The 288,358-nt window shown below is 38.5% G+C and overlaps 3 protein-coding genes across 3 annotated transcripts; all 3 read right to left on the bottom strand.

The window, feature by feature from the left end:
• Positions 1 to 40,149: 40,149 nt before the first annotated feature.
• On the bottom strand, positions 40,150 to 41,725 carry LOC149251469 (flavonol synthase/flavanone 3-hydroxylase-like). The gene is made up of 3 exons (XM_089456533.1): positions 41,185 to 41,725; positions 40,765 to 41,092; positions 40,150 to 40,642 (listed from the first exon to the last, which is right to left on the bottom strand). Exons 1-3 carry the CDS (start codon positions 41,655 to 41,657, stop codon positions 40,421 to 40,423), a joined length of 1,023 nt encoding a protein of 340 aa, XP_089312659.1. The 5' UTR covers positions 41,658 to 41,725; the 3' UTR covers positions 40,150 to 40,420.
• Positions 41,726 to 106,334: 64,609 nt separating this feature from the next.
• On the bottom strand, positions 106,335 to 107,519 carry LOC149251468 (uncharacterized). Its single transcript, XM_089453897.1, has one exon. The coding sequence runs from the start codon at positions 107,517 to 107,519 to the stop codon at positions 106,335 to 106,337; it is 1,185 nt and encodes a 394-aa protein (XP_089310023.1).
• Positions 107,520 to 145,940: 38,421 nt separating this feature from the next.
• LOC149251467 (dnaJ protein ERDJ7-like) lies at positions 145,941 to 286,876 on the bottom strand. The gene is made up of 7 exons (XM_089453896.1): positions 286,757 to 286,876; positions 281,958 to 282,008; positions 281,720 to 281,800; positions 230,387 to 230,499; positions 154,335 to 154,455; positions 146,778 to 146,904; positions 145,941 to 146,607 (listed from the first exon to the last, which is right to left on the bottom strand). The coding sequence occupies exons 1-7, from the start codon at positions 286,874 to 286,876 to the stop codon at positions 146,501 to 146,503; spliced, it is 720 nt and encodes a 239-aa protein (XP_089310022.1). The 3' UTR covers positions 145,941 to 146,500.
• Between the last annotated feature and the right edge of the window lie 1,482 nt (positions 286,877 to 288,358).

Below are 288,358 nucleotides of genomic sequence, written 5' to 3'. Positions count from 1 at the left end.
ATCGAGATAAGCAAGAATAATGATAAGAGCACTCTCTAAACTAGACACACTTTTCTAATCTAAAACACACCAGCTGTAAAGAAACTAATCTAACAAAAAATCTCCAAACAGAATTTAAGCATAATATCTCTTCAGATAAATTCCATTTCTGGGTTTACCCAAAGAGACACCGTCAAAATCTATCAATTCATAAGCCCCTTTTGCTAGCTTTTCTTAACAATGTAAGGACCATGCCACATAGGTACAAATTTTCCAGCCCCTAGCTTATCGTTCGCTTGATCATATATTAAAACTAGGTCTCCCTCTGAAAAATTACGAGATGTAACACTTCTTTCATACTGAGATTTCACTCGTTTCGCATGAGTATCGTTTGCTATTGTAGCAGTACGTCGATTCTCATCTAGCTGAGCTAAGTACAAAAAACATTTCTTTACTTCAGAAGTAGTTGGGAGTAATTCTATGGCTAATTGTAATGGCGGAATTTTTCATTCAATAGGTAACACTGCTTCCAAACCGTAAACCAAATGAAAAGGAGTGAAACCAGTTGATGCTTTTACTGAGGTCCGATATGCCTAAAGTGCTAAAAATAGCATGGTATGCTAATTCGACTTATGAATACCAATGATTCGTTTGATCATAGTGACTAAAACTTTACTGATTGCCTCAACTAGACCATTAGCCTGCGGGTAATATGGAGTAGAACTATCGTGGCACAGGCCAAGTTGATCTGTCAGTTCAATCATCATGATGTTTCAAAAGTGACTTCCATGATCAGTAATAATAGCTTGAGGAACTCCAAATCTAGCAATTATATGATTGAATACGAAAGTTGCAGCAATCTTGCCGTCTGCCGAAAATGTAGGCATCACCTCGACCCACTTAGTAAAATAATATACTGCTAGGATAATATACGCATGCCCCCCAGCCGAGTGAGGATTACATGTAATAAAGTCAATACCCCACTTTGCGAAAGGATCGACAGCAATTATAGGGTGAAGATTAGTTTCGGTTGAACAGGAATCAGAAAATGACTGTATACCCTGATATGCAATTTCAAAGGGACTCAAAGGCATCGTGCCATCAAATGAATCCACCTCAGAATCGGAAGGTACGATCCAAGGATCATCAAAAGTAATAGTATTTGATGAAATCATATGAATAGTTGCAATAGAAGGCGATACGTTAGGAGGAGGGAAGGAAAAAGTTCCTAGTAAACCAGAATCTTTAATCAAATGTATGCCAACATCCTTGTAAGGGATAGTCGTTTTACCGATGTGCTGGATACTATCTGTAGAGGCTAGGTCTTATGAAAAGTAAGTTAATTGGTCTATTGTAATGATCTTTCCATTATGAGGAAACTTGATAAGCCGAAAAACCGATGAAACAATAGCAGTCATAGCATAAGACCAACTACAACCCAAGAGAAGGTTGTAATCTAGAGGGGCATCAACCACTTCCACATCTAGATTTACGATTTTTCCTTCAACCCCTATAGGTAAATCCTACAAAATACCAAAAGGATGGAACCCTCGGCCATCAAAAGCCTTTAGAATTTTCGGAGACTGATTGAGTGTGAGAGAACCAAGCGATTTCCAACACTGGATCGACATAATACACATAGAAGCCCCTTCATCAATCACAGTCTGAAAGCAAGGTCTATTTTTGACTAAAACTGGAATCTGGAAAGCCATTTGATGAGGTAGGCGGGGTGTACTATTCTCTAAATCGAAGATTATTAGGTTCGAATCCTGAATATCGATAGCTCCTATAGGGGACAATAGTAATTTATGTTGTGTTGGGCACAATTGCAGCACTTCCAAAGCCACCATTGCTGAAGGGGAAATAGCTAAGTCTTCAACAATGTTGTAATTCTGAGCAGCTCTCGCATGTGGATTGAACGTTGATTTATGAAGTACACCTTTAGCAGGCGGTTTGATTACTAAGTCAGGGTTGGGTTTCTTGATCTGTAGTGGACCGGAACCAGGAGGAGGTGTAGTTGATGTGTTTGAATTAGAAGATTCTACTTCTTTACCACCAACAGGATTTTTACTACCAAAATCTTGCGATCGCGTCGCAATATTGACATGAGACATCATCATAATGGGTTATTCTGAGGCATTGGAGGAAGAACCAATCATCTTACTTTCTTGAGTAGGAAAAGGATCCTTCAAGACAATAGGCGTTTGAGAACCTTTAACGAATTTCGAAACCTCTACTCGATGTGGGAAGTCTTTGGTAAAATGATCCTCGTCGCAAATGAAACAAGGATAACGAGGTTTCCGTTTTTCGTCAGTAGATTCATTTTTATCCGTTTTATCTTTTGAATTTTGTTTGTTTTTCTTCTTCCCCTTCTTTTTACTACCGGATTTTGATTTGGTCGTGGATGATTCTACGACATGGATGTCGGTAGAAATTTCAGTGGAAGATTCTCCTATCAGGGAATCAAGTAAAGTTATTATAGGAGAAGAATTATTTGAAGATTTCTTCTTGCTTTTAGTACTAACTGAACCAATCATACCGTCAGCGGCATGAGACCCTGAAGGAGCTGTAGTTATTTGACCGTGTTTTGGAAGATCAGGGATTTTTTCATGTAAAGTACCTGACTGCGTATAGACGAGGTCAAGGTACTGAGCCTAAGAAATGACTTGCTCTTCAGTAACAACTCCTCCCTTAGCTACATCTTCAGTGATTTTGGGTAACAATGATTTAATGAACCATTCCGCTAAAATTTGATCCGGAATGAAAACTTTCACTAAATGCCTTCTACGTCGCCATTCATGAATATGATCAGAAATATATGTGGACGTGGATTGTTTCAATGAAGTTAACAGTTCCGTGCTATTTTCGTATCTGACAGGCAACTGAAAATGAGTTAAGAAAGCAATGGCTAACTAATTGAAATTATTAAAAGAGGCTCGTGGTAACTCAATGTACCATTTGGTGGCAAGACCAATGAGAGTTCGTTGAAAAAGACGCAATCGAATTGAATGATCAATGATTGAATTAGATGCACACCAAAGGTGATAAGTCATAATGTGATTTGACGGATCCTCTCTTGACTTACCCTCGAATTTCAGGATATCACTAGGTAACTTACTAGGCATTGGCAGCCAATACAGAAGATAGTAAATCGGATCATTCGTAAGGCGCGACAAATCAAGTAAATCCAAAGTTACAATAAATGGTAACTGACAGTTAGGATCGCGAAAACCTTGAGTAATGAGACCAGTTCCAGGAGGAGGATATCTAGGATAACCTGGAATCGGATTTCAATTATGAATGTTATAACCTCCTAGAAAACCAGGATTAACCAGACCAAACTGGGGTTGTTGAGGCTGTTGATAAGTATAGCCAGGATACGGTTGATACTGATAAACTGGGTTTTGTACAGTAGGCCCAAATTGATACTGTCCCTGGTACGGTTGATATGTGAATTGTGGTTGACTTGTGGCAATTGTAGCAATCGTACTTGTACCAGCTTGTCCTACAAGCATCTGGACCGAAGTCTGAACCGTAGGTCCTGACTGTGGCACAGAGACTTGAGGAATTTGCACTGATGCAGGGGTAGTAGAAACCGGAGATGCAGATACTCCAGAAACAGGTGTTGTAGGTTGAACAAAAGTTGCAGTAGTTACAGCAATTTGAGGCAGAGTACGAGGTGAGCTAGGCCTAGGCTGCTGAACTGTACCAGATGCAGGGATTTGAACAGTAGGTTGGACAGGTTGCTGGGTTGGACCAGAAACCAAAGGCTGTCTAGATTGATTAAGTAACTGCACATTAGGTTGCAAAGTCTGTTGAGTTTGAGACGGATCCCACACCATGTTCATTCTGGAGTATGGACCCATAAAAGGTTGTGCATATGGAGGACCATAACCTGGTTGAACGTAGGGCTGATAATTAAGTGGTACATTTCCAGCTCCTTGAAAAAATGATTGACCAGAAGGCAGTTGGAAACCTTGAGTTGGGTACTGACCTTGAGGTTGATAACCCTGAGGCACGTACTGAAACTGGGGTTGACCTTGAGGTATGTACTGAAATTGGGGTTGACCTTGAGGTATGTACTGAGTCTGGGGTTGACCTTGGGGTATGTACTGTCCTGAAGGTTGAAAACCTTGAGGTAGACCTCCAGGCGGTAACTGACTACCTTGGGGTTGCCCCCTAGGCAGTAACTAACTACCTTGGGGTTGCCCCCCAGGCGGTAACTGACTACCTTGGGGTTGCCCCCCAGGCGGTAACTGACTACCTTGAGGTTGCCCCCCAGGCGGTAACTAACTACCTTGAGGTTGAGGATTTGGAATACTACCAGACATCATAAGGATTTGTTCTGCATTCAACGTTTGAGTTCCATTACTACCAAATGATAACACTTGTTCAATCGATCGAGGAGTTGCTCCTGAAAAAGTACCAGAGAGTGACTGGTACCCCGAAGGAATAGAAGGACCACCAGATAAAAATGTTTCCGGTGATTGGGAAAACATAGATGACTGTCTTGACATGATCAATGAAGGATAATAACCTATTGGTGTAGGATGAAAATGAATTCGAGGTGGTAAAAAACTAAGACCTGGGTTTTCTAAAAAAATTGTCAATGATACATACTAAGCGTCACTCCTAAAAGGACTGTAGAATATTGATTCACGCTCCCTAAGATTTAAAGTCTGTTGGTTTTCGGGAAGAGTTACATCTTCATCTGGATTAACAAGTTCTTCAATAGAAATGAGGTTGAAAGGAAGATTTTGAGTAATAATATTTCTTACCCTAGGTGAACCGGGATCATTAGAAGTTGGAGTAGCAAATCCTGAAGTTGGAGTAACAACAGGTTCAGTGTTAGGCTCAGAAATTTCAGGTTCTTCAACTAATTCACTGGAAGGAGAAATACTACCAGTAACTTCGGAAAATGAAATCGGCTCTTGAAAATACTCTGTTGTTTGTATTTGATAATCAGGATGAACAACTAAAGATGATTCTCTGGCTTCTGGTGATCCAACTCTACTATCACTAGGTGATACAAGAGCTCGTAGCCCTTCAAGTTGGCTTGGTGTATACTCAGGAGGTTTCCCCTGAAGTCTACGAGATTGTCTCGGTAATTCGGCCACGATTAAATATTAATTAATCACACGCAAAAAAAAAAAAAATTCAATAAAAACACCTAAAGTCTCTAAAGAAACAAACAGCTAAATCACACGCCTAAAAAATCTAAGAGTTCAAACCACGCACAAACAGTAACTTCCCGTACTAAAAATACTAGTTGGTGATGAAATCCAACTTAGTAGAAGTTTAATACAGAAAGGGCAGTTGGAACAGTTACCCCGACAACCTGCTTAATGAAATAGAGTTGCACAAGTTTCTTCACAAAACCATCTCGAGTGAAGAGAACCCCCCGGAGAGTCCAAGTGAGTCTAATCGACGTCTGCTCCAAGTACAGTGAGACCCTTCCTTCACCGTCACCTTAGGAAGTAATCTTAAGTTTATGGACACTAAGGTTACCAACAGCAACAAATACAACTGGGGGAACAGTCTACGATCCGATCTACGCGCAAAGGCAGAGTAAAAAAGCTCAATCCCCTTGAAGGCTCCTCGACATGGTCAATTCGAGGTTTACTGTTTATAATACGCGCAAATCTTCTATCTTTCCCAATGAAACAGAATTGATTGTCTCAAAGGTTCGGACATGATCTCGTGATTGACTCCTTTAAGAGAAGCTTCCCAGAATGTATCAATTACAATTGGATTTATTTCCTATCACAAGATGTATCTACTTGTTTGTTTTAACTATCTTGGAGAGTTAATTACTCCCTACTCCAAGATACTAGCTTAAGCTATATTGGTGATAAGAGCGCTAGAAATAGAAAAGATTACTAGATCAATTTTAATTAAGCATTGCTTTTATGGGTTGTTCTTTAAGTCGATAGGTATGGAAATGAAACTTTGATGGTGTGAAGACTCGACTCCAAACACACTAAAAAAATACACCTAAAATGATAAGCAATTCGTTTTCTTTTAATGAAATTCTAGCTAAAAGAAAGAGTTCGAGAACGCAATTCTTTAAGAAACAATTCTTTCTTTCAACATGGAAATGGAAAGAAAATCTTTTTGTCTTTTTCAATAAGAGCTCATAATGAGACTAATAATTAATGCTCACAATAAATTCCTTTCCCTTTTCAAAACTCGAAACTACAAAAAGCAATGTTGCTTCAAAAGAGATCTACAAGTTCTAGAAAAACACTCAAACTACAAAAACTAATTTTGAGATCTAAAAACTTTAAAAATCTAGTTAAATAAAAGCTTCAATTCTTTTTTGAGGATGTCTTGCTTAGTTGTTCAGTAAACTAAGGATTCATTTGCACAGAATAACAAATCAATAAAAAAACATCCAGATATGTTTTATTTTGTAAAAATGAAATTTAGAACTTATAACAAAGTTTGTTCAAAGATTTGCAAAGAGAAAACTAAATCTATTTCTCACAAAGGATAAATTTCACAACCAAGTCAGACTCATCAAGAAGACGAAAAGACACCAGGGTGATCTAAGGTTTCTCAAGCTTCTGATCTTTGAGTCACTACAGAGACAAAGTGAAAACCACTCCAAGCATGCAAAACTTCTAGAAAATCATCCAAAACAAAAATACTATTGGAACTCACTCACAAGAGATTTTTGACAGGAAAAATACAGATCTGGGTAGACACTAAAAATCCTAAATGAAACCTAAACTTAACTAGAAGAAGATATTTTAGGTTTTTCAAAAAAAATTACAGGGTCTGCAGGCTCTAGAAGCAACAAGTGCGGTTCCGCTCTGTTTACTAAAGGAAAAGTGCGGAGATGCCCGCACTGTCTATAAAGAGAAAGTGCGGTCCCCAGAAAACTTAAAAAAAAAAAACAAAAATATTTCCAGATTTTAAAAACTACCCAAGCCAGTATACATCAATCAAAAACCAGAAAAGAAAACAATTTTCTCAAGTCAAAACAAAACCAAAAACCAAATACCATTCCCCAGTGGAGTCGCCAATTTGTTGGCCGGATAAATCGATCTTGCGGACAAGGCTGATCTCCCTAGTATCAGAAGATAGTCTAGCAACAAACGGATAAACAAACCTATCTTTCTCTAGACATATGCGATTTATAAATAAATACTATAAAGGTGTTAAGATCCTACCTTAGATCCAATGCTTGTTCGGAGTAGTCATCCCCTGGTTGTTCGAAAGAATTACCTTTGAGGACCTACAATCACAAACAAGCAAACATTAAATAGCACCTGCATAGCAAATATTATAAATCATGTCTATTATGGTGATCAAGGAATCCATAAAATAAACCATGAATTAACAGCTTATTGAGAAAAACAAATTTACTTGTATTAACTTTCAATAGTAGAAGAACCTTACAACCTTTTCAACATTGATGTTGAACAAGCTCTTCCTAGGGTCCAAAATAGGAATTTCCTTTATTTGACAAGCCTTGCACTCTTCCAAATGAGATCTTAGAGGTGTGTAATCTCTCCTCATAAAAACTCAACTAAAGAAGACTATGTTCCAGTAGCATTTCACCTCAAAAATATTCAGCTTCTAACCTCCAAAGTAACCAGCCCAATGCCTCTTTTTATAGTGCAGAGGAGGAGGTTACAGGTCCACCCATGAAGGGATAGAATCCTCCTTCAAAGGGATAAGCTCCTCACATCAAGGGGTTAGCTCCTTAAGGTATGGGGTGCATGAACCTGAAAAGAGCGAACTTTCCATCTCAAGATTCCTTCCAGAAGCTTCTAGAAATGACTGAAAGTGAGTTTTTCAGAGTATACTCGCGCCTTTTTAACTTTTACAGGGGTCCACACCTTTAACAGAGAGACAATGCGGTTAGGTGCGCAGGATACATGACCATTAGGTGCGGGACCGCAGGTAATACAAAGAGAAAGTGCGGAACCAAATTTTTAAAGACTTTTGAGAGCTTTTCTCTTATTTTCCAGACTTGATATGAGGAACTGATGTTTTAGACTTGCAAAGGAGGAAAGTATGAGTGGTAATGAACTCACACAGATAGCAGAATGTCAAGGTGACAATTTTTAGTGCAACAAGGATGTTTACAAGTCCAAGTATATTGGAATTCCATGCTCATAATAAACTAGATCAGTAACATTCAAAATGGTAGGAATATTACTCTAATTCTTATATTATAAGAAGTGAGTTGACTGAAAAGTTCTTTAATTTCTTCTCCTGCTCTCACATATATGGGGAAAGGAAACACGAAGCAAATCACCTCTCCAAATAAGGATTGTTAATGGAAGAGGGACCTTGGGAGGTTCTAGAACAATGGGAAGGCGTTTTTACCAATAGGAATTGAAAGGATTTAACACTTTGCAATAGCTAAAGTATGTTTTATGAATAGTTTTGTTTATGTTCCTAGTTTCTTAAACAACATTTTTTTTGCAAGAAGGACCTTTAGCTTTTTGTCCTACATCTATAATATTAGTGATAAAAGTATACTCTTTTGTTTTACTATTTTAAGAAGGCCACAAGAATCTAACTGCCTATTTATTCGAATTTACCCATAATGTGCATATGCAGAATGCAATTTTATAATTTTCTATAAATGAATAAAATTATGGTTTTTTTCCTTTGGAAATAATAATAATAATAACATCACACAAAGTGCGGGTAATTTTGGTCATCACCCCCCACTTTGTGTTCCATCGATTTTGTTTTGTTGTTTACTTCTTACTTTTTATTTTATTTTACCTCCTTTTTTTCTTCCTTTTTTACTCTTTTAATATAATTTCTTTATTTATTCGAATGGGGTGTCAAAAGAGTAAAGGGGGAGGGAGGGTGGTATAGCCACTATCACCTCAATAAATAGCATGGAGGCATGTGGCTTCCATCCTTCGCACTGAGTTATCAATGTTGTGTTGCATGGTACATATCCTTAAGTGTTGTAATGATTGCAAGTGTAGTTTGATCACCTTCCACATTAGAAAAATTTTAGGTAAAAAGGAATTCAACACGAAAAAGTACTAGAAAAATCAAATTGAAAAGAACCAATAGGATTCAAGATGACAATGTCATCTCCAAGGATAAATATTTTTGGAGGGAAAAGAAGAAAACTATTTTGTACTTGTTTTTCTTACGTATCGCATTATATGGTTTAACCAAATTTCAAGTGTGGGTACTCATTGGATGTGGAATTGGATTTTGCATCTCATGATTTCCCACTCTACATATTTTGAGTAGACCCTCAACAATAAAATTGAAAATACATTAAAAAAATATGTTTCTTAAAAGAAACATATTTTATTAGGTGTTTTCATTTTTTCTTGGTGTGGATCCACTCGAAAATATGTAGAGAGGGTACTTATTGGATGTGAAATCTAATTCTACATGCAATGAGTTCCCACACTTCAAATTTGATTAAATCTATAAGGAGATAAGTGGAAAATAGAATAAAAAATGTAGTTTCCTTTCTTTTCCTTTAGAAATTAATGACTTGTATTTTATATTTTTTGCTATTATTTTATTGTTTTTCCTTAGGAGGCTCATTTTAGACCTGAAAATATCCCCAATGTGTGTGAATACCGAACTAAGAGGTTGGGGAGAGAATTTGGGAATCGTATCAAGGATTTTCCATGCTATTTCATGATTACCATGGCCGTTAGGAATAGAAACTTCCATGCAATTAAATGGAATGCAACAAATTATCAACCTCTCCTTACTATTGTTCAGTGGTTAGTTTCTACTTCTACTCATGGATTTTTTGAAAGTGTCAAGCTTGGTTAAAACACATACTGAGAGAAGGACTAGCCCCCATGGCCATGATCCATTCCCTCAGTCCTCGTTTTCTTTCAACGCATACCTACTAGACAATCTATGGGTGGTAATAACTCTATCAGTTAGTTTCTATTTAGTTGCATGGATTTTTCTTTGTGCAGTTTTCCATACTCATGAAAATCAACTCATTAAGGTGGAAGAACCATTTTTTAGATTTTGTATTTTCAGTGGTATGGTATCTTATTTTTAGTGACTAAAAATTTCTCTCATTATGTTTGGGGGGTATCATTTTCTTTTGTTTTGATTAGTGATCAATTGGTTTGTCGGGAAGAATTTTTTCACTTCTCTATCATAAATACATCCACTGAAACTAAAGAAATTATTTTTTTAAAAATCTAAAACACGACCTTAAATATGAGCACTAAGGTGCATACACATATACTATTCATATGTTTATATGGTGTTAATATCATTTATTCCTCCAAGAGAAAATTATAACATAACCAAGGGGATAAACTTGTAATAAGATCTTAAAACGCATATTCAAATAACCACGAGCTTGCTTACACTAGTTTGATGATTTTGAGAATCAACATCTATTTTGACATTTTTCTCTATGATTTATGGTTTCGAGAGTTCAAAAATGAATAATCAATTTTTGTTATTTTTATTATGTCATGGTGGAACTATTTTCTCTATGATTTATGGTTTCGAGAGTTCAAAAATGAATAATCAATTTTTGTTATTTTTATTATGTCATGGTGGAACTACTCATCATGTGATGATTATGTTAGCATTTTTTCTTAGGTATGCATGTGTATATTCAATTTTATTTATTTTTTATTATAAATATACTATCTTATAATTAAGAACAAAATTCAAACTTTATTTTAATTGTTTTACCACCAATACGAATTCCCTTGGGAATATGTTGAGATTTAAGTAATCAAATGGTTTCAATTGCTACACATGAGCTAAATCAAACACGTGGAATGTGTTTCCTTAATGTTAATAAGTTGGAGTATTAATATATCATTCCTTAAGGTGATGTAGAGGAACCATTCATGTAGGTGGTGTAGGGAACCACATTGGAAACATTTAATGGTGAGCGTATAAACCTTAAATTGAGGAGGAATGACATATCAAGGGATGGGAGTTTATCTTTTAAAGATAACATGTACCATGATTACAAATGCAAATGGAGGGAGAAATAGGAGGTTTTTGAAGAATTCAATGAGATTCCAAACATCCTACAGCTTAACTAAAAAAAATCATCAACCCAAAAGACTAAATGTGTGTGGAATTCAAGTTGGGGGTGTGTAAGACCCTAATGAGACAGATAGAGAAACTCTAAAATGAGAGGCAAGGCATCTAACCACAACAACCCTTGTCACTCCAACTATCGAAAAGGGTGTATAGTTGAGTCAATTTGCAAGGAGAAATGTCATAAAAAAGATTGGAACATTAGAATATAATGCAAGAAAGAGGGATTGGGAATATCAATCTATGACCCATATTAGTTAAGGCTAATGTACATATATATGTGTCATAGTAATATCCCTTATGAAAAAGGAGCTAAAATATAAAAAGGCATGTCAAATGAGTATTTCAAAACCTACAAGGTAGACATTTAGTTGCACAATGTTCAAAAATATTGAATGAATAGCATATCTCAAGTGCTAGTAAGTGAAATTTAATTTGAAGAAGCCTACATTTGTTGTTGTTTATAAATGAACTAATGTTGATTCAAATTTTATCCCAATAAATCCTACTAGCCAAGGGAAATACCTAGTGTCAATGGGTATCATATACAATTATTGGCATCTAGAAATAAAGTTGAATGGACAATAAATTTGAAATTATAGAGTGTGGGCTCAATGTAGAAGACATGATGATAAAGACAACAATTAACACTTTCACAAAAAAATTATGGGTCTTGTTTACACAACAACCATAGAAAGAGCAAGAGGTTTGTGCATATTATAATGGGAATCCAATGATCTAAAAAACCTAACTAAAAATAAGCATCAACCCAAAATAATGGAGGTGTGTAGAAGTTAGGAAGCAGGTCTATTAGACCCAAACTAACTCCAAGATTGTGAGTTATAAGCCATTTCTTTCTAGATTAGTTTCCATTACCAAATTTAAGAGAAAATAACTTCCAAACTTGTATCCTTCAAGATGGTTTCTTCAACATTGACTTGATATTTTTATAGTGAAATTTCCATCCATAAGATTTTGTGTAACAATATGAAATATTGGGAGATTAATGCTAGAATATAAGTTTTCCCATTATTATTTACTTGTTTATTTCAATGTATTTGCATTGAATGACATCATCACTAGGTGAAAATGTACATAACTAATGGTGCATGCATTACACATAATTTAAGAAATAAATTTCCATATCCTTTAATCCATAAAATTTTAATTTACTTCAAATACATCAATATTATTGATATTGAAATATAACATAAATATTTCCATGATTTAAAAAAGGGAATATATAATAATGAAGGACAACTTAAACTAAGCTATATATTTTCTATATTTTCCTAATTTTATGGATGGAACTAGGAGGTAGGTATTATATATTTTTTCTTATTGGGATCATTCACTAAATGGTGGATTCAAACATTTGGATTATGTTGTTGCTGCTACAACACCCTCCACAATGTTGGCTATGTTTGAATTTTGGAGCCTACCTTCCATCATGTGAAGTGTCGCTTTTAGTCGTAAAGTGTCATTTTATGTTTTCACACATGTTTCAAGTGTCCATGTCCCTTCCTAATTGTTGTCGGATCACTAAGAATAGTTATAGCGCATATTTGAGTCACAACGCTTTCTATTCACAAAATGACACTTGTCTGTCACAACTACTCATGTTTTGCCTATTGCACTTGGAGAATGTTTTTGAAATGGAGTTTTGATGATTATTTATTAGTTTTGGGTCTTGTTTGAGTTGTATTGTTGAGTTGAGATGTATAAAACTTGATCTTGCTCCTAATCCATTATGTTTTTCCATGTTTCACCCTTCCATACTTAGTCATTTTAATGGCCTTGTAACTCCTACTCTAGGGTAGGAAGAGTATACTGCATACTTCTAGAGCCTAGTAGTGACCCTCCTTATCATTTGGAACTGTGCTCTGCACCATTCTGAAGCTCCTCTCTCTCTCTCCCCCCCTCTCTCTCTCTCTCTCCTGTGCACTAAGTAATTCTAATCAGCAAGACCCATTTCCTTACTACTTACTCTTCCTCCCTGTGCCAGTTCTACCTTTGCCTCCCAATGTAGTGCACTTTTCACTTTTAGTGGGTAGTGAGGCCCCTCCTTATGGCCCTAGTTTGCCTCCCTAATGCATGGAACATCCCTAGTGAACATTCCTTGCATCCTTGACTCATGGAATTGTGTCATGCACTCACCTTACCCCTCCTCTTCCAAAGTTGTGCATGGCACAATCTCAGTCAACAGTACTTGCCTCCCCATCTCCTGTAAGTGTGCTCTATGCCCAGAAGACCTTTTCTCTCTCCCTTTCACATTGTTGATCCACTGTTGGTATATTGCATGAAGCTTAATAGATTAAGATATTTTAAGGCTAATGTTTCCTTACCATGAGAGATCTATACCTGCAAGTGTTCTCAGTAAGCATGGAAAAGATGTGTGATGACATCTATCAAGGAAAGTTGTCGAAGGAGGAATTTTGAAGACAAAGGCACCATATTGTGATAGTTTAAGGAATGACAAGATGTGATGATCAAAGTGACTCATGAAGACTCCATAATATTTAGAGACGCTTTGGAGGGTAGAAGGGAAACTACAATGCAATATTTGTTACAAGTATTGAAGACATAGTGGTAGCGTTGTCACTTCACAAAGAGCTTCATGTTACAAGTCACTAGGTTCCAATTCATCAATGTCAATGTATTGTCTTGTTGTCATCACATGATGATGTGGAAAATGATGATGTCATTTTGGAAAATATTGTAAATGTAAAGATGTGGAAGTCCAAGAGTCACATGTGGACAAAAGAGTCATTAGGAAAATTCTAAAAGTCTTGTGTAATTCCAAAGTTCATATTAGAAGTCCAAGAGTCATGAGGGTAGTTCAAGATTTATAGGGAGATGAAAGGCCATCCCTATTGTTATAAAAGAGGCCTAATTAATCAAGAAAATGAATTTTCACCTTTGCTTCTCCAACTAGGAATTAGAGAGAAAGATTGTTCTTTTGGGGAGAAAGTAGTGGCTTAATGCTCCACAATTGGAGCTAGTGGTGTCTCATTGTAACCATGTATCTTGGAATTTTTTCTTAATAATATGAAGCTTGTTGAGCCAACACACTTTCACGCATGTATCATGAATATTGTAAGACTATTCTTTATATGTTTTCATTATGTGTTTATGGTTTCATGTACTAAAGAAATTGAACTATTTCATTGGCTTTGGTACTTATCTTGTTGAATGTATGTTGTAATTTCTTTAATGATTGTTATGTCTATGTGAACTATTTCACTAGATGGTCAACGATTCTTTCATATGTATGTGTGTGTGTATTTATTACAATAGTACTACTACTTTTATTCTAGAGACTCACATTCTCTTCCCTCCCAGCGAAAGAAACTTGATACATTTTTCAATTGAACATTTCACAAAGCTATCTTACTTTCTCATTAATAAAAAGTACATGCGTGTTTCTCTCTTGTGCTAACTATTGCAGCCAAGGAAAATCTTTAAGATAATGGAATTCGGGCCATATTTTGGATGGGGCTCCTACACCTAACGATGTGGGGTCTAATTGGGACTTAAGATCGGTGAGACCCCATGTGTGTTGGTGGTTTCAAGCACCGCAACATTCTAGCACTAGAAGGAGGGAAACCCGAAAATTCACCATATTATAACAAAGAACCTTCAGTGGAAGGTGGTAACAGTATGAGTTCAACACCAACTCACATTCCTGAGATAGAAAATCCCTCTCACCTAAGTCTAGAACGTACTTTTAGATTCACTCACAATCAACTTTAGACAATTTGGCCTATTACTCGTCAATTTGCAAGATCTCTTGGCTAAGTGCTTCCCGTCACTATTTTGATGGTGCTAGATACCACCAACATACATGGGATCTCCGTGATATGAGGTCCCAATTAGACCACATAACATTTGGTGTAGAAGTCCCATCCGTAAATATGGCCCGACTATCATTTACTTAGATATTTTCCTTGGATTAAGTTATTAGCATGAGAGAGTAGCACGCATGTGATTTTGAATGAGAAGGAGAGTATGCCTTGTGAAATGTTAAATTGTATATGTATCAACGTTCTTTCACTACAAAAGAGAGAAAGAGAGCCTCTAAAAGAAAAGTAACAATACTAATATAGTGGAGACGCACGCACATAAAAAAAGAAAGAATTGTTAAGCATCAAGCGAAGCAGTGCACATAGATGCAATGATTGTTAAATCATCGCAACACATTTCAAACAGGTTTAGCACCAAAGTCATCGAAATAGTTCAATTACTTTAGTACATATGAAATCCAACATAAATCGCAAACATTAGAATAATATTCTTAAAACATCCACGATTCACGCATGAAAATATTTTTGTTGAAAGGCTTTGAGTATTAAGAAAACGTTCAAAGATACATGAGTACAATCAACATCACTGACTCCAATAGTGGATCATTAGAGCCACTACTTGCTCCCCAAAAGTAATATCTCTATCTCTCTAATGCCTCATGGGAGAAGCCAAGGTTAAAATTCCTTTCCTTGAGTAATGAGGCCCCTTTCATAACTTGAGGCATGAATTTTCATATCCTCGTGACTCTTGTCTTTCTGACTTCTAATGACTTTTGGAATTATATAACTCTTGAACTTCCAAGTGACTTTTGGAATTACATATGATTCTTAGAATTACATGTCTTTTAGACTTCTTGACATGACTCTTTTGTCCATACATGACTCTTGACCTATACTTTTTTTCCTTTACAATAATTACATCATTACATCATGATTTCCACATCATCATGTGGTGAGGATGTGACAAGTCTCTATTATTGATGACTTCGAATCATGGTGACTGATGACATGGCGTTTCTTCGATAGGTGACAAGGCTACCACTTGTGTCTTCGATTGTAACACCCTCATCTCACATCTACCCATGTAACTGGTAAATCTGGGTAAATATGTGACGAGAGGCCACTATAATGGGATTCAACCTCCTAGGCGACCTTAAGGAAGTGGAATCGATGGAAACCCATAACACAAACCTTCTATACCTACTACAAGACTCCCAAAAGCATTCCCAGTCATCCCAATGACCAATCCCTTGGTCCCACTAAATGTTTAGACCATTAAACCCCTAGATGCTCCCTTGATATGGACAAGGGTGCATTTAGGAGGCTCCAGTTGCTCCCACAACAAGGCATGGGTGTGTCTGGGGATTTTTCTCCTTAGTCCTTTGCCTATGACTCTGGGATTTGTGCCACTTTTTCAGGCCCAAAGCCCAGGTCACTGCCCAAAACTCAATGACACCTCTAGAAATGAATTTACCCAATATAACATTGGCAAAAACATTGACAAGGACTAGATTGGACCCCTACTAGCCATGACATACATTTCATCAAACATATCACAAATATGAAATCTACAGTTCTTAACAATAGAACTAAGCATAGGGGTCTCATACTTATCTGATAATCACTAAGAATCATTGTTCCCTTATATCATTAGCTGCATTATCATCTATTAGGTCATAGATACATTGTTTATTCATTTACAAATTAAAACATGAGGAGAGCCATACATCATCACTGTCATAATATATGCTAATAACCAGCATAATAACAACATAAATATAAAGGATACATCAACCATAGAATCCACTTATAAACCAATACATTTACACATAAGGAGAGAACCTATTATTAATGAATGCAAAATCCAACCCGGTATGGGACTACAACGTTCCACCTGACCATAGAGTGGCTGAACCAAATCTTTATTTTAGCCAGTAACCCCCGTGTCATATTCCAAGCATGAATGTGGGACTCAAACCAAAAGAAACAACCAGGGAATCCTTAGGCTAAACCACCTCACCCTCATCAATAGAAACCATCTTTTACAGTAATCCACACCGAATCACGAGGCCAAAATAATAAACTTGTAATAACAGGGCTTACCATGATCTCCACCAGATCACTAGGAAAAAATAAGCATGGATTCCACCATATTTCTCAACCTACACTGTGAGAAATATTATTGTCTCCTAGTCTCTAGGCTTTACCACAATCTACACCAAATCACTAGGCCATAACCAAGACACTAGTCTCTGGGCTTTACTACAATCCACATCAGATCACTAGGCCCTAACAGAGACTCCACCCTTCAGGCTTTCCCGTATATCCCATCTAGGGATTAATAGGCATGATTGAGAGCACCCACCTCTAGGCTTTACGTATATCCCGCCATTCACCAGTCAAGGATTCCTAGGCCCACTGAGGCAACACAAAATCTGACTTTACCGCAACCCATAGTCTGGTTCAGGGGTTACTAGGTGTTATCGGGAAATCTAGTGTCTATTCAGAGCTGCTAGTCCCACTAAGACGGGTGGCTATCTTAGAAACAAACAGATTAAAGTCACTTGTTTTTCCTTTTATGAGAGAGAGATGAGAAAGAAGCAGAGAGTACCAACCTCAATCTTCCGCTTGGCTCCTTGCTTGTTTCCTTTCCCCTTTGACAGAATCTCGCCACTGCTTCCTTACTTGTCCAGCTTCAACGAGCACCTGTAGATTCACAGCAGCATAATACCATCAAAGCATAGAGATCTTTCACTATAAACAATATAGGATCAGAAATATATTGACCATATAAATGCATATAACAACACAAAATTCAGATATACACAAGAATATGGAAGAAAACTCAAATGGTTTTATTAGTAAAAGTCATAGAAGAGAGGATTACAACCACTTGGTCTGACCCAGCACCATCCTCCCAGCTTGAAAGCCCTCTGTTGGCATTATGTTTCTGGTGTGGCTATATGTTACAGATGTTGTACTTGATGGCAACTCCCGTGGCAAGGCTCTCAATTTGTTGAAAATTAAGAAGTACGTAGGAAATCAGTTTAGAAGGTGCGTACCTGCAGGTACACCATGCAGGGACCGCGTCCAGATACGCAGGCCAGCCGTCCAGGAGGTGCGTTCCCCCAGTGCACACATTTCAAGGCAGAGAAATTCACATGTGGGCTTTCTTATGTTTTACTCTTGGTATTTAGCCGACGGTATTGGGTTATTATGGTGTCGGCTCGTGGTATTGATCCATGTTTTAAGGAAGAGCTTTCCTATATAAAGCAAAGGAGATCACTTGGCTAAGCATCTTTTGCAATTGAATATCTTTAGATCTGAAATATTGGGTTATGGTCTTAAAAGCTTGATCTATATGAAAAGGAAGTTGAAGGCGAATCTGTGAAGGGTGATCTCTCGAGCACATGATCAGATCTGAGCAACTGTGCCACTCTGGTGGACTGGCTATTCGACCCTAATCAAAAGGCCGCAGGTGTTTAACAGAAGAGCTGCGTGGGTACGCAGTGCAGAAACAGGAGATCTGCGTCGGTACGCAGAGCAGAAGCAGGAGACCTGCGCCGGTACGCAGAGCAGAAACATGAGACCTGCGTGGGTACGTAGAGCAGAAGAAGGAGAGTTGCGTGGGTACGCAGAGCGACTAAGGTTTAGGTGCGTCTGCATAGTAAAAGTATGCGGCGCGATAGTATTTTTGGGTGCGTACCTGCAGTAACAGTACGCGGCGCGATAATGTATCTGGGTGCGTCCCTGCAGTAATAATACGCAGTGCGGTTGAAGGAACAGTGCGTGGGCACGCAGTGCGGCAGAAGGATCTCTGCGGGTATACGCAGGGAAGCAGAAGGTGAACTGCGTAGCGACGCAGGCCACAGAAGGGAAAACTGCGTATCTGTTCTGTTGATTGAATTTTTCTGTTGATAAGGTGTTCTGGGTTAGTTCTGTTATTGCTGATCTGATAACTGTAGTGGACTGTAACTTTTATGTACTTGATGATCATTTGATGCTTTATGAAAAGAAGTAGGGGGTTGTAGCTCCCTTCCAGGAGAGACTGGAAAACGAGAGAGAGAGAGAGTTGTAGCTCTCTGCAGGTTGCAGCCTGCGTACTGGTAAAGGACTGCACCAGTACAAAACCATTGTAAAAGAAGTTTCTAATTTGAAAGAAGATAGAGACATATTGCAACAGGTGGTTTTCACCCACATTGGGTTTCCACCTTACATCTTGTGTTCTTTGGTGTGACTATCTGTTTTTCTTTGTTCATGCTCATTATTTTATGGTACTGACATGCAAAAATAATTCAAAGAACAAATAAGGAAGATTTATTAAAAGATTAAGATAATACTGATTCACCCCCCCTCTCAGTATTATTTTCAACAATTGGTATCAGAGCAGGTCCTTCAAAGAAGCTTGATCGCTTGAAGGTAGATCGTTCATCATGAGCAACTACGAGAGAGAAGCATCAATCAGGCCACCGGTTTTTGATGGGACAAACTTCAATTATTGGAAGGTAAGAGTTACTGCGTATCTTCAATCTCTTGGTACAGAAGTTTGGGACATCGTAGAGACAGGCTATGCTTTTCCTTCAGCTACTCCTACAGATGCAGTCGAGAAAAAGAAGTATGAAACAAATGCGAAAGCAGTCAGTACTCTATTAGGATGTATATCTCAATCAGAATTCATGAAGGTAATGCACTATAAATCCGCAAAAGAGATATGGGACAAAATTGTCACGAGCTATGAAGGAGACGAACAGGTAAAACGTGCTAAACTTCAAACTCTCAGAATTCAGTATGAGACTCTCAAAATGTATAATGATGAAAGTGTGGCTAACTATTTTCTTCGGGTAGATGAGGTTGTTAATTGTATGAAAAATTTGGGTGAAGAAATAAAAGAGGCTATTGTGGTTGAAAACGTCCTAAGATCATTGTCCCCCAAGTTTGAATCTAAAGTATCTGCAATAGAAGAAAAGGAAAATCTACGAATTCTTACTATGTCTCAGGTACATGGAATTCTAACTGCTTATGAAATGAGAAAGGGAGGTCCATCAGACAGAAGAGAAGCTGCTTTCAAGGCATCAGGCAAAGGAAATTATTATGAAGCAAACCACGTCCCAGAAGAAGAGGAAGAAGAATCAAATTTTGTCAGAAATCTTCAAAGGGGTTCTGGAAGGTTCAGAGGTAAGTTACCTTTTAAATGCTTTGCTTGTGGAAGAGTAGGTCATTATGCTGCAAAATGTCCTTATAAGGATAAAGGAAAGGAACCTGCTAGATGGAACAAGAAACAGAACGCAAATAAGAAAAGCTACTACACTCATGAAGATAGTGATGGTCTATCAAACAGTGATGAAGATGAACAAGGTAATGAATATAAGTTGTTAATGGCATTTGAAGATGATGATTATATGGATGCTATAGATGTGGATAAACTTTATGATGAAATTACTAGACTCAAGAGATGTATAGAAGAAAAGAACATGATCATTGATACTCTACAATTTCAAATTGATGAAAAGGAAAAACATCTTGAAAAATTAGAAGGTGAAATTGTTGGTCTTAGAAAAGAGATTGAGAAAACAAAAGCTATTAATCTCAAGTTTGTCAAAGGATCTGAAACTTTGGATGAGATTATCAATGTGCAGCGGTCTCCACTAAACAAGACAGGTCTGGGCTATAATGGAGAAACTTCTCAAGCATCCACCTCAAAAAGTTATCTTGATGCAGCAAGAAGAAATGAGCAAAATGAAGATCATCAGGTAAAGCAGGGACGAATTACAAACAGAAACTATCAGGGGCAATCCATCTTAAGGGTGAACAAAAGCTACAACCAGCCACAGGTAAAATCTTCTCAATTTGGTTCAAGAATAGATGAAAATAGAAATTACAATCAGTTGGCTGGTAGATTCGATAACTGCAGAAGTTTCTTCAATGGACAATGCTTTTCTTGCCATAACTTTGGTCACAAAGCAGCTCAATGTGTTGCATATAAAATGATCATGACTAGGGAAGCTCAAAAACAAAGAAGTATGACATGAATTACAAAAAGGACCTATAACAACTTTTCGGTTCTTGAAAATGAAGTTGAATGCTCTATTTGCAATAACTTTGGTCATGAAGACTCTGAATGCAGGAGCAGGTTACAGCAGAAAAAGGAACAAGCCTCAAGCACCAAAACATGGAGAATAAAGGAACCACAAACAAAAAGATGTGGGATAGCATTTTATGCAGAGGGACAGGAAAATCTATGGTACATTGACAGTGGATGTTCGAAGCATATGACAGGTGATAAAGAAAAACTTGAGTCTTATTCTGCTCTAGAAAAGGGAAAGAAAGTCTCTTTTGGAAATGATACTCATGCAACTATAAAAGGAAAAGGCATTGCTCAGTTAAAAGAAAAGGTCAAGGCTGGAAATGTTTTGTATGTTGATGGATTGAAGCATAATCTTCTAAGTGTCAGCCAGATGTGTGATCAAAGAACCGAGGTTATATTCAGATCAAATGGATGTCTTGTTCGTGATCTTGATACAGGTAAAACAGTGATCAAAGTCAAAAGAACTCCAAATAATCTGTACATATTTGAAGAAGGAAAACAACAATGCTATCTGAGCAAGGATGATGAGCACTGGTTATGGCATCGGAGGTTGGGGCATCTAAGATTTTCACAAATAAGGAAAGCATGCAAATATCAGGCAGTTCGCGATCTTCCAGATATCAAAATTCCTGACAACACCATATGCAAATCATGTCAGTTTGGAAAACAAACCAGAACTAACTTTCCAGAGAAGGAAGGATCAGCTAGCATGCCTCTTGAGCTAGTACATACAGATACATGCGGTCCATTCAGGAAAAGAACACCTAGAGGAGAAGAATACTTGATATTATTCATTGACGATTTCTCCAGGTTTGTTTGGTTAGGACTTATGAAGCACAAAGATGAAGCATTCGAAAAATTCAAATCCTTCAAAGCCTTGGTGGAAAATGAATCAGGTCACAAAATTAAGTGCCTCAGATCCGACAGAGGTGGGGAGTTTACCTCAAATGAATTTTTCGATTTCTGTGAAGAACATGGGATAAGAAGAGAATTCTCTACAGCTAGAACTCCTCAGCAAAATGGAGTTGTGGAAAGAATGAACAGAACAGTCCAACAAATGGCTCGTGCTATGCTTGATGAATCAGGAACTCCCGCAACTTTCTGGGGTGAAGCTGCACATGCTGCGGTTGTTATTCTCAACAAAACAAATGTCCGGGTGAACAGCACTCAAACTCCTCATGAGCTCTGGAGTGGTAAGACTCCTTCGGTAAAGCACTTCAAAATCTTTGGGAGAAAATGTTATATCAAGAATACTGATGAGCAGCTTGGCAAACTTGAACCTAGAGCAGATGAAGGCATTCTTCTTGGTTACTCTCCACATAGCAAAGCATACAAATGCTACAATAAAAGACTTGGCAGAATTGTTGACAGCATTGATGTAGTGGTTGATGAGAAGGGATACATTCCTAGGCAAGTACATCATGAAGACATCGAAGAAGATGAAGGCTACCCTCAAAAACAGAATGATGAAGAAGAAGAACCTCAAGAAGAACCAGAGGAGCAGACAAGAATAGAAGAGAAAACCCCATCCAGATATGTTCAGAAGAATCATCCAGAATCTCAGATTGTGGGGCAGAAAGAAGCAGGTGTACAAACAAGAAGAACAGTTGCAGAAGCCTCAAGCTATTTGGCATTACTCTCCTCCACTGAACCACAAAATGTGAAAGAGGCATGCAAAGATGAATGTTGGGTGAAAGCAATGGATGAAGAACTTGAGCAAATCGAAAAGAACAACACTTGGGAGCTAGTTCCTAGACCAAAGGATAAGAATGTTATCGGAACAAAATGGGTCTTCAAAAACAAATTGAATGAAAATGGAGAAGTAATTAGAAACAAGGCCAGACTTGTTTGTAAAGGGTATGCGCAACAAGAAGGAATAGACTTTGAAGAAACCTTTGCTCCTGTTGCAAGACTTGAGGCCATCCGAATGTTCCTTTCTCTCTCAAGTTTTCAAAACTTCAAAGTATTTCAAATGGACGTGAAATCAGCCTTTCTGAATGGAGACTTGGAAGAAGAAGTGTACATTGAACAACCAGATGGGTTCATTCTTGGAAATGATCCAAATCTTGTATGCAGATTGAAAAAGGCTCTCTATGGTCTCAAACAAGCTCCAAGGGCTTGGTACTACCGTTTGGACAAATATCTTCATCAACAAGGTTTTTCAAAAGGATCGGCAGATAGCAATCTTTATATAAAAGTTGAAAATGACAAATTGCTAATACTTGTTGTGTATGTAGATGACATCATTTTTGGGAGCAATGAAGAAGCTATGAGTCAAAACTTTGCCTTGGTCATGCAGAAAGAATTTGAAATGTCCTTGCTAGGAGAACTGACATATTTCCTTGGTTTGCAAATCCAACAAAAAGAAGGAGGAATCTTTTTATCTCAAACCAAGTATCTCAAACAGATTTTGAAGAAATATGGTATGGAAGATGCAAAACCAGTATGTACACCCATGGTCACAGGATGTAGCCTCAGTGCAAATGATGAATCTGCAGCAGTACATCAACCAACCTACAGATCTATGATTGGAATTTTACTTTATTTGACAGGGACCCGACCGGACATCATGCATGCAGTTGGAATAGTTGGAAGATTTCAGGCAAATCCGAAGGAGACTCATCTTCAGGCAGTGAAGAGAATTTTCAAATATCTTCAAGGGACTCAAAATTATGGCTTATGGTATCCTAGAGATACAGATCTTACACTTCATGCTTATACAGATGCAGATTGGGCCGGAAGCGTGGATGACAGGAAAAGCACAAGTGGTGGTGCGTTCTTTATGGGTTCCAGACTGGTATCTTGGTTCAGCAAGAAACAGAGTTCAATTGCCTTGTCTACAGCTGAAGCGGAATATGTTGCTGCTGCATCTTGTTGCACCCAACTCCTTTGGATGATGCAGACTTTGCAGGATTTTCAAATCACTTATACACCACCAATCCCCATCTTATGTGATAACACAAGTGCAATCAGCATCTCAAAGAATCCTGTTATGCATTCAAAAACCAAGCACATACCAATCAAGTACCATTTTCTCCGGGAACAAGTACTTGAACAGAAGGTCAAGCTGGAGTATGTTCCTTCTAAGGAACAAGTTGCTGATATTCTCACCAAACCATTGCCCAGGGACACTTTTGAATACCTCAGACAAAAATTGGGGGTTGTTGATGCATCATCTTATTGTTGAACCTTTTCTGATTGATGGTACAGGTTCAGGGGGAGCATATAATGCATTATGGAGGATGGTCAGAAGGAGATCTTGGAAATAGCTGCAATATGTCTCTATCTCTTTCATGGTGGATTATGGTTCTTTGTTGCAGATCTGGTTCATTTTCAGGGGGAGCATGATCTTAGGGGGAGCATACCCCTTTGCCCTTGATGTCAAAGGGGGAGAATGAAGCTGAAGTTTGTGAGGTTGCCATCAAGTCCAAAGGGGGAGATTGTTGGCATTATGTTTCTGGTGTGGCTATATGTTACAGATGTTGTACTTGATGGCAACTCCCGTGGCAAGGCTCTCAATTTGTTGAAAATTAAGAAGTACGCAGGAAATCAGTTCAGAAGGTGCGTACCCGCAGGTACACCATGCAGGGACCGCGTCCAGATACGCAGGCCAGCCGTTCAGGAGGTGCGTCCCCCCAGTGCACACATTTCAAGGCAGAGAAATTCACATGTGGGCTTTCTTATGTTTTACTCTTGGTATTTAGCCGACGGTATTGGGTTATTATGGTGTCGGCTCGTGGTATTGATCCATGTTTTAAGGAAGAGCTTTCCTATATAAAGCAAAGGAGATCACTTGGCTAAGCATCTTTTGCAATTGAATATCTTTAGATCTGAAATATTGGGTTATGGTCTTAAAAGCTTGATCTATATGAAAAGGAAGTTGAAGGCGAATCTGTGAAGGGTGATCTCTCGAGCGCATGATCAGATCTGAGCAACTGTGCCACTCTGGTGGACTGGCTATTCGACCCTAATCAGAAGGCCGCAGGTGTTTAACAGAAGAGCTGCGTGGGTACGCAGTGCAGAAACAGGAGATCTGCGTCGGTACGCAGAGCAGAAGCAGGAGACCTGCGCCGGTACGCAGAGCAGAAACAGGAGACCTGCGTGGGTACGCAGAGCAGAAGAAGGAGAGCTGCGTGGGTACGCAGAGCGACTAAGGTTCAGGTGCGTCCGCATAGTAAAAGTACGCGGCGCGATAGTATTTTTGGGTGCGTACCTGCAGTAACAGTACGCGGCGCGATAATGTATCTGGGTGCGTCCCTGCAGTAATAATACGCAGTGCGGTTGAAGGAACAGTGCGTGGGCACGCAGTGCGGCAGAAGGATCTCTGCGGGTATACGCAGGGAAGCAGAAGGTGAACTGCGTAGCGACGCAGGCCACAGAAGGGAAAACTGCGAATCTGTTCTGTTGATTGAATTTTTCTGTTGATAAGGTGTTCTGGGTTAGTTCTGTTATTGCTGATATGATAACTGTAGTGGACTGTAACCTTTATGTACTTGATGATCATTTGATGCTTTATGAAAAGAAGTAGGGGGTTGTAGCTCCCTTCCAGGAGAGACTGGAAAACGAGAGAGAGAGAGAGTTGTAGCTCTCTGCAGGTTGCAGCCTGCGTACTGGTAAAGGACTGCACCAGTACAAAACCATTGTAAAAGAAGTTTCTAATTTGAAAGAAGATAGAGACATATTGCAGCAGGTGGTTTTCACCCACATTGGGTTTCCACCTTACATCTTGTGTTCTTTGGTGTGACTATCTGTTTTTCTTTGTTCATGCTCATTATTTTATGGTACTGACATGCAAAAATAATTCAAAGAACAAATAAGGAAGATTTATTAAAAGATTAAGATAATACTGATTCACCCCCCCTCTCAGTATTATTTTCAACACCCTCTTCACCTCGCACAAAGCAAGATCACCCAACAATGTCTTCAAAGAGAAACCAGCAGCACCTCTTTGCAAATTACCAAATTCCAACCTTTGGATCTCTTGGATGAGGGATCCATTTATAGATATTTGCAGGGGGGTGAGTCAGCTTCTGGGATTTTGATTAGTGTCATCTCTCTGATAGTTCCTGGTTCCACATGGATATTTTAGATCTCTTACTCATCCTTGGGCGAACTCAGAGAGGCAAGTGTCAAATGAGCAGTTTCTAGAAGATTCTCTGGGTTTCCACCTAGCAAACTGCTTGTGCCATTTGTCTGCTCTCGCTCATCGCACCCTATAGAAGGGCTTTCCAGTATGCATCACACTTTTTTCATGTGGCAGGTGAGATGCATCGCACCTTTAGCACTGGGCAGTCTGTATGGTCTTGCTTTGACCAGTTCTGAGTAGCTTTTCATGGAGAACTTCTGGGAGATGATGTAATCCACTAACCTTGCTCCTTTAGGGTATGAAACAACACTTTTAGGGACTTAGAATCCCTTGGTTTATGGACATATCTGATTGGGGTTGCAGTGCCCAAATATGTCTATAACACTAGGCCATGTTTTTTTTGTTCAAGGATCCATCTCACTCAGCTTTGAATCCATCCAAAAATCCATCTTAACCAAAACATGAGAACCCCATCACATCATGGCTATCTGGAAATGGCAAGGTTAGGCTGAAAAACACTATCACACAAGGAAAAACCCATGCCATGACATCAAATAACCACACACAATACCATGCATGCCAAATGTAACAAGGAAATCATAGATGCAAATCGATACCTACAAAGAATACTGTTGTAGATGCTTGATCCTTCTCTTCCTTTATTGCTCCTTCCTTCCTCTTGCCTTCTTTTCTTTTCTTAATCCAATGCCAAAGTGCTCCAAGAAAACTCTAAGTTTCCAAGGGTGAGAGGGAGAGAGAATAATGAGAGAGCTTCAAAACAAAACTAAAAAAAGGTTACACTAACCAAGCCTGAGAAAAAGCCTGCCAACTAATCCTCATAAGCCTTTTTAACAATGAGGCCTCTATTTTCTTCAATTTCCATTATTTTTCTTCATTTTCCTCCCTACATGCAACTCGTGACCTTTCACCTCCCTTTCCTCCTAATTTCCATTATTTTCATAAACAAATGTGCTAAAAATGCCATTTTCCTTTCCAAAGCCTTTTCCATTGCCTTTGCCAATTTCCTTAGCCATAATAAATTGAATGAACACTCACTAGGATGTTCTACCCAAAAATCAGCATGGAATACATGTCCCATGACCTTGGTCTTATATTTTTTTACATGGATTTTTAACCAGGGTTGTTACAAAACCCTCCCCTTTAGGGGAACACCATCCTCGATGTTCAATGACACCTATAAACTAGAAAACCGATGAAAGCAAAACATGCTACCTATGGAGCTTTATAACCCAGCTCGTTGCAGTATTTATAATGACCACTGCTGAAACATGGCAATCATATCATTTGTTAGAGATTTATAACACAACACATTACGGTATTTACAATATCAATCACATATACTTAATCATGTTTTCTTCAACCAACAAATAACCATACTATCTATGGAGCTTTATAAACCAAATCAATACATTATTTACAATAATATACACATTTCTCAACCAAAAAATAAAAGGGTATGATGCTTGTATCAATCAACAAGGGAATCCAGAGGCTCACACATCCACCCTCAAAAGTAGTACTAGGATTCACTTCCTTCCCAGGAAGACCAGAATCCACTATCAAAGTCAAATCTGCATCCAATGTCCAGCACTACAATCCTGGGTCACTTGTCCTCTCAGTGAATAATTACTGGCTCATTGTTCTAGGGCGCACTCCCAATGTGTGTCTGATTCCATTTGGCAATGCTAATGACCAAAAAAAATCCATCCCTAACCTTCCCTTCTTTGCTACACAGTCCCTCAGGAAATATAGTCATCCCTTCCATGCAGTCACTCACCATCCAAGTTCCCTGACATCCCCTATCCTGGGCAATCCATCCCTTAGCAAGGCTTACTCACATCAGGAGGTAAACCAACCAAGGATATACCTACCTAAAATCCATCATACTGGTCATAGCATGCTGATGGAAATCAATGTACACTATTGGTTACCAATGTCCCACAATGGCTCTATTGCTGAAGTTCTTTACCAACATACTGCTACTTGTTCGAATTCCTTTTACTGCTGCTGCTAATTCTTGCAGTCGGTTTCAACTACCCAACCCGGGCATTTCCCATGATTTCCTGTACCAAGGACATAACTTGGATCGGTTTTCACACCCGAAAAACACCCAGTGCCTTCTCCTCAACGATGTGCACATACACATAGTGTGCATCACACACATACAACCACACATGACATACAACACCATGAAATACATGCACCAAAACCTGACATACAACACATACACCTACACCCAGTGTACCACACAACACAAAACACATGCGTACACAAAGTGTAACACAACGAATACACATGTCATGATACCACGACTACGCAATGCACATACATAGTATCGTATGCCTGCAACACAACATGTATGATATGCACACAATACCACATGTACACCAATACCATATGTACAACATGTATACAACACCACCTGCACAACATGTGAACAACATGTACATAACATCACATGTACACGACACCACCTGCACAATGTGTGCACAATTCCATATGTACACCGCACCACCTATACAATGTGTACACAATACCACATGTACAGTAATGCACACAACACCATATGTGCATAGCATTGCATATACAACATGTACATAGCATCATATGTACACAACACATCATATCCAACATGCGCACAACACCATATGCACACAACACTGCATATCCAACATGTACATAGAACCATCTATACCCATCATTGCATATGTAATATACACACAACACCATATATACAATAGGAATACAACATCATATGTACATATACAACATTACACATCACCATAGGTACAATCATTGAATATACAACATGCACAACAATAACACTACACATACAAAACCATACTGCCTCTACCAAGCAACCTTGCTTCCAGTGGTTTATCCATGTTTTTCCCAACATGCCATAGACCACACTACTTTCAGTTTTTTGATGTATCCCTCGGTATAGCCTGTCCATAACATAGAAAAAATATAATCACATAATATCAACTCATAACCACATGATACCGACCTTGTATATTTTTCATGACTACTCTTCCCACTTGATTCCTCATAAACAAGGAACCTCTTCATTCCATTCACCTGCATAAGCAATTATTCCTCCACAAGAATGATCCCTGGTGACCCTGTCAGACAATGAAATACATACATACATGTATACATATAAAAATCAACACAAAACAATTATGATCCCTAATGACCCTGTCAGATAACAATGCACATACATAAATATATATATATATATATATATATATACATTAGCATAACACAATCATGATCACAACATAATTACTATATATCATAAGGTAAAGGTTAAGAGAACTTTCTTTATTCATGCACAACCAAAATATTGAGAACACTAGTTCCCAACATAGCCAAGGCATCTGAAACCTCAAATCCATTTAATTTATCCTTTTTGTTACCTTTATCATGTTTTCCTATCACCGTCCATTTACCTCAATGGACCCAACCAATCCAACTAGTTGTCATACGCTTGCCTTCATATGCCCTTATACGTGCACTAAGCTTCATCCAGGACTTACATCACCTGTTTGGTACCACACAACTCTCCCCGAACTCCATTAACTTTCCTCTTTCCCAAACCAATTTGCAAGACTCAAAACATAAAAGGAAAGACAAGAAACAAACAAGAATAAAACCATGAAAATCAATAATAATACCACACCAAAAACAAGGTGGTATGGACATATACTAGATATTAAACAAATCCGCAATCAAGCACGACAAATCACAAAATAGCAAAAGCACAAGACTATCAATAGACACAATGATTCCATCCCCATGGGTTTCCAATGCTTCCAATTGAAAGTTCAACCCAAGCCTTCTTTAATATTTCATGACAATCTCTTTTGCCATGAAATCCCCTGCATCATACTGCCATAAACACATAACTATCAGTGCATAAGTAGACATAACAACATACTAGTTACCTTACCTTGTCATACTAATGCCAAGCAAGTACCCTGCAATTGCTCACACATGTCAACCACATGTTCCAAATATCAAGACAATCATATCTATCAATTTGAAATCAACCTTTACCAAGGCTAACAATCATGTCATAATCCATAGTCAACTCATAGTCATTACACATAATTATACAACTATCACCTATTTACACTCAAGTACATATCAACTCTCTCAACACATATGTGTGAGTAAAACCATCTTAAAACAAGATTATTTCTTGATGCAATCTTATAGACACATACTCATATCATGTGATTAATCAAACATTCAACAACAGATAGACAACATAATAGACACCAAACACTCAAATACCAAATAGATGACATAATCAAACATTCAAGCATAAATTAGATGACATAATCAAGCTTATACCTTAATGTATCCTAGGGGAGGCTATCTTGTCTGAACAATCAATCTAGTTAGCATGATACAACTTCACAACACATCAGCTCAAACACAAATAAGATCATGATATCCATAATAGTAACTAAATAACATGTTCACAACATAAGCTCATAAAAAAAATTTGTTCATGCATAAAAATCACATATGTACGATCAATCTAGATTAGTACAATACAATGCCAGAAATAAGTCAACTCATACCTAAATGTAATAACCCTAACCATTTTCATAGGCCAATCGAGATTAGTATGATACATATAACATCAAGATCATAATTATAATAACCCTAATCATTAAGCATATAAAAACAACGAGTTATATATCATGCTCATCAACAACATATATCCTAATCATCAAGCTAACTATCAGATAGCAACAACAAGTTAACCTATAACAACTCATCAACAACATATAACATAATCATCAAGTTATCTAACATAAAACAACAATAGAAATGCATACAACCACAAGTTACTATCATTCATGAGTATCCAACACATCGACACATGTGCATATGACTACATTAATCAACTAGAATCTATCATGTATTTAACCATAACATTAATAGAATGAAAGGCACACGCATAACCATAATGAATATAACAATCCTTAACCTACACACCTGCATGCCCATCATACAAACTTGTATGACGAAATGCTCTTGCCTCAAAGTCTAATGTTGCAACTTCACTTTGATGGTCTGCATCTCCTAGTTTATCTCAACCAACTCATTAGAATCATAACATACCAATAACATCATGATGACCTGAAATTCCTACAATGACCTCATGCATGACAACCATGCCCGTAATAATGCATGCATAGCAACATATAGGCACTGACATGCATAACAAATGCATATACAACCATACACTTATGATGACCCATCCCACAACAACACCATCAACCTTCACATGGCAACATCACTATAACCATGATTAACACCATGCAAATGCAACAAGCACATGGACTAAAAGAATAAGGAACACATATGCAACTGACATGAATGCATGAACAACACACCACCCATCCAGTCCGATGGGTGAACCATGCTCTAAGACCACTCTGTGTTATTTGATATCACCCAAAGAGGAATTAACCCACCTCTAATACCACTATGTGGTATCAGATATGACCCAAAGAGAGCACAACCCACTCTTATACCACTCTGTAACACCCTCATCCCACATCTACCCAAGTAACCAACCAACCAGGGTAAATATGTGACAAGAGGCCACTATAATGGAATTCAACCTCCTAGGTGACCTTAAGGAAGTGGAATCGATGGAAACCCACAAAACATGCCTTCTATATCTGCTACATGGCTCCCATAAGCCTTCCTAGTCATCCCCATGACCATTCCTTGGGTCCCACTAAATTTTTAGACCATTAAACTCCTGGATGCTCCCTTGATATGGATAAGGGTGTGTTTGGGAGGCTCCAGTCACTCCCACAGTAAGGCATGGGTGCGTCTAGGGACTTTTATCCTCAGTCTTGTGCCCACAACTACGAGATTTGTGCCACTTTTTCAAGCCCAGAGCCCAAGTCATTGCCTAGAACTCAATGAAACCTTCAAAAATGAATTTACACAACAAAACAATGATACATTTGCAAAAATACTGACAAGGACTAGACTGGACCCCTACTAGCCATGACAAGCATTTCGTCAAACATATCACAAATATGAAATCTACATGTCTTAACAACAGAACTGAGCATAGGGGTCTCCTACTCAACTAAGAATCGCTAAGGAGCAATTTTCCCTTATATCATTATCTGCATTATCATCTATTAGGTCATAGATACATTGTTCATTCATTTACGAATCAAAACATGAGGAGAGCTTTACATCATCACTTTCATAATACATACTTATAACCAGCATAATAACAACAGAAATATCAAGGATACATCAGTGATAGAACCCACTTTTAAACTAGTACATTCACACATAATATACCATGGAGAGAACCTCTTATTAATGAATGCAAAATCCAACCCAGTATGGGAAAACCATGTTCCACCCGACCATAGATTAGCTGACCCAAATCTTTGTTTCATCCAATCACCCCCATGCGATATTCCAAGCATGAATGTGGGACTCAAACCAAAAGAACGAACAAGGGCATCCAGAGGCTAAATCACCTCAAATTCATCAATAGAAACCGGGCTTTACCGCAATCCACACCGGATCACTAGGCCAAAACAAGCATGGATGCCATCAAATTTATCCACCTACAGAGTGAGGAATTTTCCTATCTCCTAGTCTCTAGAATTTACAGCAATCCACACCAGATCACTAGGCCATAACCGAGACACGAGTCTATGGGCTTTACTGCAATCCACACCGAATCACTAGACCCTAACCAAGACTCCACCCTCCAGGATTTACCATAGGTCCCATACCGAGATTACTATGCCTGATGGAGAGCACCCATCTCTAGGATTTACCGTATATCCCACCATTCACGAGTAGAGGATTCCTAGACCTATCGAGGAAACAAAAAATCTGGCTTTACCGCAACCCACATTCTAGTTCAAGGGTTACTAGGCCATGTGTTATTTTATTCATAGATCCACCTCACTCATCTTCGAATCCATCTGAAAATCCAGTTTAACCAAAACATGATAACCCCATCACACAATGGCTATCTAGAAATGGCAAGGCTAGGCTGAAAAACATTGTCACACCTAGCAAGACCCATGCCATGACAACAAAGAACCACATGCAATACCGTGCATGCCAAATCTAGCATGGAAATCACACATGCAAATGGATACCTACAAATAATATTGTTTTAGTTGCTTGATCCTGCTCTCCCTTGCTTGCTCCTTCCTTCCTCTTACCTTCTTTGCCTTTATTGATCCAATGCCAAAGTGCTCCAAGAAAACTCTAAGTTTTCAAGAGTGAGAGAGAGAGAAAAATGAGAGAGCTCCAAAACTGAACTGACAAAAAGTTACACTAACCAAAAGCCTGTCAATTGATCCTCATAATCCTTTTTATCAATGAGGCCTCTATTTTCTTCAATTTCCATTATTTTCCTTCATTTTCCTCCTCACATGCAACCTGTGACCTTTCACCTCCCTTTGCTCCTAATTTCCATTATTTTCGTAAATAAATGTGCCAAAAATGTCATTTTCCTTTCCAAAGCCTTTGCCATTTCCTTTGCCAATTTCCCTGGCCGTAATAAACCGAATGAACACCCACTAGGATGTTTTGCCCAACATTCAGCTTGGAATATGTGTCTCGTGACCTTGATCTTATTTTTTTTACATGGATTTTTAACCAAGGTTGTTACATCGATCTTGCATGCAACTCTCATGTTGTTGAAATATTCACCCTCGAAAGGGTATTTGATCTCATGGAGTATTTTGGGTCCCCTCAATCATCAGGGTTTCAATGTGTTCTTCATTCTTGAATTCTTCCTTTGATTACCCTCTTTTCCCGATCTCTTCATGCATCATTGCCATGCTATTCCTGGAATACCTACAACTGCAATCACTCATGGAAAGAAAACATTGGCCTGAAAATTCTCCTATCTTAACATGTTTCAGGCAAAATTTATGTTCATGAATTAAAAATGTGCTCGAAAAGGACAAGGAAACTTCTAGACATAAGGGCACACTATGAAAGGTTAAAGGGATGAAGGTTCGACTCTTCGGGGTGCACTCATGTTCTCAATAGGAGAGAGAAATTTCAAGAGAGGGCACTCGGCACGGGTCTGAGGGATGAAGGGAGAGTAGTTGGGCTTCCCAAGTGCATTGTGCACTCAAGGGAGACAACAAGGGCATAGCGCGCACTATCAAATGATGAAGCGATGAAGCTTCGGGGCTTCATGGTGCGCTCATGCTCTCAACAAAGCCAAGGAGGGCTCAGGGTGCAATGCTAAATGTTCAAGAGGCTTGGATTAGTGCTTTCCAAGTGCGCCATGTACTCAAGAGGGTCAAGGAGGGCGCAAGGTGCAGTGTTGAAGGCTGAAGGGGTTAGGCTTCAATCTTCCTAAGTGCATCATGCACTAAACAAGGAGGGAGACTTTCTTTGAGGGCACAATTTGGAATAAGGAAGGGTAATGATGCTTGGGAGTGCACTATGTGCTCTTGGAAGGCGCAGGGTGCACTTACGAACAATGAAAGGGGTCCCAATCAAGGCTTAAGAGTGCACCATGCGCTCCTAGCCTTAATGGGTTAACTTGTGCAACCAAGTGTGACACATACCAACTAATCAATAAGACTTAGAAATGCTTTAAAAATGAAAAATACATATCAAAACACCAGTTTACAAACACTCCTCAAGTACATGATAATGCATTTGTCGACACGTTTCGAACCAACAAGTGTGGTTCATTGTCAGGACAAGTTGAAGAATCAAATCATGGCTACATATTAAATAGGGAGAGCAAATCATCCAACGGCTAGGTTTGACTAAAAAATGGCTATATTAGATCAGACTGGATAAACGACTAAGATTGACCAAGAAATGGCTAAATTTGACTATTCAAATTGTTTAATTATAGAATATTATTATGATAAAACAAATATTATTTTAATACCTATCATATGTTATTTAAGTGAAAAGTTAACCATATTTGAGTTAACAATACTACTAGGGAATATTTATAATAAAATTGATTGAAATGTTAACATATAATAATATATCTAGGGAAAATAACTGTTAGTAATCGAAATGATTTAATAATAATTATTATTATAATAATGTTATAGTATTAATCTTATTATTAATGTCTTGTGTAACTAATTAATATAAATTTAAATTAGTTAGTTACACAAGACATTAACTACTTTGCAGGGTTTCTAGTTTCGAGTGGACCGGAATGGCGTTAGTCGGACAGTCGAGTTGCAGCAAGGCCGACTCGACAGGCCTGACAATGTTTCGGTTGGGAAATTGTGCCGTGTTGCAAACCGACGGAACACAGGTTGCGATGGAGATTTGGACACAGGCGACCCAGTCACCCGAGGCTGCTACAACAGACCATCGGGCAGGCCAACACCCTGTGTCACTTCTAAATAGAGTGCGAGTGGAAACATTGCATTCAGGGTTGAACAATGGGCGCAACAAGGCACCGAAGTGTTGGGTAGTTCAGGCAGACTACGGGAATGAGTGTCGAGAGTGCAGCAAGGCCGAAATAGTGAACGGTGGGCACAGTAGTGCCAGTATAGTTCTGCAGTTTGGGTGAACATGTACAGTGGCACGACTTGGAGGTTTTGCAGGCATGATTTTGTAAAATAAAGGTGTGCAGGCCAAGGCTTGTTGGCTGCACCAAATTGTATTGTTTTATGTACAATTGAATTACATAAATTATATTTATACTGATATTGGGCAGACTCTAATTTATGGGAGTTGCCCCTCCCACATGATGATGTGTTGATTTTTCGTTGTGCATTTATATTGATGGTTATGATTAATTGAAGAGTTTATTTTCGTTGTGATATAACACTTGAAGTAAATAATTGGCTAAGTGTTTGGTTAGGCGTAGTCCGTACATTTGAGTATTGGTGAAAAGAAAAAGTGTAGCAGTGTCACACCCGCCTATGTGTGGTTGAAATACTACCACCGAGATAGGGGCATGAGAGTTGGTATCAGAGCTTGATTGAGGGTGAGTCGAGCTTGATTGAATATTTGGTATCAAAGGCCCACTTTCTGGTAGGGCTTTGATTGAAGTCGAAAAAGATTGACAGGGAAAAGTTGCAGGGTCAAAGTTGAAGGGATTAGTGTATGGTTTTGACAAGATCACAAGCAAAACTTATGGCAAACAACATAGAAGAACCTCAGATAACAGGTGAATCTAGGAGGGATTTTAGGACAGTTTTTATGAACAGGTTATTGAACCATATGGAGGAATTTGCTTCAAAGGTAGCTTCATTGGAAGCTGAGAATGTTAAAAAGCGAGATAAGTTTACAACATTGGAAGAAGCATATGATAACCTCAAGTCCCGATACGATTATACTGGATGGAAGTTTATACAGACAGAGAAGGAAGTCAAAGACATTGGGTCTGGAAGAGATCAAGGTTTGGGTGAAATCTCAAAGTTGCAGAAAGCTCTTGATGATGCTCAGAATGAAATAATTGTTTTGAAGAAAGCAGTTGGGCAAAGGGCCGATTGGAGGGACTGTTCATGTGAAAGTCAAGGAACCTTATTCTTATGATGGGATGAGGAGTGCCAAAGCACTTGGAAATTTCTTATGGGATATGGAGCAATACTTGGAGTGCTTGGGGATTCCTAATGATGAGGCCAAGGTCAAAGTAGTTTCTCAATTCCTTACTAAGGATGCTAAGATGTGGTGGAGACGGAAGTTGGATCAGATTTCCAATGGTGATGTTGATGACATCTCTACTTGGGATGATATGAAGAAGGCTTTGCAGACTCATTTTAGCCCACAAGATGAGACTTGGGATGTAAGGATGAAGATTAAATACATTAAGCAAACAGGGAGTCTACAAGCATATCAACGAGAATTCTCGAGTGCGATCTTGGAACTACCTGACATGGCGGAGAAAGACAAGGTATTCAACTTCATTATAGGATTGAAACCTTGGGCACACAATGAGGTGAAGAGGAAAAAGATAAAAACTCTAGAAGAAGCATTTGCTGCAGTTGATCGACTGGTAGAACATTATGATGAAGGGACCGAAGAGAGAAAAACGAAGTCTAATAAACTAAAGGAGAAAACTACAAAGGAGGAGCATTCGAGATCGAATGACAAGTCGAAGACGAATAAACCTATGAAATGTTGGTTTTGAGGAGAGAACCAAATGGTGAATACTTGTCCTTCTAGAACAATGGTGGCTGCAACAACACAAACCGATAGAAAGAAGAAAAAAGAGGAAACAACAGTTGGGGTGATGCAGATTTTGGGAGCTGTAGTGGCCACGGAGGTTGTCCCATGACGGGATCCTGAGAGGAACAAATTGGAGTATGTTATTATGAAGGTTGGGCAAGGCACTTTACTCACTATGGTGGACAGTGGTGTGACCAATAACTTCATCAGGGAGGAAGCTACGAGAAAAGTTGGATTGAAGTTCTCACCAATCCAAGCTCGTCTTAAAGTAGTGAACTCTCCACCAGATAAATCCATCGGTATGACAAAAATGTGGATGTGAACATTGTTGAGTGGACTGGAAAGATCGAATTAACGATTGTGCGGATGGATGACTATGAAGCAGTATTGGGTATGGAATTTTTGAAGTAGCACGAGGCTATGATGGTGCCACATATGAAGAAGTTGTATATTTACGACGGATGAGATGATGAACCTTTTGGGGTACCAACTGTGGCAGTTATGACAACTGGATGTAAATTAAAAACGATGAATGTGGAGGACAACAAGCGAGATGAAGAACTCTATGGGAGGTTGTCTACTGCAGAGTCAAAACTCATGGAGCAGTCACAGGTTATTAGAGCCTTGTCTGATAGTATCCTCGATTTAACAAACAGGCTAGAGGCGGTGGAAGGAAACATGGATGCTAAACCAGAGACCCGGGAGGAGAGTCTGGAAGCGTACATGTAGAGATTGGAAGAGGAGTACAATCATGATAGATGGGTTGAGCTATTGGAGAAGGAGGATGGAGAGCCATCAACTTTCCCATCCCCTCCCTGTTTCTAGGCTGATATGGGGATGAGGCTCATTGTCTTTTGCTCATGGTAGTGAGTCATCTTTATGATTTCTGAGCAGGCACATGGAGCGAGATGGACACGATTGACATTAGGATGTGAAGGTAGTCATGATGATGTGAGGATCATGCGTTCCTGTGGAGCCGATGTTACGATTGGATTAGTTATCCAACTAATCACCATCACAAGGGGATCTAGCACATGATTTTCTTGCAGAGTTTGACGTGATTTGAGCATGGAGCAAGTCATGGGTGGAGTTATCTGGGTACCCACATATATGGTTATCTCTTAATGATGGAGGTTGTTGAGATGGTGTTGTCGAGGGCGAAAACATTTTCAGAGTGGTGGAGGATGTTAGGGCCTCGAGTTGGTGAGAGCCCGCGTTCGGTTAAAGGTGACTCAGAGGTGGACTTTTGGTTGTGTAACGAGTCATGCGACGAGATGTGCGATGGGAGTGTGCGACGGGCGGGCGAGTTGGGTGACCCGAGTTAGGCATCCGGGCAAGCGATGGAGTGTGCAAAACCGAACTATGGAGATCGGGAAAGTGGGTGGCTAGGTCGACCCGAGTGGTAGTGATAGACATGCAACGGGGCAATGATATATAATTATACAAGTTGAGCCGACAGACATATATGGGCAAGCCGACATGTACATGGAGGATGCGCTGACCATGAAAGGTAGCGACCCTTGGTGTTACCCCAAGGTAACACACATATATATTAGAGGAGAATGAGGGTCATTCATCCATCATCGAACTTGACAAGAATACATAGAGTGAAAACAAAACAGTGAAGGCAAGAGCCGAAGGCGACAGGGAGAACTATAGGAAAACGAAGTCTGAAGTTTGTTGAACGGATTTGCAGGGTTTACGGTTTCGGGTGGATCGAAAGGTGTTGGTCGAACAGTCGAGTTGCGACAAGGCCGAGTCGACATACATGACGACGTTTCGGTTGGGAAGTTATGCAGTGTTGCAAACCGGCAGAACATGAGTTGCGACGAAGTGTTGGGCGCAGGCAACCCAGTGACCCTAGGTCGCTACAGTAGGCCAACACACCGTGTCACTTCTAAATAGAGCGTGGGTGGCAACATTGTGTTCACGGTTGAACGGTGGGCGTGGCAAGGCGCCGAAGTGTTGGGTAGTGCGGGCAGACTGCGGGAAGGAGTGCCTAGAGTGCAACAAGGCCGAAACGGTGAACAGTGGGCACAATAGTGCCAGTGTAGTTCTACAGTTTGGGTGAACGTGTACGGTGGCACAACTTGGAGGTTTTGTAGCCACATTTTTGTAAAATAAAGGTGTGCAAGCCAAGGCTTGTTGGCTGCACCAAATTGTATTGTTTTATGTACAATTGAATTACATAAATTATTTTTACATTGATATTGGGCAGACTCTAATTTATGGGCAACTCCCACATGATGATGTGTTGATTTTCTGTTGTGCATTTATAATGATAGTTATGATTAATTAAAGAGTTTATTTCTGCTGCGATATAACACTTAAAGTAAATAATTGACTAAATTTTGGTTAAACATAGTCCTTACATTTAAATATTGGTAAAAAGAAAAAGTGTAGCGGTACTACACCGGCCTATGTGTGATTGAAAGACTACCACGAAAATAAAGACATGACACCATGTATAATTTAATTAATTTTAACTTGTAAAATCATTAATTTCCATTTAACTCGTCCAACTTCCGTCCTAACATTGAAAAAAAAAAAAACAATATAGTAATCTTTGCTAATCTTGCTCACAAAATTTAGGTTGCTCTCTTTACATTCGCATATTTGTTTTGTTCCGCGTTACCATTTCACACAAATATTACCACTCAACCGTGGGATATTGGAACCAATGACAAAAATTTTAGCAGTCATATATTAACTTTAAAAAAAAAAAGGAATATAAACAATTCATGAGGTACACAACGGTTGGTTTGAGGGAAGTTTATGTCTAACAAAAAAACGAAAATAATGAAAATAGACACTACTATTTCAAGGGGTGTACATGGTCAACCAAATATTAACTTATAAAAAGGAATATAAACAATTCATGAAGTACACAATTGTTGGTTTGAGGGAGCTTTATGTTTAACAGAAAAAATTAAAATAGAAGCCACTATTTCAAGGGGTGTACATGGTCAACCAAATTTGCCAAAAGTCCAGTAATAACATTCCACAAACACTCTAACCTAACACCTTCACAGCTAACTATGCAGAAATCATATAACAAAGTGATTGCTTCTATTATATCCACAGTAGCAGTCGACTACTAACACTTACAAAGCGAAGAAGCGAGAAACCACATCACAAATTGATTACGTTTATTACATCTGCACTAACACGGGCACGTTGAAGTATATTATAAAGACACCAAGTTCCCATAACAAGATTTTAAGATGTTTTCTGGTTTGCCTTCGTTTTCTTGCGTTGCCTGAATTCTCTGTACGTCATCGCATCGAACAGTGGGGGATGGTTTTCATCGATCGACTGTTGGAGTGGGCCCACCACCAAATCAAGGGGAGGGTTGCAGAAGACGGGCCATGACATCCTCACTTTATCTTGGCTCACCAACGTCCTGTGCAATACGCTCTTGTACCTACCGTTGCTCAAAGTCTGCCAAAAAAATACACACTGCTTTAATACAATTATTTCTAGTAATATAAATTTTAACGTATCAATTTTTAAAAAATTAATTCTTTATCTATTATTAGAAATTAGTTTAAACAAACAGTTACCTGTAGTTGGTCGCCAATGTGTATGATAAGCGTGTCAGGAACGTGCTTGGCAGTCACCCACTCGTTGTTCCTCAATATCTGGAGCCCCGGCACATCGTTGGGCTTCAGCACTGTTAGAGCAGACATGTCCGTATGAGGCAGCAGTCCCAGCGCCATATCTGGTTGAGGGCACGCTGGGTAATAGTTGATCTTCAATTCCAGTTCCAAATTCTCACTTCCCAGAGCCTTTCTCACTGTGGAATCTTCCAACCCAAGATTTAGTGAAATGGCTGACAGCAGCTTATCTACCACGCCCAACACTTGCCTTCCATATTCCTCAGTTACCTCTCTGCACATCAAAATGCAATATATATATAGAGAGTCTAGAGAGAGAGATCATAAACAGAAATGTAGAATAAATTAGTACGTAGGGCGTTATACCTATAAAAGGGAGGGTGCTTGGGCCAGTTGTTGAAATCTGTGAGAGATGGAGGCCACACCATATGAAAATAGAAATCAGACCAACCCTGCCTCCCATCGCTCGTGCATTTCAGCTTCGTGCCATACCCCTCAAATCGGTCATCCGTAACGCCGTCAAGATTGGCATACGGCTCCTTTTCCTCCAGCGGGAGATCGAAGAATTCTCTGCCAGCAGCCTGCAAGCGTTGGACCAATTCGTCGGGTATTCCATGGTTTACCACCTGGAAAATCCCCCACTCCTCGCTCGCCCTTCCAATTTCTGCCACCGTTTTCTCACGAAGTTCATCGACTTGTAAAGAAGACAAGTCTATGAGTGGTATCTCGAATTCTTTAAATGTTTCGCGAGCAGGTCTCTCGTAAACAGGCCGAACGAAGTCGGAAGGAATCGATTGGAAACCACTTTGAGCGACGGCCTGTACTCTGATGGAAGTCATGATTTCACTCTCCAGTAAACAATGAGGCAATCACCACACTGCGCATGGTACTGGGCAAACCTCGAATAAGTAGACCGACGATGCGAATAACCTCACGAGTCGGGTCGGGTTGTGTGGTGAAATATTTAATTTAATATCTAGTTAGTTTTATATAATTATATATTGGAGTTAATATTTAATGTGATGTCTAGTTACTTCTATATAATTATATGTATTCTTACACATGTATATGTATTCTTACATGGAAACTTTTTACATATGTATATGTATTCTTAAGTAGAAGGTCGACCCTCATGCTATTTAAGCGGGGTATTCGGCAAGGTAACCACTATAAATATTTTTTCATTTCAATATCTTGTTAATAGATTCGTTAAGCGAAGGGACAACAAGGTGGGTGCAGAAATCGAGAAACTGCTGCTTATATCAACCACCAACAAGATATTAAAAAAAAAATCAATTTTGTTTTATAATGTTAACCTTATCGATGAACGTTAAATATTTAGTGAAAACACAGCTTAATTGATGGTCAATGGTTTTTCGAACACGTGATACCTGCCATCGGCATGATAATAAAAGAAATTGTTAACACTAAAATATATCTGTCGATTTGGATGTAGATAACGTCACATGGACTTGAAAAAATAATCAATTTTTTTTATAATGTTAACCTTATCGGTGAACGTTAAATATTTAGTGAAAACACAGCGTAATTGATGGTCAATGGTTTTTCGAACACGTGATACCTGCCATCGGCAGGATAATAAAAAATTGTTAACATTAAATTATATCTGTCGATTTGGATGAAAATAACGTCACATGGATTTAAAAAAAAAAATCATTTTTTTTTTACAATGTTAACCTTATCGATTAAAAATATTTAGTCAAAACATAGCTTAATTGATGCTCAATGGTTTTTTGAACACGTTATACCTGCCATCGGCAGGATAATAAAAAAATTGTTAACACTAAAATATATCTCTCGATTTGGATGAAGATAACGTCACATGGACTTTCGCAGTATGAATTATATTATAGAACCTGAACATATCTATGCTTAACGTTATTATGATTTTTGTACTTATTAGGAGGAAACTCTTATTTCCACCTCTATAGCATTATAAATGTCTTCTGACATGTGAGGGAAATAGCGCTGGCCCTCTGAGTGATAGCACGTGAACAAATGAATGGAGCGTGGTGAGTGACAGCTCGTGAACAAATGAATGTAGCGTGGAGAGAGAGGGCGAGCGCTATTTCCCTCGCATGTCAGAGGGCATTTATAATGCTATAGAGGTGGAAATAAGAGTTTCTGTGTTATTAGGATGATTATATATCCTTCACTGTGTCATTGTTGCAACGCATCATAATTACTTGTGGCTCATCCTTTGAAGCTAGTGAAGTAGACACATTACGATGGCTAAACGTTCAATATTAAAGATAGCAAAGAGTATTATAAATTTAGAGTAATTTCAGTGAGTCTTATTTTGGGTAAAGTTGAATTTAGTGTGTGGTTGTATATTCAGTCATTTTAGGCTACTCAGAAAAAGTTTAAATAATTCACATCGGGTTCATTGTAATTATCAAGTTTTGTGTTATCAATTAAAAAGTCGGCAGCTCGTGTTATTGTGTGTGAATTATTTGTGTTATTTTGTGTCTTAGCTGCTCTGCCTTTCCAACAAATTGGTATCAGAACTGAGAAAGGATCACAAGGTATGTGGAGCCTACAAAGCCAGTGATAAAAATAAAAAAAAATGAACTGGAAAAAAACCAACAATTTTTTTTTTCTAAATTGCGTCACAAAATCGTCGCACGAGTTAAATGTGCACAAGAAGAGTTCGTAGTGCAAAAAAAAGTGACAATTTAATCACAAAAATTGCGCAATTTTACTCTGTCGGTTTTTCCCCCTGAGGTATTAAAAATGCCTCGCACTTGAGCATTAATTCAAGAGGAGCATTAATTCAAGTGGTTCGAAGGCAAACCCAGGTGGGTTTGAGTACTTTAATATTGAAACTGACATGGTGGAAAAGATTTGTTGATGACACCAACTTAAAATGGACCCATGGCAAGGCTGAGCTGTGAAGGTTTTTTAATCATCTTACCTCTATAAGAAAATGGTAAAATTCTTTTTCTAGATGTCCTAATTGGTAGAAAAGAGGATGGTACTTTGGGACACCAGGTCTTTAGGAAGAAAACTCATACGGAAAGATATCTACATGCTGACTCATACCATCATCCATCGTAAAAATTTGGTGTCTTAAACACTCTTGTTGTTAGGTCTCTCAAAATTTCTGACTCTGATCACTTTAATGAAGAAATTAAACACTTAACCTCTATTTTCAAAGATATAGGATACAAGGAGTTTAATATTAAGAAATCTATAAAAAGAGCACAAGAAAAGGTCCTCTCTAGGGGTCCCCAAGAAAACATGAAAAAAAATTGTGGGAAAGTGTACCTCCCATTCATTCAAGGGGTTACAGATAAAATCGCTAAAATTTTAAGAAAGAAGGACATAAACACTCAATTTACAACATGTGGAACAATTAGATAGAAAATGAGGTCAGTTAAGGATAACATAGATCACCAACAGCTTAAAGGTGTGTATAAGATTGATTGTTCGTGCGGCAAGAGTTATATTGGGGAAACAGGATGATCTTTGAAAACAAGACTTAAAGAGCACGGAGCTGATATTAAGAATGAGAGATCTCGTACATCGGCCCTTGCAGAACACTCATCCAAAACCAAGTATCATGTGTGTTTGGAGGATGCCAAAATTATTGCAAGAGAGGATCATTATCAAAAGAGAAAAATCAGAGAGGCTATCGAAATTATGAAGTTTCCTCATAATCTCAACAGGGACAATGGAAATGAGATTAGTGGAAACTGGCTACCCCTGATTAGACATATCAATCCCTCGAGATCTTTCGAGGTGTAGTATCTCTGGTATCTTCCTCCCCATCCTCGTTCCCTTAATTATTAGCATCTGTCTTAGTGTTAAAAAAAAAATTCTAGTAACAATAGATTTTTAACATTAGCATTATATATAAAAATTAAAAATTAATTAATATATATATAATTTATTTCTCTACTAGTTAGGTACTTAGGGTTAAATTATCTATCAATAAAATAATATTATTTATTATAAAATCTTAATAATAAATAATTATTTTAAGATAATATAGATGAGTATTAACTAGTAAATTGAGTAACTAATATATTAAAAATTAACATTATAAAAATTATAAATTTATTTCTTTGTTAATTAGGTACTTAGGGCTTAAAATTAATATATAAATCATAGAATTAAAATCTTAATCATATCAAAATCATTCATTACTTTTCTAGGTAGGTATTTAATGGATTAATCAATTAAAAAGAAATAAATTAGACTTATATTTTATATATATAAATATAAACATATAAATAAAAAATTATAATTTAATAATCCATATTAAGTTAAAATAAAAATTTGAAATTAAATTAAAATAAACTAATTATAATTAACTAGGTTACACAAGTAATAAAATTAAAATTAAAATAAAATTTATATACTAAATAAAAATTAAAAACAAATTATAACAAAATAAACTTATTACTTTATAAAATAAACTTATCCCTTTTATCAATTTGTTACCTCATTAGAATTAATTAGTTATCAGGTTAAATTAAAAAAATAAAAATAATAAAAAATTTAATTAAATCAAAATTAAAATAAAATAAATCAAAATTAAATTATTTTAAAATAATAAAAATAATGGAACATTGAATAGTATATGTAGTTTAGTCTTTAAATTAGTAGGTTTTTTGAATTAAATTATTCGGCTTCTACTTGAATATATCATACTTGAGGTTTATTTATCTGTTCTAGTTGGAAGATTCTTCTCTCAATCAATCTATCATTCATAATCTATCATTTTTTGCTTTGATGATGGACCCCTTTGGGGTTTAAAATGTGGACATATTGAACATAATACTGTGGATAATCTGGATCATACTTTTCCAAAATCTACCACATAAGCTTAAAGTCTAACCTAATTAGTAATTATTTGATCAAAAATTAAAAATCTTTGTCTAAAATTGGTTTTATAAAAATAATTTTTTTATTTTTTGAAATAATTTTTTACTCAATTATTAATTAGGGTTTTATTTTGCAATAATTTCAATAACATGACAACAATGACTATTTGTTAATTTTATAAAAATATATTCCATTTTTATTTTTTGAAATATTTTTTTTGTATTTTCTGCTCAACTATATTAGTTGAGCTCTTATTTTACAATAATTTCACAGCACTGGTATGACAATACTGACCATTTGGCCACCATATACCGATCATAATTGAAAGGCAGCTGTCTCTGCGGTTCATTGCGATGTGACCTGTACTCAGAAATGTTTTCAGACTTCCTCCTGCAGGCTGCAGCGCTGGGAAGGTGGGGAATAACTGCCTGATTTGACATTTCGAGAACAGCCGGCTGTGAAGGAAACAAGACATGCACGGATGCAAATGGAAAAGGCCCACATATGATATGGGCTAACCATGTTTATGGGGGAGTGTACGGTGACCTAACATGAACCTAATGCCAGATTTCCCATGTCCATATTCGTTTGGAATCATAGATAAATTTGCTACCAAGTACTGACCGCACTGCATTTCTTCGCTGTCCCTCATTTTGTCCGGAGTTCCTCTGTCGAACGAACCAAATTGGGAAAAACCCTACCCAAAAGTGTACAATACGTATAAACAAAACCAACCCAAAAGTGTACAAAACCTGCAAACAGTGTCGGACCGTATAATACCTACAAACAGTTTCGGACCTGCTCAACGTTTGACGCTTTCAAAATGTGACAGTGAACTAAAGAATGTTGGTGAGAAGGGGAAGACCCATTTCAAATGGCAACCTCTATGTATCAAGTGGAGTTTATGTTTGAAATTTTGATGGGACAAGGAAGATATGCAAAATTATTTATATTTTTAAAGTTTGGAGTTAAGAATTTGTCATGTTAATATTATTATTATATTATTATGTAGAACATATATATAATTTTTTTATGTACATTAAAATATATTATTATATAGATTATGTATAGAATATATATATATTTTTTAATGTATAAGATGTATTATTTATGTTTGAAATAGTTATTTTAATAAATTTTATATTATTTTATATAAAATAGTGTGTAAATAAAATTATATTTTAAATAAATAAATAAATATATATATATAATGGTTTGTAGATTTTTGTGTTGTGGTTTTTGAGAAACTGAATTCGGATATTCCACAGTGTTCATCTTTAATTATATTTAAAGATGAAAACGGTGGAATATCCGTTCTCAAATATATATATGAATAAATATCATTTAAATATATTTAACATTATAAATAATAAAATATTATTAAATGTAAAATATTGTGAAATATCAAATATCAAATCCTTTTATATATATATATATATATATATATATATATTAGTAGTATAATTATTGAATAATACTAGGTAATTTAATTATTAATAATAGAAAATATAAATATTATTATTGAATATTAAATAATGTAAATATTAAAATGGTTAAAAAAACATTTATATTGTTTGATGTAAATATTATAATTATAATAATAATACTAAGTGGCAGGAAATTGTATACATTAAAAAACATTTAATTTACTAATTTCAAAGTTCAATAATCTAACTAAGGGGTAGGGAACACTAGCTATGCGACTTTGTTAAACAAAACAACATAAAAGTTTTTGTTTGGTGATTTAAAAAGTTTTGTGAATTTTTTTTATGAAAGCTCTTTTAAAAGAGTTTTTGATAAAGGTTTTTTTAAGAAGATTTAAGAGGATTTATAAATTTTTCTAGCAAAAGAGGATTTTATTAGTTGAGGAGAAGGTATTTTTTTGAAGATGGCTTCATGTAGTTTCCAGCCACAATTTCCTCTATTTACAGGGGAAGATTATGATGTGTGGGCCATTAAATTGGAGACCACGTTGAAGGTTCATGATGTTTGGGATCATGCCTAGTTTGGGTTTCCAAAACCTAAGAATGAAGTAGAAGAACAAGCCCTTAGTGATGCAGAGAGGGAACAATGGAAGAAAGATAAAAATAAGAATGCACAAGCGTTACAACTTATCCAACAAGGAGTGGACCAAGCAGTGTTCCAAAAAATTATGATCACATCTTCAGCAAAGACAACATGGGAGACTTTGGTGACAAGCTATAAAGGTATGGTCAAATTCAATATTGTTAAGTTGCAAAATACTAGAAGAGACTTTGAAAGTTTGCAGATGAAGGAAGCAAAGGACATAAATCCATTCATGAATTAGGTCTTCACCATCGTAAATCAGTTAAAAATTTATGGTGATGACATAGAAGATCAAAAGGTGGCTGAGAAAGTCCTCGGATCTTTTTCTACCAAATTTGATGTTATAGTAGCAACCATAGAAGAAGTCAAGGATTTGGAAACATTGACAGTTGATGAGTTGATGGGATCACTTCTATCCCATGAAGCAAGGATAGACGGAAATAAGGATTCCACCTTAGAGACCGTTTTTAAAAGTCAGGTTTCTATTTCAAGAGACAAAGTTCGAGGAAAAAGTAGATTGAGAGGCAGAGGAAGAGGAAGAAGACATGGTGCTCAGAGAGATGGTTGAGAAGAGCATGAATATGAAAGTGAAAGCAACAACAAAAGCTTCAACAATAATCAAAGAGTTGACAAATCAAAGATAGGATGTCATTATTGCAATAAATTTGGTCACTATGCTCATGATTGCAACAAGAGGATAGCTAATCAAGGAAACTGGAGAGCTAATGTCACTACAGAGAATACTAACTCCATGTTCCTAACTTTCCATACCATGCATGAACCTTTGTTAGGTCCCTATACTACTAGTGTAACCCCTTATTGTTATTAGTACAACCCCCTTATTATATTGTTGTGCCCATGTAGTCCCCATATTGTTATTATTGTGCCCCATAAGAGCCCACTATTGTTATTATTGTGCCCTTACATTATTATTGTTATGCCAACTCTGATTATATTATGACCCCTTAGACTCTTATATATAGAAAGGAGGTCTTGTCATTTGTATCATCCAAGAATTGTTCATTTGTGTAATGTAAAGGAGGTTGCCCCCTCGAAGAGGCTAAATTCTAAGGCGTTGATCTATCTTTTCTATCTTTTTGTGAGTTGGTTTCATAACATTTGGTATCAAAGCTTTGGATTCTAGGGTTTAGATACTCCAAACTGGTCATCGTGGCATTTTCACTATAACTTTTTTTTGCAACGTTTCAGAAGCTAACAAAAAAAACCGATTTGAGAGGTAATCTCGTTGAACCTCGAGTCCGAATTTCAGATATTTTCTCACTATATTTTCGGCGATATGATCTGAGGAAGTTAGGGTTTTTGCAAGGTCCAGAATTTCATCTAAAACAAGTCATTGTGGAAGTTTCGTAATAACTTGTTGGCTACGAAGTTTCAGAAGCTAAAAAAAATCATTTGAGAAGAAAGCGGTCTGAACCTCGGGTCCGAATTTCAAATCTTGTCTCACTATATTTTAGGATATATGATCTGAGGAAGTTAGGATTGTTGTAGACTCCCGAATTACATCTTAAACAAGTGGCCTTGGGAAAATCGTCATAACTTTCTCTCGGAGCATCATATTGAAATTTCGTAAGAAGTTACAAAAAGAGGACAAACTTTAGTTTCCTATTTATATTTTTCAGATCCGAAGGTCAAAACAGTGACATGTGGCACTTCATACAAGTTCTCTCTTCTGAAAAGGTATATAATTAGGTCATCTTGGAAGATTGTGCATAACTCTTTCTTGGAGAATCCAATTTGGATCAGACTGGTGGCATTAGAAAGAGGACGCAGAGGGCTACTGCAGGTCGCGATTTCAGAATTGCAAAATATGGAATTACAGAGTTACAAACGTTTCAATATCGAGCTCCTAAAATCAAGAAAAGGCAATATGAGGAATTTTGATGGCAAGGATCTAGTAAATTGGATACTACAGATGGAGCAATATTTTGATCTGCATGAGGTGCAACTGTTACAAAAGGTACGTATTGCATCTTCATATTTAGAACTGGATCAATTTTTATGGTATAAAGGGTTGTGTTTTCATAAAGCACTTGTCACTTGGTCAATTTTCACGGAAGAAATGATAGCACATTATGAGGATACAAAGAGTAACACCTTCTTTAGCCAATTGATAAATCTCAAACAAAAGGGTTCAATGGCAGAGCACATTGAGGATTTCAAAAAATTGAATATAAGGGTAAATGATATTCTAGAGAAGAAAAGGATTGATGTCTTCATAGGGACTTTAAAGGATAACATTCAACATGAGGTTCGTCTTTAGGAACCTGATTCATTGGAGAAGGCATTCAAGTTGGCAAGAAAAATTGAAAGCGAAATTATGGAAACAAGGAATCTTACCACTCATAACTATAAATATGGAAGTGTTTTTTCTTCTAACCTTCCACAACCTACAAGGTTTACACGATAACAATTGGAAGAAAAAAGAGAAAAAGGACTTTGTTACATTTGTGATATAAAATACACTAAAGGTCATAAGTGTGCTGAGAAGAAATTGTTTTACATAGATTGTAAAGAGGAGGAAGAAAAGGATCAAGAAACATCAAAAGAAGAGGATATACACCATGAACCAACCCCAGAGAAAGAAGAAATGAATCCGAACATATCTTGTAAAGCATTGGAAAGAATTATCACTTCTCAAACTCTCAAGATAGAAGGATATATCAAGAAGAAAAAGGTTCAAGAAGTGAAAGATCACATCAAGAAAGAAGAAATGAATCCGACCATATCTTGTAATGCATTGGCTGGAATTACCACTCCTCAAACTATCAAGATAGAAGGACATATCAAGAGGAAAAATGTAATAGTGTTGATTGATTCGGGTAGTATGCATAATTTTATTCATTGTAAGATAGACAAGGAATTGAATTTCTTCCTATATCCAGCACCAGAGTGTCAAGTGATTGTTGCCAGTGGAGGAACCATAAATTGCTCTCGAAAGTGCCATAATATCAAGTTATCCATGGGAGAATATGTATTGAATATCCCAATGCTTTGCATTCCAATGAGTGGTGTTGATGTTGTACTAGGAGTCTAATGGCTACAATCCCTGGGTACAATAGATTTTAATTTTTAAGAAATTTTCATGAAATTTTCTTCCGAAGGAAAGGAAGTTGAATTAAGGGGTATCACAGGGAAACTGGGAAAGATAATCAGCTCTAACGGATTGACAAAGCTTCTAAAGAAAGAAAAATGAGGCGTAATTGCACAATTATGTTTGCTAGAGGTTCCCACATCGAAATCATCTATTTCTCCAGATCTCCAAAAAGTCTTAGACAATCATTCCAAGGTATTGGAGACTCCCAAAGGCCTCCCACCTATTCGTGATCATGATAATTCTATTCATTTCATTCTAGTAAGTGTTCCTCCAAACATCAGGCCTTACAGATATCCTTATGCCCAAAAGAGTGAAATTGAACGTATGGTTGCAGAAATGCTAGAGGCTGGTATAATTCAACCTAATCAAAGTTCTTTCTCTGCTCCAGTAGTATTGATGCACAAGAAGGATGGGTCATGGCACATGTGTCTGGATTATAGGGAGCTCAAAAAGCTCACTATTAAAGATAAATTTCCCATTCCTATCATTGATGAATTATTGGATGAATTGCATGGGTCAATTTACTTCACCAAGTTGGATCTTTGTTCAGGATATCATCAAATCAGAATGAAGACTGAAGACATTCTGAAAACAACATTTAGAACTCATGATGGTCATTATGAATTTTTTGTCATGCCTTTTGGCCTTACAAATGCACCTTCTACATTTCAAGGTTTGATGAATTCCATTTTCAAACCCTTAGAAAATTTGTGCTAGTATTTTTCGATGATATACTAATCTACAACAAGTCTTGGAAGGATCATGTTCAACATGTTGAAAGGGTGCTCAAACTATTGGAGGAGAAACAATTATATGCAAAAAGCTCCAAATGTTTCTTTGGAGTACAAGAGGTGGAATATCTGAGTCATATTGTATCTCATGAAGGTGTTAAGGTAGACCCTAGCAAAATTAAATCCATTAAGGAATGGAAAATCCTCACATCCATAAAGCATCTGCAAGGATTTCTCAGGTTGACAAGGTATTATCGCAAGTTTGTTAAGAATTATGGGAGAATAGCAACACCTCTAACAATATTATTGAAGAATGCAACAAAGGCCGTCGAATATCTTAAAGAGGCAATGTGCCAAGCACCGGTCTTAGCTACACCAAACTTCACAAAAACCTTTATTGTGGAATGTGATGCTTCAGGAATTGAAATTGGTGCTATTTTAATGCAAGATGAAAGACCCATTGCTTTCGAAAGTCATCCAATCAAAGGAAAGTATTTACACAAAGCTATTTATGAGAAGGAAATGTTGGCAATACTACATGCACTTAAGAAATGGCGACCCTACCTAATGGGAAGACACTTCAAGGTAAAAACGGATCATGATAGTCTTAAATGCTTTTTAGAACAAAGATTATCCTCTGAAGAGAAACAAAAATGGGTCATGAAGATGTTGGGTTATGACTTTGAAATCATATACAAAAAACGGAAGCAAAATGTTGTGGTAGATGCACTCTCAAGAAAGGATGAGGATGTGGAAGCATTGTTTTGTGTTATTTCTATTATCCAACCATATTGGATAAACGAATCAAGGGATGAATGGAAGAAGGATGAAGAAGTGTGGCCACTCATTCAAAAGTTGCAGAAGATCCCAGTTCAAACAATATTGCCAGAACTTGACGAGGAAGGAAAAATCATATTGGAGCCTGAAGCAGTCACAGAAACAAGAACCTGATAGCTACGAAATCGATCAATTTCATAGTATCTCATCAAGTGAAAGAACTTACCCGCTGAAGATTCCACGTGGGAGGACAAGAATTTTAGATAGAAGCATCAAGAACTACTCAAGCGTTGAGGACACCACTTTTTGAAGGAGAGGGGCATGTTAGGACCCTATACTACTAGTGTAACCCCTTATTGTTATTAGTACAACCCCCTTATTATATTGTTGTGCCCATGTAGTCCCCATATTGTTATTATTGTGCCCTTACATTATTATTGTTATGTCGGCTCTGATTATATTATGACCCCTTAGACTCCTATATATAGAAAGGAGGTCTTGTCATTTGTATCATCCAAGAATTGTTCATTTGTGTAATGTAAAGGAGGTTGCCCCCTCGAAGAGGCTGAATTCTAAGGCGTTGATCTATATTTTCTATCTTTTTGTGAGTTGGTTTCATAACAACCTTTTGATAATGTATGGCTATTAGACAGTGGTTGCAATAACCACATGACAGGAAACCATAATTCGGTTGCAAATTTGGATCAATCTACGAAGATAGAGCTAAATTCAGGGACTAACAAGACTGTGGATATAGATGGAAAATGAGTGGTCAACATTATGAATAAGAAGGGGGAGCCAAAGAAAATATCGGAGGTATATTATGTCCCTGGTCTCAAACATAATCTGATAAGTGTTGGTCAATTGATGCAAAAGGGATACATAATTACTTTTCAAGGGAAAGAGTGTGTTATATATGATAATCCCCCAAGCAGACAGTAGATAGAAAAGGTGCAGATGACAAGAAACATACTCTTTCCTCTAGTTATGAATTACAGTGATTAGGTCAGTTCTTTTACAGTTACATGTTCTAATGATTACTAGTTATGGCACTTTTTGTTTGGAAACTTACACTTCTTTGGTTTAAGATTGTTGCACCCTGAAATAGATGGTTAGAGAGTTACCTCCCATCAAAGATCCTGCTAGTACTTGTGAGTGTTTCATCTTGGGAAAGCAACACCGTGAGAATTTTCCGAAAGGAGTTGCATATAGAGCAAAGCAACCACTAGAGTTGGTTCATATAGACTTATGTGAACCTATGAAGACACAATCGATTGGTGGAAGTTTTCACTTCCTCACTTTCATTGATGATTATAGCAGAAAGACTCAGGTTTACTTCTTGAAGAAGAAGTATGAAACTTTTGCAAAGTTCAAAGAATTCAAAGCCTTAGTAGAGAACCAAAGTGATTGACAGATAAAGGTATTGAGGTCATATTGTGGTGGATAATATGATTCAAAGGCATTCCATGATTACTGCAAACAACATCGAATTAGAAGGAAGTTTACAACCAGGTACACACCGCAACAAAATGGTGTAACAGAGAGAAAGAACAAGACAATTATGAACATGGCAAGGAACATGTTGAAAGGAAGAAACTTGTCTAATGAGTATTGGGCAGAAGCAGTTGCATGTGTTGTTTATGTGATAAACATATCTCCTACAAAGAGTGTGATGAAAAGAGTACCAGAAGAAGCATGAGCATGTATGTCATGCAGTGTATCTCATATCAGAGTGTTTGGATGTGTGGCTTATGCACATGTGCCTAAGGAGCTAAGAGACAAATTGAATGATAAAAGTGAAAAATGCATAATTATTTGTTATAGTGAGCAATCAAAAGCTTACAAATTGTATAGCCCTGTCACCAAGAAGACCATAATTAGTAGAGATATTGTGTTTAAAGAACAAGAGTCATGGAATGGAAGTATAGACAAAACAGTTGATGCACAAGTGCCACTGATGGAAGAAGAGGATGTAGAAGAAAAGGAGCAACAAGAATCACAAGAGAAGGCATCGAACATAGTCACATCAACAAGGACTCCAAGATATTATGAACAACATGGATCTTCAAGCAGATCAACAGATCAAAATTCTCCCAGCAATCAATCAGGTGATGAATCAAGCAATGGTAAGAGAAAAATAAGAAGTCTGAAAGATATTTATGATGATTTGGATGTTGGTTCAAATTTTGCATTGTTTTCATTCCAACCTTCTCCATTCGAAGAAGTAATCAAAGATGAAAATTGAGTGCAGGCCATGGATGAAGAAATAGAAGCTATTGAAAAGAATGATACATGGGATTTGGTTGATTTGCCAAAATATAAAAACCTCATTGGTGTGAAATGGGTATACAAGACAAAGTTGAATGAGAAAGGTGAATTCACATATTTAAAGCAAGACTTGTAGCCAAAGGGTTCTCATAGAAACCAAAAATAGATTTTGGAGAAAAAATTTCCCCAATAGCTAGATTCTACTGTGAGAGCAGTCTTAGCAAAAACAACCCAGAACAAGTGGAAAGTATATCATATGGATGTGAAATCAACCTTCTTGAATGGAATTTTAGAAGAAGAAATATGTGTACAACAACCTCCAGGATATGAAGTTGAAGGACAAGAAGATAAAGTTTACAGGTTGAAGAAAGCGCTCTATGGACTCAAGCAAGCGCCTAGAGCTTGGTATAGTAGAATTGATAGCTACATGATCAAGAATGGATTTTGTAGAAGCAACATTGAGCCTACCTTGTACACAAAGTTAAATGAGCATGGACATATTTTGATTGTTTGCTTATATGTTGATGACATGATTTATACTGGTGATCTTGAATTGGATGAATTTAAAGCAGCCATGAAGAAATAATTTGAGATGATAGATCTCGGTCTTATGAAATATTTTCTTGGCATAGAAGTTGAGCAATCTGAAAAATTAATTTTTATTTGTCAAAATAAATATGCCAAAGATTTGCTAAAAAGACTCAGGATGGAAAATTGTAAACATGCCCCTTCACCAGTTGCAACAGGGACAAAGTTTAGCAAGGATGATGAAGGATCAGATGTCAATCCAACTCTATTCAAAAGATTGGTTGGAAACCTCATTTATCTCACAGCTACAATACCATATATTATGCAAGGAGTAAGTTTGATTTCTAGATTTGTGGAGACTCCAAAAGACACACATTAGAGAGTAGGGAAAATAATTCTAAGATACATAGCAGGAACTAAAGATTGTGGCATAATGTATGCAAGCACAAAGAAGAAGGATTTGATTGGATACACAGACAATGATTTTGCAGAAAGTTTGGGTGATAGGAAGATCACTTATGGTTATGTGTTCCATTTTGATTTAGGTGTGATTTCATGAGCATCTAAGAAGCAGCCTATTGTGACACTTTCGTCAACAGAAGCGGAATATGTAGTAGCGACATTAGCAGCATGCCAAGCAGTATGGTTGAGAAGAATATTTGATGGACTCAAGTAGAAACAACAAGGATCAACAACAATATATTGTGGCAACACCTCGGCGATTGCACTATCCAAGAATAGTATGTTTCATCAAAAAAGAAAGCATATTGATACTAGATATCATTTTATTAGAGAACTTGTGAGCAATGGAGAAGTTCACTTGAAGCCTTGTAAATATAGTGATCAACATGATGATATATTCGCTAAGCCATTAGCGAAAGATGTATTTGAGTTTCACAGAGGAAACTTGGCTGAGACATACACCAACAGGCATGTCTGAGTTGTCATGAGTCATGTCCTAATTTAGCGGACGTAATTAAGGGGTAGTGTTAAAGATAGCTAATTATTCCCGCATGAAGAATTGTCTAAATTTAGAGAGTCGGTTAACTGAGTCAAGTTGAGTCAAGTTGATTCAAGTCGAGTTAAGTATTATTTTGGGTAAAGTCAAATTTAGTGTGTGGTTGCATGTCAAGCTTTTTTAGGCAAGACACTATTCAAAAAAACTTTAAATACCCCTCATCGGGTTCATTGTAATTATCAAGTTTTGTGTGATCAAGTGAAGAGCTGTAGTTTGTGTTGTCGTGTGTGTGAATTATTTGTGTTATTTTGTGTCTTACCTCCTCTGCCTTTCCAACATTCAAAGCCCCAGAAAATCACAACATAAATGTTATTGGCAACGTGTAGAGGGCATCCAGTCCAACGAGACTCTTCACTGTCATGGTCACATTGATCAGTGTTTCCCCAGTTGCTAGTTAAATTCTAGCTCTATCCTGAACCTTCTTTATACCACCGATGTGATTTTTCCTTTAATAAATAAATAAAAACATTGAAATATTGGTTAAATGCACGTAGTTTGAAGAGGCCACAAATTAGCTCATAAAATAATGGAATTTCCAGCAAGATTATGACAAAATCCAACAATTTTTTTTTTAAATATTGGTTACAACTATCAAACTCCAAGATTTTTGGTGCCCTAGGGTTCTTGATGGTGTTGAGTCCATTTCCACCAATTCAAACACTTCAGTATTATGATATTTTGAAATATTTTTTTATCATATTCCGGAAAGAAATCTACCACCCAAGTGAATTTTTGGCATCAGCAGACAAAGCCAGTTGAATGTAAGTTACCAGCTACCATTGTTACTTTTCATATAATGTTTTTTAATATTATTATTTTTAAAACAATTTAAATTAAGAGGGCTTAGTATAAACCATTTATTGTGGGAGAGATTAGTAGAATGTAAAGACGAGGTCGAATCTAGAATTTTTTTGTTGATAATTTATTTTTCTCATGTAAAAATCAAATCTAAGCTAAAATAATTGACTTATATTTTTAAAATATTTTTTATTTTATTTATATTCACAATAGTCATCTATTAATTATTATTTTTTTCTCTTCCATTTTAAATATATAACGAATATTTATATTTGACTTCCTTCTCCATTTATGAATGTTATGTTCAAAATATTTGAAGTGATTGATTCCATTTTTTTATTTACTTATTGTTAGGATATTTCGACACATAGGAAATAGTTAAGTATAACTTGGTCTAGTGGAGAGTTTGGTAAAGTGTGTTTCTTTACTATGTACTTTTGTAACTTACAATCCAATGGTCACGATATGTTCTAGACATTAAGTGATCTGACGGTTCGTTCTCTCCTCAGTATTACTGATACTTGATCCGTGGCTTAACACCCGATTCGTCCATGATCTCTATTTAAAGAGCATGGATGGTCATTTGTAGGGTGATCGTTCATGAGAGAAGCTTATGTAAATTTTCTTTTTTTTACATTAATAATTGCCTGAAGTAGTCGCATTGTCTCAGGTCGTGGACTGTTTCGCTCTTGGAGGGTTTAAACCACGTCAAGAATACTAGTGTATTGATATGTGATCTATTTGTGAGTGGTGTCCTTTGGTGTTATATCGGAGGGACTTACCCTGTAAATTCCTACATGGTATCAGAGCTATTTGAGGACTGCATCCATTGGTGATCCAAATCGGAAGTCGATACAACTGCATCGGATTGTCGTTTCCTAGTTCTATTGTTTCTGACCGCTTTCGGGCCGAGAGGACTACTCTATTGTGTTAGGAGCATCTGTTCCAGTGAGGAACCCCTTTCGTTTCACGCAAAAAGGTTTCCGGTAGCCCTAGCTACGTCATTTTTAAGATATGGAGGTATACAGTTTTTATTTGCAGTTTTAGTTATTTATCTCTCTGTTTATTTCGATTTATTTATCTCTCTGTTTTTTATTACTAGATCTATACCTTTCATTTCTACGTATGCTCTTTGCCCTGCGACTCTGTGCGATCTAGGAAAATCAGAAACAGAAAGGGAGGATTTTTCTCATGCGTATGCTCTTTTCTGCCGCACCTTAGTGTGATCTCAAAAAATTAGAAACATTGAGGAAAATATTTAGTTTCCGGCGAAAGCTAAATTTAAACCATAAGTTTTGTTTTTTTGTATGTCTGTGTTGGGTTGTGTGGTTTTTTGTTTTGTAGGAAAAAAGGGTTTTTTCAAGTAAGCATGCACCCCAAAGCTTCAAAAAAAAAAAAAAAAAAACCTTCCTCTTTTCCAAAAATTACTAGTCTTTTAAACTAGCTCACTTGGTCCAAAGTTAGTTAATTTATGAGAATAGAGGTCTTGAGTTCAATATTTCTTTTGTTGAGTTAATTTTTCAAAAAGCACATGTAACTTATGTTTTAAAGTTACTTTATGTAAAAGTGTTCTCACCCATTATAAAAAGTGAGTCACTTATAATTCTAAAGTCTCTTTATCTTTTATTTAAATTACAATTTATTGGGTAGCTCATAAAGTACCATTGTAAAAGTGACTTTCACTTATTTATAAAAGTGGGTCACATAATTTTTTTTTTTTAAAGTGAGCTAATTAGATTAAGTTTGCAAAAGCGGGGGGCGGGCGGTTAAAAATATAACATTATCATTCACTTCCGCACATTCACCCACTTTGTCAGCGTCTTCAACAACTTTTCTTCAAGAAGCCATAACTTCATCCATAAGCTATTTTCAAAGTCGTTTTTTTTAATCGGCCTAATTGTTCAAGATATTTCTATTGAAACACTTAGTTTCAACATCTAAAGCTTCAATTTCTATTAAAATGGAAATTCCATGCCAATGTATTCTTGACAGCACCAACTGCTTCCAATGGTGGTCCTACATTGTGGATTTACTTAGAAGTAAAGGTCTTTACAGAATAGCCTCAGGCCAAGAAACTAAACCTAAAGATGAAGATAAGGCAGCCAAATGGGAAAATAGGCAAGATCAGGCACATGGGTTGATAGGGATGTCTATTTCTCCATACCTTAGATTTCATATCACAAAACTTGATACCCCTAATGAAGCAATGAAACAACTCACTAAAGTTTTTGGAATTAAAAATGAAATTAGAGCCCATCAACTTGAAAAATATTTGCTTATGTTGGGCCCTAATAATTTTTTTCCATTGAAGATTTTTTGTCCAAGTTCAGGACCCTTAGACTTCTCTTGGAAAGTGTTAAGATTAAGAAAGAAGATGGCGGCCTTATCTATTCCATTCTTACTAAGTTGGGACCAGCCCACTCTGTGTTTGTTTCCACCTTCCACTCTACTAGAGAAGCATTTATTTCTTGAGGACAAGACTACAAGTCTCCCTCTTTTGATGCCTTTTGTGATTCTTTAATAAGAGAACAAGAAAAACTCTTACATCTTGGTCTTCTTAATCTTAGAAACTCTTTTAAGAAAGTCGTAGCCGCCTAGCAACAACCAAATTCAAAGAATCCTAAGAAGCAGTATCCTAAAAAGAATGGTCCTAAACCAAACAAGGGTCCTAAGAAATTTCAATCTCAAAATGAAAAATCAATTCAACAAAATGATAAGACAAATAAAAACAAAGGGAAGAAGACTGATAGACATTGCAACTTTTGTAATCGAGATGGCCACTTAGAATCCAAATTCTTTAAGAAGATAGAAGCCTTGGAAGCAGCAATGAAGAAGCATAACATCCATTTGGAGCACTCTTCAACTTCAACTTCATCTTTAGGAATATCACATTTTACATGTGGTTGTCAAGCATATCGGTCTGGTTATGCACTAAATGTATCTTCTTCTTCTCATTCTCATGAGTGGCTCATTGATTATGGAGCTTCTTATCACATGGCCAAAAACAAAGCCATGTTTTCTTATTTAAATGATTGTAACACCAAAAATATATATGTTGGTGATGATAGATGTCTTAGTGTTGTAGGGACTGGAACTGTTCATCTAGACAAAGGTCAATTTAATGATGTATTATGTGTTCCAACCTTATCCTGGAACCTTCTATCTGTATATCATATAACTCATTCAGGTGAAGGTAAAACCATTGAATTTTCACCTCACGATGTTGTAATTAAGGACCTAAGATATCCTAGACAGATTTTAGCTACTGGCATTGCTGATGATTCTAAAAGGTTGTATAAGTTTAACAACTTTGGGTCATCAAATCTTCCCTTAGTATTTGTGTAAAGAAAATATGGTGACATGTCTTCCAATGGTATCTTGTAGAGATGGTGTTTGTTCCAGATGTGTACTCAAAAAACATCATCAGGATAGCTTTTCAAAACATGCATCTTGTAATGCCTCAGCCCCTTTACAACTTGTGCATATTGATTTACTTGGTCCACTTCCAGTTGTTTCATTCTCTAGCTACGAGTATTTATTAACTTTTATTGATGATTTCTCCATACGTACTTTGGTATACTTCTTAAAACTCAAGAGTGAAGTATTTAACATGTTCTTGGCCTTTAAGGCCTTTGTTGAGAAACAATCTGGACATCAAATTCTTAAGTTAAGATATGATAATGGCGGAGAATATGTTAACAACAAATTCATCAACTTTTGCATTGAGCATGGAATTCAAATGCAACATATTGTTCCATATACTCCACAACAAAATGGTGTAGCTGAAAGGAAGAATCACACCTTAAATGAAATGGCGAATTGTATGCTTCAATCTAAAGGTCTTAGTCTTAGTTTTTGGGAAGAAGAAATTAACTGCGCAAATTACATAGTAAATTGCACTCCTACTAAGGTTTTAAATAATATCACTCCAGAAGAAGCATGGAGCTCAATTAAACCAGATGTAAGTCACTTTCATGTTTTTGGAAGTGAAGCATGGGCCCATATTCCATATGAGAAACATAAAGCTTTAAAATCTAAGAGTGAAAAATGTATTTTTGTTGGATATTCTGAAGATGTCAAAGGATATAGACTTATTCCACTTAAGTCCAAAAATGTTATCATTAGAAGGGATGTAAATTTTGCTGAAAATATATTGGCCCGCGAGCCTAGTTTGGCAGATGTGCCACCTCTCTCTATCCCTTCTACTTCTAAAAACATTTCTTCTTCAGATGATGACAGCGAGGATGACAATCCTCCCCCACCTTCTCAGGATCCTCCTTTAGCTCCTCAGCTTCCAAAATGGGTCCATGCTACTCGGGATGTAGCAAGTTCTCTTGCAAGTGATCCTACAGATCAACAACGTAAACATTCTCAGTTCAATAAAGCCTCTTCTTTATTGGCTCAAGCTTCAACAAATTATGATCCTAACACCTTTGCAGAATCTTCAGGCCATCCAGATTGGGACGCAGTTATGAATGAAGAATATCGTTCATTATTGGCAAATGATACATGGGATATTGTTCCTCTTCCAAAGGGAGGAAAACTTGTTAGATGCAAATGGGTTTACAGAACCAAGTTTGGACCAAATGGAAAAGTTGATAAACATAAAGCTCGTCTTGTTGCTAATGGTTTTTCACAAGTTGAAGGCATTGACTATACTGAAACCTTATCCCTTGTTTCAAAAATGAACTCTATCTGCCTTGTTCTTTCCCTTGCTGCCTCTTTCAAATGGGAAGTCCATCACATGGATGTTAAATCTACCATCTTGCATGGGGACTTGCATGAAGAAATCGATATGGAACAACCTCCTAGATTTATACAAACAAACTCCAACCTTTTATGTCAGCTTAAGAAACCCCTTTATGGTCTCAAGCAAGCCCCTCAGGCTTGGTATGCCAAAATGGATAGCTTTCTTTTAGATACTGGCTTTTCTAGGTGTCATTCTGACAATGTTGTCTACACCAAGAAAGTGGGTAAGTATCTTATCATTCTTGTTCTTTATGTTGATGATCTTATCCTTGCTGGTAGTGATCCCAACCTTATAAACCATGTGAAGTCCATCCCTAAAAAGCAGTTTGAAATGACAGACTTAGGAAACTTGTATTATTTTCTTGGTCTTCAAGTCTTGCAATCTAAGGAAGGTATTTCCCTTTCCCGGTCCAGGTATGCCTGTGATCTTCTACGCCACTTTCACATGCAAGACTGTAAGCCAGCCCCTTCTCCCTTTCAGTCTGGAGTCAAACTTTCAGTCACTTGTACTTCCCCTGAAGCTGATGCTACCTCATACTTTCAACTTGTAGGAAAACTTTTGTATCTAACTCATACCCATCCTGACCTTTCCTTTGTTGTTGGCCTTATTGCTTGGTTTATACAAAACCCACATGAAACTAATTGGAAAGAAGCTAAAAGAATACTTCATTATGTTCGAGGTACAATTCAGTTTTGGATTGATTACAGTGCAAAAGCATCTCCTCTATTGGTTGGTTTCACTGATTCTAATTGGCCTGGTGACCCTGATGATCAGAAGTCTACTGCAGGTTATGTGTTCACTCTTGGTTTTGGACCTATTACATGGGCTTGTAAGAAACAAAGTGTCATTTCTCTTTCTTCAGCAGAAGGAGAGTATCGTGGCGCTGTAGAAACTAATAAGGAAGCCCTATGGCTTCGTCAGATCCTGTTAGAGTTTGGCTTTCAGCAGCAACATCCGACTACACTTTGGTGTGATAATCAAAGTTCCATTCAACTATGAAAAGATCCAGTCCAACATCAGTGCATCAAACACATTGAACTACACATGCACTTCATCAGAAAGCTCATTCATGACCATGTTCTTGAAGTGCAATATTGTTCAACTGATGATCAAGTTGCAGACATCTTTACAAAGGCTCTCACAGAGGCAAAGTTTACTAAACTTCGATTTATGTTTTGAGTTCAGGAAGTTGTCACTAAGGGGGGATAGGCTCTAATGCCTCCTTCCTTCTCCTATTGTGTCATATTTGTACATCCTTCAATCCTATCCCAAGTTGTTCTTAAGGGGGGATGTTAGGATATTCCAACACATAGGAAATAGTTAAGTATAACTTGGTCTAGTGTAGAGTTAAGTAAAGTGTGTTTCTTTACTATGTACTTTTGTAACTTACAATTTGATGGTCACGATATTTTCTAGACATTAAGTGATCTGATGGTTCATTCTCTCCTCAGCATTACCGATATTTGATATGTGGCTTAACACCCGATTGGTCAGTGATCTCTATTTCGAGAGCATGGAGGGTCATTTGTAGGGTGACTGTTCATGAGAGAAGCTTATGTAAATTTTCTTTCTTTTACATTAATAAATTGGCTGAAGTGGTTGCGTTGGCTCAAGCCGTGGATTGTTTCCCTCTTTGAGGGTTTTAACCACGTCAAGAATACTGGTGTATTGATCTGTGATTTGTTTGTGAGCGGTGTCCTTTGGTGTTCTATCTGAGGAACTTACCATGTAAATTCCTACACTTATTATTCTAAATTATTAGCTTAATTAATATATTATTCAATAAAAAAATTATAAAAAGAAAAATACAAAAATATTTTTAATTGTTAATATTTAAATACTAAATTTATGATCTTCAAGTATATATATTTCCTCACAGGTTTTAATCATAATTTAAATGATACAAAGTAGAAAATTTTCACAAGCCTAAATCATTTATTTAATGAAATTTTTTTTTTTTTCAGAAGAAAAAAGAAACTTTTTACATTGGCATGATTCTTAATCACCTTAACATGATACTAAGAACACAACATCATGTATTACAAATACCAGCAAGGAAGACCTGTTAAGAATAGACAATGTACCTCTGCCACACATCAACACCCACAAGAAAGACATATTGTTCTGTGTAGTTAGCAAAAATGCTTCGTAGAAAAATAGATATATGGTCCAAATATAACCCAGGACTATACAAAAAGTGTAATCCCAACATAGGGAACAATCCACAAAATACATAGTGCCACTGATAAAGATAGCAAAGAAGGAAAAAAATGCCAGGAAGTAAGCCTACATAATCAACAAATCATCAATATTAGATCACAAAATTAGCTTCTGCCCAACGGCTCCCATCAACAAACTATTCAAAGACCATGAAGCGAGGAAGGAGATCTAGGCCACACTTAGAAAGGGCATCGGCTGCAAAGTTTTTCTCCTTGGAAACATGTTGAAATGTGACTTCTAAAAAAGAGTCCTTAAGGTCCTAGATCTGCTACATCCAATTGCAAAGGGAGGGAATCTCGAGAGAATATATCCCCTGAATACGATGGATCAAATTCAGAGAGTCACCAACAATCAGAATGTTGTCAATTCCTAGCCAAGATGTACATTGTAGAGCTCCCCATAAAGCAATCAATTATGCTCTGCTGTTATCCTAGTCTGCACCATGCCAATGAAAAAGATATTGAGTTGAGGAGTCAATGAAGAGGGAAACACCACAACCACATTTGCCACTTGAGGTAGCCCCATCGAAATAACATATGGGGAAGATGTCATCCAACTCGACCAGGGAGATAGATTGATAAGACCCCTTGTGAATCCAAGGACTGGTTTCCTGGAAGTATACCACAATTCCCACGGCCACGATCTACACCAAGGGCTGCTTATCTTCAAAAATAAGTCCATTCCTAGATCGCCATAAGCCCCACGGGACATATAGAGGGACCGCCATGTAGGCCTTAGCGTGATGTACCCAAGAGGGGAAGCATTCTGTAATAGGGGAGAAATATCTTGGAACAATGACCCCAAGAAGATAGGATACCTCCTCCCAAATAGCCACTGCAAAGGGACATTTTATAAAAAGGTATGTGCAATCCTCTGTATCCATCACACACATGGAGCATCTGCCAGGGCCCATGAAACTATTATTAATTAGTTGATCCCAATTCAAAATACGATTATGAATAGCCAACCATGAGAAACCCTTAATCTTTAATGGTGCGTCCCATTTCCACAATTGTGTGTTAACCTCATAAAATGGTAGAATTTGTAAGCGGGATGTAATACGGGCATATACTTCATTGACAACAATTCTATCAGACTGAACATGTCCAACCCACACTAGCTTGTCAGAATGCAGAAAGGGATGAATGCCTGCCATGTAGAGGAGGTGGTGCTATTCTTCCCATTCATTCACCATATGATCTAGAAGGCAAATCTTCCAAGCATGCGGCCAAGTAGGGGCAACATTGATGTAACAGACCCTCTCCCATAAGTTAGCTAACGATGTATTCCCTTACAAGTTCAGAAAATAGATCATGGGAGCCAAAAGAAGATGGCAACCATTCATGCATTTGATGGAATCTAGACCAACTTGTATTTTATTTCCATCCCCAACCATCCAATGTAAATTGTTGCACAACCATGGGATTGTATTCCTAAGACTATGCCAAATAATAGAAGCACCATCGGTAGGAGGTGCTCCCGCAACCCCCCATTCCTCCATGTCATTCTGGATGATTTATTTGTTGAACATGATTCTCTGCCACAGGCCCCTACCATAAAAAATACTCTAGAGGTTCAAGGCTAACAGTGCAATATTAAAGCAACGAGAATCTAGGAGTACCCATCCCCCAAATTTGACACGCCTTGATATGGTGCTCATGTTGACCATATGTATCTTTCTCTTAGCCTTGGTGTCTGACCATAATAAGTTGACAATGATACAATGTATTTGATGGATGTTTAATGACTTTATGGAATGGAAATATTATTTTCCAAAGTTATGAAAGTTTTCCAAATCACTGACTTATGAATTTGTTTTCCAAACCATTAAGTAAAGAGATTCATTTATTATTGTTTGAATGTTAAATTTGTGGTGTAAAATTTACATATTTGCTCACAAATCTAAATATTTACTTAATTGGCAGGATTTTGTTAATTATTTCAATTTAGATACTAATAAATTTAAATATAAGTGTATTTATTCACACATCTAAATAATTTATTTAATTGGTAGATTATTTAGAAAGAAATGTTTTTCAAAACTATGAATTACTCTCTTATCATCTTTTTGTAAGCTTCGTAGGACCTCTTCTTTCATTCATAATCAAGGCAGGTTACAATCATAAAAATTCGTTTGATGGCCTCAACCTTCCCATTGGGAAACCAGATCTGTTGGCTACCAAAACACATTATAAGCCATCCCAAATCTCATAAGTTTAAGTCTATCAAAATTGGCCTTATAGGCCTGAGTTTATAAGTACCAAGGGGTAGCCACAACAAAATAACTAAAACAATACCTATTATTTGACATTTACAACATATATACAAATAAAAAAAACCCATCAAACATCCTAAACACTATTCATGTTTAGAGGACTCCACCAGAGCAGGCTCCTTAACACTGGAACTGGGTAACTCTAATTGAAAGAGACACGGGAGTTGCTTCTCAATAGGACCCAGGAGAATATTCAGCTTCTAGATATGGAATTGGATTAGTTGCAATTCCTTCTTGATATCCTAGAGGCTAAGGTCTGACTTAGCTATGTTGGTTGACACAGTCATAATGGCTTTAGCCATCAAATTCTTCATGAGCCAATACAAAAGAATTATCTTCTTGTACTGGGTGGTACGACCACAGGTATGCCTCAGATCCAAAGCTAAGAGACGCCAATCTGTCACCTGCATTTCATTCTCTGCACACTGGTTAAGCTCTGACTCCCAAGGCGCGATCAGCTGACGCACCTGGGCTAGAGTACCAACTATATAAGCTTGCACTACTTCATGTGTGGCCTGTACATCCAACCTTTTGCACCTTTTTTCGGAGGCATAACAAAAGGGGAGCCTCTTCCACCTTTCATTTCTTTCTTCCTGTTCTTACCCCTACCTCCATTTCCTGACGAGCAGGCACTAGGGGTCGACCACACCATCTTTCTTGTCATAAATTTAACTAAACACTGGACAAACCCACAATAAGTAGATGACGAGGTCCAATTTTAAAAGGTAGACCCGCAGCCACAGAACACACTATGATCACTCAGACCTAAGACAATTACATTAAAGATAGGCAATAGACATTGACTATTAGGAGAGGTCCAAATCCAAAAACTGAGAGGAAACCTTAGAGGCTTCCAACATCGAGGGATGTCGCAGTATATCAGTACAGTCACAGAAGAACCATAACATAGAGAAGGACTAAATAATTTAAGTTTTTGCATGAACTGAACAACGAAAAATGGCTCCCTGAGCTTCAAGATTATGTATTTCACCACAAAATCATCATAAATCAAATGAAAAGTGGAATATTTCAAAGCAAAAGTAAAAAATCACCCAACCCTTACATAACCCACCCTCTCTGCACACTAGTCGGTATCGAATTTGCAAGGAGACAAACTGCGAACACACATACCCATTTCAGATAAGAGTATGCCAAAGAAGATGGAAGTAGGCAAAGAAATAACACATAGATAACAAACATAGACGTCCATAACTGTCCAGGTTTCCAAATTACGATCCCTAAACCACCAAACTTGCCCATTTCTGAAAACAAGATTGCCATCACACATAGAGAAATTAACAACAACATAGAATTTCCACGGAACCAACCAGTCATTTCCAGACCATCCATCATTCTTATTTCCAACATCATGATAGCCATCCCAACTTTCTTCCATTCGAACAAGCCACAGACTCTGAGGCAAAGGCATAGAGAAAGAGACATACCCACATACTATCGCCATAAACCAAAGGGTGGTAAGCCCATCCAGGACCTGACGATGCCAACCCGAGCATGCCGACATTCTAACCTCCGAGTGCCAAAGACCTCCACTACGACCACCACCTTCAACTGGGGCAATTGCATTAAACATTTTCCTTCCTCCACCACTTGGTGATTTACCTCTACAGAACCCTCTGTCACATTAAAAACCATACCCCCAACTGCCATCCTTCGCCAGCTACCACACATTCTTGGGACGAGAGGTGGTCACCCTTTGGTTGATCTTCCCATCTTATCACTCACGTTGTAAATACTGAGAGGGATATTGTGACATTTCACACCCCAATCAATGGCCTTGATGGATTTCCATTTCTTGCTCTTGAGGTTGGGGAGCATCTTGAGACAAAATTTGCAAAAGGGAGTCCATCTCCTCTCGAATCTAAGTATCCTGCCATTGATGATCTAAGGTCAAGCCCATGTGCTGACAACCCCAATTAGCCATATAATCTGATACCCTATTACTAGATCTTAGGACATTTGATGGGATAATATAGTCAAAGAAGAGAATTATTTCACTGATTTCCTGGATCAAGCGTGTCGTTCACCAACTTTGACTTAACTTTTCCCATTTCATTCCCTAATTCAGCTTCTTAATAACTTCTATCACTAGGTTAGAGACTCAATGTTTATGAGCATTGTGAACCTGAGTGAACAAACTAAGTGTTTCATTGGTATCAGAGCCTCTGGAAAATCTCAGTGCAACTGTTGTCAACACCATTCCCCATTCCACCATGTTGTCTTCTGTGTATCCTTGCAATGACTATTCCGTAACTGTTGCATCCACATAAACCCAAATCAATCTGCACTATCACCACTCGACTCACTCTGTGTTGTTACCAACATTTCACTGCTACATCGACATTCTCATCACTGTCGTCATTCCTTGCCTTCTCGTTGTTCAACAACCGTTTTTTCAACACAGTTAAAACAACGCTACCATCAAGTATTGTATCTAATTGAAGGGTCAACGGGTGTGAGGTACCTGGCATCATTTCATATGGGTTTGATGTGGGTATAAGTGTTGATTCGATATATATAGATTAAGTGGATAAACCGTGAGCAATGTATATATAACGGGCTCAATACACATATATCAAAAGGTCAATGGAGGGTCCAAAAGTCAAGGAATGTGAGGTGGATTCTAACGTCGATTCATACATGGCCCGATCCTTCTATAAACCATGAAATTGTGAATTGTGAAATCGTGAATTGAAACGATACATATATATATATATTTGCATTGATATAGTACAATTGGATGATATATCACAATTTTCAAGCGACTGTCAGGTGATATATTTATTTGGGTCGAATTACATTATAGTTAACTTATAAATTAAGTTAATTTAGTTAATTAAAATTATTTAATTATTATAAAAAAATAAAAATAAGAATAAAAAAATTGGATTCACTAGGAAAAAGAAGAACAAAATGGGGAGTAATGATGACAATTCGAAGAAATTCAAGAAGAACTCGACAGAATGCGCAAGCGCCTTGACAATGTCGAAAGAAAGCAAGACAAATTCGGGAAGAGCCAAGACCAAATGGAAAAGAATATCAAAGAAATTAAGAGCATGATGAGTCAGTTTATGGGCATAGTTAATCCACATTTTAATCCCTCAGCCACACAAATTCCAAAGACTCTGGAAGGCAAAATTTTTCCAAGTTGTGAATTTTCGTCGATGCATGAAAAGCCATGAGTACCGCATATACAGTTCGAAGGAAGTCAGTACCATACAAAGTTTGCTAATAGAGACTAACTTAAAACTAAAAGAGAATTACCTAAGTATGATGCTAAGGACCATAAAGGTGCCATTATATGGGTAAATAAAATGGAATCCATTTTTGGAGCAAACCCGCCAATAGGTGAACAAGAGAAGGTCATGACCGCATCTAACAACCTGGAAGTGGAAGCATTAGATTGGTTCCTATGGTGGTCCAACAAATGTGCAACTCGCTCGTTCAATTGGGAAAATTTAAAAAACGCCCTACTAAAAAGGTTTCATGACGAAGAAGAAGATGATGTCTATGAAAAATCCTTCCACCTCAAATAGAAAGGATTGGTAAGAGAATACACCCACGAGTGGGAAGTATTAGCTATAAGGCAAAGGGGATTCTTAGACGAAGAGATGCTAAAAATGTATTAATATGGCCTTAAGGATTATATTCGGGAAGAATTAAAATTAAATAAACCCCAAACAATTGAAGAAGCTAGACATGCAACAATAATTATTTAGTGAAAATATACACTCCATAAAGCGCCATATGCTAGTAATGAAAAATCAAACAACTACTCAAAAGGAAAGTCAAGTAAATCGTCTTTAGAAAACACTAGTAAGTATGTTCCACCACCAATGTACAATGCAGGAAAACAACAGTCAAATGTTGAAAGAAAAAGGGATGGAAAATGTTGGACATGAGACAAATATTCCCCAGGGCATAGATGCACTATGTAAAAAATTTACAACTGTGAAGTAGAATAAGAAGAAGAATCTTCAGAGGATAGCTCCAATGAAGAAAACAATGAAAAAGATGAGACCCCTAATCCAGATCTAGAAGAAGAGAATATGCCACGAATTTCTCAGGCAGCCATCATGGGGATAGCTCAACCACAAACACTAAAGCTTAAAGGACATATCAAGAAACAAAATGTTATTGTTTTAATAGATTCAGGAAGTACACACAACTTTATAGATGTAAATGTCGCAAAAAGACTTAACATTTTTGCATACCCCGTAGCAAATTTAATAGTGTGGTGGTAGATGGAAAATGAATAGATGGAGTAGGAAAGTGCCATAAAGTTAAAATGAAATTGAATGAATACGAAATGGAGTCCAATTTTTATATGGTCCCTTTAGGAGGAGTAGACGCCATCTTAGGAGTACAATGGTTGCAAACACTAGGGACATATTCAGAAAATCACCAAAAATAGTTCGTTAAGTTCAAAATGGATGGAAGGAAGTATAAGTTGTTCAAATTACAAGCCCCACCAACCCAAGTCATTTATGCTCAGCAAATGAAAAAACTTATTCGCAAGGGAGTCCCCGTATTTGTCGCTTAACGTCAATAGTTAGATTTATTATCGATGGAAGGGATTCAACACCAGTAAATGTAAAGCCATATCAATACCTCCATCATCATAAAACAAAAATAGAACGATTAATACAAGATCTATTAAAGCATGGAGTCATTACGAAAATTAGAAGTCCATACATTGCACCAGTAGTATTGGTCAGGAAGAAAGATGGATCTTTCCTGTTGTGTATAGATTATAGAGGATTAACAAAATTACTATTAAACACAAATTTCCTATTCCATTCATTGATGACACATTGGACAAACTCCATGGCGCATAATATTTCTCAAAATTAGATTTGAGATCAGGTTACTATCAAATTCAAGTGATATTAGAAGACGTCAAAAAGACTGCATTTACAACTCACGAAGGGCACTACAAGTTTAAGGTAATGCCATTTGGTTTAAAAAATGTGCCAACCACCTTCCAGGCAACCATGAACGAACTCTTCCACCCATACTTGTGAAAATTTGTATTGGTCTTCTTCGAAGATATTCTCGTTTATAGTAAGTCATGGAAGGAGCACCTCAAGCATCTAGAGGAAGTATTGTCTGTATTAGAGAAGAATCAATTTTACGCCAAGTTATCAAAATGTAACTTTGGGAAAAAGGAAGTTGAATACATGGGACACGTTATATCCAGGGAAGGAGTCAAAGTGGACCCCAACAAAATCAAAGAAATTAAATAATGTCACAAACCCAAGAACGTATCAATACTAAGAGGATTTCTAGGATTAACTGGGTATTATAGAAGGTTCACAAAAAAATATGCACATTTGACGGTGCCCCTGACCAACTTGTTAAAAAAGAATGCTTTTCAATGGAATAACCAGACAGACCAATGCTTCGAAAATCTAAAAGAAGTGATGTCAACCACACGTGTATTGGAAACTCCACACTTCTCCAGACCATTCATAGTTGAATGTGATGCTTCAGGGTTCAGAATTGTAGCAGTATTAATGCAAAACAACCACCCTATAGCCTTCGAGAGCAGGAATGTTAACAAATGAGTAATATTGATATCAACTTACCAAAAGGAGATGCTTGGCATCATACATGACTTAACTAAATGGTGATAGTACTTGATCGGAAGTAAGTTCTCAATCTGAACTAATCACAGTAGTCTTCAATTTATACTTCAACAAAAAACATTGTCAAAAGAACAACAAAAGTGGATGGAGAAACTTTCAGCATTCGACCTACAAATATTGCAAAAAAAGGGAAAGGAAAATGTTGTAGTTGATGCACTCTCACATAAGGATGATGACAACACAACATGCGCCGTCTCGGTAGTTGTTCCTAAGTGGTTAGACGAAATACGAGCTTAGAGTGCCAAGGATTTGGATTGTGGTTCTATGATTGAAAATATTAGTCAATATGCCAATCTTGAATGGAAAAATGACATATTATGGTACAAAGGTAAAATTTACCTAACCCCAACATCCAAATTCAGAATGAAAATTCTAAAGTAATCTCATAGTTCTCTTATAGCTGGGCATGTCGTATTCTACGAAACTTACTACAACATTCAACAATCATTCTATTGGAAGGGTGTGAGAAAGGAAATCCAAAAATATGTCGCAAAATGTGACATTTGTCAGATAAATAAGAGTGAAAATATCCCAACCCCTAGTTTACTACACCCATTACATATTCCAAATAAAAAATGGGAGGAAATCTTGATGGATTTCATTGAAGGACTACCTATGTCTGATGGTAAGGACAAGATATTTGTCGTAATCGTCTGACTCACCAAATATACCCACTTCATGGAAAAAAAAACACTGACAGAACTAAGAAAATTGTGAATGTGTTTTGTAAAAATATTTACAAACTACATGGTTTTCCCAAGGTTATTGCCAGTGATAGAGACACAAAATTTAAAGGCAATTTTTGGAAAGATTTCTGCCACCAAGCAAGAATATCTCTCAACATGAGTTCGTCTTATCAACCCTAGACAGATGGTCAAACTGAAGTTGTAAATAAATGTTTGGAAACATATCTATGTTATTTCATCACCGACAATCAAAACAAATGGTCTCGGTGGCTACACTTGGCAGAATGGTGGTATAATACCACCTATCATACTTCAACTAAAATGATGCCTTTCCAAGCCCTATATCACTATGAACCACCCAGGTGGAAGGATTTTGTGCTACTCAATTTAGGTACAAGCAGTAAAGGACCACTTAGAAGAAAACCAAAGAATTATTAGCTTGTTAAAAGAAAATCTAATAGTGGCACGTAGTAGAATGAAGCACAAGTCAACCAACAACGCACCAAAAGAGAGTTCAAAGAAGGAGATTGGGTCTTTGTTATACTTCAGCCCTATAAACAATTATCATTAAAACAACAAGGGAAAAATAAGTTATCTCCTAAATATTATGGAACATACCAAATAATAAATAAATAAAAAGTAGTGTGGCCTATGGACTAAATATACGAGATAATTGTTGAATCCACAATACATTCCATGTATCAAGTCTTAAAAAAGTGCTAAGTAAAAATCAAACAAAGATACCCAAGACTGATGAAGAAGGAAGGATCATCTTAGAACCTGAAGGCATACTTGCTACAAGAGAGAAGGCACTATGATCCAAGACTATTAACGAGTACCTTATCAAATGGAAAAAACTACCAGAGGAAGACTCATCATGGGAGACAAAACATTTTCTTCAGCAACACCCAACATTTCCTATGCTTTGAGGACAAAGCATTTTTAAGGGAGAGGCAATGTTATGAATTAAATATTTCATATATATATATATATATATATATATATATATATATATATATAATAAAATAAAAAAAATACTAGTAAATAAATATCAATTAATAATTAAGTTAATAATTTAAATTAAGTTATGTTACTCAATTAGTTTTGAGGATGCATTAGTCCAAAGGGACAATTTGTCTTTTGGGCTCATGGCCAGTCAACTCCTATAAATGAGAACTGCCCTAACCTTGTAAAACATCATCCATTATTGAATAATAATATGTGTGTGTGTGTGTGTGTGTGTGTGTGAAAATCTCAATGTTTATGAGCATTGTGAACCTGAGTGAACAAGCTAAGTGTTTCACACAATCTGCTGCATAGTAGTGGAGAGCTCGACTCTAGGAATCTCTAAACATACCTCCAAAGGTCGCATCTCTCGGATTTCCTTTTGAGGCTCCATGAAATATTAGCTTAATGAATCCATCAAGGGGGGGAACAAAATTAGAAGAGGAAACCCTTGGAGAAATCAAGAGTTTCCAGGAAGATGAAGCCAACATTTGCAAGGAAATATTTGGCCACGATAAAATCATTACTTCATGAGGGGCTACCTACTAATCATCTGGATTACTTTCCTATGCAAGTATAGTATCTCTTATGTTTTGTACAATTCCTGTCTAGATATTTATTTGAGGAAGTCTTTGATCTTTGAAGATTCTTCGATTTCTTTCCTTCCATATTGCCCACAGGAGAAAGCCCACTATGAGATTCCAAGCCCTATTGAGGACTGGGCTGGAAAAAATGTTATTCCTCCAGAGTTCAATGGAGGCTCTAATACTAGTACGATCCTGATCCATATACCCAAAAATATACCCAATGTTCCCCCATTGTTGGTCCACAACAAGGCATACATTTAGGAGATGTTCCATATCCTCCACATTGGCTTCACGCATACTGCAAAGAGACAGTCCTTGAGTCCCCCATTTATGAAGTTGATCCCAGGTAAGAATTCTTCTCTGGAAGACTAACAACAAGAAGTAAGTTACCTTCAACCAATATTTACCTGTCCATATTTTCCTCCATATTGGATTGAGATGATCCATTGGTTCATCTTTGGCTAATCGGTAAACTTCTTTGATTGTAAACATTCCTCTAGGTGATGATCCCCATCTAAGGACGTTTAGTCCTTCTAGAGTCTCCATATTTCTAGAGTTGAGTTCTTTTACCATCACTTCCCATTGATATGATTACGATGGATTTGGTCAGTTGCATTTTTCTTTCCATTGCCTCCATGCTATGTTCATATCCTTATTCCAATAATGTTCAACCAAAGTGAAAAACTGACTGTTAGTAAAAGTGAAAATGTCTGCAAGATCCTGCCAACTAAAGAGCTTTTCTCTCTTCTACCAAGAGCCCTACCAGAAACATGCCTCCTGCTAACTTCTAATTTCCCATAATGTATGGGATCGGATCAAATCTTTGTTTGCCGCTACTAAATTCCAGATTGAAGATCCTATCGGGGTAGTTTGGAGTCTTAAAATTTCTTTGGCTGAAGATGGAATTTGGTATTTACGAGTCCATATTGTCTTCCACAAATCCGTTCCTCCCTAAATCCATCTCCACCAAAGTTTCACTCCCATTACCTGGTTAAGAATGTAAGGATCTCGTAACCCAAGACCCCCAACTGTCTTAGGTTTGATAATATTAGTCCAAGCTACAAGTGCCCACCTTAGATCTTCTTGGGCTCCTCTCCACAGAAATTTCTTAAAAATATTAACCATGTTGGCACATGAAGTTCCATGTGCAACAAACCTTGACGGTTGGTAAATTGGCATAGATTGCTACACTGCCGTCATAAGAACAACATGACCAACTAATTTTGGGGCTCGGAAGGACAATTGAGGGAGTCTATCATTGATTTTGTCCAAAATGTCTTTCCAACAAAAGGTTAGGAGGGAGTTGACCACCATAGGGATGCCCAGATACTTAGAGGGAATGGATCCAATATTAAAACCAAGAGTACGGGTAAGGAAGGTCTGACTAATGACTAGAGTGTTGAAAAATAAGATGTTTGAATTGTCATTATTGATCATAGTTCCAGAGGCTTGCATAAAATCATGGAGGATGTCCTTAATTTCCTTTACTTCACAGAGAGATACTTGGCAAAAAATCATAATGTCATCAAAAATTTATGATGGGTTAGAGGTAGATCGTTTCCCCAGAGATAGATTCCTCTAATTTTTCCTGTGTTAATGTCTAATTTTATATATTTCCCCAGGCCTTCTGTGGATAAAATAAAGAGGAAGAGGGATATAGGATCACCTTGGCGCAAACATCTAGTACGGTTAAAAGTATTTTTCAGGGAGCCATTAAGTAATATAGAAAACACTGGTGAGGAAATTAGGGATGAAACCCGGTCTATCCACCTATGTTCAAAACCGAAGGCTTTTAAAATTTTCAGTAAGAAAGGCGAATTGAGACGGTCATAAGATTTGGATAGATCAAGGTTAATCATCTTACCCTTAGCTTTAAGATGTTTTAGGGAATGAATAGCTTCTTGGGTTGTAATGATGCCATCAAGAATTTGCTGACCTTGGACAAAACCCATTTGTTTAGGAGATATCAATGAGGATAACAAAGGTTTAAGTCTCTTGACCAAAACATTGGAAAGGATTTTATAAATAATGTTACACAGGGCAATCGGTCGAAAACCTTGAGGCTCTTCTGATTGAGAAGACTTAGGAATTAAATAAATAATGGAAGAGTTCAGAGTTGGATGTACCTTTTGAGTTCTGTGAGATTCCTCCACCACTTCTAGGATATCTTGGCCCATAAATGGGCATGTCTCTTGAAAGAATTCCTCCATGAATCCATCTGGACTAGGTGCTTTATTCCTGTCTAATCCTTTTACTACCTCATCGACTTCCTCCAGAGTAACCATTCACATTAAAGCCATGTTTTGATCTATGGATACTAGATGCGGAATGTGCTATGTGATTTGCTAGATTGCATCAGATCTCTCTTGATTAGGTTCAGAAGGATGTTATGGAAATTCTCAAACATAAGGTTTTCCATATCATCATGTTGTGTCAGGCGATTTCCATTGGAATCTTTTAGCAAAAATATCCTATTCTGCTGATGATGCTAGATCATGGCCTTATGAAAGAAGTGAGTGTTGCACTCCCCTTCTCTAAGCCACTAAACTCGGGATTTCTATTTCCACAATATCTCCTCTTTTTTTCTTCTTTCCTCTAATTGTGTTAGCAACCATCCTTCCTTTGCAGCTAGGGGTCCCGACCGACCTTCCATTATCATTTATTGTTGAATTCTTTGCATGCATTCTTGGAGTTGTTGTTGGTCCTTCTAAATGTGCCCAAAATCCTCCTTATTCCATATTTGATCTGTTTCTTAAGCTCTTTCAAGAGAAGTTGAAAGGTATGCATGTTATTTCGACCATGAGCATTAGAAGCTTACCACCAACTTTCAAGTTTGCTAAGAAATGATGGATCGCAAAGCCAAAATACCTCAAAGAGAAAAGGTTGGTTTCTTGGTGCTAATTTCAAATCTATCTCAAGCCTAATCGACCAATGATCAGACCCGAGGCATGGTAATATGGATACCTCAAATAATAGATCTTTGGTGATAAGATCTTCCAAGACCAAAAAGCAATCCAGACGAGGAGCAACCAAGTGGGGTCCCCCGGCTGATTATTCCACATGTATACTCCATTATTGGTAGGGATATCTACTAATTTCAGATCTACAATCATATCTCGGAAAGCCTCCATTCCTGGATCCTATCTTATGTTTCCTCCTTTTTTCTCCTCCAGTGACATGATAATATTGAAATCCCCTACGAGAATCCATAATTCTTCTTGAAACATAGTTTTTAGCTTTCCTATATTCTGAAGGAAAGAAGTTTTCTCACCTAGAATGTGTGGACCATAGAAAGCTGAGATTACTGCCCAGTCTTGAGTGCCTATATGCCAAAAATGGCCCTAGATAATTTGGGGCATGCTTGCTAAGTAATCAAAGACTATTTTTGAGGAATTCCATAGGACTGCCACTCCTTCGACACTGCCTCGAGCATCTAGGGAAACCACTTCATATGAGAGCCTCATTTTTCCTATGATCTCCTTGAGTCTGAATTCAGAGACCTTTGTTTCTTGAATCATCACTATACTTGGCTTGTCCCATCTTAACCTTTCTTTAAAATATCTTTATTTTCCCTTGCTATTGAGACCCCTAACATTCCAGGAGAGTATTGTCATTGAGAAGATTTATTGAGTTGGTGGAAAACAACTGAAAGTGGTACCACCCATCCCGAGTTTACTAGCGGATCACCCACTATTTGAATTGATTCTTGTAAATTATTTTGGCCGCACTTATTACCCCCTTTGCTTGGTCTAGTTTGATCTGGGTTTCTCCCAACTTAGGAGCCTAACAGATTTGGCAGGTCTGGAAGTTTTTGAATTTGCTTAGCTTGATACTCCTGGAAAGTTTCCCTGTATATTTTTTCCCCCCTGGAATAAATATCTCATCTAAATGTCGTCATTCATTCAGTAATCATTTTAAAACATGTTCTTCTATGCTTAGATCTTCCTTGGATCCATCAATCTCCATTGTGGTTTGATCTGTTTCAAGATCTGGTCCTTCTTTTTCCCGAGGTTCCTCTTGAGATTTCTTTTTTGGCTTAGGGTTTGCTTTTGGTGGAACCCTGGTTGCAACCTCCAGCGTTTTGGTTGGTGCCTTCAAGCTTTTCCATGTCTCTTGTAGAACCCCAAATCGGTTATGTACTTCCTTGTTATTATGTGGACGAACCACACTTTCTTGAGGCGACTTTGCTGATATTTTCTTATGCACTACTTCCTGAAACTCATCATTTTTCTCCTGTTGTTGTCCGCCTTCCGATGAAACATTGACATCCCCTATGTCCATTTGATTCAGAGGGAATGCCTTGTATAAATGGCCATATTCATGGCACCTCTGATAGCGGAATGGTATATGCTCATAATCCAACGGTTGTTTCCATACCTCATCCTGGTATTCTAGCTCTATAAAGTCTGGTAGTGGTTAATAATATTCATATAGATGCAGATCCGAGCGAATGCAGTGTATCTCCCATAGTGAGTTGAATCTGCAACTTTAACAAATATTCTAATGGAATTTCCAATCCCCTCCAAGATCTCAAGATCCCAGATATCAACAGGTAGAGCAAAAAGGCGTACCCAAACTGGTGCAACCATAAATTGTTCACGATTTGAGTTATAGCATTCTTCCCAGAATCTCATAAAGAGCCCCGCGTTATAATAGAAACAGGGTCCGTTTTCAAAAATTATTTGTTTATCTTCCAGACTCGCAAATATTACAGTAAAAAAACCCCAAGCTTTGAAATTGAGGTCAATATGGCCCTTTGGTTTCCATTTCAAGTGAATCCACTTGAGTAGATCTCATTCCAAAGGCCAGATCTCAATATCTTTGCAGATCAGGGAATGATCTTTCATATACTTCCGGTAATTTTCTAGTTTATTTGTTGGAATCACAAATCTCAATTTCTTAGCTGCCCCGAGAAGGCATTTCCCTCGAATCTGCGTTTTCCATTGAGCACCCATGATTAGGCCATCATTAGGACCGACTCCAATGGATTAGGGCACAAATGCACCAGATTTTCCACTTGACTCGCTAGCATTTACACTACGATAGGAGGGGATCCCTCCCCTCCTAGATGGCACGCTCATGGGATTTGTCAAGATCCCACGAAAAGGGAAATAAGGTAAACAACTTCAGATCTGACACAAACCACGCTTCAGAAACTTTCCAAAACCCTAGCAGAGCTCATCCTCATGTAGGTGCCTATTGATAATTTCAAGTGGAATTGAATTAATGGGTTGTCTTATCATTTTAGTTGGATTATTATTTAAAGTTTATATATATTTAATCAATATATAATTATTGAAAACTTATCACAAATTAAACAAATAAATTAATTTAAATTATTAATTTTTAATTAATTAATTACAATGTCAATTGGGCTTATTTGAGATAGTTGGGAGGTAGGAATGAAATCCTCTCCACCTAAGTTAAATTCCCACAATATATATATATATATATATATATATATATATATATATATATATATTGGGATGAATGATACATATTATTTATCATTTAATTATTTGCATAAAAAATTTCATTAAAATAATCTTTTTCAACAAAAAAATATTTCCATTTAATTGTTTTTTTAAGAATTTTATTAAGATAAAACTATTTAATTTCTCTGAGAGGTGATGGTTGTAATGTCCTTCCATGTAAAAATAAAATGACATATATATATATATATATATATATATATATATATATATATCCATGGTATCCTTAATCCATGCTATTCTTCTCTAATATTGTTTATTTAATGAATGTAAATGTTCTTTTAAAATCACAATATCATAATTTTGTCTAATTTATAATATGTGATATTTACAATTTTTTTTTAGATATAATTATATATTTTTAATCATTAAACTAACTTAAATTATATTAAACATATTTATAATTAAATATTTTATTTATTTTATTTTAATATACAAATATTAAACAAGCCCAGATCCATTTTAACTCTAGCTTTATCTAATTGTTAAAAGGGATCAAATCTCTCAAAGTGAAACTTTTCTTCAAATTTTACACTAGAAAAAAAAACTTACACCTTAATCAATTTAAACTAATTTAATTCTTAAATATTTATATTAAAATTATATTTAATCTTTTATTTTATTATATTAATAAATATTTCAATCTTCATTTACTTATTTTGATAACAACATTTATAATATTTTATAGACTATTTAAGTTATAAATATATTTTTTGTATTTCTAATATTTTTTAAAATAATTTTTATATAATATTTTTATTTAAAAAAAATTAAAAACACATTAATTTACCAAACATTTTTATTTAAAACTATATACAAGCTTCCATCCCTTTCCATGTAAAAAACCATATATAAACTTTTATCGTTTCGCATGAAGGTAATTTTCTTATCGAAGGATCTACACTCTTCGAGTGCCATATAAAATAGAAAAACTACAAACTCGGAAGAGGGAGAATACAAATATTTACTCATATACTTATATTAGGGTTTAATAGTGTGTGGCTTCTACAATTGTGAAGTATCAGTTTGTACAAAAGTAAATATTGTGAATAAGAAAGGTAAAGTTCGTTTTAATTATGTCCAAAAGCATTTCATGATATTAAAAGAAATACTTATTACTAAAAAGAGTTATAAGTATTGTATAGTGTATACAAGATTATTTAGAATGTCAGAGAACAATAAAAGTATCTAAATTTAAGAATAAATATATTTTTATGAAAATTATAAAATGTAATATAATTATTAATATGATATTAAAGATGAGGTTACAAGATGATAAATTACATAAAAGTATTAAGAACTTTTGTTTTTTAAGATGGAAAAATTGATCCAGGTGGATATACTCACCATTGTTTCTTTCAGTTTTTCAGTTTCCTTAATTGTAACACAATTTACTATTTTTAGCAGTTTTTCGGGTTCTAAACTTCCGGTGCCGTTTTGATGCACTAAACGGCTTTTTTTTGGTAGGTCCTAAACTTCCGGAGCCATTTTGAGGCCATAAATGACGATTTTTTGGTAGGTCTTAAACTTCCGGAGCTGTTTTGAGGCCCTAAACGATGTTTTTTTGGAAATCTACCGCCAGCGATTTTTTATATAAAATCGTCTTTTTCGTCGTATTCCTCGAAGAGATCTTTCCAACGGGTTATCATGCACGTCAAACGGAGATAATATGACCAAGTCACGACCCCGAGAAGTTGGTTGTCCAACTCACCCCAACAGGGCCCATAAACTCTTGGTGTTACATCTCCTCAGGTTACGGTTTTGGTTGTTTAGGGTTTGCTCTTATTGTTCAATAATAAAAAGGCCCTTGAGCCTCATTGTAAGGTAGTTCAGAGGCATGTAGCCACCACATCTCTTCTTAGAGATAAGCTACCATCGCCCTAGCTGGTTTTATTTCCATTTCTGTTTGTAAGCATACTTCAGTGTTTTACATTAATGAAATGAAGTATTATTTCCGCCGCATCTCTGTGTTTATGGTTATCTCTGTAATTTGTTGCGTTCCTGTTTAAATTCGGATCCGTGGTATCAGAGCGGTCTGCTTTTTTTCTCTGTATGTCCCCAACGAGGTCGGGATATAAGGAGTTAGGGCTTGAATTGGTTGAACCTTTGCAAGACCAACCTTGCAAATCCCGACGGCCTCCCATGGCGGATGAAAAGAAAGACGAGGGGGTAGGAGATCCTATTAAAATCTTGCTCGAAGAAGCCCTCGAGCGACAAATGAATGCGATGATGGACAACTTTGCCCAGATGCTTCTGCGGCTACCCAGGGGTGATGCATCGGCTTCCAACAGCTACCCTGGAAACGCCACACCGTTTAAGGTACAAGTTAATTTTGAAATCCCCATATTCGAGGGTCAGATAGATGCAGATGCTGTCGATAAATGGTTAAATCTGCTAGAGGGTTATTTTTCTGTTCATGATTTTTCCAGTTGAGAAAATATTATTTTCGCTCTTCTCAAAGTAGCCCCCCACGTCAAGGACTGGTGGGAAACCTACTGCGAGCAGAAGGATGAAAGTACAGGCTCACTATTTTCAGTCGCACCCACTTGGAATTCATTCTGGGATGCCATCAAGGAGAAGTACTACCCTATCGGAAGCTATGAGGATCAATACATAAAGTGGACCATGCTGCCCAAGGCAACCCGCCAAAGCTGCAAGCAAAGAACAACACCGCAAAGCCGAAAAAGGACACTGGAAAGTGGTGTGAATTCCATAAGAGCTCCACTCACAACACAAGTGAGTGTCAGGCCAAGTAGTCACTGGTGTCCGAGCTAAAGGTTTCAGAATCAGATGCATGTTCTGACTCTGAGTCAGAACCCGACAAGGGGAATGACAAAGGGAAGCAAGTTATCGATGCGGAGCCCAACGCCACCATTGCCACCACAAATATCCAGAAGGAGGAACCCAAAGATCCAGAGGAGGAGGAACGTCTCTTCCACTCCCATATGTGGGTAAAGGGCTCCCTGGTACAGTTCATTGTCGACAGCGGGAGCCGAAAGAACCTCATTTCAGCAAAGGTCATGAAGAGGCTGGGCTTACCGACCACAACACATCCACAACCATACGCCATTGGGTGGCTTCACCAAGGACGAGATCTTTGCGTGAGCCAGCAGTGTCGCCTTCCATACAACATCAAGCCCTTCATGGATGAGGTATTATGTGACATTGCTCCCCTTGAAGTTTGTGATGTATTATTAGGACAACCATACTTGTGGAAGCAACATCCTCTGTATGAATCAAGGCCTTGTGCTATTATTATTACCTTGGGAAATAAGTTGTACAGGAAACCGAAGGTAGCACCACCTATCGCCATCTCTTTGGTTACTGCAAAACAATGCAGTAAGCTCATTTCCAAAACTGGGAAATTTGTTTTCCTGATGATACACCCTCAAGGAAAGAAGAAGATGGTGGCCACGACCTCCAGACAGGGCCCCTCCGCACGACAACTACAGATGGACAAGGTTGTGGAGCAGTACGAGGACATCCTCACCTCCCCCATAGGGGTTCCTCTGCACTGTTAGGTCAAGCACTCCATCGATCTGACCCCAGGTGCACCACTTCCCAATGGACCAGTCTATCGGTGCTCCATTCTGGAGAACGATGAAATCAAGAGGTAGATTCAGGAGCTACTACAGAAAGGTCACATTCGTCTGAGTTCATCGCCCTGTGGGAGCCCGATCGTGTTGGTACAGAAGTAAGGATGGGACTTGGAGACACTGTATTGACTATCAGGTGCTGAACAAGATCATTGTTCGTAATAGGTACCTGATCCCATGGATTGATGACCTCCTAGACCAACTAAAGGGGGAAAATATTTCAGCAAGATTGATTGAAGTTAGGATATCACCAAGTACCAATCGAACCCTCCAATGTGTGGAAGACTGCCTTCAAATCCAAGGAGGGCCTTTTCGAATGGTTGGTTATGCCTTTCGGATTGACGAATGCTCCTGCAACCTTCATGCGGCTAATGGGCGACATCTTGCAGCCATTCACCAACTCATTTGTAGTGGTATACTTGGATGACATCCTGATCTTCAGCTAGAGTTGGGAAGAGCACCTCCACCACATCCAACAAGTTCTCCAAACACTGCGGCAACACAAGTTATGTGCCAATTTGGAGAAATGAACTTTTGGAATGACCCAGGTTCAGTATCTAGGATACATTATTGATGAACAAGGGGTGCATGTGGATCCAGCCAAGATCCAAGTCATTCGGGATTGGCCATATCCAACCACTCTGACAGAGCTTCACAACTTTCTAGGTCTTTCCAACTTCTACTGCAGGTTCGTGTTGGGATTTTCTCATATCACTTGGCCTTTGAGTCAAGTCACCAAGGGAGGAGCGAAAAATTGTTTTAGTCTGAATCTCAACAGAAGGAATTCACAGAGTTGAAAGATCGCCTCTGCTCGACACCAATGCTTGCATTACCAGACTTGCAACAACTATTTGAAGTCGAGACAGATGCCTCTGACTATGCTATTGGGTCAGTCCTTACTCAACACGGGCATCCAGTGGCATATCACAGTGAGACACTTTCAGACATAGTCTAGAAGTATCCCACTTATGACAAAGAGATGTATTCCATTGTGCAGGCCTGCCGAAAATGGAAGCATTACATTTTGGGGAAGGAAACGATCATCCACATAGACCACCAACCCCTACAGTTCATACACACCCAAGGGAAATTGCAAAATGATCGCCATCAGAAGTGGTCCACATACTTGCAACAATTCCATTTGAATATCAAGTATAAGAAGGGAAGCACCAATAATGTTTCATATTGCCTCAGTTGACCACTGATCATGGCGTTAACCACTGTGCTCAACTCTTGTGGGCATGAGGCTTATGATTGGCCACTTCTCTACAAAAGCGACCCATAATTCGGCCACACATACCAGACACTCTTGGAGGGTCAACATGTTCCAAATTTTCACCTCTAGGATGCCCTGTTATGCCACCTGGGTCACCTTTGTGTTCCTTCAAGCGAGCGTGCCAAGATGATTTGGGAAGCACATTATAGTAGGGTTGTTGGGCATTTCGGGGTCGAGAAAATGGTGGCAGTACTGTAGAAGTATTTCTATTGGTTGAATCTTTGATAGGATGTCAGGAAGTACATCAGATCATGCACTGTCTGTGCCATTTCCAAACCGACCATCAAGAAGCAAGGCCTCTATACCTCGTTGCCTACCCTTGGTCGACCTTGGGAATCCATCTCCATGGATTACATGTCAGGCCTTCCTTCCACTAAGCATGGAAACGACAGTGTTTTTGTGGTCGTCAACAGGTTCTTGAAGATGGCCATTATGGCGGCCTGTAAGAAGAATATCACACCAGAAGCCACTGCTAAACTCTTCTTTGAATGAGTGTGGGTACACTTTGGGATCCCACTGTCTATCATCTCAAATCGGGATGGCATGTTCCTCAGTACATTTTGGTCCAGTCTCTAGTTGATGCTGGACACCAAACTCACTAAGTCTACAACCTTCCATCCTCAAACTAATGGCCAGATAGAGGTTTTCAACAGGATGATCGTACACATTCTATGCATGTACAACTCAAAGAATCCATGCAAATGGGATGAGAGCCTCCCCTATGTTCAGCACAGCTACAACCGGGCTCTCCACAGCTCGACTGGCCACAACCCTTTTCAGGTGGGCTTGGGATTCTAGACACTATGTCCCATTGAAACAGATAAGGAAAATAACTTCATTGAGCACATCCAACATATTCGCCAGCAGGTCCATGACATTCTGGAGAAATCAAATGCCAAGTACAAGCAACAACATGATCAACATCGGGTGCCACATAAGTTTCAGGTGGGTGGCAAAGTCTAGTTGCATTTTCAAAAGGAACGCCTTACCGGAGCTTATCGGAAACTCATATCACTCCGATATGGTCCTTACACCATTACCAAGGCTATGGAAGATAATGCATTTGAGCTTAGCATTCCCCCATTCCTTGGCATGCACCCAGTGTTCAATGTGGATCGCCTTCGGCCATACTTTCCACCATTACTAGACACATCTGACATTGCAAAACAGCTCACACCCACAGAGTTAAATCCAGATTGCACGGAACAAGCTGCAACTGATCAGATCATGGACACATAGATAAAGCACACTCGCCATCAGAATATCCAACTATATCGAGTTGTCAAAGCAGGCCAACTCCTTCACCAGGGCAAGTGGCTCACCAAGGACCAAGTTCAGCAGAAGTTTTCTCATCTCATGGAGGAATTCAATGCAATGGGGACCATTGCTTCCTAAGGGGGGAGGAATGATCCAGGTGGATATTGGTGGCCACCTACCAATTCCACTTGGACCCCCACCATTGCTTCTTTCAGTTTTTCAGTTACCTTAATTGTAGCACAGCTTACTATTTTTAGCAGTTTTTTTGAGTCCTAAACTTCTGGAGCTGTTTTGAGGCCCTAAACGATGTTTTTTGGAAATGTACTTCCAATAATTTTCTGTCTAAAATCGTCTTTTCCATCGTATTCCTTGGAGATATCTTTCCAACGGGTTATCATGCGCGTCAAATGGAGATAATATGACCAAGTCGCAACCCCGGGAAGTTGGTTGTCCAACTCACCCCAACGGGGCCCATAAACTCATGGTGTTACATCTCCTCGGGTTAGGATTTTGGTTGTTTAGGGTTTGCTCTTATTGTTCAATAATAAAAAGGCCCTTGAGCCTCATTGTAAGGCAGTTCAGAGGCATGTAGCTGTCACATCTCTTCTCAGAGATAAGCTATCATCGCCCTAACTGGTTTTATTTCCATTTCTGTTTGTAAGCATATTTCAGTATTTTAAATTAATGAAATGAAGTATTATTTCCGTTGCATCTCTGTGTTTATGATTATCTCTGTAATTTTTTGCGTTCCTGTTTAAATCCAGATCAAAAATATGTTTTTTCTATAAATAAGTGTGGTTCTCTTTCTTTCCATTTAGCAACTTGGTCAGTTATGACACATAGTTGATAATATTAATGAAACTAAGTAGCAAGGGAAACAAATTATTGATAATATTAATGAAACTAAGTAGCAAGGGAAACAAATTATTAAGAAATCTAGAATGTGAGACAACATTTTTACATCCTCAAAAACGTCAAATAAAGAAAGTTATTGATGTAGAAGAATGTTGATGCTGTCAAGTTAATGAGCATGGTGTGTGTTTGAAGAAGCTTAGCCATCCATCTCGAGGAAAATAGGTGGACATATTTGATCCAATTAAAAATAAGTCTTGGGGTATAAATGAGATTCAAGTTAGTGTGGTTTTTACATTCACATTATTAGGAGTTAGTCGTTGATCTAGAGAAGAGATAATTCTATTTTCATGTTGTCTTCAATTATGAGTAGATATATTGCAACTATGACTCAAAATATCAAGGAAAATATTAAAAATTTTAAGGATTGGGAGACAACCTATAGAAAAAGGATACAAATAGAAAGAAAAAAAAATCATATTCTATGTGATCTTATCTTGTAGTTGAAGAACCATAGCACACCAACCCACTGCCCTCCCAACCCTCGACCCTATGACCATTGATCTTGACCTTCAAAAAGTGATAATCAATCTAACTTGATATAGAAATAGAGAATCACATGTCCCATCACCTCTATTGACTATCATAGGGAGTTAAATTTAAGCTATATGTAGGTTGAGAAACATTTTGAAGAGAATAAGCATTTCCAAAAAGTGGTGAATTGTGAACCAAATAAATGGGAAGAGAGGTCAAGGTCGCAAGGCTACCAATAAGAATTCAAGACACCATACTGAAAAATGAAGATCTAATCCAATAAATAGAAATGGGGAAAGAAACTACGAAAATGAAAAGAATAAAGACAAATTGCATCAAGTCGCTTGTCAACCAAATCTTAGTTGCAAGGGTGGCCACTACTAAAGAGACTTAATGTACCTGTAAAAAAAAAAGAGTGGTTGGAAGTAATGCACCACATTAGAACCCAAATAATAAAACTATATAAGATAGAGTTTCCAAGATAAGCAAGTTTCCTAATATGATGAAATTTGTTGGATAAACGCAAGGAAAGAATAAGGAGAACATTGCTATGGCTAATAAGAAGCATGCACTTAAAAACCTATAACCAAACATTAGGAAATAAACTAACTAATAAATATATAACAAGTTATAAAATAATATGAGGGCATGTTAGGATAAGTAGAGATATATAATTAGCTTTAAAAAGGTTAAAAGTCATGGCCCCGATGGGTAGGGGATTGAGTTCTTTGAGGGGTTTTATGAGATTATTGGTGTGGACTTGTTGGTTGTTGCTAATGAATCAAGAAGGGAAGGTAGGGTCCTGGTGGCCTTTAACACAAATTTCCTTGCCCTTATCCTGAAAGTGGATAAACCTTCTTCTTTAGAGGACTCTCGTCATATTTCACTTTGTAGTCCAAAGTTATTGCTAGAATATTAAAGCCTATCATTCTAAATTCTATTTCAAATGAACTTTGGTTTCCTTGATGGGAGATAAATCCATGAAGCCATTGGGGTGGCATAAGAGGGTCTCCATAACATTAAAACTACCATATTAAAGGGAGTTTCCATAGAACTTGACCTCTCTAAGGCTTACAATCATGTAACTTGCATGTACATCAAACTTCTCTTGACTCACCCAGGCTTTGTGGTTGCTTTTTAAAATTTGGTGATGGGTTTCAATCAATCAGTATATATTTGTTGATCTAGATTGTCATTGATGTCAATATGGAAATATTCTAGGATACTAAATGATGATATGAAGCCAGGGGAAAGCAGTGCAGATCCATGAAGAAACAAGACCAAGAAGCCAAGGAGCAAAGCCATCAGGGAAGCCATTGAAAAGACACTGGAAGCCATTGGAAGTCAAGAAGAGGAGCAGTCAAAGAATAAGAGGAAGAGTTCATCAAAAGCCATCAAGGAAGTAGGTTATCCCATATGCCCAAGGGTAAGTGCTATCGGAAGAACAAAGAGCAACAACGATATCAGAAGAGTAAAGAAGAAACCATTGGAAGAGCCATATTGGAAGTATCGCATGTAATATATGCCCGAGAAGAATTGATAGGAAAAAAATAGTGGAGGAGCATAAACAGAGCTGTCGGAGCAGTGTATCAGAAGTCATAGGAGTGAAGAGAAGCCATAGGAGTGACAAGCCAAGACAAAGCAGATCTATCGCATGTGCCAAGAGTAAGAGCCATATCAGAGATATCGCATGAAATATCAGAAGGTTCAAAGAGGAAAACGCAGCAAAGAAAGATCCAAAAAGAGGAACACATCATCGAAAGAAGAGCTATCGGAAGAGCGGAAGAGTGAAGAGAAGTCACACGAGCAAGAACCCAAGAGTAAGAGCCATATCAAAGGAATTAAGGAGAAATATCGAAGGAAGTAACAAATTGTGTAAACCCTTTAAAAGTTTACAACGCATCAGAGAAATCAATATCGGCAATATTCATCGATGGATCTATTATGTGCCAATACCCAAAACCCCCGATGCAATATGTATTGCAGACCCGAAACATGTTATGGTAACAACCCTATACAATATCACATTCATTTCGTCACAAGTATTGAAGCCTTGTTATACTGAAATCCCCGATTGCGATATAATATGCAGACCCGATCAGTGTATGGTAACAGCCCTAAGGTAATATCACATCTGCCACATTGCAAGCCTCTTTAAAGCCTTGCCACATTGAAATCCGTCGATTGCGATATGTATGCGGACCCACTGCACCATTATAATATGTCCTAAAGAAATATCGCATCTGTCACATATCACAAGTCTTGAATAAATATAACGATGGTAAATTGCGATTGCGATAAGACTTGTGGACTCGACAGACCGTCGATTGCAATGGAGCTATGGACTCGATGGATCTATTGATGAATGTTTAATATTATATCGCATCCATTTCATCGGTAATATGAATATAGGCCATGTTACATCGGTGATGATAAGAGTTACGATTACGGGACCTCCGAAAGTTGCGATTGTGATTGATGGCGTGGATGTGGGACCTCATTGGGTATGGTCTCTCCTATGAAATCCTCCATAAATAATGAGTCTATTGTATGAATATTAAAAAAGGGCCTCTTTGATATAATTTTAATATGCAACATCTATTGTAATTTGGCCTCTCTTCCAAATGAACGTGTCTTGTGAGTATTGGTGAACTAGAAGAGACAGAGAAAGGCGAAGATCAAGCGAGCAAAGAAGGAAGCCAAAAGGTTGAGTGAGTACAGAGGAAGCCAAAGATCAAGCGAGCGCAGAGGAATCCGAAGATCAAGTGATCGAAGAAGGAAGCCGAAAGGTCCAGCAGAAGAAGAAAGGAAGCCAAAGCGCGAGAGAAGAAGGAAGTTGAAGGGTCCACCGAAAGAAGAAGGAAACCGAATGTCAAACATTCTGTTGACTGGGTTATTTATTGAAAGTCTCGGACTTGTGTTTAGCAGTGATTTTCAGATAACAGTTCAAAAGGACGCTCTGCGTATTAAAGAAGATTATCTGAGTATGAACAGGGCAGGTTTTTTTTTTTAATTGAACGCACAATATGAAACTGCGAGAGTCACTCCTCTGAAGAAGTCATTCTTGAAGTAGTTTCTCCTGAAGCATTTATCGTGATAGTGAGAACAGAGGCTTGAAACAGAGAGTTGGTTTTTGTGCAGAGCTTAGTGCAGTTCATTGTAGACACATTGAAGTTGCGTGGAGACATTGTTGGAGATCATGATGGCTATTTGAAATCATCATGAGGTAACTATGTAGACTCTGTGTGGAAATTATGAAGAGTTGTGAAGACTCCTTCATATGAAGACAGGATGGCATTGATGATGTAGCATGGAGACTACAGTGAAGCTGTAGATTGACATAATTCAATAAAGAATATTTTGGGAGCATAGAATTACTATCAAACATGCCTTGACAATAGGGTCGGATCCCTTGGAGTTGGTGCCTAAAAATATGAAGGATTGGTGCCCTTGGAATTGGTGCTCCTAAATCCAAGGTTGGTGCCTTAACAAGACAGGGATGGTGCCCTAGAGGTTGGAGCCTCACAAAAAGTCCAAGTTGGTGCTTGGCAACAAGTTGGAACCTTATATATATTGTATCTGATTTATTGTAAATATTTTATTAATAAAAGCATTTATTACTATTTTTCATTTTGTGTTCTAAATATAGATGATTTAACTGGTAAAAATAACAATTGAAAAGGAATACTGATTCACTCCCCCCCCCCAGTATTTCCAACAATTGGTATCAGAGCCAGTACCTTCACTCGAAGCCTAACAGCTTGAAGGTTGATCATTAGAACACAAATGGTGAAGCCAAGGAAGAAAGTCTCCAATCCTCTTAAAGATGTTTCTCCCTCTACCACTGAAATAAAAGTCAATCAATTTGTGGACGCTCCATGGTTCACTGGAAACTTTGATATATGGGAGGCAAGAATGAGGAATTTCTTAAAGACTTAAGGCATCGAAGTATGGGAATTAGTAATTAATGAAAACATGATGAAAAGAGAATCCAAGGAGTATAATGCAAAAGCAATGAAGGCAATCTTGAATGGGCTACCAAATTCTATAAAGAACAATTTAGGAAAATGTTCGTCAGCAAAAGGTATATGGGACAAACTTCACGACCTTCACTCAAAAGGAGCATTGACCATGACCACCAATTAAGAAGATGATGGAAACCAAGAAGGAAATCCATAACCCATCATAGAAGCTGAAAATGAGAATGATGACATCAAGGCTAAAGAAGACCTAGAAGATGAAGAGAATGAAAAATATTTTGTAGAAGATATCCTCGCTAAACTTATGGCTGCCATGGAAGAGATTATCAATTTGAAAAAGGAAAACGACGAAATTAATAAGAAGGCACTAGTTGGTGACCAAGACCAAACAAGGAAGAAAGTTGACCTTGTCAAGCTTCAAGTACAAGAAAGGGATGAAGAGCTTGCCAAGCTTAAGAAGGAATTTCATCAAAGCAAAATAAAGCGTCATGAAGAATTCATATCCATGACAAATCAATTGGATAAAGAAAAGAAATGGGAATATGACTTGTTAAACCACCTTGAACAAAGGCACAAAAGCTTGAACAAACTTGAAGCAGATATTGGTCAATACAAGGAAGAGGTCTCCTCCCTTAGATCACAAATAGAAGAAGCAAGGAAACAAGAACAAGGAGCTAAGAAGACAATGGAAGCATTGGCAATCATAGAAGGACAGGTTGATGAAGCAGAAAAGGAGAGAAACACCATGATATGTCAAATAAAAGCAAAGGATACAGAGATCTTCAAATTAAAATCTAACATCAACCTTCTCAAGGCTGAAACATGTAAAGCTACAAGGATCAAGGAAGAAATGGAGAGCAGTTTAGCAAAGGAAAATGAAGAAATCTTCAAAATGAAGTCAGGTATCATCTCCCTTAAATTAGAAGCAAATGAAGCATTACGTATTAAGGAAGAGATTGAGAAACAACTTTCTAAGAAAAATAATGATTGCAAAAGATTGGAAGAAGAGATTGTCTCCCTCAGGAAAAAGGTTGAAGGGATGGACAAAACCTTGAAGATCTCTCAAGCCTTGGATGACATGCTTGGCCATCAAAGATGTCCATTTGATAAATCAGGTCTCGGGTATGTAGGTGAATCCTCAAGCAAGAATGATAATGCTTCAAACAAAAAGGATGTGAGGAAGCCAGAAAGAAATGTTGATGCTCCTAGTTCCAGCAAAGGCAAGGAGAAGAGTCAAGGCAACAATGGAAGAAATCTCGCTCCAAGAAGAAATGTAGATGATGTCAAGGATGCGAGAAGCAATGTTTATCATCAAAGGATCTCAAGGCAGAAAGAATTCAGAAGTACATCAAGGAAATATCCATCTCCCATGTACCAAAGTTTATTTCTTGGTTATTGTTATGCTTGTACAAACTTTGAAACATGGCAAAAGATTGTAGGGAATATCATAAAGATAGATATTATGGTCCCCAACAATCTCCGAGGAACAATTTTGCAAGAAGAAGTCATGAATTCTTATTCATGAACAACATAGAATGCTTCAAGTGTCATAACATTGGTCATATGGCACGTAATTGTAACTTTATTTGGGCACCTACTCAAGCTAGAACTATTCCAAATAAGAAAGTTACACAAGTATGGAGAAGGAAGCAAATACAATTCGAAAGTCCCTTGAACTCTCCAGCCAACAACACATGTTGTTGACCTGATTTTCGACAATCTATGCATTTGATGGGGAGACTCTGCCAAAAGGAAGACCATGCATAGAGTTAGGGGGAGCTTATGATGATTAAGCATTCTTGCAGAAGCCATCTGTGAATGGGCCTTATGTAATCCTTGATAAGCGATATTGACAATAATTCTTTGATGGATCATTTTCTCAGGAACACTCCTTTGAAATAACATGATCTCTTTACTATCCAATGGAATGTTTTTGAAGATGTTTTTTTTTCACTTGATCACTAAGAAGAAATTGGAGCAACAAAGAAGGCCATCTAATGCTAGAGAAATAGGACAAATAACTATGTTGTTGGTATTACAGCTGTTAAATGTCTCGAATCAGGGACTTGATGTGAGAATAGGTAAATTATGGACACAAATAGAGGCAACCTCCAAAAAAACAGATACATCTGGGAATGGAGCTTGAAGCAAGAGCAGTTGGCAGCATCTAAAAAAATTGAAGCATTGCAAAAGGATGCCAATCAATAAAAGGAATTTAAAAGACAGTCATAGATTGGATATCAAAATCTGGTAGTGGATATAACTTGCAGATACTTTTACAAGAACACAAGGAAAAGATGGCTCATCAAAAGGACTATATAAAGGATAATGTTGTGCAGTCAAATATAGCTCGGTAACTTAAGGAGAAGCACAGAGACACAAAGGAACTCAGATCTGAAGAGAGATAGCAAGAAAGACAATTTCAATGGAATTTTCTCTTGATTCGGACTATGAAGGCCTCTTAATTTTTACTGTGGAGACAACAAAATATGGATTGAAGCATAAAAACTTGGACTTGAACATTTGGTGTGTGCTTGTTTGCAATATGTTTGGAAGCATTGAAGTGGAGCATCTTTAAACATTGTTGAAGCCATAATAAAGTAGTTTTGTTTTTAGACATGAAGAAGGGATAATGTGCTAGTTGATGATAAGGCATCAATCCTTCTATATTGAGTAAAAAGAAGAGCACTATGACAGGGGGAGTAACATACCCATGAAGATATACTATTCATAAAGAACAGAACTAATTTGATAGGGGGAGCAGTTCAATAGGGGGAGTCCCTGAACACTCCTTTGCCATTGATGTCAAAGGGGGAGAGAAGAAGAATATTTCCATCAATGACAAAGGGGGAGATTGTTGATATAGATTGTCATTGATGTCAATATGGCAATATTCTAGGATACTAAATGATGATATGAATCCAAGGAGAAGCAGAGCACATCCATGAAGAAACAGGAGCAAGAAGCCAAGGAGCAAAGCCATCAGGGAAGCCATTGGAAAGACATTGGAAGCCATTGGAAGTCAAGAACAGGAGCAATCAAAGAATAAGAGGAAAAGTTCATCAGAAGCCATCAAGGAAGCAGGTTATCGCATATTCCCAAGGGTAAGTGCTATCGAAAGAACAAAGAGAAACATCAATTTCAGAAGAGTAAAGAAGAAAACATTGGAGGATCCATATTGGAAGTATTGCATGTAATATATGCCCAAGAAGAACCGATATGAAGAAAACAACAAAGGAGCATAAAAAAAGCTATCGGAGCAGTGTGTCAGAAGTCATAAGAGTGAGGAGAAGCCATAGGAGCAACAAGCCAAGACAAAGCAGATATATAGCATGTGCCAAGAGTAAGAGCCATATCAAAGATATCGCATGAAATATCAGAAGGAGCAAAGAGGAACACGCAACGAAGAAAAAGCCAAAAAGAGGAACACATAATTGAAAGAAGAGTTATTGGAAGAGTAGAAGAGTGAAGAGAAGTCATAGGAGCGAGAACCCAAGAGTAAGAGCCATATCGAAGGAATTAAGGAGAAATATCGAAGGAAGGAACAAACCGTGTAAACCTTTAAAAGTTCACAATGCATTGGAGAAATCAATATCGACAATATTCATCGAAGAATCTATAATGTGCCACTACCCAAAACCCCCGATGCGATATGTATTGTGGAACCGAAACATGTTATGGTAGCATCCTATACAATATCGCATCTGTTGCGTTGCAAGTACTGAAGCCTTTTTAAACTGAAATCCCCTATTGCGATACAATATGTGGACCCTATCAGTGTATGGTAACAGACCTAAGGTAATATCGCATCTGCCACATCGCAAGCCTCTTCAAAGCCTTACCACATTGAAATTTGTTGATTGTGATATGTATGTGGACTCGCTGCACCATTATAATACGTCCTAAAGAAATATCGCATCCGTCGCATATCGCAAGTCTTGAATAAATGTAACAATGGTAAATTGTGATTGCAATAAGACTTGTGGACCTGATAGACCACCGATTGTGATGGAGCTATGGACCCGACGGATCTATTGATGACTGTTTAATATTATATCGCGTCCATTTCATTGGCAGTATGAATATCGGCCATGTTACATCGGTGATGTTAAGAGTTGTGATTGCGGGACCTCCGAAAGTTGTGATTGCAATTGATGACATGGATGTGGGACCTCATTGGGTACGGTCTCTCCTATGAAATCTTCCGTAAATAATGAGTCTAATGTATGAATATTAAAAAAGGGCCTCTCTGATATAATTTCAATACGCAACATCTATTGTAATTCGGCATCTCTTCCAAATGAATGTGTCTTGTGAGTATTGGTGAACTCAAAGAGACAGAGGAAGCCGAAGATCAAGCGAGCAAAGAAGGAAGCCAAAAGGTTGAGTGAGCACAGAGGAAGTCGAAGATCAAGCGATCAAAGAAGGAAGCCGAAAGGTCCAGCAGAAGAAGAAAGGAAGCCAAAGCGCGAGCGAAGAAGGAAGCTGAAGGGTCCAACGGAAGAAGAAGGAAACCGAACGTCAAACATTCTGTTGACTAGGTTATTTATTGAAAATCTCAAACCTATGTTTAGCAGTGATTTTTAGACAACAGTTCAAAAGGATGCTCTGCAAATCTAAGAAGATTATTTGAGTATGAACAGGGCAGGGTTGTTTTTTTTAATTGAATGCATAATATGAAACCGCGACAGTCACTTCTTTGAAGAAGTCATCCTTGAAGCATTTACTCCTGAAGCATTTATCGTGATAGTGAGAACAAAGGATTGAAACAGAGAGTTGGTTTTTGTGCAGAGCTTAGTGCAGTTCATTGTAGACACATTGAAGTTTTGTGGAGACATTATTGGAGATCATGCTGGCTATTTGAAATCATCGTGAGGTAACTTTGCAGACTCTGTGTGGACAGTATGAAGAGTTGTGGAGACTCCTTCATATGAAGACAGGTTGTCATTGATGATGTAGCATGGAGACTACAGTGAAGTTGTAGATTGACATAATTCAGTGAAGGAGATTTTGGGAGCAGAGAATTACTATCAAACATGCCTTGACAAGATAGGGTTTGAGCCCTTGGGGTTGGTGCCTTAGAATTGGAAGGATTGGTGTCTTTGGAGTTGGTGCTCCTAAATCCAAGTTTGGTGCCTTACCAAGACAGGGTTGATGCCTTGGAGGTTGGAGCCTCACAAAAAGTCCAAGTTGGTGCTTGGCAACATGTTGGAACCTTATATATATGGTATCTGATTTATTGTAAAGATTATATTAATAAAAGCATTTATTATTATTGTTCATTTTTTGTTCTAAATATAAATGATTTAACTGGTAAAAATAACAATTGAAAAGGAATACTGATTTACCCCCCCCCCCCCCCCACTCTCAGTATTTCCAACAATATTTGTATTCTAGCAAACAAGTTTTCCTCTCTCTTTTTCCATGTCGAGAAAGAGTTGAGACAAGGATGCCCCTATCTCCTTTACTGATTTTATTGGTAGCATAGGGTATTATTCATCTGGTAGTAGATGCTAAGCATAAAGGCAAAGTTTAGGGTGTTGTTATTTCTAATGCTCTAGCAATTACTCATTTAATTTTTGTTTATAATATTCTAATTTTCTACGATGGTGCTTGTAGTGATGTGGCTAAGTTATCTGAAATAATTGATCTATTTGGAATAGCTAGAGCCATGGTGGATAATGATAGAAAATCCTCTATTTTAGCTTAAAATGTAAAAGATTATGAAGTGATGAATCTTAATAATACCTTTCTATTTCCCTTTCTAGAAAGGATGCAAGACTAAAATATTTGGGTTTCAACCTAAAACTGAATTTCTACAAGAAAGAAGATTGACCTTGGTTGATCACAAAGATAGAGAAAATACTAAAAATTTGGATCTTAAGGTGGTTTTTAGGGGCAGAGAGACTTTTTCTAGTCAAATTGGTCTTGGAAGCTATTCTTGTGTTTTGGATGTCAATGGCTTGGATCCCTAGTGGAATTCCTAGGGGAGTTTTAAAAATATCTAGAAGTATGTGTTTTAAATTTTATTGGTTGGCTCTCAGGATCACTTCGTCCTTCCATGGGTTAAATGGAATCATATTTTGGTTTCTAAATTGCTTAGCAATTGGGGCCTCAAAAATATTTTCTAGTTCTCAAAATCTCTGGCACCTAAATGTGGTTGGAGAACCTTGTCTACTTACAACCTATGGACTTGGGTAATTTATCAAAAATACATTCACCCTTACTCTCTTGAGGTCTCGGTAAGGTTGAGGGACAAGAGTGGTGTTAATATATCAGTTATTAGGTGTGTTTTTCTTAATCTGCTAGAACTTATTTCTTCGGGGTTAGTCTGGAAGGTTAGAAATGGGTTTAAGGTTAGACTGGGTCAGGACCCTTGACCCAGTAGCAAGCAAGCCCGTTGTTTACTGCAAGAAATTATATATTTTCTCTGAGATAGAGGTGTCTGAAGACTTTCCCATATCAATAGCCATGATTGAAACTCTAAATGGTGCCAAGGTTTGCTAAAAGCTAAATACTTGCAGATTGATCAGGCATTTAGTGAGAATTTGAGGGGTTATCTTGAATTTTTGTTATGGCTCATATCATACTTCTTGAGAATGAAAATGAGTTGGTTTGGGTTCACTCTCAAATTAGCATTTATGCTCTAACAATGGGGTATTTTCACCTAAATATAGCTAGAACAAATGAGGTTAGCGAGTGGTGATGGAGAGGAGTTTGGAAGGTGAAGTTTCTGGAAAAATCTCTCCTATGCATGTGGTGTATTCTTACAAAAAAAGTCCCTAATTGGGATCTTCTACAAATATGTCATAATATTGACCTTAGTTGTGCTCCCTTTGTAAGTTGAATGTTGAATCCATAAAGCATCTTTTTGTTGATTGCCCTTTCCATGATCATATATGGAATTTGTGTAGTATTGTTTTTTGTTAAGGATGTGTTTGGAAAGGTCCCTATTTTGTGTAGTGGATGTCTTAGTTCCAAAACAAGAATAATAAATATTTGAAGGCTTTTTCTCTGCTTATCCACTATGGTGTCTAGCTAGCCATAAATAAAGAAATTTGCATAAAAATCACTCCTCTCTGGATTGGGTGGCTGCTAAAGCTATCTCCATTCTTTCTCATTATCATCATCCATCTTCCCCTACCAGGAATAGACTTGTGATTCCAGAGGAGCCTGGAAAAACTCGCCCATGGGGATTTTTTGATGGGGTTGAGCAAGGGTGAAATCTCACGTGTGGTGGAGGTTTCATTCTTTACTTATCTGACTAGGATTATTTCAAAGTTGGCCTAGGGCTTCGGAGTGGAACAAACAATATAGATGAGTTGTTATCTTGTTGCTCTTTAAGGGGTTTTGCTCGTGATAAGTGTGGTAATCTCCAAGTGTTTGGTGATTCCTTATTATTAGTAAATTAGGTTGATGAGATACAACAATGTCATTTTTTTCACCTTTCTCGCATATTGGAGGATTTACAAAGGATTAAGCTTTCTTATGTATCGTTTTCTTGCACTCATATTTTCAGGGAATGTAGTAGGGAAGCAGACGAGATTTCTAAGGAAGGAATTCAACTAGATTATGGGATTTAGTCCATTGAGGAGGTTTTAAATGATTATCATTATAAATATTTTCATCATCCATTCATGTCCGATGATTTTGTCTCATAGATTCAATAGTTATATTACCACTATGTTTTTATCTTCATATTTTACGTGTTGATGTCAATTTTTTATAATGATGTTGAAACCTATAAGGTTGAATACTATGTTATTTTGATAGACTACATATGAGTTGTATTACTATACTCCTATTGAGATTTTTTGGTGAGGACCCCTAGGTTCAAATGTTGTAAAGATGTATTTTTATGCTAGGTGGTTTAGTTTTTTCTATTGGCTACTACATGGATCTCAGTAGATGTTTCATGAATACACACTTTGTTTGTGTATATACAAATTGTAATTTTGTTTAATTATATAAATGAAATTATGTTTTTTCCCTCGAAAATAAATAAATAAAAATAAAAAGAAAGTAGAGGGCTACCATTAAGGATTAGGAATAAAATAGAAAACCCTTTTATAAGAACATAAAACCTCTATATTAATAGATTTCATATGATTTAGGTTCAAACACCATGTGATAGAACCCACAAACCACTAGAAATTTAATAATAAGCTAAATACAAACCACAAAAAACTTCCAACATCAATATGTGAAATGAGGAAATGAGGGGGAAGATGGAGAGGGAGATAAGTGTTGCATTAACTTGGAACTAGAGTTCATCATCTTCAACAAATACATAATTTTCAAATAGGTCAAACATCTTAAGCATTTTCTCGCACAAACATGTCAAATATAAGTACACTAGTGTATAACATGGTTAAACATTTAAATAAGAAAACAATTCATGACTTTAGCTATTGGGGCCACTTGAGACAATATATTAATGCATAAATAAATAAATAAAATGCACAAGGTTTTCTTACAATAAATCATCAACAAATTACCCTTGGCATGCTCTTTAAATAAATATCATCAACCAATCAAGTGTTAATCCACAGATAAATATAGCCATTAGTATCAAGGAGAATATGAACCATTGCATAAATTGATGTCTAGAACACATGATGATCATTAGATACATAACTATAAATTCATACTAATGCTTGTTAAGGAAATATAGTTTACCTAAAGATTTATTAGACCAATTTCAGATCTTAGCTAACTCCTAATTGACTAATAAGAATAACATGGGAAAGGTTAAAGGATTCAAAAAGGTGACAAAATAGGAGACAAAAGGGGGTATTAGAGTTATCCCCCTCAACAAAAAGTTCATGAACTCCTAACATAGTTTGAAGTTTGGGAAACTTTATTTTTGTAAGAGACTTTGTGAAAAAAATTACAACTTAATCATGAGTAGGGAAAAACAACACTTTGATAACACAATAATGAGTATTATTTTTTATAAAGTGCACACGTAGCTCAATGTGTTTGTTTTATTGATGTTGAACTAGATATTCAACAAAATTGATGGCATTGTTGATTTTCACACCAAAGCGTGGTTGAATGCTACTACTATAATCCAAGCTCTAAAAGGATTTTTTAAAGCCACCAGGTTTCTTGACTTGAATTAACTATTTCTTAGTACTCTACTTCTACTAGTAAAAATAAAGATCGTTTTGTTTCTCACAAGACCAAGTGATAGTTCTAGAATCATCATTGAAAACATAACCTATAGTAGACTTGTGACCATCAATGTCACCATGCCAATTAGGATCAACGAAATCAACTAAAAAATGAGCTCCCCTTGAACTGTAATGCATCCCAAACTAAATTATACCTCAAATATATCAAAGTATCTCTTTTGCTACTTTCCAATGGCTCACATGGGGTTTTTGCATATATAGTGCAATAAGATCAACATTAAAGGAAATATCAAGATAGGTATGATTCAAATATAAAATGCTTGTAAGAAGAACTTCGGCGTAAATCACATGAAGAAAGACAAAGGTCTTTCTTCATGTGATTTACGTCGAAGTTCTTCTTACAACTATTATGGATCACAGAAGCCTCAATTTAATAATATAAAATGCTACCAACTAATTATACAAAATAACATCTATTTTAGGTTTATTACAAGTGACAACAAGTTTGACTCTATCCTGGAAAGAAGATGGGGTTGGTTTACAATATTCCATGCAAAAGCAGTGTAGAGTGTCACATGTGTACTTAGACTAAGAAAAATTAAATTCATTCCTTGATTTTCCACATTTGGAGGCCAAGGAAACAATGTAAATATATTAATTCAATCTTTTTAAAATTATTCTTAAGGATAGATTGCACATGGTTTAAAATTTTTGGGTCACTACTAGTAAGAATAAATTCATCAATGTAAAGACTAGGTATCATGATATGGTTACCTATTTTCTTGGTATAGACATTGGGGTCAAAGTTACATTTAGAAAAGCTAGTGTCAACAAGTTAGCTATTCATTTTAACATACTGAGCCTAAGGAGATTACTTAAGACCACAAAGAGATTTCTTAAGTAGAAAATAAGGTTGAAGTCATTTGAAACATAGTTAGGAGGTTGTTCCATGTAAATTGATTCTTTCAAATACTCACGCAAGAAGGTAGATTTAACATCCATTTAATGAACCTCCCATTTATGTGAATCATCACGGGATAGAACAACGGAATTCATTTTGTCTATGGGGGAAACTGTTTCATTATAGTCAATCCCTTCACCTTGAGAAAAACCATTTATAAAATAGCCTTTCCTTGTGTCTTTCAAGACTTTGATATGCTTCATACTTGTATCAAGTGATAGAAAAACATCATTGGAATTTATTTTGACTCTAGGGGAAAAGGTTTCATTATAGTCAATCATTTCAACTTGAGGAAAACATTTTATAAACTAGCCCGACCTTATGCCTTTCAAGACTTCAATATGATTCATACTTAGTTCTATATGCCAACTTGCATATAACAAGATTTTTTCTTTTTTGAAGAGGTACAAGATCACAATCATTCACCATTAAGTAATGATATTATTCATTCCTTGTAGGTGGCCAAAAGCTTCTACAAATGTTACTAGATCATGAATCTCTAAAACTCAAGCCAAAAGAGAGTAGGTTTGCTAAAATTATGAATATGTATGACATTGACCTATAGGATCACCAATAATATCATTGATTTTTTTTTTTTGTGAGCTAATGTAGGACCTTTACTATTATATTCATACAAATTTAACTATATAAAAACACTCGGTGACCTCAACCCGCCCCGGGGGGAAACTGGGTCTGTTGGTCACCACAAGTCTATAAGAGCCACCCCATATCATAAGTACTGAGTCTGTAAAAACATGACTGAAACGCTACTCTACCATAAACTATGCTAGTATCCTATCAGTTTTAACAATTAAGAACATTTCAAAAGGAGAACTGTTTCTCAAAAAACTTAACGAAAAGAACACTTGTAAAAACTAGGAGACTCAGTCTACCATTGTTTCAGGCATGGTCTCCTCGTCGCGCGGCCCTGTGGTGATTTTCTTCAGAAGAACTTGGATTTCCTCCAGTCTACTATCCTGCATCAGAAGAGTGAGTTGAAGGTTTTTCAATTCCCTTCTTAGATTTGGAATTCCTTGAGCCATTTCTGTCATCTCCTCAGCTACCTGCTCCATAGCCTTAGCCAATAGGCGCTTCACCACCCAGTAGACATGTAGAGACTGTTTATAAAGGGATAGACGCCCCCTTGTATTTCATGGGTCCAACAGAAGGTAGACCCAGTCCTCCATTTCCAGGTCTAAATCCCCCTGCATTACATTTTTTTCTAGCTCTTGAATAATTCTTCTTATGTCTCCGTTGGTTCCTTCGTTAAACGCCCTCTCTGCTTCCCAGATCATCTGCTTCCTGGTCTTCCTTCCTCATTTCTGTCCGGTTGAAGAAGGTGCCTTGGCCTCTTGACTCTCGTTTTGCCTTGCTCTCCCACGGCCCCTGCGTCTTCTCCCTCTGCCTGTGTTGGATAGTCCTCCCCTGGTGGTACCATGGCTTCCTTGGCCAGCCTCAAACGACACCTTCTTCATACAATCTTTCCTGCCTGGCTCCATTTCATCCTTGTTTCGACTACCTTCTTCTCCCGACTGCTCTTCCTCCAGCATGCTTTCCCTCACCGGTTTTCCTTTAATGCAAACCTGTTCTGTAATTCCCCGAGGTCTGTCTTCCTCCCAGCTCTTCTGCTCATCTGTCTCACTCTGGCGTTGATCCATAACCATCTGGACTCTCTGCTTGTCCTTATCTTGTCTTGTCCACCTCCCTTCCTCATCTGCATTTTCTCCATCCTTCCTTCTTCTCTCAGCCATTGTCTTCTGCCCCTTTCTGCGATGGTTGTCAAGTACTCTCTGCCAAATTCTCTCTGCCCTCATCACCTTTCTTAACCTCAGACTGTCTGTTTCTATGTCTTTACCTGTTCTTATAAGATTATTGACACCTATCCCGCGCTTCGTTGTCCGTGCACCTCCATTCTTTACCCCAGCCTTCTCCATTATTCTTCCATCACCTCGCCTCGGATTTCGTCCCTACCTGCCAGCTGACTCTACATCCTGGGTTATGATTATCTTAGGAGGTGGCTTGTGTTTCCATCTTCTGACCTCCATCATTATTTCTTCCAGCGTCCTCTTTCCCACCCCGATCGGGGTCCAAATGTGGCTTTGATCATGTATCAGTGGTCTCATTTTTGTCCTGAGTGATGATTAGATTTAGAGGTTCCCATCGTGTCCCTGCCAAATGCGAAGGCCATATGCTATCCACTTTCCCTTCTGGTTCATTACAGCCCCAGTTGGCAAGGAAGTCCGCAGCTCTATTGCCTTCCCTCCTGACATGATTGATAATCATATAGTCTATATTGTTCATAATTCCAGCCAGGTCTTGGATTATACCAACTGTCCTCCAGCTTTTTGCTATCTGTTCCCGGTCCTTCCCATTATTCATTTTTCTGAGAATCTCAATCACTAAATTTGAATCGCCCTCAATTTCTAGCTTTGTGTATCCATTTCTTATTGCTACTCTGATGCCTTGAAAGGCGGCCATAAGTTCTGCTTCGTTATTGGTCATTATACCTCCTCGATCTGCATAGATCCATCTGGTGTGGCCTTGACTATCTCTGAATATCCCTCCATATCCTGCTGGCCCCGGGTTCCCCTTGGACGCCCCATCAAAATTTAGTTTGATGAAGCCTTCACGAGGGCGTATGAACACAGTTGGACTTTGGTTCTGTATGCTCTGAGTTTTTTGCTGCTGAGGGTAAACCATGCCTTGTTCCAAATTTAGGCTGATTAAGATTCGATTTTCTTCTGTAGTCATTTTCCAGTCCTCCTGGTCCCAGGATTCTGATAGAATTGTCTCCCTTATAAGATTTTGAGTTTTTTTCCATATCGACTCCGGAGGATTGATTTTGTTTTGAAATACTCTTCTGTTCCTCTCTTTCCAGATAAGCCATATATTGAATCCCACAGCAAGGCTCCACGCTCTCCTCACCACTGGGCTTAAGAATTGCCCTCTTCCCCATTGGAAAATAGTTTGTTTTATGTCCTGGGGGTCCCGGTTAGTCTTGCCGAAGAGATTTCTAATCTCTTCCCACTATTGCTGCGCTACCAGGCAAGAGTTTAAGATATGTTCCTGGGTCTCTATGTCTTGTTTACATAAACTGCATCTAGGAGGGCCTAGGAACCCGTGTTTCTGAATTTGATCCCAAGTTAGGATGCGCCCTCTTCCCACCAGCCAGGTAAACATGGTAACCTTTGGCCACCACTTGTTCTTCCATATTTGTTTCCATTCTTGTAGTTGTTCTTCCTACTCCTGTCGAGTCTGTAGAAGGTAAGCTTCCTTGATCGTGAAGGTACTTTTTGTAGATCTACCCCATCTAAGAATATCCGGCCCTGTTCTAATTTTAATTCTTCTTGAGTCCATTTCTTTTGCTAGCAAAGCTTTTTTATCACTATTTATATTATTATCCCATTCTTCTGGTTTCTTCCATTCTCTCCAAGTTTCATTATTTATACCCTCTTTCCAGTAATCACTGACATAATTTAGGCCCTCTGCTTTGGCCTTCCGGTATGTGTTTTGCAGGTCCTGTATCTCCACCATTCTGTCTCTTTGCTTCCAGGCTTCCTCCCAGAATTTAGCAATTTTTCCCTCTCTTATCTCCCAGAAATCATATTTGTTAATGATATCCCTGTTCTGGCTTGCTAAATCCCAAATGAAGGAGCCTTTTGGCTTCTCCTCCATTCTCAAAATTCCTTCTAGGGTTGTAGGCGTGTTGTATTTTTGAGTCCATATTTTTTTCCATAAATCTTCTCCACCTTTCATCCACCGCCACCAAAGTTTTGCTCCTAGGACTTGGTTTAAAGTATACGAGTCTCTGAGACCTAGTCCCCCTTCCTCTTTCACTTTTGTTATACTCTTCCATGATATTAAGGCCCATTTCTTTTGTTGCTTTGGTCCTCCCCATAAGAATTTCCTGAAAATCTCTGTCATTTTTGCACTCACTCCTTTAGGAACTGCCATTATCGATAGAGGATAAATGGGGATTGATTGAAGCGTCGATTTGAGTAGCTATGTTTAGGGACCTGAAAGACCTGTTGTCTAATCTCTTCTTGAGTTTCTCTAGGGTAGGCTGCCAATTTGCGATCCTCAAAGGATTAGCAGCAAGCAACGTGCCCAAATATTTTATAGGCAATTCTCCAGATCGAAAGCCCAGTGTTCTAGTCAAATGGGCTTTAACCATTGCTGGTGCATTAAATATGAAGGTATTTGATTTGTCCTTGTTAATCTCAGTGCCTGAAGCTTCCATAAATAAGTCAAGGATCCCTTTCACCCTCTTGACTTCTCTCAGAGATACTGCACAGAATAGCATAATGTCGTCCAGGAACTGTTGGTGCGTAACAGGTAGGTTGCTTCCCCATGGTCTCAGGCCCTTTATTTTCCTCTCTCTCAATTCTTTTTTGAAGTATCTTCCTAGTCCTTCGGCAGCTATTATGAACAGAAATGGTGATAAGGGGTCTCCTTGTCGCAATCCTCTTGTGGCATTGAAGGACGAGGTGGGTGAACCATTCAAAAGGATGGAGAAATTAGGTGTAGAGATCATACTATATATCCAGTTCACCCATTTGCTGCAGAAACCAAAAGCTTGTAAATTTTTTTTCAGATAGTTCCAATTTAGGCGGTCATAAGCTTTTGAGAGATCAAGTTTTATCATCATTCCTAGTTCCTTTTTTTGTTTGAGGGTATGGATTACTTCCTGAGAGACTACCAGACCATCTAGAATTTGTTTCCCTTCCACAAACCTAGTTTGCTCAAGGGAGATTATACTAGAGAGAATTGGCTTTAATCTTTTGACCATTAAAGATGCAATAATCTTATATATTACGTTACACGGAGTAATCGGTCGGAAACCCTGGGCTGTTTCCGAATGAGCAGTTTTTGGGATAAGGGATAAAAGAGATGAGTTGAGGCCTGACCATACCTTTTGCTGCCTGCGTGACTCCTCAACCACCTCTAGTATCTCTTGTCCTAGGAACTTCCAGCTTGCTTGGTAGAATTCTGTTGTAAATCCATCTGGGCCTGGGGCCTTGTTTTTTTTCAGATCTTTCACAATTTCCTCCACTTCCACCAGAGTTGCAGCTCGCATCAGTGCTAATTTTTAGTCCCGGGTAATCATTTTTGGGATTTCATTGCATATCCTGCCTATTGCCTCTGCTCTGTTTCCTTGAGGCTCAGTGAGAATATCTTTAAAGTGTCCAACCAGGACCTGCTCCATTTCTTCATGTTGGGTAACACGTTGTCCTTCTTCATTTTTGATTGAAAAAATCCTATTCCTTTGTCGGTGTTGGATCATGGCTTGATGGAAGAACTTCGTGTTTCTTTCTCCTTCGCGGAGCCATTTTATACGAGACTTTTGCTTCCATAAAATCTCTTCCTGTTTTCTGCGTTCCTCTAGCTGGCCTATTATTATGCCCTCCTCTCTGCTTCTCTCTTCGTTTCTTCCTTCTGTTATAATTTCCTGTTGCAGCTCACTCATTTTTTGTTCTAGACATTGTTGTTCTTTGAATATGTTCCCAAATTCTTCTTTGTTCCAGATTTTTATTTTTCCCCTGAGTTCCTTCAGTTTTAATTGGAAAGTCTGCATCTTGCTACGCCCTCTTTTCTGACTCGTGGTCCACCACTCTTCTACCTTTGGCATAAACTGGTGGTTCCTGAGCCAGAATGCTTCAAACCTGAAAGGTCGTCTTTTAGGGCCCTGTTTAAGGTCAATTTCTAGCTTTATTGGCCAATGATCTGAGCCTATTGCTGGGAGAATCATAGCTTCAATGAATACATCTCTATTCATGATTTGTTCCGATACTAGGAACCTATCCAATCTCGAGGCTATTTGATTTTCTCCACCTCTGCGATTATTCCAAGTATGGATTCCATTTATTGTTTGTAAATCCACCATTCTTTGCTCCGATATCATATCTCTAAAAGCTTCCATGTCTTGATATGTTCTCCTCAGTCCTCCCCTTTTTTCCTCTAAGTTCGTGATCATATTGAAGTCCCCGCCTACAATCCATGGCATCTCTGGGTAAAGTCTTCGTATTGCCTGCATATTTTGAAGGAATCCTTTACGTTCATTTGGTGAGTGCAGTCCATAGACCCCTGAGAGAGCTATCCACTCTATTTTCCCTATCAATCTAAAAATACCTGTGAGGATCCTAGGGAAACTTATCCAGTTCTCAAATTGGATTTCCTCCGGATTCCATAGAATTGCCAATCCTCCTGCGCTACCTGTCGCGTCCTGGCCCATTATCTCATAGCGGGTATTGGACCTACTCATTATTTCTTCCATTTCTGAATGCTAATTTTGGTTTCTTGTACTATCACTATGCTTGGTTTGTCCTTTTTCAATCTATCTCTCATATATCTTTGTTTTCCCCTGCTATTAAGACCTCTGATGTTCCAGCTTGTAACTATCATTTTAATAAATTTGGGGATTGTTGAAATACCTCTGAAAGAGGTATAACTCTTCCTGAGTTCACCAGTGTTTCTCCCACCTCTTTAATTGTTTCACTCATTGTGCGCCTACCTCTTTCTCCCTCCTTTGCCAGAGCTGCCCATGTTCTTTGTCCCTTGCGTTTCTAGCTGTTCCAATTGACTAGCTGCAGTTGCCCCTGTCTTCTCCTTATATTTTTGAAAAGTCTCTTTGTATAACTACTTCTACTCTTCAAGTATGAATCTTCCATCTAAAAACCTCCATTCCTGTAGCAGTTTCCTCATGATGCGCTCCTCTTCTCCTCCTTTATCTTTTTCAGGGTCTATCTCCATTTGAGTTTGGTCGTTTGGCTGTTCCACATTCTCCTCTACCTCTCTTTGTTCCGTGTTTCCCTTGCTTTTATCTGGTTTTTTTATTCTTTTAATATTTCCATTGGCTCCTCATCGCTTTCCTCCTTTTCCATTTCCATTTCCTCTTCCTGAAGGGCTTTGAATTTGTTTGGAGTTTCCAGCGATATAGTTTTACTAGGTGGTTGCCTCAGAGGCATTCTTTTTCCTGGTTTTCTTTTGGTGGCCACTTCTTTAAATCCCTCTTCCTCTCTTTCTGAATCCTCTATTGTCTTTTTCTCTTCTTCTTTCTTATCCATTGCTTCCTCTGTTCTATTTAAAGGGCATTGTCTGTAAAGATGGCCATATTCATGGCATCTTCTGCACCGGAACGGTATATGTTCGTAATCCACTAGCTGCTGCCAGACCTCGTCATGATATTCTAGCTCAATAAATTCTGGGAGGGGCTCAGTTATATTCATATACACACATATCCTGGCATAAGACGTGTATCTCCCTCTTTTGATAGATTCAGCTACTTTCATAAATGACCCTATTGCGTTACCTATCCCTTCAAGGATCTCTGGGTCCCAAAACTCCATTGGAAGCCCAAAATTTCTGATCCAGATAGGTGCTGCCAACATTTTCTCCTTGTCTGGATTGTAACAATCTTCCCAGTGGCAGATGAATAGACCAACATTGTTCATGAAATAGGGTCCTCCCTCAAAAATCCTTTCCTTATCTTCCAGGTTAGCAAAAATTACTGTAAAAAAACCTTTGGCCCCCAATTTTAATTCTATGTGGCCCTTAGGTTTCCATCTCTGTTGTATCCATTTGGCTAGATCTTTCTCTGACGGCCAAAACCCAACAAACTTACATATTAAAGCATAGTCTCTCATATAACTTCTGTACTCTTCAAGTTTATTGTTCGGTATTACAAACCTGGGTTTCTTCAGTGCCCTTGGGAGACATTTTCCACTTAATCCCATCTGCCAACTGGTTCCCTTTGCTGAGTTCTCTCTGTTTATTATCTTCGGCCCATTCTGCGGTTGAGCCCTGCTTGACTCCCCTATTGTCATGTTCTTGTAGGAGGGGATCTCTCCCCTCCCCGCGCTTGCTGCCATTAATCCTTCAGTCCCCATCGTATTTTGCTATCTCTCCTTTACTGATATCTTCAGCTTTCCGATTTGATCTATCACAGGAGGGATCGTGCTCCCTGCGCTTGGTCTTTGCTTCAATCTGCGTTCGGCAAAACCGACCCAAACCCTCGCTATCTTTGAAACCCTAGATCTCCTCCTCCCCGCATCCTCTCAATAGTTTCATTTTTGACACATACTCATCCAAGGATTTGCATTTTCAATTTCTAATAATATCATTGATTTATTCTCATGTTGCATGAATCCATTTGAGAAGCAGTGATGCCGGTGTAGGATCATGTTCAATGGATCCAAATAATAGAAGGCTAGAAGGTGGAGGTGGATTTTCATCCTCACCATCATCATCTGATGAAGAAAAAATAATAGGATCAATAATAGAAAAGTTGTTAAGAGAGGATGGCATAGATGTTGAAGGTGAATCACAAGACAAAGGTGGCACAAACATTGAATTTGTCTCATAGGCCAAGATAATTTCATTAAAATTTACATCTCTCCTGGTAATAATTTCATTGGAATTTGGTTAATGAAGCCAATAACATTTTACATCATAAAATCCAATAAAAATGAACTTCTCACTTTTGGGTTGTAATACTTTCCTTTTCTCAACAGGAATATGAGCTCGTGCTTCACTAGAAAACACATGAAAATTACTTACATCTAGTTTAACTTTACTCCATGCTTCTTCCAACATTAATTTTTAAAGCCTTTGTGGGAGTGTGATTGACTATGTAATTGATACAATTAATATCTCCCCACCCCCCCAAAAGGAAGATGTATTCTTAGTTGGAACATACAAGTTGGCATTTCCTTTAAAGTGATATTCTTTCTCTCAATGACATAATTTTATTGTGGTGTATGTGGAGCAATATAATGCATTTGAATGCCTTATGTAGTTCAATAAGTTTTAAATTTCTTGTTAACATATTCACCTCAATTATCTACTCTTAACATCTATAATTGATGTCCATATTATTTTTGTGCAACAACCTTGAATTCCAAAAGAATGTCAAAGCGTCACTCTTAAGTTTTGAGAAATAAAACAAAGTGTGGTTGGAGAAGCCACAATGAAAGTTAAGAAGTACTAGAACCCATAGAAAGAAGGAGAAGGGAGTGGAGAACACAAATTACTATGAAGAATTTGCAAGGGGGCTATGGCGTGGCAAGTGACGCATTTGTTAAAACTATCCCAATGATGTTTTCTTAGAATACAACCAAGATCTATGTAAAACCAAGGATGAATAAATCCATGGATTGAATCGATTTTCATTAAAGTGACCCATTTAGAAATACAATTAAAAGTGACATTTTGTTTCATCTTCCAAGAGGTCCAAATGAATCTTCCTATCTACGACTCTTCATATTCCTCCTATATTATTATTTACAATATTGATTGCAGTTTACCATAATCCCAAGGATTAGGTATCTAACATTACCCCCTTCATCTGAAGGAGTGTTTATAAGTCCAAGAATATTTCTAAACTTCAAATTGTATTTCATGTTGATGTGCTTGGTTCAATCATGTAGGATAGAATTTTTTGCCAACTTGATTGAAAATTTGTTATTAATAAAACATGGAGTAGAATTCACCTAATTCTCCTAAAAATCCTATAGTATCTTCTTAAGCCACACAATCTCCTTTAATACCTTTGTAACAACCACATACTTTTCCTTTGTATTGGAATCTATTGGAATGGATTTATTGCATGATCTCCGAGAGATAGTTGTTGATGTAAGACTCATGAGGTATCATGAAGTAGATACTCCATTCTCCTTTTCCCCATCAATGTATGAATTTGAATTCCTATTTAGTTTGAATTAATTTATCTTAGAGTATTGGAGTCATGTTGACAGTGTTGGACCCACCAACATTTAGGGGATCTGCCCGGTATGAAGTCCCAACTAGACCTCACATTGTTTGGTGTAGGAGTCCCATTTGGTACGATGTCATGGTTTCATTATCTTAAAGATATGCCTAAGCTCTTGCTTGTTAGCACCTAAGAGTGGTTTGCTTTGTATTTGAATAGCGAGGTTTGCGTGCCTGGTGAGTGCTTAGTGTCGCTTGTGTCAAAGTTCTTTCACTACAGAGGGAGAAGGTGGAAGTGAGTCTCAAGTTGAAATGGAATAGTCCCAACTCTGCTAGAGACACACAACACATCAGGACATGCACAACTTCCGGTGGACTAGTCCACACAGATGCGACAATCACAAACACAAGGTGAACAGATAGCACGTACAACACCCATCAGAATATTCCACACGAGTGTGACGGGTGTTATAAAAAATTTACAAGAATGAATATGTCGATTGTCTGAAGGGATAACCCACACGGGCAAGACAATGTTAGCAACTGATACAACACATTTCCAATAGAATATGTACTAAAACAATCGAAATAGTTCAATTGTCTTAATACAAGTTAAAGCAACATGCATTATAAGCATCTAAAGGATAGTCTTACAACAAATACAATACATGTGTGAAAACGTGTTGGCATGTTAACAGGTTTCTGAATTAAGTGAAAGTTCCAAGACACATTCGTACACCATTACATCACTAACCCCAATAGCGGGGTTTTGGAGCAAAAACTCGCTCCTCAAAGAAAATATTACATACTCTCAAGTCTATGTGGGAGGAGCCAAGGTGAAAAATTCCTTTGCATGCACAAATGAGGGGTATATATAGCCAAGGGTGAAACTGACCCTTGTGACTGTTGGGCTTCCCTCGTGACTGTTTGACTTACATGAATCTTCAACTTTACATGACTCTCTACCTTTACGTGTGGGTCTCTTGGACTTCCATGTTACATTACATTGGTTACAATAGTATGGCCCACAGTAGTGATGTGGCCGAGATGATTCATGACATGAATCGACACGACAGTACTAGTATGTTCATGATGATGGTTGTGTCCATGTCAAGTCATAGTGTTTCTAAGTGATGAGTGTGCTCTTGGTGTATCATAGCTTCACCTCCACATGGCAAGGTGTGCCAAGTCTTTGATGGTCTTCTTGTTCGCTTAATAGTTCATTCATGTGCATGTGTCTCCTTCGCTTTCTATTTGGTATGCTTCATGTTTTCGTTTGTAATTGAACAAGTCTCCTAGCATGCACTCCTTGTTCATCCCGTTCATCGTCGCACCATGCCTCATTCATGTACCTATATTTGCAATCACTCATGATGAGAAAACATCAAATCCAAAACTATCATAGTCTACCATGGTGCATTGTCTTTCTCTTTTGGATGCAGGTGACCGGGAGAGAGGACAAGGCTCTGAAATTGCGAAATGCGGATTTCAATCTGGGATGCGGGCTTTGGGAATTTTCCATGAAACTTTCACAAATGTCACTAGGAGGCTGATATGGGAAATCAAAATCAGCAATGACTTTCTGAGATATATGGCTCAGAAGAGGGCAGATCTGTGCAATCTTTTCAGGAGGTCAGTGTAAGCAACAAGGGGAGACTAGCAGAAAAAACTGTGCAATTTCTCCGGGAGATGGCAGCGGGGTACGGGAGGCTGCTGGAAAAAACTGCGCATAGCTGGGAGGTTGGCCTGCTAGACATCCCTGCGTAGTTTCTAAGCTAATCAGGATACTAGGCAGCAAGGAGATTGCTCATGAAAATTGTGCAGTTTTCAAGATGAGCAGCAGGTCAACTGACAGGGTGACTGACTAGAAAAACTGCACAATTTTCTAGGGTAGTGCAGTGACAAACAACGAGTGTCTGTCTGACATGTCTACGTAGTTTCTTTAGTCATAGGAAGTGAGGAGGAGTGAGGCCAGGGGTCACTAGCTGGTCAAACTCTTTGGTTGACCAGCTAGAATCTTGATGGACGATGCTTGTGGGCAGTGCATATTGAGATGGCTTTCTAGGAAACTTCTATGTTGTTCAAAGTGATAGTCAATTGAGTTGATTCTAGGATTTCACGGTGTAGATTTCTTGGGAGGAAGCCTCGAGCTCTTCTCAATTCTAGGTAGCAATACATGTTCACTGAGGGCTAAGACTGTGCAGTACAGCTCAGCAAAGGTCCGACTGTTGGAGGGTGGTCCGGTTAACAATGTTTCGACAAAATGACTCAGTGTGTGAACGAGTGACTTCATACATGCATGACCTTGAAAAAACACACTCAACATGACTTGATGACAAGACACCTTGAACCAACAAGACATCATACACTCAGTGTGACTGACCGACGGGTGCGAGCGACAAGCACAACACTTGTGATAGATCGTTGAACAATCGTGACAGCACTTGTGCGACAGTGCTTACAACATCGGGTGTGAGTGCGATATATGTTTACATAACGAGAACAACTCAAACACAACCTTCAACATCAACAGAACGAAGTCGCAAGCATGACATAGCAATCAACATGTCGAAGACAACAGTTGGTCAAACAGGTGAAAAGGAAGCAAGACATGTAGAAGAAACATATAAAATAACTTTTCGTGTTTGCGCACATGCATGTTACTGAGGACAAGATGATATGACAATGACAAGAAGTCATGCAAACTTAGCTAAGAGGTGTACTTCGAAAGGTGTTCTTTACTTACCAAACTTACCCTCAAGATTATCATGCATCCAACGAATTTTGCATGCGGTCCTAATCTTTTCCATTACTTGGTTCCTTGGCCCTTCTTCTTAACTCCTTGGAAGTGATTTCAACTTGTCACCTTTTCTGGTAGTCACTGAGAGGTAGATCTATGAAATTTTAGTGGACAATGTCTATTGTCAGAATGAGGCCCTAGTAGGTCCGTCTAAGTAGTTTTTGCATGCAAGAAAGTCAAGGCAACTTGGACAACATTGCACAGTTTTGAGGCACAAAACACTGCTATGGGATGGGGGTCCTGGGAGGACACCTCTACGCAATTTCTAAGTGCAGTGCATCTCGACTGCTCTGCTCATTTTTGGAGAGTAGTGTTGGCTTCTTGACTTCTCTGCGCATTTCTGGAGAGCAGTGTTGGATGGGGTCTCTGTGGGCTGCAAGATTTTAGCAGGCAAGGGAGGTTGGTGTCTCTGCGTAATATGGGTTTTCAGCAGGCAAGGGAGGAATCTTGATGGTTGCAGAAGAAAAGCGCAGATTTTTGGGAAGCTGGATGAGGCTAGGTTGCTCGAGAAAATGGCTAAGTGTGAGATTAGTGAAACATATGTAAACATTGATTGGACTTGACTATGATCGCACACGGACACTTAGTGACACAACGCAGACCATTCAGAATACATAAGACATACTATTCTTGATGCAACAACCTTCGTGACAAGAGTGCATGAAGTGAGTGTGAAACATGTCTATGTGATGACAACCACTCATGCGCACTTTCCCTTGAAGCAAAACAACATTCCCTTTGTATGACAAACAAAAACCCCTATGCCCGAAAATGACACCTGTTGCATAAAGATGAGAACACAAATAACTCTTATGATCAAAGAGGGGAGCTTGAAGTCATTAGCTTACTAATAAGTGACCAAGGATGATCGATCATAGGATCGAAGGTAGGCTCCAAAATTTTCATGTGAACCAAAATTTTGGAGGGTTGTTATAGTTGCTACAACACTTGGCGACACACTAGTAGAACTCCAGATCTCTGTATGGACCTTGTTTTGTGAAAAGTGAGTCTAACCCTTCCAAAAGTATTGTTCGATTCTTTGATCATCGTGGTTTCCACACTAGCTTGGTTGAAAGATATAGTCCCTACCATTCTCTTGATCGGTCAACACACATTCCAAGCCAAGTCAACTTAGTTATTTTGATTGGGGATGTGGGGTATATTGGTGCACAAGTAATATAACTGTCAGAGTTTAAGTTTCATCTCTGGTGTTGCTCCACTGCCAGCAGGCCTAGATAGTACCCCGACAAAGTCACGCAAGAACACAAGCATCGCTCCGCTGCCAGCGAGCCTGGTCAGTACCTTGGTGGAGTTACTTGCATCACCTCCCTGCACAAGAAGCCTTTCTCTTCTTTTTCCTTATTCATTTTTCATTTTTTTTCAAAGAATTGTGCATATGCAGTTATTTATTTCGGAGGCGAAAGAGGGATCCCAACTTATTGAAAGAAGAAGAGGTTGTTCCTTCAGAGAAGTATGTTATGTCTACCTCTGACATACTTGTTAATGTTTTCCCCCTCACCTTACTCTACTTGACTGAGTTGAAAAGAGTTAACCCAAAACAACCGACTAGAGTATGTGGTACTAGTTAGAGTGCAAGCGTTGTGTTTTCACCAAGACTCACTCTGAATAGAACGTATTTTTCGTCAAGGCATCATAAACTGAAGACAATATGCTCTTCATAAAGAGAGAGGACAATAGATAACCAAGTGTTGATAGTTGTGTAAGTCCTCTTAGATTTTCCCAGCTTATCTCAAGATCCAAACACAATTTCACAAGAGGCTAACCTACAGGTACAAGCAAGCAAAGAAAGAAAAAGAAAAAAGCAGAAGTGAAGCGAAAGAAAAACAAGTAATCAAAGAAAGAAAGAAACCAAACCAAACCAAGTAAGCAAGCAAAAAAACATGCAAACCAGAAAGAAAAGAAAAGAAAGAAGCAAATAAGCAAACACCACTCCTACTCCTATGCTAAACAGTGCATGGGCCTACTCACGTGAAGTGATATTTCCAATGCAGCCACCGGTGCATTGGCTGACCCATGTTGGTGAAGGCGTGGTTAACAAGAAATATATGCAGGAAAATCAGCGAATAAGAAAGATAGATCAACGAAGACCAACACACTCTAAGTTCTAAAACATCCACAGAATAGAAAATAGTGAATTCACAAAACAAACATTCTACAAATCTACCATGGTGTTGCAACGCACTGTGTGCAGATGGTAAACATACACACTCTTTGGACTATGACATACGAGAAAACATGAGAAATACCAACAACTTATGCTTTGCAAGCACACTCGTTGTGTAAGATTCCTCCAAAGCTTGAGCGATGGGATCATGTGATTTGAGTGGAGGAAGCAAAATCTGGGTGTTTGGTTGATCTTCAATGTGAAGCAGAGAGTGATGAGGAGCCTTGGGTGTTTTGAAAATTTTCTGATTGGAAGTGGAACTAACCCCAGGACAACGAGGGCCTAACACAACCATCAACCCAAGCTGAAGTTCCTCAACGGCCTGATGTGGCCTAGATAGATTAAAAACGAGTGAATCAACATCGCGATCAAATGAAGAAGTCCAGAGATCACGACAGCCACGACTAGAAAATTTGGGATGTTCGTCGACATCCTCATGATTTAATGAATTGTGCAAAGGGGTAGACGAGAAGCAAGGATGTTCACCCTCTGCATTTTCATAAATCATAGATGACAGATGGGACAAATTTTCAGAGGAAGATGTGTCCTCTCCTCAATGTAATGACAGACTGACATCCAGTGTGTCCTGTGAATGATCGAAAGTAGAAACATATGGAAATGAGTTTGCACAAGGAGGATCAAAAGTGGTGGGATCACAAGGGATGCTAGGATAGAGTGGATGAGGTGCAAATGGAAGGGATTCATCCTTCACCGTGGGTTCTTCTTTAGATTCCCACACACACTCATCATGAATGATAACGTAGGTTGGATGCACAACACCAATTTCGTCGACAAATTGATCCTTGTTCACACAAGTGTGGAGTTCGTAACAAAAAAACACAAGACAAAACAATATGGAGGATCAATAGAAAGCAAGGACAAAGGTTGAGGTAACAAGTCCACATGACAACTAGCAAGCTTGCAAGCCAAATTTGCGCAGATATCAAGAGAAGGTGGGGTAGGAGGATGTGACAGTTCAACAAACTTGTGTGCATGTTCTCCCACATCATTCTGGAGGGGTGGATTTGTTTGATGAGGGGAAGGTGGACAACCACTCATGACAACAACCGTGTCCGCTTATGATTGCGCAACTCCATCACCAAAGTATGCTGGGAGGGGTTTGAATGATTCTAAGAGTTGCGGATTTTCAGATATGTAAAGAAGATGGTTAAATATTCCATTGAGGAATTCCCAATCAATTTCATCTTTAGGAAATCAATATGAAATATTATGAAAGCGCATGTAAAATTGTTCAACGGATTCATCAGGTGCTTTCCGTAATTTCAGAATTTCTTTATTGAATGCTTTACGATCAAAATGATTGAAAGCACGATCTATATTTGCGATTAGATGATGGAAAGAGTGAATAGTTTTTTTGGCAACCTGGCATACCAATGCAGTGGGTTCCCTCGAAGCGTGTATGTGAACAACGCGCAGGTCATGTAATCTTCAAAGATTTCATGCCTTTCACAGGAGCCTACAACGCCAACCGTGTGTCTAACCAAGGCTACTTGGCCTCCACCATCGTATGTTTTACATGACAAGTTATTCCACAGCTCTTTCGAGATCTCAAAGTCGTTTTCATAAGACTTACACTCTAGAAGAGAAATTCTGGGTTTAGTCATGACAAGTATGCGGAGATTCAAAACAGATTGTAAGGACTCAACTTGTCATCTGGCCCTCTTTCTAATGCCAGAAATGTTGACAGTGTTGGACCTGCCAAAATTCATGGGATCTCCCCGGTATGAAGTCCCAACTAGACCTCACACCATTTGGTGTAGGAGTCCCATCTGGTATGATGGCTCGATTTCCATTATCTTAAAGATATGCCTTAGCTCTTGCTTGTTAGCACCTGAGTGTGGTTTTCTTTATCTTCGAACAGCAAGGTTCACATGCCTGGTGAGTGCTTAGTGTCTCTTGTGTCAAAGTTCTTTCACTACAGAGGGAGAACGTGGAAGTGACTGTCAAGTTGAAAGGGAATAGTCCCAACTCTGCTAGAGACACACAACACATCAGGACATGCATATCTTCCAGTGGAGTAGTCCACATGGATGCAGCAGTCACAAACACAAGGTGAACAGATAGCACGTACAACACCCAGCAGAATAGACCACACCAGTGTGATGGGTGTTATAACAAGTTTACAAGAATGAATTTGCCGAGTGTCTGACAAGATAGCCCACACGGGTGAGACAGCATTAGCAACTGATAAAACACATTTCCAATAGCATATGTACTAAAAAAACTGAAATAGTTCAACTATATTAATACAAGTTAAAGCAACATGCACTACAAGCGTCCAAAGAATAGTATTACAAATGAATACAATACGTGTGTGAAAACATGTTGGCTTGTTAACAGGCTTCTGAATTAAGCAAAAGTTCCAAGACATATCCGTACACTATTACATCACTAACCCCAATAGTAGGATGTTGGAGCCATTGCTCACTCCTCAAAGAAAATATTACAGACTCTCAAGGCTATGTGGGAGGAGCCAAGGTGAAAAATTCCTTTGCATGTACAAATGAAGGGTATGTATAGGCAAGGGTGAAACTGACCCTTGTGATTGTTCAGCTTCCCTCATGACTCTTTGACTTACATGACTCTTCAACTTTACATGACTCTCTACCTTTACATGTGGGTCTCTTGGACTACCATGTTACATTACGTTGATTACAACAGTATGGCCCACAATATTGATGTGGCCGAGATGACTCATGACATGACTTGACACAACAGGGTTGGTATGTCCATGATGATGGTGGTGTCCATGTTAAGTTGCAATGCTGCTAAGTGATGAGAGTGCTCTTGGTGTATCATAGCTTCAACTCCACATGGAAATATGTGCTAAGTCTTTGATGGTATTGGTGTTCGCTTGATAGTTCATTCATGCATATGTGTCTCCTTTGCTTGCTACTTAGTATGCCTCGTGTGTTTGTCCATTCGTGAACAAGTCTCCTAGCGTGCACTCCTTGTTCATCCCATTCGTCATCGCACCATTTCTCATTCATGTACCTACATATTCAATCACTCATGACGAGACGACATCAAATCCAGAAATATCCTAGTCTACCATGATGCATTGTCTTTCGATTTCAAATGCAGGTGACCAGGAGAGAGGACAAGGCTCTGAAACTGTGCAAGGTAGATTTCAAGCTAGGATGCAGGCTCTAGGCATTGTCCATGAAAATTTCACAGAGGTCACTGGGGGGTTGAGATGGGAAATCCAGATCAGTAGTGACTTTCTACGGGATCTGGCTCAGCTAGAGGGCATATCTGCGCAATTTTTTCTTGAGGGTTAGTGCAGGCAGCAAGGGCAGACTAGCAAAAAAAACTACACAATTTCTCGAGGAAGCTGGTAGCGAGTTGCAAGAGACTGATGGCAAAAAATGCGCAGAGCTGGGAGGCTAGCCTACTGGACATCCCTGCGTAGTTTCTGAGCTGAGAGGGATCTTGGGCAGCTAGGAGACTGCTCATGAAAATTGTGTAGTTTTCAGGATGAGCAGCAAGCTAGTTGACATGGTGACGGGATGGAAAAAATACGTAATTGTTTAAGGAAGTGCAGTGACGGACAATAGATGTTTGTCTGACATGTCTGCACAGTTTCTTTAGTTAGCGGAAGTGGGCATGCTTGGCAGCTTCTGCGCAATTGTTTGGATGAGTGAGGCCTAGGGTCACTGCTCGGTCAAACTCTTTGGTTGACCAGCTGGAAGCTTGGTTGATGCTGGGAAACTTCTATGATGTTCTAAGTGACATTTAGTCAAGTCAATTCCAAGATTGTGTAGTGCAGACTGCCTGGGAGGCAGCGTCAAGCTCTATGCAATTTTGGGCATTAGTACATGTACACTGAGGGTTGAGACTGCGCAGTACAGCTCAACGAAGGTCCGGTTGTTGAAGGGTGGTATGGTCGACAGGGTTTTGACAAAATGATTGAGTGTGTGAATGCGTTACTTTGTACATGCATGACCTTGCGAACACACACTCAACATGACTTGACAACAAGACACCTCGAACCATCAAGACAACATACACTCAGTGTGACTGATTGATGGGTGCGAGTGACAAGAGCGACACTTGTGATAGATTGTTGAAGGACCACGACGACACTTGGGCGACAATTCTTACAACATGTTGTGTGAGTGTGATAGATGTTTACCTAGTGAGCACAACTCAAACACAACATTCAACATCACCAGAATGAGGTCGCAAGCATGACATAACAATCAACACGCCGAAGATGATAGTTGGTCAAACAAATGAAAAGGAAGCAAGACATGTAGAAGAAACACATAAAATGACTTTTTGTTTTTGTGCACATTCATGTTACTGAGGACAGGATGATATGAAAATGATAAGCAGTCCTACAAACTTAGCTAAGAGGTGTACTTCGAAAGGTGTTCTTTACTTACCATACTTACCCTCAAGATGATCATGCATCCGACGAAGTTTGCATGTGGTCCTGATATTTTCCATTACTTGGTTCCTTGGTCCTTCTCCTCAACTCCTTGGAAGCGATTTCAGCATGTCACCTTTTCCTGTAGTCACTAAGAGGTAGATCTGCACAATTTCAGTGGACAGTGACTGTTGCCGGAATGAGGCCCTGGGAGGCCCGTTAGCGCAGTTTTTGCATGCAAGACAGTCAGGGCAGCTTGGAAAACATTTCGTAGTTTTGAGGCTCAAGACACTTCTACGGGATGGGAGTCCTAAGAGGATACCTCTACGCAATTTTTCAGTGCGGTGCAGCTGGAATGCTCTGCGCATTTCTAGAGAGCAGTGTTGGTTGCCTGACTACTCTGCTCATTTTTGGAGAGTAGTGATGGTTTGGGTTCCTGCGGGCTGGGGGGTTTTAGCAGGGAAGGGAGGTCGGTGTTTCTACACACTATGGCGTTTCAGCAGGCAAGGGAGGAATATTGATGGTTGCAGAAGCAAAGCGCAGAGTTCTGGGAAGCTTGATGAGGCTAGGTTGCTCAGGAAAATGGGTAAGTGTGAGATCAATGAAACATATGTAAACATTGATAGGACTTGACTGTGATCGCACACGGACACTTAGTGACATAATGTAGACCATCCAAAATACATAAGACACACTTTTCTTGATGCAACAACCTTCGTGACAAGAGTGCGTGAAATGAGTGTGAAAAACATGTCTATGTGATGACAACCACTCATGCGCACATGCTTTCCCTTGAAACAAAACAACATTCCCTTTGCATGACAAAGAACAACCCCTATGCCCGAAAATGACACATGTTGCATAAAGATGAGAAAATGGATAACTCTTATGATCAAGGAGGGGAGCTTGAAGTCATAAGCTTACCAATAAGTGACCAAGGATGATCAATCGCAGGATCCAAGTTAGACTCCGAAATTTTCATGTGAGCTAAAATTTTGGAGTGTGGTTGTATCAACTACAACAAGTCCAAAATATTGATTTCCATACAAGTACTTTATAACTCCCTTTGTCTAGTTGTAGTTAGGTAGATAAGACTCCCCACAAGATCTCTAAACTTGGTTTCAAAAGAAAACATATATTCTAATCAAAGGAAACTAATAGTACATAAGAACAATGAACAGTTTACACATATTTAACAAAGAATTGAAAGGATATTCAAGAAGGATTTACCAGCAATGAAATGTAAAAAAAAATAAAATATGCACATGAATGAAAATGGTACATAGACTAAGAAATTGGGGGCCCTCCAATCCTCAATTTGTACACTAAAAAAATATCTATTGTAGAAACTCAAAATCGATGAATATATTCATAAAAGGAACATGGTACAAACATTTAATAACAAATTTATATATAAAGAGGAATTTAATCCTCAATCTTCAATTATATTTGCATTTATACCAAACAAAATTGAAATGATAATAGTCCTCTATAAGCTAATTGGTTAAATGTTTTATCATATGATCCCCATTAGATTTGGGGTCAGTGATAATCAAAATTGTGGAAAATCGTGAGAAATTAAGATCTAAGAATATTTACTTGTTACTACAATGTGATTCGCCCCCAACCCCCCCCCCAAAAGTATCCACATTGACCAGGCATATGTGAGAGGTTTTTGGGTTAATCCAAAAGGAAATCGTCCATCTAGTGAACATTGAGAACAAAATCCATGTCTTTAGTTTTTTCCAAGATTCCTAAATATATCTCAAATGAAGAATTTCCAAATCACATTATTTATGGTAAAATATAGTAAAAATGATCTTTCAATGAATAAAAATTGTCAAATAACAAAAATTAAAATGAAATGATAAAAATACCTTTTTGGTGGTTTTCTTGGTCAAGATGGAAGCAAAATGTGACCAAAGTGAATCTGTTTTGGAAATGTATTCTTTTCTCTTTGGGAACCAATGGAGAACGTCTTCTTGAATGATGTTTTGGAATCGATACACAATAAGAGCAGTGTTTGAGCTACTGCTAGTCGAGACACGAGAATACGAGTTTGTGAGCTGCCACTTAGAGCGGGGGAGACCTTACCCACTGCTCACCGCTTGTCAAAGCCGATAAAATTAACATCATTCCCACAAGCAAGGTCAATTTACATACACAACATAATTACACCCATTGAATATGGATAAGAAAGTATAGCCTTAGTATAAGCAATAGTGATACATATGGAATTGAACCATAATAATACTAATAAGAAAACCTATGTAAGCTATCAATTAGGTCAAATCAATGCACATAACGAGTTAACTAATTACGATTACATCAAGTATAGGTATGTACATAATATATATGGGATTAGCTCTGGTCTAAGTAGGCTAACAAAGCCTTTGAATAGCTATCCTGAACACTATAGCATAATTAACCACAACTTGTGGGTTAAACAATGGGAATCACACTATTGATAAGGTAAACACAGGTAATCAATATTGAATACACGTATGTTGATATGATAAGGATATACATAATAAGTTGAATACCAATATACAACTTGCTTTATATATGTAATGTGGTACAAGCTTTTATATGAGTAGTTACATGTGAATAGATCATGTATACGATATGTAATAGCTTACCCATTGCATGGTTCTAACATTGATACGAGTAGTACTAATATGACATCACGTATCTTATGTACCTAAGATGTTCCCATTACTAAGCAGTGATACATGTTAATGGTTAATAGGTTGTACTAGTTATTATGGAAATGCAGGAAGTATTTTTTAGTTCATTGATCATCATAGCTTCTTCACTTAGCTTGCATTGAAGATATAGTCCCTACCATTCTCTTCGGGCACACTTAACCAAGCCAAGTCAAACTAAGTTTTTTTTATTGGAGATGAGGAGTATATAGATACACAAGTAAAAGAATTTTCAGAGTCTTTATTTTCATCTCTGGTGTTGCTCCACTTCGACAGGCCTAGATAGTACCTCGCTGGAGTCACTTCAGGGACACAAACATTGCTCTGCTTCCAGCGAGCCTAGACAGTACCTCGGCATAGTTGCTTGCTTCATCTCTCTACACAAGAATCATTTTTATTCTTTCACCTTTTATTATATATATAATAAAAGGTGAAAGAATAAAAATGATTCTTATGCAGAGAGGTGAAGCAAGCAACATATATATATATATATATATATATATATATATTATATATATATATATATATATATATGTCATTTTGTTCAAAGAACTGTGCATATGCACTCATTAATTTCATAGGGTGGAAGAGGGATCCCGACTTATTGAGAGTAGAAGAGGTTGAGCCGAAACAAAATTTATTTAGATGGATATTGGAAACAACAACAAGGACCAACATTATTCTTGCTTCAAGAATCTCCTAAGAGAAAAGTGAAGTTATTGAAGTTGTTACTTCGACTTCCAAAGGTTTTGAGTTGCTTGAGAGGGATTCTTAAGTTCACATATGGATAAAAACCCTTTATGGGTTGTTATTAGTTGTGCCAAGACATTGGTATTTCATAATCGATGAGTTATGATGTATGCAAATTTTTTCTAGTGTTTTTTTATAAATATGATCCACTTGTCTTGGTCTTGTTAGATATGTGGTTATATATTTGTAGGTTGTCTAAAAAAAATTGTTATGTGACACTAAAATATTTTGGCCCATGACGATGACTTTATGGATGTTATAGTTTTGACATATTATAATCAATGTCTTCCTTGATCTGAAGTGATTTAAGAGTTTAGTAAGAAGTAGTGATCTAAACCTATGTTCCTCCAATTTCATAGAGGGTCATTATTCTTTAACATGCTTATCAAAGGGGAAGTTTGACATGAAAATGGAGTAGTTGTTGGATGGTGTTGTCATTTATGTCAACCCATGGAGTTGACTGGGTTTGACTTTGACCAAAAACACCAGTCATTGATGTCAAATGGTTAATGAACGCTTCTTAGTAATTGTCGGATTACATCAAGATAGCAGTTATACTGTTGGATGGTTGAAAACCTAAGTTTTAAGGTTTGGGTTCCTTGGACTAAGGATGTACCCCAAATTTGTCAAGTTTTTTTGGTAGGTCAAATCATTGAGTTTAGGTCGAAGATCTATGTCATTAGATTCTCCTCAAAAACATTTTTCTGTTGATATGTGGTACAGCCCGAGAGGCCTCTTGGTTTGAGATATACTCACAATTGAAGTTAGTGACCGTAGTTTCTAGGCTAAAACCCCAAGGGGTAGTGACATGACAGCTCCTCCTACAGTTCTCAACATATGACATTGTTTACCGTTGTAATCTCACCCCATATAAGTTACATAACTTCAAAAACCAAAGACAATAAATCAATCATTGACTTAATACACTCATGTGTCACCTACAAAACACACCAAAGAGGGTTAGTATACAAATTCCTTAGAACTTAAACAAACAATTTATTAATAATTATTATATTAAATTAATTTTATTAAAAAGGAAATTGTTTTTGAAATATCCTAAAAAGGCCTACCTAACAAAGCCCCTAAGACTTCAAAACTATCGAAGTCAATCAACTTTATGAACACACATCACTCCAACATATATGTAATGTATATCATCAAAACAAAAGTGAGTTTGTGGCCTTGTAAAAGGAAATCAGAATGCTAACATGAGCCCATATTACACCCACACATATACACTAGTGCTTTCCTTAAGATATAAACAAGCAATTTTATAATAAATTAATTAATAATACTTTAAGGAATAATTTTTTAAAAGTATTATTAAACCCTTATCTACTCTAACGTCTAATTTCACGGAGCCCCTAATTAGCTCTACCTTACACTATAAAAGGTCACCTCATCTAACTCTCATCACATCAAATCTCAATGAACTGTTCTTGTGTGAATGCTTTGAAAAAAAAAAATTGGCCTCCTGAAATAAGAACAGCAAAGAATCTCTAGGGCAGCAAAAGCTTGGTTAATCCTCCACCCGGATTTCAAGGTATGTGTTTTCGTTGACTATTTGATGACTTTTTTTTAGTATTTCGTTGAGTATAGATGTAGGGATAGGCCACAGGCCTATATAGACACAATCTTCCTTGTAGATTAAGGATTCTAATCCTATAGTTTGCTCGGCCAAGGGTTTCCTCAAGAAACAGGCCTAAAGAATTCACCTTTTTATTGAGCAATTTCTAGGTCTATTAGCATAATGACCTCGTATTTGGATCATTGCTAGTAGTACCATACCTTGACATGGTTTTGTGTTAATGCGACAACTATAATGCATGAAGCAACATCACCTTTGGACTGTATTGCAGTATAGGATATTGAGCTATGCAAATATGATTGATTGAATTGATGCCTTACCATGACAAACTAGTTTGACTTTGACTGCTACAAAATTGACAAATGATGTAATTATGGGAATGCAACCGATCCAAATCATTGACCTGACATCTTGACTGTTTTAACAAGTAATAAGAGCAACATACATCTTGAACTTGACATAAGAAACTGTGACTTGAAGACAACTGACCATTATATATGACAACAATTTGTCTTGACTTAACTTTGACAGTGACAACAATATATGGACAACAAGGTAGTTGTGAACAGTTATTATGATTGTCTCAATAGTGAGATTATAATCTCTTATACAGTGAGAAGGTAATCTACAGCAAGTGACATATTGATGTTGATATAATATCTAGACCATGACGTGACACATCAATGAAACTATTACATATTTTTGACATGACTATCTACTTGACAGTTTTGTACAATGACCTTGACTAATGTACAGGTAGTGTTTTATTGGCATTGGTCCATTAACTTATGCCAGCATGCATTGATGTGACAACTAGAATATTGAATGCAACAACTAAGTACCTAATGAACTTGACTGGAAACATGACAGTTGACATTATCCAGTGATAAGGTGATCTATAGCATGTGACCCATCTTGACTTTGACAGTCGCTTGAGACCTTAACCTTGACTTAATTCTTTTGAATAAGACTTAACTATGACACATGGTTTGGAACAGTGAGTTTACATCTAGTTGACAAGTGTCTTTGGCTATACTTGACTAAGACGTTATATGACAATGTTGCATTACTATTGAGTTGACACCTTGACTTTGACTTGACCAATTACACGTATGACAGTGATGACCTAGGGATTTGTCTTGTAGTGATGACCTAGAGAGAGTGTACAAGTGACACAACTACAATCTTGTAGGGCAGCAAGTGTTGAAGGCAATATCATCTAGTTGTACAAACTGATGTAAAGATGGACAACAGGGTTTGATCAGCTAAACAATAGTGTTTACACGTATGTTGGTAGCTCTCAGAGGGAATAATTTGAAAGCATTAAAGGCAGGTCATAGGGATGACCTGAGGCGCCTTGGTTTGTGTTGGGTCCCTATAATACTAGTGATTACCCCATTACTATTGTAGTTATACCCCTTATTTATATTGTTGTGCCCCTATTACCCCCATATTTTTATTTCTGTGCCCCTTAGAATCCCTCTATTGTTATTTTTGTGGCTTTATATTATTATTGTTAGGTCAGCTGGATTATATTGTGACTCCTTAGACTCCTATATATAGAAAGGAGGTTTTGTCATTTGTATCATCCAAGAATTGTTCATTTATGTAATGTAAAGGAGGTTTCCCCCTCGAAGAATTTGAATTCTAAGGCGTTTATCTTTCTTTTCTATCTTTTCTTGAGCTGCTTTCATAACATTTGGTATCAGAGCTTTGGATTCTAGGGTTTCGCTGCTCCAAACAGGTCATCGTGGCATTTTCGCTATAAATTTATTTCTGTGACGTTTCAGAAGTCGCAAAAAAAACCCATTTGAGAAGACATCACGCTGAACCTTGGGTCCGAATTTCAGAGCATTTCGCGCGCTATTTTCGGAGATATGATCTGAGGAAGTTGGTCTTTTTGCAGACTCCTGAATTACATTCAAAACATGTGACCTGGGGAAAATCATCATAACTTTCTTTCTGAGCATCGGATTGAAATTTCGTAAGAAGGTACAGAAATAGTACAGACTGTAGTTTTCGTGTATATATTTTTCAGAGTCAAAGGTTGGAACGGTGACACGTGGCACTTCATACAAGTTCGTTCTACTGAACTAGTCTATAATCAGGTCACTGCGGGAGATTGTGCATAACTCTTTCTTGGAGAATCCAATTTGGATCAGACTAGTGGCATTGGAAATAGGACATAGAAGGCTACTATAGTTCATAGTTTCAGAACTGGATGATTCGAAATTACAGAGATACATCAGATTCAATATTAGGCTTCTACAAAGTAAAAAAAAGGTGTGTAGTTTTTTTTTTAATTTTTGCATAAGCTTGGTTTGAAGGAATTCAAAGGGCATAGTAAAGCATTATTATCGGTAACTGATGCCCTTAGGAAAGAAAATGAAAACACCTAGTAAGGAACCTGAAAGCTCTAGCATGACTCATGAAGAAGAGGAAGAAATGCTACATGATATATCAAAATTACAAGAACAAGTGCAACAAATGTCACGCTCACAAAAGCTAACAGATGCTAAGATAAATGGCGTGGAATCTGAGATAAATGGCGTGGAATCTAAGATAAAGGGCATGGAAGCTAAGATGGATGATCTGAAGACAGATTTGAGGACAGATTTGAAGGCAGACATGGCAGATTTGAAGACAGATTTGACAAATTTTCTACAAGAAATACTTACTAATGGTGAAAAGGTTGTAAAGGAAACTCATGATGTGAACAAAAGAAATGTTAATCATGATTCCATAGACTCTAATGTTGGATCGAAGACCCACCATATTCCAAAAATAGATATGAGGAAGTTTGATGGCAAGGATCCCGCCACATGGATATTACAGATGGAGCAGTTCTTCGATCTCAATAATGTGCAAAACACACAAAAGGTACGTATGGCAACTTTATATTTGGAACCAAATCAGTTTGTATGGTATCAATGGCTTTGCTCTCGTAAACAATTTATCACTTGGGCAATTTTTACGGAGGAATTGATAGCACATTATGAGGATACAAAAAGCAACACTTCTTTTAGCCAATTGATAAGTCTCAAACAAAAGGGTTCAATAATGGAGCACATTGAGGAGTTCCAAAAATTGAACATAAGGGTAAAAGATATTCCAGAGGAGCATAGGATTGATGTGTTCATAGGGTATTTAAAGGATAATATCCAACATGATGTGCGCCTTTGGGAACCTGATTCATTAGAGAAGGCATTCAGGTTAGCAAGAAAAATGGAAAGCAAAATTATGGCAACTAGGAAGCATACCATTCACAACTATAAAGACGGAAGTGTTGTTGCCCATAGTCTTCCACAACCTACAAGGTTGACACCACAACAATTGGAAGAAAAAAGAGCAAAAGGGCTTTGTTACAATTGTGATAGCAAATACACAAAAGGTCATAAGTGTGTTGAGAAGAAATTATTCTACATAGATTGTGAAGAGGAAGAAGAAAAGGAGCAAGAAAGGTCAAAAGAAGAGGATATATTCCAGGAACAAAGCCTAGATGAAGAACAAATAAATCCGACCATATCTTGTAATGCATTGGCGGGAATTACCACTCCTCAAACCATCAAGATAGAAGGACAAATCAAGAAGAAAAAGGTAATAGTGTTGATTGATTCAGGAAGCACCCACAATTTTATTCATTGTAGGGTAGCAAAAGAATTGAATTGCTTCCTATATCCAGCACCAGAGTGTCAAGTGATGATTGCAAATGGAGGAACAATAAATTGTTCTGGAAAGTGCCATAATATCAAGCTATCCATGGGAGAATATGTATTGACTAGCCCAATGTTTTCCATTCCAATGGGAGGTGCTGATGTTGTACTAGGAGTCCAATGGCTACAATCCTTGGGTACAATAGCTTTTAATTTTCAAGAACTTTTCATGAAATTTTCTGTGGAAGGGAAGGAATTTGAATTAAGGGGTATTGCAGGGAAACCAGGAAAGATAATCAGCTCTAATGGCATGACAAAGCTTCTAAAAAAGCAGCAAAGAGGTGTAATTGCACAATTATGTTCGCTAGATGTTTCCACATTGGAATCATCTATTTCTCTAGATCTCCAAAAAGTCCTGGACAATCATTCCAAGGTATTTGAGACTCCCAAAGGTCTCCCACCTATGCGTGATCATGATCATGCTATTCATCTGATTCCAGGAAGTGTTCCTCCAAACATCAGGCCGTACAGATATCCATATGTCCAAAAAAGTGAAATTGAACGTATGGTTGCAGAAATGCTAGAGGCTGGTATAATTCAACCGAGTCAAAGTTCTTTCTCAGCTCTAGTAGTATTGGTGCACAAGAAGGATGGATCATGGCGCATGTGTCCAGATTATAGGGAGCTCAACAAGCTCACTATTAAAGATAAGTTCCCCATTCCTGTCATTGATGAATTACTGGATGAATTGCATGGATCAATTTACTTCACCAAGTTGGATCTTCGTTCGGGATATCATCAAATCAGAATGAAGATTGAAGACATTCCGAAAACGGAATTTAGAACTCATGAGGGTCATTATGAATTTTTGGTCATGCCTTTTGGCCTTACCAATGCACCTTCAACATTTCAAGGTTTGATGAATTCAATTTTCAAACCATTCCTTAGAAAATTTGTGTTGGTATTTTTTGATGATATACTAATCTACAGCAAGTCTTGGAAGGATCATGTTGAACATGTTGACGAGGTGCTACAACTATTGGAGGAGAAACAATTATATGCAAAAAGATCCAAATGTTTCTTTGGAGTCCAGGAAGTGGAATATTTGGGTCATATTGTATCTCATGAAGGAGTTAAGGTAGACCCTAGCAAAATTAAAGCCATTAAGGAATGGAAAATCCCCACATCCATAAAGCATCTGCGAGGATTTCTTGGGTTGACAGGGTATTATCACAAGTTCGTTAAGAATTATGGGAGAATAGCAGCACCTCTAACAACATTATTGAAGAAAGATTCATTTTCATGGACTCCGGAAGCAACAAAGGTCTTTAAACATCTTAAAGAGGAAATGTGCCAAGCACCGGTCTTAGCTACACCGGACTTCACAAAAACCTTTATTGTGGAATGTGATGCTTCAGGAAATGCAATTGGTGCTGTGCTAATGCAAGATGAAAGACCCATTGCTTTTGAAAGTCGTCCAATCAAGGGAAAGTTTTTAAGCAAAGCTATTTATGAGAAGGAAATGTTGGCAATACTCCATGCACTTAAGAAATGGCGACCCTACCTAATGGGAAGACACTTCAAGGTAAAAACGGATCATGATAGCCTTAAATACTTTTTAGAACAAAGATTATCCTCTGAAGAGCAACAAAAGTGGGTCACAAAGATGTTGGGTTATGACTTTGAAATCATCTACAAAAAAGGGAAGCAAAATGTGGTGGCAGATGCACTCTCAAGAAAGGATGAGGATATGGAAGCATTGTTGTGTGCCATTTCTATTATCCAACCATATTGGATAAACGAAGCAAAGGAGGAATGGAAGAATGACGAAGAAGTGTGGGCACTTATTTGAAAGCTACAACAAGATTCCAGTACTTCTGATACATTTAGCTGGCAAAATGATTCGCTATGGTACAAAGAACGCTTATACCTCTGTAAGAATTCCTAGCTAAAACAAAATATTCTTATGGAATTGCACACTTCTCCCTTAGGAGGGCACTCAGGATTTTTAAAAACTTACCACAGGGTTCAGAAGGAATTTTTTTGGGATGGCCTTAAATCAGATATTCAAAAGTTTGTGGCGGAATGTTTGGTTTGCCAACAAAATAAAGTTGAAACAATTAAGACACCGGGTCTATTACAACCTTTATCCATTCCAAGCCAACGTTGGGAGGAGGTTTCAATGGATTTTATCACAGGTTTACCCAAGTCTGAGGGAAAGAGTGTCATCATGGTGGTAGTTGACAGACTTACCAAGTATGCACACTTTTGTGCATTATCACATCCATTTAAAGCCAGTACAGTTTCTACTGCATTTATGGAAACAGTTCAAAAGCTACATGGAAATCCAAAGATTATTGTAAGTGACAGAGATCCCATTTTCACTGGAAATTTTTGGACAGAATTATTTTCTTGTCTTGGTACTCAGTTAGCTCATAGCTCATCTTATCATCCTCAATCTGATGGGCAAACTGAGATAGTAAACAAATGTTTGGAAGGATATCTTCGTTGCTTTGTATCTGATAAACAGACACAATGGGTCAAATGGTTGCCTCTGGCTGAATGGTGGTATAACACTTCCTTCCATACAACAACAAAAATGACCCCATTTATGGCACTTTATGGGTACCAACCACCATCAATCACATCATATTTAAGAGAAAATTCTAAGGTTCAGGCAGTGGAACATCACATCGAACATCAACAACAAGTCCTCCAACTCTTAAAGGATAACCTCGTGTTGGCACAAAATAGAATGAAACAACAGGCAGATCAACATCGCAGTGAAAGAAGTTTTGATGTAGGTGATTGGGTATTCCTACGGCTATAACCATATAAGCAAATGTCCCTAAAGCAAGCTAAGAAGGATAATAAATTATCACCAAAGTATTATGGTCCGTACAAGGTGTTAGAAAAGATTGGTACTATGGCATACAAATTGGAGCTTCCTGCAGCTTCTCGATTGCACCCAGTTTTCCATGTTTCATGTTTAAAGAAGGTTATAGGCGACAAGCTCCCAGTTCAAACAATATTGCCAGAACTTGACGAGGAAGGAAAAATTATATTGGAACCGGAAGCAGTCACAGAAACAAGAACTCGACAGCTACGAAATCGATCAATTTCAGAGTATCTTATCAAGTGGAAGAACTTATCCGCTGAAGATTCCACATGGGAGGATGAGAATTTTATGCAGAAGTATCCAGAACTGCTCAAGCGTTGAGGACAACACTTTTTTGAAGGAGAGGGGCATGTTGGGTCCCTATAATACTAGTGATTACCCCATTACTATTGTAGTTATACCCCTTATTTATATTGTTGTGCCCCTATTACCCCCATATTGTTATTTCTGTGCCCCTTAGAATCCCTCTATTGTTATTTTTGTGGCTTTATATTATTATTGTTAGGTCGGCTAGATTATATTGTGACTCCTTAGACTCCTATATATAGAAAGGAGGTTTTGTCATTTGTATCATCCAAGAATTGTTCATTTATGTAATGTAAAGGAGGTTGCCCCCTCGAAGAGGCTGAATTCTAAGGCGTTGATCTTTCTTTTCTATCTTTTCTTGAGCTGGTTTCATAACAGTTTGTGCCATCATTTGATAGTAGTGCCAAATGGTTGCAGCATCGTGTGCAACTTGATACAGTGTGGCAACATGATATATTGAGTCTTGGTGCTTATTCGTTGGTGAGAAACTCAATATAGTGACGTGCAGTGGAAGCCGGCAGATGTGCAGTGATCTATGTGTGTAGTAACAGTGATTATGCATTAATGACTGTCCATTCATGATCACGGACATGCAGTGATAGCCAACAGTTTTGCAGTGATTTGTAGTGACATTGGTATATAGTGTGCAGTGACAGTGATAACAGTGATAGCTTGATGTGTAGCATTGTGCAGTGATCAATTTGTGGGAACAGTGATCAGCAACTACCAGGATTTGGCATTTATTCTACATCTTTCTTACAACTATTATACATTGATTTAGAGTACAGTGGATCAAGTGTGAAAATTGTGAAATGTCATCTGCCGACTCTTCAGGGTGGCAGGGTGGTGCAAGGCAGGTGATTGGAGTCACCTTCAGGCTGTGGCCTGAGAACACTTCAAGGCGGCACAATGGTTCTAGGGCAAGTTGTGGCTTGCACAGGGCATTGTGGCATCCATTCAGTTATGGCTGATAAACTAACAGGGAAGCGAAGCATCCATTCTGACAGCAGGTGGTAAATAGAGTGTTAGAGCACTCATTAGGTTGTGGCCTGATCTACAAGGCGTTGGGGCGTCCTTCTGGTTGCAGCCGGATATTAGGGTTTAGTAACGTCCTACATGTTGTGGCCTGTGAATTAGGGGGTTGACGCCTCCCTTAGTTGTATTTGAAATCTTGATGTAATCAATTTTCTTTTAACAGGGAGAAGACAATTACTAAAGAAGCATTCAGTGGTTTTTGAACTGGAGGGGGTTTTCCACCTAAAAATATTTGTGTCCTCTATTTTATCTTTCTACATTGTTGTATGGTGTTGTGTACTATTGATTATTGTTTATGATTATCTGAAGAATAATAATAATAATAACTAAAGATTAACTAATGCGTTGAAAAAGATTAAAAAGTGTTAATTGCTAAGAAATATTGATTCACCCCTCTCTTAGTATTTCCAACAGTAGCTTGGTTCAATGGTGTAAACCAAGTTGCTTTAACTTTGTTCTCCTTGCATAAGCCTAGGTTATAGATGGCTTAGTTAATTTCTTTGAGGCACACGCCTTTGTAAGCATTGATTTCCTAGATGATGAGTTGTGCAAGTGACCCTCACATATGCTTATAGGGTGGGTATGGTGATTTTTCATGATGGAGTATTCTTCCAATATCATTAAGGCACATGATTTCTAGGTTGAGTAATCAAATGTAATAGATTGGTGTCACTTAAAAATCTTTTCTTGTAAAAAGAGAGTGTTAGTTATTGTGATTACTACAAAAGTGTTTTCACCTACCTAAGGAAGAGTCAGGTCTCTTATCCCCTTGGAGATGTCTAATACACATCTCCAAACATAATAAACATATGTTTTCACCTAATAAACATATGAAAACTTAATAAAATTAAAATAAAAATACAATTAGAAATAAGAATATTTCTCTATATATATGCGAAATATATATATATATATATATATATATATATATATATATATATAAGCTATAAATTAAGATGCAATTTACCATATAAAATAGAACTTCATATTTAAATTTATTTAGTAAGAATAAAATAACTTAGAATAAACTTTTTTTCTAAGTTATCTTTCTCTATCTATAAAGAAAAATGAAAAGTGCATATATATGTAACCATATGTATAAGGGTTTTAATAAAATTAAAAATAAGAATATACCTATATATAGAGATGTCAAATTTATATAACATACTATTATTAAGAACCAACATAGATCCATCTTAACTTTAGATCTACCAAGCACCAAGAAGAATCAAATCTCTCGAGGTGCAACAATTTCCTCAAGATTTTCACTCAAAAGGAGGTTTGCATCTTGAGATGTTTGATACCTCTCAGCCCTTCATAAATCTAAGTTTAAGATGGATCTATGTTGGTTCCTAATAATATTATGTATATCTATATAAATTTCACATCTCTATATATATGGATATTTTTAATTTTAATTTTATTAAGACTCTTACACATATAGTTACATATATTTGCACTTGGTATTTTTCTTTATAGAGAGAAAGCTAGCTTAGAAAAAGATCTTATTGTAAGTATTCAAGTTTATATCTTTTAGTCCCTTGGAGATGCCTGATAGACATATTGGTGGCTTATTTTGAGCGGATGTGTCACTTTGAATGGAGTGCTAGAATAATGTGCTTACCTAGGACGTTGTTATCCTAATTGGGTGAACAAAATGGGAGATTTAATTGCTTCAGTATGAGACATCTACCTTGGAGAAGGGGCACTAGGAACTTGGAGGAGGGCACTTAGACTTAAGAGCATGGGATTGTGTGGCATTCCCATTGGAGATTGGAAATTTGACATGACGACACTTGGGTTGAAGAGCATAATTCATGGTGATTGGTTGTGGACCTAAACACATTTGTTGACGAGAAGCATTGGGGCCTAAAAACCACATTAACACATATGTTAAGGAGCATTGGGCACAATAGAGCCTGTTGAACATAGATAAAGAAGAATACTTGGAGAACAAAACACCATGGAAGAGGGAACATTAGGCTTATAGCTTATTGGAGAGCACATAATGTTGGAGGAGGGGCATTGAACTCATGGAAAATCATTCTTGGAGGGTGCACCACTTTGGTCTTTTGTACAACCCTGGCATGACAATTTTCATCATTGTCTTGTATAACACTCCATGTGGAGTTTCTTTGTTGATACTTGTTTTGACTGAAGTCCATGTTTCATCGTTTTATTGTTTAGCACTCCATCTGGAGTTGCCTTGTTGATTATTTATATGGACCTTTCCTTGTTTTATATTGGTCTCCCTCACTTGTTTTATATAAAGGATGGAAAGAGTCTTTGTCATAACATACCAATGTACTCTTTATTATATGTTTATAATTGTCTTTGGGAAATCTGGTAGGGAGCAAGACTTAGGGTTTGTAGTGTAAACCTTAGTAGAAGACATGAATAAGAAAGAAATGGCTTGAATGTTCTTGGAGAGTTTGCTCTTATGACATGCAAGATGATACTAAAGTTTGTGTTATGAAAGAAAACCCTAGACAAGAACATTGTGCATGACAAGTTGATGGTTTTTCTTGTAAAAGTAGTGGTTCTTGTTATCAAGAAAATGGAGGTAGCACTAGGGTTCCACGCCTAGAGAAGAAATCAAGAAACATTAGAGGAATTTTGAGGTCTAAAATGGGTCTGCTAAGAAAAATGTACAACCAAAATAAACTTTATAAGAACTAATACGATTCAAGATGATGATGTCAACCATGGGGGATGATTCACCATTTTTGGAGTAAAAAGGTAAAAAAATTAAAAAATAATAAAATAATAAAACTACCTTTTCAACTCGTATTTTCAACTTATCTCCCTAATGTTTTACTCAAATTTCAAGGGGAGTACTCGTTGGATGAAAAATTTAATTCTTCATCCAAAGAGTGCCCATGTTGCATACTTTCAATAGATCTTGCTACTTGAAAAGTGAGAAATACATGAAAAAACATGATTGCAATCACATTTTTCATGTATTTTTCATTTTTCGTGTAGCAGGGTCCATCGAAAGTATGCAACATGGGTACTCCTTGGATGATGACTCAAATTATGCATCCAACGAGTGTTCCTACTCAAAATTTAGGTAAACCCGTAGGTAGATAAGTTGAAAATACAAGTTGAAAATGTAGTTTTTTCTTTTTTCCCTCTAAACTTTGATGATGTAATCTAATCTTATTTTATTATTTCCACTATTATTTTATAATTTCCTTAGAGGCCCATTTTAGACCTCAAAATTCCCCTAATGAGACCTAACACCTTGGATGAAATTGCAATCATATTCTTATGTGATGCATTGAGGCTAGGGAAAAGTTATGGAGAACCCAGTTTGATAAGTCTTGAGCTTGGTGTGAGGCCTTACATGGAAGAATACTTGTTTATTGTACTATTGATGTTCTATAGAAGGCTTGGTTATTTTGTTGAAGCAAGAGTTGAAAATGTAGGGTTTTAGGACTCAATCTCTAAGATGTACATTTAGTCTTGAAGTCTAACCCTAGAGTTGTCTTATAAGTCATGTTCTTGTGTGATGCATATTGGGCTAGGGTTTGTAAGTGCTGACAATGACAAGCAATAGTGTGGATGAGAGAGCTTGGTGAGGAATCAAGGGTGGACTTGTTGGCGTTGATTCTAGCTGGTTGTGGCACGTAAATAGCTTGGCAAGATACCTTGTCATCCCTTTGTATTATTGATGAAGGTTTGCAATTGATGGTCGATGCCTTAGCTAGGTTTCAAAAACATTGGAAATCCTTAGCTTGTGATGAGATCGAACAATTATCATGTACCAACTTGTGATAAGTTATTGATAAGTACTTGTAATAACTACTTATTTTTCCAAACTTTGTGTACTTGAAAATTTCAGATTCAACTTATATTTCACAGTGAATGAGTAGTTTCTAACCTCGTTTGGTATGCAAATTTATAACAATGTAAACTATCAAATGGAAACTGTAAACTCAAAACAATAACTCTAGCCAAAAAACGCCCCCAAAAAAGGAAAAAACAACTTGAAAATGAAAAATGTTGATGCTAGAATAACATTTTTATCCCCGCATAAATTTCAACATTTTTTTAAAAATGGCAATGAAAACCAATTTTTTTTGGTGTGAAAAACACCCTGAAAATGAAAAGTGTTGATGTCGGAATAACGTCTTTTTTCTAAGGATAAATTTTCAACACTTTTAAATAATGATGTTAAAGATAAAATACATGACTCTGAAAATAATTAAAATTTCAAAAGAAAATTAAAAAAAAAAAAAACTAAAAAAAATAATAATGATAAGTAAATAGAAATATATATTAAAACAAAAAAATAAAAAGACAAAAGACAAAAAAAAAATCAAATATATCAAAGTATAAATATTAAAAAAAAATCAACATTAAAAAAAAAAAAAAAGAGCAAGAGCATATAAAAGAAGAAAAATAAACAAAAAAAAAAAAACATTATTAAAGAAAAAAACTTAACAAAATAAACAAAAACAATTGGACAATAAAAAAACGCATTTAAAAAAAAATTGGCCAATAAAAAAAAACACATTTAATAAAACAATCATTAAAATTAAAAATTAAAAAAACTAGAGAAATTTTAAAAATAATAAAATAAAAAAACATTAAAATACCAGCATCTTTCGGCAGAAATCACATAAGAAAAATTCTCGTCGACGCATTTCGAACCAACGCGTGTAGTTCATCTTTAGGACAAGATGACGAACCATATCCAGGCAATGTAATAAATAGATGTAAAGGGCTCCTAACTAGCCGTTAGGGTTAACAACTAGTTTGACTAAGGGAAGAAATTAGAAAACTTATTGTAACTTATTAGTTTATAATATCAAAAATATTTTTTTATTTCTTAAGTTAGATTCCCTTACCCTTTTTGGTCAAAACCTTTTCTAATTTCTTCCCTTAGTCAAACTAGTTGTTAACCCTAACGGCTAGTTAGGAGCCCTCTACATCTATTTATTACATTGCCTGGATCTGGTTCCTCATCTTGTCCTAAAGATGAACCACACTCGCTGGTTCGAAACGCATCAACGAGAATTTTTCTTATGTGATTTTTGTCGAAAGATGTTAGTACAACTATTATGGATCACAAAAGTCTTAATTCAAAAACCATTAAAATACTAAAAATAAAACAATTATAAAAAATATTGAAAGAAATAAAAAAAATACATAAAAGAAAAATTTTAAAAATTTAAGAAATAAAAATTTTAAGAAGTAAAAAATTTAAAATAAAAAACATTAAAAATAAATAAAAACAATTAAAAAAATAAATAAAAAATAAAAGAATTTTCAAGTAAAATTAAAAATAAAATTAAAAAATATTTGAGGACCCTCGGCCGCTAGTCGGGCTCATCTAATTCCCGGAATCAGATGAGCCCGCCTAGGGGCCCGAGGGCCCTGGGCGGGTGTGCTCCACCTATCCAAGGTCATGGCCACTCGGGCCACTAGGCGGGGCTATAAGTCGATTCCAAAAATCGACTGAGCCCCGCCCATGGGCTGGAGGGGCCTCTGCCTTGGGTAGGTGGGTTCGTGTGAGCTCCACCCGCCTAGGGTTGAGGCCCCTCGAGCCCCTAGGCGGGGCTCAGCCAATTTCGAGAATCGATTGAGTCCCGCCCAAAGGCCCGAGGAGTCTCAGCCCTGGGCTGGCGGGTTCGTGTGTGCTTCATCCTCCCAGGGTCGAGGCCCCTAGGGCCCCTAGGTGGGGCTCGAGGGCCCTTGACCCTCGGTAGGTGGAGCTCATGTGAGCTCCAACCACCTAGGACTGAGGTCCCTCAGGTGAGGCTTGGTGGATTCTCAAAACTGACCGAGCCCCGCCAAGGAGCCAGAGGGCGTAATTTTTTTTTAATCAAAATGTATTTAAATGTTTTTTCTATTTTTTTAATGTTTGTTTTTTATTAAATTTGAAAAAAAAAATTAATGTTTATATATATATATATATATATATATATATATATATATATTAATTATTAATGGGTTTTCTTAAAAATTTTAAATATTTTTCCCAATTTTTTAAATGTTTTTTTAATTTTTAAATGTTTTTTTTCTTATTTTAATGTTTTTTATTTTTTAAATTTTTATTTTATTTTTTTGGGTTTTTTTTAATGGTTTTTTTTAATGATTTTTTTTATAATTTAATTGTACTTTTTATTTTTACTAAAAAAGTTATCAAAATTTTTCTTTTGAATTTTTTTCAAATGTCATCATTTTTTATATAAAATTTATAAAAATTTTGTATTAATGAATCACACTTGTTGGTTCGAAACATGTCGGCCAAAAATTTCTCTTCATAAAATTAATTAATTATTAAGAAAGACTTTGCTTAATTCATAAAATTTGTTATTTTTTCCATTTTTTAATTTTTTTTTTCCAGAAAGACATTGCTCCTAGTTAGGCCTTTTCGATGGTCTGCCTCTTCATTTGGTCCTGATGATGAACCACACTTGTTGGTTCGGAATGCGTAGGCCGAAAAATTCTCTCATGTGATTTCTACCGAAAGACTTTGTTTAATTCATTATTAATCACAGAAGCTTGAATACAAAAAATATTAATGTTTATTTTAGCGAAAAAAAGTCTTGAAATACGTATTTTTTCAATTATATCTATATGCAAAATATTTTTTTTTGGGTCAAGTTTTCAAAATTAATATTTTTTAGTAACAATTATTTTATGTGTATGAAAATATTAATTAACGATTACCAAAAAAAAAATTCAAACCTCAAAATATTAATTTTATGTTTTTTTTTAAACTTGACCAAAAAAATAAAAAATTTATTATGAAAAAACATTGCAAAGCAAAACAAAAAAACAAAAATTTGAAAAACCCTTAAAATACAAATATCTTAGGACAGAAAACATGAAGATGAATAAGACAACTTGAAAAATGGTTAAATAATTAATATTTACAAAAGAAAATATGTATACTTAGGACATAACGAAATTTGAAGTGTCGAAAATATGCCTTGGAAAAAATTGTTCATGTTTTTCAAAATCCGCGTGAAAATCACCAACATCTAAAAAAAATATATCCACACTTAATACATCAAAAATTTAAAGCGTCAAAAATAAGCTCTCTAAAGAAAAGGTTGTTGCTACATCAACAATTTCAAAATTAGCATGAAAATCATTAACATTTAAAAAAAATGTTCGTACTTGATACATAAGGAAATTTAAAGTGTCAAAAATTTGTTAAAAAAAGGTATATTCTCAATCAACACTTTTCAAAATCAGATGATTTTTTGATGTCTCAAATAAACGGGTACTCGGTACAGTTCTCGTTTGATAGTTTACATTGTTTTATCCCTTGGTAAGAATAGTTCCATAATTATAGTTTGGTAAAATGCTTCATTATCCCTTTATATTGTTGGTTATGGTTTGTAATTGATGGCAGATGTTGTAGCTAGCATTGGTTATTGATGGTTGATGCCTTAGCTAGGTTTCAAAGCCATTCAAGATCCCTAGATTATGATGAGATAAAACAACTAATCTATACTAGCTTGTGATAAGTTGTTGGTAATTACTTGTGATGTAATATATATATATATATATATATATATATATATATATATATATATATCGTACTTCTTTTCCCAAACTTTGTGTACAACAACGTTACCAACTTAACAAGAACCATACTAAGTTCTCATTTTTTTGAGGTCGCAAAAAAACATAATTTTCATGCCGATTTTGAAAAGCGTTGATGCAACATCAATCTTTTTTTATTGGGGGCACATATTTCTTCCATTTTATTTTATTTTTTGTTTAATGTATGCACATTTTTTTAAATGTTGCTTATTTAACCATTTTTCATGTTGTCTTCCTCTTTTTATTTGTTTTCTTCTTGAGATGTTTGTTTTTTTTTTACGTGTTTTTCACATTTTTTTTTGCAATGTTTTTTTAATAAAATTTTCAATTTTTTTAGAAGTTAAAAAATAATAAAATAAAGATATCAAATGTTTTTATAGTTAATTAATCCTTCAATACAGATGGAAATAATTATAACTAAAAAATTAATAATTTTAAACAATTGACAAAAGAATACACATTTCCGTAATTTTCGCTAAAAGTGACATGTCACATAAAGACTCTTTATGGAAAAAAAATAACTGGAAAAAGTTAAAAGAAAAAAGCAAGTTTTATAAAAAAAAATTATGAATTTTATGTGAATAATACATGCCCTTTTTTCCAAAAATAATGATTTACATAAAATTTTAAGTAAAAATTGCGAAATAAAAATAATTTGTTACAAAAATAATTTAAAACGAAAGTTAAAAAGAAAAAATCAAAAACATTAAAAAAAAATTAACCTAATAAATAAACAAAAAAATTAAAACATTATAAACCACTTAAAATCAATATTTATTTAAAAAAATTCGAACAACAAAATTTAAAAATATATATTAAAAAAATACAATGTTTCACAAATTAAAAAATAAAAATTAAAAAATTAAGAAGTTATTTAAAAAAAAGCTAAAACAAAATAAATAAAAAGTGGAAGAGAGAAAAAGAAATATATATATATATATATATATATATATATATATATATATATATATATATATATTATTTTTATTAAATATATAAAAAAATGAAATTAATATAAAATTATTCAAATATAAATAATAAAATATAAAATGACTAAAAAAAATTAGAAAAAAGAAAGAAAGAAAGAAAGATATTTGGGAAAAAAATCATAAAAAATTAAAGTATTGTTGAACAAACTGTTTCGGCCACAGAGAAAAAGGGTCACTGAGGTGGCGGCAAGAGCAACCCATCACTCTTACTTCCATGTCAATGGCCCTTTAGTGTTGCGTCTAGGGCAGCAGATCAATTCCCAAAATTGACCCCCACCCAAACCACCTTGGCCGCTGAGCAAAAGGGTCACTAAGATGGCAGCAAGAGCAGCCCATCACTCTTACTGCCATGTCAATGGCCCTTTGGCGTTGCGTCCAGGGCAGTGGATCAATTCCCAAAATTGACCCCACCCAAAGCATTGTGTTGTGGGGTCATTTTCGAGAATTGACTTGTCGCCACAATTGCAGTGCCAAAGAACACTCGACGGAGCGACAAGAGCAGGCTAACAGTGCTTTAGGTGGGGTCAATTCCAGGAATCGACCCATCGCCTTGCCCACGATGCCAAAGGGTCCCAACTGGGTGGTAGAAATGGAACATGTTGATGGCCCTTTGGCATTGCGGATCAATTCCCAAAATTGACCCCCACCCAAAGCATTGTGTTGGGTCATTTTCGAGAATTGACTTGTCGCCACAATTGCAATGCCAAACAACACTCGACGGAGTGACAAGAGTGGGCTAACAGTGCTTTAGGCGGGGTCAATTCCAGGGATCGATCCATCGCCTTGCCCACGGTGCCAAAGCGTCCCAACGGGGTGGCAGAAATGGGCCATGTTGATGGCCCTTTGGCATCACAGACAAGGTAGGTTCGCCCAACAATGTTTTAATTTTTTATATTTCTAATTTATGTTTTTTCAGTTTAAAAAATAATAATAATTTTATTTTAGTTAAAAAAAAATGTTTTTTTTAATATCTTATTTTTTTTTCTTTTTAATATTTTCTCGTTATATTTTTATTAATTAATTTATCTTTAATCATTTTATATTTTATTTTTAATTTATATTTATATTTTAATAATTGCTAAGGGTTTATTATTTTAAAATATATTTTTAAAAGTTTTATATATATATATATATATATATATATATATATATCCACTTTTTTTGTTTTATTATTTATTTTTTATCTATTTATATAATTTTAACCTTTTTTTTTTGCTACAGGGTTTGTGTCAATGTTTTGTGTCAATGTTCGACTAGCTACCCAACTCTACTATGTCAATTTGTTAGTTGATTTTTAAGATTTCATTACAATTAATCAAATCAATGCCCCCTATATATCAATTTGATGGTTGATTTTTAAATTTTCATTGCAATGGGTAAAGCCTAACTCCACTGTGTTAATCTGATGGTTTATTTTAAAGTTTTCGTTGCAATGTAACAAGTTGTCATATGCAAAGATTTTAAAAGAACTATATTTTCAGCATTTGATATAATGAGTCATTGATTTAGATATTAATTTTTAAGGTTTTTTATAGTTATAATATCTAGTTTCAAATACGTTGAAAATTTAAGGTATTTTATAGTAATGTATTTGGTTTTAATTCCATCGCTGGACAATGTCAAAATTTTAAGATTTTTCAGAGTTGTAATATTTTATCTTTAACGTCATGGTTGGAAAATGTCGAAATTTTAAAGTTTTCTACAGTCGCAATATTTACCTTTAACTCCATGGTTGAAAATTGTTGGAATTTTTAGGTTTTTTTGAAGTCGTGATATTTCATCTTTAATACTATTGTAAAAGACTATTGGCATTTTATAGTTTTTTTGAATCATAATATTTTATTTTAATTCCATTGCTAAAAAAATGTTAATAAAAAAAAACTTGAATGCAACATTAACACTTTTTTTCGGAGTGTTTTTTCGTGTTTATTGCACAAAAAATTAAATTCTTAATGTCGTTATTAAAAAAAATGAAATTTGAACTCGACAAGGAAAAGAAATGTTGATGCGGCATCAAGTTGCATCAACAATTTTCATTTCAAGGTGTTATTTCATATTTATTGCAAAAAAAAAATGGTTTTTAATGTCTATTTTTTTTTTTTTTTTTAATTTTAACCCAAAAAGAAATGTCGATACAACACCAACATTCTTTGTTTTCGGAGTGTTTTTTCATATTAGGAGTTTTTTGGGTTAGAGTTCTCATTTTGAGGTTATAATTCTCGTTAAGTTGGTATTTTTGTTGTACATGTAAATCTCATTTTCAATTTAGTAGTTTCTAACTATGTTTGATATGCAAATTTATCCCTTGGTAAAAGTAGTTTCATATGATAGCTTGGTAAGATGCCTTGTTATCCCTTTGAATTTTTGGTGAGGTTTTGCAAATTATGGTGGATGCCTTGGTTAGATTTCAAAGGCATTAGAGAACACTAGCTTGTGATGAGCTCAAACAACTATCATGTACAAACTTGTGATAAGTTGGTGGTAAATACTTATCTCATTTTCAACTTATTTTTCATAGTGAATGAGTAGTTTCTAATTTTGTTTGGTATGCAAATTTATCATGAACAATAAGCAATTTTTATTAAATGGTTTAACAAATATTTAGAATGGACATATTTACTATCATAGTATTTGTTGATAAAAATGTGTTCGATCTATCATATGCTTGAGAAGTTTTCCCTAAAGGATAAAACATTGTTGCATTGAAGTACATTTGTTTGATATTTAATTCATTGAGTTGCTTGATTAATTGGGCTAGTCAAAATGAAATATATACTAGTGTAGTTCAATGTTTCAAATTCAATCCTAGGGTTGAAAGTTTACATGAAATAAACCTAAAACAATCTCAAGGTTTTAGGAAAATAAAAAATTATAAATTTGTAATAAAACCAAATTCTCAAATTTTTAACAAAATGGAGAATGATTTTAGTTAAAATATAGCTCTCAAGATTTAATGAGAAACATGGAGCATGGAAATCATCTTTGACAACATATATCACAATGCTCAAATTTTAATTAAATGTTGTCCAATAAAGTTGCACACCCCATCATAGCCCTCTTACCTATGCCCTTTGGATCATCTCACACATTTGTCAAATCCAATATTATTTGTCACAAGGTTTTGGTTTGAAATGTAATTTTAGTGTTTTAGCTCCTAATGATGAACTATTCAAATTTATTATTATGTTATTTTGAAAGGTGCTATGATTAAGTAATTGAAACAATGCAATATGGATTTGTAAGTTACAAAGTTTTAAGTTTTCCAAATTTAAAACCTTACTCTATTAATGATGATAATAATATTTTCTCAACAAGATGTCTATCTAAAAGATTTTTCTATTCATTGTTGATTTATTCCTAAATGATTATTCATTATTCTCAAATAATGCTAATAAAGTTTTCTTAACAAGGTGGTTGTTGATTATATTCATATTATAAGATATCCTCAAAAAAAGTGAATGTTTATCTTTATTAATCACTTGAGATAGTTGAGATAGATAAAAAACTGAGATATACAACAACTTCAGATAACATAATACACACTTTTATTTAAATAAATATAAAATAACCCTATAAAATGTTACATATTTATGTTCTCTATTAAATTTACATATTAAAATAACATTTATTCAATATTTACATCTATGCTATATATAATAGTGTCCTTATATAATATAATACCATGAGCTAAAAAAAATTACAATTAAATGTATCTATTCCGCTCAAATCACCCCAAACTTACCCGGATCCACCCAACACAAGCACAAACACTAACAAAAGAAGGCCAATAAAAACACAAACATGTTATTTAAATCACTTGAACTTCATGTTGTTGAAGTCACTTGATCCTCTGAAAACATTTATTGTATCTAGCTTCCACCACCTTAAAAAACCCCTTTCATAAACCAAAAGAAGCCGTTAAAAAACAAACATGCTATCTAAGTCACTTGAACTTCAGTGAAGGCATTTATTGCATCTCACTTCCACCACCTTTTTCATAACATTGTATAAGCCCCTTTCATAACATTGTATCATGACTTACTGAATTGTATGGTCTCACTTTATTCACCTTTTATCGTTTTGTATGAGTATTATGATAAACCACGAAAAAATACCAACCCTTATCATAATAACATTAAAATAAAATAAATTATTAATAAAATCATGCGAGGAAGTAATGGTTGGTCTCTGGGTAAAAAAATATTGATAGCACATATGTTTTAATTTATAATTTTCTATGAAGATTTATCTCTCATTATCAAAAGAGTTACAATGGCAGATCTGGAGGCAATGGTATTTAGTAATATGACAACTAAATTAGGGACGGTAATCAACACAATTGCAGCGTTGGAGGGCAACACAATGGTGGCGTTGATATTATTCTCGATGCCAACAGCAATATTAACCACGTTGTTAGTCAAGAATCCTCCATTTGTATCACTTGTTGCCCCCTTCAGCTTCATTCTTACATTCAAACTGCGATCCTACCGACCATAGATCCACCGTAAGCAACGATACACTGCCTGTTCCAGGCCTGAAAATGAATCCTAAAACTAACTTCTAAACTTCTCTAAACTGTAGGAAGTAATGCAATATGCAGGGCACACCTCTCACTTTTTTTGACCTTTTTTTCCCTCTGTAAAATAAGAGAATGAATAAATTAGTTAATGTGCATATTATTTTATCTTCTACGCTTCACTGGATCTTTCTTCAGTTCGGAACGATAATTTTCCATGTTTGCTTTGACCCATAATCGTTTGCTTACAAGCTCCTCCTTTACTGCTTCGTCTGATGAAGAGAGAGAAAATTATTGGATTTTGATCAGCTCAAGAATGCAATATAAAACCACGAGTAATGTTTTTGTACAACAGAACCTCATCGGCCATTATCGTACTGAAAACATAAATTTAGCAAGGTAGGCGATGAGAGAGAAATTGTAAGGAAACCTTTTAACTTACCCATACAAATCCAAGTTTCAAAAGGGATTCCAAGACATCCTTTTGTTAAATAGCATGCATCATCCCAAGTATAGGGTAAGCATTTTATCCTGTACCTCCAACACCAACAACACGCCCATAACACCAACTGAAACAACAATAAGAAAGAGTCACAAAAAAATCATGCTGCTATGCTAAGATCACTGTTATGAATTAATTTATGCAGAATGGAATCGATAAAAAAACACATAATCATAAATATTTGTAAATGTCAATTATTAATTCGCATCGTCCTTCACTTTACAAGTCATTTTAAAGACAAGACAGCCACACCATTTGACTGGAACATACAAGGAAATCGTAAGCATCATACGAACAATTGTTCCCTATTTAAAAGGAACAGAGAATACAATAGCATACTGCTCATCTTGTTTACAGATGGCACTACATGAATAAAACTCACAAAAAAAATAACGGACGTTAATTTCAATCAAGATCATGAAATTTTATTCGGCAGAATTGACTTTATACCCAAAAAATAAAAATAAAAATTAAGCATATGACCATCCTCTCCCCACAGTCTAGGTGAGAAGGTGAAAATGCATATTACAATGAGCAATAAAGGATATTTTACAATGGTTAAGAGCATGTGGTTTCTGCTAAGAGGTCAGAGGTTCAAATCCAAAGGGGGTAGAGTATGTACAGAGTACACTTCCATAGACTTTAGCAGTTAAATCACTGCATGAAAGCAGGTCCCTTGTCCCGCAAACAAAAGGGTCTCATACACCAATTCAGTGTCTGGCTTGGCTGTGGCCTTAAAATTAGATTATTATTATTATTTTCATGATAATGATGTCTAGCAAAATTTATTAATCAAATTGATGTTATAATGCTCTCACAATTTAAGATATGATTCTAACGTCAGATGTGTCTTTGCTTAGACACAGGTTATGCTGAGTTTATGTATCTTCACGATACAAAATAATGAAAACTTTGATGCTCTGAATACTCACCTAATGATCTGCGGTTTGGTTAACAAACTCTATCGGCGAAATAAGTAATATGATGTGCATAAGAGTCCCCAAAGCTGTAATCTTTTATGTGGGTGGCCTTGAAAGCATATCGGTCAACTTGTTTGTGCTACCCTTCTTATACTTGATCACCAAATGAAACTGCGGTAAAAACCCCATCCACTTGTAATGCCTGGTCTGTTGTAGCTTATTTTGGGCCTACAGGGAATGTAACAGCTGGTGATCTGTGTGGATTATTGTCTCCTTTCCCATTGCATAGTGCTTTCACTTCTTCACAGCTTGCACCATGGCATAGAACTCCTTATCGTAGGTAGGGTAGTTAAGAACTGCCCCAAGAAATACTTCAGAATGGTAGCAAACGGGCCTTCCTCCTTGCATCAAGACAGTGCCCATAGCATAGCCACTCACATTTGTCTCCACTTCAAAGGGTCGTTGCAAGTTTGGTAATGCTAGAATTGGTGCTTCACTGATCTTCTTATATAACTCATCGAAAGGCCTCTGCTAACCTTTTCCCCACTGGAAACTCTTTCCACTTGTTGTTATGGCATGGAGCGGTGCTGCTACCGCTGAAAACGAGGCTATGAATTTCCTCAGGTACTGTGCTGCTCCAATGAAACTCCTAACCTCAGTAACATTAGTAAGCATCGGCCATTTCATGATGGCCTCCATCTTAGAAGGATCTATCTTCAATTCTCCTCCACCAATCACATATCCCAAATACACCAAGGACTGCTGCGCAAACTCGCACTTCTTGAGATTTGCTAGTAGTTGGTGCTTCTTCAATGTTTCCAGCACCTGCATCAAATGTGAAATATGCTCCTCCCAGGTAGCACTATATACCAGTATATCATCTAAATAGACAATAACAAATGAATCTATAAAAGGGCGCAGTACATCATTCATTAATCTCATAAATGTAGTTGGTGCATTACATAGGCCAAATGGCATAACTAACCACTCATACAAACCTTGCCTGATTTTGAAGGCGGTATTCCATGTATCTTCTTCTTTGACTCGAACTTGGTGATATCCAGACTTCAAGTCAGCTTGGTGAAATACTTTTCTTGTTGCAACTGATCTAGCAGATCATCTATCCTAGGCAGGGGGTATCTGTTCTTGAGCGTGATTTTATTCAATGCCCTGTAATCTATACACATCCACCAAGTCCCATCCTTCTTTGGCACAATGATGATGGGTGACCCACATGGTGATGTACTCGGTCAAATGACACCCTGTTCCAGCAGCTACTGCAACTATTTCTTCACCTCACTTGCTTCTATAATAGACTGCCTGTACAGCCCAATATTTGGCAATGGGGACTATGGCAATAGCTGGATCTCGTGCTCCACTTCTCTCTTAGGGGATAGCCCTTTAGGCTCTCGGAACACGTCCTTGTATGCTTGTAGCAACTCCTCCAGTTGATATTTTTGATTCTTAGTACACCCCTCTAGGGATGCCATGCCTCTTATTGACTCCTCTACAGATTGACCTTCTCTTAAAAACAATAAAACATACTTCTTGCTGGAACTGATCAATTTCTTGGCCTGGTTGGCACTTACCAGTGAAATTTTTGACTTGCCTTTGTGAGTGTTGATTATGAACGATTTTCCATCCTTGATGAGCTGATATTGGTTAGCTCTCCTCATGAATATTTCATCACGCATGTGCATGTATGGAATCTCAAGCACAACTCCACATACATCAAGGGGAACCACAACTAGATCTACTTCATCAATAAAATCAGCGCTGATAGAAAATCTAATTTTGCACTGTTTTGTTACCTTCAGCTCTGCATCCTTATGTACCCATCCCAGTGGATATGGATTTGGATGATCACGAACTTCCAACCCCAACTTCTTAACCAGATCCACTGCAATGAGATTTCCTGCAATCTTGAGTCAAACAGAGCATCAATCTTTGTCTTCTTGACCTGTATCTTGACATGGAAGAATTTGATCATTTCTTTCTCTCCCTGTTGCTGAAGGCTACTCAAATTCACCTCATTCTGCATTGACGTACAGACAATCTTCTCATCCACGTCTGAGCTACTTTCAACTTGGTTGCTCAAATCAGTGGCCATGAGATTCTTCTTCTTATTATCTTTCTTCTTGTTCTTCGGGTTTAGCTCTGGATGCAACTTCCAGCACTTCTCTCTATATGGCCATCAATGTTGCAATGGTTGTAGTGGTTGCTAGGATCTTTGCACTGGTGTGTTGTGGTTGTCATCTTTTTATCTTTTCCCCCTTTTTGCTTCTTCTTCCCATCCTTAGAAGCATCTTGTTGCTCTTTTTGCTTCGATCCACTTGATTGCGCTCTTTTTAGGCCTATGTTCTCCAAGTATTGTGCCTGTACAAGCCTCGTCCACCGTTTTGGGCTTGAACTACATTACTTACTCACATAGATGGAAGTGCGGACCCCTCAAATACTTGAGGAGTACATCTCGGTTTTTTGGAGAGATACCCAACATTATAGCCATCTTTCTGAATTCTGTGGTGTACTCCTGCACGCTTTGGCCCGACTTTTGCTTGAAGTAATGCCATCGGATCCACTGGTCTTCCACGTACCCAACGAGATAAAACTGTTACTTAATGAGGGTTTTGAAATCTTCCCACTTAGTCACTGGAGGTTCTCCTTCCAACCTCAGGGTTTCTGTGTAGCTCTCCCACCAAGTCAGTGCATGGCCCTCCAATTTCAACCGTGCGAATGAGATATTTTGCCCTTCCTCGATCTGATGGACACTAAAATAAACTTCCAGTTGTTGTAACCAATGGTTCAGCTCCAGAGCGTCGATCTCGCCGTGGTATGGCTTGATATCGACTTTTGCTTCCACTTTAAACAGGGATTGGTTCATGGCACTCGAACTGGGTTGACCTTTTCTGGGTTCTTTCTTCGGCTGGTTCTCTGCGTCTTCCCAATCTCCCGAACCCCCTTCTGATTTTTCATCTGCATTCAAACCCCCTTCTCCAAATATCCTCAGCTTATTGCTTAGGGCCGCCATGAGGAGGTTTACATTGCGGTTTATATCCGTGACTTGTTCTTCGAGCCGCAAAAACCTCACCTCTGTAGGATCATGAAGTTCGTTTACAGATTCGTCAGCCATGATTAGGGTCTTACAATTTTTGGCCTCGCCAATTTAGATCCATGCAATCTCCACAAATGACCCAAAGAAACCTGCTATGATACCAAATGCTCCGTAAACTGCCATGGATATTCCACTAGACAGTTCGTCACAACAGATCCGATAATATTATATTAAAAATCTAGATTCTACACTATTAGAGTTTTATTTAATTTATAGATCTGTTAAATTAACTGTAATTAGTGCATGCATGTAAAAGTAAATCAAGCAAAAAAGTAGAGAACGACGTAATAAGCTCACACACACATAATACACAAGATATGCTCTCTGGCAAACCCTATTGTGAGAAAACCCAACTGGAAGGTGAGGTCGTTTTGCTCTCATTCTTTGTCTGGAAATATGGCTGCAGATACAAAGAAGTAATGTTTGTGGCCCGTGGGCTGCTACAGTGCATAGATCTTCTCTGTGTGCTCTACCTCCTATCTCTCCTGGCTATCTTTGCTCAACTATGGAACAAAATGCTCTCGAAATAATGGAATGCCTCTTCCTCCTAGTGGCCTGGTTATAACACAGCCCGATAGCCTACTAGTGGTTAAGTTTGACTACATCAACTCTTAACTAGAGTTACAAAATAGACTCTTCTAGAGTCTTCTACATCACAAACACGTGGATAGCCCCTTTTCCATGAATAATGGGGGTTAACGTGGCATCCTCCCGAACTATAGGTGTGAAAACATGACGGTCAACTTTTGAGTGGCATAACTTTTGCATACAAACTCCGATTGACGCGATTCTTGTGCCATTGGAAAGCTTTCATTGTGTAGAATAGCATGAAAAGGTGTTGTGCTTAAGCGGCAAAGTTTTACCCCCAAAAAATGTCATTTGATACAATAAAACGCTCCTAGAAGTTTTCAGACCCCGTTCCGCCAAACTGGGTCCCACCGGTAAAAAAGGGTTTTGTGAGTTGATTTCTCCACTTTTTCCACTCCAGATGCATCGAGAATGGATGACAAACAATATAATGATCCAATTCAGATCAATATGGGATGAGGTTATCCTTTATTCCATCCACCATTAGGGTCATGCCCAATATCTTTGTTTCTCTGAACTTTGTCTTTCTTCCATCACTTGATTCATTTGTGGGCTACTTTATGTTTCCTTTGACTAGATCCAAGACATCATTTTTCTCGAGCATGAGATCTATCCTCTTTTTCCATGCCCTGTAATTGGATGCTCCTTCTAATTTGTTTTCTCCCTTCAATGAGCTAGACATGGTTCTTGAAGATAGTAGGTTTGAATCCTTATATGATCTAGATGACCCTTCTTAATACTCCTTATTCTCCTTTCAATAGATCTTCAGGCTGCATTTTTCTTTCTTCTTCACCTTAGCTCTGATACCATGTTGGAAAATCAGAAAGGCAGAAAGATTTTCTTTATGTTTATAATTATTTGTCATATTCTCACTTTCTTATTAACTTTCTTGTGTACTTCTTTTATCTTAGTTCATCAGGCAATTACCAAAACCATAACACAAAGATCAAAGACACCAAATGTAGGCGGACAGCCAAGGAAAACCCCAGTCAACAACTCTTCCTTTAATAGTTTCATGAGATGATCCAAGACTCCTTGACCTAGACACAGACTTCCTCCAACCACCAAGTCAGCCCTTCCCTTCTTCTGCAGATGATAACCTTCCACAACAACTTCGACCTAGATGCAGCGGTAGATCTTTGACCCAGTAGCAGTAGCAGAAACTTCAACCCTGTAGCAGCAGCAAAAACTTCAATCTTGATGCAATACTTCGACCTTCCAGCAAATAGCCTAGTAAATTCACACATGTGAGAGAGACAATCCAGAAACTTCGATCTAGCAATCCTTCTCCTTCTCCTGCAATTTCGTACACTTCTATTATTTTTGCTTGTATATCGAACTTGTCAGTGGATGCTCCAAATGTAACGAATTACACTGTATTTATAGCCTTTTCTGGAGTTCGAATTACCCTAATGTGGGCCGACTTGGTGTGGAGGTGACAAATGACTTATTTTACTGAATAATAATTCTTTTTACATGATTCAATAGCCCAAGAAGGGTCTCATAAAATAGATAATGACTCTAATGACTCAAGACAAAACCTAGAAGTTCTCAATGGGGATTTTGACATATAACTTGATGACCCAAGCATGAAACCCGTGCTTTAATAAGTCATAACAATAATAATAAAATCTTTTTCTTCCTTTTGATAAATACATTTCATTATGACTCAAATACAATTTATGAAGACCGAACCTAGTTACATTCTTTAACACATCTGATTTTCAACATCCTTGTGAGTGGTGTGGAGTTTATTTAATTTGGAGCTTAGCTTATTAGAAAGTTGCCCCCTTGAAGTGGTAAGTAAGAAAGTGTGGATTCCTTTCATAAAAGGATCAATTGAAAGATTTGTCCCTGACTCAAGGGTTTGATATTAATAAAGTGTGGAGCATTTCTAGATATCTTGTATGTGATATTATTTTTAGATTTAAGGTACATCACAAATGTAAATTGGAAATGTGAGTGAATTGCATCTAAAAGGCCTTTAGCCATCATGACGCTCTTTTACGTCAATGTAATGGCATACTAATAGTGCTGATTTTTTGACATCGGTTGAAAAGAGTGACTAGCATCGGAAGGACCTTAAATCATCACATAAAATCCTAAATGCTTCTTCGATGAAACACTAACCCATTCACATGATTCAAAGTGTAGACTGGACATATATTGATACAATAATCAAATAGCATATAGATTTCCAATGAGATATAAAACATGAGCTCTAGTCACACATCCATCATAATACATGTTGTGCCTAACCCAACAGTATTTTAATTGCCATTTAAAATAAAACTATCTTGCACCTAATAATTTGGCTATGAGAATGCCTTTAAGCAGGTTCTGAGTGGTGCAGGTATGACTATGAACTACTTGCAGGAAGGTCCTTCCCATATTTTCTCCAATGTTTTTAAAATAACCTACAACAAATTTAATTCTTCTCTCATCTACTATAGATTGGGTTAATCACTAGCCTTTCTTACTTAAATTTACTGACACTCTTATTTCAGATTCTTTGATATGAAACATATTTTTGAATTCCTCCAGCAGGTCATGCAGTTTCTTATGTTCTATGTCTGAAATAATCTCTTCTAGGTTATGCTTTATGGAAACTGTGGCAAGAACCATATGCGGTGTTGAAAATACAATTTTTTTTGTTTAATGATAAAAACACCAAATACAAAAATCAAAGGAAATGCAACTAGTTAATAGGACAGGATAATAGAAACCAAAGAAGTAATTAAGTTCACTTTAGAAATAAAGAGAATACAACTAAGTATTAGAGCCAGATGCAGAGAACCAAAATGTAGCATATATATATATATATATATATATATATATATATATATATATATATATTTTAAATTATGGATGACAAACCTTCCCAAGTGTATATGGAAGAAGTACAAATCGAGTTCCAAAAAGTTTCCAGAAAGATGGATTTTCAGCTCCTTGAATTTGTAATTCAAGTTCCCTGCTAAGCTCATCATCCACTTCATCCCTGCATTTTACAGACATGCATATAAACTTTCGATCTTAGAATGCAGCTGGATCAAAGCACCAGATTTAAGCAGTATACAAGAAACCCTGAAATTTATATGGATGTTCAAATAGAGGTTTACAAGCACTACTAGCATTCACTAACATGCAAACACAAAGAGAATATCCTAATCAATTTAGGATCCATGTGTCGTAAATATCTGCAGGTTTCTTATATAGATTTCTACCAATTTAGGGTATACCAAGAGACTCAAAAGAAGAATGTAATGTAAGCAAGCTATAAGGATCACCAACTTTCTTTTAGGCAATCTCGATTGATGCAAAGCATAGACTATTTGGGTATAAACCTAATTAGTAAATAGAAACATTGATAAATACATAGTTCTGGATAGGTATGGTTCTAGAAATTTTAACACCCCAGTTTTGTTCTGGATAGATATAGTTCTTGAAATTTTAATGCCCCAGTTTTAAAAGTCCAAGTTTAATAAAGTGACTTGAATATGTAACGAAAGTCAATATAAGTAAAGATTAATAAGGCCTCTTTAGTATGAAATAGTTAGGTCAAGTAGGTAGCACAAGTACCTAATGAATGAGATATATAGCAATCTCCTTCATTGCATCAAGATGTTTTATTCCTCGAACTCTACAACCATCAAGCAGGTATCACAGGACATCAACATCCAGCACATATAAAACCAGATGGTTTCCTTGTCTGATGGATTTCTTTAGAGGAATTCTATCTGATAGGGGTGTGTCTATTCCAGGGGAGGTGAAGTAATTAAGAACCACTTTGTTGATGATTCTCTTTCTTGCATTAAACTTTCCCAAGATTGATTTGAAGGAGCAATGGAATGTTTGGATATATTCTGCATTACAGGTAGGGTAGTAGTAAGTGTCCAAGTCCAACTTTTGGTTCATTGACCGGAAAATAGACCAATATGGTTAAGGCACTTTTGGTATCATATGAGGGATGGTGACATTGCTTGTTACCTGGGAGTACCCTTCGGAATCAACTTTTATGTCTTGTCCATGTAGCTATGGTGTTTAAACTTTACAGAGACTTCAAGGTGAAATATAAAATTGGATGTTTAGAGACCTTCCTCTAGAGATAGAAAACTCAGTTATTGGAAACATTCTCCAAGCTCTTGATATCTATTATGTCCCTGCTTGTTTTTTATCACTTGCTCATTTGGTTGATTGGAAAAAATATATAGAGCCTTCCTGAAGTCCAAATCTGGGGGTGACCGCTTGCTTCTTTTAGTGCTTTCGACAATTTGTACTCTTCCAAAACAAGGAGGTGGGTTGGATCTTATTGATATCAGACTTCAAGTGGTTATTCTATTGGCCAAAGGGAATGTTAGATGTCCTTTTGGCGACGATCATTGGAATAATCTCAAACATGGAATATCTTATGGGAAACACCAAAACAGGATAGGGACCAGATTTTTCTCAGTGATGCCATTGCTGCTCAGCAAGATTCCAGAAATGATGGCTCACTTGTAAGAAAGTACCTAGGAAGCATGGAAGAAAGCCACTCCTATACTTTCTTGGCATTGGAATGATTTTTGGAGAGGAATGGATCTAGATTGTTATTCAATTTAGACTTGCAAAGAACTATGGATAGAAACCTCCCTAAGAGACTATCCATGAAAGGAATTTTCAGAGGAGAGATATCTGGGATGAGGGCACTAAATCATGGAAGACTTGGCACAATACCTCGCAATAAATTAAAATAATTCCATCAGATAGTCCTACTAGTCATGGTATTCAACAGTCGATTCCACCAAATCAGATATACAAGCTCAACATGTTCATTCCAAATACTATTTGGCAAGATTGGATGTATAAGCATGATAATCCTATAGGGATCTACAAACCTAGATAAATATATTGATGCCTCAATAATTCTTTTCCTCTTCAAATAATTCTTTTCCTCTTCAAAAGAACTTGAATAGACATTGGAGCCTCTTGGATGCAAAAGGAAAATGAGAAAATCACAATTGTTATTATTACTACAAAATATAGCACCATAGCACAAAGCCTCCCTAAGCACTCTAGATTACGAGCAACAGTGGGATCAATAACCACCATCTCCTTAGCAATTGTTCCCCTGTTGTTTTGTGGTTGGATACTATCCCCACAAAGGAGGCTTCTTTAGAAAATCTCAGATATTAGATAACCCAAGTGTTTCCAAGCCAAATACCCCCGTGTCAGTCTTCATAATGAAATTCAAATGTACTAATAATGTATTTATTATATTCATTTATTACATTCATTATTATTATTTTATTTCTAGTCAAAGCATGTTCTTCATGCTTATAGGGTTTATTGAGTCAAAAAGAAAATTCATTATGAGTCAAAGAAATGTAATTGAGTCAAAGTCCCATTTGGACTTTTGTAAAGAAAAAGAAAAAGATTTTTTATTGAGTCAAAAAGGTCAATTTGTCATCCATAAGACCAAGTCGACCCTCCTAGACAAGTCGGCCTAAAAAGTCAACTATTTGACCTACTACTACTAGACATGTATAAATACAAAGAGTTCAACTTCATTCACTCACTCATTTGTCCACATCGATTTTTGTGCCAAGAAAAGAAGAAAAACCGGTGAAGTCAAAGAACAGAGAAGGAGGTCAAAGGAAACAGAAGATGAATTGATTTTTTCCCTAGTTCTTCTCACACGTGTGAATTTGTCTGAAGTACTGCAAGCCTGAAATTTCAGGGGGTTGAAATTACAGGGGCCGCAATTTCAGGGAGGTTGAAATTTCAGGAATTGACTAGATTTTATAAGTTTGACCAACGTTGAGTTTTATTGACTTTGACATGTTGAAGAGACTTGGAGGAGCGTTGACTTGGGGTCTTTCTGGCAGTCTTGGTTTTGGTCTTGGATCTTGGATATCTCATTTTGATCTTGTTCATAAATCTAGGGGAAGCTAGATTAGGTGATTTCTCTTACTTTGATAACTGCTTGTGATGTCCTTGAACTTAACTTGATTAACTTCTTCTTTAACTTGATTATTATAGTGTTTACTATCATCAAACAACTACCAAACAATGAAGATCAAAGGGACAAGAGGACACAAAATGCAGGCTGTGAGCCATGGCCAAAACCTCTCCTCTTGAGAGGAAAACCCACAATAATTCTTCTCTTCTTATAGAATCTTCAAATGATGAATTCCAAGACCTAAGACTGGTGGAAAAGACCCCTCCAAGACCAAGTCAACCTTATTTCTTGATGAGCTTTCTTTACACAGCTTACAGCATCAAACTTTTATCTTTTAGCAACAACTTCGACCCTAGCAACCTTTCCAGCAACTTTGACCCTAGCAACTTTTCTAGCAACTTCGACCCTAGCAACTTTTCAAGCAACTTCAACCCCAGCAACTTTGACCTCCAGCAACTTCAACCCCAGCGACTTTGACCCCCAGCAACTTCGTCCTCCAACAACTTTGACCTCCAGTAACTTTTACTTAGTAACTTCAGAATTTTGTTTCCCTTAAGAGAGAGAGAGAGAGAGAGACCCAAAAACTTTGACTCTAGCTTTCTTCTTGAACTTCGCTTGCCTTAGGACTTCTTCCTTTTTAAGATCGAACTCTTTTTCTTGCTTCTTCCTATGTCTTGGATGTGTGCTTCAAATGAAATCGAATGCCTCTTATATATAGGCTTTCCAGGGGTACGATGACCCCTCCAAGACCAAGTCAACCTTATTTCTTGATGAGCTTTCTTTACACAGCTTACAGCATCAAAATTTTATCTTTCAACAACAAATTCGATCCCAACAACTTCGACCCTAGCAACTTTTCCAGCAACTTCGACCCTAGCAACTTTTCCAACAACTTCGACCCCGACAACTTTTCAACAACCTCGACCCTAGCAACTTTGACCTCCAACAACTTCGTCCTCCAGCAACTTCGACCTCCAGTAACTTTTACTTAGCAACTTCAAAATTTTGTTTCCCTTAAGAGAGAGAGAGAGAGAAAGACCCAAAAACTTTGACTCTAGCTTTCTTCTTGAACTTCGCTTGCCTTAGGACTTCTTCCTTTTTAAGATCGAACTCTTTTTCTTGCTTCTTCCTATGTCTTGGATGTGTGCTTCAAATGAAGTCGAATGCCTCTTATATATAGGCTTTCCTGGGGTACGAATTGCCTCCATGAGGTCGACTTTATCTTTCATGTATGCCAACTTGTTGCAGCTCGTTGACAAGATCTTAGAGGGTCTTTCATGACTCAAATAAATTTCTTTTGCATAATACAAGATGCCCAAAGGGGTCTAACATGTATGAAAACCACTCTTTTGTCTTCATAATTCTATGACAAACCTAGAAGCACTCAATGGGTGCTTGACCTACAAATAAATTTACCTTAAGCATGAAACCCATGCATCAAGAATGTCAATAATAAATTTCTTTTTCTCTTTTCATCAAATACATAAAATGATGATTACAATAGACATTATGAAGACCGAACTTAGTTACACATTTCAACACTCCCTCTTAACTAGGGAGGTATTCATAATCCATACATGGTACTTGGACATTCTACAACTGAAGAATTCTCATAAGAAGAGTCAGATTGGTAAGCCATATCATAAGCTAGTATTTCAGCGTATCTCATTGCATCTCATCATACCAACCAGCATTGTCACATAGCAAGGCCTTGACTAACAACTCTATCTCTCCACAAGATCAGAGCACAATGATGGCGAGACAATCACTGATAGACACCATCATCATTGTCTCTTAAGGCACATACCCCATCCGAATGTTCACAAGGTATTTCCTTTCAGGACAATCCCTGTCTTGGAATAACACATACTCAAGGAATTTCCTCTTCGACTACTATTACCTATTGGATTCCCTACCATATCCTTAAAGTGTATCAGAAACCAAATGCTTACCCAATCCTCCATTCTTTCTTCATAACATGAAGACAAGAATGATGTGTCTATCTCTCCCTCTCAACTAGGGAGGATCTACACATTCCTATAAAAGGAATATACCCAAGTTCCTTCTTACCTAGGAACTTGCCCAAGCTCCCTCTTAACTAGGGACTTGTTTCCAACATCGGCTATCATCTCTTTGGTGGAGATCATGGTTCTACCAGCTACTAGTAGGGCTCCTCCTTTTGATGTCATGAACTTCTTCATCATGGAGCCTTCATCTTCTAGATCTTCTTCATAGGGCATCGGCCATCTTCTCCATCACTTTCCTTCAACAAACCATAAGGTTGAACCAATTTTCATGTCTTCCTTCTCTTCATCAGAAAGTGATCTTCTAGTCCACATCTGCCTATCCTTCATACAACTACCTCTTCCAAGTCATGTTTTCTTTCAGGATCTTCCATCCAATCTCATGAGTACTAGTTATAGGTGCCTTCTACAACCCTCTTTCGGTAGCCCTGTATTAACCTAACCAGATGTTTTCAAAAATCAAAATGAACATCAAATCAAAGTTACCTTTTTATGATGGTCTTTCGTCATGACATCAACTTCTTGCAGCATCAATATCCTGCACGTGTATGAACCCATCTCCAAGACATTCATTACCAAGATTATTGTTAATTTTAGTTAACAATGGTATGTTCTATGCTTAGCACAATTACTTCAATGTTCCTACAGCAGCCCAATGACAATTTCCAATAGAAATCATTAACCATAAATCACATTGACAGTAAATGTAGATAGAACATGAATAACAAAATGCAAAAGACAAGCCAAGACAAGAGAACACCAGATTTGGCAGATGACAGGGAAAAACCCCAATGTGGGGAAAAGCATTTGACCATTCTTCTTATTTTTATATCAAATGTTCAGCGGAGAGAGAGAGAGTACAAAAAGTCAAAGTAGACTTGCCAGATGAAAGTCAAAAGAGCCCTGTCAAACCTGCAGTCAACTGCACTCAAATGGAACCCTAACCAGAAAGTCAAATATGGTCAACACAACAGCCAAACTTGTTCTTTGAAGCTTAGTCAAAGGCAATCCAACTCGGCCTCCAACAACGGTCAAAGTCAGCCCAAAACAGGGATAAAATTTGTGGTCAAACTTGGTCAACCTGAAGTCAACCTTGTGATCAAACGGGCCTATGGTCAACACAGGTCAAACAGCTCATAAAATCTCGATTTCTGTGCCAATCAATGCGGCCTAGTCAAATAGAGTCAAACCCTTCAAAATCACAATCAAATTTGGTCAAACAGGCCTTGGTAAATGCTAGTTAAACTTCAGTCAACTCCTAAAATTTTCGACCCTGTACATATGTTGGAAATTCGTCCTCCTTGCCACGTGTGAGAGAAAGAGAATGCCCAATAGTTGTACGAACCAATGAGAGAAGGAGAGAGAAGAATGTGAGTGATGATGATGCCAAATGAGGTGAGAGGTCACTTGTATTTATACAAGTCGTTGAGGGTAAAGTGACAAGTCTCTTGGGCTTTATGAGCCTACATGATGATGTGGCCGACCTGAACAAATTGCACATGTGTGGGTATAAATTCAAAAACACACTTTTGCTTGTCCAAATTAGAGATCTTTAGATCAATTTTGGTCCTCTCGAAAAGAGGAATTCAATCCAATCATCATCTCCATAAAATGAGTTGTCTAAAGTGGAATTTGGCCCTAGTTGCCAATTTTAACACTCCCTCTCAACTATAGGGAAAATTCCACCTGCCAATCCATCCATCATCGTCGATCATTGTGCCATCTTGTCACCATGTACCATCTTTGTATCTCATCTCATCTCTGCTCTGCTAAACACTGATATGAATAATGAAGAAGAATTTATCAAGAATGATTCAAAAGACCTTACCACTCTCCACTGACAAAAGTCAGTCTAGAGGTAGAACCTCAATCAGAGTTGATCCTAGATCAAGTTGTTGAACATCATGCATCTTATAAATAGGGAGTACAGCAGTACACGATGCATCCATCGGTAGTGTTATGGTCCCTATCCACTTTTCCCAACCCATTGGCCAGATGAGAGGTACTTCCCATGAGTCTTGGACTACATGTGTAGGATGTATGTTGGGGCATCAGCAGGAGAAGGTGAACCACTCATCCTGCTCATATGCCATAAGAGAAGGTGAACCACTCATCCTATTGTGAAAATTCATAGATCTAACAATCTCAGGAATCCTACTGCAACCAACTGAATCTACTTCACCTAGATAGTAAATTACATTACAAACTTATTTTAGATTTCTTCTTGAAACATTGAAGTAAATTACTGAAGCAACCTACACCAAATTAAATATGATTTTGAAACAAAGAAACTGAGCAAGGAAATACAAACACATAGGACACCATTATTTTTGAACAAATGTCCCCGGAAAAAACCCAACTTGGGAAAACCGGTGCAGCAGTGAGGGTTTTATTTTATTATGTAACAGTGAAATCTGAGTACATCTATGGATGCCCAACTGGCAATCCAAACAGCAAGAAATTCTGGCAGAGATATACCCTAAGAAACCCCGGCACTCGTGTTTCCTGCACTCGCATTCTTGCATTTCAACGTTCCTGCACTCGCGTTCTTGCACTCGCGAGTTCCTGCACTAGGAATAACTCATCCTCTTGCTACTGCCTCTCCAGATTTGGAAATCTTCCTCCGGATCACTGTCCCTACCCCTCTACTACAAAAGATCTCTTCAATCAGAATTTCCTCCTGAGAACTTCTCACTTCAGAAATTCGATCTCTTGATCTCTCGATGTATTTTCCAAATGACCCTCAAGCCCCTTCTTATATCTTCCTGTTGGACAACCAACGGCCTAGATTTATTCCTAAATCAAAGGCTCAAATCATTTTCACTTGATCTTCGTCTTTATCTAGAAGATTCACCCACAGTTAGATTAATACCCATTAATATTTTAATTTTCCTAAGTTTAGACTTAGGAACTCAATTAAAAATATTAATTATTTTAATATAATTGTCTCTGGGTGGAATTTCCCAAAACGGTTTCTGGGTTCTTTAGAATGCATCTGCCCAACCCTCCCTACAAAATTTGAGGCTTAGAGCACATCCGATGCTACCCCAAATCAACACTCCCTCTTAGCGAGGAATGTGCTTTAGCAATACACTGCTACTGCATAATGCTCTGACTCTAAAGCATCGTTCTCTACGCTGCTGATGTCCGACATGCTGTCCATCAACCACTGCGTTGTTGTTGCTACTGTACTGTTTCCTTTGACACTGCCATTGCCAATGCTACATCTATACTATAGCTCCCTCTCAAATGTTGCATCTGTTATGCTACCAGCACTGCCACTGCTAAAACTGCATTCGTATTGCAACTCAGTCGCTGAGAGAAGAAACTGAAAACACCCAAAACTGGATAAGTATCTCGTGGATACACTTCAGTCTTGAAAACCTGGCAGCTGCTAGTCTCACACCGTCTTCTAAAGCCACTGCGTTGCTGAAGCTCTGCACTGTGCCTCCATGCACTGTTGCCTCTCTGCTCTGCGCTGCTCAAGTTCTGGCGCTACTAACTACTGCATCTGTCGCTCCAACACTCCATGGCACCAACTGAAAACTCCTCCATCCTGCTACTACTAATCATGGGCTCCCGTAGCAAGGTGATGATCCAAGAGGTGGGCTCCTCAAGGATCCTACCCATCTGTAGCTCTATCAAACTACAGTTCTATATCAGCCCACCTCCCTCCTGGAGGTATCTTGGTTGTCATGGCGAACTCCTCCTGTTCAATCTTTGCGGTTGCAACCTTAGAATTGTGCTTCTCATTCTTGTTCTTTTTCTTCAAGGGGGACACTAAGATGCATAGTGGCCCATCTCGCCACATCTGAAACACTTCACCTTGGAGACGTCCTTCTTTCGTCTTTGTTTCCCCTACTACCCCTTCGATGCAAGGGTTGCATTATCCTCCTCTACTTTGGGCTTCAACCCACTGTTGTTGCTTCCGCCAAGTTTGACCTTGACCAGGTCTCTCCTTGGCTTTTCTTGTTTCAGAGTTGCCCAGGCCCCACATCTCATCCTAATTAGGCAATGTTGCTCTGCCCAGGATACTCTAGACAAAGACTTGCCACTCATCCGAGACAGAATTTAGGGCCAGTCTCACTAACTCCGAATCCTGAGGTGTATGCCCTGCAACTGACAACTCATCACGAGTCTCCTTCAACTTCTTGAGGAATGGATCCACACATTCTCCCTTCTGCATCTGCGTAAATCTCAACTTATGTTCCAAGTACATCTTCTACTGCTAAGAATATCCCTGATACAATGTGGCCAAAGCATCCCACATCTCCTTAGCAGTTGCTCTGCTAGTAACGTCACACACCACGTGATCCTTGACTCCATCCAGGATCATCCTCTTGGCCTTCGCCATCTCAACCTTGTACTTTTTTAGCAGATCTGCATCCGCAGGTTCAGCTACCGCACTATCGACCTACGTCTTGAGGGCATGCTCATCTAAAAGGCAAGACATTCTAGCCTTCCAGATGACGTAGTTGGATGCTCTGTCCAACCTGTCTTGATCCCTCAAGCCACTGGTTGCCATATCCTATAAAAATTGTCGAACAACTCCCTCTTTCTCCTTATTACGTAGCTTCTAGGTTGGCTTACACACTCCTTGATGGAGTTGGTAAGTCTGCTGCTCAACAAATGAGAAATATTGATTTCCTTGGCAAGAAATCACTGAGGAAGTATTCCCTCATTATGCGACCTACTTCCTTCTTCCGATGGCTTTTTTGCCCAACACTCAACTCATAGAAAATTGAGTCCCTCTAGCTCTGCGTTGATGCTCTGCGTGGTTCCCTCTGCCTTGGCAAATTCTTGATCCGGCAATCTTACCTCTTTGTCAGCTCACTCAGAGAGAGACACCCACGAAAATATAGCCCTCTTGGCTAGAACTGCACAATTCCTCAGGGGATTCAAACTGTTGCTTGCAGCAGCAAGTTAGCCCTTGTTTCAGTGCTAGATCTGCTCTTCCTATTTCACATCAACACCTCTGATACCATGTGAAAATTCCTAGATCTAACAATCTTAGGAATCCTACTGCAACCAACTGAATCTACTTCACCTAGATCATAAATTACATTATAAACTTATTTCAGATTTCTTCTTGAAACATTGAAGTAAAAAACTGAAGCAGCCTACACTAAATTAAATATGATTCTGAAACATAGAAACTGAGCAAGGAAATATAAACACATAGGACACCGTTATTTTTGGACAAATGTCCTCAGAAAAACCCAACTTGGGAAAACCGGTGCAGCAGTGAGGGTTTTATTTTATTATGCAGCAATGAAATTTGAGTACATCTATGGACGCCCAACTGGAAATCCAAACAATAAGAAAATCTGGCAGAGATATTCCCTAAGCAACCCTGGCACTCATGTTGCCTGCACTCGCGTTCCTGCACTTGTGCGTTCATGCACTTGCACATTCCTGCACTCGCACGTTCTTGCACTTCCCAGTTTCTGCACTTTCACATTCCTGCACTCGTGCGTCCCTGCACTCGCGCATTCCTGCACTAGGAATAACTCAGCCTCTTGCTACTGCCTCTCTGGATCTAGAAATCTTCCTTGGGACCACTATCCCTGCCCCTCTACTGCAAAATATCTCTTCGATCAGAATTTCCTCTTGAGAACTTCTCACTTCAGAAATTCGATCTCTTGATCTCTTGGTGTATTTTCCAAATGACCCTCAAGCCCCTTCTTATATCTTCCTGCTGGACAACCAACAACCTAGATTAACTCCTAATCAAAGGCTTAGATAATTTTGACTTGGATCTCTGTCTTTATCTAGAAGATTCACCCACAATTAGATTAATACCCATTGATATTTTTATTTTCCTAAGATTAGACTTAGGAACTCCATTAAAAATATTAATTATTTTAATGTATGTCTCTGGGTGAAATTTCCCAAAACGGTTTCTGGGTTCTTTCGAATGCATGTGCCCAAGCCACCCTGCAAAATTTGAAGCTTAGAGCACATCCGATGCTACCCCAAATCAACACCTATGCATATGTCAATCATAGGGGAAGGTGAACCACTCACCCTACACACATGTCAACCATCATAGGGTATCACAGGGGAAGGTGAACCACTCACCATATACACATCGCACCAAAAGGGGAAGGTGAACCACTCATCCTATGGTCACTCATAGCTCCAAGAAGAATCCCAAGCCCCAAGGAGCTCCTAGAGCTTAATGTCCAACTCAAGTGAAACACTCATGGGAGAGTCTTTCCACGACTCCAAGTCTCTCTCGGAAGGCTAAGAATTTGACCTCCCTAAGGGCTTCATGAGGACGTTTGCAACCTGCTCATCAGTCCTTATGTGATGGAGCCTTATTGCTCCCTGTTGTACCATATCCCGAATAAAGTGGTACCTAATATCAATGTGCTTGGAGCGATCATTGAACATAGGATTCTCTGAAAGGTGAATCCCACTCTGATTGTCACAGAAGATCACAATGGTATCTAGCACGTCCTCAAATAGCTCACTAAAGAGCTTCCTCAACCAAACAACCTCACAAAAGGCCATACTAGCTACAATGTATTCGGACTTGGCAGTGCTTAGAGTAACCGATTTCTACTTCTTGCTCATCCATGAAACTGAAGCAGACCCCAATGAGCAGCAACATCCAGACGTGCTTTTTCGATCCACTGCCACCCCAATCAGCATCAATATAAACATACAGCCTCAAATTCCCGACAGTGTATCTCAGTCCATAGTTGATTGTGCCACGAAGATAACTCAAGAGATTCTTAGCAGCAATCCAATGTATGCGATGAGGCTTGACCATAAATTGACTCTACATATTCACAGCGAGCCAAATGTGAGGACGGAAGTTTACCAAGAACCAAGAACATCAGGGCCCCCACAAGTTGTCTATATTCAGAAGGGTTTTCCAATTCAGGCCTAGCAGTACTACCACATAGCTTCTTGAAGTTGAGTTCCATCGGAGTAGACATAGACTTGCAATCCACCATCCCACATCTCTCGAGCAACTTCACAATGTATTTTCCTTGAGAAAGGAAAATCTCACCTAGCTATTCCCGGACCTCCAGGCCTAGGAAGTAGTGCATCAATCCTAGGTCCTTCATCTCGAACTTGGAGGCCAACTCCCTCTTGCATTAATAAATGAGAGGGACTGCACCTGTCAGAAAGAGATCATCTACATAAAGGACCAAAAAGGGAGGCATGTCATTTTCAACCTTGAAGTATAGGTTAGGATCAGCATTGCTCCTCTTAAATCACAGCTTCATAAGATAGTTGTCAATCCTCTCATACCAAGCCCTAGGGGCTTGCTTCAAGCCATAAAGGGCTTTCTTCAATCTGCATATATGTGTCCTTCGATCTTGTACTTCAAACCCTTGTGGTTGTTCCAAGTAGACTTCCTCCTTAAGCGAGCCATGCAAGAAAGCAGTCTTAACATCCATTTGATGTATGCTCCATCCTTGAGAGGCAATTAGAGCAATAATAAATCAGAGAGTGGTATATTGGGAAATCGGTGCAAATATTTCGTGATAGTCCACTCCTTCCTTTTCAAAGAAGCCTCGAGCAATGAACCTGGCCTTATATTTTTCAGCACTCCTGTCAGCTCCATGTTTTATTTTGTAAAGCCATTTAGAAGTGACCACAGACTTGTCCTTATGTCTAGGCACCACGTCCCAAACATCATTCTTCATTATAGATTCATATTCCTCATTCATCACATCTTTCCAGACTTCGTGCTTTACGTCTTATTCGAATGAACATGGCTCAGTTTGAACAATAGTACTCATAGTAGCTAAGTACCCTTGATACCTATTTGGCTTCTTACTTTCACGAAATGTCCCTCTTGGAGCAGTATTTCTTTTAGCATCTTTAGGCTATCTTTGAGCCACAAAGGTCTTTTCCTTGAGGTAGAGGGATCACCAGGAGGTGGATCAATGGGATCCATTAGGCCTTCAACATCAGGCATAGGCTCATATGTCGAAGGTTCATCCTATTTTTCTGTAGCATCATCATTATCCTTCCTTGAAATGGGGAGATCTATGGCTTTCCCAAGGGTAGTGTCTTCATCGAAGGTGACATCATGGCTGTTGAAGGAAATATAACTAGGTTCAGTCTTCATAAATGTACTTTTGATATTTGTATTTATTGAAGAAAAGAAATATTATTTTTATAATATATGTCAATGAGTTTCTTGCTCATTGAAATAGATCTAGCACTATTTAAAGTGCTATTGGTAAGTCAAATAGTCAAAAGAAAAGGTTGAATACCTTAAGGACATGTTACACCTTGTATAAATATGTATTAAAGTCAAGAGAATACCTCCAAGCAAAGTCAAGTCTCCTCCTATACTAAGGTAACATTACGAAGCTCCTTCAAGCATGCAATACCACCAAGAACACCTTCCGAAATCTACTCTTCTAGTCGGCCTACATGTCGGCCTAGAGGAGGGACAGTGCTCTATATATAGAGGTTGTCCACTCCCTCATAAAGAAGATAACGCAAGCTCTGAAATCAGTGAAGAGACAAGTCGAGAAGGAAGGTAAGGGAAGTCTAAAGGGTCTCCAAAAGTGCAGCGAAGGAAGGAGGAAACTCAGTGAAGGTTAGGGATTGTTTCTAGGGCTAGAAACAGTCACACATGCGAGGATAAGGAGGACAGACTGCAGATATAGCAGCAGCAAGTTTTTAGTGCAAGATTCATTGGTGTTTGGGCTAGTCACTAGGCCTACAAGGCCTCCCAAGTCAAGCGAAGAAGTCCCTCTCTCTAGCGAAGAAAAAGGACCCTAATTCTCTAGGGTACCTCTCACATGTGCGAGAATTAGGGTTTCACTGTTGTTATAACAGCCCTCCCTTGACAGTCATAAAAGTTCATTGGTTGGCTAAGAGAGAGAAGGAATCATCATAAGGGAAGTATCTCATCTAAGGCATGTCTTCTAGAGCAAGTAGAATAAGACTTACCAACAATTGAAAGAAGAAAGAAGTGCCGGAAGAAGTGTCAGGGAAGAAAGTGCTGAGAAACAAGGTGAAGAAAGAGGGAAGGACTTGACTTGTTCTTGGAGCATATTCGTGTCAGGTGTCTAGGGTTTGGCATTGATCAATAAGAAGATTCAATAAAAGAAACTTACTAAAGGGTTTTCCTCTCAAGAGAAGAGAGGTTTTGGCCCTGGTAGAGAGCCAACATCTTGTGTTCTTGTCTTTATGTTTTGGTAGCAGCTTTATGAAGTACACACATATGCACTAATAATAAGTAGAAGAAGAATAAGCTAATAAGGAAAAATAAAAATACTCCACAAATTGTTGTCAAGTAACGAAGAATCACACTACACTACTTTGCCCTAGATTCTTCAACATGGAATCAGAGCTAAGGTGACTCATCAAGGAAAGGGCATCTCAAGAACACTCATCAAGGGAGAAGCATCTCCAAAGTTGAAGCATCAAGCCTAGAATTCTCAATCACCTCAAGGACAAGAAGGGTCATCATTCATCAACCAGGTCTACAAAGCTAGAAAAAGAGCCTTACATAAAGGCACCTACAAAGAAGAGCAGATTGAAGCAGGACCTACATCAAGCTACAAGTCTTCAAGTAAATCTCATCATCAAGCAAGTCCACTTGGAGAAGGCAACTTGAAGAACATCAAAATCCAACACAGGCAAGCCATCAAGTCTTGAAGGAGGAAGCCACACCATCACATCTCAAAAACCTATCAAGTAAGTACAAGTCCCCTTTTGAATATACATCAATGTCTTTTTGCAAGGAAAGCAATAAATTGGTAGGTACCAATACCTTTCTTGCATGGAAGAAGAGGATTGATTTACTTCTCAAGGAGAATGAACTCCTAGAACATGTCAAAGGGAATATCACTATTCCTACTAAGGAACAAACTCAAGCCTTAGCCAAGTACAATAAGAATGAGACAAGAGCTCAAAGGATCCTGATAGAATCAATCAAAGACTCTCTCATTCCTTATGTCTCCATGTTTGAGACATCAAAAGAAATTTATGATAAGCTAGTAGAGCTATTCTCAGTATCCACAACCGAAGAAGTGATATCTCTGAGGAATGAATTGTAAGATGAAGATAACAAAGGAAGGAATAGCTCCCTACTTCATGATAATCTCTTAAATGAGAGATCAACTTCAAGAGCTTGGGGGAGTCATGTCCGACAAAGAGATGACAACTGTAATACTTAATGCTCTACCTAAGGAGTGGGGAAACTTCACATCAAGCATATATGCCAAGAAGGAAGCAACCACTCCCAATGAAATGTGGTCTCTATGCAGAACAGAGGAAACCAGACTTAAGTCAAAAGAAGATGTGGGATCAAAGGAGCAAGCATTTGCTACCATGGCCATGAGAAAGGGTAAATTTGGAAAATTTGGTCCACAAGGAACAAACAACAAAGACATGTCCAAAATCCAATGTTTTGGATGCCAAGAATATGGACACTACAAAAGGAATTGTCCTAAGCTTAATAAGGACAACAACAACAACAAAAGAAAGAGGGAAGAAGCTCACATAACTCAAGAAGTGAAAGAAGAAAGAAAGAAGCAAAAGAAGGAAGATCCTTCGGATCTCTACTATGACTAGGTCAAACACTTTACTTCTAGACTTCTTTGAAAGTTTTGAGTAGTATAAGAGCGTGTAGGAATAGAATAAAATTACATGGCTAAAAACATCCTCTAGAATTTATAAGCATGATGTACATAGAGTTCTAGATACTCATGAAGATGTAGCATTTATGATAAGAACAAAAATGCATGAGTAGGAATATCTTCTAGAATATAGGAGCATGCTAGATGTAGCTCAAGATATTCATGTAGAAGAAGCATACCTAGTATAGGACCTCATCCATGATAAAAGAAGATCGATCATGATTAAGAATCTTAGAAGACCTCCATCATCAAAAGAAAACAAACATTTGCAAGGCAAAGGTCTTTAAGATCCTATAATGGAATCTTCAAAAGAAGGTTCATGAACCAAAGCAGATGTCTCATCGAGAATCCCATTCATGGGATTCAAGAAAAGGATGATATACAAGCAAGCTAAGATGAAGCAAGAAGGGCCACACCAAGGACAACCAAATGAAGCCAAGATGATCAAAGGAGAATCAAGATGAGGTATGTATACATCAAAGTTTAGTCATGTTATCATTTGTATATTATTGAGTCATGGGAATAGTTCTATAACATGATCAAGTATAAAAAAATATCTTTCACCAAGGACATGCTCGAAGGCATGTACTACATAGCAATGAAGGTCAACAAAAGAATATGTTAACATAAGGAGTATAAGATTGTTGACTAAGAAGCAAGAAGAAACGTTGACTAGTCGAGGAAGCAAGCAATGAAGAAATGCTCTCACAAGAAGCATAAGATGGTTGACCCATCTATCTAAGAAGAAGCAAATGAAGAAAGAGATCAAGCATGTGAAGAACACCATGATCATCAAGAATCACTATCTGACAAAATAATTTGAAGATATCTCCTGAAAGAAGGTGGGACAACTCTAACAAAGAAAGGAAGGACCCTTGACACCTATGAAGGCCTTGGAAATATAAAAGATGCAGAGAACTGATTCTACTCTTTAAAGATGTCGTGATGAAGAAGCCATCTAGCAAAAGAAACGGCAATGTTAAAAGCAATATCAGGATAAAGCCATGATGGACTATTAGGTCAAAGCATGTAAACAAGCAAGTACAAGAAGCAGCATGGACAAATGACAAAGGAGTAGCCAGATGACAATAAAACCTGATGCATGGCAAGAAAGACACTTTCCACAAAGGAAGCAATGACATGACAAACCAGGAAGGAAAGCGATCGATGGATGGTGCCCTAGCTAGAAGAAGTTCGAACAAAGACTTCATGACATCAAAGAAAGGAAAGAGATCAAGCAGTTGAAGGACACCCGAAGAAGAACTTGTTGATGAATGAAAGAGTCCCTAGTTAAGAGGGAGCTCTGACAAGTCCCTGATCAAGAGGGAGTTTTGGATCACCCCTGATTACAATTAGGACATTCCGACACATAGGAAATAGTTAAGTATAACTTGGTCTAGTGTAGGGTTAGGTAAAGTGTGTTTCTTTACTATGTACTTTTGTAACTTACAATCCGACGGTCACGATATGTTCTAGACATGAAGTGATCTGACGGTTCATTCTCTCCTCAATATTACCAGCACTTGATCCGTGGCTTAACACCCAATTGTTAAATGATCTCTAGTTAAAGAGCATGGAGGGTCATTTGTAGGGTTACCGTTCATGAGAGAAGCTTATGTAAATTTTCTTTCTTTTATTAATAAATTGCCTGAAGTGGCTGCGTTGGCTCAGGCCGTGAACTGTTTCCCTCTTTGAGGGTTTTAACCATGTCAAGAATACTGATGTATTGATCTGTGGTCTGTTTGTGAGTGGTGTCCTTTGGTGTTCTATCTAAGGAACTTACCCTGTAAATTCCTACATGGTATCAGAGCTATTTGAGAGCCGCATCCGTTGGTGATCCAAATCGGAAGTCAGTGTAACTGCATCCAACTGTCATTTCCTAAATCTACTGTTTATGACCGCTTTCGGGCTGAGAGGACCGCTCTATTGTGTTAGGAGCATCTGTTCCAGTGAGGAACCCCTTTCGTTTCATGTGAAAAGGTTTCTGGTAGCCCTAGCTACGTCATTTTTAAGATCTGGAGGTATACAGTCTTTATTTGCAGTTTTAGTTATTTTTCTCTCTATTTATTTCGGTTTATTTATCTCTCTGTTTTTTATTGACGAATCTATACCTTTCATTTCTGCGTATGTTCTTTGCCCCACGACTCTGTGCGATCTAGGCAAATCAGAAACAGAAAAGAAGTATTTTTCTCATGCGTATGCTATTTTCCGTCGCGCCTTAGTGTGATCTCGAAAAATAAGAAACATTGAGGAAAATATTTAGTTTCCGGCGAAAGCTAACTTCAAGCCATAAAGTTTGGTTTTTTTTGTATGTCCGTGTTGGGTTGTGTGATTTTTTGTTTAGTAGGCAAAAAGAGTTTTTTCAGGTAAGCACCCACCCCAAAGCTTCAGTGACTAAAAAAAAAACCTTCCTCTTTTCCAACAATTACTAACCTTTTAAACTAGCTCACTTGGTCTAAAGTTACTTTATGAGAATAGAGGTCTTGGGTTCAAGTCTTTCTTTTTGTTGAGTTACTTTCTCAAAAAGCACATGTAACTTATGTTTTAAAGTTACTTTATGTAAAAGTGTTCTCACCCATTATAAAAAGTCACTTATAATTCTAAAGTCTCTTTATCTTCTATTTAAGTTACAATTTAGTGAGTAGATCATAAAGTACCATTGTAAAAGTGACTTCCACTTATTTATAAAAGTGGGTCACATAAAATCCATTTTAAAGTGAGCTAATTAGATTAAGTTTGGAACACATTCATGCACTCCGTCGGCATCTTCAACAACTTTTCTTCAAAAAGCCATAACTTCTTCATCCAGGAGTCGTTTTCAGAGTTGTTTTTTTAATTAGACTAATTTTTAGAGATCTTTCCATTGGAACACTTAGTTTCAACATCTACAGCTTCAGTTTTTGTTACAATGAAATTTCATTCCAAGTTATTCTTGACAACACCAACTACTTCCAATGGTGGTCCTACATTGTGGATTTACTTAGAAGCAAAGGTCTTTACAGAATAGCCTCATGCCAAGAAACTAAACCTAAAGATGAAGATAAGGCAGCCAAATGGGAAAATAGGCAAGATCAAGCACGTGGGTTGATAGGGATGTCTATTTCTCCAGACCTTAGATTCCATATCGCAGAACTTGATACCCCTAATGAAGCAATGAAACAGCTCACTAAAGTTTTTGGAATTAAAAATGAAATTAGAGCCCATCAACTCGAAAATGAGTTGCTTACGTTGGACCCCAATAATTTTTCTTCCATTGAAGATTTTTTGTCCAAGTTCAAGACCCTTAGACTTCTTTTGGAAGGTGTTAAGGTTAAGAAAGAAGATGGTAGCCTTATCTATTCCATTCTTACTAAGTTGGGACCAGCCTACTCTGTGTTTGTTTCCACCTTCCATTCTACTAGCGAAGCCTTCATTTCTCAAGGACAAGACTACAAGGAGTGACAATTGTGTTTTTAGTTTCATGGGTCATGCACTAGACTAGGACTAATAGCTGTAAGTCTAGATGAAGGCCATGAATGGAAATGTAGACACAAGATAGACATTCTTGTCTTCACTTGGGAAGAAAGAATGAGAGGATTAGGTAATCATCTGGCATCCGATACTCTTTGGGGATGTGTAGGGCATCCCAAGTCAAGAGTAGGCAAGAGGACCGATATTCTTTGAGGGCTAGAAACCCAAGATAAGAATGGTCCTAGAAGTTCATACTCAGAGAACACCCGGGTGGGTATGTACCTTGACAGACAATGATGAAGGTGTTTATAAATCATTGGTCTCGCCAGCATTGTAGCTCATGATCTCGTGGAGAGATGGAGTTGTTAGTCAAGGCCTTGCACTATGACAATGCTGATAGATATGATGCTATAACAGATGGATTGCAAATCTAGTTTCTCTTATGTGAATTCTTCAAGATTGGTAATAGTCAAACACCTTGGAATATTGTATGAATACCTCCCTAGTTAAGAGGGAGTGTTGAAGGAAATATAACTAGGTTCGGTCTTCATAAATGTACTTTTGATATTTGTATTTATTCAAGAAAAGAAATTTTAATTTTATAATATATGTCAATGAATTTCTTGCTCATTCAAATAGGTCTAGCACTATTTAAAGTGTTATAGGTAAGTCAAATAGTCAAAAGAAAAAGTTGAAAACCTTAAGGGCATGTTACACCTTGTATAAATATGTATTAAAGTCAAGAGAATACCTCCAAGTAAAGTCAAGTCTCCTCCTATACTAAGGCACCATTAAGAAGCTCCTTCAAGCATGCAATACCACCAAGGAAACCATCCAAAATCTACTCTTCTATTCGGCCTGCAAACAGTTAACTAGTCGTCCTACATGTCAACCTAGAGGGGGGACAGTTCTCTATATATAGAGGCTATCCACTCCCTCATAAAGAAGATAACACAAGCTCTGAAATCAGCAAAGAGACAAGCCGAGAAGGAAGGTAAGGGAAGTATAAAGGGTCTCCAAAAGTGCAGTGAAGGAAGGAGGAAACTCAGCGAAGGCTAGGGATTGTTTATAGGGCTACAAACAATCACACGTGCAAAGATAAGGAGGACAGACTGTGGATATAGAAGCAACAAGTTTTCAGTGCAAGATTCATTGGTGTTTGGGCTAGTCACTAGACCTACAAGACCTCCCAAGTCAAGCGAAGAAGTCCCTCTCTCTAGCAAAGGAAAAGGACCCTAATTCTCTAGGGTGTACCTCTCACACGTGCGAGAATTAGGGCTGCACTGGTGTTATAACACCCCTCCCTTGACAGTCATAAAAGTTCATCGGTTGGCTAAGAGAGAGAAGGAATCATCATAAGGGAAGTATCTCATCTAAGGCATGTCTTCTAGAGCAAGTATAATAAGACTTAACAACAATTGAAAGAAGAACGAAGTGTCGAAAGAAGGAAGATGAAGTGCTGGAAAATGAAGTGCCGGAAGAAGTGTCGGGGAACAAAGTGTCGAGAAACAAGGTGTAGAAAGAGGGAAGGACTTGACTTGTGCTTGGAGGATATTTGTGTCAGGGATCTAAGGTTTGGCATTGATCAATAAGAAGTTTCAATAAGAGAAACTTACTAAAGGGTTTTCCTCTCAAGAGAAGAGAGGTTTTGGCCCTTGCAAAGAGCAAACATCTTGTGTTCTTGTTTTTATATTTTGGTAGCAGTTTGATGAAGTGCACACATATGCACTAATAAGAAGAAGAAGAAGAAGCTAATAAGGAAAAGTAAAAATACTCCACAAATTGTTATCAAGTAACGAAGAATCACACTACAGTACTTTGCCCTAGATTCTTCAACAATGGCTTACTTCCACTTCTCTTGACCAGGCACATAGATTGTATATGCCTTTGAATTTTCACTACAGCCCACAAATATACCTTTCTTCCCAGATACTTCTAACTTGTTTCTTTTCTCTTTAGGCACATGAAAATACACGGGACAACCAAATCTTCTAAAATGAGAAACATTAGGTTTCTTACCAGTGAAAACTTCTTCGGGTGTCTTGAAATCCAGTGCTTGATGCGGGTACCTATTTTGAACATACACGGCAATGTTGGCAGCTTCTCCCCATAAGAAATTCAGTAGACCTTGATCATAGAGCATGGCAAGGGTGGCTTCCATGATTGTTCGATTCTTCCTTTCGGCAACTCCATTTTGCTCAAGTGTATGAAATGGTTGCCTCCCTCTTAATGCGAGCCTCTCTGCAAAAGAAATTGAATTCATTTGATTCATAATCAGTTCCATTGTCAGTCTTCAATATTTTGATCTTCTTCCCTATTTGATTTTCCACCAAGCTTTGAAAGAACGGAACCATTTGAACACTTCATCCTTCTTCCTCAAGAAATAGATCCATGTTTTGCGAGAGAAGTCATCCACAAAAATTGCATAGTATAAGTATCCTCCCAATGATGTTACGAGCAACATACTAGAATATCGGTAGTTTGGCTTTCACTTGAAGGGAATAGTCCCCTTGTAAGTTTCCCAACTGCACGACCCTGACAAACTCCTTCATGATTCATGTTGAACTCGGGCATACCTGTGACCATCTTCCTTACCCCAGGAAAGGCTTTGTAATGAAGGTGGGCAAATCTTTGGTGCCAAAATTCAAATTGAAGAGAAGTTTCACAAGTCAAGACTCCCAAAGGACTTCCTCCAACTTGAAAGAGATCATCAACCCTAAATCCAAGTGTAAATGCATCTTTAGGGTTTCTTTGCCAAACACGTACCTTTCCATCAATGAATGCTACATTGAAGGAGTTATCTTCCATTACAAAAATAAAACATCCGGTTCTTCTTCAAATCACACACATACAATACTTCTTGTAGATGAACGGTTTGACCTTGATTTAAGTGAAGAGTGACAGTACTTATCCCTTTCACAGGGTAGGTGACATTATTTCCAAGTATGATCTCCAGATTAGTCTTCTTTTCAATCAAATTTGAGAGGGCCTCTTTGCACCCAATGAAGTGCCTTGAGGATCCACTATCAATCAACCAATGATCCAAAGTATCCGCAGGAGAGGCAGTAGATAAAGCGGAAATAAGATAAAACTCATTTTGTTTTTCTACAACATTACTTTCCTCATACCTAGAATTTCTCATCCTTTTGGGAGGTCAACCATTTCCATATCAAGCAGCGGGAGCATTCATTTTTCCTTTATTGTTGAACCTGTTGTTATTTGATTGCCATTGCCTTTGAAATTGTTGTTGTTGTTGTTGTCGTCATCCCTTGGGGAATTCTTCTTGTGAGGAAAATCTTTAGCATAGTGGTCGAAACTATTACAATTGTAGCAACTTCCTTTTCTTCCTTCTTTGAATCCCTGCTTGAATCCTTGACTCTGTCTCCTTGGACCAGCATTATTTAACCTCTTACCATGAGCGGAGAAAGCAGTAGCTTCATTTCCATTTGAAGGCTTGCCTCTCTCCATCATCCCGTCTCTTCTTGAGTGCATCTAGCCAATAATTCATCAAAACTAGGAATCCCATCATTATTAAGAATGGTGGTGTTAAACACATCCCATGCTCTTCAAAGACCTCCAAATGCAATGAGAGTGAGCTCCTTATTAGCAACAACTTCCCCAATAGATAGTAGGTCATTCTTGATTTGAGTTATTCTCATAAAGTAGGATTGGATAGACTCCCCTTTATCCATCTTGATGTCCTTCAACTTGTTCTTGAAAAAGTGGATTTGTTTTGCATTGTTTCCTTTGAACATCCCAACCAACTTATCATACATCTCCTTAGATGTTCCCAAATTAGAAATATAGGCAACCAAAATTCTTTTGAATGGAGTCTATCATAATTATTTTGGCTTTGACCTCACCTTTCTTGTACTATGTCTTTGCAACAGCAAGTGCATTTGAAGGATGCTCCACCACTCTTCCCTACACATAGTCCATGGCATCATGCTCTTCCAAAGTTAAATCCAAAGTCATCTTCCGTGCATGATACTCAGATTTGCCCTTGAGCTTATCCTCAAATTTGGAGTAAGATGTAGCAGCCATTGAGGCTAGTCCAATAATCTTGTCTCCCTTAGTGATTTCTTTTCTCTCTCTTTTCCTACACTTTGTCTTCACCTAAGCTTTGATACCATGTTAATTTTAGTTAACAATGGTATGTTCTATGCTTAGCACAATTACTTCAATGTTCCTTTAGCAACCCAATGACAATTTCCAATTTAGGTTGCCAATAGCAATCATTAACCATAAATCACATTGACAGTAACTGTAGATAGGACATGAATAACAAAATGCAGAAGACAAGCCAAGACAAGAGAACACGAAATTTGGCGGAAGATAGGGAAAAACCCCAATGTGGGAAAACCCTTTGATCAATTCTTCTTATTATTATATAAAATGTTCAGCAGAGAGAGAGTACAAAGAGTCCAAGTAGACTTGCCAAATCAAAGTCAAAACAGCCCTATCAAATCTGCAGTCAAATTCAGCCCTAACCAGAAAGTCAAAGATGGTCAACATATCAACTAAACTTCCCCTTTGAAGATCGATCAAAGGCAATCCAACTCAACCTCCAACAGTGGTCAAAGTCAACCCAAAACAATCATAAAATCTGTGGTCAAACTTGGTCAACTTGAAGTCAACCTTGCGGTCAACATAGGTCAAACAGCCCAGAAAATCTCGATTTGTGTGCCAATCAAGGTGGCTGGTCAAACAAAGTCAAACCCTTCAAAATCGCAGTCAAACGTGTTCAAACAATCACTAGTCAACGCTAGTCAAACTTCAATCAACCCCTGAAATTTCCGGCCCTGTAGTTATGTTTGAAATTCATCCTCCTTGCCACACATGTGAGAGAAAGAGAATGCCCAATAGTTGTATGAACCAATGAGAGAAGGAGAGAGAAAGTGTGAGTCATGATGATGCCAAATGAAGTGAGAGGTCACTTGTATTTATACAAGTCGTTGAGGGTGAAGTGACATGTCTCTTGGGCTTCATAAGCCTACATCATGATGTGGCCGACCTGAACAAATTGCACATGTGTGGGCATAAATTCAAAAACACACTTCTGCTTGTCCAAATTAGATGATCTTTAGATCAATTTTGGTCCTCTCGAAAAGAGGAATTCAATGCAATCATCATCCCCATCAAATGAGTTGTCTAAAGTGGAATTTGGCACTAGTTTCCAATTTTAACAATTCTTTTTTTGCAGTCGACACATCAGCATCTTGATACCTTCTTCTTCCATGGAGACATCATAACTAAATCTTCTAGTTACCGGATGTTGATTACTTATCTTACGTGACTATAGTTGCATCTTTCATGAACTCTTCTTCCTTTCTTCACATATTTCTCTCCTCAGGATCTTCTTTACATGGTTCTTTCAACATAGGAATCATGATTGTCAACCACCTTATATTCCATATGAGGTCATATTATGTTGATTTCATCTTATCAATATGTAGAAGAGTTCAAGGCACATTGTCTATGTGCCTTCATGCATCATTTTAATGGAAGAGATCCTTCTTCTTTGATCAAGCTCATGAGATAGAGCATTCAACCATGTTGTCTGCAACTATATGATGACATGAAGTTATCTGTTAAATATATACATACCTTTTCCTTCTTTTGGTCATCTAGACATCCTTCTAGCAACTACCTTTTCTTGCTTGAAGATGAAAAGTACTTCAACCAACTCAACATGTTGCACTCCTTTGTCACCATACCATCATTATTCTAAACAATGGATCCCACGCAAGGTGGAATGTAGACAATTAGTGAGACACTTCTTCCAAGTAGAGGTGAACCTTCTAATGATCCTCATTATGCAAATGCTCCTTTCTAATAAATGATAATGTATGATGACCTTTCTTTATCTTCTATCGTGCTAGATGACTTTCCTCCAACCATATATACTTTGGTTGTCATTATATGCTTCCAATGAAGATGTCATTTCTATCATGATGACTGTTATAACCATGTAGACTTTCTGCTTCAGCTATCCTTCCATACTTCCATGATGTTGCCATCTCTATCTTGCTATAATGCATCCAATCATACTTGTGATTCTTTCTATTCTCTTTATAACTGAAAATAACTAAATGAAGGAGATTATCTCAGTCATAGTAGAGATCTTCACTTCCTCCTCCTTTGATTTCTTATTTTTTATTTCTTCCACTTCTTCAGTAACATGGGCTTCATTTCTTTCCTTTCTCTTCTTGATGTCCTTCTTGAGTTTGGGACAATTCCTTTTAAAGTGTCTGTATTCATTACAATCATAGCATTGTATTTTTGACATATCGATCTTCTTCTTTTTCCGAGGATCTAACTTTCCAAACTTTCCTTTTCTCCTAGCCATGGAAGCATATGCTTGAACTTGTTCATTTGATCCAACATCGTTTTTTTGCCTTCAACCTAGTTTCTTCAATCTTACATAATGACAAAAGTTCACTGAATGGAGTGGCTTCCTTCTTTCCATAGATACTTGATACAAAATTGCCCCATTCATCAGGTAGTGCATTGAGCACAACAATGGTCATTTCTTTATCAGACATTATCTCTCCTACTTTTTGTAGTTTATCTCTTATTTGTGACACCCTCATAAGGTATGAGATTATCCCTTCTTCCTTTTATACCTTCATTTTGTAAAATTCAGTTCCCAGTGATATAACTTCTCCTACAGTGCTTACATAAAAAAATTCTACCAACTTTTCATAGATATCTTTCGATTTCTCCAACTTTGCTACCTAAGGGATGAGGGAATCTTTGATTGATTCTATTAAGATTCTTTCAGCCATTATTTCCCCTTTCATATGCTTCGATAGTGCTTGAGATTTCTCCTAGGATGGTTTAGAGATTGAACCCTTAACATATTCAATAACTTCATTCTCTATAAGGATTAAATCTATCCTCGTCTTACATGCAAGGAAATTTGATGACCCAACCAATTTATTGCTTTCCTTGTAGAATGAAGTCATTTTAATGTAGATTCAGAGATAAATATAAAGATACTTAAATAAAACATTGTGATGTGATGGACGGTCCTCCTTGATGCTCCTTATTTTGCTCGTTCCTTATGTATCCTTCGTTCAAGTGGATGATCTTCAAGTTGCCTCTTTTTGTCTTGTCACCTTAGTTCTGATACCATGTTGAGAAATCTAGGGGTAGCTAGGTTAGGTGATTTCTCTTACTTATAACTGCTTGTGATGTTTTTTTCTTAACTTGATTAACTTCTTCTTTAACTTGATTATTATAAGTGTTTTCTATCATCAAACAACTACCAAACAATGAAGATCAAAGAGACAAGAGGACACAAAATGTAGGTTGTGAGCCAGGTCCAAAACTTCTCCTCTTGAGAGGAAAACCCACAAGAATTCTTCTCTTCTTATAGAATCTTCAAATGACGAATTCCAAGACCTAAGACCCGTGACAAAGACCCCTCCAAGACTAAGTCAACCTTCTTTCTTGATGAGCTTTCCTTACACAACTTATGGTATCAAACTTTTGTCTTTCAGCAACAACTTCGACCCTAGCAACTTTTCCAACAACTTCGACCCTAGCAACTTTGAACCCCAAAACCTTTCTAGCAACTTTCACCTCCAACAACTTTCCAGCAACTTTCCAACAACTTCGACCTCCAACAAATTTTACCTAGCAACTTCAGAATTGTGTTTCCCTTAAGAGAGAGAGTGAGTGAGAGAGACCCAAAACCTTCAACTCTAGCTTTCTTCTTGAACTTCACTTGCCTTAGGACTTCTTCCTTTTTAAGATCAAACTCTTTTTCTTTTTTCTTCGTATGTCTTGGATGTGTGCTTCAAATGAAGTTGAATGCCTCTTATATATAGGCTTTCTAGGGGTACGAATTGCCTCCATGAGCCCGACTTGATCTTTCATGTAGTCTGACTTGTTGTAGCTCGTTGACAACGTCTTGGAGGGTCTTTTATGACTCAAATAAATTTCTTTTGCATAATACAAGATGCCCAAAGGGGTCTTATATGCATCACAATGACTCTTTTATCTTCATAATTCTATAACAAACCTAGAAGCACTCAACGAGTGCTGGACCTACAAATAAATTTACCTTGAGAATGAAACTCATGCATCAAGAATGACAATAATAAATTTCTTTTTCTCTTTTCATCAAATACATAAAATCATGATTACAATAGGCATTATGAAGACCGAACCTAGTTACACATTTCAACAAATTTGATCCTATAAGAAGAGGATTTTTGGGTTTTCCCCCTTGTGCGGTTTTTGCCCTAGCTTGGACCCTAATTTCTTGTGTTTTTTGTCTATTGTGATCTTCATGTTTTGTACATTTTGGTATCTGCTTGATGAAGAGAACATAAATTTAATAAGATGCCAACAAACATTCACAAGTAATTATCAACTTAAGAGAAACCTACACTAATCTACTAGCATCTGCATTTCTCAACACCCCAATGGGTTGAACCATAAACTACGCCCAATGATAGATGTTCAATAATTAGGGTTTTGAGTAAGATAAGATGTAACTTCAAGACAAGTTCAAGGACTCTATGGCTAAATCTAGAGAGCTTAGAAAGTCTTGGAAAGGCTCTATTGCTGCAAAATCTAGCATGTATTGGAGAGGGCCACCATACAAAGTTAACACTAGACCAAGTGACAACATTGTCACTACATCCAAAACCCCCTGCTCTTTACGGAAATTTGCTGACAGGAGGAGTCTCGATATGTGAGGTCACCTAATAGATATTGTAAAGCTAGGGTACAAGGTGACTTAAATAGGCCTTCTTCCAGAAAGACACAATTTAGGCTCAAGGATCTAATAGGAGGCAATTCACTTTCTTGATAGAGACCTATTTGATCAAGCTCAAGACCTAGGATTTAGTTAATAGATTGAGAGTTGGGATGGCCCAAGGTCAAGGCAAGGAGAAAAAGGATTTCCAACAATGATTTTCAGCAAAATAAAGGCACATGAAACCCTCAAATAAGACCTTAAGTTGAAGTAACACCAAACTAGGGTTTACCCTAGGGCAAACAACTAGGGCAAAGAAATTTATGAATGAAATTGATGTGAATGCCTACCAAAAAAGTGATTTTGTTGAAACCACTATCCTCTTGCCATTTAGACTCTCCAACACCAAAAATTTACCTTGCCCAGGAATTCGCACTATGCCCTAATTTGAGATCCTGGCCTTGAAAGGGTCGAATTAGGATAAGGGGAAGAGGATAAAGAAGTTATGAGTTAAAGTTAAAGTGATCATCAACAAAGAAGGGCCAGTGCCTTATCTTTGGGTGGATGGAGTCTATGAGTTGATTAAATGACCAAAATGTTGCTAAGGAGGAAGGATAATTGATGCCCTAGCACCAACAACCCTTGCAATTACCTATGCAATGGATCAAGAAGTTTCATGGGAGAGCTAATCAAAGTTCACAACTAGGATTATCATTCACATGTTATTTAATGAGTAATGCATGCAATAATGATATCTAGATTTTACCAAATAGATTTTCAACAAAATAGGATATAATAGAAAACCCTAGATTCAATATATTCCATACATTAGACATAAAGAAAAATAATTATTCAACAACAAGTTCACTTACAAGATTACATGCAAATATTGCCATTCATTAATCCAAGACAATAGCTCCAAAGACAAATGATTTGTTCCAAATATCAAAGTCCATTCATAGATCACAACTCTACCACAAGAAAAGAGGGATGAAATTGTCTGAAGAGAGGCTGAAATCTCCAAGTTGTGATGATCATTTATAAGAATGAATGTCTCCACTACTTATATGAGGATTTCAACTTCTAATTTTAGCCTAATGCCCCTCAAAATAACAAAATAATGTGCTAATCACAAGCTATGTGACAAGCCGACCTAGTAGCCAATGATAAAACATAACTTTCGCCCACACATGTTAAGTCGTAAGAAAGAGAATGATGACGCCATGCATGTATAACCCTTCTAGGGCTAGCGTTGAGGCTTCTTGATACTAAGATGTGAGTAAAAACCTTGTAAAATTACCTCCTAGGGGTTGGCCCTTAGGTCTCTGCCAATGCTCCTTTGTGTACCCTAATTTTCATCTTGGGGCACAAACGTGGTCTCATGGGTCTCCAGGTGGTCAAAATTCCTCACCCTATGCCAACATTTGGGGCTCTCATGTTGGTGTTAGTCGTCCCATGTCTCAATGTGTGAGACCATCCTCCTTTAGGCCCTATATCAACTGTCCTCCCTCTAAGATTTCTAAGTCGGTTGGAGGCATGTTGGGTTCAAGTGCATCATCCTATAAACGTCATCAATGTAGTGAAAAGTTCTAGAACGTTATGGGTGCTAGAGGTGCCCATGGCTATGTGTGATGCTCTGCTATTGCTCAGAGTCCCATGGCTTTCAATGCTCCACCTGTGGATGTCAATATGCTCCTCTAAAAGAGTTGAGTTCCAATTAAGTTTCCCAAGCCATGGTTGTGGAACCCACCTGAGAATTACACACAATATCCATTGCTAGCAACTACATCATTAGGTACATTAAATCATTTTGCATCTAAGCAAACCAATCTTGAAAGTAATGGGTAATTTGACACTTCAAATAAGGATTCCCTTCCAAAATTAAGGCTTTAAACTCACAATGGTGTTACCTCCCAACATAAGAATGACTAGGTGTTTCCAACCCCTAGGGGAAAGCGACATGTCCTTGATCCACCCTTAATTGATAGGTGTCATATGAATAATGATGGAATGGAGGGGAGAAGACTTCATGGCCAAGTGCCATGGATAAAGGGACCAGCTATGATGGGCTCCTCATCACGAGTGTTAGATGTGGGGAGGGAGCAATCATGAATGCATGAGTTACCAACTCGGCCTTTGTTTTTCCACCCCTCATCTACGCCTTTTACTTCTTGAATTTTCTTTGTATTATTACTCGTAGCTCAAGGGTTAGAGCTTGTTTTGTAAGTGTATAGCAGTAATCACCCCCTTAATGGTGAGGCATCTAATTACCCACCCTGGGTTGGGACATGCAAGGGTTCCTTCTCATAATATGAAGAGAAACATGTGCTCAAGCACCGAGCGATGGCCATAATGAGTGAGGTAGAACTCATGCTAGACTTTTTCCCACATGCTAATGTGTATGTCCTAGCGATCTTTTACACTTTGATCTTCTTTTGTTTTTTCTTGTGGCCATCATATGATTTTTCTTGTTCTTTTAGCTGCATCAACCTCCCAGGGCCAAGTTTCGAGCCCTACCTAGGTATGAGGATGTATGGTGTCAAATCCCAAAGAACCAATGGTCAGTTGAACCTAAAGAATGGGGGTGGAATAAAGGGTTTGTAATGTAAGATGGGAAGTGATAAGTATGAATAGGGATAAATGGGACTACACTATCTCAATCGAGGTTTTCCAAGTAGTGCCCCTCTATACCCATTAGGCCATTAGGGGAGATCCCACTGGACTAAGAAGAAAGATTAATGGTACATTTAAGGTGAGGGAACAAGATCACTATCAAAACCCCTCTTCCTTCTAGCTCACCCCAAAATCCATGTCAAATGCCCAAAATACAAACAAGCATAAGCACCCGATTGCAAAATGAATAAAGTACATTTTGATCAGAGGCCTACCTTCCAACATGTGTTCTTTCCATATGGGCGAGAAAACATATGACCGATGCAGGTGGCGGAGATATGAATGGCACATCATCATCGACTACTAGTGGTTATCAAGGGCTGCAAGTTGGTCGACTGGAAGAGATGATGAGAGAAATATTTCTCCCATGGGGTCACCCAATTTTGGTGGGTAACAAGCTCAAATAGCCTAATCGGTTACCAAACGCAAGTTATCTTTAAATCATGAATTGGGGTTATAAAATAGGGTTTATAGTAAACACAACTACAATATGCAAATTTATAACAGCAATAGAAACATAGCCTAAAATTGATAATAGACAAGTGAGAAACAAAGGCTATTTGATTAAATAAACTAAGAAATAGATTACAACAATTTTTCAATCATTGAAAACATATAGAAGAGCAAGAAAAAAACCTAGACATTAGTGCTAATTAATGGTTGAAAAAATGCAAAGCCCAACGCTTGGACTATCAAGTCCAATGTAAACAAAGGTATAAAATGCAAATTTTGTCGTAACCTAGCCATAATTTACTTTAGAGAACATTTAAGAAAAAAAAATTGATGGCTTCTTTTGTTATTTAAAGGGATTGACACAAAAGTGAACTAGTGCTTTCCTCAATCAAGGGGGCTAACAGAGTCTATGGTGTCAAAATATGCAGCAGCGTCGGGAAGAATTTCCCTTGAGAAATCCAATAAACCCCTAAGAAGTAATTCAAAATTGGTAAAGATATTATTACTTGGCACAAATTTTTATTTTGAAAATAATTTCAAAAGCAAATGATCATTTGAATTATAAATCTCCCGACCGTTGAGAAATCTAGGGCATCACTAGTTAGGTGATTTCTCTACTTATGATAATTGCTTGTGATAGACTTTTGCTTCTTGATTATGATCTTCTCTTTCTTGTGATTATTATTGTGTTCTTTTCATCAAGAGAATTACCATATCATGAATAAATAAAGAGACAAGAGATACAGTGTATAGGCTTGTTAGCCAGGGCCAAAACCTCTCACTCTTTTAGAGGAAAACCAAAACAAAATTTTTCTTATAGATCTTCAATTGACGAACACCAAGACCATGAAAAAGACCCTTGACACTAGAGTCCTCCCAAGACCAAGTCACTAGCCTCCTCTCCAACGTAGCTCTTCCTCTTCTCCTTCTCAACTTTCCTCAGAATCTCAGTCTCTTCTTGTAGGTCTGCAATCCTACCACAGAAACCCTAGATCAGATTTGTTCCTTGAATAGTCTCTTCAAGAGGGAGACTTCTTCTATCTTTCTCGACTTGTTTCAGCAAAGATTTCTACCCAACCAAGAATACTTTTGAGAGACTGCACTCTTCGTTCCTCCCTTGCCTACTTCGAACCTGCAACCTTCGCACTTGTGTGGATATACTATTCCCAAAAAGTCCTTAATGATGCCTCTTCCCTTCACTAGAATTCCTTTGTTTCTCACTAGCTTGCAGGCTCCTTCTAAGATGTATTGCACACTTCTTTATGGAGACTTGCTTCACCGAATTGCTTTCCTCCAAATGAGGTCGGGTACTACTATATATACTTGTTTGCCCATGTCCTTTAGGCCGACATGATCTCAAGAGTAGGCCGATTTTACCTTGGAGAAAAACCAACTTCATCTTCTCGATTCTTCCTTTTGTTGTAGACCGACTTGATGATGCCTAGTGACAAGGTCTTGGAGGATGACTTTACATAGACATGTATGACTCTTTACAATGTGTAACATGTCTTCATGACAATGACTCTTTAGACTTTTATGACTAGATGACAAAATTCCTAAGGGCTCTCAATGGGAGCCTATACTAAAAATAAAATCTCTTGCTCATGAAACCCATGATGCAAGCATTACAATAATTTTATTTTTCTTCTTTACATCTCTTACATAAAATCACAATTACATATCATTATGAGGACCAAACCTAGTTACACTTTTCAACACTCCCTCTTAACTAGGGAGGTATTCATAATGGTACTTGGTCATTCTCAATCTGAAGAATTTCTCATAAGAAGAATCGGATTGGTAACCCATTTGTTTAACATCATATCAACCAGCATTGTTACATAGCAAGACCTTGACTAGCAGCATTATCTCTCCACAAGATCTAAGCTCAATGCTGGCGAGACCAATGATTTATAGACACTCATCATTGTCTATCTTGGAACATACCCCACCCAAGTTCTCGGGATGTGTTCCATGAGGACTATTCTTATCTTGGACTCCCTAGCCCTAAAAGAATATTGATCATCCATGACTACTCTTATCTTGGATGCCCTATCTCATCCTCAAAGGGTATCAGATGCCAATTGATAACCCAATCCTCTCATTTTGTCTTCCCAAGTGAAGACCAGAATGATGTGTCTATTTCTCCCTCTTAATTAGAGAGGACATATTTATTCCAATAAAGGAATATGCTCATTCTTGCAAAAGGAATGTACCAAAGCTCCCTCTTGGCTTAGGAATTTTCAAGTTTCTTCCGAGTAAGAATCTTGTTTCCAAGCTACCTCTTAATTAAGGACTTACAGCAGCTCCTCGGGTGGAGATCATGGAACAACCAGCTGCTAGAAGAACTCCTTCCTTCGATGTCACGAATTTTCTTTGTCTCGGACTCTTCATCATTTGGGGGCTTCTTCATAGGGCACAGACCATCCATCACTTTCATCCATGAGTCAGTCATGTCATCATTCCTTTCATCAGAAAGTGATCTATCAGTCTACATCTGGCATTGCTTCAAGTTATGCTACCTTCATCATGCTTTCTTCTTCGGAAGGATCTTACATCCTTCTGCATGGTTCTCTTGGAAGACATCCACAGTTCTTTCCTTTAGTAGCCTTGCATAAGCTCATCCAAATACTAGTTCATAAGTAAGAAATGAACACTTCAAACATAATTACCTTTGTGATGGCCTTTCATCATGACATCTTCCTATAGGCATCAGCATCCAACATGCATGTTGACACATCTCCCAAAGACATGTATTTTCAAGGGTCTCTATCTTTTCCAGACTTCCATCAGAGTCTTCATATCTTTCTGGGAGATATCGTAATCAAATTTTTTTGGTCTTTCGAATGTTGACTGCCTTTACCATTGTTGCCTATTCCACGATCTCTTCCTTTGTTTCTTCACATATTTCATTCCAGGAACTTCCAATTAGAGTTCCTCAATTGTAGTCAGTTACCTCATATTCCATATGAGGACATATTATGTTGATTTCATCTAGTAAATATGTGATCTATGCATTCCTACATCCTAGGAGAAGATCCTTTCTCTGATCATGCTTCTCAAGATAGAACATTGATCCATGTTGTCTGCAACCATATGACATGACTTCCATAATATCACCTGTGAGCATACATACCTCATCTTTCCTTTGGGTCATCCAGACTTCCTGCAGCAGCTTCCTCTAAATGAAGGAGCTTCATTCCATTGACTTGCTTCCCTGTTATGTCATCATGCCATCATCCCATGAATTCCACAAGTTTGGAATTCTTGATGAAAGTCGTGTCTCTCTTAGTGATTGGTGAACCTTACAATGAAGATTCCATTAGAGAATTTGAAGGATCTTTCATATCCTATCCTGCAGATGTTATCTTATTGACTAATGTATGATGAGCCTTGTCTTAGATGACTTCTTCCTTTTTCCACAAGTATTTTTTGAGATTTCAATGAGGTTTTGAAGAGTTGTACACTACATAGCTATATATTTTGTCCCAGACATCTTTCGTGTTACATATGTCATGAGCTCTTATATCTAATTCTTCTACCATGATGCCATTCTCTAATATGATGCATCCTATCTTATTTACAAAGCTTCCTATCTATAATTTACACAACAGAAGAATACCTTTTAGTGAAGGAGATTATCTCAGTCATAGTAGAGATCTCTCACTTCCTCCTTCTTAGGCTTCTTTGTTTCAAGTTCTTCCACTTCTTCAGTAATATGGGCTTCTTCCTTATTTCTCTTGTTATTGTCCCTTAGAGGACAATCTCTTCTATGGTGCCCATATTCTTGACATCTATAGCATTGAACCTCAGCCATGTTCTTCTTTTTCTTTTGAGGACCAAATTTACCGAACTTTCCTTTTCTTTTAGTAACTGTTTGACCCCTTTTTCTAGGTTCTTTATCACATTTTCCCTTCAACCTGTTCTCTTTTGTCTTGCATAGAGACCACAAGTTGTTGAATGGGATAGCTTCCTCTTCCTCATTGGACACGAGGTTACCTTGTTCATCAGTCAGTGCATTTAGAATAATGGAGATCATTTCCTTATCAGATACCATCTCTCCTAGATCTTGCAATTGAGTTTTTATTTGAGATGCTTTTGAGAGGCATGAAGATATCCCTTCATCCTTCGATACCTTCAATTTATATAGATCAGATCTAAGTGATATGATCTTTCTTATTGTACTTTCAAAGAATAGTTCTACCAGCTCATCATATATCTCTTTTGATGTCTCCAACTCGGCTATATGAGGAATGAGGGGATCTTTGATAGATTCCTTAAGAATATTTTGAGCCTTTAGATCCCTTTCCATGTATTCAGATAGTGCTTGATCTTCGGATGGCTTGGAGACCTTTCCATGGACATGATCAATGACTTCATTTACTTCGAGGACTATGTCTATCCTTCTTTTCCATGCAAGGAAGTTTGATATCCCAACCAGCTTATGGTTTTCCTTGAAGCATGAAGTCATTTTACTAGATTATAGGAAAAGGTACTTACTTGTGAAGATAGAATCTTCAACTAGATTTCTTTGTTGGTGATGAACTTGATGCTTCTCGGATGATCCTTTTAAGGATAAGAAGGTCCTTACTTCGACGACGGGATGACTGCCTTCCTTTCGATCTACCCTTCTTCAGTTTTTGAAAAGTTTCCACTCCTTAGATGATGGACAAATGATGATCTCGAAGATGCCTCTAGGGTTTTGGTCTTTCTTTCGATTTCCTTTTCGATGATGATTCCAAGACTCTTGCTGAAGTAGATTTCTTCAATCTCTTGCTTGGTATTCTTTGTCTTGCTTTGATCCCTTTCTTGAACCTCGATCCTTATGTGTCTTCTCGATTAGATGTCCCTCCTTGACTCTAGCACCTTAGCTCTAATACCATGTTGAGAAATCTAGGGCATCAATAGTTAGGTGATTTCTCTACTTATGATAATTACTTGTGATAGACTTTTGCTTCTTGATTATGATCTTCTCTTTCTTGTGATTATTATTGTGTTCTTTTCATCAAGACAATTACCATATCATGAATAAATAAAGAGACAAGAGACACAGTATATAGGCTTGTTAGCCAGGGCCAAAACCTCTCACTCTTTGAGAGGAAAACCCAAATGAAATTCTTCTTATAGATCTTCAATTGACGAACACCAAGACCATGAAAAAGACACTTGACACTAGAGTCCTCCCAAGACCAAGTCACCAGCCTCCTCTCCAACGCAACACTTCCTCTTCTCCTTCTCGTCTTTCATCAGAATCTTAGTCTCTTCTTGTAGGTCCGAAATCCTACCACAAAAACCCTAGATCAGATTTGTTCCTTGAATAATCTCTTCAAGAGGGAGACTCCTTCTCTATCTTTCTCGGATTGCTTCAATGAAGATTTCTACCCAACCAAGAATACCTCTACGTGATTGCACTCTTCGTTCCTCCCTTGCCTACTCCGGACCTGCAACCTTTGCACTTGTGTGGATATACTATGCCCAGAAGTAGTGCTTAATGATGCCTCTTCCCTTCCTTAGCCTTCCTTTGTTTCTTGCTAGCTTGGAGGCGCCTTCTAAGATGTATTGCGCACTTCTTTATGGAGACTTGCTTCACCAAATTTCTTGCCTCCAAATGAGGTCAAGTACTGCTATATATACTTGTTTTCCCGTGTCCTTTAGGCCGACATGATCTCAGGAGTAGGCCAACTTCACCTTGGAGAAAAACCGACTTCATCTTCTCGATTCTTCCTTCGTTGTAGGCTGACTTGATGATGGCTTAGTCTCTTCTTGTAGATCCACAATCCTACCACAAAAACCCTAGATCAGATTTGTTCCCTGAATAATGTCTTCAAGAGGGAGACTACTTCTCTATCTTTCTCAGCTTGCTTTAGTGAAGATTTCTACCCAACCAAGAATACTTCTAGGTGATTGCACTCTTCGTTCCTCCCTTGCCTACTTCGGACCTGCAACCTTCGCACTTGTGTGGATATACTATGCCCAAAAACAGTCCTTAATGACGCCTCTTCCCTTCGTTAGCCTTCCTTTGTTTCTCGCTAACTTGGAGGCGCCTTCTAAGATGTATTGCGCACTTCTTTATGGAGACTTGCTTCACCGAATTTCTTGCCTCCAAATGAGGTCAAGTACTGCTATATATACTTGTTTTCCCGTGTCCTTTAGGCCAGAATGATCTCAGGAGTAGGCCGACTTCACCTTGGAGAAAAACAGACTTCATCTTCTCGATTCTTCCTTTCGTTGTAGGTTGACTTGATGATGGCTAGTGACAAGGTCTTGGAGGATGACTTTACATAGACAAGCATGACTCTTTACAATGTAACATGTCTTCATGGCAATGACTCTTTAGACTTTTATGACTAGATGACAAAACTCTGAAGGGTTCTCAATGGGAGCCTATTCTAAAAATAAAATCTCTTGCTCATGAAACCCATGATGCAAGCATTACAATAATTTTATTTTTCTTCTTTACAGCGCTTACATAAAATCACAATTACATGTCATGATGAAGACCGAACCTAGTCACACTTTTCAACACCGACAAATTACTCAAGGTCGGTTTCCTCCAAGGGTTATGACCCTTCATCCACATCAACAACTATATAAACCATATTAAGTTGATCTTTAAAAAGATAATTCAAATGGGATATTTAGATTTGAGATTTTTTTATGGTCTGATGTTTGTATGGTCTTTCTATGATTCGAGTTAGTGGAGCGTCTATAGTTCGTATGACACAGTTTGTATGGTATCTCGATACACAGTTCACATCTCTGCATTTGGTCGTGCCACACTATCAGAAGCATGGTTTCTCTGAGGCATCGACTTATAGATCCTCTGCATTATACTCATAGTTCTCGACTGCTTCTTGTTATGGGCATCACTATATATATGATATGGGCATCACAGTTTGTATTTAAGGTATCGCATCATTTATGGGCATCTATATATATGATATGGGCATCACAATATGTATTTTAGGTATCACATCATTTATGGGCATCGATATGTATATATGATTTGGGCTTCATATTACTTTGATGGATTGCACATAAATGGATCGCATGATGTATTCTTTGTCTCTCACTCAACATATTTGTTTAGGCTCCCGCACATATATTTTATGTAGTAACTTGCTTATTACAATGGCTCGGCATCATTTTTGTGGCAACATATCTCTAATGGCATTACATATGTCTCGGATCTATGTTATTTGTGTGGACCTCAGATCACTACATCAAATGATACAGGCATAGTTTTCAAGACTTGCGCTCATCTACAGTCTCTCAATTTTCATTCTTGTTTAATGGTCTCACTTATGATCTCATATGGTAGCATATCTGCACCACTGTATGCATGGATTATTTCTTCAGCGTCTCATAAATAATTTGTGACCTTCGTCGCATTGGATTTGATATAGTGTCACTATAATTGCTCGCTCTTGTCTCGTTGTAAATTGTTCGCATCTATCGAAATAACCATGGCTTCTCTATATTAGAAATGATCTCGTTGTCTAGGCATTAACGTATATGCACCGTCCTCTGCGTTCCCCTACATTATATATAGCTCAACATTATTTATCTCAATGTTATGTATAATTATCTCCGCATAGGTAACCACAACATGTTATATCAATGATCTCAACTTGCAGTAGTATATATAGATATTCTCAGCTTACAATATATAATTTGAGCAGCATTGACATGGAATCATTCATATATGTACTTGTAGAGATCCTTGTGGACTTGTCTTTGATTCTAAGCAATGGGACTTGTCAATAATCTTTCGTATCAAGATATTCTAGACAAAGATTAGAAGTAACACTTGTCATAGTAACAACTTTCTCTGTTCATTGGATGTCAATTAACAAATGAAATTGTGAACTAACATGGATTGACCCTAGGAGTAAGATATGTATAATATGGATGTACTTTGTATTTCAGCTGGACAATTGATGAAATCTAATAAAAGAAGAAGAATTGAATTTTGGGCTTTCCCCCTTGTGGAGTTTTTCCCTGGTCTCCGACCAATCCTAGTGTCTTTATGTGTCCATGTGTTTCTTCCTTCGTTTCTTTGTGTTTCGCTACGGTATTAATGTTATTGTTCTTTCTATACATTTGCTATTGTTGTGATGATGTTATAATACTGTGGGGTGAATTCTATGTGTAAAAGATGTAATGCAATTGTCAAAAGCAAAGAACAATACAGCCCTATGAAAAAATTAACATGGTATCAAAGTTGGGTTGGAGGAAAAGTCATTGAGATCACCCCTGTGAAGACACTGATGATGGATGCAAGTGATGATGGCGAAAACCCAAAAGACACCAGGGTTTGAAGGAAACCCTAGGCAACCTTGCTATAGCATATATTGGTGCATTTTTATAGTAACAACTAATATGATCTCTCTGATATTTAGCAAGCATCTGACTTGTCATGTGACCTTGTTGGATATCATGATTTTGTCTAAGATAAAGCAAGGCCAAAAACATTGATTTTTTATATACAATAATTTGATATTGTTGACAAGTATGGTAACCCTAATAGAAATAGGTGGTTGTAAGATGGATACTCAAGATCCTTTTCTTATTGTTCTTGATAAGATTTTGGTAAAGATATAACTAATGTGATTACTTGACAACATTTTGACAATGTAACAAATGGATGCCCTAACTTGATGGTGTTAGTACTTTGATAAAAGATGTTTGTGTAAATGTTGTGATACACTTGTCAGCTACCCTAATTGTATGACACTAACCCTTGATGAATGTTTGATGACATGCTCATATGTGATAATGAAACAACTGATGGTGACTTGTCATGACTATGATATATATATATATATATATATATATATATATATATATATATATATATATATATATATATGAGAACCTGATATAGTTTGACTCTGTGATCTGACAGTTTTGTTGATACATATGTTAGACAGGTTGATGTCTTGATTGATGATGAGTGAAGAAGCTTCCCATTTAGAGGGAGAGATCCTTGATGAGATCCCAGCACCTATTATCTCTTTGTGATAGATGACTAGAAGGCCCATAATTGTAGAATGGAACATCTGATGTTATTTTTTATTATTGAGCTAATAGTTCTTTGTTGACAGGATTGATTTATCCCATGCAGCACCAGGATCCACCTCTCGTATAGAAGCGTTTTTATGGCATGCTAGATTGCATTGATGGATTATCGTTATTGGATTTGATGAATACTTGTATGCACTCTGAGTTAGACAAAGTTTAATCATGTATAGCTAGAATAAAGACATCCCCATGGATTGAGAAGAATGTTGTTGTATTGTTGCCTCCCTGCATGAGAGGGAGAAAAGATGAATATGGTAATCCTTTCTTTATGTTATATATTTGTTGTCCTATATGAACAAGAAAACATAGAATTGTTGCTCTTGATAATGTATGAGGCAGTGTGATTGAACACTTCAGTAATTTGTTTGAGCTAGTACCAGATACGAGCAATTTGATATGCTTTTGATCTTCAGAAAAGCAACATGGATTGATGGATGTGACCCTCCTAGGCAAGGGTTCAGGTTGATCGAGGACACTAAGCTAGCTCTTCCCCCTGTCTCAACTCACAGGGTGAGGAATTGAGCCAAAGAGCTCCTAGGGTTGAGGGAACTCTAGACAATAGTTGTGCATGATCCCTACTCTTGCAGTAGGTCGGGTATCTCCCCTATTGTCACCCATAGGGTGATCCTTGCCCATTTTGACAAGTCGGGTATCTCCCCTTATCTTGGTCTAGCAAGAGTATACCCCAGTTGTCATCATACCCACAAGTCGGGCTTGTTGGGATTGTCCCTCCCTGTCTAGCCAATCGGTTGAGGAGACTTGGGGGTGTGTGATCCTTACCTTTGGTAAGTTGGGTGTCTCACCCAAGCTCGGATTATGATGCAAGTGTTCTACCACATGACTCTTTAAGGCCATGTTGGGAAGATTAGCAAATAATAGGAGAAGTGCGATCCTTACCATTTATGGTAAATAGTATCCCTCTTATTATCACCAGGTAGTGGGATAGGCGCAATCCTCACCTCATAAGGTAAGTGGCATCCCTCCTATTGTCTGTGGATTTTGTGTAATGTTCCTAACTAGGAAAAATAGTGATATGCAAAGCAGAAACAAATTCAACACCAAAAAATTGAGACAATCAGCAAACACCGATATAAACACCATAAATAAAAACCAACTCAGCCATTTTATTAATTCACTTGGAACAAGTACAATAGTGTGGAAGAAGTGTACCTGGGCTTGCCTAAATGGCAAGCATGACAAAACCCAAGTGATCAAACAACAACCCAAATGCTACACAACTATTGCTACAAAGATACCCTGCGCTGCCAAGAAATCTGCACTGTCTACTGGAAAAGAACAATTGGAAACCCCACCTCCGGTGCTCAGAAAATTCTGAAAAATTAGCCTCAAGCTCCTTGGCCAAATGGCAAAACCCTCCAAAACCCAGAAAGGGTTTGGCCTAGTTCTAACCCCCGAAATTCGGCCTCCAAATACCACGTCCTCCTCCAAGTGCTGGGAAATATGGCCTGCCTATAGCTTGCTGGAAAAGCCCTCCAAATCACTCCCAAAGGCTGAGATGCTCCCCTCCAAGGTTTCCCTTATTTCTCCTGGCAATCTCCAGCTCTCTAACTCATTCCCCAAGCTCCCACATGTGCCCAGTGAAAGCCCTCTGCACAGGCCCAAGATGCTGCAAATCAAACTGCCCACTAGTAGCAATCTCTTGCTCTGAAACTCCCCCAAAATGTTGATCCTCCACTGAAACTCCAATACCAAAATTCTCTCGGCAATAACTGCCCGGAAGATCCCTGAAACAATCTTTGTGTGCTCCTTTCCGCGTCCTCCAGAAATACGCACAAGTTGAGCCAAGGACTAAAAGATGTGTTCTAAAATTCCTACCAGCTCTTCTCCAAGGTGGTACGATTTTCCTTCCTAGGTTGGCACTCGAAGTCCCTCGAAGAAAGGTTGAGTTTTTGGCTTGGAAAACTCAGTGTTGAATAGCTAGTAACCCAGTTAAGCAGCTCACGCAACAAAATGAGTTTGATAGACAAAAGACCCCTTGAGTAGATGAGCTCCTCCTATTTATAATTTTGTGGGCCTTCCTCCCCATGTGGGCCCCTCTTCCTAGCCTTTCGATTTCCCCTCCAAGGCCATTCAAATTCCACACTTGGCCAAGTGCGTTTTTCCCATGTGGGTGGCCCCCACATTCCACTAACAAAATAATTTGGCCTCTTTCTCTCCTAAGTCCTTAAGTCAAAATTGGATGGGTTCCAAGGTCACCAAAAATTATCCAAAATTGTGGGAGATTAAACCTGTGAAAAAATAATTTAGGAAGGGACATTATAATCCTCCCCTCCCAAATGTTGCTTGCCCTCAAACAACTTCAACGTTGGAAGCTCCAAAATGTGCTCACCTTCCCAGGGGCATCCTCATCTAGCAAGTTCTTCAAACGCACCAAAATGCCCCTGATAGTCCTGCTCCTTAGCTTCCTCTCCCAAGTCTCCAAAATGGCCTCTGATTCCAGAACCAGATGCCCTTCATCATCTAGCGAAGGTAACTCTCTAACTGTTGTCACCTGTTGTTCCAACACCTTCTTGAAGTATGAAACATGGAAGATGTTGTGAATCTTTCTCCCTTGGGGAAGCTCCAGCTCGTGGGCCACCTCTCCAACTCTCCTAACCACCCTATACGGTGTTGGAAATACTAAGAGGGGGGTTGAATTAGTATTCCTTTTCAATTGTTACTTTTACCAGTTAGATCACTTATATTTAGAACACAAAATGAACAATAGAAATAAATGCTTTTATTAATATAATCTTTACAATGAATCAAGTACAATGTATATAGGGCTCCAGCCCTAGATGAAGACACCGATCTTCAAACTCCCAGGGTCCAACCTGTTGCCAAGCACCAACTTGGACTTTTTGTGAGGCTCCAACCTCTAGGGCACCAACCCTATCTTTTCAAGGCACCGACCTTGCGTTTAGAGCAGTGTTGCAGGAAACGTCCCCCCACCCCCCTCGGATCTAAACCCGAAAATGTGATCCATACGAATGCGTGGGGGAAGCGTTGTCCGAAACGAGCTTCAGAAAAACCGAAACGCGTTTCGGAATGATAAACACGCTTCCTGGAAATTCCGGAAGCGTGTGCCTGAAGTGCATTTCGGTTTTTCCGAAGCGCGTTTCATACGGCGCTTCGGCTGTACGAAACGCCGCACTTCGGAGGGCGAATCGTACGGATCGCGTACGATTCCATATGTGCTTCCTCCTTTTCGGCCGTGCGGCCACTTGTTGGGCGTGGTTCCACCTTGGGTTAGGGTGAGGAATGAAGGGATTAAAGCCCCCATTCATCTCTCATTTTCTCACTTTGAGTTTATGAGAGTTGGAGAAGAGAAGAGAGGAGAGCTTGGAGGAGTGAAGGAGGAGGAGCTAGGAGGAGGAAGAGCTTAGAGTAAGAGCTTGGAGGACTTTATCTACAAGAGCTAAAGAGGTAAGTGCAAACCCCAAACTCCCTTATTTTTTTGACATTTTTTTTGTATTTTTCTCCTCCCTCTCCTACTCTTTCCCATTGTTTCTACTTGCAGGTTGTCCACCACCTATATCCATATTCCAAGATGGTGTTCTTTTGGCTTCTATGTATCATTCCACTTTTGGTTTCAATGATGGCAAGGAGGAGTAGGAATAGAAGGGAAGAAGCACAAGAGGACAATGGTCCCAATATGATTGACCCTATGTATGATAAGGAGGAAGGGTTTGAAGAGGAAGGGGATGAAGTTGAACCTGAAGGGGAAACTGAAACACTAGAGGGGAAAGCTGCATTAACACCCTTGTGGAACTATGTGACCAAACTTGAAGGGGGAAAGGGTGGTGGAAGCTACAAATTTTTGTGCCCTCATGGTTGTCATGGAGGAAAACCATTTAGTGGTTCATATACCCGTGTGAGGAGGCATCTTTGTGGGGTGATGGACAGTGATGATAAAAAGGGTGCTGTGGGGATACAAATTTGCCCAAACATTTCATCTGAACAAAGAAGAAAATACATCCAAATAGAGGAGGTTGCACAACAAAAAAGCAAGAAACAAAAAACTCATTCTGAATCAAGTGCAACCTCTAGATTTGGTAGCTCATCTCCTCATGGTACTTCTGGAAGCTCTGGAGGTAAAAGAACAATAGGGGATTTCCTTAATGTTGCTGGGAGGGATGATGTGGATGGAAAGATAGTCCGATTTCTTTGTGCTTGCGGTGTACCATTCAATGTGCTTCGCTCTCCCTATTGGCATGAAATGGTAAAGGCCATCAATGAAGCCCCAAAAGGATACAAGTCCCCCAACTATGAGAAAGCTAGAATAGTGTTATTAGAAAGAGAAAAAGCAAAGGTTCAAAGAGCTTTGACACGTTTTACAAATGAGTGGGTAGATTGTGGGGTATCCATTGTATCAGATGGGTGAACAAATATTAGAAACCAACATTTGATAAATGTTCTTGGTGTTTCTGCTAGTGATGCAATATTTATTACATGTCATGACTCCTCCTCCATCAGTGCATCTTCACAAAACATTGCGGATCTCCTATTGCAATCAATCATAGATGTTGGTCCGAATAATGTGGTTCAAGTGATCACAAATAATGCAGCAAATTGTAAGGCAGCAAGAAAAATTATTGAGCGTACTCATCCACACATCTTTTGGTCTGGGTGCCTGGTTCACACATTGAACCTTTTGATGCATGATATTGTGAAGCATAAAGAATGTGGGTGGATTAATGAGCTTTACAAGAGAGGGAAGCAACTCATTAAATTCATCACAGGGTATACAAGGGTAAACTACTTCTATGGCACTTACTCCAAGTTGCAGTTGCTTAAACTTGCAAAGACAAGATTTGCCAGTTATTACCTCACCTTTAGGCGGCTAGTGAAGGTGAGACAAGCTTTAACTAAAATGGTGTGTGCTGAAACATGGGATGAAATTAGCACTGATAGAGATGGTGCTAATGCAGCCAAGGACACTATTCTTGACATGTACTTTTGGTCACAAGTTAAATATGTTTTGCAATTCACCAAACCAATTTATTACATGATCAAGTTTGGAGATTCAGATCGACCAATAATTGGGGAGGTGTATGAGCAAATGGATAGCATGTTGGGGAAGATTAAAGACATTGTTGAGCCTAGAGATATCACCTTGTACAATTATATTCGTGTAGAGGTGGAAAACCGATGGGAAATGCTAAATGTTACATTGCATGCATTAGCATATGTTTTGACACCTAAATACTATCATCCATCATGGTTTTCAACACCAGCACCTGGGGGGGGGAGCAGGAGAAAACCACACCAAGATCAAAAGGTTCACAAAAATTATATGATTGCATTGAGTAAATTAGTCCCTGATGAGGAGGAGGCTACCATGGTATGGAGACAGTTGAGCAACTATACGCTTAACACTAGTCCATTTGGGAGCATGCATGCAATTAGAGATCGAGAGACTTTTTCTTCTCTTGAGTGGTGGAACATGCATGGAGGGGCTACTCCACTTCTATAGACTTTGGCATTGCGGGTGCTATCACAGGTGGTAAACACTTCTTCTACAGAGAGGTGTTGGAGCTCTTATTCTTTCATCCACAGTGTTAAAAGGAACAGGTTGAGTTTAGACCGGGCAGAGAGCTTGGTTTATGTTCATTACAACTTGTGATTGTTGTCCCATTACTGTGATGATGCAAAGACTAATAAAGACCTTAAGATTTGGGACAAGAATCCAGAGGAGCCCAATTTGGAGGATGGAGTGTTGCGATTAGAGAAATTAGAGGATGCTCTTATCCAGGTATGTCCATTGTGGTATGAATTTTCCTTATAAAGCATTTCTCTAATTCATGTTTTTTAATTTTTTTTGTTAACAAGTGTTTTTTTTTGTATGAATGTTTTGAGCGATTCCAAGATGATGATGATCGTGTTGAGATGCCACCCCCATCTAGTCCCTTGGTTCCTAGGTTCCATGGTTCAACACCAACAGTAGGGGGTTCATCTTCATCAGTTTCAATGCCACTGCCACAACTTCCACAGGCACCATCTTCTTCATTGCCACCACGTGGAGGCCTGCCGCCACGTTCTCTTCGTAGTGGAAGGAGGAAAGATTAGTAGATATATTCACAATTTACTACTTTTGTCATAGATTAATCATTAGACTTGTAGGCTTGTGAATTTGAAACTTTTTTGTCTTGGCGGTGACCAAGTGACATATTTTGTAAACATTATTATTTGAATTTTGGACATGACAAATGTTGACAATTGCTCACTTGCTAGATAAATCATAATATGCTCTATGTTTTATGTTTTATAATATGCTTAAATGTTTTATGTTTTATAATATGCTTAAAAATTTGATGTATGTTTGTAATTGCTAGAATATAGATGGTTGATGTTCGAATAATTAATCATTGATGTACATACTAGTAACTACAATGGAATCATGGATGCCATATCTATCTTTATTTATGCAAAAATATGCATGTTTTCATGTCTTCTACAACTAATTTGGTAGTTGCGATGTTTGTTTTGAGTATAAATGCAAAAAATATAAATATATATATATATAGCAGACGCCTCACTTCCTAGATTTTTGGAAAATGACGCTTCCGCGTCCCCGCTTCGTGCAACATTGGTTTAGAGGCTCCAACCCCTAGGGCACCAACCCTCCTATAGTACAGACTCTGATCTGGTTTCTTGAGGACTTCGATCCTCTAGGGCTTCAACCGTATCTTATCCAAGGCACCAACCTTGAGATTAGGGGCACCAATCCTTTAGCTTTGCTTTGTCAAGATATGTTAGGTTGTTCTTCACGGCTCCCAAAGTCTTCTTCAACGAGCCCTGTCAATCTTCAACAATCTCTTCACATAATTGTCATGTCATATCATCAATGACAACCTTGTCTCATAGAAGGTGTCACCACTACTCTTCATTATACCCAAGCAAAGATCTCCAAGGTTACCTCATGATGGCTTCAACGCATCATGGTCTCCAATAATGTCTTCACTTAGTAAAAGAATATCAAATTTATCAGGACGAAGAGGCTTGGTGAAAATGTCGGCGGGCTGCTCTGTTATGGGAACATATTGCAACTGAACTGAGTCGTCTTCAACCAGCTGGCGAATGTAGTGGCAATGAGTTTCCACATGCTTTGTTCGTTCATGAAAGACTGGATTCTTGGCATGTTTGAGCACTCCCTGATTATCACAAAACAAAGGAGTAGGCCCTGTCTGGAAAACATGCATATCTGCAAGCATACGTTGAAGCCAAACTACCTCACAGGATGCCTTAACTGCTCCCCGATACTCAGCTTCTGTTGAGGAGAGAGCCACTGCCTGTTGCTTCTTACTAGTCCAAGTAACAGCACCAGATCCTAGACTAAACACATACCCAGCTGTAGATTTACGGTCATCAACCGAACCTGCCCAGTCAGAGTCAGTGTAGCCACTGAGAATAGGATTGGAACTGCGAGTATATAAGAGGCCATAATCAGAAGTACCACGCACATATCGTAGCACCCGCTTCGCTGTTATCCAATGATCAGCTTTAGGAGCTGACATGAAGCGGGAAATGTAGCTTACTGCAAAACTGATGTCAAGCCTGGTAGCAGTAAGATAGATGAGACTGCCCACTAATTGCCTGAATAAAGTTTCATCCACAAGGGGAGAGGGTGACTGTGCTGAAAGTTTGAGCCCTGGTTCCATAGGAGTCGTGGCCGGTTTGCAATCCTGCATTCTGAACCTTTCCACAAGATTTTTGGCATACTTGGACTGAGAGAGAAAGATCTGATTTTCAGTCTACCAAACTTCAACCCCCAGGCAGTAATGAAGAAGTCCCAAGTCTGTCATCTCAAAAGTTCTGCATAGATCTTGTTTGATCCCATGGATCAAATGTGCAGAGCTACCAGTAATGATAAGGTCATCCACATAGACAACCACAAACAAGATATCATCACCAGTATGCTTGATATACAGGTTTGCATCAGATGGGCTCCGCTGAAAACCCTGATCTGTCAGGTACTGATCAATTTTCATGTACCAAGCCCGAGGAGCTTGTTTCAATCCATAGATTGCTTTAGCTAACCGACACACTTTCTGTTCTTGACCAGCAACCTTGAATCCGGGAGGCTGCGTCATGTAGACTTCTTCTTGGAGATCACCATTTAGGAAAGCACTCTTTACATCCATCTAATGAACTTTCCAATTGAACTGAGCTGCTAGAGCAAGGACAAGCCTTATGGTACTCATCTTGGCTGTAGGAGCAAAAGTCTCCTCATAGTCGATGCCTTCCTTCTGTGAGAACCCTCGAGCCACAAGACGAGCTTTATACTTGTCTATGGTTCCATCAGCTTTGTATTTCACTTTATACACCCATTTGCAGCCTATGGGCTTTTTTTCGGCAGGAAGATCAGAAAGTGTCCAGGTGTGATTCTTCTGAAGACTCTGGAATTCGGCTTCCATAGCCTGTTCCCACTCAGATGTACCCTTAGCCTCTGAATAGGTTTGAGGCTCAAAAATACTGTGTAAGTTAGCCATAAGAGCGAAATTGACTGTAGATTGTTGTCTGTTCTTATGTCTAGAAGTTCTACCTTCAAGGAGCTCATCATCTCGGAGATCACCAATGGTTTTAGCCCACCATTTAGGCCGAAGAGTAGAAGAACCAATATCAGGAGTAGAGGAACCAATATCAAGAGGAGGTGGAGAAGACTCAAGAGCAATAGGGGCAGCAAGGGGAGCATTATTTTCTGGAGGAAGCTTAGATAGAGTATTATCAAACACTGATGCTACATCATCCCTCCCATCAGGTGGACCGACCGGAAGAAGAACACTGTGAGGCTGATCCTCAGAACGCTGCTCAGAAGAAGAAGACTGAAAGAATCCTCTGTCTTCATCACTACATCTCGACTGAAGCTAAGACGACCAGTGGCTATATCTATCAGCCTATAGGCCTTGTGATGATCACTGTAACCTGTCATCATGAGTTTCTGGCTTTTGGAATCCAACTTAGAGCGCTTAGCAGGTGGAATCCAAACATATGCAACTGAGCCAAATACTTTGAGGTGACTGATCTTAGGCTTACGCCCAGACCAAACTTCTTCAGGAGTCTTCCCTTTAACAGCCTGAGTAGGTGATTGGTTAAGAAGGTAAACAGCAGTAAATACTGCTTCAGCCCAGAATTTGTTTGGAACACTCCTGTGTTGTAACATGGAACGAGCCATTTCAACAACCGTGCGGTTGCGACGCTCGACAACACTGTTCTGCTGGGGAGTGTAAGGTGTGGTTAATTGACGTTTGATGCAATGAATATCACAGAAGTTGGCAAAGGCTGAGGAACAAAATTCCCCCCCATTGTCGGTCCTAAGGGTCATGATATTACAACCAGATTCTTTTTCAACTAAGGTTTTAAACTTCTGAAAGGTACTAAGAGCATCAGATTTATTTTTTAAAGAATACACCCACATCTTTCTACTGAAGTCATCTACAATAAGTAAAAAATATTTGCAAGCAGTGATAGAAGCTGTATTCATAGGACCACAAATATCAGCATGAAGTAACTGAAGTACCTTAGATGCGCGCCAAGATTCTCCACTTTTGAATGAAGACCAATGTTGCTTTCCCGCTTGACAGGCGCTGCATACCCCCAACTGCTGAGTCTGAATATCAGGTAATCCTGACACAAGTCCCTCCCGAGAGAGCTGAGAGAGATACTGCATATTTAGATGCCCATATCGCTGATGCCATAGAGTGCTGATGGGAGAGACACGTGCTGCTAGAGCCACTTCTGGAGAGTCACCGGTGTCAAGTAGCCTGTATAGACCATGGTCCTCTAGGCCAACAGCAACTGTTAGACTGGTCTCCCTGTCAATGATGGAGCACTTGTGTGCACTGAACACAACATCAAGCTGAGGAGAATTCCTCATAATCTGGCTGACAGATAGCAGATTAATCTCCATACCAGGAACATACTATACATTCAGAAATATGAGCGTGCGTCCACCAGACTGAATTTGAACTGTACCCCTGCTAGCTACAGTGTACTTTTCACCTCCACCAAATACCACGGAATCACTGAAAGGTGAGAAGTCAATAAACCAGTCACGCCTGTGAGAGAAGTGGCGTGATGCACCAGAATCAATGTACCATGCAGAGGAAGGAACATGTTCTGAAGACCTTTTAGCCATAAAGGCGTAAAAGGCAGAATCTGTCTACTCGGAATGTTCTGCAACATTTGTTGTCTGATGTGGCCCTCCCTGTTTCTTCTGTTCAAAAGCAATCCTCTGTCGACAATCTTTCTTCATGTGACCGAACCTGTGACAGTAATTACACTGCACACTTTTCTTCCTAGCAGGATCAAAAGGCTGAGAAGAGCCTTTCTGCTGAAAGGACTGAGAGGACTGGTATTTTGCAGCAAATGCATTTTCCGAGGGCACTGATGAAGCACCACTACCAAACTGCTGTTTCCACCGATCCTGCTGCAGAAGTTTGGTACATAAATCTGGAAACTTCAGATCAACATTTGTGGTCGTAATGTTGAGTGTTTCTATGAAGTGTTCATAAGATTTCGGTAGACTTTTCAGAGTAATGACTACCATATCTTCTTCCTCCATGGTCCGACCAATGGCTTCGAGCTGATCTCGAATGTCTTTAATTTTGTTGAGATGTTCCTGTAAAGACATATGTTCATCCATCATGATGGAGAACAACTGATTTTTGAGAAAAAATGCTCTGCTTTTGTCAGATGTCTCGTGCAGTTCTTTCAACTGTTGCCAGATCTCGGCAGCAGTCTTGCCAGAAGGAATCTGTGGTAACTGATCATCAGCGACAGAGAGCTTGAGAAGCATAACAGCCTCTCGATTTCGATCATCAAATTTATCTTGATCGGTACCAGCTGTACCAGGACGAGGCTCTTTGCCCAAAATGAGCTGATCAAGACGCCTGTATTCAAAAATGGTCAGCATTCTTTGTTTCCAAATGTTATAGTTGCTGCCATTAAAGCGTTGATTTCCTTCTAACATCAGATTGGTGAGCGTGGCCATTTTCCCAAAGACAATACAGAAGTCTGACACACAAAAAAAATGTAGCTGCCTGCTTAAAATTCCTCTTTCAAGATGACTGTACCAAACCTTAACAAATTCTGTTTTGAAAGAAATAGGCTTGCACAAAAAAATAACTCAGATCTGTATCAGTGCACCAGATCAAAACACCAGGCCAAAAAAATAACTCAGATCTGTATCTTCATAAAATTAAAGCTGATTTGAAGAGAAAAAAAAATACGTAAACTGAAGCTGTCCACGATTATATATACGTAGACTGAAATCGTGAGCTGTCCACGATTATATTTGTTGTTCTGGTCCCACCGCTTCAAAGAAAATCACAATAAACTTTAATCAAATCGCTAAGCAAACACGTGAATCTGGAAAATGCCGTCACGTGAAAATGCCGGATATTTTCAATGCCGTCACTATAATCTGGAAAATGTCGTCACGTGATGCAAGCGGGGCTTAAATCTCTGGAGGATCTCGATCTGTTGAATACGCGAGCCAAAATACGTGAGCAAAAAAAAACGGTTTAACTTTAGCTTCGGCTTTGGATTTTGCTTCTGGTGACGCAAACGCTTCAACTTCGGTTTCCGCTACCGCTTCCGGTTCTGATTCAGGCTCTCGATCTGGTGGAGGAGACAGTCAATAGATTGATATTACTGTAACTTGATATGTTTCGGGCGTGCGATTCCCGTGTGGCGAAGACTGTGTGGGCGTCGGGCGAGTAGACTGTGTTGCCACGTTCCCGTGTGGCGAAGCAAATCCTCAGCTGAGACAATAAATGAGGATTCACCGTCAAAACGAGGGACCAAGTCAGGCCACGCCTTGCAGCGAACACTGATATGCTCAGTGGCTAGGCTTCAAGTGCCACGATGAGACAACAAGGCTTCAAACAAATAAACTGTTCAACCGACAAATAGACTGCTGCCCCCGGATTCGAAATGCCGGATTTTAATTTCAAGGCAATTTCACGATTCCGCCACAAAGTTAATTCCTCATAAAATGATAATGCAGGAGAAGAATCCCTTTCTGTATCGAGATTGACGACTGTAAGCTTTTATCACAGTGAGCAAAGCCGAGGCTAAGACTCAGTGAAGGCTACCTGGCTTACAGAGGGCTCGACCTTAGAAAGGAATGAAGGAACTCAAGAGATTAGGATACGAAAAGGATAGCTGATCAAGAAATCTACAGACCCTGAGAGCAGTTTCGAAATGAACTACTGAATTTTTCAAACTTATGAAAAATTATTTCGAAAAAAAAATCCCTGTGCTCTGATACCATAAAAGAATATCGAATGAATTGATTAGGAATGAGCAAACAGCTCAATGATAATACAGAGATATTTACAATCATAGAAACATCAGGTTTCTATGTAGAATATGGAAACAATCAGTTTCATTTAAGAAACTGCTAAAAGAATAAAAATAGCAACAGCTAAAAGAATGAGCATTAAATACTAAATAGAAATATTCTAATACTTAGTGTTCAATAAGCCTTCAATACTTCCTCAAAATATCTTCAAGAACCTGCTCCAAAATTGTCTTCAAAACGGTCTCCAACAAGTTGCTTCAGGTCTACTCTCCAAGGATCAACAAGAGCAGCTTAAAGGTACTCTTCCAAAACATTTCTCCAAGGTCTTCTATTCAGATATATTATTCTCCAAAGGTGCCTTCAAATGTATCAAGACTCCCAAAACACTTTCCTCAAAACTCCCAAAACATTGTTACTAGATTGCTCCAAAGAATACCATAATCACGTCATTTATCAGTCTTCACAATACAATAGATCCAACCTCAGTAATTCACAAGATCTTTGCTATTACTTCTGTTATCAACCTTAAGACTTAAGTTATGTATAGCAACCCAGACTTAGCATAAGTCAATTATTGACTTGACCACAGGTCTTGCAGGTCTAGAATAAGACCTCCACCACAGATTCTGCAATTGTAAGCCCTTGTCTACAGGTCTGGTATACCACAGTTCTGAGGCTAGTGATTCTGAGCTTCAGATTTCCACAAATCTGTCGTCCACATGTGGGTGCACTAGATCCGAACTTGAATCTTTCCAAATGCTGTAGTTTCGAGCTTGAAAGGGCTTTTTGTAAGTCTGTCCAAGCCAATTCAAGTGACTGTATACAAGGTTTGCTGTAAGACTGTTTGGCCCAAAAAATCAATCACAGAAACTCAAAAAAAAATTTAGCCAAACACCAATGTCTTCTCTGTCCTCCTCGGCTTCTTTTAACTTCTGTGATTTCTCTCTGAAATGATCACTGAAATTTTTATGGTGAAATGAAGTGTTTAACGTCATATTTATACACATTTTGTTTTTTTACGAAGAGTCATGTCTATTGGCCAAAGGACATGAGCCTACAAGTCAGCTTAGGTCGGCTCGGATGCCATATAATTTTTTCTAACTTAAAAATTCATTATCTCCTCAACCGCTTGGAGTTTCAGGCTGAGTAATAGCTCGTTGGAAAGGCAAAATTATGCTCTTTAAGATGGTGTAGGTCTCATGGAAGAATTCTGCCTCTAAGGAGGTGAAAATTCATTTTTAATGTGACTGTCCTTAAATTATTTAGTGCAGAAAATGATTAGGACAGTATGGCTTTTTTGTTTGGTTTCTCTATTGTTTATCTTCTCCATTATTTGGCTTCTTCATCATCATAGGATCATGTAGGACATCCACGTCATCATGATAGTGTCCAACAATAAGTGTATCATCCATGTCATCACATAACGGTGCAGTGATATGTTATAGTGCAGCCTCCATTAATTTGTCAGTCCAATCATCAAGTGAGATCATCCATCTAATATTCCAATCATGTGATCATTCAAGGGTATGGCATTATCATGTGTAGTCCTCCATATGTCATCAAGGGTTAAAGTCTAGATCATCAAGTGCATGCAACATTAGATAAAGTACTTCTTAGGGCTTCCTTAATTCGTGGTTTGACTTCTTCGTGACTTGACATCTTCATTGATGTTATTCTAGTCAACCAACCAGCAAGAGTCATGGCATCATCATCAGGAACTAGGCATCTCAGGAGTATTGACATCTTAATCAATGCCATATTGACATCAATGACAACCTTGATTAACAATCTCCCCCCTTGTCATTGATGGCAATATTCTTGCCCTTCCAACATTCTCTCCCCCTTTGACATCAATGGCAAACGGGGTGCCCAAGTACTCCCCTTGTCAAGTTGCTTCTTTTCTTCATCAATAGTAGTTCTTCATAGGTATATTACTCCCCTTGTCGTGGTGCTCCTCTTTCTGGCAATGTGGTCCATGATAGATGTGTTTACATTTCTTCATGTGATGAACCAACTCCCCCTGCCTGCATAAACTCCTCTAGCTTCTTTAGACAAGAAAGACTTATGCCTTGTGATCAAGTGGAAGAAATCTTCAACAATAATCCATCAGATAAGGAATCATGTTCTTCAATGGAGTTGCTCCCAAGAGATGATCTATCAAAAGATGATTGTTCATGTGTGACTCATCAAGGTTCTCATAGGATCCATCCATGATTAGCTTCTACAAGAATGCTTAGTCATCATAAGGTCCCCCTAACTGTATGGTCTTTTTTCTGATAGTCTCCCCATGAAATACTTAGATTATCAAGGATTAGGTCAACAACACGTGTTGTTGGTTGGAGAGTTCAAGAGATTTTCGGATTGTATTTGCTTCCTTCTCCATACTTGTGTAACTTTCTTTTCTGGCATAGTTCTAGCTTGAGTAGGTGCCCAAGTCAAGTTACAATTGCATGCCATATGTCCAATGTTATGACACTTGAAGCACTTTATGTTGTTCATGTATAAAAATTCATGACTTCTTCTTGCAAAATTGCTTCTCGAAAATTGACGGGGATCATTAAATATGTCTTTTTTATATGCCCTACAATCTTTTGCCATGTGCCCAAAGTTTGTACAAGAATAGCAATAACCAAAAAATATATTTTGGTACCTGGGAGAAGAAGGTTTCCTTGACATACTTCTTAAGTATTTTTGCCTTGGGATCCTTTGATGATAACCATTGCTTCTTGCATCCTTGACACCATTTGCATTTCTTCTTGGAGTAGGATTTCTTCCAATGTTTAACTTGACTCTTGCCTTTGCTAGGAGCATCAACATTTCTTCCTGGCTTCCTCACATCCTTGTTGTGTGAAGCATTTTCCTTCTTGTTTGAGGATTCACCTACATAGCCAAGGCTTGATTTATCAAGGGGATACCTTTGATGACTTAGGATGTCATCTAAGGTTTGAGAGCTTTTCAAGTTCTTATTCAGCAAGTCAACTTCCTTTTTAAGAAAGACAACTTCTCCTTTCAACTTTTCACAATCTTCATCTTTCATAACTAGTTGCTTCTTCATTTCTTCCATCATCTTGGTTGCTTCACGCAATTGGGCCTTAAGAGAAGTGATTATGATTTTAACTTGATGTCATCATCATTTTCTTCTAGTTGGCATATCATGGTGTTTCTCTCCTTTTCTACTTCGTCAACTTGTCCTTCTATGAATGTCAAAGCTTCCATCGCCTTCTCAGCTCCTTGTGCTTGTTTCCTTGCTTCTTCTAGTTGAGATCTAAGGGAGGAGACCTCTTCCTTGCATTGACCAATCTTTGCTTCAAGTTTGTTCAAGCTTTTGTGCCTTTGTTCAAGGTGGTTTAACAAGGTATCTTCCCGTTTCTTTGCCTTATCCAATTGATTTGTCATGGATATGACTTCTTCATGGTGTTTTCTTTTGTTTTGATGAAATTCTTCCTTAATCTTGGCAAGCTCCTCATCTCTTTCTTGTACTTGAAGTTTTACAAGGTCAACTTCCTTCCTTGTCTTGCCCTGGTCACCAACTTGCGCTCTCTTCTTAAGTTTCTCATTTTCGTTTTTCAAATTGTTAATCTCTTCTATGGCAGTCATAAGTTTAGTGAGGAGATCTTATTCAAAATCCTCTTCATGCTCTTCATCTTCTAGGTCTTCTTTAGCCTTGGTGTCATCACTCTTATTTTCAGCTTCCTTGATGGGTTCTAGATTTCCTTCTTGCTTTCCATCATCTTCTTGACTAATGGTCATGGTCAACGCTCCTTTTGAGTGAAGTTCATGAAGTTTGTCCCATATACCCTTTCCTGACGAACATTTTTCCAAATTGGCCTTTATAGAATTTGGTAGCCCATTCAAGATTGCCTTCATCACTTTTGCATTGTACTCCTTGGATTCTCCATTCATCATGTTATCAGTAATTATTGATTCCCATACTTCAATGCCTTGAGTCTTTAAGAAATTCCTCATTCTTGCCTCCCATATATCAAAGTTTCCATTGAACAACGGAGCCTTCACATATTGATTGACTTCGATTTCGGTGGTTGAGGGAGACACATCTTTAGAAGGATTGGAGACTTTCTTCCTTGACTTCGCTATTTGTGTTCTAATGATCAACCTTCAACCTCTTAGGCTTTGAGTGAAGGTACTGGCTCTGATACCAATTGTTGGAAATACTGGGGGGGGGGGGGGGGGGTGAAGCGAACAAAGTTCCTTCTACATATTAATTACTCCTAAAGACTTGGAATATAAAATATCCATGAGGATACAAATATTATATATTAAATGTGTGAATAAGAATGAGAATGAATTACAATGAGAACGAGAGGCTTGCTTATATATCAGGCAAGTGTCTCTTCATGAAGAGTCATGTCTCATTTAGACATGCCTCTTCAACCTAACTACTAATTATTATTAACTAATCATTATTACAATTATCCTCGTTACTTATATTTATATTATTTATATATTTTATTCGTAACATTGCCTTCTTCCTCAAAAAAGCTTTGTCCTCAAAGCTTGTTAATGAAAAACGCTTGATCTCTTTTTCAACTTCAAATGAATTTCTTTCTCGGAACAAACATCTTTGTCGATACAAGTTGATATGATCTTCTAAGTGACAAACAAAATTGTCACACTGAGAAGGGATCAGACCATCCTAGATTAATCTTCTATGTAATATTCTGATCACTGGAATTTTGTAACGACTTGTCAGCATAAGACGGGATTGATGTTACGTCATTATTCTCTGAAACATCAATTTGTTGTTTCTGGTCTGAATGGTCCCGATACGTACCTTGGTTGAGTTGTCTACTCTCATGATGCAGATGTCGATATGGGGCTTTACTTTCATTTATTAGGTGTGTGGAAAATTTTTGATTTACATCAGGGAATGATGTTGTTGAGTTCGTTACCAACCCTTCACTTGGGGTGTTTATCATCTGAACTGCAACATCCAAGCGCGTCTTTTCTTCAACTTGCTTGTCTTCTTCCTGAGTTGTGACATTCACTGGATCAATATTTGTTGTTTTGTCATCAACTTGAATTCTTACATTTGATGCTTCCTTCTCAATAAGTTGTTGTACCTTGTTTTCTAATGACTTCTTATCCTTCTTAAGTTTCTTAATTTGCGTCAGTAATTTTTCACTATGGTTTTTAAGTTAAGAAACTTCTTCATTTTTGTCAACAGTGATTTTGTCAATTTCATTTTGCATATTTTGTAATATTTTTTTACCTTCTTGAGAAATTACTTTTGAAATATCTGATATATATTCTGGCGTTACTGAATTTGGTTTCAGTGTAACATCTTGGAGTGTTATTTTCTTCTTCTTGTAAGAAAATGTTAAAAACTTTTTCTTCGTATTTAAAATGACAAATCCTACTGTTTCCATCCAGGGTGATCCCAAAATAATGTCACCTTGATTGTTCCATAGGGTCTGAAGTTCTGAACTGAGAATTACGATACAAATGTATAATCTTCAATGTTTAACTGTAAATTGGCTATGTCATATTTTATTGCGAAAAAAGTCTAATTTTTCAGTTATATTTGACTCCAGAATCACTAGTTGGTTTGTGATTTTAGGTGTTATATAATTTGCATCTTCTACTGGAGAAATAGAAATAATAACATCTTTTCCTGCGAGATTTCCTTTAATGTTAAATAACGATTTACCGTCTCTGGGTAAGGTTTCTGGGAATCTTATGGCATTCATTTTTGTATTAGACTCCATTTTTGCTTCTTGAATATTAAATACTTTTTAAATCACTTCTTTTTTTTAAATAAATCCTTTCTTTTTCTATATACTTTTTTCCAAATATTCTCCTCTTTTAAATAGCCTTGACTCTGCTAATTTCCTCTTAATTATATATATATATATATATAAAATACAAAACCCCTTTTCTTTTCTTTTTTCCTTTTTTTTAATTATTTCTTTTTCTTTTTATATGAATATATAGATCAGCGTTTTCTCTCTTTTTATTTTCTTTTTTTTTAATTAAAATTTACTTCTCTTATTTTTTTTTGGTTCACCCTTCTAATAATTTTTTCTTTTCTTTCTTTTTTTTAATTATAATTTTTTAATATATAATTATAAATTATATACATTATATAATTTTAATTTATATATATATATATATATATTATAAAATTATAATTATATAAACTTTATATATACTTTTTTGAGACCCACTTTCCTTGTCGTTACGAATATGATATGTATATACCTTATGAATAACCTATCACCGCAACTTTTATCTTGATTCAATTAGTGAAGTCTGTTGGCCCAGTGTCCGATTAGATTAACATTTCAATGGTTGTGCCCTCATTCGAACAGGTGTGATTGATCGTTGGTTTAATGTGGTAAATGACACGCCTTGTTAAGGTTGCACGACCACTATTCGAAAGGCAACAAGATTGTACGCGGCAACAATAGACAACTATGAAACGACAAGGATAACGAGGGACAATCAGGAACGAGACAAGTAGCCTCAATACGAACAACGACGGTTGTGGCATCGGAATTAAGGAGCGGTGACGGCTGGAGGTAGACGTTGTGGTTGTGTAGCAGTGGTTGTCGGTCAACTAACTGGCCAAACGGTGGCTCACACCTCGAGTGACAGTGCTTATGCAGTGGGGCGGTTGCGGAAGTTGTGTACGGCGGTTTCAAAATGGAGAGTGCCCCGGCGACAGTTTTGGGCTGCGGCCAGATGGCAGCGACTGTTGCAGAACTGATTGCGGTGACTGTCACTGCAACTGGTGGTGGTTGTAGGAATGGAAAAGACGGTTGAAAAAAGATTGCAGGGGCAAGCTGGCAATGAAGGGCACGTACAGGAATGTGGGCTAGAACTGCGGTTGTCGATGTGCAGTAGTGGCTTGCTGCGCTCAAACTCAGAACAATGTTGGCGGTATGTGGCACAGTATTTATGCGGCTCACAGTGGCATGAATTGTAGATTGCGGCTCGATTTTGAGCAGACCACGACTGCAGCTTTTTTTTTTTCAAATGGCCAAAGGTCTTCTAACGAATCAGAGAAACTCCCAGATTGCAACGAAATGCTTGAATTGCAATAGCAATAAATTTGACGAAGAGTCAATGGCCAAGGGCCTAGATCGAAGAGCGTCGCTCTGTGCAGCGGTGAAGTAGCCAGAGGATCGACTGCTCCGATACCAATGAAGCGAACAAAGTTCCTTCTACATATTAATTACTCTTGATGACTTGGAATATAAAAATATCCATGAGGATACAAATATTATATATTAAATGTGTGAATAAGAATGAGAATGAATTACAATGAGAATGAGAGGATTGCTTATATATCAGGCAAGTGTCTCTTCATGGAAAGTCATGTCTCATTTAGACATGCCTCTTCAACCTAACTACTAATTATTATTAACTAATCATTATTACAATTATCCTCGTTACTTATATTTATATTATTTATATATTTTATTCGTAACAAGGGGTGAATTAGTATTCCTTTTCAATTGTTACTTTTACCAGTTAGATCACTTATATTTAGAACATAAAATGAACAATAGGAATAAATGCTTTTATTAGTATAATATTTACAATGAATCAAGTACAATGTATATAGGGCTCCAACCCTAGATGAAGACATTGATCTTCAAACTCATAGGCTCCAACCTGTTGCCAAGCACCAACTTGGACTTTTTGTGAGGCTCCAACCTCTAGGGCACCAACCCTATCTTCTCAAGGCACCAACCTTGTGTTTAGAGGCTCCAACCCCTAGGGCACCAACCCTTCTCTGGTACAGACTCCAATCTGGTTTCTTGAGGACTTTGATCTCTAGGGCTTCGACCCTATCTTATCCAAGGACACCAATCCTTTAGCTTTGCTTTGTCAAGATATGTTAGGTTGTTCTTCACAGCTCCCAAAGTCTTCTTCAACGAGCCCTGTCAATCTTCAGCAATCCCTTCACATAATCGTCACGTCATATCATGAATGACAACCTTGTCTCATAGAAGGTGTCACCACTACTCTTCATTATACCCAAGCAAAGATCTCCAAGGTTACCTCATGATGGCTTCAACGCATCATGGTCTCCAATAATGTCTTCACTTAGTGTTCAATAACCCTTCAATACTTCCTCAATATCTACAAGAACCTGCTCCAAAGTTGTCTTCAAAACGGTCTCCAACAAGTTGCTTCAAGTCTACTAAGAAGTCCTTCAACAAGTTGCTTCAGGTATACAATGAGGTCTTCCAAAAAGCTGCTTCAGATCTGCACAAAATTCTACCCCAATATACTCTCCAAGGATCAACAAGAGCAGCTTAAAGGTACTCTTCAAAAATGTTTCTCCAAGGTCTTCTATTCTGATATATTTTGCTCCAAAGGTGCCTTCAAATGTCTCAAGACTCCCAAAACACTTTCCTCAAAACTCCCAAAACATTGTTACTAGGTTGCTCCAAAGAATGCCATAATCATGTCATTTATCAGTCTTCACAATACAATAGATCCAACCTGAGTAATTCACAAGATCTTTACTATTACTTCTGTTATCAACCTTAAGACTTAAGTTATGTATAGCAACCCAGACTTAGCATAGGTCAATTATTGACTTGTCCACAGGTCCTGCAGGTCTAGAATAAGACCTCCACCACAGATTCTGCAATTGTAAGCCCTTGTCTACAGGTCTGGTATACCACAGTTCTGAGGCTAGTGATTCTGAGCTTCAGATTTCCACAAATCTGTCCTCCACATGTGGGTGCACTAGATCCGAACATGAATCTTTCCAAATGCTGTAGTTTCGAGCTTGAAAGGGCTTTTTGTAAGTCTGTCCAAGCCAATTCAGGAGACTGTCTACAAGGTTTGCTGTAAGACTGTTTAGCCCAAAAAATCAATCACAGAAACTCAAAAAAAATTACCCAAACAGCAATGTCTTCTCTGTCCTCCTCGGCTTCTTTTAACTTCTGTGATTTCTCTCTGAAATAATCACTGAATTTTTTATGGTGAAATGAAGTGTTTAACTTCATATTTATACACATTTTGGTTTTTTTACGAAGAGTCACATCTATTGGCCAAAGGACATGAGCCTACAAGTCAGCTTAGGTTGGCTAGGATGCCATATAAATTTTTCTAGCTTAAAAATTCATTATCTCCTCAACCGCTTGGAGTTTCAGGCTGAGTAATAGCTCGTTGGAAAGGCAAAATTATGCTCTTTCAGATGGTGTAGGTCTCATGGAAGAATTCTGCCTCTAAGGAGGTCAAAATTCATTTTTAATGTGACTGTCCTTAAATTATTTAGTGCAGAAAATGATTAGGACAGTATGGCTTCTTTCTTTGGTGTCTCTATTGTTTATCTTCTCCATTATTTGGCTTCTTCATCATCATAGGATCATGTAGGACATCCACGTCATCATGATAGTGTCCAACAAAGAGTGTATCCCATGTCATCACATAATGGTGCAGTGATATGTTATAGTGCAGCCTCCATTAATTTGTCATTCCAATCATCAAGTGAGATCATCCATCTAATCTTCCAATCATGTGATCATTCAAGGGTATGGCATTATCACGTGTAGTCATGGTTTGACTTCTTCGTGACTTGACATCTTCATTGATGTTATCCTAGTCAACCAACCACCAAGAGTCATGGCATCGTCGTCTGGAACTAGGCATCTCAAGAATATTGACATCTCAGTCAATGCCATATTGACATCAATGACAACCTTGATTAACATGCGGCCCATAGAAACACGGTTGTAGCTTCTCGGCACCTTTCTGCTTCAAGGTAAACTGTCTATAAGGCTGTAACCATAGATACACCAAGTCCCCCTCCTCAAAATGCCTCTCAATCCAATGCCTATCAGCATACATCTTTTGTTGATTTTGTGCTATCACTAAGTTGTCCTTGAGAGCCTTGAGAATTTCTTGGCTCTCCAGGATCCAATATTTGGCCTTTGGGGCCCAGCTATCTCCAAAAACAATGTCAATGAAAGATAATGCATCATAACCATACAAAGCCCGGAAAGGTGACATACCAATGGACATGGGAAAGAAAGAAAGAAAGAAATTATTTTAACGTCCACGAGGCTAAAGATAGCCTATGGGACAGATTGCTTCTTCATCTGCTTGATGTATTCGGCCCTTTTCTGTGAAGCTTCACAATAAATGCTCCCAGTTTCTCGACAAACCCCTTGCTAAATAGATTATCCCAAGAGCTCGCTGCCAGCATATCTGCATAACTTTCCCTGTTGTCTTCGAAGGCCTCACATTCTAAAATGAAATGTTTTTCTGTTTCCACATTTCCAGAAGAACAAAAAATGCATACCCTTTCCGCCCACACTTCCTTTGGCCTTTTCCAGCGACCTGTTTCACAACAGAGTTGATGAGAATTAGTCCTTAACTGAGCACTAAGAATTTTGGCTCTCCAAGAGATATTGGCCTCTATGTATGCTTTTAGTTGATGATTATGAGTGGGATTAAACATTTCAATATAGTAATTTTTCTTTCTTCTTAGCTCCTTATCCCAAGTATGTTTGTGGAACTTTTCCATAACAAAAGCTTTTATCTCTTTGTTGTTTATGGGACACGCGTTCAAGCAAATACCCCATTTACTAAACCATTGTTGTAGCAATACTCACCCAAGCGCAGCCATCGAATCCATGCCCTCTGCTGCCCAGTCACATAGTTCCTAAGATACCCCCCCAACCACTGGTTAACCTGCTCAGTCTAGCCATCTGTCTGAGGATGGTAGCTCGTGCTCGAGGTGCGCTCAGTACCCACTAATCTCAAGAGCTCCTACCAGAATCCTCCCATAAGCCTGCTATCCATGTCACTCGCTATGTTCTTAGGGAGTCCATATAAACATAAAATCTCTCTGAAGAACAACTTTGCAACCTATGAGGTTGAGAATTGGGTTGGAATGGCGAAGAAATGGGCATATTTGGTCAGTCGATCAACCACCACATAGATACAATCCTTGCCCTGCACTGTGGGAAGCCCCTTGATGAAATCCATGGAGATACTCTCCCATTTCCCCTCAGGAATGGGAAGCAACTGCAACAATCTTGTTGGATGGGTCAACTCCCCTTTATTCCTCTGGCATGCCTCACGCTCCTGTACGTACCTCAACATGTCCCCCTTGAGGCCCTTCCAGGTGAAGCGCTCTCTGACTGCCACATACGTCTTCCTGGAGCCATGATGCCCTAATAATGGCAAGTCCTGTGCTGCATGGAGTACCCTCTCCCTCAACTGCGAGCTCGGTACTAAAAATATGAACCCCTTATAGTATATGGCCTCAGCGATCACTCGGTAGCGCTCATCTGCGTGTGTCCCCTCCAGGATCTCGCATGCTCGCCGGTCTTTAGAATATTCTACCAACAACTGGGCCTTCCAATCATGGCAAATGCTCATGAGTGAGAGGCCTACAGGTCTCTTGGATAATGCATCGGCCACTACATTGTGCTTCCCCCGCACATACTCGATATCAAAATCATAGGCCTACACCTTGCTGACCCATCTCTGTTGTCTATCATTGAGGCCTTGCTGCCCCATGAAGTGGCGAAGACTATTGTGATCTGTCTTCACCCAGAATCGGTTACCCACCAAGTACTGCCAGAATTTGGCCAATGCATGCATGATGGCCAACATCTCTTTGTCATATATAGAATACGACTTCTCATGGGGTAGGAGCTTCTGACTCTCAAAAGCAATGGGATGTCCATCTTGGGATAATACTACCCCAATCCCCTCTCCTGATGCATCACACTCCATGGTGAATGGCTGAGTAAAATCTGGGAGTGCCAACACTGGACAACTACTCATCACCTCCTTGAGGCGATCAAAAATTGACTAAGCTCCATCTGTCCATGCAAAATCCGCCTTCCTGGTCAAGTTCGTGAGGGGTGCTACCAACTGCGAGAATCCCTTCAAAAACTCTCGGTAATAGATGTAGATGTCCAAGAACCACCTCAGCGTTGTCACATCTCTAGGCACCGGCCAGTCTCGAATAGCTCGTATCTTCTCCTCATGCACCTTCACCCCATCTACGCCAATGATGTGCCCCAAGAAGAGCATCTCAGTCAAGCCAAACTCACATTTGGACAGTTTGGCATAAAACTGTTGTTCCTCCAAAATACATAGCACCGCCTCCAAGTGTTGTAGGTGCTCCTCCCAAGTCCTACTATAAATCAAAATGTCATCAAAAAATACCAATACAAATCTCCCCAACTACCCCCAGAACACATGGTTCATACATGACTAGAAGATGGAAGGTGTGTTGGTCAACCCAAAGGGCATGACTAGAAACTCGAAATGCCCATAAAGGTCGTCTTAGGGATGTCTTGATCCCTCACTCTCTTTTAATGGTACCCCGAGCGCAAATCTATTTTAGAGAAGTACTTGGCTCCTCTAAGCTCATCCATCAACTCATTGTTGTGTGGTATGTGGTATCAGTTCTTCAACGTCTTCTTGTTGAGCGCTCTATAATCGATGCACATGCACAAGGTTCCATCCTTCTTCTTCACCAACACCACTAAAGAAGGAAAGGGACTGGAACTCAGCCTAATGTGGCCCAGTGCAAATAGCTCCTTGATGGCCTGCTCAATCTCGTCCACTACCTGCACACCTGCCTTCAACTCAATGGTGTGCTCGAATCCCCTGTTTGGTAGTCGCCCTGGTGGAATATCCCCAAATACCACTGAGTATCTATCTAATAATGCATGTATATCCAGGTGTGGTGATCGGGCCTGTCCCCCAGCCTCTGAAATCCTCATCTCTACTACCCATGCTATGTCTCCATGCCTCAAATATGCCTCCATCCGATGTTCCTAAACTGTCTGCAGAGAGTACCAATGCATGCCTCTCAAGACCACCAACTTGCCATCCGGCCCGGTGAACTCCATCTCTAGCTTCCTCCAATCGGTGGTGACTCAGCCAAGGGAGTATAGCCACTGGACACTCATCACCACGTTGGTGTCCGGTACGTCCACCACAAAGAAATGGTTTGCCATCGAGTAGTTCCCCATGGTCACTGTCAAGGCGGGAACATATTAAGTGCACCGCATTGTCCGATCCCCCGGCACCAGAACTGAAAAACCCTCAAACTCTGTCATGGTGATGCCCCTCCTCTGAACCTTCTAAGGATCAATGAAGTTGTGGGTAGCCCCACTGTCTACTAGGGCTGAAGCCTGAGACACATTGCCCCTGCATTGTGCCTCTGATCCTCATCATCAGAAATTTGGGAACCCCGCATAAGGAAGCAAGGAATCCCCTGGATGGTGCAAAAGATGATCCCCCATCTGGTGGTGGTGGTGGTGGTCCCCTCTCTGCCGGACTCTCACTGTCTCCCCCACCACACTTCAGCTCCACATTATCCTCCTGATCACTATCCGAAAAGACCTCAAAATAATGGGCTTTTCCAGATGTAAAACGATGGCCTGCTGCCCAGGGATCCTAACAAGTAAAGCACAGTTTCCTCCTCCTAAGGTCCCTCCTGGTCTCATCATCTAGTTGCCCACGTCCTTGGGCTGCTCTTTGTGGTGGTGGTCTAGTATCACTTCCCTTTAGATGGTAGGGAGTGCATGTAGGAATGGGTGCTTGTGTCTTAGGGATGGCCCCCTGCAGGTCTCTAGCACATGTCATGGCCTCCTGTACCGTAGAGGGCTTGCGTGACTTCACCAGTCCACGCAGTGGCTCGAGCAACCCCTCTATAAATGTGTACACCCTCCTAGCATCTGATAAATCCAGCACCATGACTGAGACTCTCAGAAACTCTAATATGTACTGCTTTGGATGACCCGTTTGTCTGAATTGGGTCAAATCCCTGAAGTGAGCCTCTGGATCCCTCTGATCAAAACGCTCAACCACTCTCCTAGTGAAATCCTCATAGGAAATCACGTTGGCATGCCCCAGAGTAGACAAGCCATGAAACGACCAATCATGTGCCTCCCCCTCCAAGTGTAGTGTAGCCATTTTAATAGCTTCCACCTCCATCATCCTATTGAGCTAGAAATAAGTGTCCAGCTTCTCCACCCAGGCTAGAGTTGTGCACTTGGTAGTGCCATCATATGTAGGGAAGTACATCCTCCCAATAGTACGTTGGCATGCAGGAGTACTGGGATGATCAGTGGCATGTCCAGGAGTACTGGGATGATCTGTGGGATGCAGGGGTGTATAGTGTTGCACAACAAGGTCATGGAGTGTTGCCTCCGAGGAGAACCTTGGACGAAAACACCAGGCATACCTTTGGGCATAGTTCACCCATGATCGACAAGGACAAAGATGAGCGATACTTGATGGTATCCGCGGGGACTCACACGCCTGACCCTCTTCTACATCCCTCACGGGCGCAGTCAATTTTGTTGTTGACTTTTTGCACTTTGGGCATGAGCCACGGGGGACGAGGAGCTCACCCGAGATATTTGGGTGAGACTCAGCGCACTAGGGGGGAGACTTTTCAGCAGTGGCGTTGGGTTGGTGCGTCAGTTGACAGCCACAGGTTGGGGGATGAGGTGATCATCTGCAGGGGTGGCATATCGTTCATCACTGAGCCTATGTCTAGCGATTTAGTCCCGAGGGAGACATGTGTCACTCTTTTTCTCAGGGTATGTCGGGACCGAGCATGAGCAAAGGATAGCGGTTACAACTGAGGTAGTTTCCCAATATGTGTCTAGGCTCCAGACCTTATATTGGCACATTATTGAGAGGGTGGATGACAAACCCAAGGGAGATGGTTGGCAGGGATAGTAGGGATCCACATACCCTGAGTCGATTATGAGTATCAAATACTCATCTTTTGGTTGCATTCAGGGGGTAGCTCTTTGGCACACGTGGCTTCCAGCAATCATCGGTACTACACAGTGGTAGGCACAGGGCGGATTAGCATGCATCAGATTAGCCCACAATATATGGAGCCTATATAGTGATCACATGTAGGGACTAGAGACGAAGGCCAAAGGGATTCCCTTGGTTGACAAGGCTATGTTGCAACAGGTCTGGTTATGGGATGCAGGGATTCAGTTGACCTATACATCACTCATGATGAGTGGAGTCATGGCAGAGAGTGATATAGTTCGCTCTTGGGATGACACATGGGGGTTCACAGAGGGTTTCATCATATGGGGAGGCAGACATTCTTTGTTGTTGCACAAGTTTGGAGTTAGATTTGGATGGGTAAGCCTAGGTGCCATGGAGATGCCCTTGCAGGATGTGTCTCGCCTCTTTCAGTGTTCCACCATCAAGTTCCAGGAGAGGCGGATACTCACTGCGCACGATGGGGAGTATGACATAGTCAGAGTAGCGCAGCATTAGCATGATGGCACCACTCTAGGACTAGCAGGGAACTGGGGCATCACAGCTCTTCACACCTCAATAACCTTTAGGGATGTGCCGACTACTGCAGGGGGAGATCATACAAATCTTCCATTGGGCTTTAGCGAGTCACTGATGGAGCAGGGGACTTCTGGTACTTTCACTGGGCAGGATAGTGAGTGGAGTGAGGGGAGCTTCATGTTGGACAAGATTTCCTGGGATCTTGGTATTGAAGGATTCTTCCATATCAGGACAGTGCAGAGGTCAGGCACGATCCAGTGGCACATCTGGGACCTTGGCACATTTTGCAGTGATAGTGGGGAGCAACAATTAGAGAGGTTGCTTGCTCAGGCATTGCTTGAGGACAAGCGATTTTTGGTGCATTGGAAGAGCTTGCCGAATGAGGATGCCACCTGGGAGGGTGAGCACATTTTGGAGCACCCAGCCGTGAGGTTGCTTGAGGGCAAGCAACATTTGGGAGGGGAGGATTGTCAAGTCCCTTCTCAAACACATTTGTAACAGGATGTTGCTACACAATTTTGCACAATTTTGGCTAAGGAAGAGAACCCATAATTTTCGACTTAGGGACTTATGAGGCAATTCGAATTTATTTGGTTGCTAGTGGAATGTGGGGGCCACCCACATGGGAGTTCGAATCAGCCCATTCGAATAGCTTGTAGGGAAAGTCGAATAGGTGGATGGAGGGGCCCACATGAGGCTAGGGAGGCCCAAGGAGTTGTAAGGAGGGAGCAGCTCTCATTTTGGATTCATTCTTACACATTGCAATTAAAATTACTTGATTGTTCACTCTGTTGTTTAGCTGAGTCAGCCGACTGTTTAACCACGAATCTCTCAAGCGGAAGATTCAACCTCTACTTCGGGGGACCATCCATGCCCGCCCTAGAAAGACAATTCCATAAGTATTTCAGGAGTTTCGGGAGTGTGTTACAGCACTACAATTCAGCCACAACGAGTGTGTGTTTCTGGCTAGCTGGAGAATACGCAAGGGGAGTTTGGAGCTATCAATGATCAAGCATTTGTCGAGAGAATTAGAGGATTGGGAGAGCAACAAAGGGCCAGCCTTTCTTGCGAGTTTGGAGCCAGCATTGCCAACATCCCAGCAATTCAATTTACAGTTACCTGGCCCTACACAGAGAGCCATCACTAGGCTCACATGGGAGTTGGAGGAAGGAATTGTAGAGCTGGAACTGGCCAGGAGAAGTAAGAGATCACTTGGAGGGCCATTTAAGGAGGATTGCTAGAGTTGGGAGAGCAGAGATTGACAGGATCAGTCACAGCAACAGAATTTGAAATTGGAGGAGGGCCAAGCTGTGAAGGGTCAATTTTTGAAGGTTGGAACCAAGGGAAACTCTTTCTGGGTTTTTCTAGGTTTTGGGCAAAGATCACACTCCTAAATTTATAGAATTTTTTGGGCAGATCTAATGGGTCAAACAAGGGTCCCAACTCAATGAGGAGCTAGAGGAGCTAAGGGGAATTTGTGCCAAAATTCCGAGGTCAACATTTGGTCAATTCCTTCATGGGTTTTTCTGGGTTTAGGCCAAGGAACAAAGAGCTGAAATCTCATAATTTTTTGAGCACGGGAAGCAGTGATTCCAGCGCTTCGAAGTCAGCAGACAGAACAGTTTTTTGGGGCAACGCAGTTCAGTTTGGTGCAGCAGTTGTAGCAGCCTTTAGTTCAACATTTTCTCACCTGGGTTTTGTCATGCTTGTCCACTGAGACAAGCCCAGGTGCACGATTCTGTTTTACTATTGTATTTGCTCCTGAAAGAAGTAATAAAATGGCTCAACAGTTCTCTATTTCTAGTGTTTCCATGGGTGCTTAATGTATATTTCGTTTTTCTGATTGTTGTAGTGTTTGCATGCTTTGTATATCACTTACATTCTGTTTAGGAACATTATAGATGCTCCCTCATGGTAATGTTAAATTCCTAAAATAAAAGTAACATTCTCCTTTATCTTTCATTTTCATCATTTTACTTAAATTTTTAACATTACCATGAAATGACTCAAGATGTTTGAGAGTGGTTCCAGCCTCATCAAGCTTCATTTGGAGAAAATAAAATTTCATATCCTATTCAAAATTCAGCAGACTTAATAGTTTTCAGGAATTCATGATCAAAGGGATTGTGCCATTTCATTAGATTATATCATCTATGAGGGTATGTGATTGGCATTTAATCAAGAGCACCAAGACCTATATGTACCCTAGCGTTGGAAGTGTTAAATGTTGAACTCCTTTGTCATGGCCTTAGCAAAAAAATATCGTTCAATCAGGTCAAAATCATTGATCAATCATGTTAAATTTTTTCTACCATATTTTAAGGCTTCGATTAGGTAGTTTGATCAACATTGGGCAATGTTGACTAATATCCCTACATAATCGACGAAGAGGCAAAGGCTAGACAAGGAGAAGAATCTAGATTCTAGATGGTTGATGCTCGAATAGTTAATCATTGATGTACAATGGATGCCATATCTATCTTGATTTATGTACAAATATGCATGTTTTTCATATCTTCTACAATTAATTTGGTATTTTAGATGTTTTTTTTAATATAAATGCAAAAAAATATAACATATATAGTAGATATTTCCAAGACGCTTCGCCTCCTAGATTTTTGGAAAATAATGCTTTTGATGCTTTGCTTCCAAAAAACATCCCTGCTTCATGCAACATTGGTCTCACCATAGTCTTCTCCGTCTTTCTGGGAGAACCCTCTAGCCAGAAACCATGTCTTGTATTTGTCGATACTCCCATCTACAGCATGCTTAATCTTGTATATCCACTTGGAAGTCACTATTGACTTCCCTTCAGGCCTCGCACAATCTCTCAGACATCATTCTTCATGATCGATTGGTACTCCTCATTCATTGCTTCCTTCCACACCTGCAGACTGGTTGCTTATTCATATGTGGAAGGTTCTTCATCAATGAGTTTTGTCATGAGAGTTGCATAATTGGAGAACCTCTTAGGCTTCTTTACTTCTCCAGATGTGCCATCAGGAGCTACATTTCCTTCGGCCTCTTCTAATGTGGATGTAAGCCATGTTGGTCTCTTCTTGATCTCTGGGGCTATAAATGGTTCGGCAGGTTTTTGAGGCCCTTTTGACCTTCCAGTACATTTTGTAGAGCTTGAATGTTCCTCTCTTAAGGCCTCCTACTTTACTTCTTCCAAACAATCTACAACAACTTCCTTAGACCTTCAATATGCCACTTTTCATTGAAGGTGACATCTCAACTGACCTCAATTCGTCGTTGTTTTGGAATGTATATTCTGTAGGCTTTTGAAGATTCACTATATCCAACAAATATGCCTTTCTTTCCTGAAGGCTCAAGCTTGTTCCTCTTATCCTTAGGAACATGAATATATATAGGACAACCAAAGATTCTCATGTGCCCAACCTCTGGCTTCCTTTTGGAGAAGGCTTCTTCAGGAGTCATTTCTTCCATAACATTATGAGGACTTCAATTTTGTACGTACACAGTTGTTCCTGACACTTCACCCCATAAGAAATAATGACAAGTCCAAATCATGCATCATGGCCTCGATAGATTCTTCAATGGATGTGTGCTTTCATTCTGCTACACCATTTTGTTGTGGATTATAGGGAAAAATTAGCTCCCTCTTAATCCCAACCTACTTGCAGAAAGCAACAAGTTCCTTTGAGGTGTATTCTCCTCCATTGTCAAATCTCAGTATCTTGATCTTTTTACCTGTCAAGTTTTCTACTTCAGCTTTGAATTCCTGGAACTTGTCAAATACCTCATCTTTTGACTTCAGTGGATATATCCATGCCTTATGGGAGAAGTCATCATTGAATGCCACGTAGTACAATGAACAACCAAGAGATTTTACGAGCATCAGACCACATACATTAGAATGAATTGGGTCCAAAGCTTCCTTAGATTTGTTATCACTGTTTGGAAATGATTTCTTGATGTTCTTCCGAAGAGCACAGCCTTTACATACACCATCATTTCCTCTTTGTAGTTCAAAAACCCCAGACACTATTTCACTTAATTCAGGCAATGCTCTAAAATGAAGATGTCCATACCTTTGGTGACATAAGTCACTTGGATCTATTTCTTCATGTACCAATGCTTGATCTGGTTGACTCACAAGTCTATACAGTCTTCCATCACAAATCCCAATAACTCTAGCATTATCTATACTAGAGCCCTTTGACCAAACAAGTACTTTGCCATCCACAAAAGCAACCCTATCTCCTTTATCTTCTAAACAAGAAACATAGATAAGATTATTTTTCAAACCTGGTACACAACGGACATCACTGAGATGAACGATGTTAACAAATTCCAACTCTATGGATTCCCTTCCAACTCCTTTGACTGCATAGTTGTTGTTGTCTCCCAATTCAATCCTTTGAGACAACTTCTTTTTTGTCTTGCTTGAAAGATTTATATGTTCTCTGGTCATGTGCCTTGATGCTCTGCTATCTACCAGCCACATTTCATCACCATCTGCAAAGGACACTGTAAAAGCAGAATAGCAGAAGAAATCTTTATCACCTTTGGGCTTCTTTGGCTTTTCATCTTCTTCAAATTCTGCTATGGAAGCATGTTGTTTCCCCTTTCTTTTCTTGTTAGCCATATTAGGATAATCTCTCTTGAATTGTCCATATTCTTGACAGCCATAACATTGTATCTTTGATAGGTCTTTCTTCTTCTTAGAGGAAGAAGATCCCATCTTATGTTGATGTCCAAACTTCTTTCCTTTGTTCTTGAAGCGAGCTGCAAGGGCTTGAACTTCTTCATCTTAACGATCTCTAGTCATCAATCTTGCTTCTTCTTGAGCACATGATGTCCATAATTGCTCAAATGAAGAGGCTTCCTTCCAACTGCTTATGCCTACTGCAAATGCATGAAATAGTAAAGATCATTGAAAGACAGCTAAGTTGCACGAAACGGGGAAACGGAAACGAGTTTCCAAAACGGGAAGCGAAACGAAACGCGACCTCCCCAAATTTTGGAAACGGGGAAACACGAATATACATATATATATATATTAAAAATATTTAAAAATTATTATTATATATATGTGCAATCATAAAGTATGAATGATACATTTACATTATATGATTATAATTTATTACATTTAAACATTAAGATTAAATTTACATCACATTTACTCATGAGTCATGAATGATCACATAATGAAAATAAAAATATAGGAAAATCCAAAGTCAGCCTTTATTTATATTAGTATATGAGGCTGCAAGTACAATAAAGACTATAAGGCTGCAAGAACTATAGAGACAAGTCACAAAAGACTAATCCTCATCATAACAATCCTCATCAAAAATAGAAGCAGCACAATGCTCAACAGTGGATGGTAGTGCTGAAGAACATGATGCACCAATTCCACTATCAGATTCGGCCTCAATATTCAGGGCAGCAAGAGAGATCCAAATCAGGATTTTCTGCATCCACATCCCATTCTTTAGAAGGACCACTGTTGTATTCTGGACCCCTACGAGATGCAAGGCGAAGGTTGGAGTGCACATAAACAAGATCCTCTACTTTCTGTGAGCCCAACCTATTGCGCTTCACAGAATGAAAAAAACCATAAGTGCTCCAATTCCTTTCTGCTGATGAAGAGCTTGCCACTTGTGAAAGAATACGAATGGCAAGGTTTTGCAAATGTACACCATTTGCTCCATGACAAATCCACCACCTAACTGGATTCATGGTGCTTCTCTCCTCCAAAGCTGATATATCTGCATAATCATCTATTCCTGCAGCAAAACTGGCAAATTCCTCCTTTACCTCCCTATGTAGATGAGAAGGAAACATTCTCATAAGGGCTTTTTTCACCCCAGTAGCCACCTCTCTATCCTTATGGGGTGCCTTCCTCTTCCCATTGCTTTTAGCAATAAGCTCCTCATCATAAAATTTAAGGTTCAAAGCATGTGCTAAAGTGTGCAATGGTGTATTGAAATTGTTCCACCTATCAACAATGATTTTCTTGATCAAACCAGCAAAATGATCATCAACAAACAAAAGTTGTGGAGACTCCTGCGAAATGATTTCCATAGTTTTCTCAACCATGGAATCCATGCCATCATATACCTCTCCCAAGAAAGGTTGGTCAGTGTCAGCACTCCGGAGAAGCTCAAATGCAGGGGTTGTGAACTTTAGCAAGAAATCTACCTTGCTCCACCAATCCTCATCAAGGCACAATCTATGCACCATAGATCCCCGCTCTGAATCTGCTTGTCTCCACTCAATCCAAAGTTGACTCACCACCATAGAAACTAATGCATGCTTAACCTAAAAAACTAAAAAAATGAATGTGGCTTACCCAAATTAATTATCTGTGGCTGAGACTACCCGAAATGCCAGAAAAGAGAAGAGAAATATGGTTGTAGCTGAGCCAAATCTGCTGCTACTGAAATCTCCTGCTGAAATCTCTTTCTCTTGCTGCTGCAATCTCTTTCTCCTGCTGCTGCAATCTCTTTCTCCTGCTACTGAAATCTACTTTGCTCACTGCTCAAAACACCCTCGCTGAAACAACTGCCAGTCTCCAAGAGAAACGACTTGCTGAATAGTGTGATGAGAGAATGAGACAAACTGCGCTTTTATAACTTTAGAATAGGTTTATAGAACATCCCGGAAACCTAAAAAAATATTAAAAACAACACATAAATTTGGGGAAACGTGGCTCGTACGGCCTGGAAACGCGTTTCCGGCCGTACTGCCACATTTCCGTTTCGGGAAACGTGGCAGTACGGCCGGAAACGCGTTTCCAGGCCGTACGGTACGCGTTTCAGGGTTTCGTTTCGTTTCCCGGGAGGAAACGACCCCTAGGGCAACGTTTCCTGCAACTTAGAAAGACAGCCATGAACAATAGAGACAACAAATTTTACCTTGGGAAACTCAATCTTGGGAGAAAACCCAGCAACTTTTCTTAGGAGAAATTATTCTTCAACAAGGTTTACAAATCAACAATTTGTCTAGAAATTTATGCCAATATCCAAGTCAAAATACCAGTCAAACCTGGTCAATACTTCAGCAAGTCAATGCTGGTCAAACCAGCTAAAATATCATAATTTCAACACTGGTCAACAGCCTGGTGAAAACGGGACTGCGGTCAACTTCAGCCCTGTGGTCAACTGCAGTCAAACTGTGGCCTTCCTGCAGTCAAATCTGAGATAAAATAGCTCAGTCAACGCAAGTCAAACTCGATCAAAACAGAGGTCAAATCATCTCGGTCAAGATGGTCAAACTTGTCTTCCTTCTCCACACGTGTGACTGTCCGAGAGGGATAAGAATGGTAGAGAAAACTTTCTCTTCATTGGCATTAAAATGAGGCATCAAAATGTCTATTTATACTTGTCGAATGGGGGTGTGAGAACCCAAGAGACACACCACTTCAGAGGCTGGCTGACTTGAATTCTTCCTAAGCCAACCTGTCCTTTTGATATAAAAAGTTGCCTAATTCATAGAGGCCGACTTGGAGACCTTTTAGCAAGGCGGGAAGTGCCTACACAAAATATCAACACACCACAATCTCCAGCTATGTGTGAGGCAGCCTCAGAAAATCCCTAATGTCAATTCCATTTCGTTAGACAACATTAACATATTCTCTTAGTGGAGGTTGGAATGTAACATGCCTATTATAGAGGAGGCATCTGAGTGTTTAGATGAGGAGGAGCCACAGTAAAAAGCATAGGGGTGGGGGAGGAGGAAGATCAACAAACGTAGGGGGCAGAGGAGCACTTTGACACCTTGAACTGTGATGTGGGAGCCTCAACACCACCTTCTACACTGATACAAATACACCCACCAGTCACCATCAAATAAATGATGCAAGACCTCCTGGTCGCATATAAGCCATGACTTTTTCCTATAAGAGGGGGAGAGAGAATTGATACCTAGCAGCTAGATTTGTCACCGTAGATGACTCTATGATGATCAGATACACTTATGTATACATATATGATGTCATTTTGTATTGGCTGTCTAATTTCGTATCCCAGATTGGAAAGCTACCAAAATTCAGTATCGACATCGATGTACCATTTGGCATCCACTACATGATATATATTGTTATTGTTTCCATATTTATGTATCAGTGTGCTTATTTGATGTTCTTGTTAGTTTATAGCTTAAAAAATGAAAAACAAATGAACTTATTTTGTATTTTTTTAATGCTTGCGGCAGGTCGCCATTTTTCCCCTAACATTTCCAATGTCCCGAGGTCCAGAACCTTGGCAATCATTTGTTGATGCCAATGTTATCAACAATACTTATATGAACAATATTTATTGTCCATGAGACGATATTTAGTATTTACATACACAAATAAGAAGCACAAGCTTAAAGATGATGCAGAACTTAAAAACAGAAGATAGCTCACTTGTTCTTTTGTTTTGGACCTTTCCTCTTGTTTGCCATCCCTCCATTGCGTTCAAACTCCAATGCTTTCAATTTATTCTTATAGGCTGGTGTCTTTTTAACCATACTTATTATCTGCATAAAACAATAAGCATAGGCATCAAAAAGTGTAAAATGTGCAACAATTTGCCACTCTGCTTTCATGTGTGGAAACCATAACAAATGCAGTACATCACTGTTGAATTTTCAATTCATCATAAGCAGATCTGCACTCTCTGTGAACAGAAACCCTAATAAAAGCTGATTAAACACAACTGAAAACAGAAAAAACATTTAAACTCGGAATCTGAAATGTATAATTCACTCAGTTAGACACGGTATAATAAAATAAATCAGACAGCAACCTGTATAAGCCTAAATGTGCATATAAAACTGTTCTGGAAATTATTGGATGGTGTGCAGATTCCACACTCATCAACCATAAATATACTCGCAGGACAAGAATTACAAAACACTGCAAAACTCCAACTCATGAAACACTTAACACAAAACTAGAATTATCACTCACTCACTCTGCCTTATTTTAGAGATGAAAAAGGCTGTGGTTACAACTGTTAAATGTATCTGGACAGTCCCAGTGATGAAACCAGTATGAAAAATCTAACCCTAAGTCTATTCTTCTAGAGCAGTGTGTCTACTACTGCATAGCGATACTCTTTCCTTCAATGGAATGCCCAGTTAAGGAGAGAACAAGCATGCATGCATGGATACTCCTAGGAATCTGTGCCCAACATATTCCAGGAAAGCTTCTCACACACAGCACTCTAAAAACAATAACAACAGCTTACTTCCTAAAATAAGAAAAGGCATACACCTTATAAGCAATGTTACCGGATCCAGCACAGGGAGGTCATGGATCCACGGATCCGCAGATCTGATCTGGATCCACAACCAGATCTGTGGAAAATACGGCAATGTGTCAGATCCACACTTGCAGGAAATGGATCATAGGCTGAGGAAACAGAACCTGCACTAGGTAGATGGATCCTGCAGATTTCAAGTAAAATTGAAAGCGATTCAGATTTTTTACTTTTAGGTTTTCGACTTGGTTAATCCGATGAAGTGTGGTCCATTTCTTGCATTATTCCACAACAAAGTTGGCACCCCCCTGCTTCAGACAGCGACAGAACAAGCCCAGGTGAGGAACTTTCCACAAGTTTTCAGCAGTGGGCACCCTGCTTCGGACAGCGACAGAGCAACAGCAACATTCACAAATTTGTCGGGACTCAGCACCCTGCTTCAGAAAGCAACAGAGCAACAGCCGCATAAAGGAGCACAACTCAGAAAGCCGGCGAAAGCAACATGTACATATCTATTCTGACCTGTTATAACTTATAAGTTATAAACTGTCTGTTTTGATATTTGCACTGAATAAATTCCTAAGTCCTGTTACAGTTATAAATTATAGAGCCTACTCTCTGAATTTTGTGGAATTCTGTGGAATTTCCTTTGAGGTTGCCAAGAGTAAATCACCAACTTCTTCACACCAGCCCCCAAATAGATTCAACAGCCACTCTTTTTTACCTGTCACACACAGCAATTTGACTTGCTTATTTGCCAACAAAAATGTTCCTTTTTTCCCTCTGCTAAAAGAAAGGAGCCCTTTTCTTTTATGTTGAAGTTTTGTAAAACAAATTATATTAACTGCTGGTATCAAATTTGCATACAATTCAAGTCTATTGAGAAGCTGGATACATATGGGCTTGATGGTTACAGACTCCCAACTTATAACATACAAAAAATCTAGAAACTAAGATTTTAAACATAAATCTTAGTTACAGTTATAAATTAAACTTATGTTTAAAATAATAAAATCGTATAAATTTTATATAAGCCCTTGATGATCAACAGCAGGTACTCCCACTTATATATAAATTTTCAAGTTTTAATTTTTATGTATTTTAGTTTTTTGTATTTTAATTTTTAATTTTGTGTGTTGATAATAAATTTTAATTTGAAGAGAATGTAGATCCATTTGAGGATATGTAGTTAAACCCACTGCACATTATGATATTAGTAGAGTGATCATGAATGAGACGCTCATTTTTGTATTTACTATTATCATTTATGATATTATCCTTTTTGTCTGAGGGAGGATGCATCATTTCAGTGTTTCAGTCTTCATATTTATAATATATCTAATGGTTTCAGTTCTAAATGTTGTGATATATAAATGGATTTGATTTTTTAACTCAAAGTGTTTTTTTAAATTTTAAAAATACTATTATATTTTTTTGTACTTGATGTATCTTTGCCATATCTGGATCTTGGATTTTCAAAAACCTAGTGAATCCAGATCTGGATCCGTATCCGTATCCAGATCCTGGTAACTTAGCTTATAAGTTATAAGAAACTGTAATAGCACTCCTAAACATAAAAATGGTGCTCAATCTAAATATTACAAGAGCAATCTGTTCCAAATATGAAACAGCAATTCTAAATCTGGTCGGACTCTGGTGGGACACTGGACTTCTAAATTTGGAACTGAAAGCCTTATCAAAGCACATGCATGCATACCACTTGAATGTGCCATGCACTCATACTGAATGCTTATTACTGCTGCGCCTCCTTAGAGGCTGTCTGATGTTGCCATAAAAAGCTAACCTTAAGTCTATTCTCCTAGAGCAATTTATCTACTCCTGCATGGCAATACTATTCCTGGAATGGAGTGCACAGTTAAGGAGAGAAAAAGCATGCATGCATGCATACTCCTTGGAATCTGTGCCCAGCCTATTCCAGGAAACCTTTTCACACACACCACTCTAAAACGAGAACAGAAGCTCACTTCCTAAAATAAGAAAAGGCATACACCTTATAACTTTATAAGAAACTGTAATAGCACTTCTAAACATAAAAATGGTACCTTGTCTCAATCTTACAAAAGCAATCTGTTCTAAATATGAAACAGCGATTCCAAATCTGGTGGGAAACTGGATTTCTAAATTTGGAACTGAAAGTCTTATCATAGCACATACATGCATACTGCTTTCATGCGCCACACACTCATACTGAATGCCTATTACTGCTGCACCTCCTTAGAGGCAGTCTGATGCTGCTGTACCTCCACATAGAAAATTCCATGCTGCACACAGGACTACTGAACCACTGTTGAACTGTACCTCCCTTATCAACTAAACTTAAACCTGCATATCCATCTGCTAAGTGCCCTACTGCTGAGGCTGCCAAAGGAGAACAATTCAGACCAGCACGTAAAGCCAACAATCACATAATTATTTGAATTCCCAAATAAAAAGCAGAAAATATATTATGCTCATAAATTGTTAACAACATGGGAAGAATGATTAGCTACTTCATAGATCAGCCTAGCAAGCTTAAAGAGACTTCACACCACCCAGGGAATCTCTCCAACTCTGAACAACCCAACCTGATTTGCATTTAATAAGTCAGTTGCACATATATATTATAAACTGAACTATATAGTCCAGCAGATAGAAAACCAATAGATCACATAATGAGATCATCTTCCCTATATGTCATCACTGCAAGGTGAGTCACCATCCTTCGCTGACTAAGCATGAAACTTTCACTTCATGCATGCTCTAGATCTGAGATTATCTCTCCTAGAATACATTAAAGTAATCTCAACCTCACTATAAATTAAGTAATTGAATGTCTTGCTAAGGACAAACTGTCTTATTATCCATATTTGCTAACAATAGACAGACTGAAAATAGAGAATTATTCCTTTAGAAAATAGGAACATCTCCACAGCTAGAGAACACATTGTAAGGAACACATTTTAAGATACAGAGATGATAGTAAAGGCATTTGGGAAGCCAGGAAACAAGTGGCATATTGGCTTTCCAGGGGCTACGCTGGTATCAAGAGGGATTGGGATCTCTCTTTTTGTTCTATTTGCACTTGGAAATCGCAGGGGACAGTACGTTGCAAACTTTACACACTTCCAGGCCAGGAAGTTAAGCAAAAAGGCCATCTACCTGTGGTGTGATCTTTGGGTAATGGACAGAAGGACATGGACAGATTGGCAGCTTCATGCTCATTCCAAGGGCCTAGTGTCCTCTGATAAGAGTGATTATAATTTATCAGGCGCTTATTGATGTGGCAGAACTACTGAAGATGTATGGTTCTCTACATAGCCACACTTGCTGGGATTGGCATATGACAAACCCATATTTAATTATAACAGCAAAAAGCTTTATCTTCTCATGCATAGGAAGACCTCCTATCCTGGATAAAGGATGGTGATCATCAGATAGCAATTTTCAGTGGATCCCCAGGTTGAGCAATGTGTGGTCCTATAGGATTCCTTACAAACTCAGAGTGCTAACCAGGTTAGTCTTGTACCAAGGATAGCTCACAAAATTCAGACTGGCAAGGAGGTTAACATATGATAAGCACCCTCAATGTGCCAAATCTGAGACACCCAAACACCTATTCTGGGAGTGTTCCTTTTGCTTGACAATGTCAGAAAGAAATGTGACTGGAGATCCCCTCTCTTCTTCAAGGAAGTAGTTTCTAGTGTGCAGCATTACTTGGACATCGCAGTTTCTTCCTTTTAAGTCACTACAACGGTCCTTGGCATTGCATTCATGATTTATTATTCTATCTGTTTTGACATTGTGATGTAGATATGCTTTCAAGGCACTGTAGGTTCTGCTCATACTTCTCATTTGACCTTTGATGAGGTAAGTCACAAGTGTTCAAACTAAGGCCAAGGGATTCATGCCTATTGATAATGCCAAAAATGCTTCTGTGAGTTCATAACTCAAGCATTATTGCAGCCTTGACCGCATTAAGCAAGAGCATCATTTAGTTTTACTCTGTACTTCATGTTATTCAATAATATAAGCAGTATTTCTCTTAAAGAAACAGCTTATCCTTCAAAAATTATAATCAATCAAAGATTTAATCCATATATCTATATATATATATATAGTATTCAAAAGTGGCCGGTATATATATATAGTATTCAAAAGTGGCCGGTTCGAACTGTAAACCAGTTAAGCCAGCTGATTCATTAGGCAAAGGAACCTGACGAGTAGAAAAGGCGGTTTTTATGCACGCAGACTAGGGTTTTGGCATTAACAGGCTAGTTTTCACATAAACCAGCTGGTTGTCATAAACAATGTTGCAATAATCACAATCGGGCTTAAATCGGTGAGGGTCCGGAAAAAGAAAAAATCATAAAAATCAGGATAAAATTGGTAAATCGTCAAAAAATCAATAAAATACAAAAAAATAAAAAATACGATTTGTTGGGATTTGATCGCTATTTGTTTCAAAAAAATCGCGATTAAATCGGCCAATTTAATCATTTCAGGGAAAACCTCACAAAAAATCGTGATTTTCGCAAAATTGTTCGTAAACCAGCCAGTTCATTACCAACTCAACCGCGGACCCCATGTGAGTTGTTTTTGGTCTTTTCTGAGCAGTTTTAAGGGAAACTAGGGGATATTTCCCTCCAAAAACTGCCCCTTTGAGCCTTTAAAAGGATGCCTCCCCTCTCATTTGCCACACACATCTCAAGATTCTCAACCCTAGCAATGTTGGCAATCAATGGTAATGTTAAATTCTTAAAGTAAAAGTATGAAAATGAAAGATAATCTTTCATTTTCATCCTTTTACTTAAATTTTAAACATTACATGAAATGTCTCAGGATGTTTGAGAGTGGTTTCAACTTTCGACCTTATTGGATTTTGTTGATTTGGGGTAGCATCGGATGTGCTCTAGCCACGAAATTTGGTGGAAAGGTTGGGGCACATGAGATCTCCAATACCCAGAAAGGGTTTGGACAAATACTAAATAGATCAGGAGATATTAAAATAATTAATATTTTTAATGGAGTCCCTAAGTCTAAACATACAAAAAATAAAATATTAATGTGTATTAATATGAATCTGTGTTAGAGTGGTCCAAAAGACATGGATCAAGCCAGATCTAATCTTAGCCGTTGATTAGGGACTTAATCTCGACCGTTGAGATGTCAACGGGAAAAGTATAAGAGGAGGCTTGAGGGTCACTTGGAGAGGCACACCAAATGATCAGTCATTCTATTCTCTAGAGCAGGGTTTGCTAAGAGAGATAGAATCAGTGATCGGGAGAGCAGCTGAGGGGCATTGAGTACAAAGAAACAGAGAAGGCAGAGATTGTGCCGGGAGAGCAGCGCAGCAGCCAAGGAGGGTGACGCAGAGCCAGCAAGGGCTCACGCAAGGCCACGCAGAGGCAACCAAGTGCTGCACAGAGCACCAGAGGGGCCAGCGCAGCTGACGCAGAGGCTCCCAGAGCTGACGCAGAGGCTCCTAGGGCTGACGCGGGCCTAGAAAGGCTGACACAGGGCCAGCATGAGACAAAGAGTGGCTGACGCAGGGCCAGCGTGAGACAGAGAGGGGCTGATGCAGTCCAGTTTGGGCAGACGCTAGGGTTGCAGAGTGGTTTTGTGCTAAGGAGCTACCGGAAGGATTTTCCGGGGTTTCAGCTAGGAGATTTCTCTCAAACTGTGAGGTATAGCTGCTAAGTAAATTCTCTGTTGGGTAGGCTAGTTTCGACACCCAAATTATACTTTGATATTGTTTAATAAGAAAACCCTCAAATAGCTGCACCGGTTTTCCCGCATTGGGTTTTTTCGGAGACATTGGTCCAAAAATAATGGTGTCACGTGGTGTTTTTGTTCTTGTTTCTTTTAGTTGCTGATCTGTAATATGCTGAGCATGCACTGGTGTTTATTTTCAGTATTTACTTTGTAAATAACTTGTTAAAGAAAAATAACAAGTAGGTAGGAATAAATCAGAAAAAGTGCATGAAGGGTTTCTAAACTAAGTAAACTTAGAAACTTCAACATGGTATCAGAGCGTGATTGCAGACCACAGGAGGACTAAAAGACATCAGCCAGCCAGAGCCACGCAGAAGAAGTCGGGAACTACGCAAAGCCTCAGAAAGGCCAGCGTTGCTAACACAGAGGGCCAAAGGGCTGACGCAGGGCATCCCAGGGCTGACGCAAACCCATCTGGGGTGACGCAGAGCTAGCGTGGGGCAAATAAGGGCTGACGCAGTTCACAGAGTGGCAGTTGCTGGAGTCTAGAAGGCTGCAGAAATATTGAAGAGTGGAGCTCGTGAGGTACTGTAGTCAGAACAGTACCTGACAGAGCAAGGCCAGAGGAGTTGTTACCAAGGGTTTCTAGCCGAGGAACCTGGATCAACAGTGCAATTGCACAAGACGATCAGAGTAGGGGACATCTCGACAAGCGGCAGAAGGATTTCCAAGAGGGAAATCAGGACTCAAAGGGAGTCCAGAAGAGAACTTCCAGACGAGAAGTAGAGACTCAGAGGAGTCAAACAAAGAACTTCCAGGAGGGAAGTAGAGGAGCGTCATGGCACTACACGGGGTAAGAGACCAAGATAGACTGGATGGAGCATCGAACTTCACAGTCTGGAAGGCCAGAATCTTATCAGTGCTTGACAGGAATCGTGTCAAGAACTTCGCCTTGAAGGTTATAGCTGTCCCAGTCGACCCCAATGAAAATGAAAGGTACGAAGAGGCGATGGCGAGGGCCAAGTGCATTATCCTTGACGGGGTCAAGGATCATGTGGTACCACATATAGCGGAGAAGGAAACAGCAGTTGAGATGTGGGAGGCTCTCAAGAACCTATACCAGCATACTTCTGTGCAGAGAAGAATGTTGCTCAAGAACCAGATGAGGTCGTATCAGATGAATAAAGGTCAATCGATTGACACCTTCCTCGGAGGACTGAATGAGATCCGAGACCAGTTGCCTGCTATAGGAGCGACACCGGATCAAGAGCTTATGGTGAGGACAGCCCTGAATGTTTTTTCAGAAGATTGGGAAGTGTTTGTCCAGAGTATCCTGGACAAAGGGACTCTCCTACCTTGAGACGAGATGTGGGCAGCTCTTCGCCAGGAAGAGATCAGACGGTAGTCAAAGACAGATAGCAGCAGCAGAGGGATCAAAGTTCAGCAAGAGGAGGAGGATGCGGCCCTAACATCTGAGGGAAAGTAGGAGAAGCGGAAGAAGAAAGATCTCTCCAAGATCAAGTGCTTCCACTATGGGGAGATGGGTCATTATGCGACCCAGTGCCCAAGGAAGAAGAGTAAGGGAGAGTCTTCCAAGACCAAGGCAGCGCCAGCACAGGCAGAGAAGGAAGTTTTGACAGACGATGATTGTGCCAAGAGTGCACACGCACCACTTGAGCGGAAGTGGGGAGACATCGAGTTGTAGTCAGATGGACTACAGGCGATGAGGTGCAGGATCCTCGAGGTACCCAGCCTCTTGGATTAGACCTTGCTACGGGAGCCCCGACGAGGAGTAGCAGGATTGGCTGAGTGGCTAGAGACGGATGCGGAGGGAGCAGCAGAGAGAGCTACAGTGCAGGAGTCCCGAGACAGTGTAGAGCTAGCAGGCTGCAGCAGTTCGAGAGGCACAAGAGTGTTACACCAGTGCAGGATGGCACAGAGAGGTGTGCAATGGCGCGAGATGCAGGGAATTGTTGTAGCAACGCAGAGGTCAGAGAGGGAGCACTAGTCAGCGGCAAAGGGAGCTTCAGCATCAGTGGGTGTCTTTAGCCCAACAGGGAGGTCAGTTGGGAGATCAGTTACTTACTTCTCAGTAATTGAGTTGCAGTGCAGCAGTGGGCAACACGATGCAACATGATGAGAGGAGTTACAGTGCGAATGCAGCACTGGGAGAAAGGACCAGCAGCAGCACAGATGCAGAGGGAGTTATCATATAGATGCAGTAGTGGCAGTGACAGAACCATGGGCAGCAGTACAGGAGGCAGTAGTGCAAAGGATGTTGGGCAGGAAGGCCTAGCATCAGCACAAGTACCGATGCCGAATGATCAGAGTAATACTCAGTGAGGAGTATTGCTAGAGCATAGTCCTCGCTAAGAGGAAGTGTTGATTTGGGGTAGCATCGGATGTGCTCTAGTCACAAAATTTGGTGGAGAGGTTGAGGCACATGAGATCTCCAATACCCAGAAAGGGTTTGGGCAGATTCTAAACAGATCAAGAGATATTAAAATAATTAATATTTTAATGGAGTCCCTAAGTCTAAACTTAGGGAAAATAAAATATTAATGTGTATTAATATAAATCTATGTTAGAGTGGTCCAAAAGACATGGATCAAGCCAGATCTAATCTTAGTCGTTGATTAGGGACTTAATCTCGGTCGTTGAGATATGAATAGGAAAAGTATAAGAGGAGGCTTAAGGGTCACTTGGAGAGGCACACCAGATGATCAGTCATTCTATTCTCTAGAGCGGGGTTTGCTAAGAGAGATAGAATCAGTGATCGGGAGAGCAACTGAGGGGAATTGAGTACAAAGAAATAGAGAAGGCAGATATTGTGTCAGAAGAGCAGCGCCACAGCCAAGGAGGGTGACGCGGAGCTAGCAAGGGCTCACGCAAGGCCACGCAGAGGCAGCCAAGTGTTGCGCAAAGCACCAAAGGGGCCAATGCAACTAACGCAAAGCCTCCCAGAGCTGACGCAGGGCCTCTTGGGGTTGACGCAAGGCCAGCGTGAGACAGAGAGTGGCTGACGCAATCTAGTTTGGGCAAACGCTGGTGTTGCAGAGTAGTTTTGTGTTGAGGAGCTATCGGAAGGATTTTCTGGGGTTTCAACCAGGATATTTCTCTCAAACTGTGAGGTATAGCTGCTAAGGAAATTCTTTGTTGGGTAGGCCGGTTTCGGTCCCCAGATTGTACTCTGATATTGCTTAATAAGAAAACCCTTAGATAGCTGCACCGGTTTTCCTGCATTGGGCTTTTCCAGGGACATTGGTCCAAAAATAATGGTGTCATGTGGTGTGTTTGTTCTTGTTTCTTTTAGTTGTTGATCTGTAATATGTTGGCATTATGTTTTCTGGTATGACTGTATGTTACAGATGTTGTACTTGATGGCAACTCCAGTGGTAAGGCTCTCAGTTTGTTGAAAATTAAGAAGGACGCAGGCAATCGGTTCAGAAAGTGCGTCCCCGCAGGTACACCATGCAGAACCCGCGTCCAGGGACGCGGCCAGCCGTTCAGGGGGTGCGTCTACCCAGTGCACACATTTCAAGGCAGAGAAAAGCACGTGGGGGTTTCTAGTGTGGTATCTAGCCGACGGTTTTGTGTTTCTATGGTGTCGGCTCGTGGTATTGTTCCATGTTTTGGGGAGGAGCTTGCCTATATAAAGCAAAGGAGTTCATTTGGATTGAGCAAATGTCTTTTGTTGAATATCTTATGAGGTGAAATCTGGTCTAGATCTAATGAAGGCGAATCTATTAATGGACCGAGATCTCTTGGCGCATGTTGTCCTTGATGGCAACCCATTCAGGTGATAGATCACTGTACTTCAAGTCAGCAGCAAAGATTGATGATCAGCTATCATTTTATTGAAAAATTATGAAGGACGCAGTTACACCTTACAGAAAGATGTGGGATAGCATTTTATGCAGAAGGACAGGAAAATCTATGGTACATTGACAGTGGATGTTCGAAACATATGACAGGTGATAAAGAAAAACTTGAATCTTATTCTACTTTAGAAAAGGGAAAGAAAGTTTCTTTTGGAAATGATACTCCTGCAACTATAAAAGGAAAAAGTATTGCTCCTTTGAAAGAAAAGATCAAGGCTGGAAATGTTTTGTATGTTGATGGATTGAAGCATAATCTGCTAAGTGTCAGCCAGATGTGTGATCAAAAAACCGAGGTTATTTTCAGATCGAATGGATGTCTTGTTCGTGATCTTGATACAGGTAAAACAGTACTCAAAGGCAAAAGAACTCCAAATAATCTGTACATATTTGAAGAAGGACAACAACAATGCTATCTGAGCAAGGATGAAGAGCACTGGTTATGGCATCGAAGGTTGGGACATCTAAGCTTCCCACAAATAAGGAAAGCATGCAAATATCAGGCAGTTCGCGATCTTCCAGATATCAAAATTCCTGACAACACCATATGCAGATCATGTCAGTTTGGAAAACAAACCAGGACTAACTTTCCAGAGAAAGAGGGATCAGCTAGCATGCCTCTTGAGCTAGTACATACAGATACATGTGGCCCATTCAGGAAAAGAACACCTAGAGGAGAGGAATACTTGATATTATTTATTGACGATTTCTCCAGGTTTGTCTGGTTAGGACTTATGAAGCACAAAGATGAAGCATTCAAAAAATTCAAGTCCTTCAAAGCCTTGGTTGAAAATGAATCAGGTCACAAAATTAAGTGCCTCAGATCCGACAGAGGTGGGGAATTTACTTCAAATGAATTTTTCGATTTCTGTGATGAACATGGGATAAGGAGAGAATTCTCTACAGCTAGAACTCCTCAACAAAATGGAGTTGTTGAAAGAATGAACAGAACAATCCAACAAATGGCTCGTGCTATGCTTGATGAATCAGGAACTCCCGCAACTTTCTGGGGTGAAGCTGCACATGCTGCGGTTATTATTCTCAACAAGACAAATGTCCGGGTGAACAGCACTCAAACTCCTCATGAGCTCTGGAGTGGTAAAACTCCTTCGGTAAGCACTTCAAAATCTTTGGGAGCAAATGCTATATCAAGAATACTGATGAGCAGCTTGGCAAACTTGAACCTAGAGCAGATGAAGGCATTCTTCTTGGCTATTCTCCACATAGCAAAGCATACAAATGCTACAATAAAAGACTTGGCAGAATTGTTGACAGCATTGATGTAGTGGTTGATGAGAAGGGATATATTCCTAGGCAAATACATCATGAAGATATAGAAGAAGATGAAGGCTACCCTCAAAGACAGAATAATGAAGAAGAAGAACCCCAAGGAGAACCTCAAGAAGAACCAGAGGAGCAGACAAGAATAGAAGAGAAAACTCCATCCAGATATGTTCAGAAGAATCATCCAGAATCTCAGATTGTGGGGCAGAAAGAAGCAGGTAAACAAACAAGAAGAACAGTTGCAGAAGCCTCAAGCTATTTGGCATTACTCTCCTCTACTGAACCACAAAATGTGAAAGAAGCATGCAAAGATGAATGTTGGGTGAAAGCAATGGATGAAGAACTTGAGCAAATCGAAAAGAACAACACTTGGGAGCTGGTTCCTAGACCAAAGGATAAGAATGTTATCGGAACAAAATGGGTCTTCAAAAATAAATTGAATGAAAATGGAGAAGTAATTAGAAACAATGCCAGACTTGTTTGTAAAGGGTATGCGCAGCAAGAAGGAATAGACTTTGAAGAAACTTTTGCTCCTGTTGCAAGACTTGAGGCCATCCGAATGTTCCTTGCTCTCTCAAGTTTTCAAAACTTCAAAGTATTTCAAATGGACGTGAAATCAGCCTTTCTGAATGGAGACTTGGAAGAAGAAGTGTACATTGAACAGCCAGATGGGTTCATTCTTGGAAATGATCCAAATCTTGTATGCCGATTGAAAAAGGCCCTCTATGGTCTCAAACAAGCTCCAAGGGCTTGGTACTAACGGTTGGACAAATATCTTCATCAACAAGGTTTCTCAAAAGGTTCAGCAGATAGCAATCTGTATATAAAAGTTGAAAATGACAAATTGCTAATACTTGTTGTGTATGTAGATGACATTATTTTTGGCAGCAATGAAGAAGCTATGAGTCAAAGCTTTGCCTCGGTCATGCAGAAAGAATTTGAAATGTCCTTGCTAGGAGAACTGACATATTTCCTTGGTTTACAAATCCAACAAAAGGAAGGAGGAATCTTTTTATCTCAAACCAAGTATCTCAAGCAGATTTTGAAGAAATATGGCATGGAAGATGCAAAACCAGTATGTACACCCATGGTCACAGGATGTAGTCTCAGTGCAAATGATGAATCTGCAGTAGTACATCAACCAACCTACAGATCTATGATTGGAAGTTTACTATATTTGACAGGTGCCCGACCGGACATCATGCATGCAGTTGGAATAGTTGGAAGATTTCAGGCAAATCCGAAGGAGACTCATCTTCAGGCAGTAAAGAGAATTTTCAAATATCTTCAAGGGACTCAAAATTATGGCTTATGGTATCCTAGAGATACAGATCTTACTCTTCATGCTTATACAGATGCAGATTGGGCCGGAAGCGTGGATGACAGGAAAAGCACAAGTGGTGGTGCGTTCTTTATGGGTTCCAGACTGGTATCTTGGTTCAGCAAGAAACAGAGTTCGATTGCCTTGTCTACAGCTGAAGCGGAATATGTTGCTGCTGCATCTTGTTGCACTCAAATCCTTTGGATGATGCAGACTTTGCAGGATTTTCAAATCACTTGTACACCACCTATCCCCATCTTATGTGATAACACAAGTGCAATCAGCATCTCAAAGAATCCGGTTATGCATTCAAAAACCAAGCACATACCAATCAAGTACCATTTTCTCCGGGAACAAGTGCTTGAACAGAAAGTCAAGTTGGAATATGTTCCTTCCAAGGAACAAGTTGCTGATATTCTTACCAAACCATTGCCCAGGGACACGTTTGAATACCTCAGGCAAAAGCTGGGGGTTGTTGATGCATCATCTTGTTGAACCTCTTCTTATTGGTGGTACAGGCTCAGGGGGAGCACATAATGCATTGTTGGCATTATGGAGAAGGAGATCTTGGAAATAGCTGCAATATGTCTCTATCTCTTTCATGGTGGTGCGTTGTTGCAGATCTGGTTCATATTCAGGGGGAGCATGAGCTTAGGGGGAGCATACCCTTTGCCCTTGATGTCAAAGGGGGAGAATGAAGCTGAAGTTTGTGAGGTTGCCATCAAGTCCAAAGGGGGAGATTGTTGGCATTATGTTTTCAGGTATGACTGTATGTTACAGATGTTGTACTTGATGGCAACTCCAGTGGTAAGGCTCTCAGTTTGTTGAAAATTAAGAAGGACGCAGGCAATCGGTTCAGAAAGTGCGTCCCCGCAGGTACACCATGCAGAACCCGCGTCCAGGGACGTCGGCCAGCCGTTCAGGGGGTGCGTCTACCCAGTGCACACATTTCAAGGCAGAGAAAAGCACGTGGGGGTTTCTAGTGTGGTATCTAGCCGACGGTTTTGTGTTTCTATGGTGTCGGCTCGTGGTATTGTTCCATGTTTTGGGGAGGAGCTTGCCTATATAAAGCAAAGGAGTTCATTTGGATTGAGCAATTGTCTTGGGTTGAATATCTTATTTGGTGAGATCTAGTCCAGATCTAAGAGGGTGAATCTTCTAATGGACTGTGATCTCTATGGCGCATGATCAGATCTGTAGATCTGACTGATTGGGTTTGTCCTGAAGCCTTCATATCATTTATATCTGAAGGGTCGCAGGTTCAGTGAAGGGAAAGTGCGCCGGGACGCAGGTACTGTAAAGGGCAAGAGCGCCGAGACGCAGCACAGTAGAGAGAGACCTGCGTGGGTACGCAGGGCGATCAAGGTTCAGGTGCGTCTCTGAAGCAGAAGGACGCGGCGCGATAGTGTTTTCAGGTGCGTCTCTGTAGCGAAAGACGCAGCGCGATAATATCTTTGGGTGCGTCCCTGAAGCAACAGAATGCAGAACAGTCAAAGGAACAGTGCGTGGGCACGCAGCAGAGTAGAAGGATATCTGCGTGTGGACGCAGAGTAGCAGAAGGTTAACGGCGTCTGGTCGCAGGCCACAGAAAGAAAAACTGCGTCTTTGTTTTAAGATGTTCTGTTGATTGAATTTCTCTGTTGATAAGGTGTTCTGGGTTGGTTCTGTTATTGCTGATCTGATATCTGTAGTGGTCTATATCCGTTATGTACTTGTTGATCATCTGATGCTTTATGAAAAGAAGTAGGGGGTTGTAGCTCCCTTCCAGGAGTAGACTGGAAAACGAGAAAGAGAGAGAGTTGTAGCTCTCTGCAGGTTGCAGCCTGCGTACTGGTAAAGGACTGCACCAGTACAAAATCATTGTAAAAGAAGTTTCTAAATTGAAAGAAGATAGAGACATATTGCAGCAGGTGGTTTTCACCCACATTGGGTTTCCACCTTACATCTTGTGTTCTTTGGTGTGACTATCTGCTTTTCATGCTCATTATTTTTATGGTACTGACATGCAAAAATAATTCAAAGATCAAATAAGGAAGATTTATTAAATTGCTTGATAATACTGATTCACCCCCCCTCTCAGTATTATTTCCAACATAATATGTTGAGCATGCACTGGTGTTTATTTTCAGAATTTACTTTGTAAATAACTTGTTAAAGAAAAATAACAAGTAGGTAGGAATAAATCAGAAAAAGTGCATGAAGGGTTTCTAAACTAAGTAAACTTAGAAACTTCAACAGATTTCATATGGAGAAACTAGATTTTTAGATATCACTCAAAATCCAACAGACTTAATAGTTTTCAGGATTTCAAGATTTAGGAGATTGCAATGTTTCCAATTGATTTTGTCATGCGTGAGGTTATGAGATTGGCATTTGATCAAGAGCATAAAGCCCTTTAAGTACCTTGACGTTGGTGGCATTGATTGTTGAACTTTGTTGATATTGGTGATATTGCTTATTGAACTCCTCTACCATGACCTTAACAAAAATGTACCCTTCACTCAAAGGAAAATAATTCGTTAGGTATGCTAAGTTTTTTTACCATATCATAAGGTTGAAGAAATGAATCTTTCTCTCAAACCAAAATCATTGGTTAGGCATGTTAAATTATTTCAATTTCTACCATATTATAAGGTTGAGCAATCCAAGTCCAAAGGCTTTGAGCTAGATGGTGTTTATGTAGCTCTTGTTGATGATCCCATTTCTAGTAGTGTTGAATCAATGATGTGTTTCATGAGTGATCATGTTGACTAGTGATTTGTTGTTTTGATGTCTAGTTTTGCTACTACTACTACTATTACTATTGAGGTTGCAGAGGAGATTGAAGAGTCTTTAAACTTTGAGCCAAATGATGTTTATGTAACTAATGTTGATAATCCCATGTCTAGTAGTGGTGATGAGTTTGATCATGATGAGGAATGATCATGTTGATCACTGATATATAGACTTGTTGTAGGCTAATGGTCCCATAGCTTGTAGCATTGCTTTTGGACTCTAGAGGCCATTTAGAGCCTCATTAATTATGTATTTTGATGTTGATATGTACTATAATTTGCACTCGATGCCATTTTTGATATATTCACTTTTACATGGTATATAGATAAGCAAACTTTGTATATTTGTGTCTATTGGTTTAGAATCGTGGTTTTAAATCTTAAAAGTAACTTTTTTCATTAAAAATTAATAATTTCATGTATTTTTTAAAGACCAATTCATTGAGATCTGACCAGTCCGGTTTTTTCTAATTCCATTTCAAAAACCTAAGTTACTAAGAAACTCGACAAGCATTCGTCGAAGAAGTGCGAAGAAGAGGCTATCAAGTGAAGTGCGAAATGCGAAAAGGGATAAGAGAAGTTTCTTCTGGGGCAGCAAAGTGAAGTTTATTTTGGGGCAGCGAAGGAGGTTTCTTCTAGGCAGTACGAAGAAGAGATTCTTCTGGGTAGTATGAAGGAAGGTTTCTTCTGGGGTATTTGTTTTGAAGAAGAATCGAAGGCATCAAGTAAAGATTGAAGAGAAGCAGTATAGAGACCAAGGTTTTCTGATCTAGAGACCGAGATTCTCTAGAGATAGCTGAGAAGAGCAGTGTGAAGACTAGAGACCAAGATTCTCTACGGAAAGCCGAAAAGAAGCAGTATAAAATATAGAGACCGAGTTTCTCTAGGAGCCGAGGAGAGCAGTTCGAGATCGACAAGAAAGGCGAGAAAGGGAAGAGGCAAAGCATCAAGGTTAGTGACAACGTTCTTGGGAGGATACTAGAGTCAAGAGTCTGTGTCATGGTCTTGGCACTCATCAATTGAAGATCTAGAAGAAGAATTTTGATCGGGTTCTCCTCTCAAGAGGTGAGAAGTTTTGGCCCTCGCTGACAAGCCTACATACTGTGTCACTTGTTTTTTATTATGCATAGTGATAATTGTCTTGATGAAAAGAACATAATAATAACACAACAAAGAAAAGACTAAGTTAAGAAGTAAAAGTACATCACAAGCAATTATCAAGTAGAGAAATTTTTTAACTATTCCTGCCCTAGATTTCTCAACATGGTATCAGACATTAGGTGTTGAAGTCAAGAAGGGGCATTCAAGCAAGTAGACACACGAGCATCGAGCTTCAAAGAAGGATCGTAGCAAATCCAAAGGCTATCAAGGGCAAGATCTTCAAAACCCTAGATCAAAGAAATTTACACCAACAAGAGTCTTGAAATTATCTTCAAGAAGGAAGTAGGAAGAAAGACCGAAACCCTAGAAACACTCCATAGATCATACATCACCAAAGAAGTGGAAGCTCTTCAAATCTAAAGAAGATCAAAAGGCAATCTTCTTTATTGAAGTAAGGATCTCATTTGAAAAGGATCATCCTAATGAAGGCAGTCTTCCCTCACCAAAGTAAGAACCTTCTTAAAGGGATCATCTGAAGAGACAAGTTCATCATCAAGCTGAAGATTCTATCTTCACAAGTAAGTACCCTTTTATAGTCTCATCAAATTATGGTCTCTCTGCAAGGCAGAAGAAGACAGATTGAAGAAAGAAAGTAACAGAAGATCATATAGAAGGGATCAATCAGTGACAAGAAGAAAAGAGAAATTTGGAAAGTTTGGTTGGTTGTCAGAAACTTGGGCACTATAGAAGAGATTGTCCTAAATGCAAGAGGGACAGGGAAGAAGCCCATATTACTGAGGAAGTGAAAGAACCTGAGACAAAGAAGCTTAAGAAGGAAGAAGCAAAAGGATCCCTACTATGACTGAGATGATCTTCTTCACTAGAAGTTACTTTTCACTTGTAGTTTATAGATAGGAAGCAATGTAAATAAGATAGGATGCATCAGATTAGAAAGTAGCATCGTGATCGAAGCATTAGAAGCAAGTGCTCTTGATATGGGAAGCAGAAGGAATGTCTGGAATAAATTCTATTGATTATGAAGAATAAGGGCTCTTGGAAACCTCATTGAAATAGAAAGAAATAGAGGTCATCATCGATTGGGATCATCATACAATAGTCAATAAGGAAACATATGCTGAGTGAGGATATGAAAAATCCTCAAGTTTCTCTGATGAAATCCTTATCAAAGGATTCACCGATTTAGAAAGGAAGCTAGAGTTTCATCAGGGATTCCAACTCGTGGGATTCAAGGAATGATGGTATGATGACATAAAAGGAAAGCAAGTCTAAAGGTTAAAGTTCTTTCATTCAAATGAAGTTGCTATAGGAAGTCTGGATGACTGAAAGGAAAGATGAGGTATGTATGCTTACAGAGGCTATTATGAAAGTCATGTCATATGGTTGCAGATAATATGGATCACTATTTCAATCCTGGGAAATATGATCAAAAGAAGAAAGGATCTCCTCCTCTGAAATATTGCAGAAAAAGTATAAGTCACTATAGATGAAATCAACATAATATGTTATCATATGAATCAAGAGGAAGCTAACTACAATTAAGGAACTTTGATTGGAAGCTCTTGGGAAAGAAGTGTGTAAAGAAAGGAAAAGATCGTGAAAATATACAACAAGGGTAGAAGGCATTCAAAATCTGAGATCAAGAAGAGTTGACTAGAATATCAACCAGAAAGATATGAAGACTCTGATAGGAGTCAGAAAAATATGGAGACCCTTGACAATGAATATCTTTGGGAAATGTGTCAACCTGTATGCGGGATGTTGATACCTACAGGAAGATGTCATGATGAAAGACCATCACAAAGGTAATGTTTGATTTAAGTGTTCATTTATTTTTGAACTAATATCTAGATGGGCTTATGTAGCACTGCCAAAAGGAAGATCTATGGATGACTTCCAAGAGGACCATATTGAAGGATGTAAGATTCTTCCAGAAAATATGGCATGAAAGCAGAATGACATGAAGCAAAGCCAGATGGAAAATCGATGGATCACTTTCTGATGAAATGAAGACATGACTAACTCATGGATGAAAGTGATGGATGGTCAGTGCCATACGAAGAAGACCCAAACGATGAAGACTCCATGACAAAATAAATGTATGACATCAAGGAAGAAAGGAGTTCTTCAAGCAACTGGTTGTTCCACATGAGGAGTTGTTGTAGGTCCCTAGTTAAGAAGGAGCCTGAAAAAGAAGTTTCTTACTTGTAAGGAACTTGGAAATTCCTAAGCCAAGAGGGAGCTTAAGTACATTTCTTTTTGGTAGGAATGAGTACATTCCTTTATTGGAATATGTCCTCCCTATTTGAGAGGGAGAGATAGACACAATGTTGCTTGAGTGGGAGCGAAAGCGAGGAGCAGGAGCGAAAATGGGTGCGGGAGCAACATTTTCAGAAGCTCCCTGTTTGGGAGCGAATCCCGGAGCGTTTTTTATATGATATATATATTTTTTTATTTTTTTTATATTTTGATACATATATGTCAACAAAAACATGTAGAATGAAGAATTAGATATAAAAAACATAAAAAAAAAACATAGATTGAACCATATAACAACAATCATCTAGAAGTTATAATCTTCATCAACCACGTCCACAAGTTAGTAACATAGTAACATACAACATATTGAGTCTCATGATTCATCAATCTTAAAGTTTCAAGCTTTCAAAATTCAATATATAACATTTATCATCATTGATCACCAAAGCTGTACTTGTAACCTAAGTGTAACCATTACAACAAATAATATCTAACATGAAATGAAATGTTATAAAATGAAATGGAATGAAACAACTTTCAACTTTCATGAAGCATCATATTCATAATTCATTACTAATGAGTTATAATTGCCAACTTCAAACTTAAATTGTCATATATTGTTTAAAAAAATATCATAATAAATATGAAAGAGTCAATAGTTATAAAAACTACTAGAAACTAGAAAAGACAAGTAAATCTATTATCTATTGCTTATGCTTGGGCCTCTTGCCACCATGAGAAATGTCTAATTTTTTAGTCTTGTTGGAAAATCAGGATCTTTGTCATTAATATCAGCCTCTAAACATTAATATCCAGAGGTATATTTGTCATTACCTCTGTATCTGTATAGGGATCTTTGTCATTAATATCACCCTCTAAGCATTAACATAAGATAGAAAAAGCATAGCATGTCAAGTCAAGATTTTGTTTAAGTGATGTGTACATTTTTAGGAGGGTCATGATAGAGGAGTTCGACAACCAATGTCACTAACATCAAGGTACATAGAGGGATTGGTGCTCTTAATTAAATACGAGTTCTATACCCTAATGCATGACAAAATTCAATGGAAACATTGCAATCCCCCAATCCTGAAATCCTGAAAAACTGAAAAGTCTGTTGGATTTTGAATGAAATCTAAAATTCTACTTTCTCCATATGAAATCCAATGAGGTCGGAACCACTCTCAAACATCCTGAGTCATTTCATGGTAATGTTAAAAATTTAAGTAAAAGGATGAAAATGAAGATTAAGGAGAATGTCACTTTTACTTTAAGAATTTAACATTACCATGAATTGCATATCAATACTAGGGCCATAGGCTTGATCATTAAGCTGCCCCACTCAAAACTTATTTGTTTCTTTGAAAAAAATTGCATTTGGAACATTACTGCAAAAAAAAATTTGCAAAAAAGGCTAAACACTCCCGAAAAGGCAAGTAGCGTTTTTTTTTAGGGAGCACGCACCCGAGCGTTCCGGAGCCGCTCTCGCTCGGAGCGCGAATTGGGAGCGGGGGCGCTCCCCCGCAACCCTGGATAGACATGTCATTCTGGTTTTCACCTGGGAAGATAGAATGGAAGATTGGGTAATCATTTGGCATCTGATGCTCTTTGAGGATGAGATAGGGCATCCAATAGAAGTGTAGTCGTGGAGGACCGATATTCTTTGAGGGTTGGGGAGTCCAAGATAAGAATAGTCCTCATGGAACACACCCTAAGTACCCGGGTAGGGAATGTTCCAAGAGAGACAATGATGGGAGTGTCTATAAATCATTGGTCTCGCCAGCATTGAGCTCAGATCTTGTGGAGATAAGGAGTTGTTAGTTAAGGCCTTGCTATGTAACAATGTTGGTAGATATGATGCTATACAAATGATTTACTAATCCAAATTCTTCTTACAAGAAATTTGAGAAAGTCCAAGTACCATTATGAATACCTCCCTAGTTAAGAGGGAGTGTTGAAAAGTGTAACTAAGTTCGGTCTTCATAATGACATGTAATTATGGTTTTATGTAATGAGATGTAAAGAAGAAAAAAAAATTATTGTATTGACTTGCTTCATGGGTTTCACGAGCAAGAGATTTTGTTTTTGAGTCAATACTCCCATTGAGAGTCTTTAGGAATTATTTGTTACCTAGTCATAAAATGATAGAGTCATTGTCATGTAATGAAGTCATGTTACACTTTGTAAAAGCTCAAATTTGTCTATGTAAAGTATCCTCCAAGACCTTGTCACTCATCCTATTCAAGTCGGCCTACAAACGATGGTAGAAACTGCTAGAAAAAGTCGGCCTAACTACAAGTAATCATGTGCCTAAAGGACATGAGGAAAGGGTGTATATATAAGCCACACTCAACCTCACTTAGAACAAGCAACTCGACAAGCATTCATTGAAGAAGTGCAAAGAAGAGGCTATCAAGTGAAGCGCGAAAAGGGATAAGAGAAGTTTCTTCTAGGGCAGCAAAGAGAAGTTTCTCTGGGGTAGTGAAGGAGGTTTCTTCTTGGCAGTGCGAAGGAGATATTCTTCTGGGTAGTACGAAGGAGAGATTCTTCTAGGGTCAGCGAAGGAAGGTTTCTTCTGGGGTATTTATTTTGAAGAAGATATATATAAGCCACACTCGGCCTCACTTAGAGAAAGCAACTCGACAAGCATTCGTTGAAGAAGAAGTCCGAAGAAGAGGCTATCAAGTGAAGTGCGAAAAGGGATAAGAGAAGTTTCTTCTGGGGCAGCAAAGAGAAGTTTCTTCTGGGGCAGGAAGGAGGTTTCTTCTGGGCAGTGCGAAGGAGAGATTCTTCTAGGTAGTACGAAGGAGATATTCTTCTGAGGTCAGTGAAGGAAGGTTTCTTCTGGGGTATTTGTTTTGAAGATTAATCGAAGGCATCAAGTAAAGATCAAAGAGAAGCAGTATAGAGACCAAGCTTTTTTTTATCTAGAGACCAAGATTCTCTAGAGATAGCCAAGAAGAGCAGTGTGGAGACTAAAGGCCGAGATTCTCTAGGGAAAGCTGAAAAGAAGTAGTATAAAGTATAGATACTGAGTTTCTCTAGGAGCCGAGGAGAGCAATTCGAGATCAAGAAGAAAGGCGAGAAAGGGAAGAGGCAGAGCATCAAGGTTAGTGACAAGGTTCTTGGGAGGATACTAGAGTCAAGGGTCTGTGTCATGGTCTTGGTACTCATCAATTGAAGATCTAGAAGAAGATTTTTTATCGGGTTTTCCTCTCAAGAGGTGAGAGGTTTTGGCCCTGGCTAACAAGCCTACATGCTGTGTCACTTGTCTTTTAATGTGCATATTGATAATTGTCTTGATGAAAAAAACACAATAATAACACAACGAAGAAAAGACAATAAGTTAAGGAGTAAAAGTACATCATAAGCAATCATCAAGCAGAGAAATCTTTTAACTATTCATGCCCTAGATTTCTCAACACATTCAAACCTTCATCTTCTATCACACAAGAGTGACAAATACAAATTTGGGCCCACCAAACTATGCGATGTGGAACCAGAGTTGCCTGACTTGGATATGACGTTGAATGCCATGTCGCATATGACTTTGTTTGATGAGAAGGCACCAATAATTACATCGTCAAGTGGATATGGAAGCAATGCTCCCACTCATGGAAAGGATCCAGATGTTGATGTGGATCTTAATTACATGGATGAAGGCATATTTGATGATATGTAAATGTAATTTATGATGATGTTTTAAACTTTTGTGCAATGAACATTGAATCCCATAATATGTCATATGATAGTAGACTACCAGTCATAGTTCATTTTGTAATTTGTACTATGTAGTGTGCATTTAACATTATTAATTTTGGTGATGATGTTGATGATTGAAATTGGAAACAAAAACCAGATGACATGTTGAATGTTATAATAATCACTAATGATGATGACAATGTTTATGTTGAATTCATGATGATGATTTGTTTATGTTGAATTCATGATGATGATTATGTATTTACTATTTTTAAATATAGAATCTAGATGCTAAAAGATGAATGGTGATATGGAATTTTTATTTTGTCATATATATATATATATATATATATATATATATATATCCCATGTAATCAATGCATTAAACACCCTTAGAGACTTCACTGCCATCGAGAAGTAGTGACCAAGATAATCCGTCAAGTGGACCATGGTACGCCTTAACCAGTGGGAACAGCAAGCATTAGGCATACCAGCGTATCAAAGAGGAATCCAACCTTGGGACTTGACCTCGAGACCTCCTGCTTGCAAATCATCTCAGTCAACCACTTGAGTTGACCCACCAAGTGTTAATTTTTCTTAGCCTAGCAATCTAGCAATTAGTTTCGAGCAAATTTCTGTCTACTGAGTAAAATCACAAATAGGGTATTAATAAAATAAATTCAACGGAAGCAAATTGTACCGATCTCGATCACAAAGAAATGGCACAACAAATTCTTCCCGGTCACAATTCTTCGTTAAATTCTTTAGAACTTACTTGGGCTCCCTTACTTAAAAAATGGCCAAATTGAGGAAATACATACAACATTGGATCTAATTCAGCTAATCAAACCCTCCTTGGCTAATCTAGATCTCCTTGCTACCCCTTCCTCAAATCCAACACACTCAATGAGATCCCTCTCTCAATCCTTTGTTGCTATATATGGTGTCTTCTCCTTCTACCGAGCATTTCCTTTATAACTTTACATTGAGCTAAATCCCTCACCATAATCTCCAAAGTGATTGATGGTCGAGATTAGATCTCACTTCACTTGAGATCAAGGGTTGAGAATAAAACAAATTCACTAAAGTAATTTACATTACTTTTCCTAAGTTTACTTTAGCTCAATAAGCCAATATAATAATTGTGTATCTTTCCTAAGTCTAGTCTAACTTAGTCTAAGTCACAAAAACAACTTACTCACACTAGAGCAAGTCTTTATGGAGACTTTGGACGACTCTTACATGCCCAGACACTTAGGCCTGTGCGAAAGTACTTGCTTGAGCTATGTTACCACTCAAAGTAGCAGGGGTCCTAGGAGGGAATCCTATAGAGCAACTACTACGTCAAGGGGTAACAATGGAGAATTAGCCCATTGTCACCTCAGCTAAAGCTCCCTGCTCTTTACAGACTTTCACTGATGGGAGGAGTCCTAGTATCAGAGAAATCACAAGAAAAAATAGAGCAATGATAGGATATGGGGTGATTCCTAAAGCCTATTCACAAGAGAGGCTCAAATAATTGGCTTTCTTGCTTTGAAAGGAAGGTGATTAGTTCTCTAAAAAGGGCTATGATGATGCCTAGACCTAGGGTTGGAGAATATCCCTTAACAAGAGGTATCCTAGACCTAAGAATCCTAAAGGAGGAATGGCTTCTATGTAATCCTTATGGAATGTGAGTCACAAAGTTGTGGGACCACAAAGAACCCAAGTGGACCCAAACTAGGTCAAGGGTGTGGAGTTGATCAACAATAGAGGGACTTGACCAAGTTTGGGAGGAGAAAAGGATCAAAGGAATAATTTTCTTTTGAAATTCAAATACAATGATCCAAATGAGGATGCTAACCCAAAGCAACCTAAGGATATGAATGATCCTTGAGCTAGGGCTTGCGATATCTCGGGATTCCACTGTCGGATTGAGCTCAAACTTAGAGGACCCCTTGAGAAGACCTCAGTGTAGTTGTGGACCAATTTTCAAGGGTTTCTAATTGCTACAAAAGATTTTGTTTGATGCCCTAGGAGGCCTACTAGGTTAGGGCTTAGAAAGGAAGGAAGGAGGTAAAAAGAGTTTTCTTTTTGTGATCACCTTTGGAATAGACCACTGCCTAGCCTATTGGGAGGATGGAATCAATGCAAATCAATGTTTAGAGATGCCTTATACCCAATCAAGGAGTCTCCTAGCAACTTCGCATAGCCATGGAGGCAGCAAATAAGTTACTAGGAAATTTTATACTTCTTTGATGCTGCAATTAATGACTTATCAAGGTAATAATGAATAATCATATACCTCTAGGACATTTGTTCACCATACTTTGTCTGAAACATATGAAAAGCCCTCACAAAGACAAGTTTTAACAATTTCGCATTTTTTTAAGGTAGCTACACCAACTTCATGCGCGAAAACATTCATACATTACACAAGTGACAATACATGTAAAGTAAAACATGAAAATAACACTTACAAGTATAGCGAAAATCCTCCAATCACCAATGTGCAAAAATATCAAAGCTCCAAAACAAAAGATAAGCTTTCCAAACATTGTAATGCATTTAGAAATGCAATTCATCCATCAAAGAGGCTAGCCGAAATTCTCAAGAAGAGATAGGCCAATCCAAAAATGCAATGAGAGAAATGAATGAGCCTCTCGTCAAATTATACAATCCATAAGGGGGTTCGAATAGCCTATTAGTCTAATAATGCCCCTTAATAATAAAATAATGTGCAAGAATAACAACTTGGTGACATGCCCACCAAGATAGCTCCATTACACAAAGATGGGCCTCTCAAGAGGGCAAAATGATAGATACAATGAGTCATTATGCCCTTCAAGAGGCCTAGTGGAGTCCAAAGTGTGTCGAGGTGAGAGAATAGGTTCCAAACATAGTGACCAAGGGGGTGGCCCCTTAATATCCAAGCAAATCATATGTGGTGTTCCCAAGTGGGTGTGCGCACACAATGACATCCTCATGGGTCTCCAGGTGGATTGATAATGCCTATATACCATCTGTAAGAGCTAGAATGATAACATAATCTCTCACTTATCTCTCATGGTGAAACATCCTCATCTGGGCCCTAGAACATCTACCAAGTGTGTGGTGCAAGTGTGAAGTTGGATGGGCATGATGGTCTCTGTGCATCATCCTCATCCAAAAAGATGGAACACGAGCAATCAATGAATGTTGTTGAGGGATCCATGAAGTGGCAATCTACTCTCTGCTATGGTGGAGGCCCCTGGCTCTCAAAGCTTACCCTACAAGTATCAATATGACCCTCTAGAAGGCTTAGACCCCGTATGGGGAGACCAAACCCCAAATGGAGACCCACCTGTGATCTTGTATAAGATCCAATGTGTCCCCTTGCCTTCCAGTACAACAAATCATTGGAGTAATCAAGTAAAAAAATTTACAAATCATGGGATCAAACGGACACTTCATAGTGGCATACTGTTAATTTTAGGTATGTTCTATGCTTCGAGCAATTTATTTGAATTTTCGCAGTTAGCTCAATATCTTTTTCAGATTAGCAACCACATCAGCATTAAAGTAAACTGCAGATAGAACATAAACGTAAATCGCAGAAGACAAGCCAAGATGAGGACAGAAGATGTGGCGCCAGCCAGGGACAAATCCCAATGTGGGGAAACCCTTGATCAATTCTTCTTATATGTTCTTCAATAGTTCAGCACAGAGAGAGAGATAGTACGTTTACAACAGAAGTCAACACTTTGACTTATCTAGATAAGAGCATAGATCATCTCTAAGAAGATGATACATGAGATCAGTTGAAGACATGTTGCTTCAATTGATTCTCCAACGTGACTCCTTCACCTATTGTTGTGCTGCATTTCGTCATCATGCTGCACCTCACCGTGCTGCACCATGCTGCACCCATCATCACTATGTTGCATCTCATCATGCTTCAATAATCAAGACTGTACCCATCACTGTATTGCATTATGTGCCATTGCTGCACCATGTTGCCATACTGACCTATGTACTGGCTGCATCTTGCTTGCTTGTTGTCCCTAGCTTGCTTGTTGTCCCTAGCATGCTTGTTGTCCTTTGCATGCTAGTTGTCCCTTGCATGTTAGCTATAACATTGCATGCTTGGTGTATTTGCTGCTAAGTAACATACAACTGTCCCAATGTTAGTTAGTTGTCCCTTGCATGTTGCTCTCCTTCGGAGACAGATGCTCTGGCTGTTCCGGAAGTTCTCGGCAATTCCAACTGTTACCGGCAGTTCCGATAGTTCTGGCAATTCCGGCTATTCTCGACAATTCCAACAGTTCCGGCAGTTCCGGTTGTTCCCAGCAGTTCCAACTTCTGCCCTATGCGTCAGCTTTCCCGCCTGTCCGGCAATTTCGGCTATTCCCGGCAGTTTCGGCAATTCCGGTAGTTTCGGCAGTTCCGGCTTTTCCCGGCAGTTTTGACTTCTGCCCTCTGCCTCAGCTTTCCTAGCCGTTCCAGCAGTTTTGGATTTTCCCGGCTATTCCTGGCAATTCTGAAAGTTCCAGAAATTCCGGCTATTCCCGACAATTCCAGCAATTCCCGGCAATTCCAGCAGTTCCAGCTATTCCTGACAGTTCCGACAATTCTGGCAGTTCCGGCAGTTCTGGCTTTTCCCGACAATTCCAGCAATTCCAACTATTCCTGGCAGTTTCAACAGTTTCGATAGTTCCGACAATTCCGTCTATTTCGGCTGTTCTCGGTAGTTCCAGCAGTTCCGACAATTCCCGACAGTTTCGGCTTCTACCCTCTAGATTAGGGTAGCGTTATCCCATAGGATCTCTCCTCCTACTAAAACCCAAAGACAAGTAGAGAGGAAGAGATCCCAAATGTGTTGAAAATGACTTGAAGGCCACCTCTATTTATACTAAAACGTTGAGCACAAGTGGGGTTTATTTGGTTGTTGGCCGACCTTAACGAATTGTCCCATAACACAAATAAATTCATATCTCCATGAATACTTATCGGAATCAGATGATCTTTAGATCAATCCTACACCTCTCGATGAGAGGAATCCAAGAAAAATATCAGCTTCCATTAATAAGAAGACCCACATGGAGTTTGGCCCTAGTTGCCAATTTTAACACTCCCTCTCAACTAGGGAGAACTCCATTCGCTGATCCATATGTCTGACTGTACTATCACTGCCACCCATGCCCTGCACTGCTCTGCTCTGCTGAGCTCTGCTCTACTCTGCTGAACCATGAAGAAGAAGAATTGATCGAGAATGTCTCATACCATTCTCTACTGAACCAAAGTCGGTTTCATCTAAAGACAGTGTGTCACATCACTCTTACTGGCCCAAAGTTGGTGTTATTGATCCCAAATCAATATCACAAGAGAGTGTATCAAACCACTCATATTGATCCCAAATCAGTTTCATGGATCCCAAATCAATGAAGGTCATCCTAGCATAGGGAGTACGGTAGATACATCGATGCATCCATCGATAGTACCACTATGGTTCCTAACCCCATTTCCCTGCTCATTGATCAAATGAGAGGTACTTCCCATGAGTCCGAGACTGCATGGGTAGGCTGTCTCGACAGGAGAACTAATCATCCTGTCCACAGGAGAACGAATCATCCTGCCCCATAGTCGCCACGGGAGAACTAATCATCCTGGCCCACAGGAGAACTAATCATCCTGTTCCACAGTTGCCATGGGAGAACTAATCATCTCGGCCCACAGGAGAATTAATCATCCTATTCCACAGTTGCCACGGGAGAACTAATCATCTCGACCCACAGAAGAACTAATCATCCTGTTTCACAGTTGCCACGGGAGAACTAGTCATCCCAACCCACAAGAGAACTAATCATCCTGTTTCACAGTTGCCACGGGGGAACTAATCATCCCGGTCCACAGGAGAGTTAATCATCTTGTTCCACAGTTGCCACGGGAGAACTAATCATCCCGGCCCACAAGAGAACTAATCATCCTGTTTCACAGTTGCCATGGGAGAACTAATCATCCCGGCCCACAGGAGAACTAATCATCCTGTTCCACAGTCGCCACGGGGTATCACAGGGGAAGGTTGAACCTATCATCCTATACATAGCGCACCACCAGGGGAGGGTGAGTCGCCCTGTGGTCGTATGTTGCTCCAGTAAGTACCCCAAGCCCCCCAGAGCTCCCAGAGCTCAATGCATGCAAAATGCAGGACCCTTATAAGAAGGTCTCTCAACGACTCCAAGTCGTTCGAGAAAGTCACATATTTGACCTTTCCCGAGGCTTTGACAAAATGTCTACGACCTGTACATCAATCTCAATGCGATGGAGCCTCCTCGCTCATCGACTTACCATATCCCAGATAAGGCAGTATCTAATGTCTATCTGCTGGAGCAATCATCAAATACGGGATTCCTCAGTAATCAAATCCCCCCTTTGGTTCTCACAGAGAATCACAGTGGTATTCATCATATGTACAAACAGCTCACTGAAGAGCTTCCACAACTAGGCAGCTTCATACGAGATCATACTCGTAGCTATGTATTCGGTCTCGGCGGTGCTTATAGCAACCGACTTCTGCTTCCTGCTCATCCATGATATCGAAGCAGAACCCAAAGAGAACCAGCGCTGAGAAGTGCTCTAGTGATCCTCCACACTGCCTGCCTAGTCAGCATTCGAATAATCATGCAGCTTCATATTTCCGGCAGTGTATCTCAATCCATGAGAGATTGTGCCCCGAAGATATCTCAGAAGATTCTTAGCACCAATCTAGTGAGGCTCAACCAAATATGAGCTCACCATGCTAACTGCAAAACATATGTCCGGACGGAAGTTCACCAAGAACATCAATGCAAATGAGTTTATGGAACTCAGAGGCATTTCCCAAATCTGGTCCGACATCATCACCATATAACTTCTGAAAGTTAAGATCCTCGAGGTAGTCACAGGCTTGCAGTTTACCATTCCACATCCAGAATCCAACTCCCTCTTACTTCTGCAAGTGAGAGGGTCTGCACCTGTTTGAAATAGGTCGTCCTCAGAAGGTGCTGGTATGAGAGGTTTATTATCCACAACCTTCAAACAATGGTTTGGATCGGCTTCACTCTTAGTGAATCTCAGCTTCATCAGACAGCTATCAATCCTCTCATACTACGCCCCGGGAATTTTCCTTCAAGCCATAGAGGACTTTCTTCCACCTGCATATGTGAGATTCCTGCTCATGAATCTCAAACCCCTCGAGTTGTTTCAAACCTGTGGACCTACTACATGATGGGAATGGTCCCCTTGTAAGATTTTCCTTCGGTACATCTCAGACATGTACTTTCATGCTCCTTTTGAATTTAGGAATCCCTGTCACCATCTGACTCACAGACCTTCGGTGCTATGTGTCAATGGACATGGTCCCTAGTGGACTTCCTGCAACTTGATACAACCCTGAACTCAAAAACATCTTTGAAAATTCTATTTTCAAACACGTACCTTTCCATCAATGAGTGCCACCCCGTAAACTTTGACTTCCATTGCCGAAATGGACACCAGGTTCTTCTTGCGATCAGGTACATAAAAGAGATTCTGTAAATGAATCGAGTTACTCTCATTCAATTGAGGGGTAACATTCCCTACACCCTTTCTAGGATAGGTCGCATCGACTCCAAGTATAATCCCACGATTGTTTCCATCTCTACCAAATTAGAGAGTGCACCCTACTATCCGATGAAGTGCCTTGAAGCACTACAATCAATAAGCCAGATTCCCAAAGAATCTAAAGTAGAGGACCAATACAAGATAATGCTTCTTTATCTTATCAAAAACAACATTTGATTCTTCATACCTGGGGTTCCTTGCTTTTTTTTTTCAAGAGTCGGCCATTTCCTTGATGACCTGCATTACCTATCATTCCTTTGATCATTGAAGATGTCCCTGGAATGATTGTTATCAAGAGATGTGTCTCTGCCATTCGAACACTCCTTCGCATAATGGCCGAACTTATTGCAACCAAGGCATCTGCCTTTCCTTCCACCCTTAGATCTGGACTTCCCAATGAAGTAATCTTTAGTTAGGCCATCAGAAACTTCCACTATGTCATTCTGATAATATTCTCTTCTTCGACTTCACCCTCGGTGAATTTGAAGAGGGATGAGGAATCCACTGATCCTTTTGTCCTTTCCCAATTGTCTTCGGTGATTGCTCTTTCACTCTTGCTTGGGCATTGTCTTCACCTCAACTCTAATACCATGTTAATTTTAGGTATGTTCTATGCTTAGAGCAATTTATTTGAATTTTCACAGTTAGCTCAATATCTTTTCCAGATTAGCAATCACATCAACATTAAAGTAAACTGCAGATAGAACATAAACATAAATCACAGAAGACAAGCCAAGACAAGAGGACACAAGATGTGGCGCTAGCCAAGGACAAACCCCAATGTGGTGAAACCCTTGATCAATTCTTCTTATATGTTCTTCAATAGTTCACACAAAGAGAGAGAGATAGTACGTTTACAACAAAAATCAGCACTTTGACTTATCTAGATAAGAGCATAGATCATCTCTAAGAAGATGATACATGAGATCAGTTGAAGACATGTTGCTTCAACTGATTCTCCAAGGTGACTTCTTCACCTATCGTTGTGTTGCATTTCGTCATCATGCTGCACCTCACCGTGCTACACCATGTTGCACCCATCATCACTATGCTATATCTCATCATGCTTCATTAATCATGACTGTACCCATCAATGTACTGCATTATGTGCCAATGTTGCACCATGTTGCCATACTGACCTATTTGCTGGTTGCATCTTGCTTGCTTGTTGTCCCTAGCATGCTTGTTGTCCTTTGCATGCTTATTGTTGCATGCTAGCTGTCCCTTGCATGTTAGCTGTAACATTGCATGCTTGGCGTATTTGCTGCTAAGTACCATACAACTGTCCCAATGTTAGTTAGTTGTCCCTTGCATGCTGCTCTCCTTCGGAGACAGATGCTCTGGCTGCTCCGGCAGTTCCAGTTGTTCCCAAAAGTTCCGACAGTTCTGGCAATTCCGGCTATTCCCAGCAGTTCCGACAGTTCGGTTGTTCCCGGCAATTTCGGCTAATCTCGGCAATTCCGGAATTCCCGACAATTCCTGCAATTTTGGCTTTTCTCGGCAGTTCCGGCTTTTGCTCTCTGCATCAGCTTTCCCAGCTGTTCCGGCAGTTTCAACTGTTCCCGGCAGTTCTGGCTATTCCCGGCAGTTCCAATAGTTCCGGCAATTCCGACTATTCCCGGCAATTCCGGCAGTTCCGGCTATTCCCGGCAGTTCCGGCTGTTCCGGCTATTCCTGGCAGTTCCGACAATTCCAGCAGTTCAGGCAATGTCGTCTATTCCGACTGTTCCCGGCAATTCCGGGCTCTGCCCTCTAAATTAGGGCAGCGTTATCCCTTAGGATCTCTCCTCCTACTAAAACCCAAAGACAAGTAGAGAGGAAGAGATCCCAAGTGTGTTGAAAATGACTTGAAGGCCACCTCTATTTATACTAAAATGTTGAGCACAAGTGGGGTTTATTTGGTTCTTGGCCGACCTTGACGAATTGTCCCATAACATAAATAAATTCATATCTCTATGAATACTTATCGGAATCAGATGATCTTTAGATCAATCCTACACCTCTCGATGAGAGGGATCCAAGAAAAATATCAGCTTCCATTAATAAGATAACCCACATGGAGTTTGGCCCTAGTTGCCAATTTTAACACATACCCTTCCATAGTGGGCTTTAGCATGTACAGGTGTCTCCAAGCTCAATAAGGGGGTTAACCAAGGACACTATTAAGTGGTTTCTACCTCTAAAGGGTGTGACATGTCTATGGTACATCCATCAAGCGGTAGGTGGTATGTGATATAATGGTGGAATGAATAGGGCATCTAGGGAAGGCTCCATGCCACATGTCACAGTACAAGGGTAGCCATAATAAGGGAAGCCCACATTTGGGTGTATGAATGTAGGAGGGAGAAATTGTGGTACAAGAGTTACCCCCGCCTTTGTTTTTCCACCCTTCTTCATATGCCTTTTACCTTTGATTAACTTTCTTCATAACTGCTTGGGGCTCCAGGGAATGAGAGCATGATGTGTAGGATATAGCAGTGATCACCCCCTTAAGGGGTGGCAGTTCATCACCCACCAGAGGTTGGGACAATCACAGGTTCCTTAATGATGTAAGGGGACGATATGATGGGCCCTAGGAACTAGCGTGATGGCCATAATGATAGGGGTAGAGCTCATGTTTGGCTTTTGCCTATGTGCTAAATGTGTATGTCCCAGCCATCTTTTGCATTTTATGGTACATTTCCTGTTGAGAGTGGCCAAATTATGCTTTTTCTTTTTCTTTTAGTTGCATCAACCTTCGGGGCATCGTTTCAGGCCTAACCCAAGGTGTGGACAAGTGGAGGGGGAAGCTAACTCCTTGTAGACCCAATGGACAAATGTGGACCCGGATGGGAAAAGTGATGAATGGGGTTAAAGTGACAGGAGGGGAATGAGATATATGGTGCCAAGAAGTAGGATCACACAACCAAAATCGGAACTTCCCATGTAGTGTCAGCCTTAAAACTAGTAGCCAATAAAGGAGATCCCACAAGACTAGGATACAAGGTTAACCATCAAATCAGGCAAAGGAGACAAGAGTACAGACCTACCCACTCTTTCCGTCAAATCCCCCCACTAATCCATGCCCAAAAGTGTCCATGACAAGTAAACAAAACTACCCAACTATACAATGAAAAGCCATACCTTCAGGGTCCACAGGACCACCTTCAAACATATGATCATAACAAATGGGCGAGGGACCACATGGTTGGCTCAAGTGACGGAGATAGTGGCACATCAAGCTATCTGGTGGGTGCAAGGGGTTGTTGGCCACTGGCTGAGGGCCATCTAAGAGAAAAATTGTTCTCCTATAGATACTACCCACAAGTGGTGGGTAACAAGCTACAAACATCCACACTCTCTCTTAGCAATGGAGGTCCTTCTGCCACTTGGAACTTCAATCCTGGAATTGCATTCACTGTCTTGGCTGCTCCTTCTAAACTAGAATCCCACACCACCATCTGTCTTGAAACATCCTCGAAATCTTGTTATCCTTAGCCTAGTTCCAAGAAGCCTCCTACTCCTAAACATCATGTAAGGTCATCTCATACCAAGACACCTTCTTACAACTTGGTGAAATTTTTTGACTTCTCCCCTTCTAAACTTAAATGCTTACTCCCTCTTAGTTGTTCAACCTTCGGAGCTTCCTGCTCCTTGTCCCTTGTCACTACTCTACTTGTGGCCCCTGTGCTAAGTCCTTCTAGCACCTACCTGAAACAAGTTGGTTTATAGATATGCCAAGACTTTCCTCATCAGTTTGTCTCGATCCTTTGAGACATCCACTAAAGCTACTTCCAGTCCCTCAACTAGTACAGTCTCCCTCTCTCCCTCTAAGGGTTGACCTCTACCAATCCTGTTGTGAAGACCTGCTAGTATTGTCCTTCGTACCATGCTTTATCGAACACTACCAACCCATGCCTATCACAGTAAATCCCCTGCCTAGCAACTCTAGTTGGCCACTACATATTGCATCTACTCAATCATGACCAACACAAAACTCTACCCATGGCACGATCCTCTACTCTACTCCATGCCACCACCTGCATTGAACCCTATCACTTCCTCTATGATTGTCCCATCCATATCACGGTTGCACTATCCAACCCTTCTAATGGTTGGTTCCATTAACTTGTTCCCTGGTTCTTGGTCCATTCATGGCACCTTTGTCCCATGGTCTTTTCCTTACCAATCTCGATATCTAATGGTTGTACACTATTGCACCCACACGCTTGGTTGCTTTCTCCTATAGCATGTGTGGCCCTTCTCAGTGTTGGCTATGACAATTGTGTAAGGCTCGAGGCCCTTGTGGCTTTGACTCACTAGCTCGGCCCATCCACTGCAACTCAACTTGCATCTGCAACTCAACCTTGTTCCTTGTAGCAACCTCATCAATGCTTCCTCTGCAACAATGGCTCCTCTCATGACTAGTTCAGCCCACCTCTCAACAGCTTGTGGTGGCTCCATCTGACCCCTTATGGTCATTCCCTTGCGACAGCCTAGAGCTCTGCCCCTTCTCATGTGGCCAGGACTATTATCTTGATCTAAATAAGACAATTGCTCTCACATTTGTCATCAAGATCTGTAGACCATGTCTACTTTTGAGTTATTGTTAGTCTACAGCTATGGCAGCGAGCCCTTCACTGTCACCTAAGCCCAGTCTCATTTGAGTCAAATCCATCCCTTGTCTCAGCAGCTTCCTCATTGTTGAAATATGTAACTAGGTTTGGTCTTCATAATGACATATGTAATCAAGATTTTATATATATGATATAATGAGAAAAATAAATTTATTATTGTTGATCTTGAGGAATGGGTTTCATGCTCAAGGAAATTTATTTTTAGGTCAAGATCCCATTGTGAGCTCTTAGGGTTTGTTATTGAGTCATTGTCATGTATAAAAGACCCATTTCAAGCATGTTACATATTGTTAGAAAATTATTTGAGTCAAAGAAAGAGTCAAAATGACCCTCCAAGATCAAGTCAAGGGCTATCAATCAAGTCGGCTACACCAACAACAAGTCGGCCTTAAACAAAGACAAGTCGGCCTCATATCAAGTGACAAGGAGCCTATATAAGGAAGGTCTCAGCCTCATTCAAGGACACACTTCTCACACTTGACACTCGATCATAAGAAGGAGAAAAGGAGCGAAGAAGAGAAGGATGAACGAAGAGAAGAAAGGATGAATTTCTAAATTGTTTTTGGGTTATTTTCTCTCCACACGTGCGAGGAAGCTAGGGCACATTCTGCTGTTGCAAATCAGAAATTTAGTCACCTCAAGAAGACTGAATCAAGGCAAGGGAATGATCTATCTTGCAAGCCGAATTCACTAAGAAACTAGCCCAAGTCTAGCAAAGGAGAAAGAGGGTTAAAAGAGCCCTAATCTTGTCACACGTGCGAAAAGAACAGTCAATTGTAGGGGGCCGAGAATTGCAGGAAGGAGGGTCGAAAGTTTCAGACCAGGATTGCAGGGCCGAGGGTTAAGGATGAAGTAAAGATTGAAGCAATATCAAAGGAGAAATTGACTTTGACTTGAAGCAAGGATTGACTTGATCTTGGAGGAGTTGTTGGTCAAGGGTCTAGGTATTGGAATTCGTCAATTGAAGACTCTATAAGAAAAATAATTTTGTGGGTTTTCCTCTCAAGATTGGAGAGGTTTTGGCCCTGCCTGATCGCCTACATCTTGTGTCCCTTGTCTCATTCTACCTTATGTTTTGGTAGTTGTTTGATGAAGAAAACACAATAATAATCAAGTGAGAGAAAAAACTAAATAAGAAAAGTAAAATTACATCACAAGTAGTTATCAGAGAAAAGAAATCACCTACACTTGTTGCCCCCAGATTTCTCAACATGGTTTCAAAGCTAAGGTGACAAATCAAGGAAGGGCAGCTAAACAAAGGACATTCAAGGACAAAAGTTCTAAGAAGATTACAAGGGCATCAAATCATCAAGAAGATCCTCTCATCTTCAAGGCATTTCAAGGACAAGGATCACATCATCATCTTGAAGAAAGTCAAAACCCTAGTTCTTTCAAAGAAGGCATCTACAATTGGAACATTCTTAGGATCCTCGCTCAATCATCACCTCAAAGAAGGAGACCTCAAAGACCCTATATCTACTCAAGGAAAGGATACAAACCGAAGCATCTTGAAGTCCACTCATCCAAGGAAAGCGAGGGCGTGGTAATCATCATCAGAACCAAGAAGGCAACAGATTGAAGATATTGTCATCAAAGAGCATCTTCTCAAGTAAGTATCTTTTATGTCTACATCGGAATCTACCAAAATGTCTTCTTGCAAGGAAACCAACAAGTTGGTTGGTGCTTCAAACTTTCTTGCATGGAAGAAAAGGACAAACCTGACCCTCATAGAAAATGAAGTTATGGAACATGTTAAGGGCTCAATCACTAAACCTCCAAAGGAAGAAGCTCAAGCTCAAGCTCATGCAAAGTTCATGAAAGGGGAAGTAAGGGCTCAAAGGGTTCTTATAGAATCTATCAAGGACCCCCTCATTCCCTATGTATCAAAACTAGAAACGTCAAAATAAATATATGACAAACTTGTAGAATTGTTCTGCATAAGCACTATAGGAGAAGTGATCTTGTTAAGACGAGAACTCTACAAGATGAAGATATCAAAAGAAGAAGGAATAGCCTCGTACTTTATGAGGGTGTCTGAAATAAGGGATCAACTACAAGAGTTGGGAGAGATAATATCTGACAAAGAAATGACTACTATAGTGCTCAATGCACTACTAGAAGAATGGGGTAACTTTACATCAAGCATTTATGGGAAGAAGGAAGCTACTCCATTCAATGATCTATGGTCACTATGCAAAATTGAAGAAACCAGGTTGAAGGCAAAAAAGTGATGTAGGATCAACCGAGAAAACTCAAGCATATGCTGCCATGGCGAAGAGGAAAGGAAGGTTTGGGAAATTTGGTCCTCAAAAAAGAAAGAAGAATATGGTGAAGGTTCAATGTTATGGATGTCAAGAATATGGGCACTACAAGAGAGATTTTCCCAAACTCAAGAAGGACAACATCAAAAGAGGAAGAGAAGAAGCCCATGTCGCCGAAGAAGTAGAAGACGCTGAAAAGAAGAAATCTAAGAAGGAATAAATAAAAGATCTCTACTATGATTGAGATAAGTCTTCTCCACCTAGCTCTTTTCGATTCTCGTAAAATATGGCTATCATGATAGGAATCATTAGAAGCATGATAGGATGCATCATTTTAGAAGATGGCATCATAGGAGCATACGACTGAGGCAAGAGCTCAAGACATCATCATAAGAAGCTTGAAAGACAGTTGTAAGTAGGATTCTATGACAGTCATCATTAAAAGGAAGTAGCTCTTGGTAACCTCATTAGAATCATAAGTAGCACTTATGGGTAGAAGGAAGTCATCTAGTATAGACCTCATCATACATCATTAGGAAGAAGCATCTGCAAGATGAGGATAATCAGGATCCTCTGTTGAAATCTTCATTAGAAGGTTCATCTCTTGAAAGATGCATCACTAAGAATTCCACTTGGGAAGGGATTCTTTGTTTAGAAAAATGATGGTATAATGACAAAGGAATGCAGCAAGTCAAAGATGATTGAAGCACTCTCAATCAAGGATAGAACATTGCTGAAGAAAACCCGGATAACCAAAGAAGAAAAGAGGTATGTATGCATATGTTCAATGAGTCAAGTCATGTCATTATATAGTTGCAGATAGTAAGGATGCATGCTCTACCTCATAAGCATGATCAAGGAAAAGGGATCTCTTTCATTAAAAAGGATGCATAAAGGCATGGGTCACATATTAACTAGATGAAATCAACATAATATGTCCTTATATAGAATAAGAAGTGGTTGACAAAAATGAAGGAACTATGATTGGGAGTTCCTGGGAAGTAATATATGAAGAAAGAGAAAGGAAGAGATCGCGAAAAAATGCAACTATGGGGAAGGCAATCAACATAGAAATATGACTAGAAGAATTGACTATGATATCTCCATGGGAAAGATATGAAGACCTTGGAAAAGTCTGAAAAGAAAGAAGACCCTTGACAAATGAATATCTTGGAGATGTGTCAATATGAATGCAGGATGTTGATGTTGCAGCAAGCAGATGTCATGATGAAGGGCCATCACAAAAGGTAACTTTTGATTTGATGTTCATTTCTGATTTTTGAACAATATCTGGATGGGCTAATACAGGGCTACCAAAAGAAAGGTGTGGATGTCATTTACAACTGATACTCATGTGAAAGGATAGAAGATCCTAAAGGAGACATGATGCGAAAAAAGTAGTTGTATGAGGAAAAGCCAAATATGGTCCAATGGATCACTCTCTGAGGAAAGGAAGGATGACATGACTACCCTGATTCAAGAAGGAAAGTGATGGATGCTTGATGCCCTACATAGAAGTCCCAAAGATGAAGGCTCCATAATATTAGAAATGAAATTCATGACATCGAACGGAGGAGCTATACAAGCAACTAAAGGTCCCATGATCTCCACCAATGAATAAAAGAGCTACTGCAGGGAACAAGTCCCTAGTTAAAAGGGAGCTTGGAAGCAAGTTTCTGATTTAGTAAAAAAATGGAAGTAAGTCCCTACGTTAAAAGGGAGCTTGGACAAGTCCTTGGTTAAGAGGGAGCTTGGTTACATTCCTTTTATAGGAATGGGTACATTCCTTCATTGGAATGGGTATATCATCCCTAGTTGAGAGGGAGAGATAGACACATCATTCTTATCTTCACTTGGGAAAAAAAGAATGTAGGATTGGGTAAGCATCTAGCATCCGATACTCTTTGAGGATGTGGTAGGACATCCAAGGTAAGAGTAGTCGTAGAGGACCAATATTCATTGAGGGCTGGGAATCCAAGATAAGAATAGTCCAAGAAGGACATACCCTGTGAACACCTAGGTGGGGTATGCTCCTGGAGAAACAATGATGGTGTCTATAATTCATTGGTCTCGTCAGCATTGTGCTCTGATCTTGTGGAGAGATAGAGTTCTTAGTCAAGGCCTTGCTATGTGACAATGTTGGATGATATGATGTTATACAAATGGGCTACCAATCTAACTCTTCTTATGAGAATTCTTCAGATTGAGAATGTCCAAGTAGCTTGTATAGGTTATGAATACCTCCCTAGTTAAGAGGGAGTGTTGAAATATGTAACTATGTTCGGTCTTCATAATGACACATGTAATCAAGATTTTATATATTTGATATAATGAGAAAAATAAATTTATTACTGTTGAACTTGAGGCATGGGTTTCATGCTCAAGGAAATTTATTTTTAGGTCAAACTCCCATTGTGAGCTCTTATGGTTTGTTATTGAGTCATTGTCATGTATAAAAGACCCATTTGGGGCATGTTACATATTGTTGGAAAATTATTTGAGTCAAAGAAAAAGTCAAAATGACCTCCAAGATCAAGTCAACGGCTATCAATCAAGTCAGCTACACTAGCAACAAGTCGGCCTCATATAAAGTGAAAAGGAGCCTATATAAGGAAGGTCTCGGCCTCATTCAAGGACACACTTCTCACACTTGACACTTGATCACAAGAAGGAGAAAGAAGTGAGGAAGAGAAGGACAAAGGAAGAGAAGAAAGGATGAATTTATGAATTGTTTTTGGGTTATATTCTCTCCACACGTGCGAGGAAGCTAGGGCACATTCTGTTGTTGCAAATCAGAAATTTAGTCACCTCAAGAAGACCGAATCAAAGCAAGGGAATGATCTATCTTGCAGGCCAAATTCACTAAGAAACTACCCCGAGTCTAGCAAAGGAGAAAGAGGGTTAAAAGAGCCCTAATCTTGTCACACGTGCGAAAAGAACAGTCAAGGGGGGCCGAGAATTGCAGGAAGGAGGGCCGAAAGTTTCAGACTAGGATTGCAGGGCTAAGGGTTAAGGACGAAGTAAATATTGAAGCTACATCAAAGGAGAAATTGACTTTGACTTGAAGCAAGGATTAACTTGATCAAAGGGGTTGTTAGTCAAGTGTCTAGGTATTGTAATTCGTCAATTGAAGACTCTATAAGAAGAAGAATTTTGTGGGTTTTCCTCTCAATATTGGAGAGGTTTTGGCCCTACCTGATCACCTACATCTTGTGTCCTTTGTCTCAGTGTACTTTATGTTTTGGTAGTTGTTGATGAAGAAAACATAATAATAATCAAGTGAAAGAAAAAGCAATAAGAAAAGTAAAATTACATCACAAGCAGTTATCATAGAAGAGAAATCACCTACACATGATGCCCCTAGATTTCTCAACACTCACTGACATCTTGAAACTCTGTCATTGTTTTTCTAGTGCACTGCTACTCGGTGTCTCAGTTGTCACCCTCTATGCCTGCCTCCTTTGTCCAACCTTATAGTCTTCGTCGTTTCTGCCCAGCTGTCTACCCGTGGCTTGTCTACATTCATTCCATAAGGCCATATTGGTTCATGTTGTGGCTTGCTACCGCTACCTGCGTGATGTGATTGTCACCTGCACCTGAACGCCTACTTGCCACCCTGACTTCTCCACTGTCATCTATGGCTTCTACTACTATGGTTGTTCTTCAGCGGCTGTGACCCAACAGCCATGTTGGCCACCACACTCACCACACCTTTTTCTTTTCTTTTTTATCACTTCACCAAAAAACTCAACCGAATTTGACCCTTAAAAATGTTTGCTCTTTAGCCAAACCGTATAGCCAATTTCTTTGGCTTCCCTTAAAAAAATTCCACTTGTACGATCACGGTTGAACCTAGCACATATGATTTAGAGATCTATACTATTCAAAATTTTCAAATATTATAACACATTAATTTTTCTCACCCTGATAATTTGGCAATTAGTTCCGAGTAGATTTACATCTACTGAATAAAAGCACAATTAGGGTATTAACAAAATAAATTCAATAAAAGAAAAAGGTACCAATCCCAATCACAAAAATGAAACAAGAAACTCTGCCAAATCACAGTTCTTCATTAAATTCTTCAAAACTTACATGGGATCCCTTCCTAGGAAAATGGCCCAACTGAGGAAATACATAGAACACTAGCTCTGATCCAGTTGATCAAGCCCTCCTTAAATGATCTAGATCTCCTAGTTCCCCCTTCCTCAAACCCAACACACTCATTTAGATGCCTCTCTCAATCTTGTGTTGTTGTATATGGTGTCTTCTCCTTCTACTTAGCCTTGCTTTTATAACTTTACAATGAACTAAATCCCTAACCCTAATCTCCAAAGTGACTATTGTTATAATATCTTGCCTCACTTGAGATCAGGGGTTGAGATTAAAACATATTGCTAAAGTAATTTACTTTACTTTTCCTAAGTTTACTTTAACTCAATAAGCCAACATAATAATTATGTGCTTTCCCTAACTCTAAGTTAGGCTAAGTTACAAGAACAACTTGCTCACACTAGAGAAGTGTCTAAGGAGACTTAGGGTAACTTCTACACACCAATACACTTGGGCCTCGTTGCTGCAAAATCTAGCAGGCCTTGGAGAGGGGCACCCTACAAGGCTAACACTAGACCAAGTGACAACAATGGGGTAGTGGCCCATTGTCACCATAGCCAAAACCCCCTACCCTTCATAAATTTTCACCATTGGGAGGGATCCTGGTATGTGATGAGGTCACCTAATGTACATTCTAGGGTTAGGGCACAAGGTGGCTCAATGAGACCTTCTACAACAAAGGCAAAATCTAGGCTCAAGACTCCAATTAGAGGCAATTTGATTTCTTTATAGAGGCCTGGGGTTAAGAGCACAAGCCCTATGGCTTGGTTGGTAAGTTGAGTGTTGGGATGGCCAAAGGTAAAGGCAAGGATTGGTAAGTTGCATGTTGGGATGGCCAAAGGTCAAGGCAAGGACAAAGGGTCTCAAACAATGAATATCAACAAGACCAACGCTCATGAAATCCTCAAGCAAACCCCAAAGTTGAAGCAAGACCAAACTAGGGTTCTACCTTAGGGAAAACAATTAGGGAGAAGAAATTTATCGACAAGATTGAAGTGGATGCCCACCAAAAGGAGATTTTGTGGCAAATTAATGTTTAGGCTCTCTAGTTCCACAAATGTACCTTGCCTAGGGATTCACACCAAGCCCTAGTTAGGAACATTGGACTTAAAGGGGTTGAATATAGAGAAGAAGAATTTATGGATAAAAATAAGATTGATCACCAACGAAATGAGGCTAGTGCCTTGTCCCTTAAGAGTATGGAGTCTATATGTGATAAGACAGCGAAATAGTTGCTAAGGAGGCCGATTTTTTTATGCCCTAGCAGTAAAAATTCAAGCATTTACCTACGCAAAGGATAATGGAATTTTCATGGGAGAGCTAGTTAAAGTTCACCACTAGGACATTCATTCACATGTTATGTATGCGTAATGCATGCAATAGATCACATAGATAGCATTCAATAAATTTCCAATGTATTGGTGCTAGCCCTCCCATGTCTCAAAGTACAAGACCATCCTCGTCTAGGCCCTGGATCAATTGCCCTCCCTCTAAGAGTGCTAAGTCAGCTAGGAGCATGTCGGGTCCAGGACAATCATCCCATAAAATTCATCAATGTAGGACAAAGTGCTACAACATTGTGGGTGTTGGATGTGCCCACAGCTACGTGAGATGCTTTGCCACTGCTTGGGGTCCCATGGCTCTCAACGCTCCACCAATGGGTGTCAATATGCACCTTTGGAAGGCTTGAGCCCCAATTAGGTTATTCAAGCCATGGTTGTGGAACTACATGACAATTACAAACAATACATAGTGTTAGCAACTGCATCATTAGGTACATTTAATCATTTTTGCATCTAAGTTAACCAAACTTGAAAGTAATGGGCAATTTGATACTTCAAATAAGGCTTCCCTTTCAAAATTACAACTTCGAACTCGCCATGTTGTTACCTCCCTAGGTAGGTGTGGCGAATAGACCACCCTATTAGGAATTTCTATCCAACAAGGGGAAGTGACATGTCCTCGGTCCACCCTTCAATTGATAGGTGTCGTGTGAATAATGATGGAGCAGAGAGGAGAAGACTTCATGGCCAAGTGCCATGTTCAAAGGGACCAATCAGAGGCTTGACGTCAAGTAGGCTGCACAGAGGGTCAGAGCGCTGAGTTTCTAAAGGCAAGTTGTGTCGGGGATTGCCAGTGGGGCGAGGAAATTCCTCACTAGAATTTTGCCATTATTTTTCTCTATAGGATTTCCAAATCTCGACATCCAGTTGTACTCGGAATTTCTCATTGTTCCAAAATAATAAAACCCTCAAGTACTACATCAATTTTCCCGCATTGGATTTTTCCTGTTGAGAAATCTAGGGCATCAAGTATTAGGTGATTTCTCTTCAATTAGTAACTGCTTGTGAGTGTCTTTTACAACTTTAGATTACGATCTTCTTTTACTTAAATTATTAATGTTCTTCTTCATCAAACAACTACCAATGCATGAACATAAATAGACAAGAAACACAGAATGTAGGCTATCAGCTAGGGCCAAAACCTCTCACTCTTTGAGAGGAAAACCCACACAAATTCTTCTTATAGAGATTCCAATTGACGAATACCAAGACCAAGACACAAGTTCTCTTGATTGTCAATTTTCTGCGCTTTTCTTCATCTTGACTTCTCTTCCACTTCGACCTTCTTAGCACTGAGATATCATCATCACCGAGACTTTGTCACTGACATGACACCGAGATCTCTTTACTATAGTTGTACCAAAACATAGATATAGTGGCAGCATTAAAACAAACTACGGTCACTAAGATCTATCCGAACACACTGAGATGGTCATCAAAACTATGATGGCAATGAACTGTTATGGCACCAAGACTGTATTTCTGAACTTGTAATAACACCGAGACAGAGAGACCCTTCTTGTGATAATACCGAACCTTGATCACTGTAATCTCACCAAATTTCTCCTTGTTGTACCGAGACAGAGTTTCACCCTTGACTGTGAGATAGCACCGAATTTATCTTCTGCAATTTAGTACCCTTATCCAAGCTTCATCACCGAAACAATCTCTGCACTCCTATCTGAACTTACCTCTGTGATTGTCATCCGAAATCTCAGAGAGATATGTGAACTTCTTCATTGTGGAAATGTGAAGACCCCATCCACATATATATAGTAGTTTGTCCTATATAAATAAGCCAACATGTGCATCCGAATAGGTGTGTCTTCATTAGGTGAAGCCGACATCAGTTCTTTACTTCAACTTGAGGCCGACTTGAAGAGGAAAATTGTGTGCTTGTCTTGGAGGGCTACTAGACCATACTATTGACTCATATACATTTGTAATATGCCCAAGAAAAGTTCTTCATACATGACATTGACTCTTTTTGCCAAATCCAAAGGCTCTCAATGGGAGCCATTTAAAAATAAAATCTATTGCTCATGAAACCCATGAAGCAAGCATTACAATAATAATTTTATTTTTCTTCTTTTCATCATTTACAAAAATCACAATTACATGTCATTATGAAGACCAAACCTAGTTACATTTTTCAACATTTCCAGGGACATTTGTCCAAAAAATAATTGTGTTAATTTTATGTGTGTGTGCTAGCATTTCTCAGCTTCCAGCGTTTTATTTTTCCGCAGAAATTTATTTGTTAAGGTTGCAGTGTATTTATTTCAATATTTGTCGTAGCAGATAAATTGTTAATTAATTAACAATTAGGAGAAATAATATCAATTGCTGCAATAGGATTCTAGTGAAGGAACTTACACATGGTATCAAAGCGCAATTGATTAGTTAGAGAGCTTCGAAAAATGAAGGAAAGGAATTTCGCTGCTCAACAAGGGCAGCAGGCCGAAATTCCCGAGGGAAGCGCATTATTTTGCTAGGTCGTCGAGTTGCTTGAGGAAAGTTCAATTTTTCTGAGAGGGGCAGAAAAATCCGATCCTTCCAGATCGAGTGATTCCAAAAACGAAGGGAGCAACTCGGTACTTTCATTGGGCAGATCTCTAGCTAAACGCAGAGGTTTTTGCAGCAGTGCACTAGAGCAGAGCCAGCCAAGGTTGTGTGGGAGCTCCCCCCCCACACCCCCACTCCCAATTCGCACTCCGGGCGAGAGCGACTCGGAGCTAGTCGGGGGCGCACTCCCGGCAAAAAAAATGCTCCATGGTTTTTCGATAGCGTTTTTCGGGAGCATTTAGTCTTTTTTGCAAAAAAAAAATGCAGTAATATTCCAAATGCAATTTTTTTCAAAGAAACAAATAAGTTTTGAGTGGGGCAGCCTAACGATCAAGCCCATGGCTCTAGTATTGATATGCAATTCATAGTAAGTGGCATTCTCCTTAATCTTCATTTTCAACCTTTTACTTAAATTTTTAACATTACCATGAAATGACTAAGGATGTTTGAGAGTGGTTCCAACCTCATTGGATTTCATATGGAGAAAGTAGAATTTTATATTTCATTCAAAATCCAGCAGACTTATTAGTTTTTCAGGATTTTAGGATTGGGGGGATTGCAATGTTTCCATTTGATTTTGTCAAGTATTAGGGTATGGAACTCATATTTAATCAAGAGAACCCATCCCTCTATGTACCTTGATGTTAGTGACATTGGTTGTCAAACTCCTCTATCATGACCCTCCTAAAAATGTATGCATCACTCAAACAAAATCTTGACTTGACATGCTATGGTTTTTCTATATTATGTTAATGCTTAGAGGGTGATATTAATGACAAAGATCTTGATTTTCCAACAAGACTAAAAAATTAAACATTTCTCGTGGCAACAAGAGGCCCAAACATTAGCAATAGATAATAGATTTACTTGTCTTTTCTAGTTTCTAGTAGTTTTTATAACTATTGACTCTTTCATATTTATTATGATATTTTTTGTAAACAATATATGACAATTTAAGTTTGAAGTTTGAAGTTGGCAATTATAACTCATTGGTAATGAATTATGAATATGATGCGTCGTGAAAGTTGAAAGTTGTTTCATTTCATTTCATTTTATAACATTTCATTTCATGTTAGATATTATTTGTTGTAATGGTTACACTTAGCTTACAAGTACAACTTTGGTGATCAATGATGATAATTGTTATATATTGAATTTTGAAAGCTTGAAACTTTAAGATTAATGAATCATGAGACTCAATATGTTGTATGTTACTATGTTACTAACTTGTGGACATGGTTGACGAAGATTATAACTTCTAGATGATTGTCATTATATGGTTCAATCTATGTTTCTTATGTTTTTTATATCTAATTCATCATTCTACATGCTTTAGTTAACAAATATGCATCAAAATATAAAAATATATATATATATTTATATAAAAACACTCCCGCAATGAATCCCAAACCGGGAGCTTCTGAAAATGTCGCTTCCACTCCCTATTTTCGCTCCCACTTCCCAGGTAACCTTGGAGCTAGCATTAGGGTGGAAGAGAGAAGAGACCCACACACAGAGGGAAAATTTTCCTCATGGAACTTCTAGTCTCAAGAAGTTCGATTTTCATTGCCGATCGGCAGTAGTTGTGAGGAGATAATTTCACTCCAAAAGGGAGTGTGAGTAGCAAAGCAGCAGTTGAGCAGAAGGAAAGAGGACTTCAACAGTTCGTTGAGATGGCCACTGTTGGGCTTCGTGTTCAGGACAGGTTGGATGGAGCTTCCAACTACGTCATCTGGAAGGCAAGGATGTTCTTTCTTCTAGATGAATATGGCCTGATAGCCTATATTGATGCACTGGCGACAGTTCCTCTAGATGCAGAGCAGCAAAACGAGTACAAGAAAGAGATGGCATGGGCGAAACAGTTGATCCTAGATGGAGTCTGGGATCATGTTGTTTTACATGTAGCTGGCAAAGATACAGCCAAGCATATGTGGGACGCTCTCTCCACATTGTATCAGGGTACTTCTGAGCAGCGGAAGATGTACCTAGACGAGAAGTTGAGACTCGTCTAAATGCAGAAAGAGGAAGGCATAGACCCCTTCCTTACCAGGATTCAGGAGGTCTGAGACCAATTTTCAGTTGTTGGGGCAGCGCATCAACCCACGGAACTAGTGCAATTAGCACTCAATAATGTCTCAGATGAGTGGGAGGTCTTTGTCCAAAGCATATTGGGCAGAGATAGGCTACCAGACTCGGATAGAATGTGAGCCAATTTGCAGCAGGCGGAGTTGAGACGAGCTCTTTAAAGAGCTCCATCAGTGGCAGCAGCAGCGGATCGAAGACGGTGAAGGAGGAGGACAATGTGGCCTTGGCATCAAAGAGTCCCAGTCAAGGACAGGGGAGCAAAGAAAGAAGAAGAAGGACCTATCAAAGGTCAAGTGCTTCAAATGTGGTGATCTCAGTCACTACAGTACCCAGTGTCCTCTCAAGAAGAAGGACAAGGAGGAGAAGCAGGACCAGCAGGCAGCTTCAGCAAAGATCGATAGGTTTTCCTCCAGGCTGGAGGAAGACTTCGTTATGTTTGTCGATATACCTCCAGAAGTGAGGTGGGGTGACTTGGTGTTGTAGCCCCAAAGTGCTACAAATGGGCAGGATCCTTGAGGAGTCCACCTCATGGATCATTACCTGGCTACGGGGACCCACAGTAGTCAGTAGCAGGATGGATCAATGGAAGTTGATGCAGTCAAAGACCAGGTGACAGTTGCAGACTAGTAGCAGTGAGATGTTGAGAAGCATAGTGCAGAGTTGGCAGCAGTGCAGTTGACACAGTGCAAAGTCAGCAGCAGCGCAAACCCTTCAGTGACAGTGCAGATGCTAGTAGCAGTGAGAAACTCGAGAGACAGATGCATCATACTAAACACAGTTGATTAAGTATTTTGGATGCTGTGCTGTTGCAGTTTGTAGTTGCAGCAGAAGGGAGTTGCAGTGCAGATGCAGTGTTGGCAGCGATATGGCAGCATCAGCAGCAGCTCAAATGCAGCGTATAACGGAGTTGCGCAGTGGTTGGTGGGCAGTATTGCCAAACATCAGCAACATGACAGGAGATGATGCAGAGACAAGGTGTTGCAGCAGGGAGTGCAACACTAGAGCACATTCCTCGCTAAGAGGGAGTGTTAGTTTTTGTAGCATCGGATGTATTCTAGCCACGAAATGTGGTAGAGAGGCTAGAACACATGAGATCAATCATTTCTGGAAATTCTGCCTAGAAATTACTTGATTAGATTATTAATCAGTTTTTAAATATTTCCTAAGTCTAAACTTAGGGAATATGGTTAATTAATCAGTATTAATTAAGTCAAGGCGAGAATCATCTAGATATTCACATGGATCAATCCAAAGATAATCCTAACCATCGATCATGTTTTAATCTTGATCGTTGGTGCTCCAACAGAGGATTATAAGAGATGGTTGATGTGGTGATGGAGAGTACACTTGAGCAGTTTGATTTCTTGGTAGATCGATTTCCAGAGTAGCAGAAGTCAGTTGTCGGAGAGAGCTAGAGATCGAAGCAGTGAGTGAGGAAAAGAAACAATGAGATTAGACGAAGTATTCCAGATCCAATAAGTGCATTTGCAGAGAGGCAGAAGAGCCACAAAGAAGCTGACGCAGGGGTAGTGCAGCAGCTTCTAGAGGCAAGTTCAATTTGTTGAGAGGGAAAGACGTCTTCAATTTCAGAGGTCGGGAAGGAGTGGCGGAGAGGCATCTTTCCAGCCAGCAGAGAGCAAAAGGACTTCATCAGAGACCAGTCAGAGGCTTGACGTCAAACAAGATGCGCAGAGCAGTGCAGAGGTTGAAGCAGAGGGTTAGAGGGTCGAGTTTCTGAAGGCAAGTTGTGTCAGGATTGCTTGTGGGGTGAGGAAATTCCTTAGTAGTTTTTTGCTAGTATTTCTCTCTGTAGGATTGCTAGATTTCGACATCCAGTTGTACTCAGAATTTCTCACTGCTACATAATAATAAAACCCTCAACTGTTGCACCAATTTTCCTGGATTAGGTTTTTCCAAGGACATTTGTCCAAAAATAAATGTGTTAATTTTATGTGTGTCCCAGCATTTCTTAGCTTCCATCGTTTTATTTTTTCGCAAAATTTTATTTGTGAAGGTTGCAGTGTATTTATTTCGATATTTGTCGTAGCAGATAAATTGTTAATTAATTGACAATTAGGAGAAATAATATCAATATTTAATAGGGTTCCAGTGTAGAAATTTTCACACAAGATGCCTACCTCAAGACACTAGCTAACCAAGATGGTACTTCCAATAGGAGTTCAAGTTCAATTTTACATACTGAACCTTGGTTTTCCCATTATTTAAGGCCAAACCTAGCCACCCCACCTCCTTTGTACAATTCTCTAAGAAGAGGAGCATGATTATTTAACAACTTCCCATAACAAAATCAACTTTGCTAGACACATATTTGTCTATGCAACATTCTTCCATAGCCAAAGTATTATTAGACAAGCTATCCACAACAATATCAAGTTTCAACCATTCAAGCACCACATTTGACAATGCAACATTCTCCCTCTACTACTACAGCCCTCACCCTTCATCATACTAGAGCACATTGCAACTTCTCACTGTACTAATAACCCTGCCTCATTACTGATAAATTGTTTAAGTTCTTGGTAGCTTCGGAAGGTCTTCTACATCAGCTTGGTGCCCTAGGATGTAGAATATGGTTGATTGCCTCTTTAGGTGTTTGCTTGGTGGAGTAGGTGATTTATGACTTAATTTCTTAGTCTAACTTAGGAAAAGTACAATAATAAAAGTCAATTAATTATTTTGGACTATTAAGCCAAAGTACTAAGGATAAATAATAAAATTATTTAAGTGACTTAGATATGATCTCAACCGTTGATCTCAAGTGAGGCGAGATCTAATCTCGGCCATCAATCACTTAGGAGATTAGGGTTAGGGATTTGGCTTAGTGAAGTTATAGAAGAAGCCTAATGGAGAGGCGAAGATACAACACAGCTACACAACATTGAGAGAGTGATTTTCTCAAAGGAGGAAGCGAGTTTCTCTAAAGTGGGAGGCTCGGCTAGACTGAACAAAAGGGAGGAAGAGTGCAAGGAAATTTCAAGAGTATTTCCAGGAGGCCGAGTTCAGGAAATCGAGAGGCCGACTAACTGAAGTGCAGGGGAGGCTGATTTGTGGAAAGGTCGATTTATCCAATAGGCTGATTTCCTTGAGTGTGCAGGGTCGTACAAGGAGGAAAAAAGAGGGTCGATTTGTTGGTGCCGGACGCTGAGTTCAGGAAATCAAGACACCAAGTAGTTGAAGCGCAGAGGAGGCTGATTTGTGGCGATGCCAATTTACCCAACGGGCTGATTTCCTTGAGTGCGCAGGGTTCATACAAGGAGGAAACGAGAGGGTCGATTTTTTGGTGCCGGAGGCCGAGTTTTTAAAGGCCGAACTCTTCAAAAGGTCAATTTTCAAGTGGGAAGAATTCCTTCGGCCGATTTTCCTAGTGAGGCCGAATTCCATGGGCCGATTTTCTCAATGGGGCTGAGTTACAGGTCCAATAGTGCATATTTATGTGTATTTTCTCTATGGGTCTAGGCCCACATTTTCCGGAGAATTTTAATGAAGGAAAATTGTTATGGGTGTATGCTTACTGTTGTGATGTGATTGATCTCTCAATTTTATTTTTTTCTGCAAATTATTTTTTTTGAAGTTAAATACCAGTGATTTTATTTTCCAGCAATTCAGAATTTTAATTGAAGTAATAAATAATTTTCTGTGAATTAAAATCATTGAGGTATAAATAAATCTGGGCTGCTAATGAAAATAAACATAAATAGCACAATTTACTTGACAATGCAATTTTATTATATAGGTATATTTCAAATAAAATATACAATACATGATACCCTTTTTCAAGTGAATAAAAAGATTTATTCTTCAATTCATGATCAACTTCAAAATCAACAATAAAAATCTCAGTACCTGTTGATGCCTGGTCCACTGATTCAAGTACTGGAATGCTGATAAAATAAGAAGAAGCCCAACCAAAACTGCTCGAAGGTCCTGCCAGTTTGCACTTTGTTTAAAATCCACTCTCTTGTATAAATGCAAATGAAATTTTAGGTGCTATGTATATGCACAATCCACCCAAACTATTTACTCTATCCCCATGGTATTCCATCTTTATAAAACAATCTTTTAAAAAGAAAAGTGGACTCACTGTTTTGTAACCATAGTAGGCCTGATAATAGCGAGCAGTGTTATAGAAGACCTGCAACCACATTAACAAAATTAAATAAAATACTTCCATGTAAACCACTACCAATGATGACAGTTGGACTGTAAAGTACTGCTCCTGATCATTAATAAATATCTTAAGCACTAAAAATTACTAAATACTAAATATCAGTATTCTTTATAATTATAACTGTGGCAAATTACAAAAATGATTTTATTGAAGGTGCAACTTATGGACCAAATGAGTCAATTTTCCGTTGCTAAGAGGAATAAGTTTGATCATACAGCTAAGATTAATGAGACCTTTTCAATTACATTAAGGTAATATTACATATTTTAAGTCATTCCACATTTCTATACATTTTTAATTTACCTTTAGTGTATGAAACAAATTATCTATGCTAGCAAGGAAGACTTTACTTTAGCAACTTATCATATTGCCATGAAGTCGTTTTCAAAATTCTAAAGGAAAAATAAATTTGTGATCTGTTAGGTATTGTTAAAATTCACAATAACTATTCTCAGCCCCACATACTCTATGATATGAACAAAGTTCATTATCACACAGAATATTTCAAACATCTGGAATATATGAATATCCATCATAGGATAAATCATATCATATTTAAAACATCTGGAATATATGAATATCCATCATAGGATAAATATAATATGATTGTTCAATGAGGGCCCCGTATATATACTAAGTGGGATGCCCTTACATGAATAGTCATGTCCCGACTCCCAACTAATTGACATGTATTTTCATAATTATTTGTTATAAATTTTAATTATCATTATTATTTATTGATATATTTATGTTCATAACATTGCTTTCCCTTTAGAAATGTTTTGTCTTCAAAGCATATTTGATGAAAGGCTTGATATCTTTTTCTCTCTCGTAGTCTCTTGCATCATTTCCAATTCTTGCAACTGTCATATTTGATGATACAAGACGATATGATCTTCTAATTGCGGTACAAATTGTCACACTGTGAAATGATCTAACCATCCCAAATCAATCTTCTGTGGAACCTTGTCGTTATTTAATATCTAGGATGAATTCTTATCATAAGAATTAATTTCACTAACATCTATATTTTTTGGAACATAAGTTGGTTGTTTCTATCATATATGATTCATACGTTGATTGATTAAGGTGCCTACTTCTATGATGAGGATGTTGATAAGATATTTTTGTAACCTATTTTTCCCTTGTCATGTGTTGAAAATTGGCAGCTCACAAATGAATTTCCTTAAATAAAATTTCATTTCTGACAATTTTTTAGTGACTTTCTAAAAATAGAAAGTCATGTCTAGCATCTCAAGTATGACTTTCCAAAAATAGTAAATCACCTTGTATCAATTGGTAATCAAATATAGTTGATGGAAAACCACTCATCATTAATCAATCCTAATAGTTCAATTTTGACTTAATTATCAATATTATCATTATCCTTATGATACTATGATATTATTATCAAAAAGAAATTCAAGTCACCTTACCTTCATACTTCGGACCCCTCTCTCCTTAATGTCTCACATGACTCAATGTCTCTCTCTTTCTATGAATGGTGGTGGACAGAATTCAGGGCAGCTATGTATGGTGGTCAGTATGCATCTGCATCATCGTTTTATGGGGGTTATGTATGGCAGTCGGTATGCACCTGAAGTGACATGGCGGACAGAATTCAGGGCTGTCAAAATTCGTGGATGGTAATACACAATTAAAAAAAAAAATAGTCACTGTGGACACTTGATTAAACTGTAAGAATTTGGTGTACGGTTGGGGCATGATGATATGGTGACCAACAGATGCGCTATACAAACACGTACATGTAGAAATTGGTATGAATTGCAACTGATGTTGGTAGTACGAATTGCATTGACAGTGTACGGATTATGTGGTGGTTGAAACATGTGTAGAATTCTCATTGTAGATTAAACTGATTATGCAATGTACTAAAGAAAAATACTTAATCTACTTCTACAATCAAACTTGCAGAAGCTTAATCGATTTTGAGCAGGATCAAAGTTTCAAACAGAACACATATAATTGAGAAGAAGAAACAATCAAACATGAAACACAGAAGAGTACTCTAGGGAAAGCCTCAGCTAAAAACCCCGCTATCTGTATTATCATACAAGTGGAAATATCTCAAGATTACACAAAGCTTTAGCTCACAAGCTATCTAGCTCTCAGTACAATCCCTCACTGCTGCTCATACACAGAATAGATAACACATATGCCTTCCTTCAATCCTCCAAGCCTCCTATTTCCTTGCGTTGTTTCTCCTGGGTGATCCAGCTGTAACCTGTGTGATTCTCACCTCACACACTGCTCTAACCTCTGTAGAAACTGCGCAATCCTCAAGGAATGAATTCCTTCTGCATGCAAGAGATATTCTCATAGGAATATTCTAGCAACTGATAGTACACTATCCCTACCTTTAATCTCAACTGGGTCTTTCTCTGAACTGACATGCATGAGTTATTTATGAGAGAATATTCAGTTATCTGGAGAACACTAGTTGCATGCATGCATGCATTAACTGACTGAACTCACAATTAGTTCCTCCAACTGTTTGGAACTAATTTAACTGGACTTAACTCAGTTAAATGAGCTAACTAATTACAACTCAAATACAACTCATCATTATCTCCTTAATTAAGGGATAACTTCCTCAATCAAAGGGATAACTATTGCATGTCTTCACAAAGACTTCATGTTTGAATTTCACCAACTAATTAACTCAGGATGAATCAATAAATTATTTTTCAAACAGTTGGTGAGACTAAATTCGAATTGTAATTCTCAATTTTAATTCAAGGACAAATTAAAATTGGAATATATCCTGAAATGCTATCTATAGTGTTGACCACTACATGTCAACTTCCCATAGCAGTACACCCCCTTTTTTTCGCAAAAGGGATAGCGCTTGATTGACGTGTCCGTGCCATTGGACAGTCATCGTCGACTTGATCAATTTATGTTGTAAACCCAGTCTGCATGTGTGAATTGTAAATAATCTTAGGAGAGCTGAGTCATGTATGTAAATTGCCTAGGTGGACCTAATTTTATAGTGATAATCTACGTTCCGGAAGGTTTTTTGTCTCACCGATCCATGATCGGCAGAGTTTTCCTTCAGCCTAACCCCAAAGCCGGAATGAATTTTGTCATCAGAATCTTAGAGGAATCCTAGTGTGTTGATCTGTTAGATTATATTTGGTCGCAGAACTGGGTGGTCTATGATGGTCTATGTCAAATGGGGTTTCCCCCTGAGATGTAAAATTGTAAAAGTCATGATGTAAAGTGTCTTGAGGGTTAGAAAATGTTTTAATCCCTCTTAAGTCCTAAGTCCTAGGTCCTAGGTGATTTTTCCAAAGGCTATGTTCGAGGATCCAAAAATAAAAATTAAAAAATTAAAAAAATTAATTAATTAAAAAATAGATAAAAATAATAATAAAATTTTAAAAATGATTAAAAAATAAATAATAATAATAAATAAAATAAAATAAAATAAATTAAAAATTTTAAAATAATAAAAAAATAATAAGTCAAATTTTTGAGTAAATAAATGCAGAATTTTAATTTTTTAATATATTAAAATGCATTTAAAAATTCGACAGATGAGATTAAAAGAAATCTTGATCCTCATCGACGGTCGAGATTAGTTTGGCATGGATCACTCGAACTAGCTGTTGGAGATTTTTCCATTAAATAGGGTGCTAGGGGTCATTTGAAACCAGATTCGATCTGTGAGTCTTGTGCTGAAGAAAGCTCTCCTGTAAACTTTTTCTAGTGCTAAATAAGAAAGACTTTGGGGTTGAAATCATGCTAGTGTTACTCTATTGAAGTGTTTGTGAGCTATTTTATTTTCTGCATATTTTAATTTTCAGCCATTAATAACAACGTATTGTAGAGTATTGTTGAACACAAGTATCTTGTTCACTTGCTAGGGTTTAAATGGTATTAAAATTTCTGAAGTAATGGCAGGTATCTCCATTGCTTCTGAGATCTAGTACTATTTTTCTCTCTTTATTGATGGTTGAAGTGAGCTGTGCAGGAAACCCTTATTGAAGAAGATCAGTGGGCGTTTCGAGAAGTTCTCAGCTGAACCAGCCAACTCCCACAAGCATTCTCTTGCAGAGCCCAGCTAGTTTTGATCCTAGGTTTATCATTTAAGTTTGTTTTTTTGAATTGCATGAGAGGTTTCTGAAGTTTTTCATAGTAAATCTGAAATTTTGATAATATTACTGCTGACTATTGATAAATCTGGCTGTTTAAGAGTCAAAAGTTGTAAATGGTATTTAGCTGATCTAGGGTTCTAATTTTGTTTTATGCACATATCATTTTTGGGTTTTCGGTTCTTTGTCATTGCAATTTGCAGGTATACGCTTTGAGAAATTTGCAGGGTTTTATCAGGCAAATTTGGAGCAGGGAATTTCAAATATTGATTTTGTGGAGAGATTCAGTGGTTTTTCTGGGCAATCTGTTTACTGTTGCCTGGAGTCTTCAGATTTTTTGGAAAAAAATTAGAAATTTTTTTTGGATCTGCACTTCTCCATTCACCACTGTCAAACCTGCACCCCTGTGTTATTCATATACTATTCTCCCTGCAAACTACAGTCACCATTTTCTTTACGCTGCTTTTCAATCCTCCGTTCCATTTCAGCAACCCACAAACGCACATTTCATTTTTCTGTTGGGCAGCATTCAGCTCTCAGCATAACCAGCATGCTGCCATCTTTCTCCTACGCAGTCTAAAATCACATTTTTACTTTCAAATCCGGAATCATAGCATCCAGGCCCGCGTTTTTGCTGAACCCTCCTCGCGTCACTGCTCCATCTGCTTTCTTTTTGCTGCCATTCGACCCTTCAAAGCTGCGTTTGGCTCCCATCAATGTAATCTTCTTTCAAAACGTTTCCCTCAGCGCAGACCAGGCATTCAATCCGCACCTGTAACTGCTCGTCGGCTTCAATCTGCGCATCGTCTCATTGCAAACTCCGTCGTCACACCTGCGTTGAACCCTCTCCATTGTGCGTCCTCATCACCTGTACGTTGTTGCCTCCAACTCCAAACCTTCAACCATTGATTCCTTCACACTGCAACTGCGTCCTCCTTGTGCCACGCACATTCTCAGCGTCTCAAAACGCAGTTTTCTGCTCACTGCTTGCACGTCCCCACGCTGTTTCAGCTGCAGTCGTTTCTCTCTCCCTTCTCAACACAACGCCTCCCGTGGTCTTCCGTTGCCCAGCCACATGTGCTTCATTCCTACACTCTCACTCACGCTACTCCAGTTTTGTTATCCATCCGTTGCTTAAGAATTCACCTGCAAAACAAATCCTCGCAGTTTTCTCTGCCCACGTCTGCCCTCATGTGGTTCCTCACTGCGTTTACCTGCACACAACAAATGAATACACAGCGAAACGAATAGAGTTCTTTTTTTTTGTGTATGCGTACGTAGGTTTTGAGGTAAGCTTTTAATTTTATGTTTATTTTGTAAATATGTGCATTAAGTTAGGTTTTTTTTTTTTGTTTTTAAATGTGTTTTAATATATATAAAATAAAAAAAGGGGCCGTAAGAAGATTTCGATTTTCATTTTTACTATTAGGTATTAGCTTTAGATTTTAGTTTTAGATTTTTTTTTCTTTAGACTGTTATTGCCTTTTAGTTATGTTTCAAAAATTAAAATTTTATAATTTTTGTTTCACATAAAAAGTTTAAGTTTTAGATTTTTACTTTATGTTTTAGATTAGATTATATTAAATTTTATTTTACAGTTTTATTTTAAAGTTAAAGTTTTAAAAAATCATAAAAAAATATAAAAATTAAAAATCATAAAAATTATAAAATTATAAAAGACATAAAAATTTTCTTTTCTTATAGTTTAGGTTTTGAGTTATATATAATATATATATATTTCATTTTTTTGTTTAGTTCAATTTTTGGACTTAAAGTTTCATTTTCATTTGAAAAATATATTAAAAAAAAAAACATATATATATATATATATATATTTGGAAAAAAAATTTGTCATTTTCAGTCTTGGCTCAATATCTTTTCTGCTGAGGCTAAATTTTGATGTGGGATTAATGTTTTCGTGTCGTTAAATATGCTTGAACGATCATTCAAAGATTAGTCATATGAATGTGATCTCTGGTTAAAATTATGTGGTTATTTAAAAGCACTTTATCTTCTGAATTTTAACTGCTAGAGTATCATTAAGCCTTTATCGATCAGCTCGCATTTGGAAAAAGTTAATTTTTTGTTTGAGTTGTTTAATGGTAAACGATTGTTAATGAGTTCATATTCCTGCAGCATCTGACAATTAATCGTTTATTCATTCATTTCATAAGGCACTGGTCCATTAAATTAATA

The sequence above is a fragment of the Pinus tabuliformis genome, chromosome 7 (assembly GCF_031772625.1).
Source record: "Pinus tabuliformis cultivar Carrire ecotype Pingquan chromosome 7, CPIR1, whole genome shotgun sequence".
NCBI classification, from domain to species: domain Eukaryota; kingdom Viridiplantae; phylum Streptophyta; class Pinopsida; order Pinales; family Pinaceae; genus Pinus; species Pinus tabuliformis.
The sequence above is the reverse complement of the archived record's forward strand: the minus strand, read 5'-3'. Positions and strand labels throughout refer to the sequence as shown.

Coding starts and splice junctions, on each gene's coding strand:
- LOC149251469 (XM_089456533.1), bottom strand. CDS start 41,657: ATGACTTCCATCAGAGTACAGGCCGTCGCTCAAAGTGGTTTCCAATCG. Junction 41,093..41,184: donor AAGCACCCTCCCTTTTATAG/GTATAACGCCCT, acceptor TTTGATGTGCAG/AGAGGTAACTGAGGAATATG. Junction 40,643..40,764: donor ACATTGGCGACCAACTACAG/GTAACTGTTTGT, acceptor TTTTTTTGGCAG/ACTTTGAGCAACGGTAGGTA.
- LOC149251468 (XM_089453897.1), bottom strand. CDS start 107,519: ATGGAAGAAATAATGAGTAGGTCCAATACCCGCTATGAGATAATGGGC.
- LOC149251467 (XM_089453896.1), bottom strand. CDS start 286,876: ATGGGAGCCAAACGCAGCTTTGAAGGGTCGAATGGCAGCAAAAAGAAA. Junction 230,500..281,719: donor AGTGGACCAGGCATCAACAG/GTACTGAGATTT, acceptor TGTTTTATGCAG/ATAATAAGTATGGTTAAAAA. Junction 146,608..146,777: donor TGAAACTTGGATTTGTATGG/GTAAGTTAAAAG, acceptor TCTCTTCATCAG/ACGAAGCAGTAAAGGAGGAG.